Genomic DNA, 288,358 nt, shown 5'->3' with positions numbered 1-288,358 from the left:
CTCTCTCCAAAAAGTCCTTTTTGGGCCTGGGCAGGATGCTAACAGTTGACACAGTAGTGTAGATTCACAGAAATTGACTCCTTCTTGATCCCCATTTGTGATTTTTAGTAAAGAAGTATTCGAAGTTCACTCTCACTTCAGGAGCCCCCTCCTCCTTTTGGGTTGTAGGCATAGCGAGCTAGCTAACCACATGTCACAATCCACTGTATAATTGCTGGTATGAACAAAGGTGCTCCAGTTCTTATATAGCAGGGAGGGGTGACTCATGGTGGGGCTGAGTTCCGTTGCTGTATGATGTTTTAGACATGTCCCCCGAAAATATCAGGGAACCTGAAAAATCAATTAAATGCTATATCACCACATTTAAAACTCTATGCAGTAGTCCTCACTGATTAGACATTTCTGGTAATTATCTTCAATAATTTATAGAATTATTAGAAATAAATCTGGATTCAGGGTGCAGGGTCTTTGGATAGTGAAGCCCATACAAAAAGTCATTAATAGAGTTGTTTTTTTCTGTTACAAAGACAATAAACCCTCCAACATGAACTATTTTGGGGAAATGTTGGTCTAGAGTTGAGTCGTGTCGCAAAATGCACCATTCACGGCTCAGTTTTCATGTACGTGACCTTTACTAGCAGGAACTGCCATACTTATCACAGCAGGAATTTGTCCCAGAGCCAACCAGTTGGTGAAGGCGAACTAATCCACCTAAGTGGCTGCTTGGGACCCCAAAAAAGAATTGGGATTTTACCACCCACACACATGAGGCCCCGTAGCTTAGTGGTTAGAGCACTGGTTTGGTAAACCAGGGGTTGTGGGTTCATATCCCACTGAGGCCTCCACTCCCTGAGAAGGGTTGTGTCAGGAAGGGCATCCGGCGTAAAAATTGTGCCAAACATATATATGCGTTCATCTGAGATGACACGCTGTGGCGACCCCGAAAGGGACAAGCCGAAAGAAACATTAAATAAGGTGGAAGACACTTCTTGCCTCCCGAACTAAGTTCTGCTAAGGGGCCCATAAAGGCTTGAGCTGGCATTTGTGTACACAGAGTTCCCTCAAGTGGAATAAAGCATGTAACATGTCATGGTAGATAGTTCAGTCATGACAAAATGTAATGCTTCATCTTTTTGTTTGGGAGAAAGAATGTGACCTGAGAAGTTTGGCGGTCAAAAGAGCAAACTTCTATATTCCAAACAGTGAGACTGACAGCGTTCACATAATCTCATACCACCCTTAAAAGTCAAGTGTCATCCCTATAAACATTCTAAAATAGATATTGAAATGAAATATACATATAACATTATTCAATGTCTGTAAAAACAAATATGAGTGGAGAGCGCGTCATCCATGCGCAAAGTTGCGGAAGTGTCATTCGACATCCAAGTGGTCACCATATTGGCTGCATCTACTGTCCGTGACGTCACCCCGGACATTCGCCATTGAAAACACGCTGTGGCCCCTAGTATGGGACACGCCCTTTCAGATAAGGAAGCTTTTTTCAAAGAAGAGAACATCTCACAATCGAGTGAAGTGTGCGGTGCAATAAAACCCTATTGTTTCGAGCCATATTTAGATGATTTGCAGATCACTTCTAACTAACAACGGACTCCCAGCCAGCCATGCTCATCCAAGAGGCACCTCTTCGGCTGCGGCTCGTGGGACATGGAAGCTCGGCCAAAGCCGTGATCGGCAGACATGGCGGACTTATGGACGCGGATCTTTTGTTACATTCTGAAAGGATTCTGTCCTCCCCCCCTCAACTATTGTTTTTTTTAAGTAGCTATACACACACCTACCTATTATTTGGAAAGCACGAAGCTCTTGTCCTTTGCACCCGTGCAATCAATTTTTCACGACGAACCAGGTCTCTTGGAAACTTATGAAGGGTAAATCCATCCTCCCGAGTGTTCGAACAATATCCAGCAATGCAATGAGCCTGCATTTTGGCTAACACGAAGGAACAATGAGCTACCTTCCCGCAGGTAAAGCTAAGAGAAACAAACGAGTCCGCTTGAGCGCGCTACTGTCTCCAACGTCACTTCCTGCTTCTTCTCGAAAACAAATCCCTTGAGAATTTTCATGGCGGGTGTTACAAAAAGCCAGATACGTCAAAATCATGTTTTGTGGTGAAAAAACGGATGGGTCCATACCGGCTGCCGTTTTTTTTATTCATAACACACTAATCCATTTCATGACAATGGCATGGTATGAGCCTCAAAGGTTTGTTCAATACAAAATGTATAACACAATCCTGAGATGTAGAATATTAAAGAAGAAACACATTAGAATAAATTATTAAAGTTCAGCCAATGGCATAAAAATAGTCTCTGAGCACAATCTTGCTTAACTAAAAATGAAAATAAAATGTGCTGCTTATCTTGGCAAGATGAATCACAGTTATGGGTTAAACTGAGTTTAAGATTTCAATCTCCAACTGCCCACACTTTCCTTGAATGGATTTGACTTCTATCCAGCACTCCTGTTTGGGCCAACTGTTATACTTAGAGGTCTGTGAACCTGACATCAAAACACAGGTCTATATGTCTACTATCAACTTCTATGAATACTAGTTTCATGAAAATAAAAAAAAACATATTGTGCCTGCACATAGTAATAATTATTCACTTGGAGTATGGTTCCAATACAGTTCATTCAACATTCAAGGTCATACAATCAGGAACCGAAATGATATGGAGGGATTTGATTACCAGAAATCCAAATGTGGCCAAGAGATTTGTTTGAGTTTTGGTGTGTAAATATTTCTAATGACTACAATCAAAACCAAGCTGGCCAAATAGTGTACTGATGAAATAGTTGGCTGTTTTTGTATGGATATATTTGTTGTCACACTGGTTTATGAAATACATTTCAAATTATGTACCAAGTTAAGAAAATACAGTGAAGATGGTGGATAGAAATATTTTAATTATGTGGAGGTTTAATTACAGTCAAAAGTTTCCAAAGCTATAAAAGGAGGTGTTGACATTTTTAACCTTTATTAGAAGGTCAATAATAGAATCTGAGAAAAGAGATCAGTTGGCTTCATCTGCTTTTTCTTGTCACTACTTCTCAAATTTAGAGTACTGTGCATATGTCAACATTATAAATTGGTTACTGATGCAGAGCAACAAGGAATTTTGTTAATCTGTGAAAAAAAAAAAACTAATTCGAGAGAAGATGATCACCATTTTTTTCTTAAATGTTTATTTCCATCAATTCAAAGGTAAACAAAAAAAGTTCTTGGAAATATAAACACTGTATCATGATGTTGGAACACATTTATTTGGCCTTGGCCAGCATTGTCAAAATAGTTAAAGTCAAATCAATTTGCTCCAAAGGTGTTCATCAAAATTGTTGAAATTACAATTTTAATCAAATTTATTAACCTTGCTGCTTCATCTTATTCAGTTGTAATGTTGATATTAAGTGATGCTTGTATTTATCTGAAGAATATCACTCATCATAAAAAGCTCAAATACATCTGTACATCTTTGAAGGCATCCCTTAAGTTTACACACATTACAATCGACTGTAAAAAGACTGTAGACCACCCAAAAAATCCAAAAGAACCTTGAAATCCTTGTGGATGCAGACATAGTTTGCTCAAAAATTGAATGAAACAGTGTAAAATAAACTGGAACCTTTCAGAAATATATAACTGAAAGAACAAGCTATGCCAGTGAGTGATGAAAAGATGTTTTTTCGGGGATTGTTATTGTGAAATTCCAGTTTGAAATTACTTTAGATGCTATTGTGATTCAGTTTGAACTTGAATTCCATTTATTGTCTTTATACACATTGTACAATGAGATATGAGTGTTTTTCCTGTGTCAGTGTATACATAAAAACAAGGTAAGAAGAAATAATAGATGTGTAGAATGGAATGCATAAAATATATTGCACAAGATGTTGAAATCAGCCTGACTTCACATTGATAACATGGATAACAGAGGAAAATGACAGCTCAGGGTGGTGATGGCTCTTGAAAAAAAAACTATTCCTCAAAATGTTGATCCTTGCATTGTGCATCTGTACCGCCTTCCAGATGGCAGGAGCTCAAACAATTGATAACCGGCATGTGTACTGTCCTGAATAATCTTCAAAGGTATGTTGAGGCACCAAGAGGAGTAAATGTCTGCCATAGAGGGGAAAGGGCAGGCAACAATCTTCTGAAGCCTTGCTCTGTCTGTCTCAGTGCACCTCCCCTACCAGAAGGAGAGACAGTACGTCAGCAGGCTCACGATCAATGAGCAGTAGAAGGACTTTGTGTCCAGGTTGTTTTTCCCTAAGACTCTCAGGAAGTGGAGGCGCTGTTGAACTTTCTTGAAAACCAATGAAATGTTGTCTGCCCACGAGAGGTTCTCAGAGATCAGGACTGGACCACCAGAGTGTCACAACGACCAAAGAAGCTGTTGAGCTCCTCTGCCAATGATTCGCATGTGTCTCTTAGTGTCACATCACGGCCACTGAAGTTTGTGAAGGTCTGACCCTGCTACACTTCCCGAGGTCTGTTGCTGGCAAGATAGGACTCTATCCTCCTCTTGTAGTATATTTTGTCATTTTTTGTATCTTTTTTCAGTGTAGCTCGAGCCGTGCTGTAAAGAGCTCTGTCATTTAACCTGAAAGCAGTGTCACAGGACCTGTGGGATAAGCGCACCTAGCTGGTCATCCAGGGTTTCTGGTTTGGAAAAGCTTTGATGCTTTCTTCACACACACAGTTTCCATGCAGAACTTGACATAGTGCAGTACAGCCCCTGTATATCTGTCCACGTCCTGGTGTACAAACATGTCCCAGTCTGTGTTTTAGAAGCAGTATTGAAGTCACTGGCCAGGTTGTTTGTCTTTTTAGTGGGCCTGGGTCTGCGTCTGAGGAAGTGTATGAAGGGACAAGCAGCAGGGAGATGTGATCTGACTCCTCAATGTGGGGTAGTGGTGTGGTTCTGTAGCCGTGTTAGCCGAATGTTGGAGAACAGTTTAGTGTGGGTGTCCGAAATCCAAAAGTCAAAAAGTGGTCATCATGCGCAAACAGACAGAGCCCCCCGCCTCTGCTTTTACTCAGTCCTCAGTCCGATCCCAGCGGTGTAGAGTGCGGCCTGCTAACTGTTTCTTCTTCAAATATAACTGTGCTTTCCATCTTATTTTGGTTCTGTTTTGTTCTTGTCCTCATTTGAGACACAATCTTGCTGATGTGGCAAGATTCCATTCTTTATACCACTGATACCATTCAAGGAAGCTACATTTCATTTGACTTGGATTGAGAGGCAACCCACACCCTTGACTTGTGATTGACTAACGAGTCAATCACACACTGACATACATTGTTTGTGAAAGGAGGACAACCAGAAAAGAATCCAAACCAGCACATTGAGAACATGCAAAGTCCTTCCAGGAAAGTAGATGTCAAACCCCCAGGCTGCTGGACAAGAGAGTTACCTACTCTGCTTCCCCTGCTAAAAAAAATTCTATGGAACATTTTTAAAGAATTTCTAAAGAACTATAGAACTTTAGGACCCAAGTCCTATAGAATTTCTATAGAAATTCTATTGTTCTGTAGAAATTCTATAGAAAATCACAGCTAAAGTTATATAGAACAAGTTATTGTGTACAAATTCTATACAATTCTATAGATTTCTATAGAATTTCTATAGAATTTTTTTAGCAGGTTCTGTGGAGTCCTATTTTTCCTGTTCTGTGTGAAAGTGCAGCATGTGAACTCAGAGCAAGTGAGCCTTGATAGCACATGGTTTGCGTTGTCCCCTGATCTGTAAAAAGCAAATTTTTGGAAGGCCTACCGATGGTACAATTCAGATTTGGCAGCAATATTACAGCTGCCCTTCCCAATAACACGATACTCTGTCAATAAAGTAAATGCTTAGAGCTGATAAAGTAGGAAACAGTTTATTGTGATCCGCAAAGCTGTCAAAATTTTGGATGTAACTCACACTTGGAACATTAAACAGAATTATTTGTGGTGACAAGCTTAAAGACTAACATGAAATTGTTTGGTGGAATGATCAATGTAACGGACAGTCAGTAAAATGTTTTAAATAGTTCTGCTGCATTTCAAAGAGCGGTGTGGTCAGCCGCTTCAGCACAATAACATTTTCCGTAGGTAGGAAACACTTGCGAGGGTGAGGGAACGTGCAGTCTTGTGGTTTGCTTTGGTTTGTAATATTGCAGCAATAGTTCTTCAGTGGCCAAGTGGCATCATGCAATGGTAACTGGATCACAACACAGCCGCAGCAACGAGGGACCCTGAGTTGCCCCATAGGCTGCTGAAATGATGAGAGGGCAGCTCCACACATACGGAGGTAAGCACACACATTCTGCATACACACCCACACTGTTGAAAATGTGAACAAAAAATGAAGAAGAAGCAAATTGTACAGGATGGAGCTAAGTGGAGCAGTGGGGAATAAAACTTTACACTGCCTGTTTCAATTATGTTTTTAAAACTGTGAAGTTTCGACTGCACCCACAGCAGGCTCAGTTACACATTGGGCTGTGAGAACCCGTGTGTTTGTTTTTCTGTTAAATGAGGGGTGGTGGTGGTCAGCCAGAAACCCAACTTCAGTAAATTAGTTTCAGAGGGGGAGAGCAGCCTAGGTGCTTGTTCTCTGTTAGAAACACGTTGCTCTTATTAGCTCCGATGGCCGTTGCTATGAATTTATCACTCATGTTGCTTCCGACTAACTGATACTTAAAATTAACGGTTAAAACGTGGATATTGTTTTGTGTCATTAACTAAAATCACTCATGTTTTTGTGAAGCTATTGGACAAAAATGACACATTTGTTTTCCCGTCATGTCTATGACAATATTTGTTTAACACTACTGAGGGCAATAGAGGATCACACCGTGTTTAAAAATATTAACATTGTTTAGTTTGTCACTGCAGGCCAAATGTTGTACCTCATTCCTGTGCATCTCAGATATCACTGGCAGCTTTAGACATCATTGTACTGCCATTTAAGTACGCTGCATAATTTGGTGGAGTACATTACTTTGACCTAAATTTTATATTTTATACTGTGAAATTTAATTCTAGTGATGAATCCCATATTTGGTGATAATTACCTGACACTATGGTTTTTTTAATCAACCTTGAAAAGTCATAATTGAAAGACAGTTGACTATTCAATTCCTCTGCCAAAGTCGTCATCTTTTATTTTTCTTTCTTTTTCTTGGATTGAACACCATTACAAAAACATGTCAAGGTGGAGCATGTAAAGGCTCCATTTACAAAATTTGTATTTTATTTATTTATTTATTCCACTGCATAAATTGCTATCGAGTGTCATTCAACATGTTTTGAAAATATGGTGGAAGTGTATGGCTCAATTTGCATTACATGGTTCAATTCAGATTACTGCTCTTAAGTGGCACAATTCAGGTGTGTCATGGCAGTTCAGAGAGAAAATAATACTTTTCATCAAACATTCTCAGATCAGAATAAGGCCTCTTTTCTTTCATTCTGGATTAAAATGTATGAAACTGGATATATTGGATGCCTGCCAATCCAACGTCGACAGACAGACGGATAAGATACAGCCTCTTTATGTGTCTTAATTGTAAAACAGCAATCATGAGGTAGAAACACATCTCTCCAAAGACAAAAAAAAAACAAAAAAAACACGATATGACTCTTCATGCTGAATCAGGACTCATGACCCAAAACTCTCCCGGATCCGATAAAAGCTCTAGGAGGCACAGATGTCAGGTGGACTCACAGAAAGACAGTAAACTTTGAATGATTTGGTTCATGGACTCAAGTTAGGGGGCGTAGAACAACAACACACGGACTCAAGAGACTCACACAAACAGAGCAACTTCAGATTTACCTGAGTTCATAAAATGACTTTACCACCCGTCATATGAACCCAAGTTTAACCACAACCTTATTGCTGAAAACAAATTGTATTTTGAATGTGTCAGAGCAAATAACCAAGGACATTTTTCTTCAAAAAATGCTTACAGGTCAAACCCTAATTGATGATCACAAAGAACAAGTAGACTACATTTTTTTCTTTGTTTTAAATGTTTACACGCTGTTGTTTTTCTGTACTTTAAAACTTTTAATCACATTGAGTTACCTTGTGAACTAAATAAACTGTCCATCCATTTTCTGAGTGGCTTATCCTCACAAGGGTCGCGGGAGTGCTGGAGCAAGTCCCAGCATCAACGAGCTCGAGGTGAGGTACACCCTCAACTGTTTGCCAGCAAATCGCTGTGCACAGGGAGACAGACAACAGCCGTACTCACACCAAAACTATATAAATAAATGTCCTTTGCTTTGCTGCATCGACATGTGCACATACACCCACACACAAATATGTACACACATGTACACACACAAGTACACGCCTCTGTAATGGATGGAACCTTACACCAATGTCTCATTTAGGCTTGGCTAGGAGACACCAAAAAGCACGTGTGACTGTTTGACACAGGAGAACCTTAAGTGCGTAAGAAGTTGGCAGACACTTCAAACACTTTGTGCTGAACTTAGATACTCAATGTTGCAGATACTTTGTTGAAATGATCAGAGGAAATACTGCCTGTCGTGTAATGATATCATCTATCAGCATGTCAACTACAGCTGTCTTCCAAACAGGGGAGAAAAATAAAGTTCAGTGTGTCCAGACACCGTGTTTCCATTTGATGTTAGATTTTTAAAGATACTATGCTATATATTGTAAAATACATGCTACCTTGTAGGATTAATCATGACTGTTGACTGTGCTTGTTTTTTTTCTCAACATGGACCAACCTGAACTATCATAACCCACTGTCTGTGTTTGACTTGTTTTTTTTTTTTTTTTTTTAGTCAGATGGCTTTTTCTCTTTTGTCTTTTCCTTTCCCCACTCAGTGCAGGGAAGAGTTGAGCATGGAGGTGTGTACGTGGCAGCTTGACTCATCAAGTTCCAGTCTTAACATGAAAACACTTTATTCCTTTGTCTCTGCTGTTTACTGTGCTGCATTCTGTTTGCACCCTACAGGTAAGTTGTGTTGTTGTTTTTTTTTTGGTGTCTATCCATCCATTTTCTCAGCCACTTATCCTCACAAGGGTCATGGAGTGCTGGAGCCAATCCCAGCTGTCATCGGGCAGGAGGCGGGGGTACTCCCTGAACTGGTTGCCAATCACAGGGCACATAGAGACAAACAGTCGCATTCACAATCACACCTAGAGGCAATTTAGTGTACCCAATTAATGTTGCATGTTTTAGGGATGTGGGAGGAAACCGGATTGCCCCGAGAAAACCTACGCAGGCACGGTTAGAACATGCCAACTCCACACAGGTGGGGCCAGCATTAAACCCAAGTCCTCAGAACTGTGAGGCCAACACTTTACAGCTGCGGCACCGTGCCGCCTTTGTTGGTCTCTATTTTTTGTAATCTTTCCCACTTGTTAGTAGTACTTCATGTAACCGGTTGTTCTTATTTTGTATTTTGTGTGAACATACCGAAGCTATTGGTCAGTCGCAATTTTTGTTTCCGTTTTTATTTCAGATTTTTAGTTAGCTTGCTTCGTGGTTCCAATTTGTCGAAAATTATTATCATCACAAAATCAACCATTTTCTGAGTCGCTTATCCTCACGAGGGTCTCAGGAATGCTATCAAAATTGCTGAGAAAAACTAAATATATATATAATAAACCATATAAGTGTAGGTTGAAAGTCCGACAGTTTTGCCGCAAACAAAACATGATTTTCACATTATGTAATCAATATACAACCTTTTGTAAAATATTAAATAGCAATATTTTGCCCAGCTACAATGTGATTTTTGATATATTTGGAAGAAAACAATATTTGTTTGTACAAAAAAAGCAAACAGCCTCACAGCAACATGCCAAAAGATGGTGTCCAATCTGCATTGTACCATGTGCCCAAATATTAGAGAGAAAGTTGATGGTGTTATCTAAATTATTTTTTTTAGTAAACCAATATATTCTTCCTCCTCCTTCTGCGTTTACTCTCTTTTTTCTTAAGGAGTGCCACTGCAAGGATCCATTTTGTCTCATATGGAGGTTAAATTTCTTTTTACCTTAATTATACTGTACATGTACATATACAGTATATATTACATTTAACAGACTACTTGTGTATTAATACTAGCAATACATTTCAGGACTTCGACATATTTTGTTGGCATTAACACAAAATCTTACTAATTTCCCTTTTAATGATACACTCCATCACATTGCATGGAGTTTGATGCAAAACACTAATGAGGATTTGTTGTTGAAACAAAACAAAACAATGAAAAAAAGCAGTCTGCCATGTACATTGCAAATGTATCTCGTTCATAGCAGTGGAAGGGAATCTATCCATTTTTTTTAAATGCTTATAAGAAGTGGATAGGCATGCGCTACATTAACGCTGTTATATTTACTGTAATAAAATTTTGGATAATGTGGAATAGCCAGAGTAACTTTCCATCCATCCATTATCTAATGGCCCCGTCACACCATGGCGTTCTGGCCAGCGTCCTATAGTGTTTGAGAAAACGGTAGTCGCCGATGGTCGCCGGGATAGCTCCAGAGTAGCGTTGTTTCCACGCCAGTGAACGTCAATGATTGCTGGGAATCGGCAGAGAACGCCGGTCCAGAAAAAAAGTTTTGAACATGCACAAAAGTTCTCACCGAGACCAGCGTTCATCAACGAGGAAACCGGAGTGCCTGGAGGAAACTCACGCTGGTACGGGGAGAACATGCATACTCCACACAGGCGGGTCTGGGATTGAACCCAGGTCCTCAGAACTGTGATGCCAACGCTTTACCAGCTGATCCACCATGCCGCCCTTGCTACATTTAAATATGAATTATTGTGTATGCAATCTATTTATTAAAAAATAAAAAAAAATGTAATTTAAAAAATGTTTTTGACTTCCACGACTGCGTTGGGTGTTGTTCAGCACAACCATTTCACACCCGGACGCCACCCAAACTGCACAAGGCAAACGCACGACTGCACAGCAAGCTATCACGGGACAATAAAAGGGACTCATCCTGAAAAAGAAAAGATAAAAAAAAATCAGGCATCCGACTTGTGTTGACATGACAGATTCAGAAAAACAAAAGCTTTATCATGCAGTGTCATCTTGTGTTTGGCCAAAACTCAATATTTTAGATAATTTATAACTCAAGAAAACACCGTGTGAGAAGTTATGTTTTGTCATCATTTTTGCTAAAATATTCACTCACATACGCACATGCACGCACACGCACACACTCCGATTGAGATTGATCATCATGTTTAGCTTCTTCCATTTTCCAATGATTGCTCCAACAGTGGACCTTTTTTCACAAAGCTGCTTGGTAATTTCTCGGTAGTCATGTGGAGTTGTACAATTTTGTCTCTGGTGTCTTTGGACAGCTCTTTGGTCTTGGCCATGTTATAAGTTTGAGTCTTACTGATTGTATGGGGTGGACAGGTGTCTTTATGCAGCTAACGACCTCACACTGGTGCATCTGATTCAGGAAAATAGTTGGAGTGGAGGTGGACTAACAGGTCTTTGAGGGTCAGAATTCTAGCTGATAGACAGGTGTTCAAATACTTATTTGCAGCTGTATCACACAAATAAATCGTTAAAAAATCATACATTGTGATTCCTGGAATTTTCTTTTTAGATTATCTCTCTCACACTGGACATGCACCTACGATGATAATTTCAGACCCCTCCATGATTTCTAAGTGGGAGAACTTGCAATATAGTAGGGTGTTCAAATACCTTCTTTCTTTACTGAATTTTTGGGATGTGGAAGGAAACTGAAGTGCCAGGAGAAAACCCACAGATGCACGGGGAGAACAAGCAAACTCCACACATGCGGGCCGGTTTTTGAACCCCGGTCCTCAGAACTATGAAGCCAATGCTCTCCAGCTGAACCACTGTGCCGCCACTTTTACTCGAGTAATATCAATCTAAAGTAACAATACACTTACTTTATTACATTATTAGGGTACTCTACCCACCTTTGCTGCTTATCTGTTCTTCATTGTGGAGACTGGAACCCCATCCATCATCCCAGCTAATTTCAGCGAACGTTGCACTATACTCTGGACAGGTCACCAGTCAATCTCAACACACATGTACAATAGAGACAGCTGACCACTACTGTATCATACACCATCAATGACTTCTAGGAAAGCTATTTTAGAGATATTTTGAAGCATAATACTTCCAAATACTTGTCATAACATATGGATTTGGCCACTGAGTGAGTGTGACCTTGAACAGTTTTAGAAGAAGAGGTTCTCTATTTCTATTCGTTGCTTGTCTCAATTCACAAAATTGTTTTTATAGTCAATCTAAATACAGTATGTGAAGATCAGCAACAGAGAGTGATGCCAAAATAAAGTTTTTCTACCCCGGACAGAGTGAAATCAATCCAACTGAAGTGGAAATGAGTCACTCACAAAGAGAGCTCAAACTGCAGGACTTGAGTGGGCGACCACAGGTAGAGGGCAAGGAAATGAGATGGGTTGAGTGTGAGAATGTGGAGTTTGTGATCCAAAAACAGGTTTGATCTGGTTGAAACTGCTTTGTCAGCACCATGGCCTTCACTCAGCAAAGGCCCTGTGTCCTTTCTCCCGTTCATCGCTTTTCCTGGCCTACAAAAGAAAATATTATTCTCCTGGTCATTACAGATGGAAATATTTTCAAGGAATGTAAAGCATTAAAACTAATTTTCCTGTCTCTGGTTCACTTCTATCAAGAATTACGAAATGTGGTGTGCATTTTAGTAAAGAGCGTCTCTAATAAGATGGCAAACATCCTCTCTAAGGACACACAGAAATGATACACTGGAGATAAATCAGCCTTGCCACTTGTTTTGCAGGAGAGAAAATTGATTTATAGTCTCCTATGTTATTTTGCACAAAAAGTCATTATCTTCCCTTTGTGATGTATGCTTATCTTTTAATCATAGAAGATGAAAATGTATGCTTTCACTGAAGAAAGATAGTGTACATTTTTGGACCAGTCTCTGTTGACAATAAACAATGCAACACAATTTCGTAGCTTTCAAAGTCACAGCCACATCTTTCTTTGTACCAACCAACAGCCCTCAGATCATCTGTGAGGAGATAGAAAAGCATTCTGATGCCATGCTAGATACGAGCGAACAAAGAGAGCGCTATCACCTGTGTTGACGCCACAGGGTCCAGAGTTGTTAACCGTATCTGACCTCCATCTCAGAGATTACAGAGTAGCAGAGAAACAAAAAGAGAAAAAAAGTAAAAAGCACATGTACATCAAATGCATCTTCAAACAAACTACCTGGGCCAGGTTCAGCATACAAAACAAATGTTGCCTTGGCGACATTGACACCTATCCTCATCAGTAGGATTGCAAGATTAACAATAATCATTCCACATATGTCAAAACGGTTTCACAAAAGATATACATTAATTACAAACCACAAGTTTTCCCCTTTCCCAGTCTTCACTGCCAAGCAGTCCCGGAAGGCTTCGACCAGGATCCTTCACATCTCCATCACTACAGCCACCTTGGTGTCATCTACATAACGGCTTCAAAACAGGTCACCTGGATGACCGCCTTGAACTTGGGAAGGAAGGGGGAAAAAAAATCCCACGGAGCCAGGTTGACTGAGTTGGAAGGTTGTCCCATCACGGCAATGTTCGGGAACTGTTGTTCTTCTTCAGGGCATTGTGAGCAGGGGCACCATCCTGGGGAAGTCGTCACAGGGGCACCATCCTGGAGAAGTCGCCACGTGTAGCCCTGCCACAGCTCTACTTTTTTCTGTCATACTGAATGAAGCAAATGCTGCACAATCTCTTGTAGATATGCTGCTTGACTGTACCACATCGAAGTTTGTAGTTTGGCCTTGAACCATATCTTTTAATGTCCTGGAACTTTTATGACTCAGCTCATATATCAAGAAATCAATTACACAATCAATCAGATGTGGAAAAAAAGCAAGCAAAGAATGCATATGTCGCCATCACACAAAAACAGCTGCACACATGCACACAGCTATTTCCCTCACTCACCCTTTCTCTCACACATAACACAGTACGTATGGAAGAACACTGAAAGCCAGGCAATTGAAGCACTATCTTACTGTCAGCATTTTGATGGTTTCAGCCCTGTAAATGTTTTTTTTTTCAATTCAGAAAGCACTATTTTGGATGTACAGTATTACTGTGCTTTGTTTAAGACAATCACTTTGATTTTTACAGTCTCAGAACCCTGAATTATCCTTTCCTTCGAAGTTTTTTTAAATGATTGCTCATCTCATGCAGCCCGATTCAAACCAGTTTTACAGTGACATTTTATTTACTAGCAAAGACACGACTGAAGAAAATAAACAAGCCCAAGAACACAAAACTTTAAAGTTTTGTTCAGACTTTGTATGGTTGCTGAATACTTACAGGCAGGTAAAGGTAGTTTGACTTCACGTGATATAAATTATGTATGATAATGGTACAAAACATGATAGCAGACAATGCAAAGATGATTTAATTCTTAGAATTCTAATTCAGTTAAAAATACAGCAAAACAGATTTTCATGTCCCATAATTGTATCGCTGATGTTGTCGTATTTTTGTTATTGATTAGGATTGTGAAGTTTTTTTGGGCAGCATGGTGGTACAACTGGTTCGAGAGTTAATCTCACAGTTTTGAGGACTGGAATTCAAATCTACCTGTGTGGAGTTTGCATGTTCTCCCCGTGCCTGAGTGTAATTTCTATGGGCACTCTGGTTTCCTCCCACATCCCAAAAACATGCAACATTAATTGGACACTTTAAATTGCCACTAGGTGTGATTGTGAGTACAACTGTTCTCCGTCTCCATAAACCCTGCGATTGGCTGGCAGCCAGCTCAGGGTGTACCCTGCCTCCTGCCCGACGATAGACACCATAGGCTCCAGCACTCCTGTGACCCTTGTGAGGATAAGCGGCTCAGAAAATTGTTTTTTTTCCATGTCACTTTGTACAGGGGTGGGTCTTGGCCTAAGAAAAACATGCCATTTTGGTACAGCGGTATTTGGCACTGATGCATTTTTCTGTTCATCTTTGGTGACAGTCACTGTTCTGAATGAAATTCCATTTTGAATACAAAACAACTCCTGTCAGTGTACTCCAACTAACCTTTTCTGTATGTATAGTTCACGTCAACGTGATCCCTATACAAACTAAAGCCAAGTGCTTTCCATTGGCTTGTCAGGCCCTCAGCAGAGCCTCTACTGAGAAAGGTAGCAGCTTCACAGCTGGAGTCCTGCTTGAGCTGCCAGGAAGGCTCTTGACAGACTCTTCACCAGGACGTGTCAGGGCAGCAGGAGTGTCAGCGCACCAGCCTCTAGCTGTCAGCACGAACGGATCAAAGGTCCTGCTGTGGGCTCTGACATTTGGCAAGTCCAGGATCCCCTGATCTGATACAAAAATAGAGCATGTGACGTTGGAGTCTTGAATTTCTCCTGGTTTTGACTGAGCTTTGATGAGGTCCTGACACAACAAAGTGCTGTCATGGTGACTGAAAGTTTGTCGTGATGGCAAAGGTATCAGCTCTGATGTGTCTTCTTTCTCGCAGCCATTCCAACTTTGCTTCACCTCATCCTTCTTATCTCTATTTTGCCCTGAGATTTTGCAGAGCTGGAACTCACATTTTGTACATGATGTGCTCCTGAAATGAAAGCAGTGATAGAAACCAAAGTCCCAATCTTGCAGTGGCTTACATCGGCTACACCCAGACCCAAAGCCGGATGACGCTGCAGATGAAGGGACTTTGTTGAATGACTGCAAGGTCGGCGTGATAGGTAGAGGCACAGGATGAAGCGTGGGGAAGAAGGTCGAGTAGGAAAAGGAAAGGTCATTCTGGAACTCTCCCTGTCTCAGCTCGCGTTCCAGCATTGCGTTCTCCAGCTCCTTGTCAGCAAACGTACGTCTTTTCCTCATGCGGGTACTAACGGTGGGGCTTGGAATGCATGCATGGTCACATCGTGTCTGCTTTAAACAACAGGAACTGTTCCCCTCCTGTGGTGTCAGCCCTGCACATTGTCCAAAAAGACAGATTAAAGGTAATATACTATATACTGTATATATTCATATAAGGCACTTCCATAAAATGAATTTGTTACAATGCTTTATTATTTATGTACCCTAACTGTCTTATTATTGACATTATGCCTGAAGACTTAAGACATTCATGTTATATACAATTGGGGAAAACTCCTGTTTGGTAGTCCTTATTTTATTTGGGCCGCTATGGCAATAACTTTACCCTTAATTTCAACTCAATGACGAATTAAATTTGGATTTTACTCAAATTTACCATGCAGAAGTCTCTTGGTCTGCAGCACACTTGGCTCTGCAGTCTCAGTAGAGCACTGAAGCAAAGTTCTCTGTGAGGAAGTTACACATTTGACACCTCTTTTACCCTGGAAGACATGAGGCAATAAGAGTGAGATATTTTGACATCGACAATGAATTGAGAGCATTAATCACTGCTGCGTTATAGACCAAAAGTCACAATATTTGGCTGAATGTTGAAATGTACTATACAACATGTTAAATAAACATGAATGATTGTTACTGTATTTTTCTGTCAGTTTGCATGTTCAATGATAGTTAATCGAGGAATTTTTGCTATGGGTTTTATTTTGTTGAACAATGTCACTGTGTTTATTGATTTATCCAAGCTCGTGTCACTTGTGCCCTTTGATACATTTTGAGAGAAATCTCTCTTTAAAAAACAAAAAATAATAAACTTGTAAATGTATATAATACAACACAGGCTCACATTTTGTCAACCAAAAATTAGAATTAGCTGTGTTTTCCTCTTCCTGTATGATAATTACAGGTGGCACTTAGTCAAGTTAAGTTTTATATATATATATATATATATATATGACATTGAAAATTTGTTAATGAGTTAAATAACTCACTTTCCAAATAAGTATATATTACCATATGTTTTATATTAAAATGTCTGACTATAGAAACACAATATTGCTTAGTCTTTATTGACTCTCATCGAGAGATAATTTTTTTTTATCATGGTCTGTGGACTTATCGACTGTAATGCTTTAATATTGTCCGATGACAACCCATAATTTGGAGGCACAGAACTGCTATGGATCCTCAATTAAATTCTTCTATGTCGCTAATCAAGATAATCAAAGTACAGACTGATGCAGCTGTTACTATCACACTCAAACATGACAAACACAAATATATTTAGGAAGTCTTGTATTGGACGTATATCGGAGTGTTTATGTCATACTCTACAAAGTAGGCAATTCTTCTCTCTCCTGGAAGATGTTTGGATGAAAGAATTATCTGAGAGAGTGAGTGCATCTTGTTCGGCTAAATTTGTTCTATTCCAACACAAAGTAAATAAATATTGCTCTATTTTTCCGCCTCTAGCGGCCCCCCTAACTGACCTGCCACATTCATAATCACTACGTCCCTCACCTCCGCTGCCTGTTGCCTCCTCAGTGCGACCTGCGCGGCCATGACTCGCTGCCGCTGGACCACAAGCAGGCAGCAAGCACAGCCGCAGTCCCTCCAGCGGCACAAGCGTTTGTGACCTTTCAAGCACGAAACCACGCCGTGGTTGCGACAGCGGGCGCATTTGGGACTTCGGCTCATCTTGAGCGGCTTCTCCTGCTGCAGCGATATCTTGTCACTGCTGTCCCCGCAGGTCGGCGCCGGGCTGTCCTGCACCCCCAAGCATCCGTCAGGACTTGTCACGACAAAAAGCGCTTTATATTTTGATGCGTGGAATTTTTCTGTTTCCAGCTGCTGGCTTCCTTCAAACGGAGTGGACATCTGTGTGACAAGTACAGCATAACCACATCTTATCAATATGACGAGTTGATCAACGAGTTATATAACTAGTAAGATATATTGCAATTAAATAAATGGATAAATAGATAAATTAATAAATACATGTTTTTTTTTTTCAATTATTAACCTGAAGAAAAAATGCGGTTCGCTGGACTTGGCTGACACATGAACAGTGTGATCCTTCAGCACGAACTCCTCCTAAAACCACGCACTGAAATGTTGTCAGATCCAGCCTGCAAGTGGAACGGTGTTTTAAGGTGGAAACATTGCAGCATACCGCCAGACGTCTGAAACGTTAAACTCCTCTCAGCTGCTATATGACGCACCTTCTAAAAACAAGAGGGCCACAAATGCTTCCAAGTCTTTGCGCAGCGTCCGCGAGCAAACATTTGGGGGAGCTCACCTGCAAGAAAAGTCCCTTTCTCAAGCTGAGCTCCTTACCTATTCTGCCTTAAAAGTACTCAGCCCACCCGGGGAGTTGACCCAACTTGCAAAGCTTGGAAACGAGACACCTCTTCAAGTTAAAACATTGAAGACTCCAAACCACAACATTCCAGATAGATAGATAGATAGATAGATAGATAGATAGATAGATAGAGATAGATAGATAGATAGATAGATAGATAGATAGATAGATAGATAGATAGATAGATAGATAGATAGATAGATAGATAGATAGATAGAATGAGATATCATTTCGATTTGTGTCATTGAAGTGCAGTGAGTCCCAAAGTGCTATTTTGTTTTATTTTTCATGGGATGCGTAAATCAGCACGCAGCACACCTTGCTTTGGAAATACCCCGTATTGAATACATGAGCCATCTAGGATGTTTCAATAATTCAACTCCGTTCAGGACCTCTGCAGCAAACTATCCTTATAATAATAAATTCGTGTGTCGGTGTGGAGTTACATTTTTTGACATATGCAGAGGGACTGCAACATGCAGTCCAGCAAAGATAGTGTGAGAAGTGCGCTTCCTACTGATCAGTACTTGTAACTACATTCAGGGTCAATTTTCCAAGCCGCTTATCAGAAAACTCTTGAATTCTTGGCCAGAAGCGTTGGGCCCTCATTAAACCCACTGAATCGTTCACGAAAATGAAAAAGAAAAACAAACAAATGAATAAATAAATAAATAAGGACCGGGTTCAAATCCCGGCCCCGCCTGTGTGGAGTTTGCGTGTTTGCATGAGGGGGAGACAGACAACCAGATAGATAGATAGATAGATAGATAGATAGATGGGTTTCTTTAAATTCTGACAATGAATGAAATATTCATGTATTTACTTTTGGTGTGTTTGATTTGATTCGCCACTCCGACAAAGTAAAGTTAATTATACTTTCCACTCTAGGGGAAGACCGGGAGCAAAATACCAAATTGTTCCTACTGCTGCCTAAATACGTTTCAACAATTGATCAGTGAATTTATCTAGCATGAGCAAAATGAATTTCTAAATGTGCAAAGTGAAATTTCCCCAAAATAAAATAAAGAACCAGCACGGTGTCAGTTATTAAAAGCTCTTGCAATGCCTCCATCATTATGGGAAGTCCACCAATTAAATAATAAAACTATGCAATGTATTTGGTTGTGACCATTCTTGTCCCATGTTTCCTTCTTACTGTTTCAACTGTGACCTGAGATTGTGTAGAGGGTCGTGCCGCTCAGTCAGCAAAAGCCAGGAGCGCTTTATTGTAGTTTGACAACATACTCCTCTCCCTACTGTTTGATCGGTCAGCATGTCTTCCTCTCTCTGCATCTTCAATCATGCAAACAACCCCAATAATCTTCCAGTGTAACTTAAAGTAAACAACAAAGAGAGATAAATGGTGAGCGAGCCACAAGGACAGCGACTTCAAATTCGTGCATTGTGCAAATGTGTAGAAGAGGTAAACACTGGAGCTTGTGCACTGGCTTTTTTTTTTTTTTTCAAACAAAATCCTGAGCTGAATTTTAAGGCTCTTTAAAGATAGGGGTAAAAACATTGGGCAGCATTTCACGATGCCTTTGCGAAAAGCTTTTAGCAGCTTTATCCACCACTTCTAAAGAGTATAGAGGATACCTGTGCAGTTATCAGCACAAGGCAGATGCCAATAAACTGACAGCTTTAGTAAAAGAGGTTTAACCTGTACCTGGGAGAGTTTTTGGGCTTTCAAGCTTGACTAAGTCACGATTGTATACATACCCCTGAAATAAGTGCACCTTCAGCCCTTTCACGCAAGACACAATGAGGCTGTTTCTGTGATGTTTTCATATGCCGGGCAAATATTGATAGTCAAAGACAGTTCATCTGTTGATGCTATATAATTTTCATTTTTAACTTGGCATACAGTAGTTATACAGTGGCTGAAATAATGTTTAAATAATAATAATAAAACATTTAATGCATCACAATTTTTCTCACCAACTAAATTTTGAAAGGTGCTATTGCCATGAGATGTTGGGAACAACCCAAGTAACCCACACATACAAAGAAACTACAACAAATAAGATCAGAAAATAAACTGTTTAATAATGTGAAATGACAAAGGGGAAAAGATCACACCTAAAATCTAGTGATAAGTAAGCAAAGCAATTTTATTTATATAGCACATTTCATACATTGTAACTCAATGTGGTTTACATGATTAAAAACATCTAAAACCAAAGAAATAAACATCTGAGACTCTATTGAGGAGAAATAAATGAAACAGCTGGACATGAACTGACTGATGGACTGATGAACATCAATTCTGTTCTCTTATTTAGAAACATTAATCATAGAAACATTTTCCTATCCTCACCAGGGATGCTGGAGCCTATCCTAGATATCTTCGGGCGAGAGGCAGGGCACACCTTGAACTGGTCGCCAGGTTATTGTGAGTATTATTATTATTTTACACTTTCGTCCTAAGTCACTGATGATGTCGCAGTGGAACAAGTGTAGTTTCTAGAAAGTGATGGTATGAATGTGAATGTGACCGCCACTGTCTTGATACTGACCTGTCATGGACTGACGATGATTTCAGGATACATCTCATCTCTCACCGAAAGTCCACTGGGATGGGCAAGCTCCAGTTCCCTGTGACCCGGAACATGATCAGAGGTAGGGAGTTTTGCACACAAGATGATTTATATGTAGATTTGAATGTATTTTTGCCAACCCACTTTTCATGCAGTTACTTGCTCACTGATAAGAAATTTAAAGGCACCCTTTCTTTTTTTTCCTAGATCAGATACCTGTATGGCAATAACAGCAAAAAAGGGAAGTTTCTAAAATGGAGTTGTTTTTCTACCAGCCAAATCAGATTCCCCTACCTCTGCATTTTTATTTCCTCTTTATTTAACAGGTTGTCTCGGGCCATCGACCAAAAAGCTATATGCTGTATATCCTTTTCAATATCCTTTTAGACATATTGCAAACCTTTCGATTGGGGCATACAGCAGTTAACATAATATTAAGGACCTCCTGGTGAAGCGCCTAAACAGCAATGGATCTTAACCGAAACAACATTTAATAGGTTCCATGAAAGATAATATTTAGCCTTTCAATATACAAGCAGTTCAAAATCGGGACAAAGCTTATCATTCAATAGCTTGAGAAAGTATGCCCATTGCTTTGATAATACAGTCCTGTATATTCACGCACATTCATAATGGTTACTAATTCATTAAGCTAATGTAAATTACTATTTTAATTACAGCCTTTTCCTGAAAAAATTATTGGATTGGATTGGAATCTGGGACACAGAGGAACGTATACAAGTCTTGTCAAGTCTTGGTTTTATTTTAGCGTGGCACTCTTTTACTCAAGAAGAGATCCTATATTACACCAGAAAGTGAATATTTACACACGGTACAGGTTGAAGAAGAATTGTATGTTATGCATTCATGAAGATCATCACGGGGTTGGATTAAAATAACCACCTTGTTTCGAGGAACTGCTTTGTGCCTTGTGAATTTTGAGAAACCTGGTATTTTTACTAAAAACTATAATTTATTTTTGACTTGTAGCAAAAGTCACTATTGATCGTACCATACTGCGGTCTGATGTGACTGTGACGATATGGCATGCTTCAATACAAGCAGCAAAAACTAAAGACATAAATTAAAATGTCATCCTCAGCAGTTGTCCCACATTTAAGATATTAATTTCACATCTCACACAGTTGTGGCTTTAGAAAAGAAACAAATACATATTTTGTCAAGGAGCAGAGAGAAAGCTCGTCGTGTAAAAGAGACCATGCAGATGTTAATTACACTGTAGCCCTGTCATGTGGTTGATCATGTGACATACGTTGATAGCAGGCAGTTGCTGTCTTTCCCAGCACATTCTGCAATGCCCCACCTTCAGCTAGAAAAGTGTGACATCGTCTTGACCCCCCTCCCTGTTGACTGCATGACAGCTGAGGGGAATGTATGGCAAATACTCCCCAGGGTACATTATCGATGCACTCACGCGTCGTTTTTTTCTTCCAGTTTATATATTCATGATTCAAATAAGCATTCTCTTTTCAACTTTCATTCTAGTTCCGAGATGCTACAAAGGAAGTATTGTGGCCCCAATAAATGCTGTGATGGGGAGAATAAATGCAGTTTTATGTAAAGGGAACAATAACAGAGACAATTTGGGGAGAAAAATAGCAGTAATCACCATCAACTGCTGAAAAACTCATTAGCATACAGAAAAGAGGTTTTCCACTTTAGTGGTTCCTAATTGTCCCTTTCTCCAACTAAATGGTTTCCTCCCCCTAGATAATGATGCAGTGCCCTCCTACAACTGCAGAAAGTATCACAGATAGAGGAAGATATTGGCAGAAGTTAGGAGGGCTGTTCATTTACATGCGATTCCATTCCTTTCGCCTGCCAGCTGGCACACGAGGGGGGAAGAACGGAAAAGAAGAAGACAGATAGCATTGGGCATAGCAGGTCTTTACTTTGAAGATGAATTCTTTGAACCTCAAAGAAAAAGAAGAATAAATCTGATTGGTGTCAAGTTGAACTGTTGCAAAAATCATGAAAAGAAGAAGCCTTCATGAATTTTTTATACATGGTGGTCAAAGATGCTCAATACATCATATATTGAGCATCCTCGTTCTTTTCTTCCTCCCTTGAACTTGTTTTTTGTTGTTTTTGTTGACACTGACCACATTATTGCTGCCAATTTACTTTCACATTTAACTGCGTTGATAGATTATGATACAATTGAAGAGGCTTTCATGACAATTAAAGGCTGTGAAGGTTTTAAAAATAGAATAGATGAGGATCATTTTAATCATCCCAAAACCATCAACTAAAACAACCACAATGTAGTTCTTGAGGCAATTGATAAACTAGAAATTTTTGAAAATGTACCAAAAAAAACCCATTAAAATGTTAATCGAAAGGAGATATTTTCACACAGCAACAAGGTTTCTGTTTTGGAATCTGTCGGCGCAGACGTTTGCATGCTCTCCTCGTAAGAGCAACTTCTCTTTGAGCATTTTTATGATAATGACATTTCAAGCTTCTCTTAACAATGGGCCATAAATTTCCATACTAACTTCTCTATAGTGTGATTCTTTCAGCTTGTCCCTTTCGGGGTCGCTACAGCCTGTCATCTCAGATGAACGCATATATATGTTTGGCACAATTTTTTTTTCTTTTAAATACCGGATGCCCTTCCTGACGCAACCCTTCTCAGGGAGTGGAGCCACAACTCCTGGTTTACCAAACCAGTGCTCTAACCACTGAGCTACGGGGCCTCCTATACTAACTTCTCTATAGAGCACCTGAAATATACTGTAAGATCATACACGATTTAAAAAAAAAAAAAACTATGTTTGGGGAAACCGACGGCCCACAATGCAGAACACCTTTGAAACTGACCAGAATCATAAAACATCAGTTGAATTGTTTTTTGTGTCATTCATAAAAGTTATGTTTTAATGACTTTCTATTCTTTTCTTTTATCTTTTCTTACAAAAAACGTAAGGTGTACTAGAATACACATTATCTGTAAACTTCTTGGATTGGAACCACTTAAAAAACTACCACCGTAGTTTTGTTTCACAGATGGACCAACTCTTCTATTCATGCATACAGGCGGAACAGTGTACAACAAATCTGTCTCACAGTTTTGAGGACTCGGGTTCAAATCTGGGCTTCTTGGGTGGAGTTTGCAAGTTCTCCCAGTGCCAGCGTGGGTTTTCCACAGGTACTCCTGTTTACCACCACATCCCAGAAACATGAATGGTAGGTTAATTGAAAACTTTAAATTGCCTGTAGGTGTGAATGTGAGTGTGAAGAACTGTTTGTCTAATTGTGCCCTGCGATTGGTCAGCGACTAGTTCAGGGTATACTTGCCTCTTGCCCAGGTGGGTGAGGCTGCAGAACTCTTATGAGCTTTTTGAGAGGCGGTACAGAAAATGGATTCATACAAGAGGGAGCCACAGAGACCCGACAAATAGAATAAACAAAACCAACCCAACCAAAACAGAGAACATGACACAAAGTCATGATATCTTGGTTTTAATCTGGATTGGAATATCTCTGTGTGGAATTTTTATGTTCCTGGTGTGCTTGTTTGGGTTTTCCACATCCCCAAAATATGTTTATTGGCTTAATTAAATGCTGACTCTCACTTTCACTGGGATCATCTTCAGCAACCCTGAATCCCATTAAATTATTTAAAACTCAAGGTTCATAAAAGATACAGTTAAAATTAAGAAAATACATTAAAGACAGTTATATACTTACCTATTTAAAAAAACAACAACTTATGACACTGTCAATGTTGTGTTTATGTGTTCATGTTGAAACTGTGTTACAGCAGCTTACAACAATATTTAATGTACATTTTAGGACTAAAACTTGTGCCTTGTTTTTCATGAACACTTGCTGCTGTGTTTTAATGTTAGTCATTGCGGTGGAACATGAAATGCCAGGTACTTTTTGAGGTTGTACTTGGTGTCAAAAGTCAGAGAGCCACAATAGCTCATTTTTTTTTCTAGTGTGACTTTGGCTCCCTGCACAAAGCAAGATCCAATCATTCAACTAGAACTCTGACATCAAGCTCATTAAGCACATTTGGAATGAATATAGGATAACAATTGTTGGTGACACAGGCCTTTTGGCCCAATTTGAGTAGCATGTTAACTTATAAAAGTATATTAATAATAATTTATTCATTCATTTCCCGAGCCAGTTATCCTCAAAAGGGTAGCGGGAGTGCTGGAGCCTATCCCATGTATCATTGGGCAGGAGGCGGGGTACACACTGAATTGGTGGCCAAACCAATTGCATGGCAACAGAGACAGACAACAACCGCACTCACAATCACAACTAGGGGCAATTTAGAGTGTCCAATTAATGTCGCTGTTTGTTTTTGTTTTTGGAATGTGGGGAGGAAACTGGAGTGCCCAGGGAAAACTCATGCAGGCACAAGAAGAACATGAAAATTCCACACAGGAGGCGTGGGGATTTGAACCCGGGTCCTCAGAACTGTGAGTCCAATGCTCTAACCAGTTGTGTCACCGTGCCCCCACATTAATTATAATTTGATTTAACGTTCATTTCAATCGGCGGCACGGTGTCACAGCCGTAAAGCGTTGGCTTCACAGTTCTGAGAACCCAGGTTCAATCCCGGCCCCACGTGTGTGGAGTTTGCATGTTCTCCCTGTCCCTGCGTGGGTTTTCTCCGGACACTCCGGCTTCCTCCCACATTGGAAAAACATGTAACATTGATTGAACACTCTAAATTGCCCCGAGGTGTGATTGTGAGTGCGGTTGTTGTCTGTCTCTGTGTGCCTTGCGATTGGCTGGCAATCAGTTCAGGGTGTACCCTACCTCCTACCCGTGACAGCTAAGATAGGCTCCAGTACTCCCATGACCCTTGTGAGGATAAACGGCTAAGAAAATCAATGGATGGATGGATGGATGGATAGCAAGTTCATCTAATTATAGTTAACTTTGTATCACAAATTCCAGAACCAAGAAATAAAGGGTTGAAGAAATTAATCCATCCATCCATTATTTCTTGAGGTCACAAAAGTCCTAGAGCCTATCCTAGCTATCATCGGGCAGGAGGCGGAACTGACCTGAACTTTTTGCTAGCTAATGGACCTTTCCGACTGGCAATCTTCACCCCACACCTGAGCAACAGTTACCATCCGACCAACCATGACCACAATCTTCCAAAATGGCGACTGAACAGAACAGGTTTGAAGTAGATTCTCTATCGCCTATTCCCAGTAACAGTGCGGGATGTTTTTTGCCAAATGCGTCAGACTTGTCCAAGAGGGTTCTACAGAGAGGTCTCAACTATTTCACGCAAGGATATGTACATGGAATTAAGATTTTAGATGGACCAGGACGCAATGTCAGAGTTACAGCGAAAAGTTGGCGATCGATGCAAAAAAAGTTTGATGCCTCACAAACTTCATATTGAAATCCAAAAAGATAAAATAGTGGAATCGTACTGCGCACGTAAATCATTGTGAGTACTTTTTACATGGAAAGATCACGAGTAATATCATTGTCATCATGGTCTTTATAAGTGTATTCATTTGACTTGGCTCCTAATGAAACCCCGCTGTGATACAAATAGGCAAATAGACATTTGTCTTGCATGACATCGTGCATTTAGTATCACTAAGGGTTAAGGGTTTCGGCATAAAACATTACACACTTCATTCAGCAGGTCAGTGATGTGCTAACCAAGTGAAAGTTGTTCTCCTGCAATGTATAAAGCACTGATAATAATTACATCAAACTCAGAGAAGTTACTTCTCCCTCACTTACCTTCGAACATACAGCCTTGTGTTTGTTGATATTATCCACACTTAGTTGTACGTGCGCTCTTCCGCGAACCTTAAATCCATCGTAAACACTTCGTCAACTGTGTTTTAGGCTTTGGAAAATGAATCATCCGGGCCCCTTGTAACCTAGCCGGATATCTTTCATCAGAATTGCATGTTCCCCAAGAGCATCTGAGGACCATTTTCTTCGTAACATTAACTTTTCAAAGCGCACGCGACCATTAACCAGTGTTGCTTGTGTTACATGACGACAAGAGGGGCGGATCAAGCCAGGGGTTAAGACAATGTGGCTATCTGATTGGCTATTATTGTACGAGTGTTTGACAGGTCGGAAATGTCCATTGCGGGGCACATTGAAACATACGACCAGTCACACTCACATTCATACCTAGATGATCTGGAGTCTTCAATTAACCTCCCATCCCTGTTTTGGGGATGCGGGAGGAAACCAGTGTGTCTGGAGAAAACTGATTTAGTCATGGGGAAAACATGCAAACTCCAGACAGAAAGGGGTCGGGATTTGAACTCTGGTCCTCAGAAGTATGAGGCAGAAGCTCTAACCATTCGTTCACCGTGCCACTGGTTAAAGAAATTACTGAGCCAATTATCGCATGATTATTGTGGATAACCACATGGACAAATGGATGCTTCGCCATGTTCTAATTACTTTTAACTAATTGGATTATGTAAAGCAAGTCAAAACCCAGTCTTACTGGCAGTTCCAAGAAACAACTGGGTCAGTGCTGTCAGCCCTGTTGTCAGGCCAGTGACCTTATTCATGCTGTGAAAAGGTAAAAACCGAGACCCACTGGTGGTGTGATTCATACTAGCTGGATGTCAGACTGAATAAATTCAGCTCATTCATCTGCAGAGTGGTTGAATACTTAGTATACTAAAATATGTATCGTAGATTTGCAATGTTTTGTATGCATCAAAACACAGCATACTTAATAGCCTATGCTCAATGATAACCCATTACACTCTTTATACTGCTAGTTTCCTTGAGGCTCTTGCAATATCCTCATATATTCATCCATATAGTTGACTTTCAGACAGTTTCCTTAATGCTAATACTAATTAGCCTCGATATTGCAGTACTATAACCCTGTAAGCAACATATTTTACACAAACTATCTAGCGGACAAAATAAGGGTGTTCACAGTAATATAGTCTTTATCGTCTGCATAGAATGATTAATAATAGTGTCATAACAATACATTGGAGAGAGGAGTTAAGATTAAGCAGTGGTACATCTTCTTAGGAACATCTCTTATGATGTAAAATTCAAGTTATGAAACGCCTCTTCAGAAACATATTGTCTCTAGTAACGAAGGAAAATTCAGGATATGAAAGGCAAAAATATTCGCAGCCCCCAAATTCCACCAAACGTACACATCCTTTATCTTGGTTTGTAAGGGGTACGATAGAGCTTCTCTCCCATTGGCTATCGCCTAGCATCTTCCTGACATCCCATTGGCTAGCAGGGACCTCAATCTTTACTCATGATGCCCTATTCCCTTTGAAACTCGAGAGTCACTGAATCAGACACTTTCACATGCTATCACACATTGGTAAAGTACAACTTTTTTGTGAGATTTCATTTGTGTTTATTGCAAGTTTATTCATCTTTCTTCACCATGGGCCCCAAGAAACTTTGGTAGAATTAAGTTCTGTGCATGCACCTATTAGTACATATGTTTTCTTTCAGCTGTCAAAGTTTGCCTCCTCCTCCGTCCCCCACGGTGCTTTTTGCTTGTCTCTTAGCCTTCTCTTCGTGTAGTTGCCCAACGCCAAAAGTAGCAGTTAGTTAGTGTTGCCACTGTTATCTTGAAAATTGAGCTTAAAAGTAACTTTTTGCTTACTTTCAGCAGCTGCCACAAGAAAAGAATATCACTTCTCCGCAGTACAAAAAAAGCACCCAATATTTGGTAATGTACACCACACAAGTTACAGAATGATGTCATCAACATGAACCACTAATTTAAATTGTGTAGTTGAAGCCAAATTAAATTAGGAACTTAATGCAGACTTGACATACCAAATTCAGTAAGAACATAAACATGGAAACAAGCACACTGTTCTCAGTACACTTCTCTAAAGTCTCTAGATAGATAGATAGATAGATAGATAGATGCTGACTGCAGTCCATGAAGGCAACAATTGCATGTACGTGTCTTTGTTTGTGCATCTATATTGGGCATGGACACATCCACACACAAACAAGCAATTTCTCTCGCCATTGTAATTTTGATGTGACAAGTGACAAGATTACGCAACTGTATAACGCGCAAAGCTCTGGGTGATTGACGGGAGAAGAAGCCGTGCAGAGCAGTTAAACCAGCCTACCATACTACCAACAGAGGAGAAAGTCCTAAATATCGTCAAAATTCAAGCTAAGGATTGCAAGTCCTTCTGTGAGTCAGTCCTTATTGTAAGCCCATTTATTCACTTCAGTACGAATAATTAACCCACAATGCATCGCACACTGAACACAGCAATAAAACTGAATTCTTAATGTGTAAGTAAAAAGGTCAGAACAATCGAATACAAATTTTACTATGAAAAATAACAAAAAAATAGTGTGGCAACAGTGAAATCGAGCATTTCTTTGCACTCTTATAAAGCTGTTACATCCCTGCGAAATGTATAATAAACAATCAACTCCTAATCGCTTCGTGGGTTTAATGATCGTGATCAGTAAAATTCTTATACTGCATATGTAAATGACTAGTCTGCTCTTTGTATGAATCACCATCCATAAATTTGAACTTAGTGAGCGATATAGATGACTCAAAAGTAAAAGTTGTTATGGAAAAGTAACTGTAGTCTGACTTCTTTCTCAGGAAAAGTAACATGTTACTTTGCTTGTTACTCAAAATGACAGTATTTTGGAATTATAAAGTAACTTGTTACTGTCATGATTGGTTGCGAGTCATTTTTGGTTCTTTATTTTGACATTGTTGCAGTTATGTTTCCTGTGTTTTGTCCTTTTTTGTTTCCGGGCTGGGAATGGTCAAGTGTGCTGAGGTCGCGACACAGTCGTCCCCCCATTCCTCATTACCTACTGTACAGTATTTAACCTCAGGTCTGACTTCCATTCCTCGCCATCATGGTCTTGTTACTTTCATGGTACTGATGAGATTTGCCTTGTATTCCCCGTTGCTCCAATTGCTCGCTTTAACTTTTATTCCTTCCCCTAGTTGAACTTTTGGTCTGGTTCCTAGTACTCACTAGTGATTTTCAGTTCATTACTCTGTTGGAACTTTTTGTTTTTGTTTGGACTCATTGCTATTTATTTTAGCTCTTTTTCAGGCCCGCTGTGAAGAGAGCTCAGTCGCTGCCACGCCCGATCCTCAGCTATTTTGACACTCTGTTTCATTGAAGATTGTTTTGCAACTTTGAAGTCAGTGTCAGGTTTTGGGTATAATTTTTGCCTCAATCATTACAAAAGTACTTGATTATGGAGTGCTGCTTTGCCTTTGTTTTTTTGCGGGACAGCAGGAAACGTTACAAGAAATTGAAGGTTTTGAGCTATGAGTGTGGTCAACATATTAAGTTGTATCTCACATCTTCATTGATCCAATGTAATAAATTTATATTTTTCAGTGATAGATATACATAATGTCCTAAAAAATAATTTGTGTTGTACTGCGGGAAAGGTAGACGGAGTAGGTCTGTCAAACTTTTTGAACCTCTTTAAAGCATAAAACTGAGTAACAACACCACTGCTTGTTGAGCATATTTTAAGAAACCCAAGTTGGAGAAATTATAATGAGACATGGCCATTTTGTTGTTTCAGGTATTTTTAGAAATGTGGAAGCATTTCACATTTGATCTGCACAAACAAGTTGAAAGGGGAATTTTCTCAGCGTGAGCTTTTTTTGTGTTTCATGTTCTTACTCATCCATAAAATCACCATTTCATCTAAAATGTAAATGCAGACGAGTGAATATAAAGTAGAAAAAAGAGAAATAGGAATGGATACGGAAGATACGTTCTATCATGTTAAGTGAAAGAGAGGTTGCATAAAAAGAAAAAAAGGAGGAATGACAGGGAACTGTGGAAGTGCTCTGTGAAAAAGGCAGATTGGAAGACAGTCTATGTGTGCGCTTGGATGCATTTGGTTGCCGAAGGTGTGGCACATGTGCATCTGAAGTGAGAGGTCATTGCGATCACTCTGTATCTCAGTTAAATGTCATTCTTTGATGAGTCCGGACATGGTCGACGTGTCCTTTGTGATTGTCACTCTGATGTGACATGCAAACATTGCGGTCTTGTTTACTCATTGACCTATATCTGCCCAAAAGTGTGTGTCTGTGTGTGTGTGTGTGTGTGTGTGGGGGGGGGGGCACTCATACATTCTTTCTCTGTAACATGCCTGTTGTCATTGCTGTGATGTCACCGAGGATGAGAAAAATCATATAAATGGAAAATCATCTCAGAAATATTAGATAAACAGGACTTGTGATTGGTGTTCGAGAACATGTCACACACTGTTCAGCTTATATGAAACAAACAAAGTGGAGCTGTTCCCAGCAGATACACATGGGGGCAATTCATATCAGTGAGAGCGAGCGCACAATCACCAAGCTGCAGGGGACAACAAAGCTGTGACGAGAAACAAGGTCATCATGGAAACCTTTTGACTCGAACTACATACGTCGACTCACCATTATTCACAAAGAAAATGGGTCATGACAAATTCATGCAAAGATTCCTCAACATGAGTCACGTTATGTACTCTATGTACATACTGTATGCATGTATTTCATCAAGCTACTGGATTTCAGTTTTTAGCGTTCATATGTAATGCAGTTAAAGCTCGAGGCTTTCAAGTGATATTTTGTTCTATTACTGGTAGTCCCCTTGTATCCATATGAAATAAAAATATATTTAGACTTAACAAGATTCATTAAAATTGTACTCTGCAGCATGTTAGTTAGTACAGTCGTATATTACCAATAATTAATGAACCTATAACATCCCCCATCCATTATCAGAGCCTCTTATCTTCAAAAGTGTCACAGAAAGGCTGGAGCAAATCCCAGTTATCTTCGGTTAGGAGGCGGGGTACACCCTGAACTGGTTGCCATCCAGTCACAGGGCACATATTAATTAGTAAGTAATTATAGGCAAGTAGGAACAGACCTGTCAAAAATACACAATTCTTCTGGCCAAATCAGTCAAGCTGCACATTTGGTACAGTCATTCAAACAGAGGCATTAAGGGACAGTGCTGCCACTCCATTGGAACTGCTGTCTCCTACGTGTTTGACCAATGTACTTCTAAGATTTCATGTCTTCCTTTTAGGGAGAGATCAATCATTTTACTTTCACTGGAAATTATTGGGTGGTCATGCACTTAAGATGCCAGCATGAATGTAAAGTTCCTAAACATGTGATGCATAATACCAAACACAACACATGATTCTATGTTCCAGCTCATAGGCTGAGTCTTAATTGTTAGTATCTGAATATTAGTGCATCTATCCATGAGCCACTAAGAGCAAATATTATAAGACAGCCCACTTTTAATTGCAATTACCAAGGTTGGCGAACCTCTCGAACAAGTGCTCTTCAAAGTAAAAGTAAATCTGGAAGAAAAAAAAATCGAGCACTTTTAGGTGCCTCATAGGGATCTGTCCTTGTTAACCCAATACTTTGTGCAGAGAAAACACATGTCATGCTTGGACTCCTCCTGATAAGAATACATGGGAACACTCGGCAACCAACATTTGTTTTTCCTCCCCCCATCTGCTCTCAGCTGACCTGGTTATGTTACAGATGCGTCCTTTGCTGTTGCATTTTTCATGATGAAATAGGCAGCCCCTTGATGACTTTCCATTTGAAATTCACGTACTATTTCAAAGTCGACTTCTCTGGGCAAGAGCCTTCTGTCCCTCTTTGAAATTATAATAGGGCCATGTGGAATTACAGATGCGGGTGAGGAAAGTATGGAGGAGTCACGGTGTGGCTGATGGGTGCAGGTTGATGTGGATGCAGCGCTTCTGAATGCAAGGATGAGAGAAAAAAAATCTGGGAAGACCAGTTGCTGGCAGAACTGAGGGAATAGTGTGATGGAAGAATGAATGTAAGTTTGACACACCGTGATAAACATGAGAAAATATATTACAGGATGAAATGAAATAGTAAAAAGGTGTCAGAGAGGGTGAGGTGAGAGAATAATACAGAATAAGGAAAATCAAATAAATATAGACATGGAGAAGTACAGTATGTAGCAAAGAAGGCATGGAATCGAGTACAGAGAAGTTGAATACATCGGCTGCAGTTTTCCCTGGGGGGGGTTCAAAGATCCCTGCAGTGACAGGGGCCTACAAAACATAGCAGACCAACTATCAACCATACACTTCATACCTCAGGCATTTAGAAACAGTTACCATCTGCTGAAGAAACCCTTGGAGGATTCATCGGTTTTCATTCAAAGTACATTTATATTCATCGCCATGAAATTTATATTCATGCTTAGCATGCAACATTAAGACATTATGCATCATGGCATGTACAGTCTGGTGTTGTTATGCGTGATTTGTCTATGTGTTGAGTCTAACTGAATATGATTTGACTTGCTGCAGTGAATTTTAGAGCTAAAGAAAATGGAGGAATGCATTGTGAAGTGACAAAGGTTTGAATTGGATGAAACACACATTAACAAAGTCAACAAAAATAACACTGAGAAATTACCCCTTAAACCTTTTTTTAACCTGTTCTGATGTCACCTTTTTAAAAACAATTTAATTGTAATTGAATTTCCTGATTATAATGCCTTAAGGAGAAATTCCATTTACACTTTGCTGCCTGCCTACACCACACAGAGAACCAGATTACACACAGAGATGGCAAGGCGATGCTTTCTCCTAATGGATCCTGCCTTGAATTATAAATACAGTATACCATTGTTCACGTACAGTATGTGCTTTAAAGTTTCAGAAGGACTATTGCATAACCATGGTACTCTTAAAATGAATCTATCTCTGATGTCATGAGATAAATGATGTGTGAAATTTTCCAACAGGTGCGTCCGGATAAATTCATTGAAAAGATTTCATCATTTACCAGATGAAATGCTTCAGTTGGCAGACAAAGGCCACAAAACGGCAGTGAACTAAGGGTTTGTATTTGTCTACATTTGATCACAGACATAGTATTAGATATTACATTACACCACAATCAAGATACTGTATATTGAAGCTGTAGCTGCAGTCAAGTGTCATCAGCATTTAAAAATACAGAATCGCTACCCATTCTTTAGCGTTTCACCAAAGAGGCTCTCTATGTTGAAATTCTTTATATCCTTCAAAATCGCAGGAATCTTACTATCCATCCATCCATCCAATTTCTGAGCCACTTATCCTCACGAGGGTCATGGGAGTGCTGGATCTTATCCCAGATGTCAACGGGCAGGAGGCGGGGTACACCCTGAACTGGTTGCCAGCCAATTGCAGGGCACATAGCAACAAACAGCCACATTGACAATTACACCTAGGGGCAATTTAGAGTGTCTAATTAATGTTGCATGTTTTTGGGATGTGGAAGTAAACCGGAGTGCCCAGAGAAAACCCTCACAGGCACAGGTAGAACATGCAAAGTCCACACAGGGAGGGCCGGGATTGAATCCGGGTCCTCAGAACTATGAGGCCAACACTTTCCAGCTGCGCCACAATGTCGCCTAGGATTATTACTATTAAGTAAAAATATACCAGGGGTGTTAAAACCTATTTTAGCTTCTGGGATTTGACCCCAAGTGGAGCGGACTAGTATATCTGTGGCTTTATAATCTATAAATAATGGTAATTAATAGGATAATAAACAGAAGTAGGACCAAGTCACTGCTGGTCTATGCCCTCAAGTCCTGAGTCAATTCCCAAGTCAAGTCACAAGTCCGACTCTCTGAGTTTCAAGTCCTTTCAAGTCATTTTAACAACACAATAAAATTTATTTTAAAATATTAAAATATTATATGTACACATTATATACTGTGTTTATAAGTTTAATATATTAGAAAATACTATGAAAAGATGATGCTATGACTTCCTTTTTCTCACTTTGTTTTTTAAGTGAAATTAAATAAACCTGTCACAAATGAGAATTTGTCCTGCAGTTAGTAATCAGCTATTCTACTGATAATTAAATACTAAAAAAAGAATCAAATATAAGTATAAATGTATGTAAATGTAGTTCTGCTTTGTTAAAGGACAATTATGAACACACAAGGGAAAATTAGGCATTTCACTTAATGAACGACCAAATGTTTTCCTCTTTCAGATTATCAATATTTTTTCAGTTTTCACATTATCCATATAGCAGGAAACATTATTTTCTCATCTACAAACGTTTCTAGTGATACAATTTCCGGACTGTAGCTTCATATTTTAAAAGATGCTAGATATGTGCTTATTGATAAATATATTGAATGAAAATTGAAATGGAAGACTAATTCTCGAGGACACTACACTGACAAAACTAGACGGTGATAAACAATCTGCTGTGAAACTATAAGAAGCAATGCAAGAAGAAAGAAAACAAGGACAAAGTCCCGTGCCAATGAGTGGAGGGTGCAATAAGATGTGCGTTTATCCCTTTTTTTTTCTGAAACAAAATATTAAATGGTTTCCTATACTATGTACAAAAATATTAGAGCAAACCTGCAAGGAATAACCATCTGTTAGAAGACTTCAAGGAATGATGTGGGAATAGAGAGACATCTTCTGTAAGCCAAAGTGCTCTCGTTTTCCTTGTGTGACTCATCAGCACCACAATGAATACAAATACTAATTAAAAAATATATGCTAACTCCCCTTTTACAGTGTGTGACTTCAAACAAAATCCGATGATGCAGTGGAAACTATATTTAATTTAAGAATAAACATTTTACCGTATTCAACTCCACGTTAAGTGGTAGGTGGTAAATAACTGTTTTACAGTAGGTTAGTGCCAACACTGGTGTTATTAAGTGACTGTCAATACAAGTTTATAGTAAATTAATGGCAACGGTGTTGTGCCTCTTGCTGCTACACTACCGTTACTTAAGTTCCATCTCTACTTTGTCATCAATTGTTTTTTGCCATCATCACTATCATTTGTACTGGAAAAGAAAAAAATGAAGCTTACTCATCCCTAAAATCTTCAAAGTGAGATATTTATGCATAAAATGACAACAGGTGAAGTGAGCTGAATTTAAATCGAGTGCTGGTATAAAAAAAACTTAGCAATGTGAGGCAGGCACAGATGCTGCCATACACAACTTTTTCCTGCACACTCACGCTTGCCTCTTGCTTTCTACTGTGGTAGAAATGTATTCAGAGCCACTCAACAAATATTCCATATTGAGCCCATCAACTTTGCGCCGCTCCCGGAATAAAACAACCCTTTCCCTTTGGTTGTGTGTCAGCCCTCTCAATGTGCCGGCGTGACACATTCTTAATTATATCACATTAGCCGCCATATCACGTGGAAAGGCATCTGAGTAAAAGAGTCACTAAACACATTTGGCCTCCAGCTTTGTCCTGTGGGTGTTTGGAGTCGAACTCCCATGGGTGAGTGTGTCAGTGAGTCAGTGTGTTACTACACACGATTTGCATGTGCACGAGTGTATCAATGTGCCTAACAAGCCATGATAGCTAGCACACATTTGAGTACGTTAATAGTCACAAAGAAGGTCTGTATGAACAGATGTGCGTGTGTGTGTGTGTGTGATGTACCCACTTTCTCTTGGACATGTAGCATAGAATGTTGCAGTAATGTCTAGTAGGTATACTGTTATATCCACAGATGTACATCACCCAGAGGATTCGTTCCATCACAGCCAGTTCCCCACTGCTCAGCCTTTTTTTGTGGTCTGCACGCAGAAGTAATCAAAATAAGTCATTTGAAAGATAATTACCATAATTTCTCGAAAATAATGAGCAAATTTTGACAAAAATATTTTCAAAAAGTTAATAGAGCACATTACATTTATGTATGGATAAAAAATAAAAATTCCAATCACATTGTATAGTTGTATACAGGTACATACAGTGTTAAAAAAATGGTGTACATATACGTTTCGATATGATATTCAGTGTCTTATGTTACACATTGATATTTATCACGGTAATGTGTGCCCACAGCCTGAACTCTATGACCTCCTCGGGGAGCTTGCATTTTACGGTTGTTAGCATGACATGTTTGTTGCTACTGCACCAAAGATCAGAAACTACTGCCCAGGAGTTTGTTTTAACTTAAACCAAGACAAAAAATGTCGAATACAACGGCTAGTTGTGCAGCTACTTTTAAAAGAAATGGTCTGCAGTCTGAAACAACAATAGCCCGCCTCAATGGCTTCAGGTGGGTGTAAAAACAACATGAGCTCAAACTACGTAATACGAGCATCAAGGGCACATGAAAAAAAAAACGGGAGAGCGCACACAATTGAAATGGTCGCTTCTTTTTAAATGTGCCCATTATCCTCATTTCTACGTAGTTTAAGAACACGTTGTTTTGATAAGCCACCTGACGCCATTGGAAAAGTATGGCGTCAGGTGGGCGAGAGGCTGCGCTGCGGATCCAAAACTCTTGGGATTAAAATTTTTTTTTCCCCACAAATACATACCATGGATGACACAGAGGATGACATGCTATGGGAGCAAAATAGGATCCCTGTTCATGAATTCAGGAATCACCAGAACTGGACCAAGTCACCAAAGATAACTTTGATGGATATTTTTCAGATTGGAGATGAGCTAGATGTTGCTTTTGAAGTCTTGGCCAAGGATGTGTAATGTAGAGGATAAACTGCACCATGCACAAACATTTTATGCACAAATACAGTGAAGAAAATAAGTATTTGAACACCCAGCTATATTGCAAGTTCTCCCATTTGGAAAACATTGAAGGGGTCTGAGATTTTCATCGTAGGGGCATGTCCACTGTGAGAGAAATAATTAAACAGAAAAGTCCAGAAATCGCTATGTATGATTTTTAACAATTTATCTGTGTGCTATAAATAAGTATTTGAACACCTGTCTATCAGATAGAATTGTGACCCTCAAAGACCTGTTACTCCGCCTTTAAAAGTCCACCTCCACTCGATGTATTTTCCTGAATCAGATGCACCAGTGTGAGGTCGTTAGCTGCATAAAGACACCTGTCCACCCAATACCATCAGTAAGACTCAAACATGTAACATGGCCAAGACCAAAGAGCTGTCCAAAGACACAAGAGACAAAATTGTACAACTCCACACGGCTGGAAAGGGCTACGGAGAAATTGCCAAGCAGCTTGGTGAAAAAAGGTCCATTGTTGGAGCAAACATTAGAAAATGGAAGAAGCTAAACATGATGGTCAAGCTCAATCAGAGTGTACATTGGTAGAAATGTTTTCCTGATTTTTTTTAAAAGTCAACTTTGGGGGTGCGCATTATACTTCAGGACACATTATACCTGAGAAGTTATGGTACTGTTGTCCCTTGAGATTTATCCAGCAGTCAATTTTCTTGAATGCTTATCCTGACTAGGGTCATGGCATACTGGAGCTTATCTCAGCTGACTTTGGGCGAGAAACAGGGCACACCCTGAACTGGTTGCCAGGGAACGTGTAAACAACTATTCGCACACACATTCACACCTATTGGCAATTTTGGTCTTCCATTAACCTACTGTGCATATTTTTGGGATGGGAAGGAAACTAGAGTACCCAGAAAAAAACTCACATTGACACAAGGAGAACATGCAAACTCCAAATAGGTGGGCCGGATTAGAACCCAGGTCTTCAGAACTGTAAGGCAGATGTCCTAACCAGTCGGTCACCCTTTGCGCCCCCCTTGAGATTACCTCATAATTTTCAAATCTAACTGATAGGGTTTGTTTCCGCATATAATCTCTCTATCAAACTAGTCTGTAATCTTGTGGGAGATACTTGTCGAAACAGCATGGCTACACTGTTGACTTCATAACCTCTGTAATCACGGACTGCACACACACACACACACACACACCACACACACACACACCACACACACACACACACACACACACACACACAAATATTTTTATACGACACAGAGCCAGGACTGCTTGTTCAAATGTTCCTTTGACGTCATTCTGCGTCATGTAGCTTTGGGATTTTTGAAAAGTAATACATTTCTGAGCTGTGCTGCATTGAGTTGTTCAAAGGATTTTAAATAGACATAGCCATGGTTTAAATACAAATTAGCTCTAAAAATGTTGAATTGTAGCAAGTGCAGTGATGTCAACACCCGCAAAGATGACATTTATTCATTTTAACATTCTGTTTAACTGCATGGCCACAGAGAATGGCAGATCTGTATGCTTTGTGCTAAAACAGTTCTGCTGTGTGCAAGGCAGTTTGAAATACTCCCTCTCCTTATTTATTTATTTATTTTATTATCATGCTGATATTTATTGAAAACGCAGCCAGACAGGAAAAAGGAGTTCGGGAACAGACGGACGCTTAAATCAGACGAGACGATCCACTAAATGTAAGTGAATTACTGAGTGGAGAAAATGAAACTAGCAAGGATTCCTATGATTATTTTATTTACTGGTTTCCTTTATTTATTTTATTACTTAGGTGTTTACACATTTATTTACCTGCATTAGTGTGAAGAGTAGTCTGTATTTCTGACTTGATTTCTGGACTTTAGCAAAGGAATCATTCTTAGTAGGCAGTACCAAAATTTGAATAGAATAAATTAAAAAAAGATGATAATCAACAATCAAACTGGTAAACAAACAAGTTGTCAAGGCAGCTTTGATTTTAAAGACTATAGCATGACAATTGCTGCAACAATAATAACAATTTTGATGTATCTGAATGTAAATATTGGATGCACATGGAGAGAAGTAGAAGTACATGAAAATAAAATGTATGAGTTGAAATCCTGTATTATGAGCCTTCCTGCAATACTATGAGTTTTCCAAGGATAATTATACAGTCATTATTGTACCATGAGAATAATACAATGATAAAACCAAACCAGGACATATAGACATTATTGCATCCCTAATAAATTCATCAAATCTATTCCACAGACAAGAAAGCAAGGATATTCCAAATGAAGAACACAGGGTTTCATGGTAGTTCCCAAAGAGAGTAATGAGTATCCCCGCTGAGCAGGTACCGTACATACCAATAAAAATTTTAGTGTTTCATAATTTCTCAATACCATGGTGCCTTGAGATACAAGTTTAATTTGTTCCCTGGCCATGCTCATAATTCCCAAAATATTTCAAATAATTTCTTTTTCATTATAATGAATGGACATTTCATTAATTCCAGCCATACCGGAAAGAATGTTTTAATGAGTAAAAAAATAGCACTACATTTTATTGTTGAAAAAAAACATACATGACCTAATGATACACTGCATTAATTCAATGGTTTTTGTGCCGTTTCTAGTGTGTTTGCCTTGGCCCCCCGGGATCAGTATCAGACAGATAGACAGTTTACAGAGTTCTCAGCTCTCAGCTCATCGGTATGGCATATACTGATAATATCAATGACACATGATAAAAATAGTACGACAGTACTGCAATTTTTTGTTAATATGTAAGCAGCACCTCAACTTAGACCCCATTTACCATTAGCATTAAGAAAAACTGAAAGGCTAAGTAAGCTATGTGTTGTTTTTTTTTTTAATACAGAAGATTATGTGTTACGTTTAGGTTGACAATAATCCTCTACTGGTAGTGGAAATAAACGTATTAAAGCCTCTTTTTGAATTATTTAATTATTGTAACTGCCAAGATTTCATTTGGTATGGAGTAAAATAGGTCACACACGTGTCACGGCACCAATATATCTGGACGTTTTTGAACATCAATTATCCATCCATCCATTTTCTTAGCCGCTTATCATCACAAGGGTCGCGGGAGTGCTGGAGCCTATCCCAGCTGTCAACGGGCAGGAGGCATGGTACACTCTGAACGGGTTGCCAGCAAATAGTAGGGCACATCGAGACGGACAACAGACACACTCACAATCACACCTAGGACCAATTTGGAGTGTCCAATAAATGTTGCATGTTATTGGGATGTTGGAGGAAACCGGAGTGCCCGGAGGAAACCCACGCAGGCATGGGGAGAACAGGCAAACTTCTCACATGGAGGGCTGAGATTGAACCTGGGTCCTGAGAACTGTGACGCCAACGCTTTCCAGCTGCTCCACTGTGCCACCCATCAATGGACCTTTCGGATCTTCAGCTACACCCCCCATAGCGACAGTTGCCATCTCCCACAATCTTCCAAAATGGCGACTGAACAGAACAGGTTTGAAGTGGATTCTCTTTCGCGTATTCCTGGTAACATTGCAGTATATTTTTTGCCAAATGCACCAGACTTGTCCAAGAGGGTTCTACAGAGAAGTCTCAACTATTTCACGCAAAGATATGTACACGGAATTAAGATTTTGGAAGGAGCAGGACACAGAGTTACAGTGAAATGTTGGCGATCGATGCCACAAGTTTGACGCCTCACAAACTTCATACTGAAATCCAACAGGATAAAATAGTGGAATGTAAAGCAGAGTGAGTACTTTTTACATGGAAAGATCACGAGTAATATTGTAGTCTTTGTAAGTGAGTGGTGTATTCATTTGACTTGGTTCGTAATTGAACCCAGTAGTCTGTCTTAAAAGTCCGATGTGATACAAATAGGCAAATAGACATTCCTCTTGCATGACATCGCGCATTTACGTATCACTAACCCGACTCTTCGGCATAAAACATTGCACACTTATTTCAGCAGGTCAGTGATACACTCACAAAGTGAAAGTTGTTCTCCTGCAATGTAAGAAGCACTGATAATAATTACATCAAACTCAGAGAAGTTACTTCTCCCTCACTTACCTTCGAACATACAGTCTTGTGTTTGTTGATATTGTCCACACTTAGTTGTACGTGCGCTCTTCCGCGAGCCTTAATCTATCGCAGACACTTCATCAACTCTGTTTTAGGCTAAAGGAATATAAGAGTTTGAGCTTAAAGTAGTTCATTAGATGTTGCTGCATCCTGCGTATGAAAGTGCGAGACTGTAAAGTGCTGAGCGTGTGACTGGTGGAACGAAACAGGGTATGTGGTGCAAGAATGGAATGTTTTAGAACAGACGGTGCTAACTGCAAGGAGGGTGCGGAGAGAGAGGACTCAGAGGCAGTTGGTGGAAAAACTACTGTCAGGAAACCACCACCAGGAGGAGCCAGCACGCGATTCTGCAGGGGAGGAGTCGGGCTAACATCCGGCGGACCAAAGGAGACCAATGAGAGAGGGCCAAGGATACCTGAAGAAGACACAGAACCAATAGTGAATCAGTAGATTGTAGTTTAAAATTGTTCTGGGAAACTCGGATGTAGAGTAGGTCGGCTGAGGGAACAGAGACGTACAGGGTTGTAATGAGAGGGACCCGAGACCCAGGTGTGTGTTGAAGGAATAAATCCACTCATGTGTGAAAATGCCGGCTTCCTGATACCTTTCTATTGCAGAACGAGCGCGCATATTGTTGGATGAGTGGCAGTTGGGTAAGGTCACAAATTGGAGTCAGATTACTAACTTAAGTTTATGATGATTTAGAAATAAAATATCCAACAAGGCTTTGGAAAATGAATTAACCGGGCCCCTTGTAACCTAGTCGGATATCTTTCATCAGAATTGCCTGTTCCCCAAGCGCATCTGGGGACCATTTTGTTCGTAACATTAACTTTTCAAAGCGCACACGACTGATAACCAGCGTTGGTTATGTTACATGACGACAAGAGGTGCGGATCAAGCCAGGGGTTAAGACAATGCGGCTATCTGAATGGGTATTATTGTATGAGTGATTGACAGATTGGAAAGGCCCATTAAGTTTTTAAAATATATTTAATTAGTGTAACAAACACGAGTAAAAAAATTATGTTGACTATCACTAAAATACATTTCGATTATCAATAATGTTGTGAAAATCATAACCACCAAGAGTAAAATGACTTGAGTAAACTCATGTTGAGACCATAATAGCATTTTTAAGCCCAGCATAAGAACACTTGTACAACTACTAAACATAAATCGACTTTGAACAACGTACTGGAGTTTGAAAAAGTTGAAGTATAAAGCAACTGCCACTCAGCACAAACAGACCCAGCGAGAATGTCCCAACAGCCCATGCTGCTTCAGGGCTGAGAGGGGACAGATGTGTTCAAATCATAATGGATGCCTTTTGCAACACTTTTTCTGCTGACAGTCACCTACTGTGACTGGAATATGAATCAGTCTTCCACAGCACTAAAATAAACTGGATTTTTACTTGTGCACGTTCTTTTTGCCATGTCACACTTCTTTGTCTACTGTAAGGATTTGCTCTCCTTCGTTCCTCATTCAATGCTCCAGTTAGTCGGCACTTGTTTTCACTCACAGCCCGTGTTAGGATTCAAAGCTGAACTTGTGCACATTTTTATTCACAAACATTCCCTCATTAGCAGAAATTCATGCATCGCCTTGAATGAATTATATTATTCTGCCAGCTGTATAGTTTGCTATCTGCTGTTATGTTGATTAGCCGCAACTGCGAGACTGACAAAACACTCTGGAGGATCTCAATTAATGTTTTCTTCCCAAAACAGACTATTTAATTAAACAGAGTCAGCCTCTTCAGTGTTGATTTTCCCTATTGTGTGAATATGCACTACCTCCAAGTACTCCCCACAAATCACTTCTGTTGCAGCCTGCTGTTCTCCAAGACAGAAGTTGAATTAGAACCTTAATTTTAGATGTTGAAGTGTGTTGATGTAGAGGAAAGGGTTCTGCAGAGTCAGCATTTGGATAATTCAAAACATTGTTCACCTCAATAATGGTTTGGTGGGATGCAGTATTGCCTGACTTCTGTGCAACCTGCGTTGGTTCAGTCCCCATTCGGTGTTGTTGGGAAAGCAAATGTGAATGATTATCTGTCTGTAGGTGCCCTGTGGTTGATTGATGTTCAATCAAGTGTGTAGTTTGCTTTTTGCCCAAATTCGGCTACAATAGGCTTCAACTCTCTCCAATGAATAAGTGGAGAGAAAGAGCATTTGTGTACGTTTCTTCTGTATGTCTGGTTCCATGCGCCATATCACAGATTGTGTTCCTCTTTGAAATGTGATGTGAAACAAGATTAAAAGGTGAGGATGTTCGTCTCCTTCAGCTATGCTGTGACAATGTCACAGTCATCTTTCTGGTTTTGAAAATGACTCGTGAGCCCATCCGTGGCTCTGTAAAGCTGACACTAAGTCACAAGTGATAGGAGATACGGGGGTGTGCTCATATTGCTAGACTATCTGAGTCCTGCTTGTGCAGTGGCTCTTTGTGGACAGAATTTTTTACTTGGTCCATGCATTTTCAATAGCTCTTTTCCTCATTAGGAAATCCTGGACTAGTTCCCAGGCAATCACAGACAAACAATTCACACTCAAATTCACATCTATGGATAATTTAGTCTTCAATCGACCTCTCCTGCTCAGCCTGTATATGCTACCCATGGGTCAAATTCTTCAAAACATTTATTTTGACTACCATAGCTATGCAGATGATACGGTTATATTTAGCAGCGTGTTCAATTAAGGTATTGTGCCTGTCTAAATAAGATAAATAACTGAATGAGCCAAAATTTTCTTTGACTATATCACAACAAAAACTGAGACAATTGTTTTTAGCAATAAAGAAAAGAGAATTGCTGTTAGTAAACACCTGGACTCTCTATCTTTAAAAACCAAAGACTAGTCTGAAACCTTGGTGTTCTGATTGATTCCGACTTGACTTTCAACAATCATATCAAATCAATCACAAAAACTGCCTTCTACCATCCGGAAAAAAACATATCTAGAGTCAAGTCTTGTATGTGTCAAGCAGACCAGGAAAAGCTCATCCATCCTTTTATCACAAGTAGACTTGACTACTGTAATGGTCTTCTGACTGGACTCCCCAAAAAGAGTATTAAACAGCTGCAGCTCATTCAGAATTTTGCAGCTCAAGTTCTGACCAAAACAAAGCGGTCAGAGCATATAATGCCAATCCTAAAGTCCTTGCACTGGCTTCCAGTCAGCTTTAGAACATATTTTAAAGTTCTGCTGCTGGTCTATAAGTCACTAAATTATTTAGGTCCTGAATACATGAAAGAAATGCTTACGGAATACAGACCCAGTAGAGCTCTGAGATCGACTGACTCAGGTCAAATAGTGGAGCAAAGAGTCCAAAGCAAACATGATGAAGCAGCATTTAGCTATTATGCTGTATACAAATGGAATAAGTTGCCAACAGAAGTGAGGTCAGCCCTAAGTTTGAATGTTTTTAAATCCAGGTTGAAAACCCTTCTTTTTTCTCATGCTTTTTAGAATATATCCACTTTTTGGTTATATTACTTGCACTGTATACGGTTTTAATGGTCTTTTTAAAAAATATTTTGTTTGTCATTTTTATTGTTTTTATCCTGGTTTAAATGGTTTATCTCTTTGTTTTCAAATGCCTTTAATGATGTAAAGCACATTGAGTTACCTTGTGTATGAAATGTCCAATACAAACACATTTGCTTTGCTTTGCTTAACATGCATGTTTTTGGGAAGTGGAAGGAGGAAACCACTCACAAGTACACAGAGAACATACAAAATCCACAAAGGAAGAGCTGAGCCAACGTTCAATCTCCAAACCTCAAAACTGCATGGGTGACATGGTCAAAACGGTAATAAAAATGTCTATTGGAAAATATCTCAACATATCTAATATTCAGAAGTTTCATGTCGATACAGCGCTTTGCTTCCCCTGTGATAAGAGTATGAATTTCACCCAAAGTCTGCTGGGAATAGCTCCAGCTGCCTGGCATCGTGAATTGGATAAGAGATGTAGACAAAGGATTGATGGACGGATAGACCTTTGAGAGAAGAGTTATGTAAAAAGATTAGTTAAAATGATGAAGGCAGAATCAGTCATTACAATGATAAATCACTAGGACGATCTTGTAAAAGATTTTTTTTTAATCTCAATGAAGGTTTTTCCTGGGTAGATAAAGGTAAAATTAAATTGATTTTTGAGTGCATTTAAGAAAAACTGATATCGTGCGCTACGCTTAGAGGTGGGGCTCAATGGCAAAAAAAAATTAAGGGGCAGAGCTATCAACGGGAGGTACATGATATTGCCAAAAGTATTTGCTTACCTGCCATGACTCACATATGATCGGAAGGGACTCAAGACTTAACTAAATCTCATATTCAGAAGCATCAGTGTGGTTTTCTTAATGGCTGTGGATATGTCAACTACATCTAGACCATCAACAGGGTCCCTGGAGGGTGCATGACACTTGGACCAACTATTATACATGTGCTTTATAGACAGGAAAAAAAAAGCGTGCCTCTCAAAAGGTCTCGTAGGGGGTTGCTCCAGCATGGTGTACCGTTTGGTACTGCTCATTCCCAGTATGATCAGCATCTGAGTTTGTGTCGGACTGTCGACAATTTGTTTCTGCATGGTGTTGTTCTTTATGCTTCACCAAGCAACTGCAGAGTGTGAGCCAGTAGTTATGAGGATTACCACCTTCAAACGAAATGTTAAGATCCATCATGGGACAAGGGTGGAGTGCTATCCCCTTGTCAAGAGGTCTCAACTGACTTTCCTCCACAGGGTGCTATGTCAGACAGAGATTCCATATTCACATTGTTGTGTCTTGTAGATGCAAGTTTTGTTGGTAGGTGAAAAAGCACAGTACATACTGCACAAAGAGGTTATGGGTCTGATTTACTACAAGCCCGAATAACACGTTCGCCTATGCTGGATGTGTATTTCCAAAGACTGCAATCTTTTACAAAGATCATAAAAATTGGGTGCAAAATCCCTTGTTCGCTCACTCTTTTTGTGCAGGTTTCTAGCAACAACCGTTTTTGTGTCCGTAAGGCCACTTTATTGGGAAAATTTTGGAAGTCACTCTTGTCATATCCGCTGTGATGGTTTCAACATCCTGGAAACTTGTCTACCATATTTACGAGAGAGGGTTGGTCACCATTGAACATTTGGGAGTGCACTAATGATCTATGGATTGATACTTAAATGTCACTATCTCCCCTCCCAGATGCGGCTGCTGATGTTTTTGGGAAAAACAACAAGGAGTTGTGGCAACTCAACAAATCTTGTGATACACCTCATGTTAAATGAAAACATAGAATACCAGGAATTTACGATGAGCCGGAGTCATAGATTTAAGAGAGCACGGTGTGGTGCTGCAGGCAGACACTATCCAGGAAAAGAGAGAAAATGTGGAGCTTTGAGTGGCGCTAACTACTGTTGATGATAGAGGTGTTACAATTAATTAAAAAAAAAACTTTGAAATAAGTAATTAAAAAAAACATGATTCAGAAATTACATGTATGAGTTTGGTTAGGAGTAAAGAAAAAAAAAGTGTGCCGCTGAACTATTCTAAAGTACGTAAAACAGCATAGATTTACTAATGTAAGGTTCTCTAAAGAAATGATCGTTACAACTTGATTACATAGATTAAGTGTCCTAAAAATTTTCAGAGCAATTGCCATAAAAATATCTCGTATATATGATGGATAAAAAGATTTTATTTGTAAAATATATAAATTATTATTTCCAAACAATCTATCTTACATTCACTGTTAAGTGGATGCTTCTAAATATACTGGAAGGTATTGACTAAGTTGTGCAATTATTATTTTTGATTTATTAATTACGGGGAATTGAAATTTGAGTGTAGGAACAGTGGAACAACTGGTTAGAGCACTGGCCTCACAGTTCTGAGGGCCGGGGTTCAAATCCCGGCCCCACCCATTTGCATGTTCTCCCTATGCCAGCGTGGTTTTTCTCATGGCACTCCGGTTTCCTCCCACATCCCAAAGCATGCAACATTAATTGGACACTCTAAATTGCCCCTTGGTGTGATTGTGAGTGCGACTGGTTGTTTGTTTATATGTGCCCTGTGATTGGCTGGCAACCAGTCCAGGGAGTACCCCGCTTCTTACCCGAAGATAGCTAGGATAGGTTCCGGCACTCCTGCAACCCGTGTGAGGATAAGCATCTTAGAAAATGAATGGATGAAGTTTGAGTCACTCAGTATTCTAAAACAGAAAATGTCTTTGAAATATATAAATTCACGAATGCAGAAATCTGATGTCTTCTTTATTAACCTATAATTTGAAATATTCTACTTACAGTTACTATACCTACTATTTACTAGACTGATTAGGTGTATTTGCAAGTATCTGTATCACTGATGCTATCTTAAGTTTTACATCATCATCAAACATCATGCGAGAGCACTGCAAGGTCAAAAAGAAGTTTGAAATAATGGAATCAGAAGGGTTTGTGTAAGAACCAAAGAAATTTACTACGTCAATAGAGCCGATAATTTTGGGAGGCACGTAATGGCATAAAAACATTGTGTGTGTGTGTTTGAATGCTTTCAATAATAAAAATATTAAGCGTTCCTCAATTAAGTTTTTGTCCATGATGTACAAGTGATCATGCTCATATCAAATACTGTAGGTTTTTTTTTTTTTTCCCGGCGCCATTGAGTGGTCCTCAGTCTGAGAAGCAAATCACATTTCCCCAACAAAAGAAGATGTGCATGTACAGTGTATGAAATATCACTGAGCAAAGAGCAGAGCATTAAACACAACCAGTGGAACGTCCAAGGAAGCTTAAATCAGTAGTATGGAAACATTTTGGTTCTGCAGTTATCAGGAACGATCAAGGATAACACATGTCAGACATGCAAAAATTTTTTGCTGACTGTGGTTATCTGAAAGACAAGGAATAAAAGGAATATGAGAGGTCACTAAGTCGATTTCCAATTCCAAGAAGCGAGGCCAAATATCACTTTGTGAGCAATTTAAACCAGGTTTTCCTCATGACTATATCATCGTTATAAGGTTGGTGGTACAAAATTCCAGAGGACATACTGCACCATAACACAGCAAGTAGTACATCACAAGCTATGTAGAGCTAACAAATGATAATAATTGTAAATAGAAAAATTGACCATTATGTCTTTTGTTTTCAACTACAGTGAAGTGGATTTATTCTTTATATTTGTATAATTTCGATCATGAAAAACACCACCAGAGGTAACAAGTAAACCAAATGTTACTCCAAACTGAAGAGATGTTACTTGCACTATATTGAACTAGTGTGAATGCATTGACCATTAATGGTTATTTATTGTTCTAATGATAATTAATTTTATCTGATACCTTTATAAGAAGCAAAAAAAAAAAAAAAGGGAAATTTCACCTGCACTGTCTGGTATCCAGGAATTATTTAATTTTTGGATTTAAAAGTTACTGAATCAATTTTGAGACACTGAATTGTTTCGGATCGTATTGTTCCAGATGAACCAGTATCATCCTTGAATCGAATTGGCAACCACAAATGGTGATACAAGTCAATTCATTGTTAAAATGGACTTTTTACACCCCTAATGTAATTCTGCACGGCAATGTGTTTCAAATTTGGGGCAGTGCGCTCAGAAAACTGCTTTGGGAGAAGTCAACATCATTTGTGAGAGTGTACTGAAATGACCCAGAAGCACAGAAATGCAGAGTTGATACGGCATGATGCCTTCATGTGACTGGCTATAAGTCAGCCCTTGTATCATAAGTTCCACAAGTCCATAAGTTCAACATTATGTCAGCATATTCTTTGATGTCATTTAGATTTACATGAGCAGAAAACTTTTGTCACCCTCTGTCATTTTGCCTGCACTACGCTGGCACCACTTTAGCCTCGTTTGCAGCTGCCTTTCATTCACACTGTTAAAAGGCACAAAATCAGCGAGTCCAATTCATGTTGGGTTTGATAAATCCAATTCCACGTGCAAAATGTATATATTTGCACACATTCCTACATCTCGCACATTTTGCAGACGCAATCCTCGGTGGACCTGGGTAGTCGATCAGCATCCTCATCTGTTTGCATGTGTAATCAAGCTTGTATAAAGTGGTGTAGATTTATTTCAAAATCATTTCATTTTTGCCAAAATTGTGAAAATTGTCCAATGGCAATTTTGTCTGAAGATCATAGTGAAATGTCTTGCAGTTGCAAGAACATAATGCGGATACAGGTACGATTATTTATAGAATGGATTTATAGAGTGGACGGGTTTGCAGTCTGCCTGCATATGCTAATGAGGCCTCCACATTTGTGTCTATACAGATTGAACTCATAATTGGCTGTGCCGACCAATGACCGCATTTTACGGACGACAGCACACACCGGTAAATAGGTCACGCCCACACTTTGTGGGGCTTTTTTTTTTTTTTTTTTTTTCATAAACAAGCCGATATGCACCGTGGATATATACCAAATGTGCCGGTAAATTGTAGACTTAATAGTTACACACACATAGAGATAGACTTTGTCAATGTTTATCCACATACCTTGTTTGACTGAAACATGGCAGAAAAGGGCTCAAATATAACAAGAAACTCCACCCATCCATTTTCTTAGCCGCTTATCCTCATAAGGGTTGCGGAAAGTGCTGGAGCCTATCCAGCTGTCAACAGGCAGGAGGTGGGGTACACCCTGAACTGGTTGCCAGTTTTGGGGATGTGGGAGCAAACCAGAGTCCCTGGAGAAAACCCATGCAGGAATGGGTAGAACATGCAAACTCCACACTGGCGGGCCCGGGTTTGAACCCGGGACCTCAGAACTGTGAGGCCAACCCTTTCCAGCTGCTCCACCGTGTCGCCTAACAAGAAACATTTTTTTTTAAATTGTCCTCCTGTTCACTGACTCCAATGAAGTCCTGGTCTTCAGTATCGGAATTGAAGAATCAAGGAAGGTATTTTTTTCGGCAAAAAAATCCTCTCGGTCAACTCCTGTAACACTGTCACCCATTCAGCCATTAAGCTTTCCATCATCCAGCCTTTTTTGTTAACTTCAACTTTTTAACATTGTGATCTGCTTAAAAATAACTGTTGATGGAAGCTTTTGCCCGGAAGTGGTGCAGCTCAAAACATGCGTGAAGTGTGTTCTCTCATGGCCAGTGGTTTTCACCATAGTGGATGACGCCCCAGCCTTGTTCACAGTTCGAGTTGGAGGCAGGTCGAAGGTTAAAGGCACTTCATCCATATTTATTATGTCATCTAGTCTGATTGAATCCTCAGCTATTTTTAGACACCTCAGTCCAAAATTTCTTATAGGTATGGGATTAGGTAGAGTTTAGGGACTGTGTGGCGTGTAGTATATCATTAGAGTCAAAGAATGAAGAAAAAAGTGAAGTTTTAACTAGATTCATGTTTTTAACCTTAGCCAAGGAAATTATGTTTCAATTTGCATTCGATGTTTTTTCTGCAATCGGCATGAGATCTATTCGCACTCAGTGACTGTAGGTGTGAGCGTGAGGGAATGAATGTGTGTCTGTCTCGATGACTGGCTTTAGACTGCATGGTTCGAACAAAACAATTCAGGGATGCGTCAATGGAGTATAAAGAGGAAAGAAATTTACTCTCCATGTTTCAGTGTCCTGCCCTTGTGACTTTAGCGTAAACAAAAATACTGCATATGTCCAGTCAGTGTCAGCTTGACGTCGTCATACAAACTGCCCCAGCCCATAAAACACAAATAAACTTGACATTATTTATATTATTCGTGTATTATCAATTTCTTCTGTGTTTTTGCTACCTGGAGTTGAACCTTGTATTGTTATTTACAGTCCTCTCCAAAAGTATTAGGACACCACTGTTATTGTTGTATGTTGAAGACATTTGGGTTTGAGACCAAAAGATGAATACAAGGCAAGAGGTCAGACATCCATCTTTAAAGTTATCGTATTTACATGTAGATTGTGTCAAACAACAAAGTAACTTTTGTTTGAATCCACCCACTTTTCAAGTGAGCAAAAGTATTGGAACATGTGACTGAAGTGTTTCTGTTTACTCAGGTCTTGCCTTTTAGATTGATTGTTTAAACATTACATAGTGCTTGTTTTTGGCTTTCACCTGAGAAAACTGCATTTTCTGTGAAGCAAACATGAAGAAACCATTTTGAAGTTGAGAAAAGAGCAAAAATTTATCAAATATTTGGCATAGCCAATACAACAATTCGGATTGGCCTGAAAAAAGAAACTACTTATGTACCGAACCGTACAGACACCAAACAGGTTGGGCAAGGGTATCAATAGCATCTGATGACAGAAACATTGTGAACGCTGTGACGAAAAACCCAAAGAAACAAACACACAACAAACAGTCAGTGACAATACTGCCAATCTCCACAGAGCAGGTGTGACGATATCATAATCCACTGTTCAAAGAAGTTTTTGAGAGAAGAAATGTACAGGCCATACCACAACATGCAAATCATTCATTCGTTCATTCATTCATTCATTATTTCATTCATTAATTCATTCATTCATTCTTTCATTCATCTACCATTATTATCCTCACGAGGGTCACAGGCTTGCTGGAGCCTTTTCAGGCTATCTCCAGCTGAGAGGTGGGGTACACCCTGAACTAGTTGCCAGCCAATGGTAGGGGACATACAAACAACAAGTCACCCTCACATTCACACCTATGGGAAATTTAGCGTCTTTAATAATTGCATGTTTGGGATGTGGGACGAAACCTGTCTGTCTGAAGAAAATGAACAGTGGCATGGGGGGAACATTTAAACTCCACACAGAGGGACCAGACAATAAAACCCCAATCCTCAGAACTGTGAATGTAATGTGCAAACTAGCCAGCCATCCTGCTGCAAAAGAGTGACCAAAAAACACACTGCCAAGACAACAAAGGTTTTCATAAGAAAGGGGGAAAAAAAGGAAGGTCTCAAACTGGCCAGGTCAATCACCTGACCTGAATCAAATAGAGCATGCATTTTACATGCTGAAGAAGCGACTAAAGGGAGAAACCCACAAATACATACAAGAAATAAAAGAGGCTGCAGTACATCCCCAGAAATCATTTCAATTGATGAATGCAATACTCTGGTGAAGTCCATGGGTCACAGGCTTGATGCATATACTGCAAGTAAATGTTATGCTACCCAATATTAAATGATACTTAATTAAAATAAGTAATGATATTATAAATTATAAGATCATAATAATGTTCATAAAGAGTGGCAATATGTTGAACTTTAATATTATCTGGCTTCAAACACACGGCTTCAAAGAAAAGGCGCGATGCCCTGAGTGGTTTAACACCTCTAGATGAAAATACCAAAAACAGCTGTATGGGGGCACAAGCCAGTGCAATCTGTAAATTGTGATGGACATGTTGGTGATGGAAACAGGGGTGATGAAGAAGTGATGGGTAAGTATAACATCCAGGAAAGGAAGTTTGAGGGACAGATGGTGGTGGACTTTGCAAAGAGGATTGAAATGGCAGTAGTGAACACTTTTTTCCAGAAGAGGAAGGAACATAGAGTGACCTACAAGAGCAGAAGTAGAAGCATGCAGGTAGATTATATTTTGTGCAGACAATGTAATCTGAATGAAGTTACTGACTGTAAGGTAGTGGTAGGGGAGAGTGTAGCTCGGCAGCATTGGATCGTGGTGTGGAGGATGACTGGTGGTGGGTTGGAAGATTAAGAAGACAAAGGTATAGCAGAGAACCATGTGGTGGAAGATGAGAAAGGAAGACTGTTGTGCAGCTTTGCGGAAATAGTTGAAACAGGCTCTTGATGGACAGGAGGATCTCCCAGAAGACTGGACTACTACAGCCAAGGTGATCAGAGAGAGAGGTAGGAGAATACTTGGTGTGTCTTCTGGTAGAAAAGGAGACAAGGAGACTTGGTGGTGGAACCCCAAAATACAGGAAATCATACAAGGAACGAGATTACCAAAGAAGAAGTGGGGTACTGAGAGGACTGAGGAGAGGCGAAAGGAATACATTGAGAAGCGACGTAGGACAAAGGTAGAGCTGGCCAAGGCTAAACAAGAGGCATATGATGGTTGGTCACAAAAGAAGGAGAAAAGGATTTCTACAGGTTGGTCAGACAGAGGGATAGAGATAGGAAGGATGTGCAGCAGGTAAAGGCTCCGTCACACCATGATGTTCTGGTCAACGTCCTCTGACCATTTCAATCGTTCTATTTTTCAGCGTTCTCAAACGCGGATGACACATCTGGCATGTGATTAACGTGTGTCTAACGCATGACTTAACATGTGTCTAACGCAAGAAAAGCGTGTCTAACGCACGAAAAGCGTGTAACAGCGATCAAATAATATAACCTTAAAAACCATTAGCGTGTGCAAACGCGTCATTGGGGCGCCACGAGCGATTTGTCAACGTAAGACGAGCTGAGTGTGTGACCAATGGGTGAATAACGACAGAAAAGCGTTTTGCTGGCATGTAATTTTTACAGTGGAACCGGCACTGAAACGTTGGAAAGTTCATAGTCACTTCAGTTGTTGTCGTGAGTTAGAACAGTGAGCATCATGCCGCCGAGAAGAAAAAAAGTTAGGGCGTGGACTTCACCAGCTAGCGCTGGTAGTAACAAAGCTAAGCCTCTTTCATCACGAGCAATGTGTTTGGAGGAAAAACAACAGCAGGAGGAAGAGCACGTCCGCGAAGTCACGCACCATGTGAGACCCCCTGGGGACCCTAAACACCTTGCAAACCCCAGTTACGATGGTCCGACAAAGAGACAAAAGAAGCAGAGAAAGGATTGCAGGATCCTGGACCGGGGTGTTGAGGATAGTCTGGTGGAGTTCTTTCGCGAAAACGAACTGCTGCTTTCTGGATCTTCCATAGTAGGTGCTCTCTACTGTAGCTTAATATTAAATAGACCCTGCTTACAAAGCATCGGTTTATATAACCCATATGCATGGAAGTTCGGGAAACGCTCGAATGACGCTCAATGGACGCCAAACGACATTCGTTTCACTTTAGTTACACGCCGTGTGCGCTATGGGATTGTTCAGTGGTCGTTGACAGGTCGCCAGTGAGTCGTTCACTGCAAAGCAAATGATTAAGTAACAACCAAGTAAAGCTAGAGTTACGACTGACTAACGATAGGCAAACGCGTGGAACGCTCGGCGAACCTTAGTAAAACGTTCCATGGACGTTCTTGAACGTTCTGCAGCGTTTAAAATTAAACGTTGATGAATGCTGGTCTCAGTGAGAACTTTTGTGCATGTTCAAAACTTTTTTTCCGGACCGGCATTCTGCGCCGATTCCCAGCGATTATTGTCGTTCACTAGCGTTCAAACAACGCTCTTCTGGAGCTCTACCGGCGACTATGGGCAACTACCAACGTTTCCTCAAACACTATGGAACGCTGACCAGAACGTCATGGTGTGACGGGGCCATAAGGGTGATTTAGGATAGAGAGGGAAATGTGTTGAATGGTGCTATTAGTGTGCGAAATAGATGGAAAGAATACTTTGAGAAGTTGATGAATGAGTCACTGATGGTAGAGTGGTACATGACTCCTTTTGGTCTGGGCAGCGTGGGATCGATTCCTGCTCAGTGATGGTGACGACATTTGCCCTGTGACTGGCGACCAGTTCAAGGTGTAGTCTGCCTTTCACCCGTAGCTAGCTGCGATAGCCTCCAGCTTTCCCGCTACCCTCGTGAGGATAAGCGGCTTGGATAATGACATGACATGACAAGTTGATGAATGAAGAAAATGAAATAGAAGGAAAGTAGAAGAGGCAAATATGAAGGACCAGGAAGTGGCAATGATTAGTAGGGGGAGGTTAGAAAGGCACTCAAGAGGACGAAAAATGGAAAGGCAGGTGGTTCTGATGACAGACCTGCGGATGTATGGAAGCAATTTGGAGAGGTGGCTGTAGAGTTTTTGACGAACTTATTTAATAGAATACCAGCTGGCGAGAAGACGCCTGAAGAATGCAGGAAAAGTGTGCAAGTTACCTTTTTTAAGAACAAAGGTGATGTGCAGAGCTGTGGAAACTATAGAGCAATAAAGTTGATGAGCCACAATATGAAGTTATGAGAAAGAGTAGTGAAGGCTAGACTCAGGACGGAAGTAAGTATCTGCAAGCAACATTATGGTTTCATGCCTAGAAAGAGTACCACAGATGCACTATTTGCCTTGAGGAAGCAAGTGAAAAAGTACAGAGAAAGTCAAAAGGAGCTACATTGTGTCTTTGTGGATCGAGAGAAAGCCTATGACAGAGTACCAAGAGAGGAACTGTGGTACTGCATGTGTAAGTCTGGTGTGGCGGAGAAATATGTAAGAATAGTACAGGACATATATGACGATAGCAGAACAATGGTGTGTGTCGTAGGTGTGACAGAAGCATTTAAGATAGAGGTGGAACTGGTGATCAGAGATCAGCTCTGAGCCCCTTCCTGTTTGCTGTGGTAATGGATAGGCTGACAGATGAGGTTAGACTGGAATCCCTTAGACCACAAAGTAGGCAGATGTTTTCTGGCTTCTTTAATTCACTCGATGATGTCGCCAAAGCTAGATATGTACCGAAGATCAAACTCTATGAAGATATCGATTCGTATGCTCTCCACAACGACATACTTTCAAAGGATCTGAAAGTCTTCCCTGAAGTAGAATGTCTGCACAGTAGAAATACACATGCTTATCGCTTACAAAATGATCAGAACAGATTTTCAAATAACCATTTGCCTTGTGTATTCGAGCTTCGTTGAAATCTGCACATCGTATATTTGGAAGCCAGTTTTGTTGCAGTTTTTTCGGTAACTCCATTATATCTTCTCCTTTGTGCAATCCAATCTTTGGAACATGGAAAAATCATTCCCAATGCCTCTGTTTCTGCGATTTCCACATGTGTAGACGCAACAAAAATCTGGCATGATGACAATGGACAGCTGACTGCTTGTCTGCAACAATGTCGGTCGAGTACCCGAATGAACAAGCGTGAGGTCACGTGCAACCCAGCCATGGAGAGAAGGGTGCTGAGGATGGAGCTGCCAGGCAAAAGAGCGAGAGGAAGACCAAAGAGAAGGCTCATAGATGATGTGCGGGAAAACATGATGGCAGTTGGCGTTAGAGAGGAAGATGCAGGAGATAGGCTTAGATGGAAAAAAAACACGCAAAAACACACTTTGGTGATCCCTAAGGGGACAAGCCAAAAGAAAAGATGTAAATACCAGAAAATAACAGATAGAATTCTGAACTTTTGTCTCATGCTCATCTTTTGATCTGACACCCAAATATCTTCAGTGTACAACAAAAACAAAGCAATTGACCTTGGCATTGTCATCCTTTTGCAATGGACTGTATATTCAAAGCAAACTGGTTTCTTGTGGTCACTGAATGTTAGCGCGGTCATATCGAATGTGTGTCACCGTGACTGGATGGTGCCCAAGGTCAGATGGGATTGACTTATGTCAAGCAAATTGTGAATTATCACAAATAAAAACAGATGGGTAAGCTATAAATCAGAAGGACTGTATACAGTATGTGTCAGGTTCTGGTCTCTCTCTTTTTTTGATGCAATACTGGTGCATCTGTGTGTAAGCCCACCATTTTGTCAGTGAGTCTCTGATCCAGTCATCATATCAGGATGGTTCACTCTGTTCCCCTCTGACCTGTACCGTGTTCAATTACAGTGACTCTCTGGATTGTGTTTTTTAAGCCTCCTCTTTGATTCCATCGTGCCATTTTCATTTCTGTGATGGCTCCAACTTCTGTCTCTGCTTTTCCTTTTACATCTTTATGTTTCACTTTGGATTTTCCTCTTTTAAGTGTTTCCTGCCTAATCTCTCTTCCTATATGACATTCATACAAATGATATTTGTCATGATCCTGCCGCTTCAGCACGAGCTGTGCGGCTGCGCTGATTGGGAGGCACACACCTGTGCCTCATGCGGCCTGATCATCCCCCGTATATATAGGACCCAATGACGACTGGTCCTGCGCCAGTTCATTCTGTCACGTCCCATCGGAACGAGAGGTAGGACCCAAATGCAGGAACTCGGAAGACGCAAGGTAGTTCAAGAAGAGACACGTTTATTGTATGCAGTGGTTGGGGATCGAGCAGGCAGTCCGGTGCAGCAGCGGTAGTTGTGACGTCGGGCGAAGACAACAGATGAGTGGACAGGCAGGAGTCGGTACACGGGGAAAAAATCAACGCAGGCAAAAGGATCAAGGAGTCAGGCTTGCAAGGTTGGTCGGAGAACGGACGAAGGTCGGTACACACAGGATCAATCAGGAGTACGAGAGTGCTGGAACGGGACATAAAGGTCAACGAACTGGCGGAGGACCAGTCGTCACTGGGTCCTATATATACGGGGGACAATCAGGCCGCATGAGGCACAGGTGTGTGCCTCCCAATCAGCGCAGCCGCACAGCTCGTGCTGAAGCGGCAGGATCATGACATTTATTTAGTTTTATCATCATTTGTATTGTTCGTGAAAAAACTATTATTGTGATTAGGCAAACAGAAAATTATTAGACATCACTCAAATATGTGCAAAAAATAAAAATACCATTAAGTATATCAATTCAATTTGGAATTTTCAAAAAAAGATTGCTGGCAGGTCACGATTTGGACGTGGCACAATCATTAGAAAGGTAAGCAGCTCTCAACCAATCTTGTCAGATTTGTAGAGATTATTTTGATGTGAATGCAAGACGAAGATGAAGCCATAGGTTTAATGTCTTTCCGCCTTTCTGTCACTTCTGACTGCCAAATATTGACGTCGGAGCAAAGAATGTGTCAACTATTTACAGATAACAAGCTAAAGGTGAAGCGATTTGCTTCCTATATTCCTTCTTCAACCATGCAATGGAAGGATAGATGGAGGCAGGAAGTTGGGGGAGGGAGAGGGAGGAGATGGATGATGTAGGGAGGAAGGATTGATCAGGTCAGAAAAGCCAACTACCTCCTGATGCACACTCAGATGGCTAGTTCCGCTCCCAGCTGGTATGCTGTGTCCCTTGCCTATCCTAAGCCTCTGTTGGTGCCACATTGCTTTGGACTTTGTAGTCTGTACCTCTGAAGGTAACTTGATCATTCTCATTATTATCAATCACTTTTACAAAGATGTCTACTGTTGAACTTAATGATCACCTCACTGCAACTTACATACAGTATTACCCAAAGGAGATTTTCACGCTGTGTAGCAGCTAACGCGCTCCAAGCTTCAGTCTACGCTCTGGCAAACTTGCAGTCAATTGGGTGACTGAAACAATCAAATACTTCTGAGGTTACTAACAACAAATGGTTGGTTACAATTCTGCACTCATTTTAACATTTATTTTAGTCTTCAAACCAACAGTCGATTCAGGAAAAAAAATAGCTTAACATTGAGTTAAAGCTTCGGCATAGTACTCTGGTTCCCAAAATTATTTTTGCAGCACCCCCAGTTTTAGAGATAACATTTTCAGCATCCCCCACGTGTCCAAATTTTTAGTGCTTGAAAACTTTATCCATGAAAATGGGATATGGTTTTGCTGGTTAATTGTAAATAGCTATAAAAAAAAAAAGGGTGAAGTGTGAAAGGTGTGAAAATGTACAACTTAGAAGATCCCTGTAGGGTGCATGTTTAGGTCACATGAAAGATCTCTGAGATAACGGTCCTACAAAGTGTTGCTGTATAACCAAGAGAGGAAATGTTGAGACAGCGTCTGTCACCAACAGCTGATGTCGTGTTAAGTTATTTTTTTGTGCCAAAATACTGAGTTCCAGTGTGTACCCCTCAAAATAAAAGACTTCAATCTTGAAACAGGAAGTCAAGTAAAAACTTGTACGGATAAATAATTTCATAAAACAGACCCAAATGACTTTTTTTTTTTTTAAAAAACATCACCATTTAATTTTTAGCTGAAACATTAATTAATGACTTCATGAATGAAATCAATTGTGTTTGTTTCACTTTTAGTTCATAGGTTTGTTATTGACACTGGGACAAATTTTCACTTTAGTCTATCCTCTGGGCTACTAAGAAAATAGATGTTCATAATTTGGAAAGCCTTTTTTTAAACCATGCAAACTTTTGGACCTAGTTCCCTAAAAGAATCAGAATTGAGAATCATTTGGAACCGGAATCAAATTAAGGAACCAGAATCGCTCAAATTCAAACGATGCCCAACCCTAACTAAGACTCATCAACCACTCATGCACAACATTTTACATGGGTCTTGGCAAGTCACTCAATATCTGGTAACCTTTGAGCCGTTTGCTTGCATTCACCTGCAAAGTTGTATGACAAAACAGGAAAAGGGTCAACTTCCTGTAAGGGAAATTAGACTAGTCTGTGTTGTTTATAATGAGTGAAAAGGAAAAAAGGAGGGGAAATTCATACACATCCATCCATGCACACACGTAATTATATATATAATTTTGGAATGATGATGACGATATGCGACATCAATCACGTAAAAAACGTTTTATTCCCGATGAAAAGTTTAGCAACTGTTATTGGTAATATGGAGTTTAAATAATAAAGCAGATTTGTGACAGAATAGTAAAATATATTACTAGGTGAGGGCATAAGGCTCCTGGGCTAGGTCACTTGCTCCTCCTTGGCCGAAGTCTGCTGCAGTCTAAATAACTTGCCTTTGTAAATGTGAACCAAAATGAATAAATCCTCCAATAAATGATCCAAACAGACACCACTCATTCTCTCAGAGTATCTTTTAAACTGTCCGCATCTGTGAAGCAAACATCGGCTTTCAGTGAGCTGGCAACAAAAAATTCCCTAGTGATTCATTGAGGTCCATTGTGGGGTCATTTACCCAGTTGTTGCACTGCTAATTCTGGAAATGTTGCTTGGCCCACTAGTTTGAAAGCAGGCAACTCAGCACTCAAATCTATCTTTGCAAAATAATACAAAATATTTTTTTTATTTATGTGCCAGTAATTTGATTTCATTTTTCTCTGTAACCATGCCAGATTATAGTTACATTTTTTTGTGTCCTGATAATGGGATATTGTTGCATATATTCAGTCACTCCCCAGCTCTGCTTATGAATAATTAAGAGTCGCCATTTAAACTAACATTGATGTTTTAGGGGCGGCAAGGTGGAGTAGCTGTATAGCGTTTGCCTCGCAGTTCTGAGGACCAGGGTTCAAAACCCGACCCTGCCTGTATGCAGTCTGCGTATCTTCCCTGTGCCTGCATGGGTTTTCTACCAGCACTACGGTTCCCTCCCACATTCCAAAACATGAATTAATTGGAGAATCTAAATGTAACTATTTAAATCCAAAGGTTTAGTGTCATCTCTATAAACATTCTAAAATAGATATTGTAATGAAAAATACATATAACATTACTTACTTCAATGTCTATACGAAAAAATAGCGGAGAGCGCAACATCCATGCGCAAAGTTGCGGAAGTGTCATTCGACAACATCCAAGTGGTTGCCATATTGGCTGCATCTCCTGTCTGTGATGTCACGCCGGACATTCTCCATTGAAAAACACTGTCGCCCCCATGGGAGACGAACACGCCCCTCTGACACGGGTGAGAACATCAAACAACCGAGTGAAGTTACCGGGGCAATTTTACCCTATTGTTTCGAGCCATATTCAGATGATATGCAGTCACGGCCAAACCGCTGCCCCACCCGGTCCACGAGATGAGCCATCGCGGCCCGGCGCTGCGACGAGCCACCCCGTCCACAAGGCTGAGCTGGGAAGGCCGAGCCAGCAGGCTTGGCCTTGTCTGCCCTTGTGGCTCATTTTCGCCACCAAGGTGGCTTATCACGGTGTGGAGCCGGGCACTTTACGGCGTTGTCATCGCTCGCAGCTGAGTGTGCCATAAACAATTGTTTATTGCGGACAACGGCGGTGGCGGCCCGGCTTGGCACCATGATAACCCACCTTGGTGCCGAAGATGAGCCACCCCAGGTGAAGCTGTGACCGGCAGACGCGGCGCCGAAGCTGGCGAAGGCGGAACCTGTCCGACGCCCACATCGACACATTTAGCACCCCTGTTATACATACGTTACATTTTTTGTTACATTGTGAGAGACAGATTACGTGGTCTACCCCAAACTGTTGTTTTTTTTAGTAGCTATATACACAGCAATGCAACGAGCCGGCATTTTGGCTAACACGAAGGAACAACGAGCAACCTTCTCGGAGATAAAACTAATAGAAACAAACGAGTCCACTTGAGGGTGGTCCAGCCATGTACGTCACTTCCTGCTTCTTCTAGAAAACAAATCCCTCGAGAGGATTTTCATGACGGGAGTTACAAAAAGCTGTATACGTCAAAATCATGTTTTGTGGTGAAAAAACGCATGGGTCCATGTTGGCTCCCATGTTTTCAATAATAAGATACTAAAAATCATGTTTTCATGACAGTGGCCCTTTAAATTTCCCTTAGGTATGATCGTGAGTGCTATGTGCCCTGCAATTGGCTGGCAACCAGTTCAGGGTGGACCCGACCTCCTCCCTGATAACAGCTGAGATTGGCTTCAGCACTCCCGCAACCCTCGGGATAAGTGGTTCAGAAAATGGATGGATGGATGGATGGATGGATGGATGATGTTTTCGGATCATGGCAAGGAACTTGTGTGGGAAAGGCCCATGTGAACACAACAAGAACATACAGACTCAAAATTGCAAGTGTCATGCTTCCTCACCACCAAAACTTGTTGAGAAAGGACAAATTTAATCTTGAAAAAAAAAATGATTTATTCAAAAAGTTTTGAATAAGGCACCGCTCGGTAAAGCAATTTGGCAAAGGGCTTACTAATTATGTTCTACTAATATACTTCAGACACAGTCCAATGGATCCCATCAATTTAAATCAAGTGGTTGCAGTAGATTATAAGAAGCAAATTTGTTTCCCTCTGTCTCATTTTCAGTGAATTAGGGATCACAAAAAAACGAAATTCCCTTTGGATTTCAAACTGTATAGCATGTGGGAGTAATTGTTTCATTGACAACTTGCTTCTCTGCTGATACTTCATCTTTAGTTATTCAATGTATTTGCTCTCAGTTCTAGTATTTGGCTGTCACTGTATTTCTCATCTCCTTCATTCCACTTTTAACTATACAAACTCATCATATCCTTTTAATTATTCACCATAATTTTCCACTTCTCCATTTTTTTGTACCCCTACCAAACTGCCCTCAAAATTCCAAACCTCTCTTAATATTATGACCTCTTTTCCTCCCTCTTCTCGTCATTCCCACTTTTGGGTCTCTTATCAGCCACCCACTGCTTTCTGTCTTCACGCTCTGGTCTCTGTATTGCTCAGATGCAAAAAAAAAAAAAAAGTTGGAGGCAAGGAGTTTCATGCATTATGATGAAAGTGACAGTGATCGTGATACACTATGTTCCTATTTTTATCCTAATCTGCATGCAGTGCTTGACAATCAAACACTTCAAGTACTTTAAATTGAGGTCTGCCAGTTATAGCAATATAGTACGCTGTATAATGCTGTGTGTTTGAGATGTTATTTTGTGTTTGCTGTTTGAAATAATAAAGCCTTTCTTCTCAAAATATGTTGATTGAGTAAAACATGATTCATGTGATTTTATATTATTTAATAGCTTTAGATTGAAGTCCGTGTTTCCATCTGTGTTTTGTCTTGCAAAATTTATTGGTTGATTGTGATTTAACTTGGTAAAATAGTAACATCTCCGTTATGACTCTCAGTCATTGTGATTATGTTGTATTTTTGTAATGCTCTTATCCCTCCCTGACTGAGGGTGGTGCACCCAACCTTGACCTTGTTTTTGTGTTTCCCAGGTGCTGGCAGGTGAGTAAGATTTTTTTTATCTTTCTTTTCTTTTGGACTGCAGCTGTTGTGGCCTTTGTCATCCTGAGAACTGGTGAAAGATTGGTGTACCTTTCGTGCCATTTACTGGTCCCTTTGGCCAGTCGTCTCGGTAATGTAATTTCGTGATTTGGCCCTGATTCATCCATCATCAACCAAATCATTTTCCTTGAAATTAAAAACAAATTAATACATTTGGGCGGCAGTGGCGCAGCTGTAAAGTGTTGGCCTCACAGTTCTGAGGACCCGGATTCAATCCCGGCCCCACCTCTGTGGAGTTTGCATGTTCTCCCTGTGCCTGCATGGGTTTTCTCTGGGCACTCCGGTTTTCTCTCACATCCCAAATATATGCATTGATTGGAGACTCTAAATTGGCCCTATGTGTTGTTGTCTGTATGCCCTGCAATTGAATGGCAGCCTGTACAGAGTGTACGTGACCCTTGTGAGGATAAGCAGCTCAGAAAATGGATGGAATGGATGGATATATTAATTAATTTAAAAAAGCCCAAATTGGTTTCTACCTCTGTTCTGTAATGGTATTTAAAGTGCTAATCCAGAGGAAATGTATTTTATTTGTCTGTCATACAAATGAGGCTAAAATTTCATTAACAAAACATTTAAAACATTCTCAACACAACAGAAATGATGGAAATTAGCATCAAAGTCAGTCTCGAGATTTTGTTCGAAATGTTACTTAGATTCAGTAAGTTCCAGTTCTCTCCGGAAGGTGACGTTATACCAAAACAACATTTAGCCAGAGCTAACTGGTAAAGATGGTGAGGAAGTGTGTTGCTTACAGCTGTTCGGCGTCAAACGCTGATAGAGTCAGCTTACATGAATGGCTGAAAGATGAACGGATAGGCAGGTTATGGACCAGGTTTGTAAAGACAAAGCGAGCACATTAGACTTACAAATCAAAGTGAATAGTAAGATGTTCCAAGCATTTCACAGAGGACCGCTTTGAAAACCCGGAACAGCATTCACTTGGCTTTGGTAGCAGATAAGTACTGTTGAAATTTATTTCTCAATCATCATAAACTTAAGTTAGTAATCTGACTCCAATTTGTGACTTTACCCAACTGCCACTCATCCAACAATACGGGCGCTCGTTCTGCAGTAGAAAGGTATCAGGAAGCCGGCATTTTCACACACGAGTGGATTTATTCCTAACACACAGATCTAATTCAAGCACCTGGGTCTCGGGTCCCTCTCAATACAGCTCTGTACGCCTCTGTTGCCACCAGCAAACGTACTACATCCGAGTTGCCCAAGACAATTTTAAAGTACAATCTACTGATTCACTATTGGTTCTGTGTCTCCTGCAGGTATCCTTGGCACTCTCTCATTGGTCTCCTTTGGTCCGCCGGATGTTAGCCCGACTCCTCCCCTGCAGAATCGCGTGCTGGCTCCTCCTGGTGTTGGTTTCCTGACAGTAGTTTTTCCACCAACTGCCTCTGAGTCCACCACATACCCTGTTTCGTTCCACCAGTCACACACTCAGCACTTTACAGTCTCACACTTTCATACACAGGATGTAGCAACATCTAATGAACTACTTTAAGCTCAAACTCGTATATTCCTTTATTCCCTCTCATGACCTCAGACGACTGAGGTCATCACTCGAACACCTTATTTTATTGTTAAACACGAGTTAAAAGTCAATAGCCATAAGCTAAAAATCAGCAAACAAAAATTAGTAGAAAAATTAAAAATCAGTAAAAAAATTCATTCTAGTAGAAAATCAGTAGAAAATTTCATTCCCTCCTCATAGCCTCAGGTCCCTGAGCCCACCTTCACATACTCACATCCCGGACTCCCGGAGGGCCACAGCTGTCTCCGCCTCCTCGGGGTCCTTCTGAGGGATCATCATGTACTGGCCACCCGGAGGGAGTGTCCCCAATGTGCGTTCAATTGTCTTAACAGTTAATGATCTGATACATGGAATACAGCAACATCCGCATAACACCATAATAGCAGCAAACACAGCGATATAAATCAGTACTGATGCAATCAAGCTTTTATATTTACCAAAGACGTTTAACCAGTCAGAATACCAACTGGTGTCCACACCTGAGTGCTCCTTCATTTTGTTACTTAGCGTGCGCAGACCCTCCAATGCCTTGGTAAGGCGACCGTCAGGAGACGTATTGTTGGGAATCAGAGTACCACACACTCCTCCTCTTTCAGCTAACAACATATCTAAGCCCATTCTATTTTGGAATGTCATAAGAGACGTTGCAGCCAATTGCTCATGCACTGCCTGGAGTGCCGAGGTGGTGAAGTTCGCCAACCGTTGGACATTATAGTGGACATAATTAATCCGGTCCACATTTTTGTTTACTGTAACGAACAGGAAAATAGTCTCCCATCCTGCCGCCACTTGATCCACCAATTTGTATTCATCAGGGACCCCTCTCGGAACTCCAATTGCATCTATGTACGTGGGGTCTCCTGCATTCAACCATTCTTGCATGTCCCTTTTCTTCCTCCCAAGGAAGGGGATTCTTCCCCACTGTCCAACGCCTTCCCAATCCATTCTGGTCAGATCTAATGCTGTCACACTAATTGGCATGATCAGCGTTACTAGGGCGCATTTACCTGAGGCATTGGTGGGAAGCCTATCATACAACACTTTCGCTCCACACCACAGCCAAACATCAGCACGAGCGAGAGGGATTCCTGCTGGCAAAGACACATTTTCATTACACCATGACTCCTGGATATTTCCAATCCCAGGGCCAGTCCCATTTAACTTTAGGCAGGTGAAATTTTGTTTCGCAACTTGGGTGTCAAAAATGGGCTTTTTCTTTTCCATTCCTGTCAGTGGAAAGGCCAAGTCCAATTGGCTGCACTCTCCTTGGAGAGTCTTATTATACAGGAAACCCATGAGGCAGGTTTTAGATATGGCAGTTGCTGCTATGATTTTCAAAACTGGTCTTGCACCTAAACATACCAAACAATTCTCGTGAGTATTATTAGCTACTTGCTCAGTCATCAGGAGCCAATTATTAGTGATCATAGAAATACCTGTGTGAATCATAAACCAGTCATCTACCGTCACCATAGTCTTTGCAGTCACTCCCACTCTTACAGTATACTTATTCATTAACGGGGCATCTCCTCTATTCATAGTAGTATCTTCACAAATTATGATGGGAAAATATGGATCCTTTCCTGATGACTATGCCCCTAACATGAATCCCCAGCATGACGTATTTACAATCGTTATCTCCTGCTGTGGGTATGCAATAGATGTATTCCCCATTGCCACCGTTAATTTCAACACTTCCCCCTCCTTGCCCAAAGTCACTTTATGTCTATAGTACTTACTTATCTCACTTTGAGGGGAACTCCAGTAATCACCTACCTGTGTTGTTATTAGCGCATCCCAACTAAATTCTGTCACATGTCCTGTCAAATACCACCAATATCGTGGAAACATATCCCCCGTTACTTCAGACATTGCTATCCATGCTGAAGAGTACCATGCTTCTTGGAACCCTCTCAATGCTTTTATTGGCACACTAATTTGGGTGGTTGTGTTTGGAGCCTCTGTAAACCGCAACGAATTATTATATGCCCAATTGACTATCCATTCTTGAAATCCCTTTTCAAACTGGTCCAAGTAATCTTGTCCTGTCTGACTTTTCACCCTTCGGGTTACTGGAGGTTTCACAGGCCAATCTTGATATCGAGGCTGATAGTTTTCCAATTTATAGACCAAATCATTCCACGGGTGTGTCCAATTAAAAATTGTCACCCAAGTGTTCACCTGTGTTGGTTGTTTACATTTCAGATTTAGCAGTAGTTGTTGTGTCTGTGTCAGCGTCTTACCACCATCTTGCTCTGCTTCATACCATACCGTTCCATTACAGGAATGGTACACCATCACTCGTTCTCCTTTCGCTCCATCACTTCCGTCATCTTGCACCATATGTTCAAACGCCAACATAGTCCACACAAACAAGCCAGCAAGCAAAATAGTCAATAAAGTTAAACATTTGCATCGTCGTCGTCTTTGTTCAGACACTTTCGAGTCCGAGTCCGACTTTGATCCAATTCTCGCCATCTTCACATTCCCTCTCTTGACCTGCCCGTCCGGGCGGTCAACCTTTAAGCTCACCATTGGCAGGCACAAAGTCTGGGGCCGGGCGGAACTGTGAGAAATGGTACCACTTTTGTCCTTTAGTTTCCAATTGGACGGCGTGTGAAGTTCTAGCCAGAACCCTAAACGGTCCTTTCCAGTGAGGTTCAGTCCACTTCCGGGAAAGCACCCGGAGGTAGAGGTACGGAGTGATGTCAGACTCCAGTGATGCTGATGACGAATCTGCAACCGCCTTGTCTGCGACCTGCGCAGACATACTGGATACAAGTGAATGAAGGTACTTCCAGTATGCAGCGTGTGTTAAATCAGGTGTCGGTACGTCAGCTGGCGGGACCAAGGTGGAGGCAGGCCCTGGCATTAAGCGACCAGTTAACAGTTCGAATGGCGCAAAACCTGTTATTTTGTGAACAGTTTGGCGGACGACCAACAGGGCTAGGGGCAAGGCTTGCAACCACGTCATTTTTGTTTGAGCCATGATCTTAGCCAATTTTTCTTTCAAATTCTTGTTAAACCTTTCAACTTTGCCTTGGCTCTGGGGGTGGTACACACACCCAAAGCGATGCTTCAGTCCCAACAGCGCCTCCACTTTAGCCATTGCTTTGTTGTTAAAATGTGTCCCATTATCAGATCTGATTAAAGCAGGGAAATATAATGAATATAATGATTCACCAAAGCTTTAATGACTGACGTGGTGTCTTCCTTTGTACACGGATACGCCTCTGGCCAGCGCGAATAAGAATCCACAATGACCAGAAGGAACCGCTTCCCGTTGACCCTGTCAATCATGTCCGTGAAGTCAATTACAATTTCTGCTCCAGGCCAGGCCACAGGGGAGAATGCCCCTGGCTTGGGTTTCAATGTCGGTCGTGCATTAAATGTTTGACATAATTCACAAGCCGCCACAAACTGCCAGACCACCTCCTGTAACCTTGGATGCCACCACTGACGAAGTTTTGGCAGCATTGCCTGAGGCCCCACATGTGCCACTTTATGGGCCTCAGCCAACACTGAGATCATGAGTTGTCCTTCAGGGAGGACCGGGTGGCCTCTGGGACCCACCCAGAGACCATCCGATCCCCTGACCACCTTCGATGCGATCCACATAGATTTTTGCTCCGGCGACAACTTACCTTGTGCGTCCATAATGTCCTCCAGTGCAACCTCGGGTGCCACTGGAAGATCCGGGGGTTCCCCATCCCAGACCACAGCCGTGGTTGCTAACATCATCTCGCCCTGAGGGGTGTACCCAGCCACTTCTTTCGCGGGAGCATCCGCCCTCTCATTACCTTTTGCCACCATGGTGTTGGCCTTTGAGTGTCCCGGGACCTTTACAATCGCCAATTCGTGGGGACCCTTAATTGCTTCATACAATCGCTCCATCAAAGTTCTATGAGCAATTTCTTTGCCTTTCGCTGTTAGCCAGCCGTTGTGCAGCCACCCCTTTAGGTCAATCAGGACAGCCGACGCTGCATATGCCGAATCATTATATACAGGTAATCGCTGTCCTGGACACTCTTCCAAGGCCAACACCAGAGCCAACACCTCAGCCGCCTGGGCGGAGGGTTTTATTGTCAACTTCTGAGCTATCACCGGGAGGAAGAAAGAACCTTTCCACTCCACCACTGCCGCTGCCGCGTGGAGTGTCCCATCCTTGGCCCGCCAACAACACCCATCCGTGAACATAACCCGTCCACCTTCCAATGGTTCCGCATACAAGTCCTCACGGACCTTTGATCTTTCTGTACTTTCAGAGCACACTCATGTGCCCCTTCCAGGAGGTGATTAGCCATGTTCACACCATCATGCGCATACGTAACATTTGGTGCCGTCAATGTTTTCATCATCCGTGTTTGTCTTAGGGGTGTCAACGTAAATGCCACCGATGCTACAAAAGCTGACACCGCATGGTCTGTTAACACCTGGACGGAATACCCCATGACCACATGTGCCGTTTTCTGTAGGACCTTTGCCAGGCCCACCGCGTACCTAATGCAGTCTGCTTATTTCTGTTCAATTTCGTCTAATGCCACACTACAATACAATCAAACTGCACTGTTTGTTCCATGTCTTTGGTACAATGCCGTTTTCTCACTAATAGCTACATCTAAATGAAACACCTTAGTGTAATCTGGGGTAGCCAAAGCTGCTGCTGATGCCAATTCCTGAATTAGTTGCACAAACAATGCATCATCCTCAGGGGTCCACTGCAATGTGGCCTTCAAATTTCGGACCCCTTGTTGTTTGACCAGGGCCCGCAGGCCTGCTGTTTTATCCACATAACATGGGATGTAGGCTCGGCTGTAGCCACACAATCCCAAGAAAGACAGCATGTCCTGCACCGTTTCTGGACGTGGGTGTCGCAAGATGGAGGTGCGGTGATTAGGGGACATAGCCAAACCGACTGGTGTGATGACACGCGCCAGAAAAACCACAGAGTTACGACAGCACTGTAACTTTTTCCTTGACACTTTGAAGCCCAGGTCCGCAAGCTTCAACAGCACTGCTCGTGTGGCTTCCACACACTGGTTGGATGTTTCAGCCGCAATGAGGAGATTGTCGACATACTGCAGGAGCACTGAGCCTTGGGGTAGTTCACATGAAAATAAGTCCTTCAAGACCTGATTAAAGATTCCTGGCGAATTCTTGAAGACCTGTGGGAGTCGTTTGTACTGCAATTTCACCCCTTTGTAAGAAAATGCAAACACGTGTCGTATTGACTCAGCCAGTGGTAAACAGAAATATGCATTCACCAAATCAATTACCGTATACCACTGTTTCTGAGGATCCAGGGAGGACAGGATGCGATGGGGGTCAGGAACTGGCAAAACTGGAGTTATAGTTATGTCATTCACTGGCCGCAAATCGTGGGCCATCCTCCATGTCAACCCATCAGCCTTCTGGACCGGCCTCAGAGGTGTGTTCCAAGAGGACACCGACGTTTCCAACACCCCCGCATCCCACAATCCTGCCACTGTGTCTTCCATACCTTTGTCTGCTTCCTTTGGCCATCGATATTGAGGACGGCGGACCTGAATGGAGCAATCAACTTCCAATTGGATCGGTTGAACTGTATGACAAAAACCAACATGAAATGGACCCTGTGACCACAAGGTCTGTGGCATTTGATCCAGCATCGCCTGTGCAGACTCATGATCCGTCTGTTCCCGGCCATGATAGCGGTCCAGGAAGACCAATTCAAGGTCTGACTCATCTACCATTTTTGCCATTATCCTGTAACTTTTGGTTGCGGCCGAGTGCCACACATCTGGAATCTCAGTCATCATCCAGTCATGTTGTTGTGTTAATCGTTTCACCATGGGCCCCAATTGGCGGGGCTCATGGCCTGGCAAGTGGAGTCTCAGGATTCAATCTAGCCCAGTAGATCCGTGCTGTTTCAGGTACTGTGGGGAGTGGTGCCATCAACCACTGACCCCTAGGTGTCACAGGCTGGGAGCATTCCAGAACCTGTCCGCCAGGAAATGTCACTGTAAGTCCCTTCTCAGCGCACAATATCTGGGCTCTCAATGCTGACAACATGTCTTTGTCCATTAAATTGATGGGTGTGTCCATTGCATGAACATATGAATGATATAGTTTCTGTCCGGTGTTTGTGATTTCCATTTTCAATGGCCGGGTAAAGGGCAGAGTCTGAGGACGTCCCGAGAAGCCAACCAACGTTGTAACTCGTCTCGACAACGCTGTACTTGGCAGTGGCATGTTGATTGATGAATGTGTTGCTCCAGTGTCCACCAACATCTGGACCGGAGTGTCCGCCACTGTCAACTGAAGCATTGGCTCTGCCTGGCCAGTGCTTTCCGAGCTTCCCAGGCCCCCCTATTCGTCCGGGCCGTACCATGGGTTGGCTTGGTAAAACTGACCCCGTGGATTCGGCTGTGGCCACGGGCGGGCTGCTGCGGTACCCCTTAGTGTGGTGGCCCTGCTTGCTGGTTCTGCTGCTCCACCCCTGGTGGTGGTGGGTTGCCATGACAATCACGTGCCCAGTGATCAGGGGACCCGCAGTTGAAGCAAGTCCCTGGAGCGAACCCATTCCGCCCCGACTTGGGGGGGCGCCACGACCACGCCCTCTGTATCCACCACGGAACCCTTGGCCTCGGCCCCACCCAACCCCCACTGGAGTTTGATACATCTGTTTTTGTTTAACCTTTTCTTGTTTTGCCTCACCATGCAACTTTGCCAACTGTAGTTTAACCAAACTAGTCACCAGAGCATCAGTTTCCTTTTGATCTTTATTTGCTTTTTCCATGTATATGTGACAATGGTGTATCAAATGCCTCTTAAATCTCGGTTACGGACAGACCAAAATGTCCGGGTCAATTCTCAGAATCCCTTGCACCTCATTCGGAAGCCCATTCAGCATCGTCATCCTGAACATCATCTCAGCTTCAGGATAGCTGCCTGGGTGTTTACCTGGGGTCTCAATCCACAGCTCCAATGCCTGAGCATAATGTTGCTCGGGAGTCAGATCTTTTCCGTAATTAAAGATTGTTGGCACCACATCCACTGGGGAGGGAAAGGCCACCCTCAGCTCCCGAAACAACGCCTCAGAGATCTCAGCCAGGGGCGTTTCTCTCCCCAGCTGGCAGGTGCCAGCTGCCCCCTCAATATTCTGTACTTGAATCAGGGAACATGATCCCAAAATGGCTTGTCTAAAATCCCCCAATGCAACTCCCTGTCCTGACATGGCAGCTAAGAATTTAGTAATCCAGGCTCGTGCCCCTTTATGCAGGGGAGGCAATTTTTCCACCAATGCTGCCACATCCCGAAGCACCAAAGGCTCATCGTGACGGCCAGCATGAGTCACCACTAGAGGTGCCATTGTTTGATGCTGCTCCTGCTATGCCATCATTTTCCCTTTACTACGCGTATTATAGCCTCGCTCCGCCCTGGACATGCTCTCCTCACTATCGCCCAGCCTCTCTCCTTCACTCAACGCTCTGAGCATCTGCCGCTGTTCACGTAACACCACCTCGTCTTCCTCATCACTTTCCACTTCCTCCTCGCGGTGATCAGCGTCTCTGGGCATTGCCTCCCCATGTTTCCTTGTCCCCGTCATCACTTCCTCTAACATCTCTCTTTCCTCACTCTGCACCCTATGTCCTTCAAACAACTTCCGCAATGCCTCCTTCTTCATCAGCTTCGGAGTCCTCTTACTCCCTGCACTAGTGGTGCCCCCGTCTTCTGCTAGCTCCGCCCCTGGCGTCAGCACAGGCGACTCCACATTCCACTGCTGTTCTCCGCGCACTCTCTTTCTCTCATTATTCACAGCCTGTTTAATCAACTGTATGGTCGCTGGCGTCATCCGTGAACCGTTATCTTCTACATCTAAAACCATTCTGCCCCCCAAGGTGACTACGGGGGTCATTACTGGCGCCGTCGGATACGGTGGCGGCGCAAACACATACTGTCGCGAGTCCAACAACTGTGGATAAATGCCTCTCAGACATTCCGTCTTTTCTTCCACTTTTTCAATCACTTCATCCTCTTTCTTCACCTCATTCTCACTCTTTTCCTCTTTTATCGCCGCCAGCGCAGTAGCGATAGTTGCCAATTGGTGAATGCCTCGTCTATCTTTCTCCAATTTCTTCACTTCCTTCTCAACTTTATTACGCTGTCGCGATCCGACTTGGCTCTGATCCTCCTTCATATCTCGAATATTTGCCAACATTCTGCTTTCCTTTTTCTGTAACTGCTAATTTGAAAAGGATTCTGCTTACCTTGTTTCATTGTGGGCCCAAGAGGAAAAACGGTCGGACACGTGGCTCCTTTGTCAGGTCGTCACCTGGTGTGGACGTGGGTCCCTGACCCGAGTACCAGACTCTTGTGGTTTTTCTTGAAGTCCCGGACTTCTTTTACCTCTCTTGCATCAGATGTTCCAAGCATTTCATAGAGGACCACTTTGAAAACCCGGAACAGCATTCACTTGGCTTTGGTAGCAGATAAGTACTGTTGGAATTTATTTCTAAATCATCATAAACTTAAGTTAGTAATCTTACTCCAATTTGTGACCTTACCCAACTGCCACTCATCCAACAATACACACGTTTGTTCTGCAGTAGAAAGGTATCAGGAAGCCGGCATTTTCACACACGAGTGGATTTATTCCTAACACACAGATCTAATTCAAGCACCTGGGTCTCGGGTCCCTCTCAATACAGCTCTGTACGCCTCTGTTGCCACCAGCAAACGTACTACATCCGAGTTGCCCAAGACAATTTAAAAGTACAATCTACTAATTCACTATTGGTTCTGTGTCTCCTGCAGTTATCCATGGCGCTCTCTCATTGGTCTCCTTTGGTCCGCAGGATGTTGGCCCGACTCCTGCCCTGCAGAATCGCATGATGGCTCCTCCTGGTGGTGGTTTCCTGACAGTAGTTTTTCCACCAACTGCCTCTGAGTCCTCTCGTCTCCGCACCCTCCTTGCAGTTAGCACCATCTGTTCTAAAACATTCCCTTCTTGCACATTCTTGCACCACATACCCTGTTTCGTTCCACCAGTCACACACTCAGCACTTTACAGTCTCACACTTTCATACACAGGATGCAGCAACATCTAATTAACTACTTTAAGCTCAAACTCTTATATTCCTTTAGTACGTACTTTTTCAATTGTTTAGTATTGAAAAGTATCTACCTCATTTTAAACATAAGTGCGATACCGATACAGATATATATGCCAGCTAATCCGTATCCATGTGAGGTTTAGAAAGTGCTGGAATTTGTTCACTGTATGAAGTTAGTGTACTGTTGACACTGAGGTCTTCCTCAGATTCGACTACAGCAGTGTGTGCTCTCAAATGTTCAATGCATTATTTAAAATATGGGCTAAATGCATGTAAATAACGTGAAGAATGCACTATAAACAACGGACATTACTCTGATCTGACAAAATATTCAAAATTGAAAATATGAATGAAATGGTTTTTGTTTAATCGAGCAGAAGGCCAAAGTTACTACCTCGTGCCTGTCCAACTATCCGCTCGTGCCTTTCACCAGACAAAGAGACTTGTAACCCCAAATAGAAAAGATGAGCTTATGAAACATAAGATTAAGAGTAAATTTAATAATCCTTAATGTTACAGTTTTCTTGTACATGGAGTGCTTATATCTGTGAATAGGGGGGTCAGATACATTTTATAAATCTGAATTTGAATTAATTTCAATGCCTCATATGATTGTTGGTGTGGTATGGTTTCCAAATCCATGTTAAAAAATACTATACCTATAGGATGAAGGAGTAAACCAGGACAGCAGTATCTGCATATGTATGAAGTAATGTAATTTCCATGTTTCAGGAAATGTGGAACGCCTGTTAGAAGAGCTCTGGACCCTCTATGTGGATGCAGATCTAACGACTTCCTCTGCTGATGCCCAAGCACCACCACCTCTCAGCAGCCAGTACACAAAACCAAGCAAAGACTTGGCTATTCGGGATCATTTTTCAAGATTTTCAAATGAAAGCTGTTGAAATGATATGTTGTGACAATAAAAAAATGAAAAATTACAGATTTGAAGAAGCTTATTTAAAAATTGTGTCCGGTTTGTTAAACTGAAACTAAATTCTATCCTCATGGAACTTTAGCGGAAGAAGTTTTATATTACGAACTTCTGATGCATGCTGATAAACCAGTCATGTTGCATGATGCAAAAAATTAATGCATTAGTGTGGTCAAAAGTCATTTTTTCAACTTGTGTAAACCTCTGTAAACATGACCTCCATGGGGAAAACAAGGTTAGGTGCCATACTCTGGATTTGAACTTTCCAGCTCCTATTGACATTTTATGGAATGAAACAATATCATATTTAGCATGTGCATTTAGCAATGTGTATTGAATGATGGTTTCATCTTCAGTGGTTTGTAAAAAAATAACTTGGTTTAGAAACGTTTTCAGTGCTGTGATACTTACAGATGATATCACAAATTCTTCAATAATTTCGCCTACTCGAATGAGAGCCATCTTAAAAGTAAAATTTTGAAACAGAACAACAAAAGTTATTTAAGAGTCGAAACTGTCACATAATTACAGCAATGGCCATCAATTATTAGTCAAAGATTAACACCCACTTGAGTTTTCATGCAAAGAAAAGGGTAATGTTCATCAGCTGGGCATAAGAACAAGGCATCATCTTCAAGTCCTGGGGGTGGAAATTTCGTCTCGGTTTCTTTGAACAGCACATGGTGGTATAACAACCCTGTAGCTCTTGCCGAGAGGCCCCCGACACCACCTCGCCAACTGTCTGTAGGCCACGTGGCGATTTCTTTCGTCTCCTTCTCCTGTGAAGGTGTTTCTGCCATAATGGTATTGAAAGACATGCCAGGCTGTCTCCAATACAAATGGGTCTAGGCAGACTGGGTGGAAGTTTTCGTGCTTAACAATGCAAGCCAAGGCGGTTCCATCCAACATCCGGGCAGTTTCTGTAATTTCTTTACAGCAGCCTCATTCTCTCTGGGTAGTCATTGGCTGTCAATTTCCACATTTACACCTGGGTAAAAAAATATAATCAGTTAAAATCATGTTATTTGTTTTTTTTTAAGCACAAAGTTGTATTTCATTACTATCTTTTGCTCGCCAAGATAAGGCTGAAATAAAGGCGCTGTGGCATAACACCCAATCATTTATTATCTACTGACTAAAGAGTGAAAACATGACACTCTTGAATGTATGCAAAGCTACTATAACAACAATTAAGAAATGGACGATGTCAAATGTCCAACTTGCCCCTTATGTCGTTCTAATGCAGATACAAATACAAATTACATATTTCTTTGTATATGGCTATTAGCTACAACTACTGATCATTTAGTTTAAATAATGATCATCACTGGCTAAATGTAAGTGTACTGTACTGTCCAACTCAGAGCGTACTATAGATGTGATCTTTAAACGCAGAACGATACCGAAGGTTTCGATTTTTGTTTTATGCTTCGCCTGCTCAGTCGCTAATACAACAACAAATGACTCAGTGTTGTGTGCAAGCAGCATCAGATGGTTTAAATGTGTTTGAATTAGATTATTTCGTCAACAAGGTGTACGTAGATTTCTTGATGCACCTACCAGTCTGTTTTGGGTGCGAAGTTACACGTCAATTTGGTCAGGTCTCACTGAATCCTGTACTTGTGTTGCATTCTTCAACTCTGGTTCAAACATGTAATGTTGAATTACATGTTTTTCGAACGGGGAAGCATAAAAAAATTCCTTCTTTTCAGTTCCTATCTCTTCCACAGAGCATTCCATAAAAAATTCTTCACCACTGCTCTCTATCTCCTCGAGATCCCACTCGCAGTGGGTATGATTGTCTTTGTAGGAAGCCATTTTCTTTACTGGGGGTGTCTTTGTGTGGCGTCACATGGCAGCAGCTTCAACAGAGCTTTGATACAGACATGAGATGCATTCGAATTCCAAAGAAAATGTGTTGCTAGTTTATTTCATTTCTGTTGTGTTGAGAATTTTTTAAATGATTTTTTTAAATGAAATTTTAGCTACATTTGTATGATAGAGAAATAAAATAAATTTCCTCTGGATTAGCACTTTTAAACTTGTGTAGTGTAGTATCACATGAAATTTGATGGACAATTATTTGATTATGCAAAAAATAGCATCAGTATTGTGAGCGGTGTTCTTTAAAAAAAAAAAATCACTGGTTAACGCTATGTTCCTGGTGGAAAATGCTGATGTAGGAAAGTGGTTTAAAGGATTTAATCGTGAAAAGTGCATTTAACTGCAGAAGGCACAAGAGCAACGTGTATGAGAAAGAAAAGAGTGACAGACGCAACATTAATATTACTTATTGTCATTCAGGATGAATCAAGTCTGTCTGAGAAACTCAGGACTTTTAACCAATATAACACTTCAAACCTGGTAACACACTGAGAAAAAGGCTGATACACCCCAAAAACCGGGCACCCCATATCCTGAAATGTATCGAGACAGGTGCATTGATTCATGCACAGATATAGACATTGGGGAAACCAAGCAGCTGCTGAGAACACACAAGACCCAACACAGACGGGTAAACTTCTCAGGTCAAGATTCAGCCGTCTTCCTGCACCTTCAAGAGAAACTGTACTCTTTTGAGGTTTGAAAGGGGAGTGTGATAGGCTATCTATGACACAAAGGTAGAAAGAACATCGCATAATAGATGAGGTGCCATATGATACCACCAATCTTCTACCCAAAATGACATCTTTTCATCCATTCCAAAGAAAAGTAAACATTCTGCCTCCAACAAATAACACAACAACACAAACATTTTGTTCATGCCAGTTCTAGATTAAATCCACTGCAATACATAAATACTCAGATGAAATATTAGTAAAAATGGATTGCATCCAGTGGCAAATTTCCAAGCCCCAATTCTGGGGCTAATGTTAAGGGAGGGAGGGGCTCGGAGAGTGAGTGAATGAGGGTAGATAATTGGAAGTGTGCCCTGGAACGCTGCTAAATCCATTGCTTTACTCCATCAGTGTACAGATGAGATCTGCTGCTCCAGCACACATATATTCACTCAATTACACAGTCCTACAAAAAACATATAGTGAGAAATTAAAAATACATTCTGCACAACATATTGGTGATGTCTGAGAAAGCTCGTAATTCACTCATTTGGCCTCTGTCTGCCATAAATTAGAACAAGATTGATATCTGGGTTTACCCCTCACATTTTCCCAAATCAGGGGCCACAGAGTCACCCATCAAATAAAAATCTGGTCCTATCTATCTATCTATCTATCTATCTATCTATCTATCTCTATCTATCTATCTACCTATCTATCTATCTATCTATCTATCTATCCCACTCATCATAGTAAGGCTTATGGGCTGATTGAGTTGATCCCAGTTTACTCCAGGCATAAAGCAGACTACACCATGAACTGGTTCCCAGTCAGTCATGCAGCAATTACTGACAACCAATCATTCAGACAAAAATATTATCAATTTTTATTAATAGAGAAACTTACAGTGAACAAAGGTTTCTCAGTAACTAGTCATGGTGGAACTTGTTACTATAAATAAGTTGCTATTTTTTGGTTTAACTTGAACCTGGAGGTATTCCACATGGGCTCAAGTAAAGTATAACTGAGGACATTCCCTGCTAAAGTAAGAAAGTACTGTACAGTTACTATAAAAATGTATTGATTTTGCTGATATTTATTGAATATTCGTTGAAAGGTAGCGTTAGTGGAGCCGACGCCCATCCCACATGACTTTGCGCAAGAGGCGGAGTCACCACTAAATCATACTGCACTTTTAGACAAGCAAACATTCACACTCACATTCAGCTTTTTGTCTCCAATCATCCTTCCATGCATCTTTTGAATGAACCCATGCAAGCACTGGAAGAACATGAAAATTGAAAGCTAAAATCTCTTGGCTAATGGAGCCCTGGGCATAACATTTTAGAATCTTATACAAAAAGACCTTGTGATCTTTTTTTTAATACTTATTTGGTTATAAAGAAATAATTGTATTCATTTCCCTACACTCCTTTATTTTCCTTATTAGGATGAAATCTGTGTCAACACAGTGACACGTCCTCTTTCTTGTTCGTGTTCTTTTACACAGCATCTACATAGCAAACCGACCAAACATCAAGCATGGATATACAGTACACCCTACTGTAAATTCAATTGTTTGCACCAGTGGAAACATTGCCCCATTTCAGTCATTTGCATCATGCTCAGTAAATACTGCATGGATTCAGATCTGAGCTTTAGACCAAGTACTCAATTGTTCAATTGTGTTACTGTATTGAGCTGTCCTCAAAAAGGCAGCTGTTAGGTTTATCACCTAACTTGCTGGAATAGTTGCACAAATAACGAACAAAACGTCATCTTTCTTCTGATCAGGAGGACGTGAGTGACAGGCCAGTTACAGTCTCCAAATACGTTCTGAACCAGCCTCTCACGTAAGCAAGGATGATAATTTGGCTTTGTTGCAAGTCCAAGTCCTAACCCTAAATATATTAACGATAACTCTAACATTTCCCCCCTGTTTATTATGTATTTGCACAAATTCTTACATCGTCTAGCAACTTCTACTAACGAATACATTTTTATGAAAATGAACATACGCACACGGAGAATAGAAAATCAACATCATCGTCACAGTCATTCTTCAGCATAAAAGGATACATCTCCGCCACCTGTTCGTTCGTGGGTGACATAACAGTAAGTTTCACAATGAGAGTACGCAGACAAGGAATCCAACAAGATCCACACAAGGTCAAAATTGACCCCTCCGTACAGGGCACCTAACCACGCCTCCTGAAGTGACGTCACGCCACGTGCGCTCACGTAAGACAAACAGTAAAAATGGCAAATACAATACATTCTGAAGTAAGACAGACTCTATGCTTCTGATTTCATTCAAATCAACGATATATTATAGATTCTAAATACAATACATTCTTAACTGAGAGAGACGCCATGCTTCTGATTTCATTCAATCATTCACATGTAGCAATGTTATGCTAGCAGAGAACGTCTCATTCATTTATACGAGACGTGTATTAAAAATCAAATTTAGGGCATATCTTCGTGCAAACACAGTCTGGTTAAGCTTCGGCCGCGAGCCAGCAAGAAAGCGCCACGTTTGTGCAGTCCGATCATCGCTAAATATCGCTTAACAAAGAATAAGTGTGTCAATCGTTCACACGTAGCAGTGTTATGCTAGCGGAGAACGTCTCATTCATTTATACGAGACGTCTATTAAAAATCAAATTTAGGGCATATCTTCGTGCAAACACCGTCTGGTTAAGATTCTGGCCGCGAGCCAGCAAGAAATCAATACGTTTGTGCAGTCTGATCATCGCTAAATATCGCTCAACAAAGAATAAGTGTGTCAATCGTTCACACGTAGCAGTGTTATGCCAGCGGAGAACGTCTCATTCATTTATACGAGACGTGTATTAAAAATCAAATTTAGGGCATATCTTCGTGCAAACACCGTCTGGTTAAGCTTCTGGCCGCGAGCCAGCAAGAAATCAATATGTTTGTGCAGTCCGATCATCGCTAAATATCGCTCAACAAAGAATAAGTGTGTCAATCGTTCACACGCAGCAGTGTTATGCTAGCGAAGAACTTCAAATTCATTTATACGAGACATGTATTGAAAATCAAATATAGGGCATACCTTCGTGCAAACATATGTGTTCCGGTTGATATTAGATGGATTTAGTTGATGATGCGGTCTTCCACAAAGTTTGATCCATCAAAGGTATTTTTCGTACTGGGTCTTCGGTTTTGGAAAAGGTACGACTCGAACTCCACCAACTAGCCTTTCAGGATACCTGTCGTCACTATTACAAAGTCCGTGACTACACCTCTTAACCATATTTTTTGTTAAATAACCCAAATACGCGATAAAACGCTAACTAAATCTATACTGGACCATTCAATGTTGTCAGAGAAAATGGCGGGAGCAAAAACGGGCTTTGGTCTATGCAGATCTCTGGCCTCTGATTGGTCAGTGATGCGGATTGTGCAATATCCACGGAGGGGTCAATTGCTGGAAAAACAGCAATTGATATCAAATTTGAGGACAACAGGGCTGTGCATCTTCCAAAGGCATTCATCCAGGATTCTCACACGGAGGTGTCAATACCAGAACGAGCCGCTCAGGGTTTGAAGCCCCTTGGTGGCATGACTCCATAGCTGTTTGTTGGCCTTCACTGCGCAACATTGTTCTCCGAACATAGCACACATTTTACCTCTCTCTGGCAATCCGTCAACAGCGACTCTACTTGCCATAAATAAGCAGATAGCTGTTCAAGCAGTTGCAAACCCTCTCTGTGTCCAATTGCCCAATTCATGTACGTTGTGATGAATAAAGTTGATTCTGTCTACGTTTTTGCTGGTTGTACGCCAACAACCTGAGGACTCAAATCCTGCTGCCAAATTGATCAGCCAATTTATACACACTTGAAACATCAGTGGCGTCAATGTATGTTAAAACACTTGTCGTTCCCATACTGTTTCTCTTCCGAACAAGTGTAAAACTGCATGTACACATGGAGACAGACAACAGTCGTATTCACAATCACACCTTGGAGCAATTTAGAGTCTCTGCGATTGGCTGGCAACCAGTTCAGGGTGTACCCCGCCTCCTGCCCGGTGACAGCTGGGATTGGCTCCAGCACTCCTGTGACCCTCGTGAGGATAAATGGCACAGAAAATTGATCGATCTATGTTATTTCATGTTTTCCCTGTATCCCTTTTTCATACCTCTATATCACTTGTACTCATGAGGTTTCATCACCACCTGTTCTTGTCAGCCCTCCTCCTTTTGTCTTCCAATAAGCTTCTTCCAGCCACAATGTCTTTTCCAGGTGTGCCTCATGGTATTGTTAGTTTGATTGTATTTAGTTCCCTTGTTTCTTTCAGTCTGTGTCGGTTCATTGTTACTGTGGTCTTAGTCACTTCAAGTTTCTCCCTTAGAAGTGAATTTCGTGTCTTTTGCATCTTGCGTTATAGGTACCAGCTCCTGAGTATATGTGAGCAAGACAACCTTATAAATGGCCCTGGCACATATTTAAAAGTATTCTGTGTCGTTTTAAGTAATGCTATAAATGTGCTCATGCAAGTAACTGCATCGTTTTGTATTTACAACTAGTCACAGCTTGGCCTCCACCTTGCGATGGTTTGTGTATTGGGGGTTCTCTCCACTTCCCAAACACCATATGGCCAAGGTTTTTCCAAACCAAAATAATTACCCATCCACTCACATTACTGAATGAAACAAACCCTTCCTCAGTCTCGTGAGCAATTCACAAGGAACACGCCTCTGACCCAATTTCAGAAACAAACCAATCATTCAAGAAACAGGATCATGTATTAAGTTACGCAAGGTGAACTTGCTGTAAAAGCTGAAAAATGGGTCTTGATGTTTGGGCTAAATAGATTTGTTTATAGGTAGATGTGTTTTTGAGATAGCCTGTAGCTCACGGCCTCGCTGGGTGTAATCAACCAACACAGATTTATCCACCGCAAACTATACTACAAAACCAAAAACAAAAAGAAAAACAAAGATGTCTTTGGAAAATTTTTAAACCAGCAAAACCAAAAAGCACAAACCAGAATGGCCCGATGTTGAGGCAGTCTGCTCATCAAGGAAGAACAATACTATTTGGGATCATCACAAAATTGAGCACAATGAAAGATACCCACTAGTTGTCTGGATCAGAATGTTTTTATGACCATAAATTCCTGCAAAACTGAGAAGCATGCTGTCGCATGCATTCAAATGTCTCACTGTTACCAATAGAAAATGTACCACTTTCTTCCTTTGTGCCAGTGTTATTTAATTGTCACCAGATTTAGTTCTGCTGGAGTGAATGCAAAAAACAGGGGGACCAAACTGCAGTGAAGCAGGCAAGGCTGGGTACAAGTACAAGAGAATCTCAAAATATGTTTATTTTGTAAATAAAGAAAAAATGCTGGTGAGCAGGATCAGAAATGATAATCATATCTCTAAGTCCATAAACATACTACACTCACTCACATTTGATGCGCGCGACCACGCCCGCACGCCTCTGTGCTCGCAATTCTGCACAGTCGAGCACGAAAAATCACGTGCGTAATATTTGTTACGAGTAGAAAAAATATATATTGAAAGACGTTGCATATTTTGTGTAGTCTTGACAATTTACATGTTTATTTCATAAGCGTTGTTAACTAAACAAGCCTGCTCCAAAACAACTAATATTCACCCGGGAACAGGAAATGTAAGTTAACCGTATTGAACATGTACGGACGTTAGATCGAAAGCGCTACACGTACTGCAAGCGCATTTACGTCGAAAGTCATCAACATAATGAGCCACGTCAAAGGAAATTCACTTACACAAGGGGTGCTCATTTCGTCGATCGCGAGGCAGTGTGACGGCGTGCCCCCCCCCAAAAAAAAGACGCTACTATCATCCTTGTCGTTGCTTGATTCAGCTGTACGTCGAGCGCACCCACATAAAGGTGCATTCTAGCAGGCCGGCCTCCTATTTACAGCAGTCCGGCGATGCGTGCTTAAGGCCATCCCTAATCACACCCGCAACTTTATCTGTGAGCATGACTGACCACACCCGTACATTTTTCAAATGTGAGTGACTGATACTATGAGTGGGAACAATACATCATATAGTCCACCATAGAACATTCAACAAGTTTCCTCACCTGTGACAAAACCCATAGAGGCTGTTTTTTCTCATCAGTGAGTCCTTCCCTACTCAATAATCGCTATACATTCATTTTAATTAGTGGACGATATGTCATTCATCATGGAAGTAAAAAGCAGTTTTAGAATTTTACCCTGGCATAGTGTTAATTTCATCATGCATTTCATTATTGCTGTTGCACAATTACAATGCACTGGATCAATGTTTGTCAGTTTATATTCTATGATAAATATTGAAGGGATAAATAAATTAGAATAACAGTTTTAAGATGAGTGTATTTTACAATATTAGTACAAAAGAGCACTTTGTGTATTGATTTATTTCTGTACATATGTCAAAGATATAACTCGAGAATCACACAATACCAGAGAAACAGAAAATATTTTTCCATTACACATTTCAGAAAGCCCTGGCTGGGCTCTGCCCCAGCCTTACTTGGGCAGGCTTGGCCTTTGTTGCTTTTCCATTATAACAGGCACCAATCAAAAGTGGGAGGGATTGGGGCGGGATCTGCCACAATATGGACAAAATTGCCCCCACCTCCTCAGTCGACCACGGAACAAAAGCTGCTTTAATCCTGCTACACACTGTGCGAAGTGGGCAAACCCAACTGGACCAAACTGTATTGTACAGTTGCTAATGTACACACGTGCACATGAGCAATTGCGCAAGTACACAGCCTGAACAGCAAATCTGTACAGGCCTTTGATGCAGTGTATTCGTAATAATACACTTCATCACATTTCTTAAACCATAAAAATATAGATTAATAGTTAAGGATGAAGCAGGTCGCAAAAGGGAGAGTGTGGTGGTGAGAATAAAAAGCGTATTTGAAAGGAGGCTCTCCGGCTCTATTCATTTGAATGTAACAAGCATGTGTGTACACTTTGGTCACAAACTTCACTTTTTCAGACTGGCGCATTATATTGTATATTATGAATATAATTAAGTATTGATGTAAAACACATTTCATGTTTTATCTACTGTTTATATGGCTCGAGGAGCCGCAGCTCGCTAAACCAGGAAATGTTCTTTCCCCGTGATGAAAAGATTGTGTTTTGATTGACAAACTGCGATGCTAAACAAAACAAGTGGCGGACTGATCGCACACTCGTGACAATGGTCAACAGTCTTATTTGGTTAATGGTAACCTTGGGACACCATCACTGTGAAAGTGACAAGTCACTGGGTTGGAGGAAGTTCTGAGGAACGGTTCCATTGTCATTCCCGGCCTTGAAAAAGTGTAATGGAAAAGCAACTGAACAGGGCGTAACCAAACTGATTGGGATTAGAACTGGTACAATGTAAAAGGGGCAATTGCTCTCTACTTTTCAAGATGCGTTGTGGGATAGAATAAAAATAAGACGTAAGGGATGACCATGACAAATTTCACTTTTGAAGACGACATAATGGTGAATTCATCATACAGGGTTATGTATTGTACACTATATATTTAACAGATTATTCCAAAAAGCCAAAGTAAAAGGAAAAAAGGAAGGAACAGAATGCATACAGACCAGTGAGAATGATTCACTGAGACAAGGGAAGCAGTACTGTATAAGAATATTTGTGTCTTCATTGTCATCATAACAGGTTCAATGAGAATGTAGACTGGACCAGAAAAGTCACAAACAAAGATATAAGAAAAACAAGATTCCAAAGAGCATTAAACCATGACCCGTTCACAACAACATTTGAAACAAAGAACACTGAAACCATCTGTTATGGTGTTACCACAAACGCAGAGCCTGAGATTCACTCAAATAATGCAAATCATTATAATGAGATATGATCATTTGTGCTTGACTAAGAAATGCTCGGTCAAGGTTATTGACCCAATTTGTACATTTAAAGACATTTTGACAAGAGTACAGGAAAACAGAAGACATCTTTTTGTCTTTCTCTACAACAGCTTTTTTCTTCAATACATCCAAAGGGTTTAAGCGATAAAGACTATCTTGCTAAAGCTGTCCTTGTCCCATTTTAATCACCCCTTGTTAGAATCAGCGGGGCCAACATGTGGTGGTCAATGCTGACCCCTATCAAATAGCAAACGATGGATTTAGCAGAATAATAAATCAGAACTTCATTCTGTCTAAATCCTTAAACCATTTTTTTAGCAATATCAACATAACACCTGTGGGGAATACCAACCACTGTGTTGGTGCTTGCCCTCTAATGTTACCTGGAGCTCATATTTAACCCCTCTCTTCACCATGGACAGAAATACAAAATTCATTCGTCAATATTCAAATTTATGACGCACATACTCCCATGCAACAGAATGTAGGAGTGCTTAGTTAGTCTTGTTTTTTTTTTTTTTTGTCAGCAGCTCTCCACTTACAATCATGAAAAGTTATTTGAAGAAAGAATGAAGAATTACATTCCCTATGGTCCATCATGCATTAACTCTTCTTTTGAAATCATAAAATATGTAAAAAGTTTATTTCTTCCTTGTTTCCCTCTCACTTAAAACAAAAAGTTTGTTCTTGATTATGTCTTTCTGGTGCTCTTTACTGCTTTGACTGAGGGATTAGAAGTAATCTTAATTTTAGGTCTTTATCCTCTTGTTCTTAATTCCATTTAAATGCTTGACTGAATACAAGCCATGCGGTCCCTATAGCTTACTTTGGATCTCACTTCATTAATATGCTGCTCTCCACTTTAATCCTGGCTGAATGAGAATTGATCACCCGGGTTGAGATACATTGTACACTGTTGGTGTCATGACATCTGGCTTCTGGTCCCTCTTCTTACATCCGTCCATCATTTTCTACATCGCTTATCCTCACTCAGGTCAGAGACAATCTGGAGCCTATCCCAGCCATGTTTCGGAAAGAGGTGGGATATACCCTTAATTGGTCGGCAGCCAGTCACAGAACACCTAAACAAACAACAATGGGCATTCTCAGCTATGAGCAATGAAGAGTCTTCAATTAACCTGTCATACATATTTTAGGCATGTGGGAGGAAACCGGAGTACCCAGAACAAAGTCACGTAGGCACGGGGAGAACATGCAAAGTCCACACAGGTGGGCGCCGGATTTAAAACTTAGTCCACAGAACTGTGAGTCAAATGGGCTACTCAGTCTTCCACCGTACTGCCAGAAATTTAAAATAAAATATATATGTTTACATATATGTATATGGCATCCACTCTGTCTTTTTTGTATAATAATAACAATAATAATAAATTAAAGATATCAGATGTCTCAAGACAGATGATTTAAACAGATTCAGATGACACAATCAGATGACAATAACAGTACGGTAAAGAAGCATGGGAGGCAGGTACTGCTGTCCACTGCAGTGCTAGGCAGAAAATTCACACCACAAGATGGATGTAGGGGTCGTAGAAGGTTATGTGCAGTAACTAAACTCACTCCACGTGTAGCTTGAATGTTCTCCCTGTGTCTGTGTGGGTTTTGTTTCCTCCCACATTTCCAAAACATGCATGGATGATTAGTTGAAGACTCTTTACATAGGTATGAATGTGAGTAGGATTGGCAATTTGTCTATAAGTGCCCTGTGATCGGCTGGTGACCAGTTAAGGGTGCAACCCGCTTGTTGTCCAGAGTCAGCTGAGATAGGTTACGTGACTCTTATGAGGATAAGCGTTATGGAAAATCAATGTATGGATGACATTAACATCAGCAAATGGAAGTGAAATGCCTTATGTGGGATGCATTGACACAACCTTCCATTCAATTACTGAAACAGCGCAAACTATAGGATTCAACTCCATAGCTGGTAGCAATAGCTTGTCATCTGTCCCATCACATTGTCGTATTTGATATTATTGAACACATCCTGGCACAGACTGAAACGTGTTAATGGTACATTACAATAACAAAGCCTTCCCAAGTCTGAAATGAAACAAAGTGAATGTTTTCATTTAGGCTGCCAGTGTGGAGAAGATTGCCAATACGCAGTGAAAACAAACAAAGAGGTGTGTTTTAGGCAGGTGTGTTTTAGGCAGGTGTGTTTTGGCGCTTTCTATTGACTGTCGTATCCATGGCTCCCCATTTAAAGAAGACACGACTATGCTTTTCCAGCCAAATGTGAATCCTCGGGGACTAGATCTTGAGTCCAATCAGAATCAAATCAGAAAACAGGTAGTCAAAGGGATGCTAAGGGAAGAAGGTTTTTCCATCTCAAGATCAGACAATTGGCTGTATTGACAGCAGGGGCTGAGATGGATGTAACGGTGCTAGAAGGATATGTGCAGTCATTAAACTTGCTGCACGTGCGTTTACAAGTCACAATCGAAACCAGGTGTTTGAGAGAGCTTCCTAAATCTCTTCATTTTAAATCTCTCCGCCTTTCCTAATTTACAATACAACACAACAACGCATAGTACTTCGGTGAGCATGCTGAGTGAACGTGAACCTCAGGGATGGGTCATCAACTGAATGAGGAAGCACTTGAATGATTTTGTGAAAAAGAAGAGACCAATTCAGTGAATTAATCTTTTTTTAACAAACTTATTCTAATGATTCAGTATAAAAGAACTGACGTGCCCTTTAATAAAAGGAATCAAAGTTTTATAGTATTTGATTCCATTCCTAATTGTTTTTCCAGGCAGTCTCATTTTTTTCATTTTCAGTTTTCCTGTGAAGTTTCCTTTTATGGCAAAATGCTGAGCTCCAGTGCATACTCTCCGAAATAAAAGGCTAGCAAGTTAAAAAAGGAGTTCAAGTTCAAAACTTGGACACATAAAGCATTTAGCATGATAAAACAGTCACTTTATCTTAACAATGTGAGATTTATCTTTTAGCTGAAAAAAAATTCTATAAAAATATATTTCGTGTTGTGACGTAATGCCTAACATCTGTCACTTAATGCATATAACCTTAATATCCTTAAACTACAATGCGAATTTCCAATGAAGTTGGGACATTCAGTGATACAATGATTAGCAAACTGCAATTTTCCTTTTCTAAGCAGGAGAAGCTTTACATTGCCCCGCAAACTGACAGTGTAAGCAAGTCAATACTCAGGATGTTGTTCATACTCATGTTCAATCTCATCCAGCAGGACCCATCGGAATCCCGAAAAAATGTCAGCCTGTATCTTATATACTGTCCATTGTCCCAGAATCCACGCTATCCGGAGCAAACATTCATTTGTTCTTTGGTGGGTTGTCACTCATGCAGCTCAACACAGTTATTGAGTTGGAACGTGTTGCAAGAGACCTTGACTTAGTGTGGACCCAGACCACAGCCTACCATTTGAAGATGAACTGTATGTTAGAAAGAACTGTTTGATACGATCCAGTTCATACTTTACCATGGCAATGGTGACTACAATACAAAAATCAAAGTTACATTTTTATTCTCTGATAGCGTCAGTATTAAGTGAGCCTTAGGGTCGGCAAGGGAATTCATCCACCACTTGCTAATATAAGGTACATGTTTTCCTCATCTAGTGACCATTAATTGTAAATAGTGTTACCACATTTCATAATCAGACAAGTAAAAAAATATATAATATGTTTTGTGGTTGTCTCAATTTTCAAATATGCTAACACACTCTCACTATACTTGAGTTCCAAAATGATAAACTGACAGTTGAAAGTTCAGTAGGATACCAAGCAAGTGAAAAACTACAAAGTTATCTGTGACTAAATGGAAATTAAAAACCATGAGAAAATAATTGCAAATGATTTGCATTTAGATGAGGATATTTTCATTTTGCGCTGGATAATATTATGATCTGCCCTGTGGGAAATAGTGGAGGTGTGAGAGAGTGTGGAGTGCTGACTCAGCAGTTCAGTGTAACACACACATTGTTGACTCAAATTCATACAGTGATCACAAGCCCGCTTGGATGTGAAGACTGAGAAAATACTGGGCAGGCAAAAAAAAAAAAAAAAAAAATGTTGAACAGACCTGTAAAAAGAGATATAGACTAGCTGATCCAAAAATCCATCCATCCATTTTCTTCGCCACTTATCCTCATGAGTGTCATGGGAGTGCTGGAGCCTATCCCAGCTGTCAACGGGCAGGAGGCAAGGTACACCCTTAACTGGTTGCCAGCCAATCGTAGAGCATATAGAGACAAACAGCTGCACTCACAATCACGCCTAGGGGCAATTTAGAGTGTCCAATTAATGTTGCATTTTTTTGGGATGTGGGAGGAAACTGGAGTGCCCGGAGGAAACCTACGCAGGCACGGGCAGAACATGCAAACTCCACACAGGCGGGTCCGGGATTGAACCTGGGACCTCAGAACTGTGAGGCCAACACATTACCAGCTGAATCACCGTGCCGCCCTGATCCAAAAATGCTCACAAAAAATGTTTTCTTTTAAAATACTTAATTCTAATTAATACAAGAAGGGGGTAAAATATAAGGTTTCCAGCTTCTTTAATAACGTTTCCCTTCCTACTGTGAGCTTACTTTTGTTTATTTTGAAATGGATTCAGGATTTTAAACACTCTTTGTGTCCCATAGCTTTTAGATAGAATGTTTTTCAGTCCTATCAAAAACCCTCATACATGAAGGTCTCAAATTAGTATTTATCAAGCTACCAAATGCTAAGAAAACCCCTTTTTTTTTTATTTGTGATCATATCATGGACGGCAATGCCAGGAATAGGGATGCCCAAAATAGACTTAACAAAAATACCCCAAAACAAGTTTTAATTTAATAAAAGGAGCACGCTCATTGAGAGAGTATAAAAAAAACTACAAAACCAATGCGACATAACAAAAGGTCAGTGTAATCAATTAGAAAATAACTAAACTAAGAGGCAGGGTGGACGGTACTACCCTGAAAATTAATGGGAATCAGAATTAGAATCATTGTTATCTGCCAAGTATGTCAAAAACCCAAGGAATTTGCCACCAGTACTTGGAGCTGCTCTATAGTATGACAACAGACAAACACTTTTGAGACAATGAAAACGTAACACAGTCACCAAGCAATAAAATGTTGCAAGTAATGTGGTCATGATGGATTTTTTTTTATTGACAATTGTGTAAAATGATGCGGAGTCCTCTATGAATTACAGTAGTTTGAAATAATTAATAGAACAATAGTCTGATGCAGTCACCACTCAGTCCAAATGGAGCAGAGACTTCAAGAAATGTATGCAGTTTAAAGTGAGCAGTAGTGCGATAATGTGGGGCAATGCCAATTGTGCAAATGGTGCAGATACTTTTCAAGCACAGGAGTGGCGAGTATACGTTAACTACAAATATGCAAGTAGTGCAGGATGGCAAGACTACAACAGTAAGTGGACGAATAATGTATCATTGGGCCAACATATGTGATGACAATTTAGACAAAAATTGGCAACATGATAAAATTGAATGGTAATTTATCCATTAATCCATTTTCTGAGCCACTTATCCTCACAAGGGTCACGGGGAGTGCTGAAGTCTATCCCAGCTTTCAATGGGCAGGAGGCGGGGTACACCCTCAACTACTTGCCAGCCAATCGCAGGGTACATGGAGACAAACAGCCGCACTCACAATCACACCTTGGGGCAATTTAGAGTGTACAATTAATGTTGCATGTTTTTAGAATGTGGGAGGAAACCGGAGTGCCCGGAGAAAAACCACGCAGGCACGGGGGGAACATGCAAACGCCATACAGGCGGGTCAGGGATCTAACCCGGGCACTCAGAACTGTAAGAGCAACACTTTACCAGCTGAACCACCGTGCTGCCAATGGTAATTTAACTGTTGAAAAAAAAGATGTACTTACTGTTAAATGCTTAACCATCAATCCATCCACTTTCCACACCGCTTATCCTCATTAGTCTCGCTGACGTGTCAGAGCCTATCCCAGCTGACTCTGGGCAAGAGAGACCATGTCACCTAATGTTAGTGTAACATCTTAAAATGTTACCAGCAGGTATATTGAAAATAGTTTGAAATATAAAAAAAATCTATTCAGAGATAAATAGTCTGTGGAACAGTGTAGACTGGTGGCACATCCGCCTCACTGTTCTGAGGAATTGAGTTCAAATCCAGCCTTGCCTGTGTGTAGCTTGAATGCGTGAGTTTCCTCTGGGTGCTTTGATTTCCTCCCACATTGCCAAAACTTGCATGGACAGTTAATTGAAGACTCTTTACATATGTATGAATGTGAGTATGATTGGCATTTTGTCTGTAAGTGCCTTGTGATTGGCTGTTGACCAGTTTAAGGGTACTCCCTGCTTGTTGTCCAGTCAGCTGGGATAGGTTCCAGCACGCCCATGATTCTTGTGAGAATAAGCATTTTGGAAAAATTGATACATGGATGACATTAACTGCTGCAAATGGAAGTGAAATGCCTTATGTGGGATGGATTGACGCAACCTTTTAACTAATTTCTGAAACAAAGCAAACCATAGGACTCAACTCCATTGCTGGTAATTATAGCTCATCACCTGTTCGATCCCATTATCAAATTTGATATTATTGTACACATCCTGGCATACACTGGAATGTGTAAACAGTATCTTACCAAAAGAAAGCCTTCCCAAGTCTGAAATGAAAGAAAGTGAACATTTTCATTCAGGCTGCCAGTGTAAAGAAAATTGCCCATTACGCAGTGAAAACAAAGACAGACAAAGTTTTAGGCAGGTGTGTTTTGGCGCTTTCTATTCAGTGTCATATTCATGGCTTGCCATTTTAAGAAGACACGACTATCCTTTTCCAGCCAAATGTGAATCCCCGGGGACCAGAAGATCTTGAGCCCAATCAAAATGCAATCAAAAAGAGCTAGTCAAAGGGATGCTAAGGGAAGAATGTCATTCTTTCTCAAGGTCAGACAATTATATTGGCTGTATTGCTAGATTACAAATGACAACCTTGCTCAGAGACTCTGAGCCAGTCAAATGTACATACATGTCAGTGACTTGACTACTGTACCAGGAGATGAAAGGTTACCTCCTAATAGCACAGGGTTCAGTAAGGAAATTGAACCCTTCATATTGTTCATCTGTTAAGTGTGTTAAAAAAAAAAAAAAAGATGGAAGGCTTTGGTTATGTATTGAGTACAGACCTAAAAAAAAAAAAAAAATCCCTAATATCAGCCTATTGCTCGTATTCAAGAAGTCATTGACATCTTTGGGCGTAACTCCTGGTTTTCTTTCCTTGACCAGGAAAAAGCTTACAATTAGGGATGCACTGTATCTCTGAAAAAAGTAGACAGCAGCTTTTGTTGCCCCATGGTTACTTAATGAATGGATCTGTATCCCTTGTGGCAGTGTGAATACCCTTGCAGCATTCCACAGTTGGACAGAGAAATGTCTTGAAGAAAGCCATCTGGAAATCTTTCTCCATCGCCTCACCAAAATCCTCCTCTGTCCAGGTTTTTGCTTCAGTGACCACCAAAGCTGTATTTTGCTTAGCCAGCTGGTACCCATCAACTGCCTCAGGATTCCCACTGGCCAAAAATCCCCAATAGGACTCCTTCAACTTGACAGCATTCCTCATCATTGGTGTCCACTAATTGGTTTGTTGTCAATCACATTCTTCCAGGTATCACTGTCATTGCCAACATGGGCATTGAAGTCCCCCAGCAGAATGATTGAGTCCCCAGAGGGAATAGTCTCCAGCACTTCCTCTAAGGACTATAAAAAGGGTGGGTACAATGAACTGTTGTTTGGTGCATCTGTAAAACAACGGTCAGGAACATGGGTACCATAGGATGGGTATCCAGACTTACGTCTATAAAATGGCGCGGTCGGTCCAGAGGATCAAGATGAATCATACCCAGTTGCCTGGGAGTGACAATATGCGGACGGAACTGGAACACTTGAACTGGTAGACTTAAATCCAGGCAGGGAAGAGTGCTGATTGGAACCGGGTGCAGAGGTGAGGAGGTGATTATTGCTGGAGAGAGTGCTGGAAAAAAGAGGCACAAAGAGCCACCCTTGCTCAGCAGAGGAACTGCAGGGCACAACTCATGACAACTGAAACACAACTGAAAACATAGCCTTGACACATTATAAACAAATGTCTTTCAGTTTGCTTAAATACAGTTTCCTCACTTCTTTTGAAGCATTTTAAAGTCTTCTTTTAGTAATTTTCCTTCTTATGTAAAAAAATATTAAATGTAATCAATCTAGATCAAAAAATCTATATTTGTAATATTTGATTATAAATATTTGTATTTACATTTTCTATTTAAAATTTACAGATATGTAATAATAATTTTAAAGGTAAAGAAAAAATAAAGTACATTACTATTCTCCTCTTCATTTTTAGACTACTTTCCACTGTGACCTTTCACCCATTTCTGTGTAATGATCTGACTTCCCTCTGTACCTTCCTTCACTGCTTCTCACTAGTTTCCCTTGGGATGCCAAGGTTGAGGACTCTGAGGAAGGAGTGCCCTTTCTGGCTTCTTTGTATCCTTTCAACCTCACCTTTGTCAGTCTTTTTCCAATGTTCCTTTTTCACTCTACTCCTTCTTTTCCTTCTATACTGTATACTTTATCTGTCTCCTGGTCACCTTTAAATCCCCGAAAAGGTCCGATCTGAATAAGAAATGGTGCTCTCTTTTACCTGATGGTGGAAGAATACTGGTATCAGTGAAAGGAAAGAGCTAGAATATGGAGACATTTGTCACTGTAATGGGGAAACTATTGGGGTAAAAGAGGTAGACCCTTTTTCAAATAGACAAACATCAGTATAAAATTGCATTGGATGTAAATGAAAACGAGAAAAAAAGGTATTGTGGCAGGTTTTACATTTTTTTTCATTCAATGACCATGGCAAATACACGTCATTATTGTGAAATATGTTTGATACGGCAAATGAGAAAATATAGGTTTGCCCTTTTAACAACCAATCACGATCTGCACCCCAGTGTGCTTCGTCATTAAACTGCGTGAGTCAATGTCAAGTATTACCCTCAAGGGTGGAATAAACATTCTTATTAGGTGTTAACAAAGAATCCCAGATATGGAACTACATTTGTGTTCATTGCTAAAATCAGTCAGAGATTACCCATTTGCAAATTTCTGGAGGTCTGAGATGCCCTTTTTACTCCACAACAGAGGGTATTTCATAAGCGGCCATCTGATCCCCTTACTGGTGTGCAGCAAAGGCTATGTAATCCCAAATTATTTAACCAGATTACTAGAGCATGAGGACATTTTGACTTTGAATTGTGTATGGGTTTATGTGGTGAGCTATCATTTCCAATGTGTGTGTGATTAAGCCTCCATTAAAGATGAAAAATTATCCTTCAATTAGCAAATGACTCAATTATCATTTATCCATCCATTTTGATTTATCCTGGTCACTGTAGTGACAGCCTATCCCATCTGACTTTGGACGAAAGGCAGACCACACCCTGAATTGGTCGTTGGCCAGTCGCAGGTCACATATATAAACAGACAACCATTCGCGCTCACATTCACACCATCAATGAGTGGGAATCTAACCCATGCTGACCACACCAGTCAGGCAAGTGTAGCTCTATACCATCAGTGACTTCTAAATTATAATTATTAGTAATAAATGAGAGTCACTGATAGTGGAGTGGTACACACGCCTGACTTTGGTGACGGCACCATTGGATCGATTCCCCCTCAGTGATGGTGTTGATATCTGCCCTGTGACTGACTAGTGACCAGTTCAGGGTGTAGTCTGCTATTCGCCCGAAGCTGCCTGGGTTAGGCTTCACCTCTCCCGTGACCTTTGTGAAGATAAGCGACTTGGAAAATGGATGAATGGATTACAAACTAATGATTTCAATTGCCACAAAAATATGTTACCAACAACACTCTTCAGTATCCAGTGTTGACTGAAAATGTAGCTCAAGGTTTTGCATTTCATGTTTGTAATAAAACACAAAAAGTCATTATTATATAAATTACAACTGACCCTTGATTTGTGGCTCTGGTATCCATGCTTTAATGTTTATATTTTTATTAGCTAAAACATTTATATGGTCATCTCTCCAACATTATGACTCCATGGCCATCTCGTTCAAGAGGTTCAGTACAAGAACTGCATCAAATATTTTGTCTTTGCAAAAATAGGAATTGTCTTATTTTTGGAGAGGGGAGATCGACACTGTCATAAACATGTGTTAATGATAAATTCATTATGGTGATTGTTGTTTGAAGTTGTGTACAAGCAAACTGCATCATAATAAGAGTTTTAATATACTGTATTTGGGTGAACATGACAACATTACACAGGCAGGGGCGGGTTTTGAACCCCAGCCCTAAGCTTCCATGTTCTTCCCATGCCTGCGTGTGTTTTTCCGGGTCCTCCATTTTCCTCCCACATCTCAAAAACATGCATTAATTGGAGATTCTACATTGGCCTGAAGTGGAAATGTGAGTGTGAATGGTATAGTGGCACGGTGGCGCAGATGTAGAGTGTTGGCCTCATAGTTCTGAAGACTGTGGTTCAAATCCTGGCCCCGCCTGTGTGGAATTTGTATGTTCTCCCCATGCATGAGTGGGTTTTCTCCAGGCACTCTGGTTTCCTCCCACATCCCAGAAACATACAACATTAATTGGACACTCTAAATTTTACCCTAGGTGTGACCCTAGGTGCGGCTGTTCGTCTGTATGTGCCCTGCGATTGGCTGGCAACCAGTTCAGGGTGTACCCCGCCTCCTGCCCGTTGTCAACTGGGATTGGCTCTCCTGCACTCCAGCGACCCTTGTGAGGAGAAGCAGCACAGAAAATGGATGCATGGATATATGACTGTGTGTGTGTGTGTATATATAAGTCCACGGTCATGCCGCGTTCCTGCTTCATCGGCTACTGGTACACGGTCGTTCCACGCCCCTGTCTCGACGGCAATGGAATGGAGAATGGCGACGGCTCATTGGCAGCCTCACGTTCCTGTCCAGCAGACGGCGACGGAACCACAGTCGTCTTCATTCCAGTGTCAAAAGGCCTCGGGATGGCTGTGATGGTGATTGTGGCGGTCATGGCTGTGGTACTTCTCTCCGTCATCCTCTTTGCCCCTAATGGTTCCCAGCCACTTCATGACCTGGCCTCGGCAGCGGTGACCGCTCCATGGCCACCTCGGGGCCAAGCCTCGTTGGTAACCAGTCCACGGCTGCCTCTTGGCCAAGCCTCGAAGGCGACCAATCCCTGGTCGTCTCGCAACCACGGCTTGGGAGGTCCTCGTCCTGAGCAGTTGCATGCCTTGGTCTGGTTCCTGCTTCGCCGTTGGGTTCCTCACCGAGGTCGTCCACCCAAATCGACCCGTGGGGATCCTGGTGCTTGGCGTCCGGGTCATCCTCCTGACCTGTCCTGTCACGTTTGATAGGCTGGACCTTCACCAGACAGACTGGGATTGGGGCGGGGGTGCCCTCCCTCGGACCCCATTCCACCTGCCCCTGGACTTGTTAATTTTTGTGTGTTTTTCTTTTGTTTAGGCACGTCTGGGAGGCATGCCATAGAGGGGGGGTCCTGTCCTTGTTCTGCCGGTCCAGCCCTGGCTGTGTGGGTTCACACGCGGCTACGCTGATTGGGAGGCGCACACCTGCGCCTCATGCTGGCTGATTGGCTCCGGTGTATATAAGACCATGGGGACAACTGGTCCAGTGCCAGATCATTGCAACTCATGCCCCGTTCCTGCACTCCCGTATCTCTGATCGACAACTCATGTGTACCAACCTCCGGCTATTCTCCGACCGACCCGTAACCTTGACTCTCTTGAGACTCCTGCCTTCTCTGATCGATCTCCCCTGTACCGACTCCTGCCTGCCCGCGGACCTGCTCTCTACACCCGACGTCCTGACTACCGCTGCTGCACCTGACTGACTGCCCGATCCCAGACTGTGGAACAATAAACATTTTCCCGAATGACCTCTACGTCTCCCGACTCCTGCATTTGGGTCCTACCTCCGTATCGATGGGTTGTGACATTATGGAGGGTAAATCTATTCTCCCGAGTGTTCAAGCAATGTCCAGCAATCCAACGAGCTGGCATTTTGGCTAACACAAAGGAACAACGAGCTACCTTCCCGGAGGTAAAACTAATGGAAACAAACGAGTCCACTTGGGGGCGTCGCTGTCCTTTTTGTCACTTCCTGCTTCTTCTTGAAAAAAAAAAATCCCTCGAGAGGATTTTCCTGACGGGAGTTACAAAAAGCTGTATACGTCAAAATCATGTTTTGTGGTGAAAAAAAAACGCATGGGACCATATTCGCTGCCGTTTTTTCATTAATAGTCATTCATTTCATGACAGTAGCCCTTTAAACAAGTCTCCAATGTGGTGGAGTTGAAACAATTTTTGAAAGAAGAGTGGAAGAAAAATTCCTCCAGAGTTATGTGAAAGACTTTTCAAATATTGCAAACGCTCATATTCAGTACTAAGGATGCCACAACCCGATATTAGGTTCAAGGCGCAATTACATATTCACAGTGGGTCAAAAGGTTTGTATTTTTTCATACCTTAATAAATTGAATTGTCATTTGAAAACTGCATTTTGTATTTCCTTGGGTTGTCTCCAAGTGATATTAAAATTGTTTTGATGATTTGAAACCTTTGCGTGTGATAGATATGAAAAAAAAAAAAAAAAGAAATCAGGAATGGGGCAAAAACATTTTCACAGCACTGGAGTGCATGCATGGGTTTTTTCCCCAGGTACTCCAGTTTCCTCCCACATCCCCAAATGGTATGTTCACTGAAAAATATTAATTGCCCATAGATGTCAATGGTTGTTTATTTATATGTGTCCTGCGATTGATTAGCTGGTGACCTGTTCAGGGTGCACCCCACCCCGCCTCCTGCCCGCTGGGATGGTCTTCAACATGCCCATGGCCCCAGTGAAGATAAGAGGTACAGAAAATGGATAGATGGATGGATGATCAGGTGAAAAGTGCTTAAGGTTCTACCAAAAGGGTCACCAGTTCAACAAGTGGGTTCAGGACACTGAGAATTTAGTTCAGACAAAAGGGCTTTGTGTTTTAGCAATCAAGAAATACTGTAAGGTCAGAAAATTACCAGTACTTTAGATATAAAAGTACTGTATGGAAAAGGTCAAAGATTTTTAATCGAGTAGTGTTCTCCAAGGTGACTTGAACTTCTACAAATGAAATATAGTATTACTTTATTCGAGTAACCTTTTAGTTCTTTAAAAAAGATAGAGTGCTAACATTATTTTCCATGGGAAGTTGGAGCTGTTTGAAAGTTAAGTACAGATCAATCATGTTCAATAAATGCACCCTGACATGGTTTGCATTAAATCAGACTGTTGCAAGACTCAATGAATTACAACAGTGGCTCGCAAACCTTTTAAACCAACTACCACCTAAAAACACAACTAAAATTAAAATAGTATAGGGTAGTATTTAAGTGTTTATAAACAAGGCAGAAGTTCAGTTGGACTCCTGTTTATTGACGATTACTGTAAACCACTACTTACACAGTCTGAACTGTCATGAATGGGGCTCGAGGGTGGACCCAAATGCACGACTCAAGAGACAAGCAGACGGTGCAGAGGAAACCATTATTCGGTCCAAGGTCTGGGATCAGGCAGACAGTCCACATAATCAGAAGTAATAGTACGGCAGGCTTACGAGGGTGGTCAGTGGACAGGCGTGGGTCGATACACGGAGAGCAGAAGTCAGGCAAACAGGAGTGCGGGAACGAGGCATCAAGGACGACGATCTGGCGGAGGACAAGTCGTCCCCCGGGTCCTATATATACTGGGAGGCATCAGCTGGGACAAGGTGCAGGTGTGCGCTGACTAATTGGCTAGCCACGCCCAGCCTGAGCAGGAAGCCAGGAGCATGACATGAACATTTCAATGAAAATGTATTCAACTGAACTGTACTTCACAAAAACGGTACGGGATTAAAAAAGATAGAGTTTTAAACATGATAATTTGAACATTTAGTTCAGTGATTCTTTCATGTCTCGCAAGAGAGACTCCGCATATTACCCGTAGTTCTCATACCACACCCATCACTGAATTGGAAGAAAAAAATAATTACTAAGCTCTTCAAACATAAAAGGTAGCATTAATAAATAGTGCGTCTTTTATTGGTGAACTGTCAATCATGACCAGCAATCAACAAGACCTCAATCATGGTTTTTGGGTCACAAGATGGAAAGGCAGCGCCCTTCTGCTGCACGCCTCCTCCCTTCTCCCCAAACACACACACACAAACACACACGGAAGCAATGTGCTAATACACTATTTACACGGAGGAACACTCTGCAAGAAATACAGTGTAGATAATTTGCTGACCACTAGATGTGTTGCTTTATTCCAACAATATTACACAGTAAGTCATAGCCTGAGAGGGAGAGAGGAGGTGGGAGGGGGGAATTGAGCAGATGAGGAAGAAAGTGTAAAAGGAGAACAGAGCCAAACAAAGGCAGATAAAGACACAGAAAGGAAAAGTAATCACTTAAAGGTCTGAAGGTGTCAGTCTGAGTTGCTCACTGTCCTGTTCCCAAGATGAATGCAATATACAGGGATGACCGATGAACACAATCTCATCACTGACCTCCAGGGATAAAAATCTGAAACAGTTGAGTGTGGAAACATATGACGTTTGGCGACTGCAATCTTTCTACTCTGCTGTTGAATCTCACTTCACTGTTGGCAAGGTATCGCTTATTTCAGATTACCTTTATTTAGTTGTTTATAGTCAGTTATACAAACATTAGTCATCATTGCTCCTGATTAACATGAGTTCAAATATCTACTTAGATGAAAGAATGGTATGATTGATACAAGTGTATGGTCATGAGTAATGATCACAATAATGAGACAGGAAGTCACATGCATTCACAAAATAGTTATGGCTATGTTGTATCCCAAAGATCAAAGCTGAACATTACTGTGAGAAAATATTACTTTACTCTGCAAAAGGGGAAAAAATACCACAATAAATTGAATGGCTTGACGTACAGTACTGTATATCCTCACAAAAAGTGGGCAGTAGTGTTTGGGTAGCAGATGTGCTCTCAGTACTGATGCCCATGAGCTTCAACTCCTGAATGCAGTGATCTGGAAATTGAGAGGTTTGAATCTAGGCAGGAGTCACTTTAGAAGTATTTTATAGATGAAAATTTCCCTGAGCGGTATTCATTTTATTGTGATTACCTAGTGCTGGGTTGAATTCAGCTTCTTAAGATGCAAAAGACAAATATTTGTTGTAGAATAATGAACAACATTTTAATCCAAGAACAAAATACCTGTAGACTTCCTTTCAACATTTGGCAGTTGTCAACGGCGTCTGCACAGCAAACTCTCTCTTCTGCTCTAGTTCACCTTCTTATTTGGAGCTCATTGCTACTGCAGGGCAGCACTGAAGGTGGAGCACAAATGGTGTATTCCTCTGGGCTTGATGGATGAGAGACGACATCGTATATATGTGTTGTACTTTTTACTGCATGAATCATATTGCACTCAACTAAGAACTGAGAGGATCTAGGCCAATACCAGCTGTGTACATATTGTTTCTGGTTGATGCCACAGAATAAACAATAACCACTGGATTGAAATGTTATCATTTCCATATTGTGGATGATCATAGCAGCATTTTTTAAATCAAAGTCCCTTATCTATTTCTACATATAGGAACACTCCTGTCCTAACACTTAAAAATAATAAAAACATTTTCATTCTGGTGAAAAATGTTTTAAAATGCACTCAAACACTATTTTTATTAATTATGTCGAGGAGAAAAGATTGTGGAGTTAAGTCCACATTTGTACAGTAGTTACATTTATTATTCAGTTGATGATGTAATTTTAAAACACAAGCCATGTTGAGCTGCAACTCAGCTGCTGCAAACCCAAACTGCCTCACACTGCTGTGTGGTGCAGTAGATTTAATTTAGATCATATCCTAAACAAGAGTGATATCGCAGCCTGCAGGTATCTTCACACCTATAAATGTATATACTTCAAGTTTTTTCCCAAAAATAATGGCAGCTGTCATTAAACTTCAGGTTTTCCTTCGAAGATTAACTATCTATACAGCGGTACCTCTACTTACTAAACTAATCCATTACGGAAGTCATTTCGTAACGTCAGTTTTTATTAAGTAGAAGCGCATTTTATATGTAAATAGCGTAATCTGGTGGCAGCATGGCACAGGTGTGAAGCGTTGGCCTTACAGTTCTGAGGGCCGGGGTTCAAATCCCGGGCCCCGCCTGTTGTGGAGTTTGTATGTTCCACTCGTGCCTGTGTGGGTCTTCACCGGGCACTCCAGTTTCCTCCCACATCTGAAAAACATGGATTAATTAGACACTTTAAATTGCCCCTGGGTGGGATTGTGACTGCAACGGATGTCTGTGTCCATGTGCCCTGCGATTGGCTGGTAAGCAGTTCAGGGTGTACCCTGCCTCCTGCCTGTTGACAGCTGGGATTTGCTCCAGCACTCCTGCAACCCTCATGAGGATAAGCAACTCAGAAAATGGATGGATGGATAGCGTAATCTGTTCCAGCCCCACCGCCCGCCAAAAATAAGCATTCAAAGTACATCATGAAAGAATAATAAATCATTTACCTACAGTGTTGGGTGACTATGCGAAAAGAAGGGTGAGTGACAAGTAAAAGACATCCTGTGGGAAGGAGAATTAAGCAAAATTTGACAGCTGAGAGAAAAAAAAAGACTCTCCTCAAAATTCATACGTACAATAAACCCTCCAATGTGAAGTAATATTATTATTACATATATTTTGGACATTAATTGAAAATAAAAAATTAAAATAAAGACCAAATTTGAAATCCAAGCAAAATCTGAATATGTGCCATCTTTCAGAGCCAAACACGGAAGAAACATACTTGACTTCGCTACTGGCGTCTCTGGCATTTAGCATTACAGACCATTTGTCTAGCTAAGCCAAGATGCCGACTTGTTCTGCACCAAAACTGAGAAAACGTACCCACATTTGTCCTTCTTTAACCTCCCATGGGGTCAATCTGACAGGATGAAGGTGTGGCTGTCACAGTTGAGGCTCATTCATCAGTGGGGAAATTTGCACGCATTTAATCATTACTGGTTATTAGCCGCTAAGTTATAGCCTCTCGTGCTGGTACGGTAAAGCAACAACATACATTATGAGGTGCAGCTGTTCAATCGCGGACTTCCGTGTGTGGAGTTTGCTTGTTCTCCCCGTGTCTGCGCGTGTGTAAACTTCTCTCCTGCCCGTTGACATAGGCTAGGGATAGGATAGGCTCCAGCACACCTTCGACCATGGTGCGGCCAAGAAAATGAATGGGTGGATAGATACGTGTAACACTTCCTGGTTACTATTTATGGCAATCCGCGCATGCAACAGCACACCCCACACCCCTGCCGCCAGTGGATGACGAGAAGCTTTGCTGCTCAAATAAGGACCACTTGGTGTTAAAAAAAAAAAAAAAAAGTCTGACCACCTGCTATATATTCTCTACGTCTAAACCATCTCCTCAGAAAAATATTAAATCTCCCCGGTCCATTTCATGGAACTGTTATTGTTCGTCATCAGCGCCATGTCCCTCCCAACACATCGAATTCTGCTTGTGTATGTTCTGGCTCAAATGCTTGAACATTATACACTGTACATTGTTATTTATTTATTATTATTTTTTTTTTTGGGTCAATGGTTGGTATAGTAATAACATGGAGCATAAACTCACTTTGCTGGCTCTCTGAACACAACACTTCCTGGTTACTATTTACGGCGATATTTTTCTGAGGAGGCGTTCCGTAACCTAAATTTTTCCAACCTTACTAAAGACGTTCAGAAATACAGGTACTACTGTACTACAGTATAAGTCACAGCTGTAAGAAATCCAATTAGTCAGACATAACATAAGTTCACTCAAAGAAATATCTTCTAGTTTAGGAAATGGCACTGAAAAGACAGTTGTGTTGTTCAGTCATGATGCCCATTTTTGTCAACAATATTGAAAAATAGAGGCTACTAGAAGGCATATGATTAATTCTTATATCGTTGGACTGAGGAATCCAATTGTTTTTTTTTTGTTTTTTTTTTCTTTGTTGGTTTTTGCCCTGTTCGGCTGTTAAATCAATCAGAATGGGGAATCTGCATCCCTTTTATTCTGAAACAGTTTTACCGTGTCACAGTGTAGCATTTAGGCTTCCTTTGTGCTTTCGTATTATAATTGAAGTTTATTTTGAATCGGTCATTCCGTCGAACAGAACAGTTTCTAAAGGGTCGAGAGAAACAAAGACAAACCGCAAATTTTAAACAGGATGAAAAAAAAGCAAATCATTGCATATCCATCTGTTATCTGTTAAATGTTTCTACCCTGACCTACGGTTATGAGCTGTGGCTTATGACCGAAAGAACATGATCCTGGATACAAGTGGCCGAAATGACTTTCCTCCGAGTCCCGGGGGTGTCTGCCTGCGGGTACATTCAAGTGAATTGACACCATTTTGAATGCAAAACGACTGACAGAAATGTCCTATAATTGCTGTGCCTCCATCGTGGAGGCTAAGGAACCCACCCAATCAGTCGAGGACATGACCAGGCCCAGGGGTCATCCTTGAGCAACCAGGTAGACAGGACATATTGTACATTGAGCGACACAGGGTGGTCCGCCAGTCCCCCTGAGGTGCCAAGGGAACTGGTCACATGGCAGGGGCTGCGGAGACCCAATGCCACTCTCCCAGCTAACCTTCAAACCCACCGCCCCACACCCCCTACTGGGTGGAGGGTGGCATTGAGGCATTGTGGCCTCCACCATGTGGCCAGTTGGCAGGGCGGTGAACTTGTCACAACCCATCAGAACGGGAGTAGGACCCAAATGGAGGACTCGGACGATGCAAGGTAGTTCGGGGAGAAACGCAAATTATTCCGTGGTCGGGGATCGGGCAGGCAGTCAGGTGGAGCAGCGGTAGTTGGGACGTCGCGCGTAGAGAGCAGGTGAGCGGGCAGGCAGGAGTCAATACCCAGGAGAACGATCAAAGCAGGCAGAAGTGTTAAAGGAGTCAGGCTTACAGGGTCGGTCGGAGAACAGGCGAAGGTCGGTACACACGGGTTGTCGATCAGGGATACGGGAGTACTCGAACGGGACATGAAGCTCAACGAACTGGCGCGGACAAGTCGTCATCGGGGTCATATAAATACACAGGATAATCAGCCCACATGAGGCGCAGGTGTGCGCCTCCCAATCAGTGCTACCGCGCGGGCACCCGCACAGCCCGGGCTGGAGCGGCAGGATCATGACAGAACTGGGTGGTTCTCGGGTGATTCCCTGGGCCCAAACACTCCCTTGATTAATTGACTGGGGTCCTTAGCCTCCATGTGGAAGGCCCAACAATTACAGAATGTTACCTGTCAGTCTCGGTGCATGAAAAACAGTGTGTATTCACTTGCATGTGTCTGTAGGCACACACCACTGGCACTCTTTCATTAGGTGTTGGGCCACTCACTTGTTATGACAAATAACAAAATATGATTACGCATATTGTTTGTGTTCTGTTCAACTGATTGACTCTCAATAAACATCAACTATAGATTATTTTAAAAATCACAGTGGAAGCCTTGAAACTCAAATGTTACACAACAAAACTGCTCTGGCAGATATACAGATTCTCCATTATGTTTGACCTGACGGGCCAAAAAAAAAAAAAAAGAAAAGAAAAAAAAGAGAGGATACCAATCCTGACTATTTTTTGTGCCTTGGAGGGTGTTCTGGATAGTGCTCCCACTCAGGACTTTCGTTCTGATGGGGGAGGTCAATGGGCAATGACAGTCACACCTCGAAGGGATGGTCCCCTTTCCTGACCAGAATTCTAGTTGTGCTTTGTTGTTGTATTAGACTTCGATTCTCATCACAGATTTTCCATAACAAACACCATATTCAAGCACAAGGATTTTTATGCACTATATTGTCAAAAGTATTTGCTTACATGGACTGATTTACATATGATTTCAAGTATAAAAGCATAGGCCTCACAGATCTGAGGACCCATGTTCAATCCTGGGCCTGCCTGCCTGGACTTTGCATGTGGTCCCCGTGCCTGTGTGGGTTTTCTCTGAGTACTCCGGTTTCCTCTCATATCCAAAAAATATGCAACATTAATTGGACAGTCTAAATTGCCCCTTGGTGTGATTGTGAGTGTAGCTATATGTCTCGATGTACCCTGCGATTGGCTGGAAACCAGCTCAGGGTGTACCTTGCCCCCTGTCCATTGACAGCTGGGATAGGCTCCAGCACTCCCGCAACCATTGTGAGTATTATCGACAAAGAGAATGGATGGATGGATGATTTTAAGTGACAACCTATTTCAAATCCATATAATTCAATATGATGTTGTTGTCAATATGATGGAGTTTTTGACCAACTTATTCAACAGAATACTAGCGGGAGAGAAGATGCCAGAAGAATGGAGGAAAAGTGTGCTAGACACCATTTTTATGAACAAAGTGATCTTCAGAACTGTAGAAACTACAGAGGAATAAAGGTAATGAGGCACACAATGAAGTTATGGGGAAAAGTAGTAGAGGCTAGACTCATGACTGAAGTAAGTTGTCATGGTCCTGCCAGTCCAGCCCTCGCTGTGCGGGTTCCCGCGTGGTCACGCTGATTGGGAGGCGCACACCTGTGCCTCATGCTGGCTGATTGGCCCCGGTGTATAGAGGACCCAGGGGACGACTGGTCTTGGCCAGATCGTTGCAACTCATCCCCGTTCCTGTACTACCGTATCTCTGACCGTAAACCCGTGTGTACCGACCTCCGCCTGTTCTCCGACCGACCTCGTAAGCCTGACTCCTTTGACACTCCTGCCTTTTTTGATTGATCTTCCGTGTACCGACTACTGCGTGCATGCGGACCTGCTCTCTACGCCCGACGTCCTGACTACCGCTGCTGCACTTGACTGTCTACCTGATCCCGACCTTGGAACGAATAAACACTTTTGTCAAAATGCCTCTGCGTCTCCGGAGTCCTGCATTTGGGTCCTCTTCCATCTCGATGGCTCGTGACAGAACGATCTGGCCAACACAGGACCCAGCAGGAAAGACCTGGCGTCGCCAGGACCGACGCGAGGTAGACCGAATGCCGAAGGACCAAGCCTGTCTTATCCGGGTAGGCTCTATGATGTTGTCCCCTTCTTCCGTGTCACACACACCACCTGCGTGCCATGAATACATCCCGACCATGACCCGCTCAGCTCCTCATATTCTTTTGGACTCTGATTTTTCGGACTATGAGGAGGATCTTGATTTATATGACCGGCTGCCACACTACGATTCAGATTTTGACAATGAATTTCCTCTCCCTATCTTTAAACCCAGTCAGTTCGTTTCACCTCCCCGTGTTTCCAGCTCCCGAGGGTCTTCGCCCGGGAGGTCCGAGTCCTCCAATCTGTTTGTGGGAACCCGCTTGGCCATCTACCTGGGACCTCCACGTGGCGGTCAGAGGAGACGCCCACGATGGGCACTCCCTTGTGTCTCTCGCTGCGCGTCAACAAAGACACCGTCCTCGTCTACCTACTCCTCACCGGCAGTGGCCAACCCGGAAGACCCTCAGGTGGTGGCGAAGCCTCCAGCCCACAAGGAGGAGGGGTCGCCAAATCACAAGGTGTTCTGCCGCGAAATGCGGGCAGAGATAGAGCGGCAGAGTGTCGAACTGGCAGCCCTCACGGCCCACGTTCGGCAGGGATTGAAGAATCAGCCGAGCTACGCTGACGTCGCGGTTGCAATGGACCCGCTCCCAAGACATGCCCACGTCGTGGTTTCCACAGACTCGTTACTGACCCATGCTCACGTGGCGGTTGCAACTGACCTGCTCCCGAGACACGCCCATGTTGCGGTTTCCACGGACTCGTTACTGACTCTCGTTCACGCTGCAGTGGCAACGGACCTGCGACCGAGCACGTTTCACGTCACTGTGGCAACGGACCCACTGCCGCGCCATTCCATGTTGCGGTGGCAACAGCTCCACTGCAAGTGAATGTTGCTGTCGCCACTGATCCGCTAACGAGCCGAGTTCACGTCGCAATGGAAACCGATCCTCCACCTCGCCATGCTCACGTGGCGGGTAGCAACAGATTCACTGCTGCGTCACACCTACGGGTGGAATTGGCGATTGAGGATGACCCTGCCAAAGCGCCTTCAAAGTACATGTTCTCAACGAACAAGACCTAGAAGCGACATGCAGAGGGCTTAAGTTCAGAGGCTGGAGTGAATTTAGATCAAGGCGAGGCTATTTTCCTCCAGTTAAGACGGGGAGGCCCATATCCCCGTTGCTCCAGACGGTCGCCAATGATGATCTGTTCATGCCCATTCGTGAACAAGCGCCCAGTTCAGTAGTGCCAAGGCGAACACCGAAGGAGCAACAATGCAGCACTGTGCCGACTGTGGGGGTTCAGGAGCCACTTTCCAAGCCTTACGTTGCCGTCCAGGAGGTGGTGATGGCACCGCCGCCACTTCCCATTCCCGCCCAGGAGGTGGCGATGGCTCCGCAGCTGCCTCACGTTGCTGTCCAGTTGGTGGCTCCGTAGCCGCCTTACATTCCTGTCCAGGTGGTGGCTCCGCAGCCGCCTCATGTTGCTGTCCAGGTGGTGGAACCGCAGCCACCTCACATTGCTGTCCAGGAGGTGGCGATGGCGCCGCCTCACATACCTGTCCAGGAGGTGGCGATGGCTCCACAGCCGCCTCACGTTGATGTCCAGGAGGTGGGGGTGGCGCTGCTGCCTCATGTTCCCGTCCAGGAGGTGGCTCCGCAGCCGCCTCACGTTGCTGTCCAGGTGGTGGAACCGCAGCCGCCTCACATTGCTGTCCAGGAGGTGGCGATGGCGCTGCCTCACATACCTGTCTAGGAGGTGGCGATGGCTCCACAGCCGCCTCACGTTGCTGTCCAGGAGGTGGGGGTGGCACCGCTGCCTCACGTTCCCGTCCAGGAGGTGGCAATGGCGCCACAGCCACCTCACATTGCTGTCCAGGTGCTAGTGGCACTGCCGCTGCCTCACGTTCCCGTCCAGGAGGTGGTGGCACCGCCGCCGCCTCATGTTCCCGTCCAGGAGGTGGCGATGGCTCTGCAGCCGCCTCACGTTGCTGTCCAGGAGTACCGGCGGCGACCGGTCCATGGCCGCCCCACGCTCCTGCTTCATCTGTGACCAGTCCGCGGTCATCCCCCATTCCTGCTTCGATGGCAACCGGCTCGTGGTCGACCGACGCTCCTGTCTTGTCGGTGACAAGTATTCTCCCATTCCTGTCCCGACAGCGACAGGTATACGGCCTCCTCACATCCCAGTCTCGATGGCTGCCACCTCCCTCTCCTGCTTCAATGGCAACCGGTTCATGGCCGTCTGAGAGCCATGCCACGATGGCCACCGAGCTTCGGCCTCGGCAGCGACTGATCCCTGGCTGCCTCAGAAGGAAGCCTCAGTGGCGACCGCTCTCTACCCGCCTCGTGACCTGGTTTCACAGGTGACCGATCCAGGGCTGCCTCGTGACCGGGCCTCGGCGGCGACCAATCCCCGGTCGCCTCGCAACCATGGCTTAGGAGGTCTTCGTCCGGAGCGGTTGCTTACTGTTGTCTGGTTCATGCTTCGCCGTTGGGTGTGTGTGAGTTTTTCTTTTTTTTAGACACGTCTGGGACCCGTGCCTTAGAGGGAGGGGTTCTGTCATGGTCCTGCCGGTCCAGCCCTGGCTGTGTGGGTTCCCGCGCGGTTGCGCTGATTGGGAGGCGCACACCTGCGCCTCATGCTGGCTGATTGGCCCCGGTGTATAGAGGACCGAGGGGACGACTGGTCTTGGCCAGATCATCGCAACTCATGCCCCGTTCCTACACTACTGTATCTCTGACCGCAAACCCGTGTGTACCGACCTCCGCCTCTTCTCCGACCGACCCCGTACGCCTGACTCCTTTGATACTACTGCCTTCTTTGATCAATCTCCTGTGTACCGACTCCTGCCTGCCCGCGGACCTGCTCTCTACGCCCTACGTCCTGACTACCGCTGCTCCACTTGACTGTCTACCTGATCCCTGACCTTGGAACGAATAAACACTTTTGTCAAAATGCCTCTGCGTCTCCGGATTCCTGCATTTGTGTCCTCCTCCGGCTCGATGGGTCGTGACATAAGTATCTGTGAGCAACAGTATGGTTTCATGCCTAGAAAGAGTACCACAGATGCATTATTCGCCTTGAGGATGCTAGTGGAAACGTATAGAGAAGGTCAGAAGGAGCTACATTGTGTCTTGTGGATCTAGAGAAAGCCTATGACAGAGTACCAAGAGAGGAACTGTGGTACTACATGCGTAAGTCTGGTGTGGCAGAGAAATATGTTAGAATAGTACAGGACATGTTTGATGTCAGCAGAACAATGGTGAGGTGTGTCGCTTGTGTGTCAGAAGAATTTAAGGTGGAGGTGGGACTGCATCAGGAATCAGCACTGAGCCCCTTCCTGTTTGCAGTAGTAATGGATAGGCTGACAGACGAGGTTAGACTGGAATCCCCTTGGACCATGATGTTTGCAGATGATATTGTGATAAGCAGTGAAAGCAGGGAGCAGGCGGAGGTTCAATTAGAAAGATGGAGACATGCACTGGAAAGGAGAGGAATGAAGATTAGCCGAAGTAAAACAGAATATATGTGCGTGAATGAAAGGGGTGGAGGGAGAAGAGTGAGACTACAGGGAGAAGAGATAGCACGGGCAGACGACTTCAAATATTTAGGGTCAACAATCCAGAGCAGTCAGAACAATCCAAATAGTGTGTCAGCACTTGGCACCATGACACCTAGGGCCTAGGCCATAATTCAATGATTAACTTTGTAGTTGTGTCATCAGACTTGAGAGAAGAGAAAGGGGGCGCTGCCAATCGATCACCCATAGGCACAGATGGTCGGGGACAATACTGGTCTGAAGTGTTGACCCAAATCTTTTTGGCAGTTTGTCCTGTCAGAAAGAGTTTCAACTCTCACCTCTGGCAAAATTTCGAACACATCCAAGGGTAAGCATGGGATATTGAGTCAGAGTGAACACTATTCTGCGCCTCCATTGTTGAGGTGGCTGACTAGAGCTGTGGCTGTTATGTGGTTAGTCCCTGTTGTGGCAGCAATCACCGAAGACATTGGTGAACAATGCTGTCAAGATGAAGAAGATGTCCAGTCAGGGATGGACTCTGCTGATGCTGCTTTGTCACCTATTCAGTTCATAACCTTGACAGAAGAAAAATATAGTCAGTGCAGCTGAGGCGTTTGGTGAGATTTGGTGATGTCAGTATTGTATTGCATTTCTGTTTTTTGGGGGATGATTTAGTTCTGTTGGCTCTATGAATATTCAACTCTCCCTGGACCAAGTCACAGCTGCGTGTGAAGCAGCTGGGATGAAGCTGTGGTCCTGTGGAAAAGGGCGGGGTACCCTCTCTGGGTCTGGGATGTGATTCTGCCAGATGATCCTGAAGTGGAGAAATTACAGTATCTTGACATTTTTTTCACAAGTGAGGGAAGAATGGAATGGGAGATCAACACACTGGTCTACACTGATATGGACTATAGATGTCGGTCTTTTTTGGTGAAGAAGATGATGACCTGAAAGAAAAATCTCTCAATTTAGTGGCCTATCTACTCTCCACCCACACCCATGTGCATGAGCTTTGGGTCATAATTGAAATAACAAAATCATGGATATAAGCAGCCAAAATGACTTTCCATTGCATGGTGTCCAAGTTCTCCCTAAGAAATTGAGTGAGAAGGTTAGTCACCTGGAAAGGGATCCAATTAGGGCCAGATGAGGTGGTTTTTGCATCTGTTTATGAGGCTCCCATGTTAAGTGTTCCAGGCATATCCCACCTGGCCTAGGGATGTTTCAGGATTCCACAGGAAGAGCTGGATGAAGTGGCTGGGGAGAGGATAAGTATGAGTTCCTCCGCATATGTTGCTGCCATTGAGACATGAAACCAAGTGGGGAAAAAAACGATGGAAGATATGTTTTACTTTACTGTGTTATATCTAAGCAAAGTGAATGGTAGTACTCATTGTGTGCAAAATAAATTATTTACAGTATATTAATAATAATTACTGTGAAAAGATGAACATAATGAATGAATATCCTTTTATTACCTGAGCCCCTTTTCCTCACGAGTATGCGTGGAAGCGCTGGAGGCTATCCCAGCCATCTTTGGTCAGGAGGTGGGGTTGCCAGTCAATCGCTGGGCCCATATAAAAAAAATATATATATATATTCTTACACATATTCAAACCTACGGGGAGTGTAGAGTCTTCAATTAACCTACCATACATGTTTTTGGGATGCGGGAGGAAACCTAAGTGCCCGGAGATACCCATGCAGACACAGGGAGAATATGCAAACTCCACGGAGGTGTGGCCGGGATTTGAACCCCATTCCTCAGAACGATGAGGCAGTCGCTCAAACCAGTCGTTCATCTTGTTGCTTGGATGAATAGCCTTCATTAATAATAAAAACATAAAGGTAATTTAATCAAGTCTGTTATTTTAGTATGTCTCAAACTTGCAGCAAGGTGCACAACTAGTTATCACATCTCCCTCACAGTTCTGAGGTCTGGGGTTCAAATACTGACAACACCTGTGTGGAATTTGCATGCTCACCCCGTGCCTAAGTGGGTTTTCTCCAGGCACTCCGATTACCTCCCACATCTCAAAAACATGCAATCTCGGTTGATTGAAGACTTTAAATTGCACTTGGGTTTTATTGTGAGTGCAAATGGTTGTTTCTTTCTGTTTGCACTGTATCTGGATTGCAACCAGTCCATAGTATACCCCGCCATTTACCCAAAATTAGCTGGAATAGTCTCTAGCACACCCACGACCCTTGTGAGGATAAAGCAATTAAAAAAAAAATGGATGGATGGATGGATCAAACTGTTATATTGCTGACCCCTCGGTCAAGATCTTTTCACTGTGCATTTAGCAGTCTACTGTAGACTACATGATTGATTCTTTGAATTCTCCCACTATGGAAAACATGTCCTAATTGAAAAATTGGACAAAAGGAAAAAGACCTCTCAGTGTCTTCTGACAATTATTACTGCGTGCAAAACTGCAGTAACACGATCAGAATGACAGAAAAAAAAGACATTTCAGTTTAAAGTACTTCATAGATCACAGCGTATGCAATATAGGATGGATAAAATGGTCTGTTTTAATAATTTAAAGACGTCCAAGATACAATAGAACATTTATGGAGGATTTTTCAGAACTGCTGTCGGTTATTTGCACTGAGTAAAACTATTTTGTCTTAACATGGACTTTAACGTTCAAGTTGACAATAACATGGAAAAAAACATCGAAAAAATTTTCTGCTATACTAGACACATTTGAAGTCTCACAACTCACACTCAAGGTCCCATCTGAGACCTGATCATCTCTAGGGATGTTGAAATTCTATCGATTGACATTAAGGATATGTCTATTTCTGACCATCTCAGTATATAATTGAATTACAGATTCTTCCAAAAGTTCAGAAAAACTATATCTCTATTCAGAAAAGGTACATAAATGAGAATCCTGCCACTAAGATTATGGAGACTTTGGCTGTGCGAAAGATTATAAATGCTGAGACAGTTGATGAACTTTGGACAATTTCACCTCAAAAATCTCTAATACCATGAATGATGTCCCTCCTGTTAAAACTGAGATCATCCAGTTTTGATTGTCCTGTAGGAGTTTGTCCTTTATTTGTGGCAGCACCAAACCAGACTGTAATGGAGGTATACAGTTCTGATTCAAGGAGCTTCCATGGCAGGCCGTGCTTCATGAGAAATAATAGGAAGTATATCCTCTGCTGCACTTTTTTGAGGATGGAGTTGATATTAGTCTCCCATTTCAGGTCCTGAAAGACTGTTATTCCCTGGAACCTAAGAGTCTCGATGGTTAACAAAAAACAGTTGAACAGCGCGAGGGGCTGCTGTGGTGAAAAGATGCCTGCAGAAGTCCACAATCATCTTTACAGGCTTTATTGTGTTCAGCTCCAGGTTGTGTCGGTCTGCACCACTTTCTGTCAGTACGCAGACACGTCACCGTCTTTGCTGAAGCTGACAACTATGGTGACATCTGCAAACTTCAGGAGTTTGACGACCGGGTACTGGAGGTGCAGTCATTTGTATGTAGAGAGAAGAGCACAACCTTGCGGTGCCGCAGTGCTGATGGTGCATGTGGATGATATAAATGATATATATATGTATATTATACACATATATATATATATATAAATTATATAAAATCTGAATAATTACAAAAAGTAAAAAGAAGCTGAGGGAGCATTTCATAGTGCCTGTTCACAACAAAGTGTTCTACCACAAAAGGCATACAGATCCACCAGTCTGGATGGGCATGCAGCTGAACAGAACAGGTAAAAAAAAAAGAAGAAAAAAAAACTATATTTTTTTTAAACTGGACTGAAGCAGTTGAGAGATAATGTTTGTCATTAGTAGTGCAGGAGTGATTTCAGACTGACAATACCAATAAGTTGTGACAGAGTTGTACTGTACATCACGTGGAGAAAATGAAAGGAAATAATAATAAATGGTGTGTCCCAGTGTCCCGAGCTTTGGGACACAAGACAAATGATACATTGTGACATGGTAAATAAGGCTCAGACATGAACTGAGATTTTCATTACATTTAAGATTCCAGGTTGGCTGTTAGTGGTAGGAACAGTTTAACATGTTTAAAAAGTAACATTTAATTTGATCTTAGACTAAGATATACTGTACAATAGCGGTATGTTTCACTTGCATCACATCTCCTCTTCCTAATTATAAGTAAAGCCAACACTTTCAAATGTAACCACTACCTTACATCTAAAGCAGTGGGAATAGTCGTAAGGATATGACCTGTTGGGCAGCGTAGCAACCAGTCCTAAATATGGACACAATTGCGCCTGGCCATCTTTAACCTTTGCTGTCCAGTGGCCTGCCCTGCAATGAACACCACAAAAAAAAAAACAAAAAAAAAAAAACAATTGGAGTGTGAAAGTTCCTTTTGAAAAAAATTGGCATATACCAAATGATGCGGCAGTTGTAGTACTTCGAGAATCTGTGAATAATTAGAAATTTTGTCCAGAGGCTCAAAAATGAGGACATGTCTGGCTAAAACCCGACATCTGCATTAATTCAAGTAAGCTAGCGAAAACATGCTCTTTACACAAAACTATATATTTATATTTATAACTATATATATATGAGGGTCACGGGAGGGCTGGAGCTCATCCCAGCGGTCAACAGGCAAGAGGCGGGGTGGGGTGCACCCTGAACTGGTTGCCAGCCAATCGCAGAGCACATCGAGAAAAACAGCCACACTCACAATCACACCTAGGGGCAATTTAGAGTGTCCAATTAATGCATGGTTTTGTAATGTGGGAGGAAACCGGTGTGCCCGGAGAAAAACCACGCAGGCACGGGGAGAACATGCAAACGCCACACTATGAGGCCAGGATTAGAAGCCCGGACCTCATAACTGTGAGACCAACATTCTACAGCTCCCCCACCATGCCACCCTGCCTAAAACTATATATTAAACATATATAAAAAGACAAAACATTACATGTAAGTTTCGACTTCTTTTCCTCCTAAGCTTTTCTTCTTTTGCGGAAATGTGCAGTTGATTGCTTAGCTGTCCTTTTCATGATGGAAAAAAAAAAGGAAATAAAATCACCAGTCTCGTTCTGAATGATCACTCGTTCGCTGACTTGAGATGTGCCCCCACGTCATGTGACTGGCCAGTTTTATTAATTTTTCAAGACAGAAACATAAAAGGGGTGCCAGTGGATGTCACAAATTATTGTATGATTTTATGTAATTTTTTTATTAAATTGCACCACTGATTGATATACTTGCGGTTTTAATATTTTTTAAGAAAAATTCCCGGTACTCTACTTGACCTTTTCTTGTCTCATACAACTTTAAGTCGGTCCAACCCTGGAGGAGAGCGAGCCGCACTAAAGTTAGTGACAGGCGACTGTTTTAACAACATTTCAGGGATGCGTCCTTCCCGTCGTGACTCAGCAGTGGCAGCAGGTACGACTTCCCAAACTGGTTCTCTCACCCCCCCTCACCAACTGCCAATTACTGCACACCACCCTCAATCTCAGCTATCCCGCCCATAAACGTCACGGATTCAAACGGCAGCCGAGGCAGAGGCAGAAAAAGAAGCGGAGCGGATCACACACATTCAGCAAGGCTCAGGTGGGCTGGGGGCTTTAACGCCAGACACATCGACATCTACTAGATTTCGGTTGCATGAGCACAACCCGAGGACTTAAAGATGTGGAGAGAAGTCGGCAAGCTCGCACTATTTCATTTGCTGATTATGGAGCTTCATTCCGCGAAAGGTAAGACTGTTTGCCCGAATGGGACCGAGGAGCTGCGGCTTGTTTGCTATCACGCGCCGCAAGACGACCAGGGTCGGGTCTTTTGGACGACTTTTGGCATCTCACGCAAATGAAGCGGACCCACAGTGGTGACAATGTCCTGGGGGGCAGATGTAGCCTACACTGGCGAGTGGGTACTGCCTGCACGTGTTAAACATGGTCTGCTAGGGATGTGTTTCATTATAGGCTAAAATGTATTTTGTCTTCTTGTATAGGCACAAAACGCATAGTAGAATCTGCCGAAATAAGTCTTCCAAACGGGTATTTATCAGCCCATGAGCTGCAAAAGTAGTCCACTGAAAGCTCAACAAAACAAAGAGGAAAATGTTAATGCAGTAAAAGAAAACTCATGTAAATCAGTATATTAGAGATGTGACATAGAGTACATAAAAAGAAATTAAAACTTGATACCAAACATTGAAATTGCACAGGTTAAACTGACAAAAAAGACGATCTTGTGACAACTTGTTCTCATTTAAATAAATAATTAAAAAACTGCGAACATGATAATATAAAATAACCCAATTTAAATTTCATTGTTTAAAGTAGTAAGCATTCTGCTTGCAAATGATGGGACTTGAGAGTTTCTTTGTTTTACTACAACACAGGCATTCACACAGAATTGCAGTGTGAGACTGGGCAGTTTAAGTGCAGCAATGGAAGGTGCATCCCAACCCTATGGAGGTGTGATGATGACGATGACTGCTCGGATAACAGCGACGAGGAGAACTGTCGTAAGTAGTCTCGTGCACAGCATGGTGCAAAAAATACACAGATGTCATTTTCTGCTGTGACTGTGGCGAACATTCATTATTGTCTGGACCAGGCCAGTTGCAAATGGCATTTCCCCATACTTCATACAATGATTTTCTCGCATTAAGCACACTGCTTGTGGATATTAAGTGGTACATTGCAGCTGTTGTATAAGTTATGCAGAGAATAAACTACTTTTCTTGCTTGGCCCCACTGGAATATGTGCAGGCATCAATGTGCAGGATTTGTAAAACCAAAGACAAGGGTCACATGGCCCCAGGAATTTTCTTAATTCTTACTATATTTTCCCCCCCATGCGATTTAGGTTTTGACCCTTTCAGGTCATATCAGGTCAACTATTTATTAGTACCTTTGTTTTGCAGCTGCTATGGAGGACTGCCACCAATATTATTCTGTAAACCACAGTATACTGTATCATGGTCTGAAGTCATAGAATGACTGCTCACTGAAATAATGTTTAAAGATACACAATGTAATTCCATCAGTCTGGTGAATTTCAATATAACTGCTTCCGGATTTGGATGAATTGAAACTGGGTGCTTTTTGTTTTCAAGGCCGCTTCTGTTTGTACATGTTGGCCGAGAATAATGCAAGTGTAAAATCTAGAAACCCATATCAGTGTCATCATTCAATCAAATGTAGCATTACATCCTCAAGGAAAAGTCGGAAAAGATACCAAAGCATGTTGTTTTTCTCTCGTACTCCTTCTGCATGCCTTTAGGAAATTGCATGGACAACCAGACGAGTAATTATCTCTTATGAATTTGTCATGGCACTAATGGCTTGAATGGTTACATTAGTAGCCAATTGATTCATCACTTGTCTTCGGCACCACTGCAACCCTTCTCTCATCATGCACACCCACAGTAATCATTGGCCTAGAATGTCGTAGGACTTTCCTATATGATTGCTGTGACATTTTATGGTTGCCTCATTGCCTGCAGAGAATGGATTGGGTTATTCGGCATCTCGTGGGCGAATAACTGAATGGAAGCCTTGTTAGATTTATAATGAGTCTGGTAGGGGTGATTACTTTGGTCGATAAAGTTGCTTGAAGATATTGATTGAAACATACTGATCAAACAAACTGCAACATGTTTTTTTTCACATGTGGTTCTATGTAGCTGTTATGCTCCTCTTTTTGAGCTCTGAATGCCTTCTGCTCTCAATTTGCATTTCACCTACGGACTACCAATCTGATCGCAATATAGCACCCTTATAAATTTGCACTGTAGTTGCTCCCATTTGACACTTTGCTCCCTTACTTCAGTCCCCTGGGTGGAATGTATGGCAACTTCTTTCTTCTCTCTGAAATGACAACAGTCTTTCAACATATGAACACCCACCATTTATTTTATTTTATGTGGGCAATAAAGCCATGCCAAAGGGTGAAGAGAAACTATGCCCAGAATGAGCATCAGCTGATAGGTTGGTCAAGGGTAAATCCAGCAGCATGAGGCTGGTTGACAGAGTGCTGCTTAGTGGCTGGCACTATGCCAGCTCTTTGAGCAGATGCCACCACTCTGCATCCTCCCCGCAACTTAATATCAGTGGTGAGGCTCAGCAAAAAGGAGGGTCTTGGAAATGATTGAATAAGTTTTGATCAAAAAACAGGATGATGTCAAGCAGAGCTCATTTTGGAGAATAGAGCAGCTGGCAAATTATATGTAAAAAAACAAAAACAAAATAAAACAGAACCGACTTTTTAAATTAATATACCGGCCACTGATTGCTCTTAAACGGGTGAGCATACCTGCTCAGAATGATATCATAATTGGTTCTTTCTATTGCTGTTGTTTTTGTTGGTTCATTATTCAAAGTAAGGGTTTAGGGTTTAGATTAAACGCTTGAATTGGCTATAACATGTGTACCCAATGGCTACAATACTATTGTAAGAACTGCAACTCCAACTGCAGCATCAGGGAACTCTTGCAGAGATACTTGCTGAAGATTTGGATGTCTTTTGTGCTTTCGATCATGCTCTCCTCTTTTTCCTCCAGCTCCTCTCCTTCATTTTCAACATGCCTCTTGGTAGATTCCTCTCTTGTTGCCCAGGGAGACGGCAAAGCACTGTTGATGGTTGTGTGGCTTTTTGAGGTTGTGTGCGCCTTCTTTGTTGTGAATGCAGTGCTGCTAAACATTTGTGAACACATGGCAACTCTCCTCCTCTGTATAGCTATGTATGACCTATATTTCAGATGGGGAATACAGAAAAAAGAGGCCTTATCATTCTGACAGCGGATTTAAGTGGATTTAAACATGCCTAATCCAATGTGACTCAGTAAAAATCATCTATCTGAACCTGGAGTTAGCTTTCAATTTTCTTTTCACTATGTATTACTCTAAGACACTGGCACAATATCAATCAGGTACCATTTCTGATCATTAATAATTAGAGATTACACTGATTGTTGATGATCACTTTAGCACAGTGAAAGGGGAAAAAAAATCTGATACATACCCAACATTGCAAAAGGGGATACTAGATTAGAATTCTGATGATTGTGTAGAATTGCTTTTTGATAAATCAAATCTTGGAATAAGTAAAATAAATAAATAAATAAAATGAGTACACTACTTGCAGTTTAAACTATTGTACTGTGTTGTAAATAAAGCCAACACAATGTTAGGAAGTTGCGTTCCATCCATAATGATCTTTCCAAGGGTATATGCTTGTATAAAATGGAGTCTTGTAAGGTAGGAAAAAAGTGCAGGGATGAACAGAATTAATTCTTATTGTGTGCATGTGTGTTTTTGCATATACACCAAATGTGGACACCGATTACTGGTATGACAGTTTCTGCTACCACATGACAATGAGCCTAGGCAGGTCAAAGGGGGGCAGCGTCTCCTCACCAGTCGTACACCAGCTTCCCATGGAGGATACTTCACAACACATTTCACGCCTCCACTCTACATGTTAGGTTGCAAGTGGGGGGTGTAATACTGACACACACACGCACACACACACACGGACACACACTAACTACTGAGGTCAGACTTGTATGTGTCAGGTCAAGAGGTCGATGTGAACAGTGGGTAAGTGTAACTATATACAAGCACACACACTTCAACTCAAAAGCAGCCACAGGAAGTGGTGAGCTCACTAAATTAGTTAAACTGAAACATAAAACATGTATACTCTGATGGCAGTTCAGCACTGATCATGTTTGCAGATATTGTGGGTGCTTATCTTTGTAAATCTGAACTGTCTCCAGCTGCAGTGTGGTCATGCAGAGAGCGATACCCACTTGTGTGTTCATTTCACCATTAACACATTTGTTTTTTTCACTTTAGGAACAGACAAATTGAGAAACTGGCTAAAAGAGGATTAAAATTAGTACAGTCATACCTTGACTTACAATTGATACAGTTTGATTGACGATAAACATTTTGCGATATGAGCCCTAGAAAGTCGCAGGGAACTCGACTCACTTTACAAAATGCAGTAGTTTGGGAAATTGTGAACAATTCCTGAAAAAAGCCATTTATTGACACTCCCAGTTGAAGTTTATTAAAAAAAAAACTGAGTTACATGTTGTGTTATTGAAAAATAAAACAACTTTGCCTTCGGAAGATCAGCTACGTCAATATTAAGACACAATGCATACAATATCGATTGGCTAATGAGTTGCATCGGCATCACTGTCATTGTTTTTCAAGCAATGGATATATGAGCAACGGTGCAGCAACACATAGACAATCTAATTCTTTCAGTTACATATTTAACCGCAGTGAAAAATGGCAAATTTTTCCAGTTAATTGAGCAGGTGTCACTGTCTCCAAGTATATCTATAAATCAGTTTTATATTGCACCCTAATGGCCAAGGCATGCACACCAGAAGAACTATTCATCAATTAATAAATTCAGTACATTATATTTAATATTTTATATGAATGTATGTTTTATTAAGTACAGTAACTACCACAGATATTTTTTTTGAAAATAAAACTTACTTACATTCTGTTTTTTTTTTTTTTGTCATATCAGAAAGAGTGCACGCTGATGCATTTTAGCAACTCCCCAAAAGAGCTATCCAAAATGCTTGATTTTAGTTTAAAATGTTTAACTTTTAAACAGGAACCCTTGTGGTATTTTAGCCACGTTCCGTTTTACCAAATCTCGTAATGGGTACCTGCTAGCTATCAGCTGGCATGATGTAATGAAATTATCTTGCCCAACTTTGTCCCATTTGGGTGCGGTCATCAGACCCTTCATCTCCAGAGGTTATCGTCTCTGGGGAGATGGCTTTGTGTATTTGTGGTTCTTGATAAACTACAGGACTTGGAACCTGCGATAATAATAACTTTGCAAAATTACATTTATAGAGCATTTTTCTAGACATGCAAATACGCTTTACAATTGCATTGATTCCTTCATTCATTCATTCCCTCCACAGCAGGTGTCTCAAACTGGTGGCCTGTGGGTCATTTGCGAACTGCAAAAGATATTTTGTGGCCCCCACCTTAATATGAACCAACACAATTCATTGTGCTAAATAAGTGTTGGGTGAAGCACTGCAAAGCAGCTGTGGGGTAATTTTAGCTGAGGTCAGTGCTGGCCGAGGGCGATTCCGTCTCTCTCTGTGCATTGGTGCTCTCTTGTTCATTTTAGGCCCAATTTGTAGCTTTTGCCCCCGTCACTGCATCTGTTACACATCTGTCTTGCCTTTGGTTCATGGATATATGCTATACAGACAGCCTATGTACTAGCTGTGGACGGGCATACATGCGCTCATGTAATGTGTTGCAACATGTTCAAATGCAACTTGATGGTGCCTCATTTGGTGTTTAGATTTGTTGTATTGACACATCACAACTTGTTGTTTGAGAGCCTATGATGAACTGGATTTTATTTATTTTTCTCAAAAGCTGTTAGAATATAAGTGGGCAAGCAGTGATTTGAAAGATTTTTTTTTTGTTACAAGGTGATTATAAGCACTAGCATTATCATTATTATCAGCATTATCAGCACTTTAAAAAAGAATCTACAAGCAGAGGTGAATAGAGCAGCCAAATATTGTCCCAAAAAATACTTGAGTAAGATTTTTTTTATTTCATTTATTTATTTTTTTAACTAAAGCATGAACATCATCCATCCATCCATTTTCTGAGCGTCTTATCCTCTCAAGGGTCATGGAAATCCTGGAGCCTATCCCAGCTATCTTCCGCAGGAGACGAGGTACACCCAAACTGGTTACCAGCCAATCGTGGGGTACATATAAACAAACAGCAATTCACATTCAAACCTATGGGCATTTTAGAGTCGTCAATTAACCTACCATGCATGTTTTGGGAAGTGGGAGGAAACCGGAATGCCTGGAGAAAACCCATTTGGCACTGGGAGAACATGCAAACTGCACACAGACGGGGCTGGGATTTGAACCCCGGTACTTTACTCAGAACTGTGAGGGAGATGATCTAACCATTCACGCACCATGCCATCCCATGAACATCAATGAAATAAAAACAAAATAAAATGTGAATGTCCAAATTCTGCTAGTTTTTGTGTGTGCTTGTGTACAGTGTGAGTTAGATGAGCACGTACCCCACGAAATGCATGTTTTACAGTTGTGATAAAATGAAACTATGAGAAGGGAAGGAAAGCAAATTTATTTTGGTCGTGCATTTCATCCACAAGGTAACTCAATATTCTTTCGGCGGCACAGTGTGTTTGTGTGTGTGTGTGTGTGTGTGTGTGTGTGTGTGATATATATATATATATATAATATATATATATATATATATATATATATATATATATTTATTACTACCTACCTCTACCTACAAGTAAAGTACACGTAAACGAGGTCGTGCCGCTAGAGAATTCAATTCATTTTTTTAGCACATCAATTGCTAACATTTATTTTCTTCCATGTAAATATTGGTTTTATTGCTCGTCATTATTATTAATGAAAATGATCCATGATTCCAACAGTTGGTGCACTCTGTTTCCGACACAGTTTGCTCTCTTAAGTTTTGTAAAGGCTGTGTTCTTCTTCTTCTTTTCCTTTTGGCTTGTCCCATTATACTGTACAATTTGGAAAGTTGTAGATTCGAGTAAAAATCTGTCATTGTACCTAAAGAACAGTGGTTGAACATCTCACAGTGAGACAGTAACAAAGATGAAAAATTTATTGTTCATGTGATTACAATGTCGGGATATCAAAATGGACAATTGATCATCTTGCGTGTTGTGACTTTTTGCTGATGGACGATTGTTCTTTGCAAAATAAGCAACAGGAACCCCAAGTTGGTCCCTACACTCATACCCAATATCATTTGGGGCAAACATAAAGGAGATGGAGAAGGAAACGCTCCAGAATTTTCAAAATTACAAGGGGCTTAAATGGAGCTGTAGGGATGGTTGTCATGTAGGGCTATGCTAGCTAAATTTAATGCTAACTGAGGATGCAAACTTGGATTTGAAAGTTGTCTTCATATATCTGGGATATACTTTTGTCTTTTCACCGCAAGGATCAACAAATTAAGGACACGTTATACACTAAATTCTTACTTTGCTTAAATTAGCCTGTTTGAGTGGGCGTACCTGGCTCACACAAGTGAGCCAAGTCGTCATCTTGGCCCACATCTTGCTGGACCCATGACGAGTACACATTTTGTTACCATGACGACTAGAGGCAGAGCCAGGGGGTGCTAGCATCCCGGAGCTGAACAAATGACTGTGAAGAGCAAGCATACGCGAGCCCCTACAAAGACACCGAGGATTAAATTTTTCCTTGTAGAGCTGAACTACACGTCAATAACGGTGTGGATTTGTGCACATGGCAGTGCGATTTACTTGGTTAATTTCACACTTGATGGGTTGGAAGGAACTCCAGACATCAAATGATGTGTATACAAGAATGAAAAGTAAATTTTCCATAATGTGTTCCTTTAAATTTAGAAGTCTGCAAAAAAGTAATTTCAACCATGCTTTAGCTTAACAGATATGTGCATGTTTCACTGTATCTACGTTTTCTTTTTTTTTTTTTTTTTTTAACAAGCTTGAGTTGCTGTTGCCGCCCCCCCCTCCCATCTGTCTAACACAGTATCATGGCATTAATCTGCAGCTCAGATTACCCAAATGTACTCATCCGCCTCAGTTTTATTATTTACATTTTCTGTAATCTTGTTTTTGAGCTTGCTCTATTCCATCCGGCATATGCAGCTGGGGAATGACGTGAAATCAGCTAAGAATGCTGTTGAATAAATCATTACTGCTAATACCTGTGTGCTGGGTTGACACCATGATAGAGTTCTAAGGTTCTGCATGTCAAAATGGTTCTCAAAATCTTTTAGAAGGTTCCAACTGTTTTTTTTTTATTAATTCCCTTGTATTCCCTGATTTGCTCATTTTTTTTTACCTCTTGTTCTCAATAATTTTCATTTTCTTTACCTTCTAAGAATATATGTTATCTCTTTTGTTCGATTACATTCGCTCTATTTCATTCATATTAAATAAAACTATTCACACTCAGCATTATCAAAATAGGAAAATGGTTAAAGTAGAAACTAGTTTTTGTTCTGAAAGTCCATTTTGACAAGGATTTGCATCTTTTTGTTCACGGATTTGAGCAAATTGACTTTCAAGCAGATCACCTGCCGACAAGCAGATGGAGCGAAGCTTTGAGATTTTAGAAAGATACTTGTGTATTAATCCCATATCTCCCCATCTATGGACAGAACAAATCAGTTCAATTTAATACACTTATGTATATCATGGGGTTATGGCAAAATATTTAAAAGTCAAACATTTCCCAATTTGACCTATATAGAGTGACTCTCAAACGTGGACTTAGTATAAAAGTATCATTCGTTACAAAAAGCATGTTGGTTTTGTTGGTCAGACAGCGCCTTCTGACCCAGTTTGCCTTCTTGGGATATCATTGGCTAGGAGGAACGTCACTCTTCAACCATAATGCTTTGCATTTCCCTTGGACACTCGACTGGCACTGAATCACACTAGCACACATTGGAAAAATACAACTTTTTGTGAGTTTTTATTTCGTTGTATTTTTGATAAATGATTCATCTTTATTCACAGTGGGAGTCACTTACATTTGACGAGCGCAATCGCACTCTCAAATCTGCATAGTCGAGCATGAAAAATCGCGCGCGCAAAATTTGTTACGAGTAGAAAAATAGATATTGAACGACGTCACTTATTTTGTATAGTCTTGATATTAATTTAAGTTTATTTCATAAATGTTGGTAACAAAACAAGCCTGATCGTCAACAATCAGTTGTCACTCGGAAACACGAAATGCAAGTTAACAGTACTGAGCATGTTCAGAAGTGATGCCAAAAGCAGATGTTCCAAGCTGCTTCACATACTGCGTGCGCATTTACTTCGAAAGTCATCAACATAATGAGCCATGTCAAAGGAAATTCAGTTACACCAGGAGTGCTCAACGCGTCAATTGCCAGGCAGTTTTGGTTGATCGTGTGATGGCGTGCCCCCCCCCCCAAAAAAAAGATGTTAGATCATTATCCAACTTGTTGCTTGATTCACTTGTGGCCAATATGTTGAGCGCACTCTCATAAAGGCGCGTTCTAGCAAGACGCCCTTCTATTTACGGCAGTCGTGGCAATGCTCGCGTGAATCTGCCCACCCCAGTCACCCCCGCCCCCTGGTCGATCATGAGAGGCTGGCTGCTTGAAAAGTTGATAGTAAGTAAGTAAGTTTCTTTTGGCTTGTCCCGTTAGGGGTTGCCACAGCATGACATCTCAGATGAAAAGGTCATATTTGTCTGGCACAGTTTTTACACTGGCTCTTGGGGGGAAAAAACTGACCACCCCTGAGTTTCATTAAAAACATTTCTGGAATATAACATTGGTAATGTTTCAGTGTCTAAGTATAATAAGTATGGGATTGTGATTTACTTTGACTTGATCTAAATTCTAATGTTAGACTAGTCTGTCCATATCATTTTAACCCCATGGTACCCCGTTATCTTAAAAACTTTTCCCTTCTCAATGCTTTCGGAGGATATAGATAATCTACTGCTAGTTTTCATCAATGGATTGATAATAGATAGCGCCATAAACATACGCAAGATTATAACAGTACATCATGATGAAATAAAATGATTTGACTATATTTATATTTAGTTTTGAAATTGAATGTCTATTGACCTCTTTAAAAATGTCTGTCACAGCCTGTGCAGTCCCGCTTGGAAATCTGCATAGTCGCGCACGAAAAATCACACGCGTAAAATTTATGAGTAGAAAAAATAGATATTGAAAGACGTTGCTTATTTTGTGTAGTCTTGACATAATTTACGTGTTTATTTCATAAACATTGTTAACAAAACAAGCCTGCTCCTAAACAATCAGTATTCACCCAGAAAAAGGAAGTTAACCGTTCTATGTTCGTAAATTAGGCCAAAAGCGCATGTTCAGAGCTGCTTCAAGTTCTGCGAACAGCTTGTTTACGTTCAAAGTCGTCAACATCATGAGCCTAGCCAAAGGAAATTCAGTTACATTGAAAACATTTCTGGGATATACCACAGGTAATGTTTCAGTATCTAACTATAATAAGTATGAGATTGTGATTTACTTTGACTTGATCTAAGTTGTAACGTTAGACTAGTCTGTCCATACATCTAAATGCAAAGGGTCATTTTCCCCATGGTACACGTTATCTTGAAGTTGAAAACTTTTCCCCTCTACATGCTTTAGAAAGATTTAGATCTACTGCTAGCTTTCATCAATGGATTGACAATAGATACCGCGGTAAATTACGCTAGATTATAACAATACATACACGATTTCCGACAGGAATGTTTGTTACAATGTATCGCTACCTTGTTGCCACTAATGCCGATTATGTTGAACTTAAATTTGTGCATTTTCAAAACATTGCGGGTATAGACTGTTCGTGTTTATTCGTTGACAGGCGTGTGCATTTAACCTTTCTTCACATTAAGTTTGTCAGATCAATAATTTTTATTGATGAAAAATTTTAGTTTTATATCATGTTCTTCTAATATCATTTGAAATGGGAAATGATCATTTCTGAGTTTAAAATTTTTATTTTCTATTTTAGTTATGTATTTTTTTTATTTCATTTTTAATTTACAGTTATTTTATAATAATCCAGTAAGTTATTTGAAGGTCTTGAGACTCCATCCCTAATCACACCTGCAACTTTATCTGCGAACAGGACTGACCACACCATTTTCAAATGTGATTGACTAGTATTAGGTAACAACTACATACTCGGGTATAACAACTCAGTAAGTTATTTTCAAGTTTTGAGATTCCATCCCTAATCACACCTGCAACATTATTTCTGCGGGCATGACTGGTGGACCACACCCGTAACTTTATATCTGCAGGCACGACTGACCACACCTGTACATTTTTCAAATGTGAGTGACTGCAGTGGGCCCCAAGAAACTTAAATAGAATTAAGTGGTTTTGCGTCCATTCGTAAGTACGTTTTCTCTCAGCTGTCAAATGTTTGCCTCCTCCTCCGTCCCCCACAATGCCTTTTGCTTGTCACTCACCCTTCTCTTCGCATAGTCTCCCAACACCAAAGGTAAATTAACATTTTTATTTTTCTTTACATTTATGTAGGTTCAATTTCCTTTTTTTGGAGGGATCGGGAGACTTGGAACAGATTGGGAAATTTAGATGTAAAATCCGCTTCTGCTTACGAAAAATTCACGTTACAAAACAACTTCTGGAACTGATTAATTTCCACTGTATATCTAAGACCAAAGAGCTGTCCAAAAACACTAAATGCAAAATTGTAGACCTCCACCAGGCTGGAAAGGGATATGGGGAAATTGCTGCGCTGCTTGGTGAAAAAACATCAACTGTTGAAGCAATAATTAGAAACTGGAAGAAGTTAAACACAACTCTCAATCTCCCTATGACTGGGGCCCTGGGCAAGGTCTCACCTCGTGGTGGATCAGTGACCCTACAAAAGATGAGAAATCACCCCAGAACTACACAGGAGGAGCTGGTCAATGACCTGAAGAGAGCTGGCACCACTGTTTCTGAGGTGACTGTGGACGATGCACTAAACTTCTCGATGGCATGGTTTGAAATCATGCATGGCATAGAAGTTAAATCAGCACACATCCAGGGCCATCTTAAGTCTCCCCATGACCATTTGGATGATCCAGATGACTCATGGGAGAAAATTGTGCTCAGATAAGACCAAAATTGAATGTTTTGGTCTTATTTCCATTCACTGTGTTTGGAAGAGGAAGAATGAGGAATACTGTCCCTACTATGAAGCATGAGGGTGGAAGCATCATGCTTTGGGGGTCTTTTTCTGCTGTGTGCAGAAACACATGTATAGGACAACTGCACTGTATTAAAGAGAGGATGTTTGGGACCATGTGTTGTTAGATTTTGGGGAAAATCATACTCACAATCATGCCCAAGAAAAATTTTGAGTCTCCAATTAATTAAACAGGGGGAGGCTGGGATTTGCACCCCGGTCCTCAGAACTGAGGCCAACACTCTACAATTCTGTCCACCGTGGTGCCTCCTTTTGAACCAAACATTATTACATAGGGCGGAATGACGCGGAGTCTGACGAGCGAGCTCCGGCGAGCGGCGGGGCCGTGAGCGAGCTCCCCAAGCCCCAGAGAGTAAGCTCCGCTGAGCTAACGTGAGCGCTGGCTCGTCAGACTCCACATCATTCCGTCCGAAGAACCATCCGAATATACAAGATTATTTACAACCGGAGCTCACTCGTCAGACTCCACGTCATTCCCATCCAAATGTTCAACATTATTTACAGCCGTAGGTTTAAATCTCTATGGAAGTATTTTTCCATCTTCCTGATCACCCGATAATCCTATTTCTTCTTCAGATGAGGATAAACCAAAGAAATCAGCGCTGGGCATATGGTGTCCCACGTAATCGAGCCTTTGGTGAGGCACCTCATACGTCACATTTGCGCACGTAGGTCATCTGGCTTGCTAAAATGGCAGCGCTCCGGAAAATTCGTAATTGTCGAAAATTTTTTTGTCAAAACACCATTAAATGAGAGATGATTAACATTACATTGTCAAGATAGAGTACATATTACATGACCTATTGGATACATTGTTGATCCAATCCACTGGAATTTCCCTTGAAATCCACCTTGGTAAATGTCTTTGCCCCTTCCAGAAGTTCAAAAGCAGTGGAAATGAGGGGGAAAGGGTACCAGTTTGACGGTTATGGTGTTGAGTCCCTGACAATCAATGCAGTGCCGCAGGATTTTCTTCATCAAAAAAATACAAAAAACAAAAATGCTCCTGCTGGAGATGACGAGGGTCAGTGGAGCCTGGCGGACACAGAATCCCCCACATATTGCTTCATGGCAAGGTGAAAGAGAGTCTAGTCTCCCATGAGGGGGTGAGGTTCCGAGTAACAAATTATTGGCACAATCTTATGGTCTATGAGGAGAAACAGACTGACACACGGTAATGGACCCAGATATGCACGACTCCCAAGACCAGGTACAGTTCAGAGAGAGTATTTATTTGATCCAAGGTTGATACACAGGTAGGCAGTCCAAACAGGCAATAGTATCAGAATCACAAGAGACAAGGTCATCAACGAGCCAGAATTTGGTACACTGCAGGAGCATGAGATCAAGCTACAAAGATCTGGCAAACTAAGACACACGCAAATCTTATATACATAGTCTAATTATCCTGAAGGAGGTGCAGGTGAGAAAGCTACTGCTGAAGGCAGCCGTGACCAGGGCAGTGGCATGGTCATGCCCCTGACAGTAGGTACAACTGAAGTGTGGTAAGATTGACCATGTAAATTATGAGTCTATAAGAAGTGTGTGTGAGTGGAGGGATACCCAAGCAATTTCATGTTCATATTCATATATTCATCAATTATTTGTCATACATGAGTGGCCCTACACAGTTTAAAAAGTCCCAGAGGTGTGTGCCTGCAGAAACATGCAAGTGAATTGACACCATTTTACATTTGGTGTCCCTGCACTGCAGTGGATGACGAACCCACCTCGTAAATCGAGAGGCGAGATGTGACGATGATTGCATTTAAATTTTTAAGCTTTCAAACTTATTAAATTTAACAGATATCTGACATTGTTTGTAGAACTTTTATCTTTTACGAAACTGTCTGGTCATAGCGTTTTATTGATGAGAGTACCTTTTCAAGTCTCAGTGCGAGGGTTTTCGAGATAATCTATATTACCTTATTTTGTCTCCTTCACTGTTCTGAAAAATAGAGGCAGTAGTATTGGTCAGAAAAGTTTCATTAAATCAGCAGATATTCCTTCCTTCCAAAGTACTTGTCTGGATTGCAAATTTTAATGAGTTATGTTATTTCATGATGGTTAAAAGAATATCAAGACAGTCTTTAATTTCTGTATTAAATTGAAGAATGTTTAGATCCTTATTCAAGGTTTAAATTTCTTTTTGGGTTATTTGAAGATGGGTGTAAACTGTTATAGTTATTGTAAAATATTTGATTAATTTCTAGCAGTGAGTGTGTACAATTGCTGTTTGAATCTTCAATGGCTGTAATTAATTACTTTTCTTTATTGCGCTGGAGTTGGTTCACAAATGTTTTTCTGATTATTGTAAAGCAACGTAATGTTTAATTGGTTTGCCTTTTGAAGTTGATTTAAAAATTTATGTTGGTTTAATAAATTCATTTCCTCAATTTCATTTTCTAATTTTTGTTCTTGTTTTTTTCTCGTACAAATAGTATCTCAATACGACTTTCCTGGTGTCCCACAGCAGATATGGGGTTATGATTGGGAAGTCATTGAATTACAAAACCTTATCCCATTACTTCCTCACCAAAGAATCAAAGTTCGGGTCCTTAAATAGCATTATTGTGCCAGGTTGGTGAGGTTCCAGACTTGACAACATTTTTTGGAGAGAAATTGGTGCGTATTCACAAAAACGTGATTAGATGTATTTTCGAGGTAATTTTTTTGAGCACTTAATTGTTTGAGAGGAAAAGAGAAAGAGAGAGAGATACAGTATTAACTGATGGGAAAAAATGTGTATTCTCTTTTTGCACAGTTTTTGAGCCTCCATACATCAACAAGACCAAAGTAGTCTATATACTGTCCGAATATATTGGGGCATTGTGGCTGATTGCTGTTTTTGAGATTTGAGCGCTCAATTTGGGGATTCAGCATAAGGTTAAAGGTACCATCTATAATAATGGTAGAATTGGGTTACAAGTTTAAAAAATGTGAAAATACTGTGTGGGAAGAATGCTTGATAATTATAGGGAGCGTATACAGTACATTGACAGTTGTGTAAAGTTTGAATATTGTAGCCTGTATAATTATGCATCGGCATTTTGGATCTTCTACTGCACTAGTTATTGTAGATAGGTAGTATATGAACTAGTATTAAGACTCCTCTTTGTCTCCAATTATAAAAGGTTGAGATAGCCTGAATGAAATTAGTCGGAGGCATTTTTTTCAGACTCACTAAGGTGCGCTTATTGTAACAGGAGGAAGCCCGTCTTAAATTTAGTGATATAACCCATAATCGTAGTTCTCTTTGCCTGTGATTGAATACCATTGACATTCCATAACACAAAAGTTAAGTATGACATATAACTGCTGCGTGTATTGTAATTTTAAATAGATTGGGTACTATGTATTCTTTGTTGTTGTTCTTTTGACATTTTTCAGAATTTTTTGGATTTTGTTGACAAATGTTTAGACAGGGTGATAAAGATGCTATATTTAAGTACAGCAAGACCAGGGTAGTAGAAGGGTAGTGAACACTGAACATATAAAACAAACATTGGCGACAAGGGGCTAATATGGTGTGTGTGGTCGTTGTTTGTAGAGCAAAAGCGTTTTGAGTGACTTGGGTGGTTGTGTGTGTAAACAAGCAGAGCTGGAAAACAGGTAGATAGGTGTGTGTGTGAGTGAGAATTAAGGCTGGTGGCATCTGTATGTGTAATTCCATTTTTGTTTGTCGAACAAAAGTATAAAATGACGAATGTAATATGCAATTAATAACGACGAGATCAGAAGTAGTACTTATCTAGAAGAGCCAGGGTGTGATGTTCACATCACAAAACAGTTGGCCATCAACATGGACAGTAGCTCGTCAACAACTTGCCACACTTGTTTGCCTTAGTCATTGTGATTCTTCATCATTGCTGACAAGACTTTACGCCTCTTGTTGAGTTCCCTGGGTAGAGATGGCAATGGCCATTCAAGAGCCATATGATGACATGTATGCCAGGTTGGACACTGAAGGAGAAAAATATCTGTACAGGTTGGGCAAATAGAAGGATAGAAATTGGATGTGCAGCAGGTGAGTGTGATTTAAGGACCGAGATGGAAATATGTTAACTGGTGCTAATTGTATGCTGGGTAGATGCAAAGAATATGTTGAGGAGTTGATGAATGAGGAAAATGAGAGAGAAGAAAGAGTAGAAGCGCCAAGTCTGGTGGACCAGGAAGTGGCAATGATTAATGGCAGGGAAGTTGGCCAAAAACAGGATGAAAAATGGAAAGTCAGTTGGTCCCAATGCAATGTCTGTGGAGGTATGAAGAATGTTAGAGAGGTAGCTGTGGAGTTTTTGACTGGTTTAATTATACTTGGTGAGAAGATGCCTGAGGAATGGAAGAAAATTTTGCTTGTGCTTATTTTCAAGAACAAGAGTGGTGTGAGAGCTATAAAGGAGTAAAGATTCATGAGCCACACAATTAAGTTATGGGAAGGAATAGTGGAGGCCAGTGAGTATTTGTGAATAATAGTCTGGTTTCATCTGCGACTGGCTGGCAACCAGTTCAGGGTGTACTGTGCCTCCTGCCCGATGACAGCCGGAATTGGCTCTGGGACTCCCGCGACCCTCGTGAGGATACGCGGCTCAGAAAATGGATGGGTGGATAGTGTTGCTTCATGGCTCGAAAGAGATTTACCTTGAGGATTTTGATGGAAAAGTACACAGAATGCCAGACGGAGCTTCATTGTATCTTTTGTTGAGCTAGGGAAAGCGAATGACAGAGTATCCGGAGTGGAACTTTGGTATTACATGCAGGAATCTGGAGTGGCAGAGAAGTATGTTGAATGAATGAACATTACTGGACATGTATGAGAGCAGCAGAACAGTGGTGAGCTGTGCTGTAATTGTGACTGAGGAATTTAAAGTTGGTGTGTGACTGCATCAGGTTAGGTTAGGGTTAGTGCTTTTGTATTTGCAGTGGTGACATATAGGCTGACGTATGAGGACAGACTGGAATCCCCAAGCACCGTGGTGTTTGCCGATGACATTGTGATCTGAAGTGAAAGCAGGGAGAAGGTGGAGAAACAGAAAGGTAGAAGCATGCCCTGGAAAGGAAAGGAATGATTAGCCAAAGAGAGAATATATGCGTGAATGAGAGAGGTGAAGGTGGAAAAGTGAGGTTACAAGAAGAGATAGCAAGGGCGGACTTCAAATATTTGGAGTCAACAGTCCAGAGCAATGGTGAGTGTGGTAAGGAAGTGAAGAAACAGGTCCAAGCAGGTTGGAATGGGTGGAGTAAGGTATCAGGTATGTTTTGGGACAGAAGAGTCTCTGCAATAATAAAGGGCAAAGTTTACAAGACTGTGGTCAGGCCAGGGATAATGTACAAATAAGAGGCAGTGGGACTGACGTGTTGACAGGAAGTACATTTGGAGGTGGCAGAGATTAAGATAGAGGTTTACCGTAGGAGTGAGCAGGTTGGATAAAAGTAGAAATGAGCTCATTAGAGGGATGACCAAGATTAGATATTTTGGAGACAAAGTTAGAGAGAGCAGACTGATAGTTTGCACACACCCAGAGGAGAGAGAGTGGGTACAGAAAATAGTCTGACACCTTTAAATTTTTCACTTTGAGTCATTTAATAAAATCCTTTGTTCATTGTTTTCTCGTTAGTGTACAGACAGGATGCCAAATTGACGACAAAAAAAATGAATTGAAATTTTTGCAGCTGAATTAAAAAAAATGAAATATCACACAGTCATAGGTATTCAGACACTTTGCTCAGTAATTAGTGGAAGCAACCTTTTGAGCTAATACAGCTATGAGTTTACACATGAATTTGGGGATCTTTTGCCGTTCCTGCCTGCAAGTCCTTTCCAGTTCTGTCAGGTTGGATGGTGAACATTGGTAGACAGACATTTTCAGGTCTTTCCAGAGACACTCAATTGGGCTTAATTTGGGGCTCTGGCTGGGGCCTTCAAGAACAGTCTAGAAATTGTTCTGAAGCCACTCCGTTATTGTAGCTTAAGGGCATTGTATCATCGGAAGGTGAACCTTCGGCCCAGTCTGAGGTCCTAAGTACGCTGAAGAAAGTTTTTGTCCCTTGCAGTAATTGGCTGCATTCATCTTTTTCACTTGCAACCAGTCATCCTGTCCCTGCAGCTGAAAGCACCCTAACAGCATGATGCTTCACTGTTGGTACTGTAATGGACAGGTGATGAACAGTGCCCGTTTTTCTTCATGCATACCACTTAGAATTGAGACCAATAAGTTCTATGTTGGTCTCATTAGACCAGAGAATCTTATTTTTCATCACATTGGAGTCATTCAGATTTTTTTTTTTTTTTTAAAGCTTTCATGTGTCTGCACTTGGAGAGGCTTGCGTTGGGCCCCTCTGCCGTGAATCCCCGACTTATGGTGGGCTGCCATGATGGTTGATATTCTCAAACTTTCTCACATCTCCCGACTGCACCTCTGGAGATCAGCCACAATGATCTTTGGGTTTTTCTTTACCTCTCCCTGAAATGCAGATGTTGATTTTTTTCTTTGAGTGACTTATGTTGGATAGTATTGGAAATGATCTCATGAGAGGGACAGCCAAGGTCAGATGATTTGAAGACAAAGTTAGAGAGAGCAGATTTTGATGGTTTTGACACATACAGAGGAAAAATATCTTGAGCACATTAGTATAAGGAACCAGGCAAGTGTGAAAGAGGAATACCTGAAAGAAAGGTTGATAGATGCAACGAGGCAATACATTAGTGTATTTGAGAGGAGGATCCAAAAGATGGTCTTCAATGGAAAAAGGGCGATGATTTAATTTATACAGTATATTATTCATTTATTTTCATATCATTACCGTCAGTGACCCCACTTCCATTATTTGCCTTTTAATATTATTGGCCTTGTATTTTCAGTCAAGCAACTATGATCAAAGTAGAGTCAAAAGGCACAGACCTCTTTTTGTTTTTTTTTTAACAAAGATGCCAGGAAAAAACATCAGTAGGGTTAATGCTTCAAGAATGTAATAAAACATGTGGTGGGTGTATGCGTTAATTATTGCATTATACCACCACCACGTCTGGAGAGGATCTTTTACGGTTGTTTTCAACATCACCTCAGGGAATTTATTTAAATAACACATTTATACTTAATGAATTTCACCAAAATGCAGTGTGAGAGTGTGTATTTTTAACCCTTTGTGTCAAGAGGCTGGTAGATTTTAGTCTGATTAATTCTTGCATACGACACAGATGGTCACAGTAGTGGAGGAGGGCATTCAGCGGTTGGACTTCATCTATTATTTCATATTATTATTCCTCTTTTGTTTCATTGAATTCATGCCCACAATGACAACTACATTTTCAAATCAAATAAAAATACAATTTTTTTTCTGCCAATTTTTCCTAAATATTTTCCATTGAGATTCATGCCAGATTTTGCATCTGTGTGATCACCACATACAATTTAACACCAAATGTAAGTTTAATGAAATATAATATACAGACTATTCTTCATCTACATTATCTCTCAAATTTTAAGCATTATTTTAAGATAGATTTTCCCAACAGGGTACATCTGATTCATTTTATGGTGCAGTCACATTGGCATAGATCTGTTTAATTGCATGAGGCCTATAGGCCTAAATCCAAGAGTTTTTTTTAATAGTAAAATTATTTTTTTATGCTGCCATTTGTCTTCAATATCTAGCCGTATGTTTTTCTTGATCCTCAAAACATGACATTTTGTTTACCAACCTCGAAATATTTAGCCCTGTTTAAGCTCTATTGTAATGCATTGCATGCATGCATTTTCAACTGCAAGAAACGTGTGAAAGTGTTCTAACAATAAAATGTTTTTTTCTAAGCCCAGAATTTTATTACATTTATACATACACATATGGCTAACTAGCAAGTAGCTATGGATATGTTTTTTCCCTGTAACCCTTTCTGGGCAGGGGTTGCAAATTTGCAACAGGTTTAATATAATCCAAAATTTTAAATCAAGTATGCTTTTTTTGATAGTATCAGATTTTTTTTCTCTGCAAAATTTTATTTAGTCCAGAGAGGGTTAAATAAAATAATTCTAAAAAATGCATTTTTTTGTTTCCTTGGGATATTTGTGTGATGCTAATGAAAATTCAAGTAGCAAATCCAAGCGAAAGAGAATTTGAAAAGGGTGGAAATGCTTTTCCACAGTATTGCTTACATAGCAGTGCGTTTTTGTGCCTGCATGAGTCTGTAAATTCGAGTGTTGGTTTATTAATCTCTTAGTGTGTGTAGCTACATACGCTTCAAAGGTGTCCCTGTGATGAAGCATTACATAGAATAGGAATACCTATTGTATTGCCAGAGGTCAAGGTCATTAGTTCCAAGGCACTGTAAAACCAGTGACTCTGGAGTTGGAAATGGTGAGCTGGATCATTCCCTGCTTCGCGTGCAAAACCCCAGTCTTCTAATGGATTGACAGTCATTGATGAGACACATGCAAACACATATACTGAAAGTGTAAATCCCCACGACAATGTGGGAACAATTTGGACTCTGACACTGGTCGTATAGGGACTGAACAGCCTGTATCAGGGAGTTTGGCATCCCATTTCCCATAGGGCATGGTCAAGTGCCTTCTCCCAGTCAACAAAACACATATAGACCGTTTGAGTGAACTCCCAAGCACCCTCAAGGACCCTACCAAAGGGGGTAGAACTGGTCACTTTTTCTAAGCCCAGGATGAAAACCACAATGCTCCTCCTGAATCTGCGATTCATCTTCTCGTTGGACTGTCCTCTTCAGCACCCCTGAATGGCTGAAGAGTATGATCCCCCATAATTGTGACACACTCTTAATAAGGTGGAGCACCACCCCAGTCCACCAATCCAGAAGCATTGTCCCCGATGCCCATGCGATATTGCAGAGGCGTGTCAACTAGGACAGCCTCACAACATCCAGAGCCTTTAGGAACTCTGGGCAAATCTCATCCACCCCTGGTGCCTTATTGCAGAGAAGCTTTTTAACTACCTTGGTGACATTAACCCCAAAGATAGAAGAGGCTCCCTCAGAGACTCGAGACTCTGCTTTCGGATACAAGGTGTGTCTGTAGAAGTTGAGCTCTTCGAAGTATTGTCCCCACTGACTCAAAACGTCCCGAGTCGAGGTTAACCGTGCACCATCTCCAGTATACACATTATTGATGGTGCAGTGCTCCCTCCTCCTGAGACACCAGATCGTGGACCACAATTTCCTTGAAGACGCCCAGAGGTTATTCTCCATGACCTCACTGAACTCCTCCCATGTTCGTGTTTTTGACTCAGCCACCACCAAAGATGCATTCTGTTCAGTCATGTGGTACCCATCAGCTGACTCCGATTAGACATTTTTTTTATTTTTATTTTTTATTTTATTTTTTTTTTTTTATAACTTGACAGCATTACTTACTGGTGGTGCATCCCAACAAGCTCAGGCATGACAGGCACCGGCTGCCTTATTGTCACAGCTTCGTTCTGCCACCTTGGGAATAGAGGCGTGGAACACCCTCCACTTGGACTCAATATCCCCCGCCTCGCCTGGGATGTGGGTAAAATTCTTCAGGATTTACACACCACCAGGTGGTTATCAGCAGACAGCTCTGTCCAAGTGTGTAAGTGTCCAAGACATCCACAGACAAGTCATATGACATGACCACAAAGTCCATCATTTATCTGCAACTAAGTGCACACAGTTATCCTTTCACAAAAGTCCAATAGCAGAACACAATTCGGGTTTTGACCTGGGCCGGGGGTCCTCACAATCACTCTCACTCTCTTCACTGGCATTCCCTATTTGAGCATTGAAATCTGCCAGCAGAGCAATGGAGTTCCTAGGAAGAGCATTCACTAGCAACCGTCCAAGAACGCTAAAATGGATGGGTACACTTAACTGCTGTTTACTGCATAGGCACAAAAAAGAGTCAGTCCGTTCCACCCACCTGAAAGTAAGGGGGAGGCTGCACTCTCGTCCACCAAGGTGAACCCCAATTTACAGGTGCTCAGCCATAGGTCAATAAGTGTACCCACTCCTGCTTGGAATCTTTCACCGCATTGAACTTCAGAGTGAAAGTGAGCCCAACCCTTCTCAAGAAGTGTGGAGGTGACCCTGACTATATCAAGTCAGAACTTCTTGACCTCACACCCCAGCTTAGACTTCTTCCTTAGAAAGAGATGACATTCCACGTCCCTAGAGCCAGCTTCTGGATACTGGGATCAGATCAGCATGGTCCCTGCCGTTGGCCACCACTTAGCTCACATTGCACTTGACCTCTATGGTCAAAGCCAAAGTTAAAAAAAAACAAAGGTGCTGAGCCCATGGGAAGGGGGGCCCACCTTACCCTTTCGGGCTCTGTCTGGCCGGGCCCCATGAGTGCAGGCCTGCCCACCAGTTGCTTGACTACGAGCCCCACCTCTGGGTGTGGCTCCAGAGGCACGGCCTGGTGACCTGTGTCAACACAAGGGAGACTTATATCCTTTTATTTTGTTTATCATAGGGGTTTGTCTGGTCCCTCACCTGTTTGAATTGGGTGACCCTACCAGGGATGTGAAGCCCCAGACAACTTGGCAACTAGGATCATTGGGACACACACATCCCTCCACCACAATAAGGTAACGGCTTAAGGAGTGTTGTTATTATTATATCAAGGGCATAAAAAAACATCAGTAATGCTACTGTCTGTGGTGACAGTTTTTGGGAAAATGTATTGCCAATACAAAATACCATTATGACAGCCCTGAACACATACAGTATAATATACTTAGAGAGACCAGAGGAATGGATAACACAAAAATATTGCACAAGGACTAATTTTTTTTTAATCCTAAAAACTGTGATGAAAATCTACAATATAGTGGGACTGTGAGACAAGAATTGTGATATAGCTGAGGATTACTGTATCTGTATTCCATGATGATAGTTTACAGCGACTCATTGTTTCACGGTTGGGTCTCATTGTTTCCATGACGTGTATACCAGGTCTCAGTTTCAAGTGTAAAATGACATACTATAGTTCTGTTTATATGTATTTATCTACTTCTAAATGTTTAGTACAGAAAATGACATCAAATAGATTTTGTAGAAACATGTCCATGTAGTGCTATATTTCAACAAAATTGGTTTTTAGTACCATGTTAGACATACGGTATCAGTGTTTTGAGACCGATTTTTATTTTTTTATTTTTTTCTGCACAGTGTGTCGGAAAACGTGTCTAGTATCCGGTGAAATGTTCATATTGACAAACTGTCTACGTTTTTCCAGACAGCACAGTGCACACAGTGTGTAATCAACTTCCACCAAGAGGGAGGTATATTTGGTGATATTTGACATCATGGGTCCTTGTTGTGACAGATACTATATATTAACTGAAGTTCTGCATCTTGTAACTGAAAGCAAAATACTGAGCAGGTATCAACGGTGGTAATCTAAAATAACTGGGTTATTTTGGACATGCAGGTTTCAGTGAATGTTCATAAAATAAATCATATCATATAATAAACACAATCATTAAAATGGTATGGGGAAATACTGGCTTTCCCAACAACACTGTCATTTCCCAACAACTTCTCAAACTTTTCACCGTACCACCTACAGTGAAGAAAATAAGTATTTGAACACCCTGCTACTATAAATAATACTTATACCCTCAGAGTACAACATTAAATTGCTGTTGCATAATAGGCCAGAATCTACATTAAAAACAAGACTGGATGTTACTGTAAGCCACGAACCTTATGCAATTTGAACATTGACACCATGCTATATGCATAAGGTGTAGCAATCATGGAAAATAAAAGTATTGAACTTAAGTAATGTTTCAGTTAATATGTATTCCATTAATGTTTAATACTAGTTGTACTTGTATAGTACCAAAAAACTATTCTTAAAAATTTAATGCACATGTACTAATAAATTAAATGCAACTGTTCTGTACTCGGGCAATAATTGGTTTACGTACCACTGAAGTAGCCCATGTATCACTAGTGATTTTTGTAACATACTTTGAGAATCACTTCAGCATGTTGCTGTTGCTTCAGTACCATATGTCTGTCTGTTGGTGAATACATTTACGCAAACATCTTTGCAACAGGATTACACTGTTATTGTGATTTATTGTTTTTTTTTCAACAAAAAAACTTTCAGTGACACCATGCCCTTTTTGTTTTGTATAGGGTTAGGTTCCACAATGCCACATAAATCACAAAGTTTCCCTCCTTCCTTAATTTTTATTCCTACAAAGTGACAGTGGAGAAGGTAAATTCTGTCACATATAAACTGGGGAGGGCACTGCTGTAAAGCAATGAAACCCACTGTTTGTCTGCATGATGCTGTATTTGGGATCTCAGCGTGGGTGCACCAGCTTTTCTGGAAAAGGCTAGATCCAAGAGGTGGATGAACTGTGAGTGTGTGCGTGTTTGCGTGCGTTTACTTGGTTCAGTCAGTCAGTCCAGGCTGGTCCTTAAAGTGAATATGAGAGGAGGCCAACCACAGATCAATTTCTTTTTCACTTGTCGAGTAGAGCCTTGAAATGCATGGCCTCCTGTGACCCAGATTCGTCCCCTCATTCTCCTTCTTCCTCATTGGCACAGTGGCATAACTTCAGAAGACTGGAGAGACACTTAGGGAAAGATGAAAGCAAGCCAGAGAGGAAAAACAAAGAACAAGAGAAAGGCAACAGAGTATGTTGGATTGAAGATGATGATGGAAAGAAATGAAGAATCAGCATATAATTGAGGTATGGGGTTATTTTAAGGACAAGTTGAGAATTACACCTGCATATGAAGGGCTTTAGACTGACGCACCATAGATGCTGTAAATGCATCAGTCAAAATTCCGCACACAGCAGATCTAGACTGAATGGAAACATTTGTTTTAAAGTTAATATGTGGACAAATAAATGACACGCCCAATGAGAGAGTGGAAGTCTACAATTTACAGTTCAGGTTTTACAATTAGGACTAAATAACATTATTTTTCCCTTGATCAAATTCTACAGTTTCATCAAAAAAAAATACATTATAAACTTTGTATAATTAAGCATTTCACCCACACACATTCACAACACAATTATTTTGAATAATCTTTCATCAAATTTTTCTCAATGCTTTGTAGCATATATGGGTTGTATAAAAATATAATTCATTGCATAAATAAATTCAGGAATGTTGAACTCTTGCATTCCACTTCCAGATTAGCATTTATCCTGAAGAATGATACCTTCTTTAGGTTATAGGTCCCACATAAGGTGGAGATGCCCTGACTGTTGTTTGTACATCATCACAGCTTGAGTCTATGATCATGAAATGCCCTTCTACCCACCAAGGGGAACCGTCAGATCAATTGAAAATTATAACTTTGAGCAATGATATTGCCACCCTATTTCATCATTTGAGCTGATGTAATGTAATCATGTTCATGTTACCACGATAAGGCTTGTCCAGCCACCTAGTGACAAAGAAATAAAAATTAACAAAGGAACAGTCAGTGAATATTAAGGTGGCAGTCAGCACTCAGGGTTTTTTTTTTTTTTTTTTTTTTTAGGGTCTTCAGATATATTTTTTTCACAATGCGGTCTCTTTTCTGAATCAGACCATGCAAAACATGATTTTGACTTGCTTTGCTCTAAATTCAAAGTATGGACAAGGCCAAAGGGGAGCAGAAGCTTCACAGCTGAGTGTGTCAAGTTGTAATGTCTCTACCTTATGTTGGGACCATCTGTCCTCTTTCTTTTTTTCCGCAATTTATCAATTCACTTGAAATCTACAAGCAGTTAAGTCTGGACTTTATTAGTCTGGTAATCAGATGAAAATTTGAAACAGTTGTGCATAGTTGTGGTGTTAGACATGACTTTGTTTGTCAGCTTTAGCTGTACTTGACCAGGTTGGGCCATCACCCCAATGTATCCTGCCTATGGATGCATGCATGTTTGAATTTGTCAAGTTCTCCAGGATCTCCCGAGTTCTAAAAACCTCTCGGATTTATGAAAGTTATAACGTTCAAAATTCTCTCCCTCCTACCCCACGTGAATTTGTACAATATGAGACCCCAACTGTCACCTTGAAAAAGGATTGCCAGTTGCAAACATACACAGAATTTTAAGTGCGCTCATACCGTGTTGTGCTAAAAGAGATGAAGTGGAAATAGATGATCATCGTGCGTGTGTGTGTTTAGGGTGGTGAAACGGGCATAATGTTTTCTTTGTTTGCAACCCTCCTTAATTCTAATATTATGAATATTATCATTGCTTAGTCAATATCGTTTTTGTGCTTCCTTATTAATATAGCTCCAGTTGTAACATTTCAAGCCACAAGGTATAAACAATACACGCTTCTGAATTAGTTGTTCAGACTTCCCTAAAGATGTGTTTGAGCCACCCCTCTCATCATCATATCTTTTTACGTACACATACAATTAAAACTCTTGTCGCTCCCCACAATGTAAGCAAGCTGGATCATACTACTGATTTGTTAATAATAGTATGATAACCTCCACCTCTACTCCACCCTAATCTAAATGAGGGGAGAAGCTCATTTACGGTTTGTGACTTCATTAAACAAGGGCTCCTGATCTGCACCTATCTGAAGTGTCATGCACATCTCTGCTGAATATGATATCCATATAAATTATTGCGGTACAGGTTAAGTATTCATTTTTAACTGTGTGTTAATGGTCCAGTTGAAAATATTGAAAAAAATATTGCTCCTCTTTATCTCAGCTGTAATTTCCACCAATGTGTTTCAATTGTTAGTAGCATTCAACAAAATGTGCACTACTACCAATTCAGAATTTTGTGGCATGTGCACAATAGGAACCTATTACATTTTAGTACAGTTCTAAACTGCACGGCCTTTGTTGACTTCTGCTCTCCACTGACCTTTATTCTAGTATTATACCCTTTTGATTTTTCTTTCCCCCTTTTTGGTCTGCTCTATGTCAAATGTCTCTCCTTCCAAGTGGCTGTCCTCTTCATCCTTTGCCTATCTCCACTATTTGGTCTCGATGCCAGTGTGCAGTTTCCTCGTCTGATTTGGCTTTCATCAAGTGTTAATCTACGTCTTGGCTCTGACGTGTCACGGTGTGCTCATTGTGTAGGATCGATGCCTGGCTTGTCTCCTCCCTGGCTGGACTCTTATCAGCCCAGACAAACCACAGGCCCTTAATGAAGGTCGCTCTTCTTTCCATGCTAATTCAACTCTGTTGGAATTAGGCTCATTGTCTGCCATCCATCTCAATGAGGCACCAGGACCTGGAGAGAGAGGCATGCTTAACGGTAGGAAAGGAAGGGGGGATATGCTTCACGGAACATGTTTCCATTTTAAATGTTGTCTCCGTGTTATATGCCATCATGTCGTAAAACTATATGGGGAAAAAAAATTCCCAAAAAGATCTATGTAGGAGTAACAGGTGTCAGACAGATATGTTTGAAAGGGAAATGTAATTTCACCCCTGGAAAAACTACACCAGAAAATCACAAAATACAGTTAACACAAACAGTGCAACATAGAAGAGTCTACCCTAAGACATCCATGGCTGAACTCTGTTAAATTCTTACATTAGGATTTTTTTTTTGTGTGTGTTTTTGTTTTGTGTGTGCGTGTGTGTATATAAAATAAAATGTTTAAAAGTAATTTGGGTTAGACAATGTACTTTAGCCACCTGTACAAGTGACACGGATTATTTAGATAGATTGGAGGGATTTTTTGTTTTTGTTTCCAAAACACAACCCTAACCTCGATGATTAAGATGGATCAATCTAAGCAATCGTCTGTTTAGTATGTTCAGTCGCTCAAAAATTAAAAGGCACACCATTGTCTGTTCCAAGGAATGCATTATCTACAAACCCCAATTGAAATGAAGCCGGTAGGTTGTGTAAAGCGGAAATAAAAAGATTACAATGATTTGCAAATCCAACACGCTCAAAAAGAGGTTAGACAGGGACATGTTTACAACAGTGTTGCATTACCTTTCCTTTTAACAACACTCACTAAGCATTTGTGGGAACTGAGGACAAAAATAAAAGGTTTGCAAGTGAATTTTTTTTTGGTCATTCTTGCTTGATGTACAACTTTAGTTGCTTAACAGACTGAGGTCTCTGTTTTTGTGCTTCATAAGGCGCCTCTTATTTTCAGTTGGAAATGGTCTGGAGTGGACTGAAGGTCAGTCTCGTCCTTGCACTATTTTTTACTACGATGCCACGCTGTTATACCTTAAAATAGTAAGTCAAGTTCAAACTTGCACAAAAAAAAATATTTTGACGTGACAAAAGAGTCCCAAAAAACATTTCAGCAATGTTGCATTTAACTTTAGCAGAAACATTAATTCATAAACAAATTCATTAATATAATTCTTTCCATGATGACTGGAGGCCACCCCAACCGACCCAGCTAAATCTTCCTTACCCTCCTAATAATTAAAAAAAAAAAAAATCCTTGCTGATCACCAAGTACAAGTTGGTGCATAATTGGCTTAAACTACAGGGTGTCCCATAAGTCTCCATTCATTGGCTACGTTCCACACATATATGGATCTAACGTATTTTTTCCCATTTCAGATAACCAAAAGAATACATTTGATTAAAGGATGAGTATATGAGCATTTAACAGAAAACTTGGGCACTGTGGCAGAACTTACAAAGTTAAAAAATACAGGAAGTGTTTTTGATCAAGCAAGATGTAGTCGAACACATAAAGTGATCATATTTTTGAAGCAATAACCCATGTTATACAGTATAAATAAAAATGGTTTACGTTGTCAGATTCCGCTTATCTGCAGGACTAATCGGACTAATTGCTATGTGGGCCTCTTCGTCCTCATCCACCCATCTTTCGTAGACCTGTTGTGGTGTTTCGTTGGGTCCAATGGGGTTGGCAATGATATATTGTAGCCGTAACATTTTGCCGATTTCTCCTCCCGGAGCATCTTTGACCATAGGCCATATTTCAATTAAATAATCTTTAGCTGTTTCTTGTGGGTCTTAGACCGAACTCGCTCCTTTAAAGCTTTAAAATCTTTTTTTTTTTCTTTTTCTGTGCTGCTTGGCTGGTACAAGGAGTTGGGCCCAAACGTTGTTATTCTCAGTTGGTTTCTATACTGAGTGGGCTGGTTTACAGGGCTCACTATTGCTCCAGCGTCCATATTCAAGTCTTCTTCGGCCCTCAATTCAATTTGTGCTCTCCGATACACTGCCTGTTTCAGTTTTCTGAGTGAAACGTCGTACATTACTGTCACGAAGCCTTCTCTGAAGTTCTTTATGCCCCACTAGAGTGTGGTATGTGGGGGTTTGCAAGATATTTACTGCTTCTCTGTGGGTGGCTTTCACATCCAAGGTTAGATCATCCTCCAGTTTCTCCAACCAGGAAAACGGGTAGGAATTGTCCTTCTGTCGTGCTTCTGGTATGAAAGTTTTTCTTCCATCTTGATTTTGAACATATCCCAGTTGTATTTCCCTCGCTATTCTCTCTGAGGCTTTGTAGACGCTGAGTACTGGTTGAGGGTCTTTTCTTCCTCTGTTTGTCGGCCTCGTAACAACTTTGGGAGGTTGGTCTTCAGGGTCTTTCGGGACTTCCACCGAGGTGAGTCTAAATCCTCGTCTCTCGCGTTGGGCTCCTGTTCGGTCTGTGGTGGTACGTACACCCCGTCTCCTTCCTCTTGCCCGCTTTCGTTTCCACTTGCAACTTTGGGTGGTGATGGGCATCCAACTGGTTCCCTTGCTTCACTAGGCGATCATCTCGAGTCTCCCTTCGGTTCGGGTATTGGGGATGGTGGAGGTAACCCTCGATATGATTCGCACACTGATGTGGAAAGGTTATCGTCCCTCTCCCAGGGCTTCTTGCTCCTCTCCTCAGCCCACTAGGTTCGGCTAGGTCCTCCATTTCCATTCCAACAGTTTGAGGTCCTACTTCCTGTTCAGTCTCTTCTCTCATTCTCCTGGGCGACGGCCTAGGGTAGGTCTCTGGCTGTTGGGTTGGCAGAGACAGCGCTCTGGGTTCAGCCTTGGGTTGTTGTTGAAGTTGTAGTTCAGACCGGTACACACGCAGCAATTGAATATACAGCTCTTCTTTTGGTGTACTTACTCTTTCTTCTCTTAGTTTGTTTGATATTATTACCACGAATCCAGCTCCTGAGGCTATAGTTACTGGGGTTGACAGTCTTCGCCTGAAGGCTCCGATCACTGCTGTTTCCGCCACTTTCCACGACATTTTTTCTGAATTTATCCCGTTTACATCCATCACAACTCTGGCTGCTCCACCTTCTAGAGCCTTGTCAATGCCGCTTTCTAATATTTCCGTCATTTCTTCCAAATATTGTGTTTGATCCACTTCTGCAGTGCACTTCTCCCCCGGGACATGTACTATCTTATAGTAGGGCATATCTCCCCCGCTCGTTACCGAGTATGGTTCTCTTTCTTACAGTACTAGTTCTTTTTCTGATACATATTCTACTCCTGCCACATGGTTCAGTTCGGCTCGGAATGCTTTGCTATAGGGCCCGAGCTTTCTGTCAGTGAAAATCTCCAGGGCGTCATCACATATGTCCCATGGGCTTCCTACATAGTGGCATAATGTTATCCCATTTCCAACTTTACATTTTTTGGTTTCTTTGGGCATGGGTGGTAAGGGTCCCGTTCGTACAAGGGGAGTCATTTGCCATGTCAGCTTTGCCTTTTTCTTTGGTTGTTCTGGCTTTACTTGCGACGGTGCGTTGAATAAACCTGCTATCACTGTCAGATATATCTTCATTTAAGAATTCAGGGCTTGGCGTTTGTTTTCTCCCAGCTAGGAATTTTATTCTCTGTCTGTAATCTTGGTGTTCTTGATATCTGGGCACTGCCCTTGCCCGTTCACTAGCCACCAGTTTACATTTTATGTCAGTTTCCTTGGCCAGCATTTTCACTATTGGTCCCACACAACGCCCGTACTAATTAGTTCGACTATATGGTATCTTTCCATCATCTTGATCCACCACTCGAGCCATTGGGGAGCTTTTCTTCAATTGTAGTCTCCTCCAGGTTGATCCACTATTATCGTCATTACGTCAGTTCCTTCGGGTTTCTCTGCCCTAAACTGTCCTTCACCCTTCACGGCTCTTTCCACCTTTGTTGAAAGTTCCACAGGTCGAATGGATGGATTCTCTGTTTCCACCATTCTTCTTACTCTCGGCCGGCAATTCTTCTAGGCCTCCATTAAATAGCACGAGTCTTATTGGTATTTCATGTTGTCCTAGAGGTCGGGTCTCTGACACAGCCGCTGCAGTTCCTTCTTCTGAGGGGCCCGGGGGCTTGTCTTCTCCCTTCTTCGTAAACATTTTTCTAATTGTTCACCAGCATATTTCTAAAGCCTGCTTTGCTTATCTTGATGTATTACTGAAGCCCGTCTTGCTTTTCTTAGCGTATTACCCTGGCCATAGCCCGCTTTCATTGTAGGAGTGGAGCTGCCTAATTCTAACCCCCCCCAGCGCATACTCAACGTCGCTTTTCTTGCGTTGCCTCTACCTCTTCAAATTACCAGCTACGAACGCTTTGCCTATTCTACTGGATGGATGCCAACCTTCTACTCCCAATGGGAGCGGACATACCCTGGGTGTTTATACTCACAACCCTTGGTCAGTTTTAGATCTCCCGAACTTTTGGACAGTCACTCAAAAGAAACTCTAAAATTAAATTGAAAAAATTAAATCATTCATCCAAAAAACGAAAAAAGGAAAAATAAAATAATCCGATTCTTCAGTTTAGGGAAGACTCAAAGGGTCTGACCTTCGGGTTGGATGCCAAGCTTCTACTCCCAATGGGAGCAGACATACCCTGGGTGTTTATACTCACGACCCTCTAGTCAGTCTCTGGTTTTCCTAAACTATAGACATTCACTCAAAAGAACTTACAATTCAACAAAACAAAAACTTTAAAAATCGAATTAATTGTCCAAAGAAAAGGGGGAAAATCCCATGAAGTCCTCTTTTCGAAAAACAATTAGTCCATTGAAAAAGAGAAAAAACTCAATTTGTTCAAAAAGGTTGAAAGAAAAGGCATTGGGAATGTGGACATGGGGAAGTCCAACTCGGCCACTGAAGTTAGGGTAGCTGCTATCAAAGAGAGGTCGATAAACTTCAAGGGGCAAGCCGCAGCAAGACAACAGGGAGTATGGTAAATGAGCTAAAAATGGAAACTTAATATAACCTATCATGATAACTGGTATTCATACCCAACTTGGGAAGCCTAAATAGCTTAACACATAGTTTATCATTACTCGGCTTTTGCAAGACTGTCACTGAATCTAATGAGTGTTCTGACTATAGCCTCTATTGCTTCGTTCTGATGTTCAGTTAGTCGTTCTGTCTCTATAACGGTTTGACTCAAAGCCCTACTGTTTCCTAGCCAGGTACTTTGCCCATCCCTCGACTCAGCCCCTCCCTCAACTGAGCGCCTCGCAGCTCGCTCCAACAAGCGCACAATCAGTAGCTTCGCAGTCGACCAGAGCAGCAGGACGAATATCAAACCCATTTACTTTACATGGGCTCTCGCACTCACTCTAGAGTGTGAGTTTTTAGAGGGAGAGTTTTGTCGCCGTTTCTTAAGCACGAAATAGTACTATCTCCTTCACTACAGCTACTCCTTACCCGTAACTAAGAGTTCTTTTCCAAGGAACACTATTCTTCAAAGAGACTTATTTCGCGCCCGCTCAGGGTTGTCTGACATGACAATTTATCAGCGATTACCGCTTCCTAAGCCCTGTGCCCAATACTTAGAGAAGCGCCTACTCGGGTTCTTTTTTTAGGGCCACTATCGATCCCAATTTTTCGCAATAAATCGATCAATCAGGCCCCACATTGGGCGCCACATGTCAGATTCCGCTTATCCGCAGGACTAATTGGGAGAAATGTCCTGACCGACTCTCCAGTTAAAGGATTAAGCTGCCCCTTTACCCCAGCCGACTCTAACGCAGTGCTTGCAGGAGCACAGGACCTTCTTAAATTGGTGTCGAGATTAATTCGTCTAGGTGTACTAACTGGCTTTAGTTTTGCAGAGCCAATCCGGTCTGCCATCACTTATCAGCCCTTGTCGAGTAACCTTACAGAGTAACAGGGTGACAAAGTGATCGCTCCGCTTTTACAGCAGCTTGATCTTTTATGAATCGATTGCACTTGTCATAGACCTAGTAAATTTAACAATTCTTGTTAGGATCGTACGGATTTTTTTTATCTTAAGCTGTAGATGATCAATGAGTGACTGATTAAAATAGAATTTTACGAATAAATGATGTTAATGTCGTTGACGCTTGATCTTTAATGAGGTTGAATGGTAATAATGAGACAACTCAATATAAGTGACAAAGATAGATGAAAATGGAAGTTTTAAGTATTTAAGAAAATGATAAAAATTGTTCAGATAACATTTATTACTTGACAGTCATTCCCGCCAGACGTGGGGTACGGTTGCGATGCTAAAGCAAAATTCAATGTTAATTGAACATAAATCAATAAAAGGAGAAATGATTAAAATGATAATACTGATGGTAAGTAGGATGAGATAATTGATAAAAATAGTAAAAAGTAATAAAAATGAAGTCAGATTAAAAGCATTCAAAAGCATCAGAAATTCGGGAAAATCGACATTTTTGAGTGAGCCTGTTAGGGGTGATCAAATCCTACATAGCTCGAACCCTAATTTAGTAATAAGGATTTTTGGGATTAAGGATAAATTGTCAAACCAACTCGTCCTCCATAGGTAACCACGTAATATCGCTGGTATTATCCTGCCTTACCTTATTATAGTAGTTTCACTTGTGCCCAATCTTAAATGTAGTCTTCAAAAATAAGCATTCCAAGTTGCTCAAAGACTTATCCCCACCAGCTTGCCACACGACTATTACACCTATAGAAGGACCTTCTCTCTTTGTCAGCGAGAACCGAACGAAAAGCCCTGGACTACCGTATCCAAGGTTTTTATCGCTTTTTGGTGGAACATTCTGGAAAATGTTGGCTGAATCTATGCCCAGTGGGAAGGGCTCACTTTTTTATCCTATTGGGCTCCTTTCGCCATCCCTGGGTTAAGTTGTCACGCCCCTCTTCGCTTCACTCAATTTTGGGCCAGGCGCCCACAAACTCAACTGTCATTTTCCCTTTAATCACTAAGTGCATCTTTAAAAAATTTAACCACAAACTTCCTTCAGTTTCACCCTAGTTTTTGAGCAATAGCATAAATGTATCAACATTCTTGTGAATTCAATTCTCTCATACATTCTCAGGCTTGTTTCAGTTGGTTGCACATCATGTGTTGCCTTGTCTGAGAGAGACAGTCATACACAGGTTATATTCTTTTGACAAAGCAGTTTCAAAGCATCATAATTTCTGCTAAAGGTTTAATGGAAAAATAGTTAAAATCAATCGCTTGCAAACAACCTGTGTGGCAACTCAAGGGTGACAGGCTTCCTGTTCAGCAACCCAGTGATGTGGCAAACATCTTGTTTATCACTTGCAGGCCCGTGTGCTTCGCCGTTGAAAAACCGTTGGAAGCAGCTCCATCCTGTTGATGTCTTTATATCAAAAACAAGATGTGAATACAAAGATATGACAATAATTGGGTTCTTAAGGTTGCTGACCTTGATATATGTATGTAATACAAAGATATGAAAAATAATCAGGTTTATACAAGGTTACAGACTTTGGTATATGTATGCAATGCGTTGAGATGCTAAGTGGGAAGGCTACGTTTATCAGAGAGGTCTTTGTCGTGCTGGTGACCCAATCAAGTATAATTTTGTTTGGCGACATCTGGTGTTCAATTTGAGAGTTGGTTCTAAGGCTCAGCTCAACACATGAACCCAAGCCATACAAGCCAATTGCTATCAATTCGCTCCATTGCTATTCGTGGCATGGCAACTTACTTGACAACGTCAAGAAACGTATGTAGACTTATGGGGCACCCTGTAGTGATCACAAAATTCTCAGCTTTGATTGTCTACAGCACATCCACTCATCCTAGACTTACGTCTTGAGTTCAGTCTTTACTAATGTGTATCTGTATCTCTTTGGAACAAAGATCCTCTACATTTTTTGTCCAACTTTTCCTGTTCATGTAATCAAATTTTCTCTAAAATTCCACTTCCTGATTACTTTTGTGAAGCATTTTTTCATCCATGTAATGAGCTTGATTTTTTTTTTCCATCACTTTTCCTAAACTTGACAAATCTAAAAACAAGAGATGTTGTGCCCTACACAAAACAAATATGATTGGATTATCCATCTATCCATTTTCTTAGCCGTTTATCCTCACGAGGGTCACAGGAATCCTGGAGCCTATCCCAACTGTCATCGGGCAGGAGGCAGGGTACACCCTCAACTGGTTGCCAGCCTATCGTAGAGCACATCGAGACAAACATCCGAACTCACAATCACACCTAATGGCAATTTAGTGTCCAATTAATATTGCATGTTTTTGGGATGTGGGAGGAAACAGGAGTGCCCGGAGAAAAACCCACACAGGCATGGGGAGAACATGCAAACTCCACACAGGGAGGAGTAGGATTTAACCCGAGTCTTCAGAATTCTAAGGCCAATGCTTTCCAGCTGCACCACCATTGATTGCATTATATTCTTCCAAAATTTATTGGATTATATTCCAAAAGTTTACAATAGAAATAGACACAGGCGTCTAACTCCCGATTTTTCTTTTCCCAAAATACTTAAATTTAAATCCAATCACTGATATACGCTCCAAAAGTACAAAACAAGGCTGACTTCCGAGGTTACTCGAGACATTTACATACTAGATGATTGATAAAGAAAATAGTCAGTGGCCTGGTTAGTAAGGCAAAAATACTGTTAAACAGGGGTACTCAATACGTCGATTGTGATCAACCAGTTGATCGTGAGGCAGTGTGCCGAGAATAAAAAAAGACATCACCTGTATTTTTATTTTTTATTTTTTAATTTTAGCTCACCGCCCATGTGCAAACAACGACAGTACAAGAAAACTCATTGTCAGTGAGGATTTGTGCCTACAAGTTGCTAACTTACACCAAAATGATTAATTTATACACTTCCTTGATTCATAGAATAGTTGCTCCTGAGCCATGAGATCGATTCTATGTCCCATAACTAAGCTATTAACCATCCCAACTCTTATTAGATCACACAAAATGTGAACATTTGCAAAAAACAAAAATTGCAACATTGACATTTTTTTTCATTATGCAAACAAATTTGCAGGAAAAACAAAACGACAGAAAAAGAGGGCAGCACAGATATGAGGTTGTGGGTTCAAATTTGGACTCTGGCCTTCCTGTCTGGATTTTACATCTTTTGCCCAAACTGGGTTCTGTTTTCTCTGGGTACTCTAGTTTCATCTAACATTTCGGTAATAATGGAATACTCCAAAGTGTCCATGGCTGAATGTAAATCATTGTTAGTCTCTCGGTGCCCTCTGATTGGCTTGTGACTAGTTCAGGCTGTAACTTGACTTTTGCCCAAAGTTGACTGGGATAGACTCAAGCACACTCCCGACCGTAGTGATGATAGAGGTACAAAGAAAGTGTGGATGGATAGATATCTAAAAACAAGGCTGTTTGTTGAATTGACCCCTCCGTACAGGGCACTTAACCACCCCTCCTGAAGTGACGTCACGCCACGTGCGCTGACGTCAGACAAACAATTAGGAAAAATATCGGCGCAGCAAGAAAGGAATAAAGCGAAACTGTCCGATTTACCCGCTGATTTCTCACTCGCATTCTTAGCTAACAGTGAAATATCGTTGAAAAGCAGACAGCAGGGTTCAAGTATTTCAGCGAGGGGTATTTCAATGGTATTTACATGGGTATCGACGGAGAAACCATTGATATTAGCGCGAGATCTTTCCAGAGTCAGAGGAAGACCGAGAAGCCACATAATATAATATATTTTAACCCAAAGACGAATTTGTCATTGACAGTTTCCTATTTTCGTGTTACATATCACACTTGTGTGCAGAATCTGTCTATGTATCTGTGTAGCAGTTTGTGAACCACCGTATGAAGGAAAAGAAGGTGAGGCTTGATTTACGAGTTGTTTCTCTCGTTTTCTTTGTGTAACGTCACGCACTCCCCTCAATAATTATTCTTGAATTAGTGCCGAACCTACGCAAGTCCCGACCGAGTACGACACTCACTACTTTAGTGTGCTCAAACATCCTTCCTTCAGTCTTGGTGTCTCGGTGCACGTCGAAGGCTTTTAGGACTGCTAGTCTGGTTTAGCTTAGCTAATTAGCCGCGAACAATGGGACACGTATGTGCAGTCAGATCATCCCAAAATATCGCTCAACACAGATCAAGTGTGTCAATCATTCACACGTAGCTATGTTATGCAAGCGAAGAACTGCTAATTCATTTATATGAGACGTATTGAAAATCAAATATACCGCATACCTTCGTGCAAACAAACAAAGTCCGGTTTAGCTTCGCTCGGGAGCACCGAACAGAGACACATTTGTGCAGTCAGATCATCGCAAAATATCGCTCACCACAGATCAAGTGTGTCAATCATTCACACTTAGCTATGTTATGCAAGTGAAGAACTGCTAATTCATTTATATGAGACATGTATTGAAAATTAAATATAGGGCTTACCTTCGTGCAAACATATCTGTTCCGGTTGATGGATTCAGTTGACCATGCGGTCTTCCTCAAAGTTTTATCCATCAAAGACATTTTTCGTACTCGGTCTTCTGTTCCGGTTGATTTTAGATGGATTCAGTTGATGATGCGGTCTTACACAAAGTTTGATCCATCAAAGACATTTTTCATACTGGGTCTTCAGTTTTGGAAAGGGTACAAATTGAACTCCACCAACTAGCCTTTCAGGATACCTGTCGTCACTATTATAAAGTCCGTGACTACACCTCTTAACCATATCTATCGTTAAAGAACTCAAATACGCGATAAAACGCCAACAGAAGCTATACTGGACCATCCAGCCAGCATTGTCTGAGATTTGAGTCCGAGATTATGCAGATCTCTGGCCTCTGACTGGTCAGTGACGCGGATTGCGCAACATCCACGGAGGGGTCAATTCATTTGGAACAGCAAAATTGGACATGGGTTGTTTTTGATGTTGAAAATACTTCGCAGGATTTGAGATATTCATAGAATTCTTTTTAGCGGAAAAAGTAGGAGAGCATGAGCTGATTTGCGCGTTTGGCTTTTGTGTGTCAAAGAGAGAGAGGGAAGAGGCCTCTGTTTGCAAGGTGAAAAAAAAAAAAACAATGTGTTGACGTAACTCCTGACCAAAGGATTTGGCACAAGGGCAATTTGAATGCACTGAAAAAGAGACACTTGATGGCAGAAGTGCATTTCAAGAGGACCCAGGAGGACATCAGGAAGAGGAAGTCCTGGGGGCGGGGTGGGGGTAAAAAGGCAAGGTAAGTATCTTCCCATTACCTTGGGAGGAAAAAAAAAAAAAGGTAATGGAAATTAGTGAGCATTGAGAAACAAAGACAATTGTTAATCTAACGTTTTTGGAAGAAATCATCTACAAATATTAGACTAGTTAAAAAAAAAAAAGTGATGTTTCAGTGTATAGCGAGAAAGTGGACCGCCATTTGGCAAGCTTCGCCAGGCTGCATTCTTCATGGAGCTCACTCTCCGTTTCTCACTTCCGAGGAAGACAATATAGATTCAAGTGAGTTGGAGCTTAATTCAGATTCATCTGATAATTGGATGTAGTCGGATTTTCCCGGCAGGAGAGAACCAAAACGTCATAGCATCAATCGCTGAATAATTCTTCACTACAAGTTGAAAAGGTGATTGCGTATGTGAGATATCCACACTGTAACACTATGAGAAAATTATTTTGTGGTCATTGCCCATTTCTATAAATTACAGATGACGCAACCACTAGCGATTGGTCGCCGTAGATGCAGCAGCGCTCAGCAACATGCGGAAGAAGAAACTAGAGGAAGTCGGGTACCTTACCTACCAAGCTGGCTTGATGGGGAAACTGAACAAACCTCAACCGACATTTGAAACCCACTAACAAAAGGTTGAGGCAACAAAGATCCCACACAAAGGCAAACATAGCAGAGAACACAACTTGGTGTAGTGCACGTTTTGTTCCCTTGCACAAAGGCACCCTTTTTATTGCATACCACACGGAAAAATGCACACTCACAAATCTAATGAACATCCAATGAACATGAAAAATAGAGCGGGAGATCGATAGGCGATCGGTATAGCATCTGCAGTGATGATTGTATCGGTCCATTGTGTTAAAGAGGGAGCTAAGTCGATAGGCGAAGGTCTCAATTTACCAGTCGATCTACGTTCTACCCTCACCTCTGGAAACGAGACATAGGTCGTGACCGAAAGAACAAGATCCCCGATACAAGCGGGCGAAATGAGTTTCCTCCGCAGGGTATCCGGGCTCTCCCTTAGCGATAGGAATTACGGAAGAGCTGGAAGAAGTGACCTGGGAAAGGGAAGTCTGGGTATCCCTGCTGAAGCTACTTCCCCCGCAACTCGACCCAGAGAAGTGGTAGAAGATGGATGGATGATGGATGGATCCAGTGAACATCATTCTGTTCCTATTGCAGAGTTGAGTTCCAAATCCGAACATTGTTAATGGTTTTTGTATTTGTAAATAAACTATTTTGATGTTTAAAAAAAATACTTTGTGTTGTTTCTGTTCTTCACAAAAGGCTCATTTTCTGTTTTCTTGTCACCAGAGAGGAATTTTGGTAAAACTTACCTTTGTTCTACCACCAATAATGGCAAAAAACACATTTTTGGGGGGTTTGAAAGATGACGTCTAATCTTTCATTTAATGGCTGCTATATCTATATAGCCATGGAACACAATATTCTGTGTGCCTCGAAAGATCAGTCAAAATCATCTAATATGGCCGGGTGCGTGGGAGGTTCTCATTAGAAAAATGTCAGGGATTGAATGAGTTAATACACAGTTGTCTGCAAATTATTGGAGGTAATAATTTGGTAACAAATCTACCGTGGAGGATAATTACTGTCTTTTCATACAAAATCGGAATCCACAGACAGACTATCCATATCATCCACCACTTTTAAATCAAGTGTGCATGGGCTTCAAGAAATACAAAAATGGGATGTGAGAACCTTTTTTTTCTTCTCCCAATGTATACTTTCCCCAATTATCCAAGGGTGGTCTGTCATAATTACTTCTCCTGTCAGGAGGGTTGACTGTTGGTAAAGGGGCAGTTACATGGAGAAAACTGTGAAGGGTTGATGAGGTGTAAGTGATCGTAATACATCCGTCTTGTTACCTTTCCCAATCTTACAAGTATTGATCCATTTCCTTTGGCTGGAGACCCAGGGGAGAGAAAAAAGGTTATAGTCATTGCTCTGGGCCTGTATATTTTCCTAAAACCTAAACGGTCACTATTATTCGAATCGTAGGAACTGCCATTGTTTTTCTACAGATCTAATGTGAAAGCTCACTTCCTGCCCCATACGTGCTTGTGATTCCTGCCCTCAAGGCGTTGTTTTCTCAAGGGACCTTTTTCATTCCTTTATTTTTTTTTATAATTGGGTTCATTTGTGAAAATATGCTATTAATCCAAGTGTTCCCCTGATAAATCCCACTACAAGCATAAGTATTATTTTATTCTGCATTAGCATATAGTGGATGTATGGTTGCCTTCTTCATCTTAACCACGTTAAGTGCTGGAAGCAAAGACTGTCAATTCTTGCTAACATAATGAGCTCCACTAATGTTCTCTTTGAAAAAAAATATTAGTCTGTAATCTCATGCAAGGGTTCAGAAACAGTACATCAAATATGTTTAAGCATTTGTTGATCCGGCATTAAATAAACATTCCTGGACTGTGGCGTGGCCAACTTGTTTGAGGGCGACTGTTAGTTGACATTAATCGTTCAACAAGCTCTATGACCTCTGTCAAGTCCGGTACATGACGTCTATGCAAAATAAATCCTGCATTTGACATAGTTGCCCTGCATCAGTGGTGAAAGTCCTCTGGATTTTCCCGGAATTCTGGATTTAAGTTTTCATGAAAATTACTCCTTGGGGAACTTCTGCACAATTTTTTTTTTTTTTTCGGTCAGGACTTAGAAATTTTACTGACAATTTTTGTCTGAATTTTGTTCACAGATATCGCCAGAATGCACCACAGCCTTCCATTTTTTTCAAAAATTTCACTTTTTTTCAAATTGTTATTTGTTAGGCTTTATGTTGGTTGTATTGTTCAATATGTTCACATTGAATATGTTCATGTTGAGTAATGAGGAGACATAATGTTGGAAAGCAATGTTTGCTTTTGGTGTGGAAAACATAACTATTGCTTTTCCCATTCATGCTACTTTGGAATCTGTAGGTGATTTGATTAGGAATTGGACTGATCAGCAAATTTGACATTGGCATTGTTATTTCAAAAAGCTTAGCAATTGCCACCACTGAAACGAGCCCATTTTTATTATGTTAGTCCCTCACCTAAATTAATACGACATGATAAGGAATGAGAAATTCTTATCAGTTCTCACTGCTCGTCAGCACACGCCATGTCAAAATTATTCTCTTGTCTTCACTAGGTTACTGCGATCCATTTGGCAAAATGCTCCTTTTGTTCAGGAGCAATCTCTTTTGAAAAACCGTAGATGTTTGGTCAACCAACTGCAGTCAAATTGAAGGGAAATATGTGACTACCCCATTTTGCTGGAAAATAATTATTGGCAAAAAAAGAGGTTCACAGATTTTATCGACCACCTTTGCTTTGTCTGGTTCCACACCTATTTGCCCTTGGTGACTCTTCAATGAGAAATCAAGCATTTTAACTTTTTCACTTATTTTTTATTATTATTTTTTTTATTTTGTAAAGTTGCATGCAGTATCAATATCTATCTTATCTTTTGTGTATTTAGGCGTGATGCCACCCCAGAAAACAATTCACCTCCTTCTCACCAGATCATACAGATTAGTTCAAATCAGTAAACCATTCTTTTTTACCAACAGAAATGAAGTGTATCAACATTTCTAGTCCGGTACCTTTATTTTGGGGAAACATTTACAGTGATATGACACTCAAGTGTGGGGTGGAGCCATTCACTCTCACACACTCTTCTGTTTTTAATCTGTTTAGAACTTTGTGCAACAATAGGAGTGAAAGGAAATACACTTAATATGTAGTAAAATAGTCCACAGAAAGAGTAATGTATAAAAATTAAGTGTAAAGTACTTTTTGTTCTCTCATAATGTTAGATGTTACAGGAAAAAATCCCACTGAATAAACTGCCCTATAAGGTTACAGGATTTGTTTTTGTTTTTTAAATCTAACATTTTAAAAATACAAAACTTTTGGATTTGAAATATTGAATCTTCACAATATGTTAGTAGTAGTCTTTACACGATCAGGATTTTTTTTGGCTTGATCGCCAGTCACCAACTTTAGAAAAAAATGAATCCGATCACAAATGTGGCCATTTACAAGACTTGTTAATTTAGTGTATATACGTACTTGTGTACTGCATGACTTTATTTTTTATTTTATATCCCTGTGTATTGTATACTGAGTACTGTATCCATCCATTCTTCTGTCCATCCATCCATTTTGTGTCTTGCTTTTCCTCACTAGGATGGCGGGCATGCTGGATTCCATCCCAGCTCAAAATTTTTCTTTAGCATTTTAGACAGAAGTTAAAACTTCAATGACCCCTAGAGGGGATTCAAGGATTGGCCACTGACACAAGTTTAGGTCAGATCAACATTACAACATGACAGAAATAGTGGGTGCTAACTTACTGTAATTAAATTACTTTATTGCATCTAAATTAGTTAAACAAATGCCGTTAATGACATGCTTACTCTAACGTTGTCACCCTCCCTGTTATATGGACCCGTGTTGTCCAGAAATTGTGTCCATTTGACTTGTCCCTTTTGTTTTTTTTTCCCCCATCTTTGCTGCATTGCTTGAATGCGATGTGCTGCTCCTTGTGTACATTCTTCAGGTGTCTGATCAGGGTTGACTTGTGTTGAAGCATCTAGATGAAATTCTCTACAACGTACTTCAGTTGTGAACAGACTGCAAATAACGTACGTTTGTCTGAGACAACTAAAAATAGTCCCAAAGACTGACAAGACTGTAAAATCTTGATTGGCCCACAGGCATTTACAACACTGTGCCACAAGACTTGTGAAAAGGCTAAAAATAACCTACCTACTTGGATTCAAATGCGACGGCGACGCTGAGTTAAATGTTGTGTAGTTAGCCAATCGATTATGTCATTGATCAGATTGGCGAATTCTGACATGAAAGCTGATCAGCATAAAATTCTAATTATGGACCGATACATATCACACCGATCAGATAGGCGTGACTTGTAGTTAGTTGTGCTGTTGCAGTATTATTATAGTTATATACATTTATATATATGTCATATTTAACATACCATTTTCTTTCCCTGACAACACAAATGGTCATTCAAGGTAAACCCAGACAGAGGGACCTATTTTGCAATTTCTTCACTCAATCACTCAATTTCAGTCACAGTTAAATATTATGAGATAGGGCCAGGTCACTGGCTGATACATACTGTAGATTTGAGAGTGAATCTCGAGACTCCTTGCCTCCTTTAAAATAATACAGATATTCATGAAAATAGTTCCTTTTTATGTGGCATTGACTATTTTATTTTTGTCTCATGTTGTTTATAATTTTGACCCGAACTTTACCTTTTCAAGTATTGGTCTGCATTTGGAGACTGTAAAAATAGACTAATGAGTCTTGGTACCTATAAAAGTAATGAACAGAACTGGAGACTAAGAACAGCCTTGGCTTAGTCCAACCATCAGTGGAAACAAATACAATTTACTGCCCCCAATGCAAACCGGACTCTAACACCAGTTATACAGAGATTGTCCAGCACTTATCAAGGATTTTAGTACTCCATATTTCCAGATCACCCCGACCGTACAACTCAGGAGACACTGTCAAACCCCTTCTGTATGTCCACAAAGCACATGTGAGCAACTTCCATACACCCTCAAAACTCCTGCTCAGAATCTAGAGCTGGCTCACTGTTCTACAGCCACAAAACCACAGTGCTCTTCCAGAATCTGAGGTTCAACCTCCAGATGGATGCTCCTCTCCAGAACCCCTGAATAGACCTTACTAGAGAGGCTGACCATTCTGATCTGTGAAAATCCCACAGCTAAATTTACACATGCTTTTTCCCTTGAATAGTCACGATTGGCAAACTGAGATTGTGCCTATGCAGCATTATATTACCATATAATATTATATTTTTTTATGGTTTTAATTTTTTACTTTTCCGTGAAACTCGTGATGTAAAAGCATAATCATAAGAAACCATATGAGCCCGACAATCGTATTAATCTTTTGGCTTCTAAATTGGTCTTTAATTGTGTTACTTGTGTTCCCCTCAGTGAGAGACGATTGCAACACTCCTCGCTTTATCCATTATTCATGACTTGTGCACACAACAGTTATGAAACTTTGTTATACCAACAGTAGGTCAATGCATTATTGATGACATTTAATAATTTTGAATTACCATCCCCAAGCAATTTTCCATGCCTTCAGCGCCCCTTGCGTATAATTAGGATTTGTGTGTCCTATTGTAATGTGGAATGGTTTTATCCACTTTCTGCGCTCTGAGGCAGAGCCAAGTTCTCGCTTAATTGCCCAATACAATGTGGATTGTTTTGTCCGGATATTATCTTTCTGAGGCTAGATTTACACATGTTTCATGGTACATGGTTTTTCTTTTTTTCTTTCTTCTTCTATAAAGTTGGCACAGTTTGGATGTGTATCGTGGCAGCATAATGGAAATAATAAACACTCGGATTCAAATTTACTGAGCTCAAAATCAAGACCTTAAAATTTGGATTATGAAGTGTATTCTGCATCCGCCTTTAAACACCCACTTTGAATCTGAGCTACAGGAAAAAATTAGGTCATGTATAGCAATTTGTTTTGGCTTTGATTTGTATCACGATTTGTGGTTGCCGATTTGATTAAAAAATGATAATGGTATATCTTAAATTGGGGTTCCAAACCTTTTTTGGGGTGCAGGACCGTCTGCATATTTTTGTTTGTCCATTTTTGGAAATCACAATTTATCAGGGGCATGGTCATAGGTCATGTCCACGGCTGCTCCTGGCAGCAGCTCCTCACCTGCGCCCCATTGCCTCTAATTTTGTCATGTATTTAAGCCTTGTGTGTTGCATCACTAGTTGCCAATAGGTTGCATGAGACGGCATTATTCTGCGTGAGTTTACGAGCTTCTTTTTGTGTATTTGCCCAGTTGGTGTTCCTGTTCCATCACAGCCAAGTCTAGTTAAGTCTTGTTTTTGCCTTGTAGTTATTAAACCTCATTTTCATGTTTTTGGACCTTGCCTTTCGCCAAATGTTTTTGTGCCTTTGCTTTTGTTGGACTGCTTATCTGTGGATGACCTCTTCCTGGATTTAACTTCCCTTGAAAACTCTTGATCGCCATGTTATGTGAAGAATACTTGGTTGAATTTATGTTGGCCTTCCTTGGTTCCAGGTGATTATGGCTTTTCATATTACTTACTCTTATATTCGATCAGGAGTTTATAGTTAACCTAGTGAGCAGCTTCCCATCAAATTGTGGTTCCCATCTTTCAAGACTCCCTTCTTTCTTTTGAAGATAATAACCAACCTGCAACTGATTAACAATGTAACGCAAATACAGAAATGAACTATTTGCTTAATATTCAGACATGGACACAAGGTGTCACCCACTGGAATTTGATGGTACTGCAACGTGTAAACTTTCATTGTTGTTTTTAACTAAAAATAAAATGGCCTTTTTGAGATTTCATGAGCTCCACAAAACACAATGTTGTATTTCCCCTTTCGTACATTTATTTTTCTTCTTTCTACCACCTTTCCTTTTTGTAGTTAGACGATTCTGTTGTTTTTCGATGCTTTGAAGATGTCATTCATCCATCCATTTTCTTAGCCAGTTATCTTCACAATGGAGTGCTGGAGCGGGGAGTGCTGGAGCCTATCCCAGTTGTCAACCGTCAGGACTTGAGGTAGACCCTGAACTGGTCATTAGGTAATTGGAGGGCACATAGAGGCAAACAGCCGCACTCACAATCACACCTAGGGGCAATTTAGAGTGTCTAAATAATGCTGCATGTTTTTGGGATGTGGGAGGAAATCTGAGTGCCCAGAGAAAACCCACGCAGGCACGGGGAGAACATGCAAACTCCACACAGAAGGGTCGAGGATTGAACCCGGGACCTCAGAACTGTGAAGTCAACACTTTCCAGCTGACTCACTGTACCACGTTGAAGATGTCATATAATAGTCTCAAAAATTCCTTGTGTTTTGAGTTTTAATATGGAGACCCGTCATGTGCAGACTCATATTTAAAAAAAAATGTAGCAACCTTCAGATTGAGACTTGTAGCTTTGTTGTCGCTTTTCCCAAGTTTTGTATATACATTGAATACTCTGTTGTAGAACGTCTCCGTTCTTGACCAAATTGGTTTTAGAACGAAAATTTTGGCATTTTTTTTTTTTTGCGTCTGTTTTCAAACGAAAATCGGTACTTGAACGCTCCTGACAAAACCCTGAAATAACATGACTCCCGCAGCCCGACCAGCTGACCCACCCATGATGCGCTTTGTTACAGTATAATGCAGCCTCTGTACGCAGATGTATCCCGATAGAGATCGTTTTTTTTTTTCTTCCTACTGAGGACTATTAACCCTCATCATGGCTCCAAAAAGAAGGCAAGTAGGCTCACTCCCAAAGAACTCCTGCGCCTTCAGGAGGCGCGGAAGAAGACGTTGGAGGAGATGTCTAATGAAGCTGAAGGCAAGAAGAATGTCCCAATTTCTGATATCAGCGCTATCTGTGCCAAATGGAACTAAATCCATTATTTCGTAGAACTTCGAAGTGATGATCATCACCCCAATAAAGCTGAATGTAGCAGAGCACTGGAAAATTTTAATGTTGTGATGAGCCACTTCAGAAAAGTCCTTAAAAGACAGCAGAAACAAGTGACACTAGATTCATTCTTTCTGAAAAAGGGGCGAGTCAGTTGATAGTTTTGCATTGCTTTTTTTTCTTTTGAACTTTAATAATGCTGTGTTCCATTAGTATTTCTGCATTTTTGTTTTGTTTCAAAGATTTCATTAACTGGAGTTACAAGTTCATGTTTTTGTGTTACTTTTTGTAAAAAAAAAAAAAAAAAAAGCCCCCTACCTCATTATTGCTTGTTTAAAGTTATTCTGCACATTTGTTAATTTAAAAAAAAAAAAAAAAAAAGTTTACAAGGTTAGGGGCCGAGTCGCCACAGATACGGCAATACACTCCCAGCCTAGCCTACTACTAAAGCATACATTTTAAGTAAAAAATAAATATATTTCTGAAATTTTATTGTATAAAGTATTTAAAACATACATCTATTCCTACTATTCAGTTTATTATCAGGAAAAGCTAAAAAAAAAAAAAACAGCTTTAAAAAGACAAAATATTTAGGCTTGGAATGCATTGTTTTTTTTTTTTTTTTCCATTCATTGTGATGGGTTAATTTTGATTCGGTTTTCGGACAAATCACTTTTTCAAATGCCTTCTGGAACAGATTGTGGTTGAGAACATAGACTGTACTGTATAAAAAAGGGATGTGGTGCCCTTATGAGACAAAGTTGACAAATCTATTTCTATTCTAATTCATTACCATATTTTCCGCACTATAAGGTGCACCTAAAAGCCTTTAATTTTCTCAAAAGTCGACGGTGCGCCTTATAATCCGGTGCACCTTATATATGGATCAATATTGAGCGTTTAGTCCAGCTCCATCTAATGGATGCACAACGTAACCCCAACCTCCACTGTCACGTCTATTCTATGCGCCTTATAATGCGGTGCGCCTTATATTTGAAAAAAAAGTTTTAAAATAGGCCTTCATCGAGGGTGCGCCTTTTAATGCGGTGCACCTTATAATGCAGAAAATACGGTACGCTTTATTCAAACATCAATATATGCTACAACTCTAAATTTCTGTTCCTGCGGAAACTGGGATTTCAAATTCCATATGCATGACAGCAATTGTATAAATGTCTTAAATTATTCGTGTTGTTATAGCTTTGCTCACATACTTGTTTCAATTTTTATTTTACATTATTGGCTCTAATCTTGTCAAAGGAAGAATTAGAGGAACGCAACTCACTACCATCTACGAGTTTGCCTCACTCTTTATTTTCACCTGCTTTGGACAAAAGGAAAGTGAAGTGCACTGTTCAAATCTTGCTGAAGGGAAATGAGAGACGCTATCACCAACTAATCTTGATGCAATACAAATTGGTTTTGCGAGGATACCTGCACTTCCTCCCTCCCATCGCCCCTTTTGTATTCTACCTCTAATCATTTCTTTCTTCATGTCTTTCCCCTCCTCAACCCCCTTCTCCTCAGAGATGAATAAACAGTGAGCATCCATAGCTGTCTGTGTTCATTTTTTCACACGCTCATAAAGCTTGCTGGCAGCTCGTCTGTTTTGCTGTCAGATAATGCTGTCTGTTAATTTTCACCTGACATAGAGACATATCCAGTACTTACTTTCTTCCCTATGCCGAACTTTCGAAATCATCTCCGAGTTGCATTACAAATGATCTGAGGGAGGCAGTCAACATAAAAATGTGGATGGATGTTTTTTTTTCCAGACCCATTTTAAGAGAGCCACGTAAAAGATAAATAAGGCAGAAATGCAAAAATGCTTCAACTAACCTATAGAACTGTGTACTAATGCTCTGTGGATTGTACATTAAAGCATCTCTTCTAGGTCATCTTCTCTGTATGATGATAATAATAATAATGTGCAATATGTTCCCAGGAAAGGGTATTTCTTTGTCCTAAATTGAGGCAGAGATGGTACAATTCTAACCAATCGCTTGTGTAAGTCTCCACTGGATCAAACAATCACTTTTTCCCTTAAGTATTTATATGTATTTTATAGTTATTCTCCTTTTCCTCAAAACTAGACAGACGAGAGGTACAGGAACCCTGTTAAAGTCTAAGTTCAAAGCCGGCCTTTCCTATACGGGGTTTCCATGTTCTCCTCGTGCTTGGGTTTGTTTTCTCTGAGCTCCTAGTAAGGATAAGCGGCCTGGAAAATGAATGAATTGAATGAATAATAAAACTGAGTTAAGTGTTCAGTCAAATGTGAACCTGGTAAATGGTAACCATTTCAGTTACTATTTCACATTCCTCATTTAAGATCTTTCTTTTCCCCTGAGGAAAAGGAGGTGCTTGCTTACAAAAACAAAATTTTGTTTGAAAAAAATAAAAACAAATTTGCAGCTCAAAAGAAAACGTTATTTGTGTCAGTCTTTATTCGTTTGGTGTTTTGGTGTTTTTTTTCCAGTACTTTTGACAGTTTGAGGAACAATTTCAAACTGTCTCTGCAACAACGCTGTGGAAACGCAATCGCCATAAAAAATTTGACCAGTCAGATAACGTTTTTACACAATGTCAGCGTTTCTTCGAAGCAAAGGTGCCTGGGAATTTGGAAGAGTCGGCCTTATCCAAATTGTGTATGTAGGAAAATCCTGAAGAATTTCACAGCCTATAATTGGAATCCATTCACAAATTATACCTGTGCCTTTTCAACATTGCCGTTCTTACACGTTATATGAACGTGTATTTGTTTGTGTGTACGTTACACTACATCAACATTTTGAGTCCTGTAGCAATACACTTGATACCCATAGCAGACATGCCACAGATAGTGCTTGGTGAAAACACAGCATACGATCAATCTATGGAGTCATAATGTAGTCTTATCAACTGGTACCCACAGCTGGCAAGAAAGCTTGCAATTTTCGGTGGAAGTCATCTGCTGTGTGGGCGTGGGCACCACAGTGCTCCAACTGTTGCGCGAAGGTCAGTTGGCAGAACAGGATGGCGTTACACTGTGGGAGCTTGGGACGCGTGCCCGACCATCCTTACTGAAATACTCACCTCCGGTGCCTGGCACATTCAGCTGCTAGGCACCAGCCGAGAGCATCTGACAGGGTCCCAGAGATCGATAGTAAATGTCTAGAGTGGGGAGTCGACAACATGCAACACTTTGTTTTGCTGCTCTCGATATGACCAAAACATTTTCTTTTTCCAGAAAGCATTCAGCTTTTGGTTTGAGCTGCTCTCAGAAAGATAAATGTCAAACAACCAAAATGTGGGAAGTATTGTATACTGAACAGCTATATATTTTTAATGTATGGCATATTGATTACGTATTATTGCTGATTGTTGATTGATATGCCTTGTGTGTTATGAGTTTTACATCCTTGTGGCATTTTTGTTTTTATGTTTTGATATTTATTGGGAAAGCAGGAATAAGATTTGAGAGGTGCATGTGGAGACAAAAGAGCAAACAGCAAAAACAATAAAAAACAAAAATACAGTACCATATTTTCTACACTATAAGGTGCACCGCATTATAAGGTGCAACTTTAATGAATGGCCTATTTTAAAATGTTTTTCATATATAAGGCATTATAAGATGCAGAGAACAGATGCTACAGTAGAGGCTGGGGTTATGTTATTCATCCATTAGATGAAGCTACACTAGAGGCTCAATAGTGATCCATATTTAAGGTGCACCGGATTATAAGGCGCACCGTCGGCTTTTGAGAAAATTAAAGTCTTTTAGGTGCGCCTTATAGTGTGGAAAATACGGTACGTCAGGCAGTAACACGGTTTGCGGATGTGATGTGACAAATAACGAATATAATGGGATGAGACAGGACAGCTGTACAGTCAGGCAGTGCTATTTCTGTATGCTTTACAATAGCAATAACCCCTGTAAGTGGAAATGAGAGGACAGTTCAGCAAGAGAAGCGATTAGAAAGGCTGTGACTTTATTGTTGCGGTCTGTAACAACAATATGCACATTGATGTCAATACATGTAAGAGAATCTGTTAATTAATTAATACAATCATTGGGCATGTAAATAACATTAAAATAATTTATACAGATCAACATGTTGACTATTGGTCAGAATGTCTGCATCACAGTACTCAGCCAAATAGGTTTTATCCATTCTGAGCACAGAATGGATAAAACCTCTGTGGCCCTTGCAATCATCAAAATTTGCCCACCTTTACCGTTGAGCCTGCAGTGTAGCTTCCCACCAACTTATCGAATAAAAAAAAAAGAAATGACAGTAATTCTATTGTCTACTTCTACATTTCAACCAGTAAAACTGCTTTCTTCTATTAAAACATGACATCATTTTACTTTGATCTTGCTTCATTGGACTGTGTGTTTCTCTCCTTGCAGCGTTGTTGTCATGCTGCTTCCTTGCCTCACAAACACTCACTAACATCACAATGACCGAATAAATGTCAGAAGGCTTTCCAGGTCTAAAGAAAATATCCGTGTGTTCATCCGGATAATGTGGTATGTGACTGTAAGAAAGGGTTTTTGAGTCTGGTCCACCTCTTTCAGGGACACCTGAATTACAGACAAAACATTTTTTTTCTTGTAAATCCCAAGTTTTCCCTTTTTAGTTAATCACATAAAATCATACTAAAATTGTATATCAAGCAAAATAACTGCTGTGCTGGCTTTAGATGTATTTACACATTCTTATCACATTGCTCCGTGTGTGAGAGCTTTACTGCGTTGAGAAGCTTTAGAACAGGGAGTCTTTGCATAAATAAACTAGCACTGATCTTTGCTGATGGGCACCCCATTGGAAGGCCCACAAGGTCATTCCGTCCTCCCAGCTGTCTTGAGCTTGGTGGGCATGCAGAGTTTAAAGACTTCCATGCTTGCCAATCTCACTGATTGGCTCAAAAATCACTCCCTCACAATCCTTATGATGTTGTTCATGACTAACACTCATTGGGCTCCTGGCACTTCTCAATCTTTTCCAAGTTGTTTTTATCGAAACCGTCAAGATAAAAATGATAGATCCAGTTAGTCCTGATGGCTCTAGCGTAACCTACACACATACACACTTTAGCTTGTTTTACATACAACCACACTCATGAACACTTTAACAGCTGCTCTGACCTTAATCTGTCAAGTGTCACACCTGTTTTTAAGTTAAGAAAAAAAAATATATATATAGTTTGCCTTTTCCCTTCAATCATGACTAAGTTGCAAGAAATTCCACACATTCTTATTTTTTAAGGTATTTTGTTTGTGTCTATTGCATGTTAAATACGTGACATTTTAAAAATAGACAGCCCCACAGCACACCAGTCAATATGCTGACTTGCACAAGAAACCCCAAGATATAGCATTAGGGATAAATAATGGAGGAATTATCTAATTATATACCTTGTCGCATAAATACTGAGCAAATTTGTTTGACACATCTTATCTTTTTCCCTCTGAAATAACGGGACTTCGACCTGGAGTGCATCCTGTCAAAGATATTAAGAGTATTGTTCACTGGAGCCTTGAATGGGAAATTGAGGGATTGAAACGCCGCAAAACAAATGCTTTAACAAGGTAGTGTACATGGATAAATGAATATTCTTCCTCAGCTGCAGAGTTTTTTGCTACTTTTTTTTTTGCAGTGCATTATGCTCCTTTTACCATCTCACTCAAAACAAACATAAGATGTATGGATTTGTCATCCAAACAGCAACACAAAATATATTTTAGTCTGATGTCTTTGAAGGGGGTGGGGGAAAAAAAAACAGTAAGTTGCATTAGAATGACTTTTTAAACTTGCAGACACAAGTTAGTAAAAATATGTGAGCACTGGAACAAAACATAAAAGCACTCCAAATCATGATGAGATTTGATTGTGTGTGACTATAAAAGACTGATGTTTCACTTCTGAATGATTTTTTTTCTTTTTTTAAACAGCCACTTTTTTTACACTGCCTTAGGCAAAAACAAGTCTCAGTTTATACTGTCATACTTTGGAGAGTTGAGGGAGGCTCTATTTTTAATGCTTGTTGGGTACATTTAATCCTGAAGTGTGCACTCAGGTGCAGTATTCGTGAGCGATTGAGAATTTTGAAGCAAATCTTAATCATGATGTGCAGAAGGGAGGCAAACCCATTTTTTTCCCCAACAAAGTGTAAAATGGTGGGCTTTGTAAATGACACAAATGTAGACGTTATGTTTTAATCAAGTTTAAAAAAAAAAATACAAGTACTTTTTATATTTAGTTACAAACAGCAGATGATGAACACAAGACACTTAACGTAGAACAAATTTTTCACATCTTGTCTTTAGTTCCCTTATAAATAAGGTAGCTGTGCAGTCTCTACCTTGGCCATTATATTTACATTTTGTTTTCCTTCATTGGTCTAGAAATATCAAGTCTGAGTTCAGATGAGTAAAGATTACTGTTGCCTTCCTTAACCTTTCCTGGCACACACACAGATGATCAGCTTTTAGACTGATCTTGCTCCTTTTTGGCCAAGCACATCAAATGCTAAACATCTTAAGTTTTAGAAGATTATCCAATAAGATTGTCCTTAGGTCTAATGTGTGTTAAGATTGCAGTTGTCCCAATTTTTGGGCCTGAAAATAGGTCGGGGTCGACAACCGTAAATGATTTACATGTTCAATATTTATGTCCAACAGTCTTCATGTACAGTATATGTGGAAGAGTCAACTTCTCCTGAGTCATGATGCCATAAATTGTGAGCTAATCAAGATGCACTCTAACTCAACAAAATGAAATCACCATGAAAAATAATAAGTTTTCCTTACCCAGTAGAGTTTTTTTTTTTTCCCCCCACTTTTCCAAAAGTTGGTTCCCTAGTCAGCAAGAAGTATTTCCAGAGCAAATAATTTTTTGAGGTGACTAGCATTTTTCAAGGGTCCCAGCTCTGGCAACTTCCATGAATGTTGAGGAAACTTTGGCACAGCCGGAAGTGTTTCTTCTTTTAGTTTTGTGAAATCACATGTCATCACGTTATGAGATCGGCAGTGGAAAAAAATCTTTGTGTGTGGTGTTCTGTGTTGAGATTATCGGCGCACACTACACACTGTATAGTGTGTGGTATCTACTGCCAAATACTGGATATTTATCATGTGTGGAGTCTGTTACAGATACCACTTAAAATTTTAGAAATCCTCTTGTGTACTAAGCCTTTGATGATTAAATGGTGAACTGGACTTTTGGTATCAAAGGCGCAGAAACCTATCAAGATGTAGGAGAAGCTCTAATGTTCCCCTTTGCTCAGTAAAACATTTATGTGCATCCACAAAGACCAGTACCTGTCTTATTTTGTCCCAATGCAAACTGTAGTCTTACAGAATCCCATTTTAATTAGTGTTTAGACACTTAGGAGACTGGTTTACTAAAGTTTTGTGTGAAACATTAGGCCCTAAATTGGTTGGTCTCACATTTTGTGCATTATGAGAGGAGTATGTAGAAATAGATAAATAGAGCATTTGCAATAATTTTTTACCCAAATCTGAGACAAATTGTAAAAAGAGGATTTTTTTTCATCTGTGTCTGAAAAGCAGGTGAAAAACAAATTTTTGAATTGTCAGAAACCAAAATTATCGAGACAAAGCAGCTTTTCAGGAATGCAATTTTTGAGCTTCTAAATGATTTGACTTAGAACCAGTCACAAGGAGTGAATCATATCACCGACGACAAAAGACTGCATCAACTCAGAATTTCTTTACATCTGGGTCATTCCAGTGCACTGCAACAATTGGTGGGGTCCTCTCCATTAGGAATTTTTAGAGTGAACTGTCCCAGGTTTCAAACAGTGTTGTGGATGAAAAAAAAAAAAAAAAAAACATCTTAAATGTGGTTGCAGACTTTCCCAAAATGATCGGGGCTACATTATTATCTGTAGTTCAGTAATGTATCATTTCACAATTAATTTTGCACTTGTGTTGCTTTCCATGTTGAAAAACACTAAAAGCAATCACATTTGCTGTGAGCGAATAAACACACAATTCAGTGTCTGATATTTGGAGCTTCTAAGAAGATGACCATCTTACTATATTAAGCACAACATGTATACAAACATTGGCCACAATGCTGGTGTGCATTTACCACTCGATAATTAGTCAATGTGGCCTTTCAATTGTTTTATTTATTTGTTGTTTTTTAAAGACGGATGGACACTTTCTCAGGTACAAACATCTGCTTCGTTCATACAATAACAATGTGTGCAGATTATTAGAGCTGATTAAAACTGACTGGGGATAAAATCCTGTCGATAATTATTGATCCTTTTTAGGACAGTCGTGTCTCACTAAGTTAAAGGAGTTATTATTCTGTGATGTTTCTGTGTGAAACTGTTCAAATCATTACAGTTATGCATATTGGCATATTCAGTTTCCTGTCAATGTACAGCCCCAAAAAATCCACGACAAACCCATTATTTGAATTTGGCTGCATGACATACCATGAACCAAGGACAGGACACTTAGCAGAAAGCTATTAAGCCTCTGCAGGCGAAATGTCACTTCTGTGTAGAGGTGTCGCTGGAGTGTCCTGGTGTCTGAGCATGTTGAGACACATACTGAGTTCTTATTAAAATTTGAATTTAAATGATAATGAGCTGTACCTCAAAGGTTCTGCCCGTGTTGCCCAATAATCTTAAGGAAACCCAAAGGTGACTTCTTGCTGGTTATTCTTATTTATCTATGTATGTATTTTACAACACCACATTATCAATGTAATCCTCTGGAGTGTAAACAATCATTGATCAGTATGAAGGTACTGACATTATTAGCCTAAAAACATAGTTCCTTGTCATTTTTGCAATTTTCTTTTTTGGAAAACTTAAAATCACAATTTTAGCTCACACTTGGTCATTTTCCATTCATTTGGTAACAAGTTAAAAATGACTTTGGAAATGACTGGAATTATTGCCATTATTTTGCTAAAATTGGCTAAAATTACACTTACTTGAATGTACAGCAGATAATTTCTGAATGAATTAATTTTTGTATAATTTTTTTTATATCCGAGACATTGTGACTTATCTGCTTTATTAAAGTTCATGTTGTGGTATTATGAGTTAAAATGTGTTAATTAGATATGTTTCTATTATTTTAAAGGCCTCTTTTGGAGAAAGCATGCATACTATTTTCTTTTGTACGTCAAAATGAGATCTATTGGCATATAATACCAAAAACATTGTGTTTCAAGTGTATTGAAATGGTTTTGCAAAAAAAATAAATCCCCTCATAATGAATGTACAAATGAACTTTGCTTGGCCCATTGCTCAGGATGCAAAAAATATATATATATATATATTTTCAAACGATAAATGCAGCCCTATGGGGGCACAAACCAGTGCAATCTGTAGGCCGGTCCCAAGCCCGGATAAATGCAGAGGGTTGCGTCAGGAAGGGCATCCGGCGTAAAAACTGTGCCAAACAAATATGAGCGTTCATCTAAAGAATCCCATACCGGATCGGTCGTGGCCCGGGTTAACAACGCCCGCCCCCGGCACTGCTAACCTACAGGGCGTCGGTGGAAATTCAGCTACTGTGGGTCGAAGACAAAGAAGAGGAGGAAACCGGATCCAGCGTCAGAAGAAAAAGAGGAATGCACAGAGCCTACAACTGAGTGTAGGGACTTTGAATGTTGGGACTATGACAGGAAAAGCACAGGAGTTGGTTGACATGATGATTAGGAGAAAGGTTGATATTCTGTGCATCCAAGAGAGCAGGTGGAAAGGTAGTAAGGCTAGAAGTTTGGGAGCAGGGTTTAAATTATTCTACCACGGAGTAGATGGGAAGAGAAATGGAGTAGGGGTTATTTTAAAGGAAGAGCTGGCTAAGAATGTCTTGGAGGTAAAAAGAGTATCAGATCGAGTGATGAGACTAAAATTTGAAATTGAGGGTGTTATGTATAATGTGGTTAGCGGCTATGCACCACAGGTAGGATGTGACCTAGAGTTGAAAGAGAAATTCTGGAAGGAACTAGATGAAGTAGTTCTGAGCATCCCAGACAGCTAGAGAGTTGTGATTGGTGCAGATTGTAATGGACATATTGGTAAAGGAAACAGGGGCGATGAAGAAGTGATGGGTAAGTACGGCATCCAGGAAAGGAACTTTGAAGGGCAGATGGTGGTGGACTTTGCAAAAAGGATGGAGATGGCTGTAGTGAACACTTATTTCCAGAAGAGGGAGGAACATATAGTGACCTACAAGAGCGGAGGTAGAACCACGCAGGTAGATTATATTTTGTGCAGACGATGTAATCTGAAGGAGGTTACTGACTGTAAAGTAGTGTTAGGGGAGAGTGTAGCTCGACAGCATAGGATGGTAGTATGTAGGATGATTCTGGTGGTGGGTAGGAAGATTAAGAAGACAAAGGTAGAGCAGAGAACCATGTGGTGGAAGCTGAGAAAGGAAGAATGTCGTGCGGCCTTCCGGAAAGAGGTGAGACAGGCTCTCGATGGACAACCGAAGCTCCCGGAAGACTGGACGACGACAGCCAAGGTGATCAGAGAGACAGGCAGGAGAGTACTTGGTGTGTCATCTGGTAGGAAAGGGAAGAAGGAGACTTGGTGGTGGAACCCCAAAATACAGGGAGTCATACAAGGAAAGAGATTAGCGAAGAAGAAGTGGGATACTGAGAGGACTGAGGAGAGGCGAAAGGAGTACATCGAGATGCGACGTAGGGCAAAGGTAGAGGTGGCAAAGGCTAAACAAGAGGCATATGAAGACATGTACACCAGGTTGGACACGAAAGAAGGAGAAAAGGATCTCTACAGGTTGGCCAGACAGAGGGATAGAGATGGGAAGGATGTGCAGCAGGTAAGGGTGATTAAGGATAGAGATGGAAATGTGTTGACTGGTGCCGGTAGTGTACTAAATAGATGGAAAGAATACTTTGAGAAGTTGATGAATGAAGAAAATGAGAAAGAAGGAAGAGTTGAAGAGGCAAGAGTGAAGGACCAGGAAGTGGAAATGATTACTAAGGGGGAAGTCAGAAAGGCACTACAAAGGATGAAAAATGGAAAGGCAGTTGGTCCTGATGACATACCGGTAGAGGTATGGAAGCAATTTGGAGAGATGGCTGTGGAGTTTTTGACCAACTTATTCAACAGAATACTAGCGGGCGAAAAGATGCCTGAAGAATGGAGGAAAAGTGTTCTAGTTCCCATTTTTAAGAACAAAGGGGATGTTCAGAGCTGTGGGAACTATAGAGGAATAAAGTTGATGAGCCACACAATGAAGTTATGGGAAAGAGTAGTGGAGGCTAGACTCAGGACAGAAGTAAGTATCTGCGAGCAACAGTATGGTTTCATGCCTAGAAAGAGTACCACAGATGCATTATTTGCCTTGAGGATGCTCGTGGAAAAGTACAGAGAAGGTCAGAAGGAGCTACATTGTGTCTTTGTGGATCTAGAGAAAGCCTATGACAGAGTACCAAGAGAGGAACTGTGGTACTGCATGCGTAAGTCTGGTGTGGCAGAGAAGTATGTTAAAATAGTACAGGACATGTATGATGGCAGCAGAACAATGGTGAGGTGTGCCTTAGGTGTGACAGAGGAATTTAAGGTGGAGGTGGGACTGCATCAGGGATCAGCTCTGAGCCCCTTCCTGTTTGCAGTGGTAATGGATAGGCTGACAGATGAGGTTAGACTGGAATCCCCTTGGACCATGATGTTCGCAGATGATATTGTCATATGCAGTGAAAGCAGGGAGCACGCAGAGGAACAATTGGAAAGATGGAGACATGCACTGGAAAGGAGAGGAATGAAGATTAGCCGAAGTAAAACAGAATATATGTGCGTGAATGAGAAAAGTAGAGGGGGAAGAGTGAGGCTACAGGGAGAAGAGATAGCGAGGGTGGACGACTTCAAATACTTGGGGTCAACAATACAGAGCAATGGAGAGTGTGGTCAGGAAGTGAAGAAACGGGTCCAAGCAGGTTGGAACAGCTGGCGAAAGGTGTCTGGTGTGTTATGTGACAGAAGAGTGTCTGCTAGGATGAAGGGCAAAGTTTACAAAACAGTGGTGAGGCCGGCAATGATGTACGGATTAGAGACGGTGGCACTGAAGAAACAACAGGAAGCTGAACTGGAGGTGGCAGAAATGAAGATGTTGAGGTTCTCGCTCGGAGTGACCAGGTTGGATAGGATTAGAAATGAGCTCATTAGAGGGACAGCCAAAGCTGGATGTTTTGGAGACAAGATTCGAGAGAGCAGACTTCGATGGTTTGGACATGTTCAGAGGCGAGAGAGTGAGTATATTGGTAGAAGGATGCTGAGGATGGAGCTCCCAGGCAAAAGGGCGAGAGGAAGACCAAAGAGAAGGTTTATGGATGTGGTGAGGGAAGACATGAGGGCAGTTGGGGTTCGAGAGGAAGATGCAGGAGATAGGCTAAGATGGCAAAAGATGACACGCTGTGGCGACCCCTAACGGGACAAGCCGAAAGGAAAAGAAGAAGAAGAAGATATTTTCAAACGATAGGCTAATAGCCACAGCTGAACCTGAGGCTGTCAGATATTTGTCCCATCCGCTCGACCTGAACGCCACCTGAAAGGTTTTCATTTTGTTAACTGTCTCACATCCACCATCCTCATTTCAGACAAGTTGAATTTAGCACGCTAGTCTCTTAGAGGTTTTCTGGGGATGTGCTCTCAGCCGTGTGCTTTGGCCAACATGGCATCAAGTCATGAAATGAGATTTTGCTGCTGTCCCTACATTGCGAGCTAAGAACACAGTCACATCTTACTCTGAGTGAATGCCTCACTGCTCCCCCCAGCCACCACCACCTCTCCCCACCTCCCGACCTCAGCACAGTCATGCCTAAACATCACGAAAATGGATCGATGGAATTGAGCTCTGTTAGCGGCCTGCTGTCAATACAGGAAATGTTTTGTGCTCTGATAAGGGAGTAATATTAAGCAGTTAAAGTATATATTAGCTAAGCAGGGATAAGCCATGTTCGTTGCTGATTAAAGTCTTTGCATGCATACTTTTTTTTTTTAGATAATGGGGAGCAATTTCAGATCCTCTCACTCACATGAAATGTTCGTTAATCAGAATTAGCTTTATTGGCCAAGTGTTTAAAAACACCCTAGTAATTCTTCTCCAGCAGTCGGTGCTGCCGTGGTACGACATTCAAAACAAAGAACGACAAAGTAACAAGAACAAAGAACAAGAGACATTTCTGTCTATAAGAACTATTCCTGATAAGAGTCACAGATGCGGAAGATGTAAAATCTTCTGTGTATAGAACAGGTAAGAGATAAGTGTGTTAATGTCCCACATTGTGTTAAGCTTGAACAGAGTGCCTTTACCCATTCGCAATTCCCGTTATAGACCAGTGCAATGACAAGTGTGCAAAGGGAGCAGTTTAAAATGAGGAATCGTGCGATAGTCTACAAAATATATTCCTAATATTAATACTGATGGGACCAGCAGGGTGTGAGTGAGTGCCCTAACAATGGCACAAGGTAGAGAAATAGTAGGTTCGCTGATCAAGAAGTTAATTACTTAATTGCCAGACTGATAGTTTTGACTTGAATTGATCTGTAGCACTTTTCCAATGGAAGGACCTGGTGACCAGGATTTGGAGGGTCCGAAAGAATCCTGCCCGCTCTGGACCTAGTCCGCGTTGCGTGCAAGTCATCAGTAGTGGGTAAAGTGGTGCCAACAATCCGTTCAGTGATTTTGATTGTCCATTGTAATCAGAGTTGGTGCTTTTTTGTGGTGGCCCCAAACCAGTACTGATTGGATGACAGCTGTGTAGAACTGTCTCAGCAGTTGTTGTGACAGGCCGTGCTTCTTTAGAAGCTGCAAGAAGTTCATCCTTTGCTGGGCTTTTTTGAGGATGGAGTTGATGTTCATCTCTCACCTGAAGTCCTTTGAGACTGTAATTCCCAAGGTCTTGAAGGTCTCGACAGTTGCCACAAGACAGTTGGACGGGGTCAGGGTCACCTGTGGTGAATGGATACCTCCTATGAATTTTGTACTGATCTGACTCCTGGAAAATATTATTCGTACCTATTACCTTTGCTTCTTCTCAAAAAACTTTCCTTCAATTGCACAAATAAATTAATTAATAGGGTATACTGCACTAATATTGTTTCTATTGTTCCTCTGGGTTGGGGGATCTGAACCCCAGTTAGAGTTGGCACTTAGTTTGCTTGACATGCAGTTTCAAATCTTTATAAGCAATTCTGTTGGATCCAACATGAAATGTTTTTTTTTTTTTTTAAAGCTTGTTATAGAAAGCCTTTTGAAGTCAAATCTCACATAACAACATGTTGAGAGTTCAACATTGCACACTTGATCCTCACCCTTTTTTTTGTTTCTATTGGTTAATAATAAAAGCCCATACATTTTTAAAATTTCAATATATATATAAAGAATTCTCACTGTTCTTCATGTAAAGTATTGGCAAAGGCCATTATTTGACATGCTTTCTGCCTTGAAAGGATTTCATAGTGATGGCAAATGACTGCTCGTGGGGATGATGTCCAAAACTGGAACAAAGATCAACTAATAATGTTAGACAGTTAGTCTTTCATTCTCAAAGTTTCTGTTTTGCTGTTGATACACTTCTATCTAGTTTTATATAGACACTCTATAATAAAAACAAAACAGACAATTAATTGAGAGCTTTCAAGTCTCCAGTGTTTTTGAAAGTCACAACTAAGGAAAAGACTGACCCTGTCTGTATTTCTGCATCTATTTTTATTTTTCATTTTTTTACTTTATCCTCTCCAGTTGTCTGCATTTGAATGGTATTCAGCTCTGTGCGATTTATGGAACTCTGTTTCAGGTTTCCATCCTATGCCTGATCTTTCCTGCTGCTTTTGCAGAAGATCACATCATGGTGCCATGCCAACATATACCATACTCTGGCCCTGAGTGACATTTTTACTTAATGAACAGATTTGAGAATATAGCAACGTAAATTTGTATGTTCACAAATTCTTAAATAAATGCAATGGTTTTCTTAGTTCTTATTTTTTCATTCCACATACACACATTCCCCTTTCCACACTGCCACTTTCTGGAATTTGACCTATAAATGTGTCCATAAGCAATTAATCAGTTGTCCAAGATTTTGCTGAAAATATCCTTCACTGCGTAATACAGTAACATAGATGGAATACGGACAGTGAGTCCATGAGTTATACGCTCCCTCAATTTCAATCAGTAATGCGACCATTTATCTTGCAGCATAGCGTTAAAAAAAAGTTTTTCTCCTTTTGCCATTAGAGGAGCTTGTTGTCCCCTTTCCTTATCTGTCACCCAACTACAGTATGTAAAATTTTAACGAATGTTTCTTCACTCTCTGACTCAGGTTACCAATGAATTGTAAGTCAAGTTTATCAAAGGGGGCAGTATTAAATTTTTTTTCTCATTCTCATCTTTTTGATTTTTAATGTTTTCAGTTCAGAGTGAGGAGGCTTTCAATCTTTTATGCCACTCAGGATTTAAACATATCTCTTTGCCCTTCTATTAATATTACCTTGAACAGTTGTAATGTACTTAATGAATTCTCCAAGCCTTTCATTTGATTTTTTTTAATGCTCATTCTTCTCTCCACTAGCAATTGGCTTTGTTTGAACTGTGCTCCTTCTTATGGGTGGAGACGATGTTTGTTGTAGAATATAACATTCCATCTCTCCTCCGCTCATGGAAACTGCCCTGTCAGTGACCACCTCTGATCAGGACACAATTGGACAAGTCTCTGTGTATCCTTTTCAGCTTACCAGAAATAACTTTAGGTGTTTCTGCCACACTCACTTTTGTTTTTGAAGAATTCTTGTAAGATCTTATGTTCTCTGCAGCCTTGTCCTTTTCACCACAACAGTTGGATATTCTATTCTTAGAAGTTCTTGACGAATATTTTTTTAAACAAGCTGGGAATAGGGTGAACGTGTCATTTAATCCCACCGGTGGATAATATAATGTCATAGTTAATCCATCACTGACTCCTCCATGTAGTTTATTTTTACATAGAAATGTAATGTTTTATTAGGACTTGAGTTGAGCTCTTAAAATAAGACAAATGCTATCTTTGTCTTAAATTTGGAGATATGGCTTTTTTTTTAACAATTATACATGTAATAAAAAGACTACCGTAACATAAATTACATGGTTGATGCGACGTGGGCAGTGGTTAGCATGTCTGCTTCATAGTTCTAAAATACAGGGTCAGAATCCCACTTCCAGTCTGGATCTATGGCATTTATATTTACTTCTTGTGCTTGTGTGGGAATTCAGAATCCTCCAGTTTCCTTCCACGTTCCAAAAACATCATTGTTGGGTTTATTTAAGGCCGACTGAATTTTTCCATAATTCCGAGTGTGAATGGTTGTTTGTGTATATGTACCCTGGAGTGTCCAGCAATCAAGCCAGGATTTTCCTCAATTCACACTCAATGTCAGATGGGGTGGGGTCCAGCTCACCCGTGACCCTGATGAAGACAAGTGATATAGATCAGGAGAAACAGAATTTGTATTTAATAGTGTTCACACCTACTGTTTATGTACTGCCTTACATACACACATACATACATACACACATACATACATACATAGTGGATTGGATTGCACATGTATGGAGAGATGGTTACAAGCTGCAATGTCACAAGAAAAAAATTATCATTTTCAACACTGCTGTATTTCTTGGTATTTATTTACAATAAATCAAATGAAAGCCAAATCAGATTGCCTAGAGTGAATTAATCATGTGTGAACACACCCCAAAGACTTGTCAGTGTGGAATTTCATTTTTAATATACTAATTTAAAACATGTGACAGTTTGCTTCATCAGCTACTTACTGCGTCATGTAACCTCCATATCTGCAGACTGAAGCTGTACCCAATATTGAGCCTTTACATTGTAAAGGGGTGGCCAACCAGTTAGAGATCAAGAACCACATTGCTTACTGTGTTACAACAAAGAGCGACATCATACACATGAACTTCATTCCCTCCTCACACGCACACCTTGGCTCAGCTGTATTTATTATTAATGTCACACACCAACATGATAACAAGAAAAATTGACTCCTATAGAGTACTAAGACCACAGGCCAGTAATTTAAAAAAATAAAAATTGTCTGCTCTTTCTCACACAGACAAACTACCAGTTCAACCAAGTCTTGTCTTGGTATGGCAAAATGCCCATCAAATGCAACACTAAAATACTCACATGATTAGAGGTCTGAGTGCAACTCTGTATCAGGAGCCATGCTAATGTCTGGTATTCTCTGTTCAACAGTGTGGTGGGACAGTTGAAAGTCTGATACCATTTGTTTAAGATTTTTGTTTTCAGAACACGAGATTTCAGTGACATCACCAAGGCATTTTTTAATAAATCATATGGGTTTTTGGCCCTTGCAATGTTCCAAGCCCCTTGATATGATGCAAGTATTCGTCTCTTGATGCATCATTATTTAAAAAAAAAAAAAACATCTGCTTTTCTGTGTTATTTTTCAAAGTGACTAACTTGTTACTGCAAAGTTTAGCCCCTTTTGAATATTCCAGGTCGATGTCAGCGTGAAGTGAGCTGAAGTGTTGGTTTAAAGCTGTGAAATGTGATAGATGTTAAATAAAAGGCCGTTGCGCTCAACAAAATAAATAGATCATTTCTACCACGCTGGTAAAAACGTCCTGTGTTCAACCATTTTTTTATTTAACTGCATTTTTCTCTGGCATTTTGAGAGTCAAATTAACAAATTATTTTCTCCAAAGCTCACCATCCAGCTGGGAAAATACAAGCTATTTTCATTCAATGCGAAAGCCAGCTTTGCGAAAATACCATGCGAACCTTTCCTGCTGTGATCACCTGACCATGGTCGGGAGACGCAACGGAGATGCCTTCTCCGTGCTGCGGTCGTACTGCTCGGGGTCAAATCTTCCTTCCCTTGTTGCACAGCTGACGGTGGCGAGAACAATGAAGCAACACTTCCCAGGTCGCCATCCCACATCTTTTTTTTCCTTCTCACCCTCTTGCTGCACACACTGAGCAGTCTCGCCTCACTCACATGGTGATGTGCAAGGCAGGGAAACAAACACACGCACACAAACACTGAGTTTGTTGTGACAATACCCGTAACAACTATAATAACTTTGAGCACGTACCTGAACAGACCTTTGATATGCTTTCGTGCCTTAACAAGAGCCGCATGAAAGGGCGATGCGGCTTGAAAGCCGCGGCTTGGCCATCCCTGCTGACACTTTAAATCATGCTTTACAATAAGCTTCCAAACCATTATTTAGTTAAGGCAAAATTTACATTCAGATTAGACTCTTTAGATTTCCAGTCGCTGTTGCAGTTGCTTGTGCAGATGGCATACAGAACAATATATATACGAAAAAAAGTTATGGTACACATACAGAATTAGAAACAAATTCAGGGTGCCCAGTGCTGCGTTTCTTCAAATTGAGACACATTGACACCATTGGTGGTTGGGGTATATACAGTATTAAGCAATATATTTTCAATACCTCTTATCCTCATTAGTGTCATAGGTGTGCTCATCATTAACTGTAGATCCGTTTCCATACTTCCTATCCTCACTGGGGTTGCAGTCACGGGGCACATATAGAGATCGTGCACCTACCTCATAAAGTCACATGACTTTTGTTTACGTCGCCATATTGCCGGTCAAACAAAGCATTCTTGAAAGTTACAGCAACTTCATTGAGACGAAACGAGAATATGTCTTATAGCACGACACCCAGAGTTTTGCCCGATACTGTTAAACATTTAGAAGGTTATAATGAACAAAGGTACGTGGAAAAATTAGAGACATTTGGCAGGGAGGATCAATATTTAATGCCGAAGTCGATGTTTTGTGGCCATGTGAAAGGAGTGTTAATTAGTGATGCTTCCCATAACCGTCGAATACCCGAATGTATTGTGCAACCATGGTTATATAAGTTGTTTTTCACTCACTTGTTTTTCTGGTCAAGACGTCTTGACCGTTTCACTATTGTGTTCGCATGCATACACTCACTTGGGGAAAAAAATTAGCGGCAATATGGCGGCGTGAAAACGGTGACATCACGTGCACGATGTCTACTGACAAATAACCATTTGCCCTCACATTCAAACCTACAGCCAATTTAGTCTTCAATTAATGCATGTTTTTTTGCTAACCACCGTGCTGCATTAACTATAGATGTCTAAGTACATAACTATACATATATTTTGAAATATTTAAAATGTCTCATTTCTCTTTAATTTAAATTTGGGTATTGCTCAAGATGATCTGGTGACCACTGGGAGTGGTGGGGCAGTGCCCGAGTGCCCCTTCTTGACCAGCATTCACTGTATGCAACAATAGTTACATCAGCACAATCTAATGAGATTAATGGGAGTCATAACACACCTGCCCTTACAATTAGATTTTTGATTAAAGGTTTCCTGCTCACATTGAGACTTTTTAAATTTTTCACTTGGACCTGGATAAGATTTTCTCCACTTTAGCTCACATGGTTAATAAATAAATTACAAAAATATATTTGCTGTATTAACATTTTTTTCAAAAAGCTGTTGTACTGGGTTACCTGAGAATGCTACAGTGTCTGACCAAATGGCTGGAATATGATATTTAAGATATTACCAAAAGACAGGAAATATATGTATTTTACCTAGGACTTTTTTTTTTTTGTCATCATCCTTTTACACATTCCATGACTTGTAAACCGTGTGAAGCTACTTCCTTTACCCTTTGCTTGTGCCTGTTTGGACACAAGGGGTTGGTGGGAGTTTCTCCTCTAAATGATGGGGAGGAGGCATATATAAAGTCTCAAGTCAGTGTTTAGGACAGCAAAAGGACCAACATTAATCTTAAGAGTTCAATCCTATAGTTGTCATCCTGTGTGGGATGGGGTGGGTAGGGGGCTTGACACTGACTTAAAGGCCTTTGGTCCAAACAATGGCCGCCCTTTGCTTTGGAGAGAATGGGAAGGAATTCACAGTGGAAACGTCAAACATTACATTTCCCTCACGACTTTCTCATTACACTCTACTATTTTGTTTTTTTTTTTTTTGCTTCAATCTTTGAATGCAAGCTATAGAAAGTAGTAACCACAATTGAAATGTAGAACGTCAGGACAGTATCCTTTGGCTAATGAAACAATTTTATTGCTCTAGGTCTTCATATAAAGAAAAGTGGAAGGTGCGTTTTATTTGTCCTGATCTTTTCTCCAGATATTGCGTTCTTTTGTAAGTAGTTTTCAAGGTGGTTAATGACAGCAAAGGGTGTCTGAAAACATCTTGCCTGTTTATTGAACTGTGGGGCAGCTACACATGACCATGAGCTTAATGTGGCACATTTATACCCCTGGTATTTATGCTTTTTTGATTGTAGGAGATGTTTTACACATTAAAATATGCTGCTATTTTATATGCCAACACGTCTAAAAAGTGCAAACAGATAAATGTCTCGTACTATTACAGCACAACAACATTTAAAGAAAATATAAAGTCATACTGAGAAAGTGTGATGTGCAATCACTTCAAAAAAAAAATAAGTACTGTATCAGAGGAAATCAACTCCAAAGGATAATTATTAAATCTTGTTTGAAATTGTGAAAAAAAAAGTACATGCAGTACGATGAAATGGTTGAAACGAAACGTTGTTCCTATGCACTCATGCGTCAGGTGTTCAGGCAAGTTCATTTATTTTTAAACAGAAATATTCATGAAATCATGCAAATACACAAACATGACATTTTAATACACATTACTGGATACGAAGACAAGTCAACATTGATAATGACAGAATTTCACATTACAGTATATTATTAGTAGTAATTAAGTCAACAATTTATTAGTCTAGTCAGACCATTCTCCTCTGTAGTAATTCATCAAGTGCATTACTTTTTTTTTATTACACAACAGAATTTCAACTTCAATTTAAACATGTCACCCCTGAAAGAGTATAATCAAATTTACTATTTGAATGTAAGTGCGTCAATGTGGACACATTTCCATGCTGGTACTGTGATAAAAATTATTTCTGTGAAAGAAAGGAGACGTTTCCTGAAAGAGGAAAGACGGATCAGCTTCGAAGTGTCAGCGAGGGATTATTCTCTCATCTGTCAGATCAAAATCCCATTTTTGGTGTTCATTAACCAGGTTGGGTGCTCGCTTTGCTTCCTGATGTCTCCTGGTGATACAATTAGGATTCGTAACTTTTTCCTGTGACTAGAATGGCTTAGAGAGGGAATGTTCCATGCTTCATTGAAGTTGGTGGAAAGTGCGTCTCCATGTATGTGAGCAATTGAGTTTTGTAGATGGCTTGAGCAAAGTAAGTTCTAATCCAACTCCAATTGATTTATTCTCTTGCACTTAATTGCTCATTTCAGTTGTACCTCCAAACAGCAACCCCAAACTCAAAAGGAAACCTCCTTTTCATTGACTGTCTTTCCAACTTGCCGATAATGAAATCCTGTCAGTTGGAGTTTATCCACAACCTTCAGAAACCAATTCCCAGTGACTCTCGGGAGGACAATTAACTGAATCTGTTTTCTGCAAGGAAGTTTGGCTCCTTTGATGGCTTTATCATCCGTGGTTGGGACGGTCCCAAGCAAAAAATACAGCGGGTCTTTCTGTTTCGCTGTAGCCATGTTGAGAGTTCAATGACTTTGCGTTTACTGAGAGGTAAACAGCAACGAGGGCTGAGAGGTCAACCTGCTCAAGGATTTCATGAGTGCTTCTGAACATTCCGGGGAATGTCCTGGCGTTCTCGACGCCGCTCGACAATAGCTTAGAAATTTTTTTTTTCGGAATATGGCCGCATTGCTGATCGACTATTCTTTACCAAAAGCCGACTAATTTCGAAAAATTCGATCTCCATGAGGAACGCCTAAACACGATTTGATTTCATTCAAATTTGAAACGCATCTCTTGATGATGAACCTCACCTCCAGAAAAATATTTGTTGATTTTGAAAGATGTCGGGGGACAAGATTCACCCTAATGTCTACACATCGTAAGACACATCGTTGACAATAGATGTAGTTGTATTGGACTCGGGCAGCACGGTGTCTCAGCTGGTAAAGTGTTGGCCTCACAGTTCTGAGGTCCCGGGTTCAATCCCGGACCCGCCTGTGTGGAGTTTGCATGTTCTCCCTGTGCCTATGTGGGTTTCCTCCTGGCACTCCGGTTTCCTCCCCCATTCCAAAAATATGCAACATTAATTGGACACTCTAAATTGCCCCTAGGTGTGATTGTGAGTGCGGCTGTTTGTCTCGATGTCCCCTGCAATTGGCTGGCAACCACTTCAGGGTGAACACCGCCTCCTGCCCATTGACAGCTGGGATAGGCTCCAGTACTCCCCGCGACCCTCATGAGGATAAGCGGCAAAGAAAATGGATGGATGGATGTATCGGAGTCACATTCAAACCTACAGGAAATGTGATGTGTGATGTCTTAAAAAGGCATCCTGCGGAGATCGTTGAGCTAACTCTGTTTGGACACTAATTTAGAAAATTGTAGTGGAGGGTAGGGATAAAAACAAAATTAGCTTGCAGTGATAATTTTTTTTGTATTGTGTGCGCACTTGTGTTGAACGATGTTTGCAGTCATCAATAAAACTAAATTAGAGTTATATCACTAAAACATTCATCAAATAACTAACCCATGTCATAGAATAGAATACGGTTGTACAAAAGAATTCTAGATAGTGCTGCATTGTGAGTGTGATCTTTTATGTTTTGTTTACATAGTAAACGGAAGTCGGCTGTCTGGTGCTGCTCACCCACACACACACACTGCCTGAATTAGGACATCCTTGCATTTTGATAGTGGGTCTGTCTCTAAAGAATACTAATCATCAAGGCCTTTGCTGTATTCAGACTCTATTCAGTTACGGCTAGTAGACAGTAAGTTGAGGCACATGATAAATGACTAGTCCCATATTGCTCTTAGTAATTATCTGGGGATAAAAAGACTAAATTGAAATTAGTAAGCCACGTTAAAGCCACACTTTAATACAATATCTTGTGGAAGCTACATAATAAAATTGGTTTCTTTATTGTTTTGCCTCTTGCATGCTCACCAAATTGACTGCAGTATTACCCTCTAAAATGTGACTTTTAAATCAGTTTACAACCTTATCTTTGATGGTTTGAAATTACAGTGAAGGAACATCTACATGGTTTCAAATGCAAATTGTCATGCCTCATAAAAGACTTACAAAACAATTTGGAATGTAACCAAGAGTTCTTGTTTCTGTTGCTATAGGGGATATCTATAGCAACATTTTTTTTCTTAAATATATCTACACATCGTAAGTCTAAAAGTTTTAAATGATGACAACACAAAGTGGATTGCATGAGCAGTTAAGCGGTCAGGGGCGCTTTATCCACTCACTACCAAGAAGTGAACCTGAATAAACAAAACACTTATTTTAATGCATTTTTGTTTCACTGCATGAAATGCAGATTCCCAAAACCAAATGGATATTTTTCTGATGTAAATAATTCCCATACTATTGACAAAATAGCTAAAACACAAATTCAATGTTTTTTTTTTCCTCATCTTCTTCCCGAGGGCCCCAGAGTTGAAAGACTATTACTTACACACATCTGAATTTCCAAAAGGCGTTTTTTTTGTTTTTTTTTTGTCCTACTAAATATCTTTCTCCTTTATACTCGAGATATATTACTTTTCGCAATACAATTTATTTGTCATGTTTTACCTGAAAAATGTTAACTATCAAAAATGTCACACGAGCTGGTCAGTAGTTCTCTTGTTAAAAGACTCTTGACTTAAAGAAAAGGAGCAAATTCTGCCAGACAAAAGATGTGTTGTCCGGGATAAGTGGATTCAGATGCATTCATTAAAAAGAAAGTTCAGCATACAAGTTAACTGGGAATTTAGGCTGTCAAAGGTGTCTGATTTTCTTTTCTGCCCAAAAAAGCACACACATAATCTCACAAAGACACAAAGGAAGTAAAAAAAACTTCTCCACTCAGAGATGGTCTCCAAAAATGCAAATGTGGTGTCGGCTGTTTGACCTGTTGGCTCAGCTTTAAAAATGCACAGACCTACCCAGAATATTCAGACCGAGTCTTACTGTAAGGGGAGGTTAAATCCATCCTGTTATCACACTAAGCCAGAGAATTCAGCCCATCTTCCCCTTTTTTATGTTTGCAGCAAAGTAGAGTTGATGATAGGAGAAAGAAGAAAGGCTAAAATAACAAGACAATTGCCCATTAGATTTATCCCATGGAACATAATTTCGGACATTATGGAAAACAAATACTTGTTGTGGGTGTTTACATTTTTGTGTGGACATGAAAAAACACCTCTGCACTTTAGGATTTTATCCTTTAGCATGAAGGTTATAAATCCTAAATGCTCCAGTAGTGGCTTTTGATGGCTGGTTTGGGTGCTTTTTAAGCTGGGTTCATTGTGAGGGACACTGGCTACTTTTTTTTTCCATCCACCTTATATCCCACCTATAATTTTTTTTTTTTTAAATAAAAGATCATCTGATTGCACATGCCAAATATACGTGAACATGTGACTATTATGCAAGTGAATGAGTGTGCTCACCTTGCTGCCATTACAACAGTCGTAGTGAAGAGAGGATGAGGATGTGCAGAGAGTCCTCGCCAAGTAGCAGGCATTCACATTTTGTTCTCTGGAAGCCGAGTGTGAAAGTTTCATGAAGAGAGATTTGCATCTCTGGATGGCTATGAAGAGGTCGGCTTTGTTGGGTCCCACCAAAAAAACTGCTGCCTTCAAAAACCTGCCAACATCATCACCGACCAGCGGCAACCCTGTGCCCTTCAACCTTCACCTTCCTGCCGTCACTTTTGGTTGCTTATCTGCTGGGAGTTCTTTAATTTGCCATCCCTGGGGTTTTTTGATACAACATCTAGACACTCGCAGCCAACACACATGCATGCATAACTTAAAAACCATACGGATGAAAATGGTCATAGCTGCAATTTGCGAGCGAATCTCTGCGCAGAACTGTTTATTTGTATAGGGATGGACTGGAGGGGCAGATACAAGGTGTGGGACATACACTTCTTGTTAGTAGCAACATACACATCCTTTTTAACACCATGTGCAGAACTTTCTTCCTGATTGGGAAAAGAAAAAAACAGGCCCTGTGATTGTTAAAAACAGACAACTGTTAATGAAGGTTGATGGTGTGTGACAGTGTGGATCAGGAGAGAAGACAGGGTAGTTCGGTGTGTGTGTGTATTTGTATTCCAGGGGCCCAGGGTAACCGTGGATACACCTAGATGACTGGGAAACATGCAGGGGAAGATGTGGGAGAGTGGTTATATCACAAACGTGCCCTTGATACCCACAATGATTAAAAGGAGCTACACATCGAGAGGTAACTTCAGGTCATTTGTAAACAAAACAGTGATGTACAGCTACTCCCTAATCGCGTTTTGATTCATTTTAGCAGATCATATTGGGATAAAGATAAGGGTTCTGTTTTGCTTTGTTTGTTGATTGATTTTGCTTCATTACTCTTAATATTACAAAACACCCACATTGCATACCCTAGATAGCTGTTTATAAAAGTGTTGTGGATGACTGATCAGCATCACTGTGACAGATGAGCAGATGTCACCACCTACTTAATAAACCTTGGATACAAGTACAAATTTAAAATGCAGCAATTCTTTTGGTGACAAAGCGAGTAAACAAAACTCTTTTCGGTGTCTCTCAAGGCAATTTATGTTGACATTTCAACATAAATTGGATTGACTGCTTGTCTACATATCAGTCTTTTGGAGAGCAAATCTTTTAGAAAACCATGGCGCTCTCATTACAGTGAACCTTGAAAAAAATGCATTTTCCCAAAATAGAAAATACGGATGTGCAATATGGATATGAATGGAAAATATGGCTAATTGAAAACTGCTCTGTTGTTGCTTGTATGTCACTCAAGATAATGACCATTATAAACCTTCTCCAGGGGAGTCTGAACAGCAGAGCAGAGTTTCTCTGCTAATTCAAATTTTCAAGTGGAGTGTATGCATTCTAATAGTTTATTAAAATATTGTTTTGGATTAGAGAGGGAAGAAAAGCAGTGGGCACTTGGTTTTGTGTCTCTGTAAGGTAGATTGATTATTTCAAAAGCTGTACACCTGATTTGAGAAATCCACAAAAACACATTGATTGCCTTGAGCAATGACAGTTACTTCATGTTGTTTCTGCTATATGTTGTGATCAGTTTGTCATTTCACTGCATATGTGCCACTTATGCAAAGTACACATAACTATATTTTTTTGTAGATATGGTGTACATTTATCCATATGGTAAAAAAGCATTTGTATTCGCTATAAGATCCAATGTTTGTTTCATTTTTTGTCTTGTTGAAGATTCCATATTTGTCTTGTTTTAACTGCTACTGATTGTAATGACATTGCTACCCCGAGTAGCTCACAGAAAGATGCAGGTGTTGACCACACACTAGAGTGACAGACCTGTTTTCAGTAGCACTTTATGACTGCACAGAATTGTTTCCATCATCCTGATTAAGTCCAGAGGGCTGATTTGGGGTGGTATTTTTTAATGGCTGCACTCCCTGCAAAAAAAAGAAGAAAAGCTTTTTACATTTATCACACAAAGAGCACCAAGGGATACATGGGTACCAGCAGCGCTCCAGTTCTCCATTTTCCTGATATCAGAAAGATGTAATTATTTTTTTTAAATATTCTTACATATATATATATATATATATATATTCTTATACACTTTCCAAGTCTTTATTGAACATTCTGGCTCTTGATGAATTTAAAGTTCTTCACAGTTATGAAGCAAGACTTAATGTTGTACTCATGTTGGAGATAACTAATCAATTTTGCCGTGTGTGTGTTTAAATGTCTTTTGATGCGATCAATGATGTCACTGATTGGATTGACGAATTATCGCATCAAAACTGATCATCTGATTTGCAAAAAATGCAATCATCGAGCGATCCGATTATGCGATCCGTAAATGCATTGTATTGTATTGAACTTGTAAGATGGGTATAACTATTTTTAAAAAACGTGTGGCAAAGTCATATACATTAAATTTTATTTTAATGAAATTCTAATTTAACTCAAGTATTTTAGAAACGCATTATCATTATTATTTTTTTAATAATAAAATAAAACTATCTGGAGCTCGTTAGGCATCACAATAATGCGCTACCTGTCGGCCATTCCCAAGCCTGGATAAATGCTGAGGGTTGCGTTAGGAAGGACATCCAGCGTAAAACTCTGCTAAACATATATGAGCGTTCATCATACAATAATGTTTAGATTGTGTCCCAGGCATCCTACGCCCGCACCCGTAAATGTTAATCTGCAAGGTGCAGTTAGAAATTCAGATAATGTAGGTCGAAGACAAAAAAGAGGAGGAAAGCGGCTTAGTCGAAAGAAGAAGAGAAATTCACAGACCATACAGCTGTGTGTAGGGACTTTGAATATTGGAACTATGACAGGAAAAACTCAGTTGTTAGTTGACATGATTAGGAGAAAGGTTTATATATTGTGCATCCAAAGGGGCAAGTGGAAAGGGAGTAAGGTTAGAAGTTAAGGTGCAGGGTTTAAATTATTTTATCATGGAGTAGATGGGAAGAGTAATGGAGTCGGGATTATTTTATAGGAAAAGCAGGCTTAGAATGTCTTGGAGGTGAAGAGTATCAGATCAAGTGATGATGATGATACTTGAAATCGACAGTGTTATGTGTAATGTGGTTAGCGGCTATGCCCCACAAGTAGGATGTGACCGCGAGTTGAAAGAGAAATTCTGTAAGGATCTACACGAAGTCGTCCTGAGCATCTCAGATAGAGAAAGAGTTGTGATTAGTGTGGATTTCAATGAACATGCTGGCGAAGGAAACGGGCAATGAAGTACGGCATACAGCAAAGGAACTTTGAGGGACAGATGGTGGTGGACTTTGAAAAAGGATGGAATTGGCAGTGGTGAAAACTTATTTTCAAAAGAGACAGGAATATAGAGTGACCTACCAGAGCGGAGGCAGAAGCACGTAGGTGGATTATATTTTGCGCAGACGATGTAATATGAAGGAGGTTACAGACTGTAAGGTAGTGGTGGGGGAGAGTGTGGCTCGACAGCATGGGATGGTGGTGTGTAGGATGACTCTGGTACTGGGTAGCAAGATTAAGAAGACAAAGGTAGAGCAAAGATTCAGGTGGTGGAAGTTGAGAAAGGAAGAATGTTGTGTGGCCTAAAAGAGGTGAGAAAGGCTCTAGATGGTAAGGAAGAGCTCCCAGAAGACTGGAATACTACTGCCAAGGTATTCAGAGTGGAAGGCAGGAGAGTACTTGGGGTGTCTTCTGGTAGGAAAGGGGAGAAGGAGACTTGGTGGTGGAACCCCAAAATAGAGGAAGTCATCCAAGGAAAGAGATTAGCAAAGAAGAAGTGGGACATGGAGAGAACTGAGGAGAGCCGTAAGGAATACATTGAGATGCGTCGTAGGGCAAAAGTAGAGGTGGTGAAGGCTAAACAAGTGGCATATGACGGCATGTGCTCCAGGATAGATACAAAAGAGTTGAGAAAAGGATCTCTCCAGGTTGGCCAGACAGAGGGATAGAGATGGGGAGGATGTGCAGCAGGTAAGGGTGATTAAAGATAGAGATGGAAATGTGTTGACTGGTGCCAGCAGTGTGCTAAATAGATAAAAAGAATACTTTGAGAAGTTGATGAATGAAGAGATGAGAGAGAAGGAGAGTAGAAGCGGCAAGTGTGAAGGACCAGGAAGTGACAATGATTAATAAGGGGGACGTTAGAAAGGCACTGAACAGAGTGAAAAATGGAAAGACAGTTGGTCCCAATGACATACCAGTGGACGTATGGAAGCAATTTGGTGAGGTGGCTGTGGCGTTTTTGACCAACTTATTCAATAGAATACTAGATCTTCCAAAAGAATGGTGGAAAAGTGTGCTAGTCCCTATTTGTAAGATCAAAGGTGATGTTCAGAACAGTGGAAACTACAGAGAAATAAAAATCATGAGCCACACAATAAAGTTATGGGAAAGAGTAGTGGAGGCTAGACTCAGGACAGAAGTAAGTATCTGTGACAACAGTATGGTTTCATGCCTCGAAAGAGTACCACAGATGCATTATTGCCTAGAGGATGCTCGTGTAAAAGTACAGAGAAGGTCACAAGGAGCTACATTTTATCTTTGTAGACCTAGAGACAGCATATGACAGAGTTCCAAGAGAGCAACTGTAGTACTGCATACACAAGTCTGCTGTGGTGGAGAAATATGTTAGAATAGTACAGGACATGTATGCAGCAGAACAATGGTGAGATGTGCCATAGGTGTGTGTCAGAAGAATTTAAGGTGGAGGTGGGACTGCATCAGGATTTCGTGCTGAGCCCCTTCCTGTTTGTGGTAGTAATGGATAGGCTGACAGACGAGGTTAGACTAGAATCCCCTTGGACCATGATGTTCGCAGATGATATTGTGATATGCAGTGAAAGCAGGGAGCGGGCAGAGGAAAAATTAGAAAGATGGAGGTACGCACTGTAAAGAAGAGGAATGAACATTAGCCGAAGTAAAACAGAATATATGTGGGTGAATGAAAGGGGCGGAGGAGGAAGAGTGAAGCTCCAGGGAGAAGAGATAAGCAAGGGTGGACAACTTCAAATACTTGGTATAAATACTTCAAATACAATACATAGCAATGGTGAGTGTGGTAAGGAAGTGAAGAAATGAGTCCAAGCGGGATGGAACTCTAGGCGGAAGGTGTCTGGTGTTGTTTGTGACAGAAGAGAATCCGCTAGGATGAAGAGCAAAGTTTATAGCGGTGAGGCCGCCCATGATGGACGGATGAGAGATGGTGGCTCTGAAGAAACAACAAGAAGCAGAACTGGAGGTAGCAGAAATGAAGATGCCGAGGCTCTCGCTTGGTGTAAACAGGTTGGATAGGTTTAGAAATGAGCTCATTAGAGGGACAGCCAAAGTTGGATGTTTTGGAGACAAGGTTAGAGAGAGCAGGCTTAGATGGTTTGGACATGTTCAGAGGTGAGAGAGTAAGTATATTGGTAGACTGGTGCTTAGGATGGAGCTGCCAGGCATAAGAGCGAAAGGAAGACCAAAGAAAAGGTTGATGGATGTTGTAAGGGAGGACATGAGGACAGTGGGTGTTAGAGAGGAGGATGCGTGAGATAGGCTTAGAGGGAAAAAGATGACTCGCTATGACGACCCCTAACGGGACAAGCTGAAAGCATTAAAAAAAACATAACCATAAAGAAATAATGTCATTTTACAGTCATCAGTTTGATTGTTAAATTAAAAAAAGTATTTCACTAATATTAATATATGCATTTATGTTGCTGTCATTTTGAAGTGAAAGTGTAGGCTACACCTTTCTCATAGCCTCTAGGTGTTGGTTGCATATTGAAATGAAAGTGTACAGCTTTTTCATAACCTTTAGAGGGCAGCATGAAAATTTGTAATTAGTTTTTTTACTATGAGTTTTTTTATTATACTATACTGGTTATGCAATATCGTTTAGATAATTTTGGTGGGGGGGGACAATGCAATAAACTCAAGAAATTGATGGTTTTTAAAAATTACAATAGTTATGTAAGCCCTAGATAATATAAATGTAATATACTCTCAGTTACACAAGTTTCATCAGCGCAAAGATATTTTTGTTACACTGAGGGTATTCTTAATTAGTACTCACCTAATGGGTATTTTTAATGCATTTCGACACGTTAGTCATTATTATAAACAGATTGACAAAGTAAAAAGGTACCTGGCTGTTTGCCAAGGGGATGGAGGACGTGAAGGAGTGATAAGTGTCTGCGTGTGTGTGTGTGTGTGTGTGTTGTGTGTGTGTGTGTGTGTGTGTGTGTGTGTGTGTGTGTGTGTGTGTGTGTGTGTGTGTGTGTGTGGTGTGTGTGTGTGTGTGTGTGTGCCAAGGATACAAAGTAGGAAGAGAGTAGAGGAGATGATAAGGAACACTGTGAACTGGGTTTGTTGAGCTGAGACCGTAGAGACAGGCGTCGTCACGTTGTTACAAACAATATTCCTTCTTCCAGATTGACCTCTGGTAACTCTGTTATGCGGAGTAGCACTTTTTGATTTGTTTTTCACCTTAAACATCATCTTTCCTCTATCATTCTTTGACTTGTGTCAAGCAAGAATGCAAAAGTTACATGGTGGTTTTCTGTAAAATACAAAATTGCAAACGTTGTGATTAACAATTGGTGACCTTTTCAAGGGTTTTTGTTGTTTTTGAGGAGCCATTTTGAATTTGGAAAATTCTTGTTTCCTGGTCTGCAGGGATAGAATTGTCTTTTGTCTGCAGATGCTCAGCAGGCTTCAAACATCCCAACTCCTCGCCCCCCTCCCCTAATGCACTGCCCCCCTCCACATTTTAAATAACTGAATTGAGCAGGTGCCTGATTTTTGATAATAAGCCCAATAGTAATTTGTCATGTGGGCTAACCAGCAGCGCGCTGTATGTGTCCAGTTTGGGACATGAATGGCGGTAGTACAGAAAAGAGGAATTGCATAGCTCACAGCGAGTGTTGATTCATACAGCCAGCAGGAACATTTGTTGACTTGTTCAAAAGGCGTATTCTTTGTGTTTCCGGGTAGGTGTGCTAAAACCTCATTTGTTGCACTAAGAATTGAATTTTCCATTTACTCTGAGAACTGCTTCAATGCGGAGTCAACTACTTTTGGTCTAATGCATGTAATTCCCATGGTTTAGGACATGAAAATAAAATTGCTCTCATCATTGTTTTCAATTGTTTTTAAATATTTAGATACTATACCATCTTAGTAAATACTCCTCTGAAACAGTAGGAAAGCATTGTGAAAGATGTAGGCACTAGTGGAACAATGTAGTCCATCCCCCTCTCTTCTTATGAGTCCTCTCTTCTATGGCACCAGTGGGACGTTTGTGTCATGTGCATGTTATTGTACTGGTAAGAGAACCTGTACTTGTAAGCTCACTTCGGAGTGAGACTATAATGAGGAAAAGGTCTCATGACCTTTGCAGTCTCCAGGTGCACTAGAATCCTTGGATGTTATTTGAGACATCAATTGTACAAATGACCACACCAGACCGTTTCTAAATTCTCATTTTAAATCAAACCAGCATATATCAAGTTGTTATTGGTGGAGCGGGGGAATGAATAAATTCCCAACCATGCAACTAAGTAATTTTCATTATTTGACAACATCTGAAAACATTTTTGCTGTTTTGCACTGTCTCCAAAGGTTTTGTCATAATCTAAGGGGAATTCGGGCTATGACTATGCCTTCATTATCCTCTCAGGAGCTTTGCAGTTAATGTGCAGATGTGATTTCTGTGATGATATCCACGTGTAGGTGACTGAAGTGAGATGGCCCAGTCCGGGGACTGAAGTGTCTGATGGTGTGATTGAAGTGTGATGGTGGGATGTGGAGGACTGGGTGTCGAAGCATGTGCTTTTTATATAGATACATTTACGTATTTGACAATCATGGTATCGATGTCTGGTTGTTTAATAAATCAATGCAGCCAAAGTCTGAGAGCCTGCTGTCCCCCAGATGTTAGTCAGTCAGGGTTATTGTTCGACAAACTGTCTACGCTATGAGGGCATGAGATCTGTGTGATGATCAGAAGAATACATCACTGTTAAAATCTATGACTCAGGGTCTCTGGCACCCATTTAGGGAACATTGCATCCTTTATAACTCACCCATCCATTCCCAATACCGGTTATCCTGTTGGGGGTCGCAGGGTGCTGGAGCTATTCCACTGACGTTGGGCGAAAGGTAGACTACACCCTGAATTCGGGGTCATGACATCAGTCAGTCGCAGGATGCAATCTGGCATCGTTGAGTGGGAACTGAACCCACGCTGCCCACACCAAAGTCAGGCAAATGCACCACTAAACCATAAGTGACTTCATTATGACTCAATGGTGGAAATACAGTAATTAGACCTTATAGTACTGTTGATAATTAATAATAAGGTAGAAATTACGTTTAAAAGATATAGTAGAGACGAAGGCAGAGGATGACAATAATTAGTTACGTTGAAAAAAAAATAAATGCTATAGTGAAAACAGGAGAGAAACCAACAATTTCTCTCAGGTCCTTTGTGGAAGTAAAGCATTGCCTAAAGAGTTAGCTATCCTTTCATTGGCTGAGCCACTTATCCTTGCAAATGTCATGGGAATGCTGGAGCCTATCCCAAAGTGTAGGAGGCAGGGTACACCCTAAACTGGTTGACGCCAAACTGCAGGGCACATCGAAACAAATAACCAGTTGCAATCACAATCCCACCCATGGGAAATTTAGAGTCTCCAGTGAATGCATGCTTTTGACCAGAGAGACAGGCATGAGGGTACTTGGTGTGTCTTCTGGTATAAAATGAGCGAAGATGACTTGGTGGTGGAACCCTAAAATACAGGAAGTCATACATGGAAAGAGATTAGAGAAGAAGAAGCTGGATACTGAGTGGGTCTATACAGATTTTATATTTTGCACGTCTTATAATGAATAATTCCGATAAACAGAAATGTCTCTTGTTCTTTGTTCTTATTGCTATGTTGTTCCTTGTTCTTTGTTCTGAATGTCGTACAATCCAGAGACTTACGTTCAGACTGATAGAGGACACGCGTACTGCCCTAATTTATGTAAATTAATTATCCACTATGAACGTATATATCATTTCGAATAGACATGTTTATGTAGCGTAAAAATGCAAAGTTACCTTGCTTTGCATGAACAATAGGTATCAGAATTCTTATCGCATTCGATTTCCAACATTAGTTTATGAGGTGGTTAATTCTTTCGCATGGACAGCCAACTCATTGCAGAAACTTTAACTGGTGTTCCTGTTTGGGAAACCTTTACATTATGAATATATCTGTTGAAAGTAATTCAGGCCTTTCTTTACACTTGTCATGCTCCTGGATTCCAGCCCGGGCTGGGCGTGGCCAGCTAATCAGAAGGTGCACAACTGCGCCTCATGAACACTGATTAGACCCAGTACGGGGGACGACAAATATTCCACTAGATCGTTGCTCTTGATGCCTCGTTCCCACACTCCTGCTTTCCTGACTTCTGATCTCCGTGCACCGACCCACGCCTGTCCACTGACCACCCTCGTAAGCCCATCCGTACTGGTACTTCGGATTGTTTGGACTGTCTACCTGATCTCAGACCTCGGACCGAATAAAGGTTTCCTCTGTACTGTCTGCTGTCTCTGGAGTCGTGCATTTGGGTCCACCCTTGAGCCCCGCATCGTGACAACACTCTTTGTCGATATTTCTAATACAATGGGCAGAAAGGAAACAGAAATACAATGGGAATTCGCTCTCATGGATCGCTCATAACATGCTTCGACCGCACTGTGCCCGCCATTTTGATCGGTAGCTTGGGGTGCGTAACAACAGTATCAGCCCTGCGCAGATCTAACCATTAATACTCGGCAGATCGTGAACAATGTACGACATCGTTTGTCTATAGTTCAAGGTGCTAATGACAGTTTTACCTGCGGAAGGAGCAAAGTGAAGTGACATGAATTCACAACACGATGCCTTTCTTTTCTGGGCACAATGTGCACATACGAGAAGGCACTCGCACGCTCTCTGTCAAGGACCGAGACAGCAACAATCGATCATCTAGTATTCAGTGACACCAATTGATGTCCAATTTGCCGATCAAAGAGAAACAACATTCTTTCCACTTCTTTGGCATAACTGAAAATAATAAAGATCACGAAAAAGAAAAAGTACTGTTTTGTGTAGTGTGTGTTTGTGCGTGTGTGTGTGTGTGGGGGGGGTGTAAACAGTGTATATCTGTACAGGGGAATAGGGGCATTGGTGTCAAGGAGTTCTGGGGGTGTTCTGCATTCAGGACCCGGGGATGGTAGACTGGTAGTTGAAGGAATGCTGTGCAGGCATCCACGTACTCGCTGTCGGCATCACTCCATAGGGCATAAGGGGCACTGAAGGGTACCAGTACATGTTAATTTGAGGTCCAGCGCTATAACAGGTCGGGGGGCCAAGCCTGTTGTATGTGAAAACCCTTGTAGCCCGTCTCTATCTAAGTGGTTGCTGGTAGTGCTGTGTCGCTTCGTTGTCGTCGCTTGGAAGAGGAACAGCAGGTCAAGAGGTACTCTTGTATCCTTCCAAATAGGAGATAAAAGGTGAAAATCCGGTGACTTCACTTCTCGTGCAATTCTATGCAAAGGTGAGTTTATTCAGTGACTCTTTCCAGTTGGACTTTTGTTTTTCAGTGAGAGTTTTCATCATTTGTAGAAGAGTTCTATTCATCCTCTCAACTTGCCCATTTCCTTTGGGGTGTTGTTCTTGAACCCATCACTCCATAGGTCTTCTGTAACTGTGCAAAGAACTTATTTTCCCATTCTCCACCCATATCATGATGAATACGCATGGGAAACCCCCACTTCAGAGCATAATCATTGAAGATCTTGTCCGCAACGCATTTAGCAGATTTCATCATTGTGTAGTGATCAACTATCACCAGTATGTACTCATAGCCACCTGCACACTTATCAAGATGCATGAAAGCAAAGGAGACTTGTTCAAATGGCTGTGTCGTGACAATGGGAGTGAGGGGAGCTCTTGTTTCTCTGCAGGGCTTTTTCTGTTTAATGCAAGCACTGCATTGAGACATGTAGATCTCAATCTCTTGCTGCATGTATGGCCAGAAGAAATGATCACGAATGAGTGATGTTGTGCGTTCCACCCCCTGATGGCCCATGTTCGTTATTTTAGAAGTTTGTATCAAATTTGTATCGTTTCACATTAATCAGTACCCTACCCAGGAAGTAGTCATGTTATATATTTTGGACACATTGTTGTATTCTGGTCTCCTCTCGCCACTATTTCACTGACTACTGAGAAACTGATTGGGCTTTTAACCTCTTCACATAATTATTTTACCTTCTCTCTCTCTCTCCTCTCTCTCTCTCTCTCTCTCTCTCTCTCTCTCGCTCTCTCTCTCTCTCTCTCACTTCGTTACACCCACACTCACCACTGACCTTGAAGTATTCTCCACTCACACATGGCTTTTTTCAACCTCAGCTCAGTGATTAAGGGCCTCTGTCCCTCGCTTGACATGTTGCGTTTCCTTCGCCTTATAGCGGCGCACACCAATGCAGAGGGGAATCTATTTCCTGTTTTATTTCGCCTACATTTGTCAATTTTCTTTTTCCTAATTGGATCCCCCGGAGATGTATTCCTACGAGAGAATTATGTGTGTAAACTACACTTGCCTGATGAATAATAGATCCTAAATGTAGTAGGCCTATCGTTTCTTAATTGTCCAGATGAAATGACTCGACTGAAGATTATTTTCGTTATCATTTGTTTGCCCTACCATTGATTGTCTTGCTTTGTTGTGGTCCTTGCGAAGTGATGTCCGAATGAATTTGTAACGGCACGGTTTTTAGTATTTTATGATTCAAAACAGTATTCTTTTGCTTGTACCATTTGGAATATTGTTTTATTTGGACTTAGGTGTCAAAAATATATCCAATAGAGAATGCCTTGTAGAAAGGTCATTGCTACCATTTCAAATTTGAGGACGTAAGGACAGAAATAAAATAAACTGAAATATACATCCCCGGCAGCACTGTGGATCAGCTGGTAAAGCGTTGGCCTCATAGTTCTGAAGACCCGGGTTCGATCCCAGCCCCGCCTGTGTGGAGTATGCATGTTCTTCCTGTGCCTGTGTGGATTTTAGACTCACAGATTATCATGCTTATTTCTCTGTCTTCAAACCTACCTTCCTGGACACTGCAGTGCACAAAGCTCTTGTTGTTAAAGTTGACTGCTACTGTAATTGTTTTTAGATTTACACAAAAAACAACTTAACCTCCCTCTTCTTTTCAGAGAGCACCGTCCTGAATGAACAAACTAGTACTTGGTAGTTTTTGTTTAATAATTTGTAAAGGCGGATACACTGTGCTTTATTGAACTGTTACTCTTTTTTTGTGTTATTTGATCCAGAATTATTGCACAGCTTTGAAGGATAATAAATGACCTGAGGTTTTCAGAGACCTCTTAAACAGAAATGACAGTGTTCCTTTTATCTATTATTATGGGGCCAATGCTTTATTTCCTTTTCACTTCCACTTTATACATGTGATAGTCTGAGTACATTTAATGACATGGATGAAAGCACTGACCTTCATCTATATGGTCAAAAAGCAGAGTCCTATATCATGTCCTTATGAGAATGTGGTGAGCTCTTGGTGTTTGGATGATGCGTGGGTGTGAGGGGCAACAAAGATATCATTCAGAGGTCTGCACCACATTAGTGTCAAAAAAGTAGCAACATAAATGTAATAATAGTCTTCTGGTGTATCACTCAAATGGGCATTGCTTTGCTTTAAGGGGTTATCCAGCTGTGACCCCCTCTCATTACAGAAGGAACATCTATCCATTTTCTCTACCGCTTGTCTTTATTAAATTTGTGGGGGAGCTGGAGACTATCCCAGCTGACTTTGGGTTAGAGGTAGCGTATACCTTGCACTACTCGCCAGTACGTCGTAACCTTACAGCCTGTCATATTCTTACTCCACGACCCATTTGAGATTGCTGTTCTTTAAAGTTCTACACACAACACCCAACAGCGACAATGCTGAGGTTGTTTTTAAATTGTACAAAATTTGCATTAAATAAAGCAAGCATTTTGCATATTTTCATTATGGGATGTTTTGGTTCATAATATGTGTAATAGATGTCACGGTGAATGACTGGTTGGAGCGCCTGCCTCACATTTCTGAGTACCGGGGTTCAAAACCCGGCACCAAAACCCGCACAACAGTCTATCTAGCTTGCAGCATAAATGGAGGAGGACCTTGTATCACATTCATTGTACAAAAGCGTCAATGTTTGCTAGTTGACAGACTAAAAGCGTCACATTTTCTCCAGAATCCATGGGTGTAGATAGCGCAAAGTTTGCCTTAAAATGCACTTTTGAACCCAGGGCCCAGGTACAAAGCGATTGGTCATGGTCTAGTCGAGTCTTAATCGTTGCCGTCATCCCCGGTAAAACTGGAAACAAACTTAGCTCAGTGAAGAATCAAGAGTGAGCAGAAATAAGAATTGTATACAAAGAGTACAGAAGTATGCTTTTACAAAAGTGAGTGAGCATTTTAATTGTGCACACATTTGCTTTTTTATGTGCCCACAATAATCATTGTACATCCCACAATATTATTTTCAGTTATTAGTTTTAGTTTTTATGCTCATTTCCACAAAGTTTTAGCTCTTGTTTTATTGAAAGCCACTGGATACCGTAAAATGCCACACATACATAAACACATCCAGAATACAATTCAGCATTTGTCTTAATGTATGTTTGCATCCTCTCTACAGCAAAGAAGACATGTGCAACCACAGATTTTGCCTGCAAGAATGGACAGTGTGTTCCTGCTAGGTGGCGCTGCGACGGGGAGCAGGAGTGTGCAGATGGTTCGGATGAGGCTGACGCAATCTGCAGTAAGTAGTTGACCAGACCCAATGCCTGTAAAAGTACAACACACAGTGTGAATGCCAAACAAAGTCTGGGAGGTCAGATCTTTCATACGCGCACACACACACACACACACACACGCACGCACGCACACACACACAGGTAAACCTCATATTCAAGTTACAAGTCGGCCTATATATACTCTGTAGCCACTTATGATTTCCTGCCTCATTAAGACATTTTTCACCAAATGTGTATGCAAGTCAGATTACATCATCATCTATGACTAAACTGCACTAACATCAGACCTGGGATGATTAAAAACTGCTTTAAGATGATATATTTTACCAAAAACTATCACACTAAAAGATACTATCATCTGGTAAAAAATAATGCCTTCTCTCAAGCTTCAAGACTGTGGTTTGTATGCTGAAGACGATCCCTTCACCTATTAATCAAATATGTGTGGACGATTGTTGTAGTCAATGACTGTGTAAATAAAGTGTGCCATTGTAGCTATGCTTGATGAACAGTTAACCATCATGTTTGCTTTAATTGGGGACTAACTCACAGCAACCTTGAGCATTGCAATGATGTTTGAAACAAATTTGCCACAGTGGCATGAGGTGTTAAGCACCTTAACTGGCTAGCTCGTGGGCTACCTCTTTAGCTCATGGGCCAGCGAACGTTATAAACTGTTAACTTTCTCTTAATTGTCTCTGTTATAGTAATCTATGGGGTAAACTATCAACCAGAGTGTCCCGGTCCGCTGGCGCTTCTTTAAGCCCACTAGTGGCTAATGACATGGATGTTCAACTCTCAGCTCAGTTTGAGCCGCATGCGCGCTCACGACACGATTGACAATTTATGTAGTCTTGAAAAACTATCATGACCATTTTATTTATTGAACGATATGCCGATATTGTAAATATCGTGGCAGGCCTCACTAACACAATGGTAAAGTCATAAATATAGCTAATATTTAGATGAAAAACACTTCTGGGCCATAACTATGATGTAGTTAGATGCAAACCATTAAGTACAGGTTGTTGAGCAGGCCTTAATTCTTGAGCCGTATGCCAGCATATTTTTTCGATTCAAACTCATAACCTTGAAACGTATGTCGACACATTCCATTTTTCTGCAATCATACCTTCTGTGCACAATTCACGCTACTTTAGAACATTACTGCATGTTGTATTTGCTGCTGGAGCGCCACACACAGTTTGCTCATGACAACTGTAGGCAAAAGAAATGTTGACCCCATTCACATCGTGTGAACACAATGCTGTAATTACAACATGATTTCTTTATCCTGGTTGCATCTCAAAGCATAAGGGCACAAAGTTCAGGTGAATAAATTAATTGCCCTGTGTAAAATGTTCACCACAATTATGTTCTTAAAAAGTGAGTACTCATATTACATTCTCCACTAAGATTCGATTATAGTTGCCACACTGGTCGGGTGGTTTATACCTATACATTTCTTTTACAGTTCTAAGGACCGGAATTCAAATCCCAGTTCCCGCCTGTATGGGTTTGTGTGTTCTCCTCGTGCCTGCGTGGATTTTCTCCAGATACTCCGGTTTCCTCCCACATCCCAAAAACATGCTTGGCAGGTTGATTGAAGACTCTAACTTGCCCAAAGGTGTGATTGTCAGTGCGAATAGTTGTTTGTTTATATGCACTGTTGCTAAGGTCTGGCGACGAGAACAGGGTGTACCCCACCTCTTGGTCAAAGATAGATAAGATAAGCTCCAGTACTCTCACAACCTGTGTGAGGATAAGCGGTCAAGAAAATTGCTGAAATTTATTCAAATCTGCACAGATATCAATCTCAATTCATCATGTCTTGGGATTTCTTAGTATAAATGGAGCACTTAGAGTGCCCCCCCCACACACACACACACACACACACACTCACACACACACCTACGTCAAATGTAGCCAGTGTTGATAGCCTTTGTAATAGTGCACTCATGTAATTAAAGGTGTTCAGGCACATTTCTCCCCTCATGGTCTCATTGAAATGTATCCTCTCACTTCTGCAATTATTAAAAAATGAAGGTTGGACTGTGAATTTAAACATTGTCCTTAGCTTTGGTCAGAGGTTACTCAGCGCTAATAACAAACCGGTTTGCCGAGTGAGAGAACAATTAGGTTATCGTGTGTGTTTGCATTGCATCCCTAATCATTATATTTTAGAGGTAGAACATTAAACGTTAGTAACCCTTAATATGGTGGATTTTTATGATCAAATCAGAGAGTTTTAGTGAAGCATTAGTATATGTTCATATCATTCAGTCAGATTGAGTTCGCAATCATTTTGCATAATTATGGACGTCATAACTTAATGGGGCAGCATGGTAGTCTGCTTATTAGCACATCTGCCTCACAGTTCTGAGGACCAAGTTTCAAATCTCTGCCCAGTTTGTGTGTACTTTGCATGTTCTCAGCGTGACTGTGTGCATTTTCTCTGCATACCCCTGTTTCCTCCCACATCCCCAAGACATGTATGGTAGCTTAATTTAACTGTAAATTGCCTGGAGGTGTGAATGGTTGTTTGTTCATATGTGCCCTGAGATTGGCTGGTGACCAGTTCAGGGTGTACCCCGCCTCTCGCCTGGACTGAGCTCGGATAGTCTCCAGCGTGCCTGTGACACATTTTTTTTTCTTCTTCAAAACATATCCCAGGTGTCTTGACATAGATTTGTTAAAATACCCCAAGGATCAATAATAATGCACAGTTTATGGACACTTTTCCTTGTCTGGCTGAAATCAGCCCAAAGGAGCATTGTCGAATGCAAGAGAGTCAGCCATCGTTCTGCCCTATGTATTGTTAGGTCATTAGCAAGTCAATTTTTAGTTATCATGATGACCAGGGGTTAGATCATTGTCTGCCTTGGTGACTGCCACAGATCTCGCCAGCTAGTGTGTGCATAACAGCAAACCTACAAGTGTATTTTTAAAATTGGGCTCCATCTCACTGGGCGGTTTGTTACATAACATCAGGGTAGTATTGCAAAATGAGCCGCTCACTGAAATAGGCAAAAAGTCAGTTTTCTAAAATACACCAGTACGCTTTTGTACAGTGCAGTGTAAATTATTGAATGCCTAGTTCATATTATTAGAATGTGATTCAGTCATTCTGACCCATTGGTAGTTGCATGCATAGGGAAGTGATGGAAGTTGAATTCGGACGAACTGTCCATTGATATTTGTGTTTCTCATGTTAATCAACAATAACCAGTATTTCTCCAAACATAAACCCAGAACTGAGCTAAACATTTTAATCTCATTGCAGGACATCATATTGCTTTCCCCACATGTCACCTCTCGTATTTGCACTTATTCACTTGACTCACAAAAAGGGGATCAGCATGTGCGTATATGTTTGACAGCTATAGTCATAACTTGTATTTAATATTCATCCCAAGGTGGTTTGTCATTTCTTTAGATTGGTTGACTTGAGTCCCATAATATCCCATCAGAGTGTGATAATGGGTCTTCTTATATTCTGTGTATACGTTCTTAAATATATCGACTGGATTAATATGCAGCGGAAACTCCAAATTAAAATGCCATATTTAAAGTGTGAGGCATGCATTTTAAATATGCGCTATAAGTTGACAAAAACTTAGAAGTTGAACTGTTTTCACCATTATGATTTTGTCATTAGTATTTTTTCTTTTAAGTGAATTTGTTTAAAGGGTTTTAATGTACTAATAGTGCAGAGGTATACTGTAATTGTACTGTGTGTCTATAACAGTTATTTTAAAGTGTTTCAAAAAACGTAAGGGTCCTTCACCTCACCATGTAATATTTAAGCCCCTGTCCTCTTAGTCCTCGCTTGTATCACTATAGGATCAACACTTTGTGATCTGAGTTCAGCTTAAGTTAAGCCTTTTATTTAATTGATTTGCCAGGCAAGGGGTCGATACGCTGATCCCTGGAACCTCTGGTGACTACTGATTAACCACGGACCTCTACTGATGCTTCTGAAAACAACATAGACACAAATACAGGTTCACCTACACACACACATAAACACTGTAATTACGCTTCTGAAAAAAAGATCGGTGGTTAGACGACGGTTGTTTTTAATCATCCCTTTGTCTCGAGTGATGCATTAGTCAAACCCCCAAAGTCGAATGTCCCAACAGTGGTATAATTTGAAATTCAGCCAAAATTCCCAGGTAAAACACACAGTTAAATTAAAATAAATAAATAATAACTAGAGCTGGCATCCATTAATGGTAAAGGTGAAGAGTCTAATAATAGCCTTATAACCAGAAGTGGAGCTACTTTCTCTATGAATTTTAGAATGTTACACAATAACCTTGGTACATAAACGCATACTGATTTTTAACATCTTAACGGATATCTGAAATACAATAGACCCCACACCTGAATGGGAAAAAATTGCCACGTGTTCTTATCGCTCTCATGGTGTGTGGTGTACACCAAACATCAAATAAAGAACACCAACACTTTAAGAGATTACTTGTAAACTAGCTCTGGCATAGTACCAAGTACCTGTGAAGGGAAGCATGGTGCTACATGGCATTTTTAATGCACCACATACATTTGCGGATCCTTTCGGGAGCTGGTTGTCCTGGGAGGGAGTAACCCTGCAGGTCATCATTGTCTTGTGATCCTTTCCCCTCACTCCCGCCATTCTCCCCAATTTTAATTCACAATATGCCGGCATATACAATCACGGTGATGTCATGATCCTGCCGCTCCAGCACGAGCTGTTCGGGTGCCTGCGCGGGTGCGCTGATTGGGGCGCACACCTGCGTCTCATGCGGGCTGATTAGTCTGTGTATTTATATCACCCTGATGAGGAGTGGTCCCCGCCAGTTCGTTGAGCTTCATGTCCCGTTCCAGCACACTCGTATACCTGATCGATAACCTGTGTGTACCGACCTTCGCCAGTTCTCCGACCAACCTTGTAAGCCTGACTCCTTCGTTACTTTTGCCTGCTTTGATTGTTCTCCTGTGTACCAACTCCTGCCTGCCCGCTCACCTGCTCTCTTCGCCCGACGTCCCAACTACCGCTGCTGCACCGGACTGCCTGCTCGATCCCCTACCTCTGCATATAATAAACGTTTCTCCTTGAACTACCTTGCATCTTCCGAGTCCTGCATTTGGGTCCTACTCTCGTTCCAATGGGACGTGACAGGTGATAATGGTTACCAGTTGAGGACATAGTCACCATAATAATAGGTTGGGTAGTGGATATTCATATTTTTCTTCATTGGTCAGATTGCGGCTAGATTGCAGAACCCCTCGCCTCTCTTGGGTCCCCGCCTTCCTATCCCCTCTCCTGGGATTTTCACCCATCAATGGTTCCCACTGCCACTTAACATGGCTTACCATTGGTGGGCTATGACCTTTTTCAGGTGCCAGATAGCTCCTGTGTTGGGCCCTGTTGCTAGCGGAAATACCCCATGCTCACTAGGGGTGATGAGGGCGGTGGCGGCAGTGGAGCCCAATAGGCATGAGGGATTGGCCATAATGGTTGGTTGTCCATTACCCATGGCCATCCCTTTTTTGACTGGTTGGCAGGCTTCAGGGGAGGCTAAAGACTGCCCTGGTTCCTGGGAAGTTAATGGCATGGCATCCATCCTCATGAGATTGGCTTGCTGCTTCTTCCAATGTGAACAAACAACCATTCACACTCAAATTCACACCTGTGGCCAATTTACAGTCTTCAAGTAATACATGTTTTTGTGATGTGGGAGGAAATTGAAGTGCCTGGAGAAAACCCACACAGGCACAGGGAAAACATCCAAACTCAACACAGATGGGGGTGGGATTTGAACCCCGGTCCTCAGAACTTTGAGGCAGATGCTGTCTGGCTGCATTTTGAATAAACATCAGATTAATCAGAAAAAGGAGTATTTCAAATTCTTCTGCTGCACAGCAAAACTGTTCCATCATAAAAAAAATAATAAAAAAAATATGTAGACTCCTGGTGACACATGCAATGTATTCTTGTGGGGGGAAAAAAGAAGGTGGGTTATTTCCCCTTTAAGTCAGATTCTGTTCATTGGCAGTGGAATTAGGCAGCTTCTAAAGTAAGCCAATCAGTGCTGATTGGAGTGCTTCTCATGCAACTGTGTGTGTGTAGACAATGTACACAACGTAAACACACACACACTCATCTTGCTCTGTCAAACATTACAAGGGGATTAACCTGAGCCCTTCTCACCAAGCGTCTCAATAAATGGGTTCAATTTATTGAATTGCACCAACATACACTCAAATGACGAGCTTCACCATTGTATTAAACTAGTAAGGAACACCCTTGAGATTTCCCAATGACTGTTTTACACTTTTGTTGTGGACTGAAAACTATTGACTTGCAGAAATGTTACGGACATTTTACGAAAATGGCATTGAGTGGTACCTTGAGATAAGACTCACAAGACTTATGAGTTCTTTAATGTATGTGGTTTCATTTGGCTGTTTTTTTTTCTAGGTACAGTGAAGCAAATAAGCATTTGAACACCCCGCCATATTGCAAGTTCTCCCACTTAGGAATCATGGAGGGTCTTAAATTTTCATTGTAGCTACATGTCCACTGTGAAAGAGATATTCTAAAAAGAAAAATCCAGAAATCACAATGTATGCTTTATTTATTTATTTTTAGCAATTTATTCGTGTGGTACAGCTGCAAATAAGTATTTGAACACATGAGAAAACCAATGTTAATATTTTGTACAGTAGCCTTTGTTTGCAATTACAGAAGTCAAACGTTTGCTGTAGTTGTTCACCAGGTTTGCACACAATGCTGGAGGGATTTTGGCCCACTCTTCCACATAGATCTTCTCTAGATCAGACAGGTTTCTGGGCTGTCGCTGCGAAACACGGAGGTTCAGCTCCCTCCAAAGATTTTCAATTGGGTTTTGGTCTGTAGACTGGCTAGGCCACGCCAGAACCTTGATGTGCTTCTTACGGAGCCACTCCTTGGGTTTCCTGGCTGTGTGCTTCGGGTCATTGTCATGTTGAAAGACCCAGCCACGACCAATCTTCAATGCTCTGACTGAGGGAATGAGGTTGTTCCACAAAATCTCACAATACATGGCCGCAGTCATCCTCTCCTTAATACAATGCAGTCGTCCTGTCCCATGTGCAGAAAAACACCCCCAAAGCATGATGCTACCACTCCCACGTTTCACAGCAGGGATGATGTTCTTGGAATGAAACTCAACATTCGTCTTCCTCCAACACGGTTTGTGGAGTTATGAACAAAAAGTTCCATTTTGATCTCTTCTGACCACCATGACGTCTTAGTGTATTACCAACAGTCACATTGGAAACGGTGGTCCCAGCTGTTTTCAGGTCATTGACAAGATGTGTCGTCTAGTCCTGGGCTGATTTCTCACTCTCTTAGGATCATTAAGACCCACGAAGTGTTATGTTGCATGGGGATCCGCTCCGATTGAGATTGACCGTCATGTTTAGCTTCTTCCATTTTCTAATGATTGCTCCAACAGTGAACCTTTTTTCATCAAGCTGCTCGGCATTTTCTCCATAGCCCAGCACCACTGTAACAAATGATAAATATTTCCTAAAAAAGCTTGTAACTCCCAGTTGAAGTTTATGGTCAAACCTAACATAAAATAAAAATTACAAAGTTGTGTATGTAAAACAAGTAGAGATTGCGTTCGGAGAGTTAGTTAGCTTAATTCTACCAAATGACCAAATTAAGAGATGAGAGAAATGAGGAAATGCCATTGACAAGCTAACAGGCTGCAACAAAGGTCATGAGTATAGAACCCTTTAAGAAACTGATGAACATTCAACGTTTTCTCTTTTAATTTCGTGAAACACATTCAAATTCAGACACAGACATCTATAGTGTTTAAAAAATATATATATATATTTATCTGTTGTACATTTATATAGCCACCTTCTACTAATATTCATATTCAGATCAAATGTGGGTATATTTTAGAGAACCTCCGCAACAGTAAGATTACAAAACTTAAAATCACGTTAGGAGGTTCCCCTTAAAATCAGTAGTTGTTGTGGACTATACACATATGAGAACACATATTACACTAATTGGTGGGGACATAATATGAATACCCACACAGGCAGCCGAAGTTATTTTATTATGGGGAAGGTGCTACTTGTGCCGGATGCCCAAGTCTGGTTGCCAGTTAAACCCTGTACCCAAAAATTTGGAATCAAAGAATGGTGAAAAGCTCTTTTGACCTTTTAGCGCCACAATTAATATTACAGAGTTCTCGGACTTTGAAGAAATTTTCAGTTATTATTTTCAAACATGTAAAACAGAACCACCCTTTCAATTTGTATTGAAAATAAACTGGTGGTAATATGAAGTACACCACCCACAAGATACAAATGCACTGTAATTGTGTTTGAAGGAATGCTCATCAGCCTTTTTTTTTTTTTGATTGCTGTGTGCTGATGAGCTAAAACACGATACAGTACTGCCCGTATTTATTAATTCAGAACCTGCCTGTTGGAAATCATAACAGTTCATACAGTAGATTTAAAAAAGAATATACAATTTGATTGATCATGACTGTCTATGTCCCCTTCCATGTTAAAGTTTTTTTTTTTTCCCATCCAAGTCTGTATGTGTGAGGAAAAACAATACAATGGTCAGCATTTAAAGTGTGGAAGCACAAGGTTGTGCTACTTAATTATTATTTTCTTTTAAATATAAATGGGAAGGAACGAGTGAGTTGCATTGTCTGATGGTTTCAATTTCATGCATGAGGCAGTTGCAGGCATAATTTCCCAGGTGGCCTCTCTCTCTCTCTCGCCCCCTCGCTGTCTCTCTATCCCCTTTTGCTCTTTCTTTCACAGCATTGTCAAAGTCGCAAACAGTTACAAGAACAGTGAGAAAGCACAATTAAGGAAACCTGCTTTGTATTGATGGTATCAAACACAATGTATCCACGATTGTCTAACTCTTTTTAACCTTGTTTTAAATTTCTGAACTTAAATACACATAAAATTATATTTATATGTATTAATCTTTAATATCTTTAACCTTTTAAAGGTAATATATTCTTAAAAGCTTAAAATATATAAATACATATAAAAACATTTTTTATGACTCCCTGGCTTGACCTTTGGCCAGTGGGTGGTCTTTCTCAGCAAAGCGACTGAATCCTGAAAGGTTTTCCATTTGTATGTGTGTCTGCATGTGATATCTAACTCATAAATTATGGATGATCTTGTAATGATTTCTGTGTCAATATCAAGACCGACAATAAAGGTCTTTCTCTCTGTGTCCCACTTGTTTTCTCTCTCCTTCTATCTCTCTCTGTATCTCTTTCACTCTCTCTCTCTCTTTCTCTCTCTCTCTCTCTCTCTCTCTCTCTCTCTCTCTCTCTCTCTCTCTCTCTCTCTCTCTCTCTCACACGTACACACACGCACACACACACACACACACACACACGCACACACACACACATATACAATCGCTCTCTCACAAACTGATCATTTTAGGATTTCACGTACACCTTTCTGCATCTATGGAATTCATCTCTTGGGTAACAGTGATGTCGTAATAAATCTGCTCGATGAGCATTTGCATTTAGTCATGTTTCCTATGTTGTAATACTGCAAAAAGTGTTTTCAGTCAACTAAAATATTTTCACTATTTGGCACTCTTTCAGATTCATCATTTAGGCCATTGAATCACAGCAATATTGCCGCATGTAAAATATTTATGGTATATTTTCACTGCCATTTACAAGTATTTTTCAGCATATGTTCGCCAGTGTGTGTAAATGCAATTGTTAAAAATTATAGTCAGATAAAAATTGGAAAGAATAGAGAGGCATTGTGTGTATGCACTAACTGTGGAAATTGGAGCGGTTGGTATTACTTAAATAATCTGCAGTTTGTTTCTTCACAAATCTATTTTATTATTCATTTTGTGAAACAAAGCATTAAAAAACAAAACACAATAATATATATGGAAAAAACAAGTGGTATATAGATACAGCACAGTTCAGCAGAGTCGCATACAAAAATGTGCTAATTTACTAAAATTCTAAAAGTAGAATTAAAATTCTAACTGAGGACGTTCTTTAAATATTACCAGAATGAATTTCTGAATCAATATATTCTATTTCTCAAGTTCTTATTAAAGTTAAAATAAACATACTGTTTTACATAAATATGTAATATTTGTCATGGGCGTTATTATTGTCCGAGTAGCTTGTGAGATGGTTTTCATACTTCTTGTTCTTCTTCTTCTTCTTCTTCTTTCATACAGTTTTCATACATACGGTATCTATTTCATTTTGCATTATTTCAGTATCTACTGTCTACAATTCAGATTTATCGTCTTTACTGAACGGTTAGAACTCAAAACACCAAGTCATGCATACAATCCTGAAATGTGATTGGATGTTAGGTGACTAGACTTTTGAATTGTGTTATGCTTGCTAATGTTTATGATTCCAACCCCCTGTCATGTTGTTTTGTTCATTGTCACTTTCATATGTCAACGTAGTTCCTACATGCTTAAAAATGTATATGCTTCCATAGCAGCACATATGATTACAATCTACACTGCTAATGAGTCAGGGTAGTAGAACAATTTGCAGAGGTATTTGTATTTACATCAATCATACATTACATTCCCCCCAAAATGGCAGTGAGACCTGGAAAAATGTAACACTGTGCTCTAAATTATTACACACGTAGGATTTAATTTGAATAAACATTTAAGGTTGGTGAATAAAAACACTGGAAATTCTAAGAAAACTTGAGTGAGATCACATTACTGTTTGGGGGAGGAGGGGTTGACCCAAAGAGCAAAGAAGCGTGTTCTGATAGAGGTTCCTATTAGTTGAATGCATTTAATTAAGAGCGAGCAGCAGTTAAAATGCAACTAATGAACAGAGCTTATATTTGAAGCTGCTGGTTACTCTGGAGTACCAACACTCTCAAACTGAGACTTTCAAGCACTTTTATTCACATATGGATATAATATAGACATGACCAGTGAACCTGGTGATTTAATACTACTTACTTACTTGACTTAGTAGTCCCCTACGATGTCTAGAGCGGGATGTCTCCTTGTCAATAAATCACATCCTTTTGCCACATGCAGCATCAGATGAGTGAACAGATAGAGATTTGTCAACATAATTCATAAAAAATTGTGTTGAGGGAGAACCAATAAAAGTGTGTGTTTGGGGGGGGGGGTATCCAGGTTCATGCAGGATTTTGCACATTTTTTCGATTATCAATGTGGCAGGAAAGTGAAGAATGAGTAAATCACACATGGAGAGGCATTTGAAAATGCTACAAATTCACACAAGGTAGAGCCCACAGCTGGGGTGGACCTAGAATGAGGACAGCCTGTCCTCGTGGGAAGCAGACAGAAGGAGAAGATTTTTCTTTGGCTGGAAATAGCATCAAGCGACAAGGAGAAACTACACTTGGTCTCAACGATGCTCTTGTTTTCTGCTTGAGCTGTCGATTATTGGTGAATATACTGTATACCTGTAGAAGAGGCCCCCGTAGCTCAGGGGTTAGAGCACTGGTTTGGTAAGCCAAGGGTTGTGGGTTCGTATCCCACTGGGGCCCCCACTCCTGAGAGGACTTGCGTCAGGAAGGGCTTCCGGCGTAAAAATTGTGCCAAACATATTTGGGCGTTCATCTGAGATGACACGCTGTGGCGACCCCGAAAGGGACAAGCCAAAAGAAAAATACTGTTCCTGTAGATCATTGCCAAGCACACATATACAAATCACGATCCTCCCTGTGTGGTGTTTGCATGTTCTCCCTGTGCCTGCGTGGGTTTTCTCCAGGCACACCGGTTTCCTCCCACATTCCAAAAACATGCAACATTAATTGGACACTCTAAATTGCCCCTAGGTGTGATTGTCAGTTTGCCTGTTTGTTGCTATGTTGTGTATATGTAGCCAGTTCAGGGTGAACCCTGCCTCCTGCCCGTTGACAGCTTTGATTGGCTCCAGCAGTCCCCGCGACCCTTGTGAGGATAAGCGGCAAAGAAAATGGATGGCTGGATAGATGGATTAATTGGACACTCCAAATTGCCCCTAGGTGTGAATCTGAGTGCGACTGTTGTCTGTCTCCATGTGCCCAGAGATTGGCTGGCAACCAGTTCAGGGTGTAACCTGCTTCCTGCCTGTTGACAGGTGGGATAGGCTCCAGCACTCCTGCGACCCTTGTTAGGATAAGCGGCTAAGAAAATGGATAACTATATATAATATATATTGCCGACTATTTGATGACTTTCTCATCATTTCATTAGTTTTGATTAAAAAAAAAAAAAGCTCTAGATCTCCTTAAAACAGATCAGAAATAATTGTAAAAGAGTGCCAATCAAAGCCAATAATCAACACTAGCCTTAATTTAAAATATAATCTATTAGGGTTATGTTATGGTTATGTTGCTCAATGTGGGGTTCTACGGGTACTCTTTCATCGTTCCACAGTCCAAAAATATGGCAGGTTAATTGCAGGCTTTAAATTTGCTGGTGACCAATAAAAGGTGCTCTCTGCATCTTGCCCAAAATTCCTTTGGGAGAGGCTCTAACTAACCCATGAATTTAAATAGAATAACATAAGAAGACACAACCCAGTTTGTGCTTTACACAGAAAATGACAAAAAAGCTAACATATGTAACAAAGAACTGTACACAAACACATATTTATGACCCTCAGATCACCTTAATGTGCCTTTAAAAGCAAGAACACTCAAAATGAGGATAACACACAACAACCTGACAATAGGACCCTCTTCAACACATCCAATTAATGGATTTGTTGAGTCTTTAGCGGTTGAATTATTGGCTGATCCATACAGCTGTAGACTTGTATGACTCACCAATGGTCACACACTGGGACTTTGCAAGCCCTGTGCTCCCACGGTCACTGTCTTTTCTTCTGATTCCTAATGATGTCTCTCTAAAGAAAAGCCTTTATACGAACTCCATGCACTGCAATTCCTGGAGAATGGTATCTGTACTCTATTAGGCAAAGAAATACTCCAACTTTAGTTTCACTTACTTAGTAGGAGTAGTGTATCCTATATTCTTATATGGTGAACAAATTAGACTGAAAACTGGTGCTATTTTTTTCACCTTAACATTGCAATTCCACTTCCATCAGACAAGCTTATCTTAAAACAAAAATAATCTTTCTCAATGCCAAACTAATATACAACTGCCTCTTGTTAGTAATTATATCTTCAAGCTGTATTTTAATTAGGGTGAAAGTAGAATTTGATCACTATTTTATTCACAAGCCATGCCACTCAAGTGGCCACATGAAGTAGATCCTTTAATGCTTAATGCATATATTAGCATGCATCCTACTGCTATTAATATTCACAGGTATAATTTTTCATTTACAGCGTTAATCCTGATTTGACAGCATGAATAATAATATCTTATTTAACCATTTATTTTAATAGAGGAGTAAAATACATGAGTTAATTCTTTTGAAATATGTAAATACGAACACTACACCATGTACCGAATTTTCGCGACCATAAGGCGCACTATGTTAAAAGGCGCAGTCTCAGTTGTGGGTGCAATTCCTGTATTTATCACATACATAAGGAACACTGTATTATTAGGCGCAGGCACGGTAGCGCTCACAAGACAGTGATGCACAATGGTAACTTTATTCTTGGAAGAAGAAATACAAGCTTATACTTTTTTTTCCCTCTACAACCGGTGCAGGCAAGTCACCAGTCAACACGCCATCCTCACCGACGGTGTCACACCAAAATTAATTTTAAATTATTACACCACAGCAAACAGATCAGCACAACCAGCAAGTAACAAAACAAGCAAAACGATGAGCGAAGAAGTAATTGACACAAAACATCAACTTCAAACGCTACTTACATACGTTTATCGCCGCAAAGTATATGAATATATAATATGTGAATATAAATATGGTAAATGTGACATATTTTATATCTGTGAGATAATTCTGTAGGCCTCCATATTATTCTCACTCATTGGATACAAGTAAGAGGTGGAGCCAGAGTTGGGGTAAAATATCCATCCATTAATTTTCTTAGCTGCTTACCCTAACAAGGGTCGCGGGAGTGCTGGAGCCTATCCCAGATGTCAACGGGCAGGAGGCGGGGTACACCCTGAACTGGTTGCCAGCCAATTGCAGGGCACATAGCAACAAACAGCCACATTGACAATCACACCTAGGGGCAATTTAGAGTGTCCAGTTAATGTTGCATATTTTTGTGATGTGGGAGGAAACCAGAGTGCGCAGAGAACACCCACGCAGGGACGGAGAGAATATGCAAACTCGACACAGGGAGGGCTGGGATTGAACCCGGGCCCTCAGAACTGTGAGGCCAACGCTTTCTCGGTGCCCCACCATGCCAGCTAAGGTAAAATATACATAGTTAAATGCTAAATTTGCACACGATGACCATAACACCCTAACCCAGGGATAAACAATCACCATACACTGCATCAAGTATACTCACCTGTACATGGAAGTGAAGATTAGAGCTGAATCGAATTACAACTTTTCATTAGTATAGTATCACGACAATTATATCAGGCTATTCTTCTTGGTTACTCTGCAGCTTGGAGATAAGTGTTGCAAATAGTTTGTTCCTGTCACGTAAAGGTAACCAAAATGTGAACTCCTACAAAAATACAATCTAATGTGATATTATGTTTAAAACTTTATAAAATCAGTGTGGTTAATGACAGTAGAGTCTGTTCAAAGTGGTTAAATGTATATGCATTCCTGCATTGCCCATTTATCGTTTTCAATTATCACAACATATTCCTCCCATGTGCCTTTGTTTTCACAATTTGTCTTTCTGTGACAGACAGTGAGTCAAGGGCAACGTATATCACCTGCCAGCCTCAAACACATGATTCATGTTGGATAAATTATCTCTGCATTAGCCTGTGAGGCTATGAACTGTCTAAATCAATCAGCCTTGAGGTGAGGTGAGATGCAAGTGAGTCTAGAGAAGTGCACTTGCGGTGTCATGCTGAAATGTGCCAATTCCCTCCTTCCTTGTGAAGGGAAATTAAGAATGTAGTTAATCAAAAGTACATTAGCATACAGCGCTGAGCTCAGTCCACCACTACACCCTCCGCATTATCGTCACTTGGGTGGATTTTGTGAGGAGGAAAAACAAATCCCTACCACTTTTCATTTTGAATTTGATGGAGTAAAACACAAAGCATTGGCCTTTAAGTGCTAAATTACTGTTTTGACCTCATGAACCAACAAAATATGTTTAAATTGCCCACCCTACTGCACACAGATTGCAAATTGTAATCATCACTCAAAACCTAATTATTCCTGTGAAGATGCATACATTCTCTATTTTAAGATCATGGTTACAATCTGAACATACACTGGTGTTTTGGATTTGGGATTAGTCATAGTCACTATTTAAAGGCAATATTTTTTTAAATGGTAAATTTATTCACAGAGGTTACGTCCTTTCTACCCCTGCGAATAACAAAAGTCCGTGAGTAATGGATGCAGTATTAATATACCTATGTATTATTTCTGTCATGTATTTGCAACCATAAGATACACTTAAGTCTTAAATTATCTCCAAAATGGACAGCATACCTTACGTCCAATGAAGTACATTGAAGTGAAGTGTTCAAATTCAAGAGCCAGGATTTCTTTCACTTTCTTTAAAAGAGACATATTTTCGCACTTTTCACTGAGCCGGCGAACTACGCTTGTCAGTGTGATGATCCTTGTATGTGGCACATGCAGCAGACACATTTAAGTAGTGATGAATATCAGCTGCACGTTAACTGATTTACTCAACTGTATGACTGACACTGGCTCTCTCCCTCCCTTCATCTCCCTTCTCACCTTCGTCTCTCACAACAGGCCGGCAGACCTGTCCACCGGAGAAATTTGACTGTGGTGGGACTGCTGCCAAATGCGTCTCGTTGTCATGGAGATGTGATGGGGAAAGAGACTGTGAAAATGGGGCAGATGAAGAACACTGTGCCGCAGGTGAGTTTACACAAATAAAAAATTTTCTTTGTCAAGGGAGCTGCAACAGTGAAGGAACAATTCAGTAATAATAATAATGAATGATTATGATAATAATGTAATACCATATAGTCCTTGAAGTCTTGACACCCTTTTCACAATGGTCATTGCACTGGACTATCACGCTAATGGGCATTCCAATTGCTCTAAATGCTAAAAGACTCTGCACCTTTTGCACAATTTTACAGAACTGAGTCAAAAAAACAAATGTTCCCTGTTAATTGACTGTTGGTCTGTCTGTTGTTATTCATACTCAACATGTACAGTGAAGAAAATAAGTATTTGAACACCCTGCTATATTGCAAGTTCTCCCGCATAGAAATCATGCCGGGGCCTGAAATTTTCATCATAGGTGCATGTCCACTGTGAGAGAGATAATCGAAAAAGAAAAATCCAGAAATCACAATGTATGATTTTTTTTTTTAACGATTTATTCATGTGATACAGCTGCAATAAGTATTTGAACACCTGAGAAAACCAATGTTAATATTTGGCACAGTAGCCTTTGTTTGCAATTACAGAAGTCAAACGTTTCCTGTAGTTGTTCACCAGGTTTGCGCACACTGCAGGAGAGATTTTGGCCCACTCCTCCACACAGATCTTCTCTTGATTAGACAGGTTTCTGTGTTGTCGCTGTGAAACACAGAGTTTCAGCTCCCTTCAAAGATTTTCTATTGGGTTTAGATCTGGAGACTGGCTAGGCCCCGCCAGAACCTTGATATACTTCTTACGGAACCACTCCTTGGTTTTCCTGGCTGTGTGCTTCAGGTCATTGCCATGTTTAAAGACCCAGCCACAACCCATCTTCAATGCTCTAACTGAGGGAATGAGGTTGTTCCACAAAATCTCACAATACATGGCCGCAGTCATCCTCTCCTTAATACAGTGCATTCGTACTGTCCCATATGCAGAATGCTACCACCCCCATGCTTCACAGTAGGGATGGTGTTCTTGGGATGAAACTCATCATTCGTCTTCCTCCAAACATGGTTAGTGGAATTATGACCAAAAAGTTCCATTTGGGGCTCATCTGACCACAAAACTTTCTCCCATAACTCCTCTGTATCATCCTAATGGTCATTGATAAGTGCTGGTTTAAGCAGAGGAACCTTCCATCCTATGCATAATTTCAAACCATGACATCTTAGTGTATTACCAACAGTCACCTTGGAAACCGTGGTCCCAGCTCTTTTCAAGTCATTGACCAAGTCCTGTTGTGTCATCCTGGGCTGATTCCTCACCTTTCTAAGGACCATTGAGACCCCACGAGGTGATATCTTGCATGAGGCTCCACTCGGATTGAGATTGACAGTCATGTTTAGCTTCTTCCATTTTGTAATTGCTTCAACAGTGAACCTTTTTTCACCAAGCTGCTTGGCAATTTCTCCAGAGCCCTTTCCAGCCATGAGGAATTGTACAATTCTGTCTCTGGTGTCTTTGGATAGCTCTTTGGTCTTGGCCATGTTACAAGTTAGAGTCTTATTGATTGTATGGGGTGGACAGATGTTTCTATACAGCTAACAATGTCACACAGGCGCATCTGATTCAGGATAATACGTGGAGTGGAGGTGGACTTTTAAAAGCAGACTAACAGGTCTTTGAGGATCAGAATTCTAGCTGATAGACAGGTGTTCAAATACTTATTTACAGCTTTATCACAAATCTTTAAAAAATCATCCATTGTAATTACTGGATTTTTCTTTTTAGATTAACTCTCTCACAGTGGGCATGCGCCTACGATGAAAATTTCAGCCCCCTCCATGATTTCTACGTGGGAGAACTTGCAATATAGCAGGGTGTTCAAATACTTAATTTCTTCTCTGTATGTCATACTAGGTCACCTCCAACTACAAGAGACAAATTCCCTGTGTGTTTTTTACATACTTGGGCAATAAAGCTCATTGTGGTCAGAAAGGGAAACAATAATGCAATGGCAGAGCTCTAGTGTTCCCTTGTGTACACACAAAAGTGCAAAGTTACTTATTGTTATAAGTATATAAATTGAATGGAACAATTATTTCCGGCAACTCTTCGCATTATAGAGACATGCCCATTTTATATTCCCTTTTTACTTTCCATTTACCCTCACCTGTGGATTCAAAGGGCAAGATGAGATGGTCATTTTATTGCCTCTCAACTATATGACCTGTTTGAAGAGCAGAGATTGAGTTTTCTGCCGTTTGGAGTTTGTGTGGGAGAGGGACTTGAAGTCTTGCCAATATTAAAACCTGTGAGGCTCATCGTTTGATCTATCATTTGAAGGTAAAAGTGATAAAAAGGCCATTTGACATGAGCGGAAATGACTTCAAAGCTCACATATGAAAGTCCATTTGAAGAGCAGTATCATTTTTTTTGCATTTTTTTTGTTATATCGAAACAGTTGTCAGTTCTAAAACAATGCAACTTTTCAAAGTTGGGGAGTTGTGTGTTGGATTACACCTGTGTTGCAAAAAAACTGTTTTTTCATGTGATTGTGAGTGTGGCTGTTTGTCTCTATGTGCCCTGCGATTGACTGGCAACCAGTTCAGGGTGTATCCCACCTCCTACCCATTGACAGCTGGGATAGGCTCCAGCACTCCTTGGTGAGAATAAGCGGCAAAGAAAATGGATGGATGGATGGATGGATAGCCAAGAACTGTTTGTTTGCTTTTTATTGGGTGCATTTACCTGTTTTGTTTTTTCTTGCTTCATTTTGAAATATTTCCCTGCAGTGACTGTGCTTGAAAGTAGGTTTGGCGCTGGGAGAAAGTGGGTTAAACAGAACGAGAGAGAGAGAGAGAGAGAGAGAGAGAGAGAGAGAGGAGAGAGAGAGAGAGAGAGAGAGAGAGAGAGAGAGGAGAGAGAGAGAGAGAGGAGAGAGAGAGAGAGAGAGAGAGGAGAGAGAGAGAGAGAGAGAGAGAGAGAGAGGAGAGAGAGAGAGAGGAGAGAGAGAGAGAGACTGTTGTCTGAGAAACTCCCTTGGGACCTGTTGCTCTTTTAACATCACTTATGCTGCGATACATTATAGCTAGCCGCGACAGCAGGATCAATGCTCACTGGGGCTATGTTGTTTTATTGCGGGGCAGCGAAGATCTGCGTGCGTGCGTGTAATTCTAGGAAGGAAGAGAAGGTGGGCAGAGAATAAAATGATGCAACCTATACTCACATAAAAATGATGCCTCTTAATAATGCCTGCACAGTAAATGAATCCTCTACTATCTATCATTTAATAGCAGACTTAAGAGAAGCATGACGAGTCCACCCACATGAAAAATTAGTGGTGTGGGATTTAGCTTCTTTATGCTTCAGAGGTGTCTGTAGCCTCTTCTTAAGTTGATGTTTTTTCTATCGCATCCTCCTTTATTCACAATCCTTTGACTGCGGTCACTGTGTGCGTAGGTGGAATGTAACGCAGCAAGGATCACAAGCAAGCTCATATGCACCCAAAGGCTGTTGCACATTTGTTTGCTTCAAACGGCGTCAATCTTCCCAATGATACCATGAATTTATTAGCTTTACATGCATTCTGAGTCAGGTTCGCCTGGAGATGAACGCTGGGATCACTCAACCTTTACTCCAACGATAGCAGACACAAAAGTGAACTTAAAACCCAGGACAAGACTATTACCTTTGCTGATTTTTTTCTGTTTGGGCGGCACCGCGCTTCTGCCTCATACTTAATAGTTCTGGGTTTGCATCTCTGACATTTCTGTGAGGAGTTGGCATTTTCTTCTCGCGTTTCTCTGGGTACTCTGGGTTTCTTTTATTTTACAGAAGCATGTGCCCTGCGATTGGCTGGGAAACCAGTTCAGGTTGTACCCCACCTCCTTCCTGCCCAAAGATAGCTGGGATTAGCTCCAGCACTTCCGCGACCCTTGTGAGGATAAATGGCCCAGAAAATGGATGGATGGATGCATGGCTGCTCGCTTATCTGACAATCAAAATGCTGTTGTGGATGTGAGTCTGAATGGTTGTTTTTCTATTCAATGTACCCTGCGACTGACTTGTGGGCAGTCCAAGTTGTGCCCAACCCTCCTCCCCTCAAATTGGATTTAATTCTTCAGAGCAAAGAGTTTATTTATGAGCAAGATATATTTTTGATTTTATTTTGAGCAGTGATGTTGCTTTGTATTGAAGAAAAGTTGAACTTGACAATTTGTTTTGGCTCTTTTTTCACTTGGGTTTGTTTCTATACACTTTGTTTCTTTTTACATTTCAAATTGAATTTATACACTTTTGTTCAAGTCAGTTTAAATTTTCTAGGAGTACCATTTTACCATGAAGACCCATACTTTGTATGGTTTATCCACCAAGGTACTTCGTGTTGGCATTTCGTTTTGCACAGGTGTTTCGTTTTAGGTCCTCTCCATTTGCGATACTACCGCCAAAGGTTCAATATTAGTGACTTGGCCTTGTCAAAGGCGTTTATACAAAACAGTGACTGATCCGACAAGGAGGTTTTTGGACTATGTGAGGAAGCGGCTGTACCCAGAAAACCTCCCCAAGGACTGGGAGGAAATATTTTTTGGTGTAACATGCTTAAAGGAGTAGCACCCACAGAACCTTAGTGAGTAACTTCTAATTCTAATTATATTTTATCAGCTATATCAGTATATAATATTACAGAACTGCTCATTCATTATAATGTCCACTCTATAGCATATTCAAAAATGTTATTTTGTTCAATTGTAATGATGATTATGAGTTTTGGAGGTTGTAACATGCAAAATACAAATATGACAATATGTCGAACTTTCTGGATACCTGGCATGAACATACCAAAGATAATTTTGCACTAATGCTTTAATGTCACTTAAGTAGAAGCTTGTGCTGTTTTCTTTGACAAGACACACAAAAAAAAAAAAAAAAACTCTTCAATTCCGATCACTCTGGGACTGTTGTTAAGCACCCTGAGTGGGCAATACACTCAATAATCACTACTTCCTTGAAATGAAGGTCATCTATCATTCACTGTAATGCACAGTATTTCAAAGACACAGTAATTGTAGAGACTCAAGAGAACCCTAACAGGAAAGGGAGATACAAGTGCAGTTGGACAATATTACTCTTCAGAGGCATCCTTGTAATTAAGGTTATATTATTCACTTGCTCATACTGAAATCCCTTGTTGAATATTTGTGGCTAGGTAATCATCATGGCACCCTTACATGCAGGAGATACTCTTCAATTTTATCACAGATCTGCTACCTCAAAATGTCAAAGAATATGTCATTATTTTTTTCCTGGGCATGAAATGTACATTTTAGGGCATCCTGAGTTTCATGGTCAGGTTTCGGAAACTGAAACTGACAGAAACTGTCACCTTTCTAAAGCAACTGCATCTGGTGTGACACGTCACCTTAAGAATCACCCGGTGTCTAGAAAAAGATTGCATGTTAATAGAATCGCATCATTATGGCATTGTGTTTGTCCTCAAGTGACAGACATACATAGTTCAATGAGTAGTTTCAGTAGACGGGAGGTTATGTTAATATTACATTATATATTATGTAATAATACAACAGAAATATAAATGGAGGTGTAGGTTACTTTCGGCTTGTCCCTTTCGGGGTCGCCACAGCGTGTCATCTCAGATGAACGCACATATATGTTTGGCACAATTTTTACGCCGGATGCCCTTCCTGACGCAACCCTTCTCAGGGAGTGGAGGCCCCAGTGGGATACGAACCCACAACCCCTGGTTTACCAAACCAGTGCTCTCACCACTGAGCTAAGGGGCCTCTCACAACAGAAATATCAATCACATCACATTTTCTTTCCATTTCTTACTGCAAGAATATTTTTCAAGCACACAGTGATAGACTATTTATAGGATGCATCAGTGTAACTGTGCTGATCCCATACATCTGTAATCATACTTGGGCTAGTAAAAATGCTCCAGTACTACGGTACCCGATACCATTTACCGACCTGTCGTAGCCTACAATTTTTACGTCCTCTGAGTGTGCAATGTGGAGTTTGGCAAATAGCAAATATTTTTTTCAAAAAGAGTCAACATGTGCCTGCTTCAAACTAATTATGGACATTACCAGTTTAAGATTAAATCAAAGTTAATACAAAATAAAGATAATTATTTTTTTTGTAAATAATCAAAGGCATAGTTTCATCTTGCAAAAATCCACTAGTGATTGCTCTTTGCCAACACATAATGCAAAATGCCCCTACAGTCTAATGAACAGCCTTGATGCTCCAGTACAAACCTTTAAATAAATATTTGAAAAACAGTGCTCATCTACATTTACAGAAAGATAATATAACACAATAAATTCCCAAGATAATATGCTTTGTACTCTTTTCATCAAACCTACCTGTGATATCTACAGTAGATGCATGCACCACATGCATGAATAAATCCCAGGTCTTATACTACTCCTTTCATGTCAATTTACTGGAAAGTCATTGTGAAATAGGCTGTTGATTCTTTCGATAGATGCAGTTGGATGCAAGAAAAGACATCTGTATTTAATAAAAAAAAATGAACACAATGCTTGTCTAGTCTCATGTACGGGCCACTAATCCACTAAAACAAGCCCAGGTGCTGCTCATTTTGTTTTCTTACATTTTGGTTTGATACTGCAGGTGTATGGTGTGTAATCAAATGAATCAAAAAGAGCTCATCTGCTCTTTGGGGGAGGGCTGAGCTTTCCTTCAAGCACAAATGATAAATAAAGGGAAACACTACATGGTTCATTTAATAACAATGCCAAACATGGGTTTGTTGGATTTTATGCTCTAAAATCATGAAGCCATATATGCTTGCATATGTAACCTAGTAATAATATACAGTATACAAGAAAGTTTCATGTGTACCTGTATAGTATATATACAAAATATATCCAATGCATGAGTCAGTTGTCCTTGAGGAAAAGGGTTCATGATCTTAGACCCACCCCCCTTCCCCTTCTGACTACCCCACTATTCGTCTGGCTCGCCACTGGTGGTTCCACATGGGAACAAATGTTTAGAAAGTTCCACAACCTCCATGTTGGGCCGTCCATGTTGGGCCGGTTGCTGATATCATTTGGGAACCAGGCGGTTGAATAGAATTTAAAGTCCTCCAGATTCAGTCCCAGAATTATTTCAGTCATGTCTTTTCTTTTTCCTCGTTTGGTTTTAAGTTAAATTTTAATAAAGTTGGGAAAGCTGGATGACGTTGACAAAGTTTGGGTGAAAAATCACATTAAGTCAGGGAAAAAAGGCAAACTGTATGCAAATCATACTGCCTTATGTGTGTCAAATTTTAACATTTGACAGATAGAGTAGATTGTTAGGTAGACATCCTACATGACTTCCTTTTAGTCATGTTTTTTTTCATCACAATTTCAGAAACCATAGCAATCCTATTGTATCTAATCCTTCATCCATTTCTATCTGATCACTTCTCCTTATTTTTTTCATTTTTTTTTCTCCCATTTCCTATACCTACCTGTTTGGAGCCTCGGGGTCATGTTTGGTTGAGGAGGCTTGTTCTCCTCGGTAGAACTAAGTGGATCAGCCTGCATGTGCGTTTCTGAGCATCTGTCTTCTCTAGTGCTCCCACACACAATCTCATACTGCGAATTGTTTGCAGTCTTCAACAACGGAGACAGAGTGATCGCTCTCTTGTACCGTGACGCATATGTACACTAGCAGAAACTGTATTTGATAACAAACTTCTAAAAGTTATAATGACAGTTTGGGAAGAGCAAAACTATTTTTTATGTAGTCATCTGAGATGACAATTATCACAGGAAAAAAGGTAACTAATTAAAATAGAGCTTTGACTCTACAGGCCTATAATCAAAATGCAATTCAGTTCAGACAGTAATAATGCAGAAATGTGTTTCCCCAGGTTTAAATTAGTTCATGGTTTCTATATCAAGGTGATATACTGAGTACACAATCAGGGATAGAAACGTAGTCATGATGAGCAGTTTTCTTTTCTATGAGCAACATGTGCTTGGAGTCTGGTATCCGGGTTTTGAATTCATGTTGTTTGACTCACAGGAACATGCTAACAACTGCTTTTCACCAAAGTGTTATCAAAATCAAAACAATGAAGACACATAAATGATTCAATGGAAAACATCAACACCAAACATAAATAAAATACTTTTTTTAAATGCTAATTTGTATCAGTAAAAAGACACTTGAGTATGTTTCTACACTTGTGTGAGACCCAAATCTAGTTGTTGTTTCTGTTTACTACTTATGTGATCATGTTGATTCTATTACCCACCTGGTTCTTGCCCATTACCACTGACAGCATCATGAGCATGCTCGCAGTTTCGTGGGCTATTCACTATTCAGGAGTGATCAAGACAAAGACTGAAAAAAACTGATGAGCCCCTAAAAGTGATTAGAATTTGCATATGTGAATAGTTTAAACCAAAAATAAAGTTGTTTATCTTTAAGAGCATTGAACAAATGCTTAACACCTTCAAACATTGCTTTACCTTTAAACAGATAGTACTGCAAGCATTTGACAGTTAAATCCGCACATCCACAATGTACAGTACCTGTATGTAGGCCGCATGTCAACAGTTATGATGAGGAAGAGAATCAAGATGATTACTGACTCAAAAAAATTGGATCTACGGGGTGACATGATCTGGGTGGTGGTCATAGAATGGTTGAGTGATTTAGCACTAAAGTCTTGGTCCGGATTTGTCTGGATTTGATGTCATGTTCAATCCTAGTTTGGCAAAGCGATCGACGTGGGCACCGCGGTGCTCATTGTCCTCTCCTGCCGACTCACTCATCCTATCACAAATCAAACAGTCGGTGAGTGTTTCTGTGAATAACAGGATAGATGTATAAACGCAATTACAATGAAATTGGGATTAAATTATATTTGGAAGTATAAAATATATTAAATTATATAATCATGTGTTAAACAAATACAAACAGAATACAATGACTTGCAAATCATCTTCAACCAATATTTAATTGAAAACACTGCAAAGAGAAGACATTTAATGTTGAAGCTGATAAATTGATCAACTCACTAACTTAGAATTTTATGGCTGCAACACATTCCCAAAAACCACAGACAAGGTCATGTTTACAATATCACGTCACTGTTTTGTTTTAACAACATTTGGGAACTGAGGACACTAATTGAGCTTTGAAGGTGGAATTACTTCCCATTCTTGCATGATCTACAGCTTCAGCTGTTCAACAGTCGGGGGTCTCCGTTGTCATATGCTTTAAAATATGCCACACTTTTTCAATGGGAGACATTTCTGGATGCAGGTAGTTTCTGCACTCTTTTACTATGAAGCCACGTTTCTGCAACGCGTCCAGAATGTTTTTTTTTTTGTTTTTGCTGGCTTTTGAACTTTGCATCCGTACTTGTCCGGATAGTTATTTTCCTCTTTTCCCTGGCGCACACGACATCCACAATTTCGAAAAACAATTTAAAATGTGGACCAGTTGGACCACAGAATACTTTAATACTTTGCATCAGTCCATCTTAGATGGATTCGGCCCCAGAGAAGCTGGTGCCGTTTCTGGATGTTGCTGCTAAATGGGTTTTGGTTTACATAGTACAGTTTTAAGTTGCACTTACGAATTTAGTGCCAAACTGTATTTCCTGACTTCGGGTTTCTGAAGTGTTCCTGAGCCCATTGTGTGATATCCTTTAAACACATTATGTTGATTTTGATGGAGTGCCACCTTAGGGTCAAAGTTCACAGGTGTTCATTGTCGGTTTTCATCCTTGCTGCTTACATACAGAGATTTCTCCTGATTTTCTGAACCTTTTGGTTATATTATGGACCATAGATAATGAAATCCCTAAATTCCTTGCAATTGTACTTTGAGGAACATTGTCCTTGAACTATTTGACCATTTTCTCACACACTTGTTCAGAAAGAGTTGAATCTGAGATCATCTTTGCTTGTGAATGCAATTCAGGGAAGCACCTTTTCGAGCCAATTGTGGCATGCAACCTTTTCCAATTAGCCTGTTTCCTTCTGGGATGTTCCAAAAAGGAAGATTTGATGAGCATTCCTCAACTTTCTGAAACATTTTGGTCACCTGTCCCAGCTATTTTGGAATGCATTGCAACCATAAAATTCAAAGTTGATTATTTGGTCAAAACAAAGTTTATCAGTTTGAACATTAAATATCATCTTTGTAGTGTATTCAATTAAGTATAATTTGAAGATGATTGGGAAATCATTGCACAGTACAACCTCGGTTCTTGACCACAATCTGTTCCAGAAGGTGGTTTGAGAAGTAATTTGTTCGAAAACCGAATTGTTATTTCCCATTAGAATTAATGGAAAAAGAAATAATGCGTTTCAAGCCTAAAAAATTTGACTTTTTAAAGCATTTATTTTAGCTTTTCCCGATATAAACTGCATAGTAGAAATACATATATAGTTTAAAAACTTTATATAATAAAATATTTCAAGAATTATATTATGGATATTTATTTTCTGCTTAAAATGCTTGCTTTAGTAGAAGCCTAAGCTAAGCTGGTAGTGCATTGCCGTATCTGTAACCTTGTAAAAAAAAAAAAAAAATTAACATAAGTGCAGAATAACTTTAAACAAGCAATAATGAGGGGGGGGGCTTTTTTATTTCTATAAAAAGTAACACACAAAACATTAACTCGCAACTCGAGTTAACGAAATCTTTGAAACAAAACAAAAATGCAGAAATGCTAATGGGACAGAGCATTATTAAAGTTCACAAAAAAAAAAGCAATGCAAAACTATCAACTACTGCATAAAATCTCTTCGGTGGAGGTGACTCGCCCCCTTTTCACAAAGAAATAATCTCGTGTCACCTGTTTGGCCGTCTTTTAAGCAGTTTTCGGAAGTGGCTCATTAAAATTTTGCAGTCCTCTGTTACATTTGGCTTTATTGGGGTGATGAAGTTCTACGAAATTATGGATTTAGTTCAATTTGGTACAGTTAACTTTGATATCAGCACTTGGGACAGCCTTTTTGCCTCCAGCCTCATTAGACGACATCTCCTCTTCCAACGTCTTCTACTGCTCCTCCTGTAGGAGTTCTTCGGTGGTAAGCTCGACTCGATGCTATTTGGCTTTCAATTCTTTCTTAAAGTCGACGGTTTTACTCACAACTTTCCTTTTTTCAGCACCAGCAGCCTTACTACTTCCACTTGCCTTTTTTGGAGCCATGATTGGGGGTTAATAGTCCTCAATAGGACTCACTACTCGAACAGGACAGGAAGAGGCTGCAATATACAGAATAACAAAGCGCATCTTGATTGGGTCAGCTGGTCCGGGCACACATGTTATGTTATTTGTGGGGTTTTCCGCAGGGCGTTCGAGTACCGGATTTTCGTTCAAAAACAGGAGCAAAAAAAATGACAAATTTTCTTTTGAAAACCGATTTGTTCGAGAACGGGGACGTTTGAGAACAGAGTATTCACTGTATTGTGTTTTTTTTTTCCATAATGACGTACCAATTTCGTTGGAATTGGGTATGACAAAAAAACAACCTGTAATTCGGCAAATTCACATATGATGTACCGCAAATATGACAAGGTCCACTATAATAGCAAACAGGAAAACCACGAGCCTGTTATAAAGACTTCCTTTGGCACAGTGGATAGAAGAAAAGAGAAACAGATACTTGCTATTCTGGTCACCATTGCAAAAATTTGACCATTTGGGACAAGATGCACTTGAACAAAAGATGACTAATAAGCCACTTATTACAAAACTGAAGTCATATGATTAAGTTAACGTGTGAAAATAATGGTTGAAACCATCAATGTATTGTCAAAGTACAAGACAAACTTATGTTTGAGTTAATATAATGGATATGTCATGTCAACAAAAAGTGTGCAATGTATTATTAACTGTTCTTTTCATCTGATGTATGTCAATGTTAGTGTTAATAGCGGTTGGAACTTTGCGGCTGAGAGTTTTCCGTTTTGTTTTCACCATATATTTAAATGCAATATTCAATGTTTTACACACATTTTGGCCACACTTGTTTTTTTGTTGCATCAGACACCCAAAGACTGACAGTAAAAAGAATTTCAAAATCCTCCCATGCTCATTAACTGCAAATCCTCTACGATGGAAATGAAGCATTAAACTTACATTCTAGCCTCCCCATTCACTTTTAATGAATACGCTGATAAGTTAAGTTATCTATTCTCACAATTTCTCTTATCAACTCTCACACGCTTTAAGAAGAAACAGGGAAAACTTAAATTAACTTCAGCTGGGAAAAGAAACTATGGCATGGACAAATGTATTGGGACACATGACCATTGCACCCTTTAGGGAGTTGGTCTTCCTTTTGTGTCGAATAATTTTTATCACATTGTCCAACATTTGCATGTTGCAGGGTTTTAAGTTATCTCAAAAGTTTTGTTGGGGGTTTAGGACAGATACTACATAACAAAATAAAAACCCTACATTTTCCCAGATGTCTTTGATTACCTTTGAAGTGTTGAAGTTATCAATTCTGGTACATTTGTACCTTTTATTTCATGAATGACAACGATACTATGTAATAATCGCTACCTGCATTCGCTACCTGTAGATGGCAACGCCTGCCCGACCAAGGATTTTCAGTGCCGTAATGGGAAGTGTATAGCTCCCATCTTCATCTGTGATGGCGACGATGACTGTGGCGATGCCAGTGATGAAGAGAAGTGCTCAAATCCCACCTGCGGCCAGCATGAGTTCCGCTGCAATGACTCTGAGTGTATTCCGGCACTGTGGAGTTGTGATGGGGATCCTGACTGTAAAGATAAGTCAGACGAATCTATGGAGCGCTGTAGTCGGAGGACTGAGCCCCAGAAACCCCGATGCATGGTGAGCGAGTTCCAGTGTGGGAGTGGCGAGTGTGTCCGCATGAACTGGAAATGTGATGGAGATGCTGACTGCAAGGACAAATCCGATGAGGCAAACTGTCGTGAGTAAACTCTCATTCATCACCTTCACTGGACACAACATTAGTTATACTGATAGAACTGTGGTGTGTTTTGAACATTTGAGCGCTGCAAACTATTCAAGATGACTCTCAGAAATACACTCCAATTGCAAGTAATGAACTGATCACCACAACGCCAGTTACATCACAGTCATTTCATTTGCGCTATGCAAATATAGCCTTGGCTCATGGCCCCGTGCTCTGCTGCAAATGGGATGACATGAGAGCAGACTGATTAAACACTTAGTAAGGACTGTACTATGTTTATGCCGATACCATCATTGGTTATTAATCCATTATCTTATATTTCATCTCGCTTATTAAGCTCTATATGCTGAATGAGTATATTTTGTTCTTTTATTAACTTCCCGTCATTTTTTTGGACCAACTTATTCAACAGAATACTAGTGGGCAAGAAGATGCCTGAAGAATGGAGGAAAAGTGTGCTCGTTCCCATTTTTAAGAACAAAGGCAATGGGCAGAACTGTGGCAACTATAGAGGTATAAAATTGATGAGCCACACAATGAAGTTATATGAAAGAGTAGCAGAGGGTAGACTCAGGTCAGAGGTCAGTATCTGTGAGCAACAGTATGGTTTCATACCTGGAAAGAGTACCACAGATTGATTATTTGCCTTGAGGATGCTAACTGAAAAGTGCAGTGAAGGTCAGAAGGAGCTACATTGTGTCTTTGTGGATCGAGAGAAAGCCTATGACAGAGTACCAAGAGAGGAACTGTGGTACTGCATGCGTAAGTCTGGTGTGGCAGAGAAGTATGTTAAAATAGTACAGGACATGTATGATGGCAGCAGAACAATGGTGAGGTGTGCCGGAGGTGTGACAGAAGAATTTAAGGTTTAGGTGGGACTGCATCAGGGAAGGCAAGGGGAAGGGGGAAGAGTGAGGCTACAGGGAGAAGAGATAGCAAGGGTGGACGACTTCAAATATTTAGGGTCAACAATCCAGAGCAATGGTGAGTGTGCTAAGGAATTGAAGAAAGTGGTCCAAGCAGGTTGGAACAGCTGGTGAAAGGTGTCTGGTGTGTTATGTGACAGAAGAGTCTCTGCTCGGTTGAAGGACAAAGTTTACAAAACAGTGGTGAGACCGGCCATGATGTACGGATTAGAGACGGTGGCACTGAAGAAACAACAAGAAGCAGAACTGGTGGTGGCAGAAATGAAGATGTTGAGGTTCTCGCTCAGAGTGAGCAGGTTGGATAGGATTAGAAATGAGCTCATTAGAGGGACAGCCAAAGTTGGATGTTTTGGAGACAAGATTTTAGAGAGCAGACTTCGATGGTTTGAACATGTTCAGAGGCAAGAGAGTGAGTATGTTGGTAGAAGGGTGCTGAGGATGGAGCTCCCAGGCAAAAGAGTGAGAGGAAGACCAAAGAGAAGGTTTATGGATGTGGTGAGGGAAGACATGAGGGCAGTTGGAGTTGGAGAGGAAGATGCAGGAGATAGGCTAAGATGGCAAAAGATGACACGCTGTGGCGACCCCTAACGGGACAAGCCGAAAGGAAAAGAAGAAGCATCAGGGATCAGATCTGAGGCCCTTCCGTTTGCTGTTGTAATGGATAGGCTGACAGATGAGGTTAGACTGGAATCCCCTTGGAACATGAAGTTTGCAGATGATATTGTGATATGCAGTGAAAGCAGGGAGGAGGTGGATGAACAATTAGAAAGATGGAGGCATGCACTGGAAAGGAGAGGAATGAAGATTAGCTGAAGCAAAACAGAATATGTGTGTGTGTGAATGAGATGGGTGGAGGGGGAAGAGTGAGGCTATAAGGATAAGGGATAGCGAGGGTGGCCGACTTCAAATAATTCGGGTCAACAATCCAGAGCAATGGTGAATGTGGTAAAGGAGTGAAGAAACAGGTCCAAGCAGGTTGGAACAGCTTGCGGAAGGTCTCTGGTGTGTTATGTGACAGAAGAGTCTCTGCTAGGATGAAGGGCAAAGTTTATAGTGAGGCCGGCCATGATGTATGGATTGGAGACGGTGGGTGTGAAGAAAGAACAGGAAACAGAACTGGAGGTGGCAGAAATGAAGATGTTTAGGTTCTCGCTCAGAGTGAACAGGTTGGATAGGATTAGAATTGAGCTCATTAGAGGGACAGCCAAAGTTGGATGTTTTGGATACCAGGTTAGAGAGAGCAGACTTCGATGGTTTGGACATGTCCAGAGGCGAGAGAGTGAGTATAGTGGTAGAAGGGTGCTGAGGATGGAGCTACCAGACAAAAGAGTGAGAGGAAGACCAAAGAGAAGGTTTATGGATGTGGTGAGGGAAGACATGAGGACAGTGGGTGTTAGAAAGGAAGATGCATGAGATAGGCTTGGATGGAAAAAGATGACAGGCTGTGGCGACCCCTAACAGGACAAGCCAAAAGGAAAAGAAGAAGATATAATATTAAATTCCCATCATTGAGCAAAGTGTGCTAAGCTACATTATTAAAACAGTCACTACTTACGAAAACTTGAAATTCACTTACAATGATCTCTGTTGTACTGAATGTTGTGCCTGGTGAATGTATAAATATGGTCCCTACTGATATTGTTTTCATTGGTACTGAATTTGTAGATGATTACAGTACATGTAGTAGCCTTTGATTGTGGAAAAACAATGAGTATCAAAATGATAGAAGGATGATCAGAATTAACTTTGTCATAATTATCCAAAAATGGGTTGCCATGCAACTGTGGGATCTGTAAAAGCAGGAGAAGCTGACAGTGCTTGTGCGACTGTGTGCTTGTTGCATGTGTGGGAGGTGATGGTCCTTTACGAGGCACAAAGCCCATCTGGTCTGCTCTTCACACCACTCGAGGACATGACAGCAGATTCACACTTGCAACATGAAAGATGCACACTTCATAGCCTCACACACAAACACACAATTTCTAGACGCATTTTACAAAGACTAAGGCTGACGCAGGTAGTTTAAGTGTCGCATCTCATAGATGTGGCAAACAGGTGCACTTTTCTTGGGCGGGGTTGCGCAGACGTAGCACACAAATTGAAGAGGCTTTGTCCAATTCATACTACCATCTGCCAAAATCATGTTGAAAGTTTGTCCCCATAAAAGAAATCCCGGAATTTTACCTGAAATATCTCCTTCACTTAAGGGCCCACCAATGAGGTATGGAATTTATGTACCAAGTGAATCTTTGTTTTGGTGCCTATTTCTAATTATGGTATGTTCAAATATTTAGTGAATTTTGTTACCACAATTCGTAATGTTTATATAAAAGCCTGCACATGGATTTTCACCACCGGTGTGTTGGCAGCTAAAATGGGTAAGCCAAAGGTGTGCCAAAAAAAAAAAAATGGTAGCTCTCAGTTTGATCCAATGGCCTCGCTCTGTCCTGGCTGTCCATTTTTACAAACTATACTCGACATATGCGTGAGACACAATTGCTTCAGAAAACAAGTGACAAGTGGATCTTACTTACACTGTTTTTGTGTATTTTGTGTATTTCAAAATGCATAATTCAGTGAATATATAAAATCTGCACACAAAGCTTCAAATGCCAGGTTTTGTAGTAAAAAACATTAAAACAAGGGACCACAATCATTTTTTAAATCCACTACTAATGTGTCCGATATAATCTGTCCAGCACATTATTTTTTATTTTAGTGAGAGAAAATAAAATTAAACAACTAAGTTAATGTGGTTGCACAAAAGTGCGCACACTTTTGTAACTGGGCATGCAGCTATGTTCAGAAATCACATACAAACTCATGTTGAATGTGAGTCAGCACACACCTGCAGTGTGCATCTTGATCAGTGCCCCAAAAAGCTCAGATGCTCTAGTCGGCTTTTCCTTGCATGGCAACAGCAAAATAAGCTATTTTGCATTGACAGACAAGATTTGGAAACATTTTCATTGGCCCAACCAATGTACCTGTACCCAGCCCTATTCTTACACCAAGAATACATGCTCCTTACAGATGTGGAACCACTTAAGAGGGAAACAAACAGGCTTTCCAACAGTATGAGTTAAATTTTTGAACCACCTTTTCAAAATGTCAATAAATATGAAATTTTGTGTAATAAAAAAAAAGGCCAACAGTTGGAGATGACGTCTGACTGCAAATAAGACGTCTGAACTCAGATCATTAATATAAATGAGATTTGAGAACTATCCTCTCTCTGTTCCATATAATTTCATGTCACATGAATGTGAGATGTAAAAACGATGCAAAAAAAATTTCCATTGAAGAAAATTGATGAAAAACAGTGGCAAGATGTTCTTCATCAAAACTCTTGCTGATTGCAATCAGCAGATTTCAACTACTGAAAGATTTTGTCTTTTCTTCTCAGAGATTGCTGTTAATTACCATTGAGTATGATATTTTGAGCCTGTAGTGATTGGCAAAGTAAATGTTCACCCATACTGTGTATTTTTTTTAATGATCACAATCTAACTGCTCTATAAGTCTTTTGAAATACTGTAAGTAAGTAAGTGTTCAGATATCTCGACATTACATCCAAAAAGATAGAAATTAAAAATAGAGAGCGCAATGCAAACCCCCTTCAGCGAAGATTTACTGCAAGACAAGCAGAAATACGTACACTGTTTCAAACCTGTGACAATTTTCAATGTTTCAAAGATGGAAATGTACAGAAGTTGGGTAATCAATGAATACGAGAAGGATAGAATGAGGAAAGCATGAGCAGGAGTTATTAATCTTGGGGGTGGTTATAATGGGCTGAGCTGATATCGCAATTGAAGAGAGGGGAAAAAAATGAGGCTACAATGTTTGAGCGCTGCCATTGTGGTCTATATTAGATGAAAGAGATCTCAGGCATATGCTGATCCTTTAAAGCCATTTTCACAATCTGCTGAATTCTCAGTTTTTCTCCATGAAATTAGATTTTCACTTTAATCTCAGCTGGTAGAATAGAATAATTTCCCTACATGTGGGTGGATTGATTGTGAGAATCTACACTGTCTTTGTAATCTAAATATTTTACAATGTACAGTGAATGGACATCCATTGAAACAATTTAAATGTACAAAAATATGGAGTTGTTCAACCTATTGCATCTGCACAACCTTTCAAGATTGTGGTGTTTGTGTTGGGGGTGGGTGGGGGTCTGTGTCTAATGTTGGATGATAGGTCTTGGCTAGCTATCTTTGTTGTAATTCATTTTATCCATGTTCAATGGGCTCAATGTACTTTCCAAGTTCTTCCACACCAACACGTCTAAACATGTCTTTATGGTCCACTTTCAAGTAACTTTATTGTCAGATGTATTATACATACATGGCATACAACATACCTGAAATAGCATTCCTCTCCAACCTGCACTGTTGTAATAGACTAAAGAGTTAAAAAGAAACAGATAAAATATAAATAAACTGGTTTGTCTAAAATGTGTACATTGTGTTTTAGAGAATATAAGCAATCTGACTAATTTAACAAGAGCTGCAATTAGTAGGTAATGTCCACGGTGCCGTAAAGGCAAGGCAAATACTGTGATTAAAGTGCTTAATTTCTGGTCTAGAGTCAATGGTGGTGGGTGGCAGGCAGGGATAATAATAAAGAGGACAAAGCAAAGATGAATTTCAGCATCCTGACTGCCTGGTGTCTTCGAAGCTGCTGTTTTTTGCCCAAAGACTCTGCAGTCTCCTACCTGATGGAAGCAACTTGAAGAGGCAGTTGGATTGGTGAGTGGGGTCAACTGCGATCCTGGTGGACTTGCTGGTAAGGCGGGTGTTATAAATGTCCAGAAAGGAGGGGAGAGAGACACTGATGATCCTCTCAGCTGGTCTCACAGTGTGTTGCAGGATCTTGCGGCAGATGGTGATGCAGGCACCCTATCACACGGTCAGCCTGCTGTACAGGATGCTGTCGATCATCCATCTGTAAAAGGAGATCATGAAAGGGAACCGGGCTCTCATCTTCAGACACACAGAAATTTGGCGCTGCTCACCCGGCCAACTGCAGTACTGTTGAGGGTTAGTGGTGGATACTGGGTGTGCCCTCTCATGAAGTCCACAGTGATCTCCTTAGTCTTCAGGTAGAGATTGTTTTCCTTGCACCACCTCACAAGGGGGCTCCCCTCAATCCTGTAACTTGCCTCATCATTGTTGTTTATGAGGGCCACAACAGTCGTATCGTCTGCAAACTTGATGAAAAGGTTGGAGTTGGATATGGGTGTGCAGTTGTTGGTCAGCAGAGTGAAGATGAGGGTGCTAAGCACACATTCTTTGGTGGGCAATAGAGGGAGCATCATCCCGGTTGGACCAATATGCAAACTGGTCGGGGTCCAGCGTGGAGGGGAGGGAGGATTCAAAGTGCTCCATGACTAGTCACTCAAAACACTTCATAATGATGGGAGTGAGTGAAACGAGGTGGTAGTCATTGTAGTAGGAGGGAAATGGCTTCTTAAGGTCCAGGAAGATGGTGGTGGCTTTGAGGCAGGTCGGAACGATGGCTTGGCTCAGTGAGGTGTTAAAGATGTCTGTTACGACATTTGGGAGATCATCCACACAGTCTCTGAGGATGAGGCCTGGAATGCCGTCCAGTCCGGACGCCTTCCGCGCGTGAGTCCTTCTGCATGCTGTCTGGAGACAGCAGCAGCACCTGGTTGTTGGGTGGAAAAGGGATCTTCTGTTCTGAGGTGGTGTTGTCTGCCCCAAAGTGTGCAAAAAAACTCTTCCTGATGAAGTCCTTCAAGTGGCTAGTCATGCACCACATGAAGTCCTCTGCACTCCTCCTTCTAGGATCCATTCCAGTTTACATAGTCACAACCACTTCCTCACCCTCCAGTCTGATCTCACACACTGACTTGACTGCTGAACTTTCTGACATAAAGCTTTAAGACAACACAAATGTGTGTCTCATCAGCAACAGGGATGAGACACCCTATAAGCAATGTTCCCTCTAAGCTGCGCAACTGTGCATTTGTGCACTTTTTGCACACTTGGCGCAGAGGAAAACAGATCCCGCACAGTGAACTACAGCCTGAATTTTTTTTTTTTTTTTAACGCGGCAGCACACTGCCTCTCACAAAGAGCTGCTGCTCAGCTACACCCAATGATCTAAGAAAAAAGAGCGGTATGTCGATTGGTTGAAGCCAGTTGGCCGGCATCTTGGTACTCCCAAAACATGTGGAGGACATGTTATACAGGTTGGATCATGGCGGGGGGTTTTTTCTTCAAAGTTTGGCATGCAGAATTAAAACTGGTCGTGTGTGCTTGACATTTTTTCAGTTCTGGTAACATGAAAGATTTTTAATTCGACTTGGTAAGCCAAAAAAGACTTACAACATCGGGACTATCAAGAAACCTTGCATATTACTTAGCGGCCGATTTCTCTGACATGTACTATCATCATAACATGGCAAAAATTAACCATTTCTTTGTCATAAAAACATAACATTTTAAGTCAACCGGTTCGATATATTTTTGACTGACTGTCGTAACATGATCGCCGCTGCTGTTTCGCGTTCCAGCGAGGCATACTGGAATAGCTGTATCATCGTGCATACAAAGGACGTCCAGGAGTGTCATGTTCCGGAGTTGCGACTCCATTCTGCCGTGGCCCACTCCTGTGCTCTTCCTGTCATGTGGGATATGACGAAGGCAATTCGTGTGTGGTCCGTCAGGAAGGCGGAGGCCTGTAGCTCGAAGTGAAGATCGCACTGGGCGAAGAAGGGTTTGACATTCCCTGTGTCGGCAGAAAAGCGTTCAGGCCGGGAGAGAGGTGTGGCTCCGAACCACTGAAACTCCGCGACTGGCGGGTGAGTCGGAGCGACCAGGACTGAAGTAGGAACCGTGGCGGCCGCTGTCGGCATGGCGTCAGCGGCGCTAACATGGGAAGCTAGCCATGGCTCTAATTGGGCACAAATCTTGTGAAGCCTCTGGTTAGTCACCTGAAGAGCAGTTTCCTGCTCTGCCAGGTGTCTGCTTTGGATCTGCTTTTGAGTCGGCTGGGTCCATGTCGTGGCCAGATCATTCTGTCTTAACCAGAACACTAGGGTGGACCCAAATGCACGACTCTGTAGACAGGAAGGCACTTAAAGGAAGATCTTTATTCGTTCCAATGTCGATTGCCGGAGAGTCAGTCAGAGTGAGCAGTAGTATCAGGAGCGTCAAGCTTACGGGGTTGGTCGGAGGACAGACGGAGGTCGGTACACAAGGGTTCAAGATCAGGAATGCGGAAGCGCGGGAACGAGGCATGGATGGCACCAATCTGGCAAAGCCAGACCGTCCGTTGGGTCCTATATATACTGGGGTTCATTGTAGCTGATGAGGCGCAGGTGTGCGCTTCCTAATCAACGCAGGTGTGCAGGGGACCTGCACAGCCAGGGCTGGACTGGTAGGACCATGACAAATTCTGTATTTTAAATATAGGAGGTGACATAACAGAGTAAATACATCTCAGATGAACGCTCATATTTTTTTTGGCACAGTTTTTACATCGGATGCACTTCCTGACGCAACACCTCTTGGGGAGTAGAGGCCTCAGTGAGACATGAGCTCACGACCCCTGGTTTACCAAAGCAATCCTCTCACCACTGAGCTCTGGGATCTCAGGGGGCAACATAACATTAACCCTAAAACTATTTGGGAGCATCATTCAGCTTTCAACATGTATTGCCAAAGATATACTGCAAGCAATAATTCAGTTTTACACCAAGTAAAACAGACAGGGATATCATTGTGGGTTAAAAAAAAAAAAGAAACAAAGTTGGAACCGACATTTCAAATTTATAGTGAATAGTTGGCTTGGTTAGCTTGTTAGTTGGTTGTATTTGTATTGTAATGTATTTTTTGTTTGTTGACATTTGCAGTGTAAGTTTGCAAAAACTTAAAATTGTTCTTAAAAATGTTCTTATGAGAATATAATTGGAACCTTTTCATGAGCCATGTAACTTCAATGGAAGACATTGATTGACCACAGTGCTTACGTCTGATGTTGCTCACAGTGGTCAAAGGGGGCGCTCGTGGCTGTAGTGTGTTTGCTCAGACACGTCAAAAATTAGAGCAAAAATTGCCCATAAGAGTTAAATGATCCACCTGGCAGGTGGTGCAAGGACAATAATTTCTACCTACTAAGGTGATCACAGTGGACTTCAGGAGATGGCACACCCAGCATCCACGCTAACTCTTAAAGGTGGTCTCCCTGAATGTGCAAAAAAAAAAAAAAAAAAAACTTCAGGAGAGTGCACTCCCACCGTGCTCTCACCAGCATTAACGGTGCTGAGGTGGATAGAGTATGCAGAACCAAGTTCTTAGGGGTGAACATCACCAAGAATCTCCTGAACCAGTAACAGCTCATCACTGGCCAGGAAAGCTTACTAGCATCTCAACTTCCTCCGGAAGCTGAGAAGAGCTCGAGCCCCTACCCCCATCATGTGCAGAGGGACCAAAGAGAGCATCTTGATCAATCACATCGCTTTGTCCTACGGAGACTGCACCGCAGCCTGTCGGAAAACTTGCTATAGAATATTGAGTGCAGCTGAGAAGATCATTGGAACCTCCCTTTGTTCCTTGTACGACATTCGCAGCTCCCACCTCACCCACAAAGCCCTCTGGGTTGCCACGCATCCATTTCGCAGCCTCTTCAGTCTGCTTCCATCAGAGACTGCCGTGTCTGTGGACCAGGACTGGCCTTATTCTTCAATTTTGGACATTCAAGTTCTACTTTTTATACTGTATGTACAACAGTTTTATTTCATTTTTTGTATTGTTTTATAGCTTTCATAGCACCGCGGGGCCTTTAGTGCTGTAATTTCCATCCCATTTATGTTACACATATTGAATTGAACAACTGACAATAAAAGAACCATGAACCTTAAAAACTGCCCGAGTGTAACAAATAACTTAAAGAATACATCGACCAATATATCTTGAGGATGTAATAATGGTTTTATAAACTGAAAAAAAAATTATATAGGGCCTCCACTCCCTGAGAACGGTTGCATCAGGAAGGGCATCCGGCGTAAAAATTGTGCCAAACATATATGTGCGTTCATCTGAGATGACACGCTGTGGCGACCCCGAAAGGGACAAGCCGAAAGAAACATATATATATATATATACATATATATATATATATATATATATATATATATATATATATATGTACCCACGGCATATGTATGTACTGAGCGAAGGATTAAAATTGAAATTGTTTAGCTCAAATGAGGGCATGTTTTACGTATTACTTGTTACAAAAAAAAAGTGTTGCAAATACTAACCTACTCTCTTGCCTGCATTATGTTCCCTAGCTCTGCTTACATGTCAGCCTGATGAGTTCCAGTGTGGCGACGGCTCCTGCATCCATGGCACCAAACAGTGTAATAAAGTCCATGATTGCCCAGACTACAGTGATGAAGCTGGTTGTGTCAATGGTAAGAAACAGTTGCAGGAAATCATGAAAAGCACAGTATTAAGGCATTATGTCCATAATTTTGTGTATGTAGTGCAGTTTGCTAATTTCATTTAAAGCCCAAGTGTCATCCCGATAAACATTCTAAAATAGATGTTGTAATGAAAAATACATATAACATTATTCACTTCAATGTCTATACGAAAAAATACATATGAGCAGAGAGCGCGTCATCCATGTGCAAAGTTGCAGAAGTCTCATTCGATATCCAAGTGGTCGCCATATTGGCTGCGTTTTCTGTCCATGACATCACACTGGGACATTCGCCATTGAAAACACGTTGTGCCACCTACTATGGGAGACGAATGCGCTCCTTCTGACACGGAAGCTCTTTTCGAAGAAGAGAACATCTCAGAACCGAGTGAAGTGACCGGGGCAATATTACCATATCGTTTCGAGCCATATTTAGATACAGATCACGCCCAAAACGCATGCAGCCAAACCACCTCCCTGTCCGATCCACTTCCACGGAGATGAGCCACCGTGGCCTGGCGCCGCGACGAGCCACCAGGGCCGAAGCTGTGTTGACGAGGCCGGTGGCGATCCACAAGGCCTGCGGAGGCCGTCCTTCAGCGGCTGCTGCACAGAAGCCTTCCGATGCACACATCGACACATTTAGCACCCTTGACTTACAGATTACTTACGGATACCCCCCCACCCCAACTATTCATTTTTTGGTAGCTGGATACACACCTATCATTTGGAACTTCAACTACTTAGTTTTTTTTATATATTGTATGTTTTGAAAGTAGATACATTTCAAATCTGGTTTTGTCCCATGTATTATGTTCTGTAGTGTGATTCATGTTAATAGTCAATTTCTTTATAAACATTATTTTTCAGTTTTTGTTTGCTTCAGAATTTACATTCATCATGTTTGGCGTTACCCATCTTTTTTTGTTGCTGTAAGTGCTACTTAGACTTTTGTTTTTGAAAATGTCATGTTGTATATCATAACCATTTTGCTGTACATCTACTGTATGACCATGTTATATATTTTATATATATTTTAGTTATTGTGCATTAGTACATTGCATGAGCGATTGTTTTTTTTAATGTATATCCTGTCTGTTTTTCTTGCAGTTACGAAGTGTGACGGAACTAGACACTTCCGCTGTAAGAATGGAGAATGTATTGACAGCAGAAAGGTGTGTGACAATATCAAAGACTGCAAGGACTGGTCTGATGAACCTGTGAAAGAATGTGGTAAGATCATATCTCCTTCTAACACAAGCACATGCATACACACGCAGATAAAAAAATTAATGATGCTGAACGCTTCACTTCATCCAGCACATCATGTTTGGTCAAACCATTAATGCTACTGATTAAGTCATTAATTTCCAGGCATCATCAACTACAGTGCAGGTCTTCTAATGTGGGCAGTCACTCTTCCTGGTAAGAAGAGCTTAATTTGATCAAGGCAGAATGAATTGGAACATTTCTCAACTGGCTTATTATGATCAAAGTTCCGGGTACCTTATCTTAGACAAGAAAATGTGATCAGACTACATTGCTCACACACACATTATCCCCACCCTGTGGATATTTACCCTTTAGAAAGCTTCAGTCAAGGATTTCACTTTCCTCACTGCAAAGTAAACACAGTGCTGCATTTTTTTCAAAAACAATGTTCTGGGTTATACCTTTATGTTTGACAACATAAAAGACCTGATTTACAAAATTCTCAAATAGCGGGCGTTAATTAACGTTTACGCTAACAGATTGCATGCAGTATTTGTCTCTAACTATTAGATCGTGGTCTTTTATTAAGATCCCGCGGTGGATACTAAAATGCATCTTCACTCCAACAGTTTGCATGTGCTGTTGGCAGTAGGTGACAGAGTGGTGGAGACCACCATATCTTAAAAAAGGTTTCAAATATTGATTTTATTTGCTTTTACTTTTTTTCATAAGCTGGCATTTCCTCACTACAAGGAACTTGTAGCAAGATAGTCCTTCCTTATTTTACTTCCTTGTTGTACTTTATTTATTTTCATTTTCTTTCAATTTATTGGTGGCATGGTGTGCTACTTGTTGCGCAACCTGCCTCTCGCCCATTTGGCTGGGATAGGCAAAAGCATCCTCTCGACCCTAGCAAGATAAATGAATAAATGTTATTTATAGTTCTGCCGGAGTCTCAATGCAGATGTCCAATAGCGTCCATGTGTATGATTAGCTTGGTTCTTATTTTTTTCTTTCTTTCTTTATTTATTATTTAATGTACAGGTCTATATGCTGAATTTTCACTGACATGACAAGTGCTATATAAATATAGATCAATTGCTGTAACTGGATACTGGATATTTGGAAGAGTTTCACAACTCCAATAAACTCTCAAATGATGGAATTTCAAGCATTAGTAAAAGAGGCAAACAAACATTACTGAGTTGCAGAAAATAAATGGATCGTTCTGATAATGGTGCAGAACCCAAGAGCAGAATAAGCATGTTTTGTTTGATTTAATCGACCCACATCCAAAGTAATTGGATGTGTGTGCCCATCCTGCACAACATTGTATTTAAAACTGACGCAGCACACACCCTTTCAGCATACTGAAAGGATCCAGACACAAAGAAACTCAGTGTTGGAATGAATGACATGACTCTTTTTTTTATGACTGCCTCCAAGTCAGCCCTTAATTAAATCATTTTGAAGTTCCGAAATGGCAATGCTTAGTAAATGAAATGTTGTGAAATGTTTTGTTTCTATCGGCTTTTAAATTTCAGAAATGTTTACACAATTCTCCCAGCGGCATCTAATTTTGCCTGCACTACTCTGGCCTGCACCTTCCTTTTAGATGCAGTATTTAAAGATGCAAAACCAGCCATTGTAATTCCTTCAGATTGATAAATCACATTGCTAGTGCTAAATTAAAATACATGGATGTACTTCTCCCAGAATGTGCAAAAAGAACTCTGCAGCAATTTACGTTTGGCAAATGCAATTACAGATGAACTTGTTTGTAGATCAGTTTCCACATCTGCATCAGCAATCAAGTTTTCACCCATTTTTGCCTGTGCAAATATCAGCAAATCAGGACCAAAGAATAATAAAATACTCCTGACATACAACCACAGCAAAGGGGGGAAAGAAGTAAAAATATAGAATAAAAAGAAAGACCAAGAAAAAAGCCTGTAATGTTAACATATACACTTGTATTTTACTGGATTTTTAAACTTTAAAACAGTACATTTCGATCTGCACCCTCACATTAGGGTTTTTAACAAAAATACTTGCTAAGTGCTTTTAATGTACACATACTGTAATACATAATTCTTCCATGTTTTCAGTCATAGCAAGAGAATGCTTTGCTAATATTCTCGCATCCTATACATTTCTAGCAAATCAAATTCCTCCAAACCTTTATTTGCTCTTATTTCTATTTCTGTTCATGCAGTCTCTCCCATCTTAAGCATCTCACTGATGTACCTGTAGTATTGAAGCTTAAATCTTTAATGTAAACCGGTAATGAAGCACCAGCTTTAGCTTTCTGAAGTGATCCCTCCATATTCCCTGGGGGGAGCTGAAAGACAAGGGATAAATGCAGACTTTAAAACAGATATAATAGAGAGAGGGCATGCAGAGGAGGAAAGTGGAGAAAATTAAATGAGACGAGAAAGAGGAGCACATGGAGAGAGCAGAATGTGCAAAGATTGTGGGTGGGGGCTTAATGCATGTGTTCAAATTGCATTTTGAGGGAGATACTGGATCAAGATGCGTTTCTCTGTGGTTCACGAACATGAACACATAAATGCCCACATGAAAGTGATACATGGCTCTCCATAGCAGTATTTTAACCCTCAGCTTTGTCGTTTGCATCCAAATGTTGTTGGACTCCAAAGCAATGTAAAATAACACATACACACCAACGAACACACACATGGCCATTGTGAGTTGACTGGCTGTTGTTTTATTTATCATTGTTTTTGTCCTAATAATATCTGACAAACTGGTCTCGCTCCTTGAACTATTGTCTGTGCAGGCCTGAACGAGTGTTCAGACAACAATGGTGGCTGCTCCCACATCTGCAGGGACCAAAGGATTGGCTTTATGTGTGACTGCCCCTCTGGATACAAGCTTCTGGACAAAAAGACATGTGGCGGTAAAGAAAAGAAAATTCCTAGCCTAACAAAGTGTCTCAGTTTTTTCCCACTCTTAGTTTTATTCTGCTTGCTTACTTACTACATCTTATCAGCTGGAATGTTAAATTAATTATTTCAAAAATATTGTTACTTTATATAATAATGCGGTATACACACACTAATGACATCCAATCCAGTAGAATGAGTAGACATAAAAACAACTGCAATCATAATAGTCAATGACAATGCTCTACATAATAATTGTTATGATCCTGCCGCTCCAGCCCGGGCTGTGCGGGTGCCCGCGTGCTCGCGCTAATTGGGAGGCACACACCTGCACCTCATGCGGGCTGATTATCCCCTGTACATATAGGACCCCGATGACGACTGGTCCTCCGCCAGATCGTTGAGGTTCATGTCCCGTTCCAGCACTCTAGTATCCCTGATCGTCAACCCGTGTGTACCGACCTTCGCCTGTTCTCCGACCGACCCCGTAAGCCTGACTCCCTGGACACTTCTGCTTGCTTTGATCGTTCTCCCGTGTACCGACTCCTGCCTGCTCGCTGACCTGCTCTCTTCGCCCGACGTTCCAACTACCGCTGCTGCACCTGACTGCCTGCCCGATCCCCGACCATTGAATAATAAACGTTTTTCCCAAATTACCTTGCATCTGATGAATCCTGCATTTGGGTCCTACCTTCGTTCTGATGGGTTGTGACAATAATAGAATAAAACCTCTCCCGCAGTGTTTGTTGAAATGGGTGATTACATTTTGTATTTACTACGCATTCTGTCAGGCTCTATGGAATTTGGCTCATTAATTTTATGGTACCATTCTAGTTGCAATACAGTTCACCTGCTGTAACTGGAGCTGGAAAGCAGAAGTGGTACTTTACTTATCATTGAGAGTAACATAACTTTTTCCCAATTGAGCCTTGTCAAATACAAAGCCAGTTCCAGTAAAGTCTGTACATTTTTTTTAAACATAAATAAAAACAGAATAAAATAATTTAAAAAAATGTTCAGCGTATAGTTAATTGAACACACTACAAAGACATATTTTTATGGCTGCAACTGATTCCAAAAAAGCTGGGACAGGTGGCAAAAAAGTGAGAAAGTTGAGGAATGGTCATCAAAAAACCTGTTTGGAACATCCCACAGGTGAACAGACTAATTGGGAACAAGTGGGTGCCATGGTTGGGTATGAATCGAGATTCCATGAATTGCTCACTTATTCATGACCAAAGATGGAGCAAGGTTATCCTCTTTGTGAACAAGTGTCTGAGAAAATAGTCAAAGAATTTAAGGACAGTTACAAGGAATTTAGGAATTTCATCATTTGCAGTCCACGATACAACCAAAAGGTTCAGAGAATCTGGAGAAATCATGCATGTCAGCAACGAGGCCAAAAACCAACATTGAATGCCTATGACTTTTTGATCCCTCAGGGGGAACTGCATCAAACACCAACATCATCAATGTGCCGGTCTTTGATACAGATGATTGCAGATGATATGTTGTATTGGTTTCATCAACTGTCACGGGAGTGAGTCACAGTCAAGTGTGAAGCAGCTGGGATGAGAATTAGCACCTCCAAATCCGAGACAATGGTCCTCAGTTGGAAACAGGTGGAGTGCGATCTCCAGGTCAGGGATGAGATCTTTCCCCAATTGGAGCAGTTCAAATCCCTTGGATTTGTGTTCATGAGTGAGGGAAGAATGGAACCGGAGATCGACAAGTGGATCAGGGCAGTGTCTGCAGCAATGCGGACTTTGTGTTTGTCCGTTGTGGCGAAGAAGGCATTAAGCCAAAAGGCAAAGCTCTCAATTTACCAGTTGAGCTACGTTCCTACCCTCACCTACTGTCACGAGCTGTGGGTCATAACCAAAAGAACAAATTCCAGGATACAAGCAGGAGAAATGAGTTTCCTCTGCTGGGTGTCTGAGCTCTCCCTTAGTGATAGAGTGAAAAGCTCGGCCATCCGAGAGGGGCTCAGGGTGGAGCTGCTGCTCCTCCACATTGAGAAGATCCAGATGAGGTGGCTCAGGCATCTGTTTAGGACGCTACCTGGACCGCTCTATGGTTATGTTTTCCGAGCATGTCCCACCGGCAGGAGACACCCCAGGACACACTGGAGAGACTGTCTTGGCTTTCTTGGGAATGCCTCGGGATCCACTCGGAATAGCTTAAGGATGTGGCTGTGGATAGGGACGTCTGGGCCTCCCTGCTAAAATTACTGCCCCCCTCGACCCAACCTTACATTATGAGGCATAAAACATGACAGCGGAGATACTGAAGCTGTACCTCAAGCACGAATGGGAAAGCATTCCACCTACAATCCTTCAACAATTGTGTGTCTATAGCTCCCAAACATTTATTGAATATTGTTAAAAGAAAAGGTCACATAACACAGTAGTAAACATGATACTGTCTGGCTTTTTTTTGAATGTGCGGCTGCCATAAAATGGTTATTTGCTAAAAGCAAGAATGTTCATCAGTTTGAACATTAAATATTTTGTCTTTGTAGTGCATTCAATTAAAAATGTGTTGAACATGATTGTTCAAATTTCAATAATTGTTCATGTTTAACAAATTCCCAACTTCATTGGAAGTGGGTTTTTACAACCACAGAATTTTTTTTTTATTTTTATTTAAATCTCATAGGGCATGGCATCCCCTAATTATTTGATTTACAAATACAGCGTTTATTTTTTTTTTCTGCAGCCAAACTGTAATTGTTATTATTATAACACTAGCAAATGTAGAGATTTCATGTCCCAAGCCATTATTGTGTTATCTTTTTGATCACTAATTTTGTTTGTTCTTCTAATCACAGCATTGGACTTTGTAGATACACATGGAGATCCCAAAATTGTTTTTTTTAGATCACATTTAGTTTATATTGGCATGATTTTTATTTTTCTGTTCACAAATAATTAATTTACAATGAAATGACAGTTTCTGACCAATTTGTTTTCAGTTGGTTTAAAACAAATGTTGCATTGTTGTAATAGATATTGTCTATATATGCAAATAACGTACATTCAGATAAAAAAAATATAGCTGACATAGCCATTGCCATTGCATTTCATCTCATGGGGAAACATGACTTTATTGACTCTTTATTCTCTCTACAGACATAGATGAATGTGAGAACCCAGATGCTTGCAGTCAGATCTGCATAAACTACAAAGGGGATTATAAGTGTGAATGCTATGAAGGTTACGAGATGGATCCTGCCTCCAAGAGCTGCAAAGCTGTGGGTCAGTCATTCTTCATTCATATTGAATAGAAGCAAAAGCAAAATATACACATGAATGGGCACACGTCCAAACATAAGCACATTGAAGCTTGACCTTTTACAAATAGCATATAGCCTTTACTTCTGACTACTACCACATTATACCCTCCACTGTTATCTCTATGTGGGACTCCTGAAAAGAGAGGCTTGATTTGTATGCGGGCCCTCCTCAGCCGTCTGTGCAAAGATAAATATTTACTTTTTTTTTTGCAGTCCTTACTAATGAAAACTTTAAAGCCATCTGCTACGCTTTCCCTGGAGTGTGTGAAACGAATAATAATAAAGACAGTTCAGATTTTTTCATTTATGCATGCATAGAATTCAGACATACACAGGATATACCATGTGGGTTTAACACATGGTCCTGATCCAAATTGTTTAGACATTGTAGATGAGCATTTGAGTCATAGTTAATGGAGCCCAGCGCTCAACGATGGTCCCCTTACACTGATTGACTGCATCAATAAGGCAACACCTCTGATAGCTTTTTTGTTGGTAAACATGTTTTGCTTCTGAGGTCCACATAGGCATTCACATTCTGGTAGTGTTTGACCTCTTTGTCATATTATGGGATTGGACTCCTTAACTGGGTTCATTACATGCCAAATTCAACTTTCTGCAAAGAGAGAGAAATTTGTTTTAGTACGGATTAAGATGGCCATAGGTGTTAGTTTAAGTCATTACTGCATGAAGTTGTGTGGTAATGAGAAAGCTTAACACCAAAACCAATCTCACACTCTTGGTTCAAGTACAATGAAAAGATTAATATCTGAATGTCTGCAAACTTTTATTAGTGTGAGACACAGAAACAGTCCTTCTAAGACTGCTATTTCATAGAAGAAATAACATGCAAAGAATAAATACTGAGAGAATAAAATAAACACTGAGGATCAGAGGGATAGGTGGGGAAATTTTAGCACCCAGTTTGTGCCATCAACTGAATCGTTAATCGTAACAATATTTTTTTTATTGGACAACCCACTTACAGTGCAATGTGGACAAAGCGGGTAAACCCCTGGACTTATTACTTCCCGAACAGCTTATGAATCAGGGAATCGACCAACCAAGAGTCCATTTAATGTGAGGAGATTGGGGATAAGGGTTAAAGCTGCCCAACTCTGTACAAAAACGCACACCAGTTTACAGTTATCTTGTTTCAAGAAGCTTTGCCCGATGCGAACACTTTTTAACATTAAGTGACGTAACATTATTGGCCGGGAGATCGATGCTCTCATCTGCCAATGTTATGACAGAGCGAACCAAAGTTTTGTCACACATTGTCAACTACAGAAATGTTTTATGATGGATAGGAATTCTATTGGGATATCATAGAGGCATGTTTGGTCTTTTGAAGTGATTCCCAACCATTGTGCCGTGAGAGCTCTTCTGGTGTACCCTGGAAAATTATCAAATTACCCTGAATTGGTCAAAATATTATTTATTTACAACAAATAATGTCTTTGTCCATCTATCTCTGGCAGTGGCATATAAAGACAGACAGAACAAATAACTGCTCTTCTATTTGATGACAGAAAGTGAATAAATTGACTTCTGTGTCCACTGTTGGTGACATTTTTGTTTGTTGGTGTGCCGTGAGATCTTTCAAATGTAACATATATACCTTGGCTATTTGAGGGCTGGGAATCACTGGTCAATAAAATTAGAAATACTTGGCCAATTGTTCTGATATTTTCAGAGGTGCGTGTGGACATAAACAGGGATGAAGTCATAAAATTTGGTGATGATTTGATTGAGATTGAACAGTGTAGAGACATAAAGTGACGTAACGCATGTCGTTTGGCATGACCTTGCGACTAAATATTTCCTCAAGGAAGCATTGTAATGTTTTTTTTTTTTTTTTAAGAAGCATTCCAACATGCTTCACCATCATAGTTTTCACTCATTATTGTTGGTGGTGTTGTTGTATGGTGTTGTGTAAAAAAATCATGCAGACTTTCAATATAAGTAACTATTAAACTGTAGAATGCATAAAAGTTCAATGAAGAAATGTCCTTGCCTTCTGCCATCTATCTACCTGTCAGTGTCTGACAGCCTGACAAGTCCAAATAATGCACGGGCAAAATCTGGCAAAAAGTCAAATATTTAAAAAGAAAATTTGCCTAAAATTACTACCAAGTGCATTTGTGGGGATTTTTTTCTGCATACCTTATTTTTAAGTCCAGAACTATGCGATGAGTTCTCACAATTAACTAGTTTCTTTTTTTGTCAAAGTTGATACAGTTTTATATTCACGGAGAAATTAAAAAGAGAAAAAAGAATATACAACGACAAACAATTTTGTAGCTGTGGTTTATGTGAGAGTCTGTGGATGTTCAAGAGATGGATGAACACATTCCCACAGAAATTTACTTCATATAGCTATACAGTAGGTTGAATGGAAGAACGTCTTCAGTTTTAATATTCTATTCAAAATTTTATGCGAGTGGAATTTCTTCTTTCTCTGGGTGGCTTGGTTTTGTGATGAGACACATTCTGTTTCACAAATTACTGGAAACTGATTTTTTTTTTTTTTGTTCCCTGGCTGAACATAATCATCTGCAGTTTACTTGAATCTGTTACATTAGTCCTGAAAAGGTCTTCTTTTCAATTATGTTTAGCCCATTTTATCCTCATTAAAGGACAGCATCCCAGGCTCTACAGACGAGTTTGAGTACTGTGAAGCCACACAACACAGGGAAAACAAATTCAAAGTAACATCCTTGTGATAAAGCTTTTTATCTTTGCATAAATATTTCTCGAGGAGTCCTATCAATAGAGTAGTGGTTAGCATGGCTGCCTCACAGTTGACAGGTTCTCGCTTTGAATCACTTCAAACGGTATAGCATTTAACTTTACATTCAAGACAGTATCTGAATAATTTTCCGTGCTATAATGTTTATGCGTGATAAGAGAAAACAAATATTGGCTCCACAGCAAAATCACCTAAAGCAACTCTGAATAGTTTTGTCATTTATCATCATAAAATCAATAAGATTTGCAAGTACAAACACTTTTTTTTATTGCATGCACTTTTAAATAAGATTGTCACATCTGATTTGTTGAAACATAAAATTTAATTTCAGCGTAATTCACAGCAAATATTTATAGTAAATATTACCAGTACACAATTATATAATAAGCTTTCGGAGAGCAAGTGCACAATTCAGAATGCAACGAGGTTGCCAACATGCCCATTTCCATTCCAATGTTGTATTTGAAGGACGGACATACACTGTCAGATTTTGCATTAAATTTTGAACTCCCACTACACACATAAATGAGAATGAGACAAACAAAGTACTGTCATACTGTACCAAACGACAGACCATTCGCTTCATTATATTTCGTGTGTGTTGAAGTAGTTTTTGGGTGTGTGTGCAGGTCCCAATGTGAATAAAGATGTGACAGAGCAGCAAAATTCAATTTTTGACAGAAGCAGGACATACTGTCAAAATAATGCACAGGAAGTTTATTAACTTACCATAGCTGGAAGTTGGTTCTTTGTTGTTTCGCTTTCTTTCCCAGATGCCTAGTTTTCACTCTCTCTCATCTACGGAGAGCTCCAGAGAGCAGAACCATGATGCTAAGAGCAATCCGTGCCTCGTTGTTGACAGTTTAAGCGTAGACTTTTCAAGATACCTTTCCATAAAGTCGTCATGAGTTTTCTAACAACCAAGAAGATTTTCTTTCCCATTTATTATCTTTTTCAACTTTTATTTGCTGCGCAAAAATCCAATGGCTCATTCAAATGCCCCAAAACCTAAGTTAATGACAATGTTGTCTAGAAATTTTCCAGTACAACTACAGGCCATAGGCTTAAATTTGGAGGTGAATCCTTGTCTGTCTGTTTGTCGTCTACGATTGGCTGCTAGCTAGTCCAGTGCAAAGCCATATAAAGGCTACTGTAGGCCAATGCAATAAAGATGAATGGGAATAGAGATGTCACAACATCTATATGTCATGTGATGCGGATTTCACCAATGACAGAGCATTGCGGTCACTTCAAAAAGCGCCCAGTGTTTATTCAGTTTACCTGCCGATCATTTATAAACACACCTGCACCTCGAGGGAGAATAGCCTGTATAGATATTTGCTGAATGGATAAGTTAAAATTCAAAGTGCAACCTATTACAGATGCAAAGACGAGACCAACTCCATATCAATGCCTACAAATTTATTATGGGGTTGTATTACGTTATATCATGAAATGTCCGACTGGACATTGCTATCACAGCATGGCATTGACAAACAGTACTCTGTCTACTTACAGGTGTAAAAACATCCAATAATCACATGGGCTGATTTACACAGCCACAAATAAATGACATTTCGCATTATTATTCAATATTATGGACAGTTAATTTGCTTGTCATGCCATGTTTTAAGGACCAAATGAATCTTCTTCTTTTCCTTTCAGCTTGTTCCATTAGCGGTCGCCACAGTGTGTCATCTTTTTCCATTTAAGCCTATCTCATGCATCCTCCTCTCTAACACCAACTTCCCTCGTCCCTTCCCTCACAACATCCATCAACCTTTTCTTTGGTCTTCCTCTCACTCTTTTGCCTGGTAGCTCCATCCTCCGAACCCTTCTACCAATATATTCACTCTCTCGCCTCTGGACATGTCCAAACCATCGAAGTCTGCTATCTCAAACCTTGTCTCCAAAACATCCAACTTTGGCTGTCCCTCTAATTAGCTCATTTCTAATCCTATCCAACCTGCTCACTCCGACCAACATCTTCATTTCTCACTCCGACAGCTCTGCTTCCTGTTCTCTCTTCAGTACCATCGCGTCAAATCTGTACATCATGGCCGGCCTCACCACTATTTTATAAACTTAGCCCTTCATCCTAGCAGAGACTCTGTCACATAACACAACAGACACCTTCCGCTAGCTGTTCCAACCTGCTTAGACACGTTTCTTCACTTCCTTACCACACTCACAATTGCTCTGGATTGTTGACCCCAAGTATTTGAAGTTGTCTACTCTCGCTATCTCTTCTCCCTATAGCCTCACTCTCCACCCCTCTCATTCACGCACATATATTGTTTTACTTCGGCTAATCTTCATTCCTCTTCTTTCCAGTGCATTCCTCCATCTTTCATCTGCTTTCACTGCATATCCTAATATCATCTGTGAACAACATGGTCCAAGGGGATTCCAGTCGAGCCTCATCTGTCACCCAATCCATTAACACAGCGAACAGGAAGGGGCTTGGAGCTTATCCCTGATGCAATCCCACCTTCACCTTAAATCCTTCTGTTACGCCAATGGCACACCTCACCACTGTTCTGCTGCCCTCATACATGTCCTGTACTATTTTAACATACTTCTCTGCCACACCAGACTTACGCATGCAGTACCACAGTTCCTCTCTTGGTACTCTGTCATAGGCTTTGTCTAGATCCACAAAGACACAATGTAGCTCCTTCTGACCTTCTCTGTACTTTTCCACGAGCATCCTCAAGGCAAATAATGCATCTGTGGTACTCTTTCTAGGCATGAAACCATACTGTTGCTTGCAGATACTGACTTCTGTCCTGAGTCTACCCTCCACTACTCCTTCCCAAAATTTCATTGTGTGGCTCATCAACTTCCTCTATAGTTGCCACAGCTCTGCAAGTCACCTTTGTTCTTAAAAATGTGAACTAGCACACTTTTCCTCCATTCTTCAGGCATCTTCTCGCCCACTAGTATTCTGTTGAATAAGTTGGTCAGAAACTCGACAGTCACCTCTCGAAACAGCTTCCATATCTCTTCCGGTATGTCATCAGGACCAAGTCCCTTTCAATTTTTCATTCTTTGTAGTGACTTTCGAACTTCCCTTCTTGGCACTTCCTGGTCATTCACACTTGCCTCTTCTACTCTTCCTCTCATTTCTTCATTCATCAACTTCTCAAAGTATTCTTTCTATCTATTGAGCACACTACTGACACCAGTCAACACTTTTCCATCTCATCCTTAATCTTCCTTACCTGCTGCACATCCTTCCCATCTATATCCCTCTGTCTGCCCAACCTGTAGAGATCCTTTTCTCCTTCTTTCATATCCAACCTGGTGTACATGTCGTGCTATGCCTCCTGTTTAGCCTTCGCCAACTCTACTTTTGCCCTACGACGCGTCTCAATGTATTCCTTACGCCTCTCCTCAGTCCTCTCACTACCCCACTTTTTTTTCACTAATTTCTTACTTTGTATGACTTCCTGTATTTTGGGGTTCCACCACCAGGTCTGCTGCTTCCCTTTCCTACCAGAAGACACACCAAGTACTCTCCTGCCTGTCCTTCTGATCACCTTGGCTGTAGTAGTCCAGTGTTCCGGGAGCTCCTCCTGTCCACCGAAAGCCTGTCTCACCCTTTCCAGAAGCCCGCACAGCATTCTTCCTTTCTCAGCTTCCAGCACCTGGTTCTTTGCTCTAGCTTTGTGTTCTTAATTTTCCTACGCACCACCATACTGTGTTGTCGATCGACATTCTCCCCAGCACTACTTTACAGTCTGTAACCTCCTTCGGATTACATCGTCTGCACATACTGTAATTCAATCCACCTGCGTGCTTCTACTTCTGCTTTTATAGTTATATTATATCACAATCTGTCAGGACAAAAATGAATCTATTTTGCCTTAATTTGCAAACGAGTGACAGCAGCATAACTGGGTCAAAATTAACAAGAGAAGTGATCATTAATGGCAGTAAGTCAATAAAATCCAACTTTTGCGTGTATTGTATAACTTTTCTCTTGATGCACTTGACTTTGTACTTTGGCTTTGTACTGTATTAATCCTCACGATTAAACCCACACCGCATCAGTTTCTCTTTGTTTTAGCAGGTGAAATGTTAAGCGTTGTATGAGTTTATGACATGCAAACAACATTAACATTACAGGTTTTTCTCCAATGGCAGTCACCTGCTTTTTCATGTCAACACAACATGGCTGTGTGCCGGCCAGAATGTGGGATGATTTTAAAAAAGTAAAATAGTAATAATGATTTATTAATAAATTGATTTTGGCAATGATGCACAGGGTTCCATGCATTGTGTTTAGATAGATCTGTCATCCACCATGTTTGTGGAGCTTGTATGTCTGTCTACACCAAAATCGGATTAGATCACCTGCACCAAAACTTAGACATGGTCCCATCAAGCGTAAATTTAAATGACTTTTTTGACATGAAATTCTCCCTCTGCCAAGCATAACTTGAAAAGCACACCTTTGCTGTGCCATTACGTACATCTTGGCAGAGCTGCCAACTTGGCAAACACGCGCAGAGAGCTTTGTGCTTGCATGAAAATCAAGAGTTTGGCACAGATTTTTGCACTCAAATCCAGTTGAAAATTTTACAAAAATGTAACCCAATAAATTTGTGACCCCACCCATGGCAAAAACCAAAATTATTGGGAGTATGAATGTGAAATATATTTGGTCTCAATATGTCATTTCACCAACCTATGGAGTAATGAGGAGGTTACGGACATTCAATCAACTTAAACCCAGTCATTCCAGGCCAATTTAACAATTTTTATTTGTACAGCAGTTCTTCATATGTCATAATATTGTAATATTATGTCTACAGAGAAGCTACTTTTTAGTATCTGCTCAATTCATTCATTCTATGTAATAGTGTTGAGGGTTTAAATTTAGACTGCATGTGTTGAGAGTCACAGTTCCATCTCCTTTAGCACAAGCGTTTCTATTAAATTTCAGGACATATTTCTATCTTAGACTTGTACATGTGTTGATGTAAAGAGTAGCATGGACAACCACCATCCTGTAACTTTCCGTACACCTTACGGTACCCAATCTAATGCAAGTTGGCTTTCGAGTGTTTACCTCATTATCACATGAAACTTTTCCAAACGCTTGTACGAGTATCATGCTGTGATTTAGGCTGTTGACAAAAATCCCTCAGGTAACTAATGTGCTTGTGACCAACACATGATGTATGAACCAGAGGAGCGCAACTCGAAAGCTTATTTTTATGCAATAAAAATAGAACATGGTTGTATTTGTTTGGCCTTTAACTCCCAACCCAGTGTACTGCACCATTTCGGGAATACAAAACACTCACATTCACTCATTAGAGCAATCTGTTTTTGCTTTATTTAGCTATTACAGTCGTTCTCTACCCTAAAGACATTCTGTTGATAATCAATAGTCTGTTTATGCTCTTTGCATTTCATCAGGAAAGAGTCCCTACTTGATGTTCACCAACCGACATGAGATCCGTCGCATTGATCTGCTCAAAAGTGAATACACACAAGTAGTTCCTACACTGAAGAATGCTGTGGCACTGGATGTTGATGTGGCCACCAATAAGATGTTTTGGAGTGATCTATACCATCATAAAATATACAGGTATGCACACTCATATAATCATTATGGAGTTACAATGTATCAAGTTTTTAACTCAGTCTGACAGACAGAGAATCTACTTTTTTTTTTTTTTCCCCTGTATGATTGCACATCATGAACCTGAACCTGTCTCATGTTTGTTTGGCACAGTTTTTATGCCAGGTGCCCTTCCTAACGCAACCCCTCAGGGGGATTGGAGACACCAGTGAGATACAAACTCACGACCTCTGGTTTTCCAAACCAATGCTCTAACCACAGAGCTATGGGGCCTCCACGCAATATGGTATTAACACAAATGATAAAAGATTCTACGTGGTGGCCTGCTCAGGGACCTTTTCTTTTTTGTTTTCCATTATCTACATGCAGGGTAATTATCTTAATTCCCCACCTGCACTTCTCCCTCTGATCTTCTTCCATACTTCTTTTTGTAGGTAAAAAACATTTCATCCCGACACACCAATGCATTTGGTATTCCATCATAATTAATACAAAAAGTTGTACAGAACAAATACATTTTTTGGGACCCACTTGAGGTGGAAATACCACCGCACACTGAGCAACACGACCAAACGTGACTGAACTGAGCAATCGTCAGCCAATTACAGTTGGAGACCCCCACCTATCGACGTACTGCATCGGAAAAAACACACCTTCTGGTGGTTCTCTTCCAGAAACCTTTTGAGTCCCCACATGCAACATAGTATCTTTTTTTTTTTTATTGAGCCACAAACAACATGCCACAATTGTCATGGAAGAAGCTAATTGCCCTGACCGTGATAATTATACAAAGATTAGAAAAAGGTGAGAAATGAAGGAGAGTGTGAATATTTTAGTAGCTGTTGGCAATGGAGCATATTTATACCACACATACCTACTGGTCCGTCTCGCAGTTATGAGAACCCGGGTTTAAATTTGGCCTGGGCTGTGTGGAGTTTGCATGTTCTCCCTATGTATGGGTTTCTGTGGGTACTCTGATTTCCTTCAACATCCCTAAAATATGCTCAGTAGGTTGATTGAAGACTGTAAATTTCCCATAGCTATAAATGTCAGTGTAAGTGGTTGTTTATACGTTCTCTGGGATTACATGGAAACCAGTTGATGACGTACCCTGCCTCCTGCCCAGTGAGGATGAGCGATGGAGTTAGGGTACACCGGTTGCCAGCCAATCGTTGGGCACATAGAGACAGACAACAGTCGCATTCACAATCACACCTAGGGGCAATTTAGAGTGTCCAATTCATGTTGCATGTTTTTGGGATGTGGGAGGAAACCGGAGTGGCCAGAGAACACGCACGCAGGCACGGGGAGAACATGCAAACTCCAGACAGGCGGGTCGGGGATTGAACCCGGGACCTCAGAACTGTGAGGCCAATGCTTTACCAGCTGAGCCACCCTGCCACCTTGTGTGTCACATAGTGTGCGTTTGGGCGTGTGTTTGTGTCTGTCACATAGGGGATTTTGTTGCCAAATGACAAATGGGTGGAGCTGTTTGTCCTTCTTGTGCACACGCAGTCACACTTACAAATTAAGAACATACTGTGTTATCATTTAGTGTGTGTGTGTGTGTGTGTGTGTGTGTGTGTGTGTGTGGTGTGTGTGTGTGTGTGTGTGTTCCTGTGTGCATGCCTGTGAATAATGAACATGATTATTGAGGCAGTAAAATTAGACAGAGACCATATGGTTCTTTTCCTACGATTAAAGGGCCTTTGCATGACTTCCTCTCAGGTTCTCACATATTCATGCAAGTGCACGCATGGACAAATGTGTGTTTGGTCCCACATGCTAGCACACACTCAACATACACAATATGTAAAATGATAAGTTGTGGTAATGAAAGTGAAAAACGTGAGCATGGTCTTGCTTGTAGTGAGAATCCAAATCAGATAAACAAGGCTTATACACACACACGCACATCATCATCAACATCAGGCAGGCAGTATCTATCCATTGCAGGATAAAGGCATCTTCTTCATATTTCCAACTACTACAGCATTTTGCGATTTGTTCTCAGTCTATTCCGGTATATTTAATAATTTCATCTTCCCAGCTACTTTTAGGTCTTTACCGTGTCTGCTTTGTCTCCAGTGACATCCAATTAATAGTTTCTGTGGTCTTCCTTTTGTCAGCTCTTCTGGCAACATTGGCAACCTATTTCCATTTAAGGCTTTCTAGTTCTTGAATGATGTTGGTAACTCGCGTCTGCTGTCTTTTCCAACTGGATCTTCTTGCCCTTGAAGAATGCACATTCCGTATCATCGCTTCCCCACAAGGAGTCATGTTTCACTGACAGACCAGAGTAACAGATCTGGCAAATTAAGCTTTTGGAATTTACAATTTTTCACATGTAGAATAAATTTGTTATAATAGAACTTGCTAAGGACTTACCAGCTCTTACATCTTTTTCTCTTACATCTACCAGTGCATACATCAACAAAGCCAACGACTCTTCGCAGCAGCTTACTCTCATCGATGCGCTGCATTCCCCCGAGGGCCTGGCTGTTGACTGGGTTCACAAGAACATCTACTGGACCGACTCTGGTAGCAAAAGCATCTCTGTGGCCACAGGGGATGGCACCAAAAGAAAAATGCTCATAGTCACAGACCTGAGCGAACCACGGGCCATCGCAGTTGACCCACACCAAGGGTAAGATGGTTGAATGGGGTGTAGAAAAAGAATGCAAAATGTGTGTCAGAGACGATATATTCGTAGTGATGCTTGATGAGAAGTGATTATTACCCATGTGTTTCAGCAAGATATCAAGTTAGTATTTTGGGGGAAAAAAGCTCAATTTATACTACCTGAAATTTAGGTAATTGTCATGGTTTACTTTTGATTGAATAGCTTCCTAAATTGTTGTAAGAAAAGACTATATGGCTCATCTCTGCCCATATTACCTATATTTTGAATTTGTAGTGTCTTAAATTAAAGGGTCTCAAGATTCATGTTGTGCCCAAAACATAGTTTGGAACTAGACGGACAGGCCGTGTATGCTTGATGCAGCGCATACTGAGGGTGCGGAAAAAAAGTCTCAAAGGTGTAAGCAAACGTAACCTTAAACAAAATAGCAACACCACCCTGTTTTTAAACAAAAAGCTGCAACATACACAATCTACTGTGTATGTTCTTTATGACTCTTTCTGATATGCAGTAATTTTCATGACTCAGCAACCCTACACTACAATGAAATATATGCAATATGTAAATGAGAATGATGTGTGTGTAGCTGAGAATGCTTTCTGCCCTCTCAGCTACACACACATCTAACGAAGAAAAATAGATTCAGGCAAATAAATGTGATTAAACAGTACTTTGGAGAACTTTGTGTACTGTAAGTTTCATGTTTCTAAATAACATTTAGAACAATTTAAAGGTAGGTTCCTCATGAGATAAAATAGTGCATCAGTGCTGGTCACTTGGTTCTCCACACAATCAAAGTTTTCAAGGGACATTAAATAGGTCTGCTGAGCTTCTATATAAATAATATCAAAATGTATCTGTCCTTCTTTTCACAGGTTTATGTACTGGTCAGACTGGGGAGATCAAGCCAAGATTGAGAAAGCTGGCATGAATGGAGTGGATCGACAGATTCTGGTATCAGAGCACATTGAATGGCCCAACGGAATAACTTTAGGTACGTCATAACAGAAAACGCGAACAGGAAAGCTAATTGGAGAGAGTTTTAACATTTGTGATTCAGGAAAGGAAAATAAATCACCTTGGAAAACAGAATTGTAAGGGTAAAATATTTGAAGTGCTGTCAGTACCATGAGAGTGTTTTAGTGGAAGCAGAAGAAGAAAACAATAACGGTGCTGTAACCCCTGAGCCACTGTTATTGCTGTAGGTCACTTTGTGTCTGGCTCTCATCTATCCAGCCAACAAATATGGGCTATTGAATTAATAAGCCATACGCTCTGTTCTGTCGATACCCCCCATTATCGCTCTCAACTCCCTCTGCACCAACAGCCAATTTTTTGCTGGTGCTCTTGTCTGTGGAGAAACAGAGTCATGGAGTTGCCACACTGTGTGGATTTGGAAGGTCACTACATATGAATGAAAACAAATTATTTCTCAGAGCGAAACAGAGCTCGTGATGTGTTCTATACACCTCAGGGAAGAGACAGAAGCGGGAAGTAACGAAACTTTGTTAATGTGGTTCATTTGTCTGCACTTTAGTTTGAAAGGTAACCTTTACCTTTAGTCTCTGTACTTTGTACTCCTTGCATTCTAAAAAAAAATAGTGTGTTAATTTTAAACCTACAGTTAGCATGTCATATGCCAAAAAAACAGAAGTTAGCGAGTCAAATGCCAAGATCGTAGACATCATAGATACGACACTCCCCTTTTAGCCATGTGCCAATGGTTAACGTATGGTTGGTGTAAAGAGTCAGCACATTCTGTCCATTGGCGGTAGAGTCGGATACCAAAATAATAACAATGACTGCACACAGGGTTGTATACAGTTGCACACAAATCGAAGAATGACAAGAAGGAAACTCAAAACTCCAAATAACCTTTCAAAGATAAGAATAATCTTTCTCCTTTTTCAAAAGTCCCTGCAGTGAATGAGCCACATTAGCTTTTTAGAAAGCTAGCCTGTATTAGTGTAGTATTGCTAGCTGGAAGTAAATTGTCACGTATGAGAATTAGCATCACATTTCAAACGCATTTATTTGCCCACTGTTAAAACCAAACTTTAAAAGAAAAAAAAATGCTCATCACTTTATTATCGAAGTACATTCATGTGTACTTTTATATTATATATTACTTAAGAGAGAGACTTCCATACTTTTACTTCCCAGAGTTGTTTTTTCCGGTACTTTTACTTATGTGCGGAATACCAGTAGTTTTGACATCTGGTCACTGATTTCCTTTAGTGCAGTGAATACATCAGGTGTTTCAGGTGACCGTATACCCCACAACCCACAACAAATAGCAATGAGGATATAGTATCTAAAGTCTTCCTTTTAACCACTGGTGTCAAACTCAAGGCCCAGGGGCTAGATCCGGCCCAACACACGATTTTATGTGGCCCCCGAAGGCAAATCTCATGTCACGTTCCATGATTCTTATTAAAATCTGTACCAAAATTTGAAATTGTTATATCATAAAGATAATGTTGAGATATTGCGGCCCCATGACAGCCGTCTGAGGTAAGCCGTAACTACAATGTGGCCCATGACAAAAATGAGTTTGAAACCCCTGCTTTACACAGACAGAGTATTATTATCCTGTTTTTAATGTATGCTTTCAATTGAGTATTCATTTAAAAGTACCTACACTGCTATTGTAACTTTGCGGTGTCTTGGAATTAAACTGTGTCACACTGAGTCCTTTTTCTATTGTTTTGCAACCTCTTGTTTGATTTGATAAAATCACACAACCACAATTTAGAACTAGGATTTCAGTGCTGGAGGATACTGATCTTGGAATCAAACGTACAATCTTTAGGTTGACACAACAACTCTACCACACAATCCACAATTTATATATACCAATGCTTCTCAGATAGTGGGAGGCAACTCCCTGGGGTGTCTCATGATGCCAGGGAGGGTGTGTGACACCCTGAAGAACATGATGAAAAAACTACCTGTATTTATTCTTTGTTTTAAATTCATCCATCTTTCTTTTGTACTTTCTTCAATGTTTATAAGGATTATATTTGTTTAGCCTTTATCTACAGTGTGATATAGAAGTGTACTGGCGGGTGATGCTGCCACAGTTTTTTTTTTTCTTCTGGTGGGTTTCATAACAGAAAAAAAATTGAGAATCACTGATACACACACATTAACTAAACTTACATTCTTGCCGCTTAAATCATTTCTTCCAATTCTGTTTTGGTAATTCTGATATGTTTTACAAATATTTAAAAAACACCAAATTATTTGAGGGGGCTTCATAACATTTTTTAAATAGGTCTAGCAACACCACTGGTTCCTGTTATAGTAGGGGGCTGCGTTTGTTTGTTTTCTATAAGAAACAAATGGTAGCATTCAGTTATTAAACATATAATGGTGGCCATATTTTTCAGACTGCAATATGTGGGAGCAGGACGTGGCATACATGGTCGCTTAAATTGCCTTTTAAATCCTGTTGAACAAGCAGAATCACTTTAAGATTATTCTGAAAAGTACAAACAATTCTATTTAATATCAAGTTTACCAAAGCTCTACAGTCCCCACGTAGAAATGGGTCCCAAAGTAAACAGGTCTGAAAACTGAAAATTGAAGGGTGAACATAAATGCAGCAGACCTAATCAGTTTGCTTGTGGAGTGCACGTACATTCCCCGTAGTAGAGCGGTCAAGCTGCATTATTATGATCACAGTGTTTTCTTAGCTCATGGGCCTCAGCACTTGTGTCATAGAAGATTGATGGTCAGGCTAGATGGCCATAGAATTCATAAACCTCTCACCCTGTGCTTTTTTTCTTTTTTCCTTTTAGAATAACCTCTCGTTCTTTCTCACCGCTCATCTTTGGCCTTTTCTCCTTGGTAAACAGTTCTTTTCTTCCGCTTGCTCCATGTTCAGACTTGTCCAATAGGCATCTCTACTGGGTGGATTCCAAGCTCCACCTGCTGTCCAGTGTGGATTTTAATGGAGACAACCGCAGAGTCTTGCTGTCTTCTCATCACCACCTGGGGCACCCTTTTGCGCTCACTGTTTTTCAGGTACCGGTTAATCGCAATTGTGCATCTGAAATTGTTGATGTGTGTCCTTAAAACAGGTTTGGATTTTCCTGTTTAGTAGTATACAACAGACTTTATCGGTCTAATCTGTCCATGAAATGTAACAGGAAAGGAAAATAACTGAAGTGGGTGAGTTGAGTGAGATGATACATCGTACACAAGGAGACGGAATGAAGAGTCAATGTTGGGTGTTTGATATGATTGATAGTCCAAGATGGATTCAGCCACCCTCTCCTCCAAAACAAAACTTTGAGGCCTGAGAAGAGGAGAGGCAGAGCAAAAGAATCAATGGAACTAATTTGACGAAATATATTAGGCAGGAATGAGTCTGTTTGAAAGAGCATGTCCAGTATTATACATAGAATGTGCAGAGGAAATCCAGTGGAGAGTAGAATGAAGATGGAGGAGGTGGAATGTGATCAGTGGGAAGTACTTTCTTCATTCCTCATTTTGCTGCACATGCTGTGAAGATGAAAGGAAAAGACGTGGCATTCATTATGTCCAGCTGTGTGTGTGGGTTTGTTTGTCAGTGCAGCTCTTGGGTCTGTGCCTGTTTCTTCCAGGCAAGCAAGTTCATGCCTGAAGATTGATCACTCTCCATGTGTTTTGTCTGTGATCCATTCTGTTTAACATATCAACGAAATTAAAGATCTCCCGGCATGCGGATTCTGATCCAATTGACCGAAGCCCGAGAGTTGCCTTGATTTAGCTTTATCCTTCTATCCATTCACTATTTTCAAACGTATTATCTAGGAAAAGAAAAAGAGCTCTCAATGTATTCTAATTTGTAAGAATAGTAAATTTGTTTTTTACGTTCAGTATATCTGTTTATGTTTACTTACCAATGAATGAGAAAATGGCAAAGTAGCTGCTACAAAACGATCACGGTAAAGCCAGCTGATAACTTACGAGTACACCCGTACGAGGGTTGTGGATTTGGCCAGAGGGCATAGTGAAATGAGGCTATATTCAAATATTGCCAGCGGTTTCAAAACTACATGCTGCACCTTTATGACAGGTATAAACCATGCAATTACAGTTTGTCAATCTTGAACAAAATATGCACAGTCCTGGGGAAAAAAAACATCCATTTTAAGTTCAAAACAGTAGTCTTCCACCTCACAGTGAGACAAGAACAAAGATGATAGACGTGCGTGTTGTGATAGTACCTAAACATTTGACTATCATGGAAAAGTTCATTTCCATAAGTCATTCAAAACTTTCAGAGAATAGATTCAGGGCCCACAATTTAAACAATTTCAAGTATTTGTTTGGACATAATTTGGGCTTTCATCTTATAAAATCCACAAAATCATGAATTCATAATATGTGATTACTGTGAGAAAATCAGAAAAAAAATGCAAGACGTTTTAAACTCTAGTGTCAAACATAATCTAAACTCAAACAGACCTGCTGCATGTATTTCCCAAGGTGTCAATAAATTGGTTCAGTTTGGTTTGTCTCAGTTGGGTTCAATATGTGGAAGATTGCAGACTTGACGATTGGCCAGAAAATCATCATTAATACCCTCCATAGGATGGGTAAGTCGGAAAAGTTCCTGGCTAAGAAGGCTGGCTATTCAAAGTGTAAATGTATGTGTGAATGGTTTTTTTATGTGTGCCCTGCGATTGGCTGGCAACCACTTCATTGTGTACCCTGGCACCTGCCCGATGACAGCTGGGATTGGCTCCAGCACTTCCGTGACCCTTGTGAGGGTAAGTGGGTCAGAAAATCGATGGATATTGAGGATTGACATTTTTTTTTTTAAAGCACCATATTTTGATTGATTTAATGTGAACCCAATTGATTTATTTTTTTATATACAAAAACTGTAAAGTCAATTGGGATTTCTTCACATTATTCAATTTTTTTTTTTTTTTTTAAATTCCTGATATCATGGGTTTCATGAGCTTGGAAGCCCATGCATCCCTATTCTGTACCACCTATCCTCACAGGAATCATGGGAGTGCTGGACCCGATAGAGCTCATGCATGTGATGTCACCATTTTCACGGCGGTCAAACAGAGCTGTTCGACATTGTGGGAGACATTGAAACGGAGGAGAATATTTAGAATACCTTAGACCTGTTGTGCTGGTGGTTGTCACAACAGACGAGACAGATATTAGAAGGGATCATTCTATAGCATACCAGCTGAAAAAAACAGAAAAGATCGATGGATTTCGGCAATTAAACGTGATGGCTGGTGCCCAACCAAGTATTTATAATTTGAAATTGACTCATTTGAGAACAACGCGTACTTAAAAAAAAATAAAAACGTCTGTCGCAGAGAGGTTTAGAGGTGAGTGTGTGCGTGTGGCTACAATACACATCTGTATATGGGGGAGCCGACTCCCAGTCCTCTTTTTTCCAATCATAGTTAATGAATGTTCGTTTGGGTAAAACCAGGGGTCATTTATTTAAATATTGGTATTTGTATTGAATACTAGCTGAAAATATCAATGGATTCCTGCAAAGGTTAACGTGTAGCCGAGTACGATGTACGTCTCCTCGTTGAGAACAGATCCAGCAACGAAGTATTTGTATGCATCCAGACTTTTATACGCTTTCAAACTTTTCTGTGTAAAACCCGACGACTTACTCACCAGATACATGTGTACATCCAGTTGTCCAAGACAAGTGGAAGCAACATAGGTGCGCGAGCTCTATTCCAGATACTGTATCATCGGTCAAGAGGCAGGGTTCACCCTGAACTAGTTGCCAGCCAATCACAGTGGACATAGCGATAAACACCAATCACACTCACAATCACACCTGGGGGCAATTGAGAGTGTTCAATTCATGTTGCATGTTTTTGTGGATGTGGGAGGAAACCTACGCAGGCACGGGGAGAACATCCAAATTCCACGCAGGCAGGGCCAGGATTTGAACCCCAGTCCTCAGAACTGTGAGGCAGATGCTCTCATGCAGGAGTGCCCAGACTTTTTTACCCCAAGATCTACTTTTCAAGCAGCCAGCCTTTCGCACGTTACCGACCACAGGTTAGGGGGCTGGGGGGTCGATGAAGCTCCTAATGTTTAGTTATTAATGTTATGTGATATATTATACTATATAGAAATATATATGTATATTTAAAATACAGAATTGGGTTTTTGAGCACTGTATTCTCTGTGCTTCCATGCTGGATCATGTCCGAGATACTGTTATGGAGAAGTTTAAAGCCAGATTTGGATACAAAAAGATATCCCAAGCTTTAAACATCACAAGGACCACTGTGCAACCAATCACATTGAAATGGAAAGAGTATCAGACCACTGCGAATCTTCCAAGACCTGGCCGTACCTCTAAACTTTCATCTCAAACAAGGAGAAGACTGATCAGAGATGCAGCAAAGAGGCCCATGATCACCCTGGATGAACTGCAGAGATCTACAGCTGAGGTGGAAGAGTCTGTCCGTAGGACAACAATCAGTCGTACACTGCACAAATCTGGCCTTTATGGAAGAGTGGCAAGAAGAAAGCCATTTCTCAAAAAGATCCATTAAAAGTCTAATTTAAAGTTTGCCACAAACCACCTGGGAGACACACCAAAAGGTGGAAGAAGGTGCTCTACTCAGTTGAAACCAAAATTGAACTTTTTGGCCACAATGCAAAACGATATGTTTGGCGTTAAATCAACACAGTTCATCACCCTGAACACACCATCCCCACTGTCAAACATGGTGTCACGTGCCATCAGCACGGGGGAGGACCCAAATGCATGACTCAGAGACAACAGCATAATGTCCAGTGGGTTTTATTGCAGAAGTAGTGCCCAAACACTGTAACACAGTGCAAACTCAATGAACTGGCAAATACCCGTGACGTAAAGTCCAGTATAAATACATGGTTAATTAACATGACGAATGCGCAGCAGCTGTGACGAGTGCTAGAGGTGGCACCGCCTAGAGCGGCGACCAAGCCACGCCCCTCCTGGCTGTGATCCAGTCTTGCTCATGACACATGGTGGTGGCAGCCTCATAGTTTGGGCCTGCTTTTCTTCAGACGGGAAAGGGAAGATGGTTAAAATTGATAGGAAGATGAATGGAGCCAAATACAGGAACATTCTGGAAGAAAAGCTGTTGGAGTATGCAAAAGACCTGAGACTGGGAGAGAGATTTATCTTCCAATAGGACAATGGTCCAAAACATAAAGCCAAATCTACAATGGAATTGTTAATAAATAAATGTATGCAGGTGTTAGAATGGCCAAGTGAAAGTCGAGACCTGAATCCAATCAAGAATCTGTGGGCAGACCTTGAAGACTGCTTTTCACAAACGCTCCCCATCCAACCTCACTGAGCTCGAGTTGTTTTGCAAGGAAGAATGGGCAAGAATTTCAGTCTTTCAGTGTGCAAAACTGATAGAGACATACTCCAACAACTTGCAGATGTAATTGCAGCAAAATGTGGCGCTACAAAGTATGAATGCAAGGGGGCTGAATAATATTGCACTCACCACTTTTCAGGTTTTTATTTGTTATAAAAGTTTAAAATATCTAATAAATTTTGTTCCACTTCACGATTGTGTCCCACTTGTTGTTGATTCTTAAAAAAAAAAAAAAAAATCTTTGTTTGAAGCCTGAAATGTGGCGAAAGGTTCAAGGGGGCCGAATACTTTCACAAGGCACTATGCGTGTGTTTGTGGGAGTGCGTGTGTGGGTGTGGATGTGTGTGTGTGTCCGTGTGTGTATGTGTGCTCTTGCCTCATCTTAATATAGTTGTCATTGTGATTGTATTGTTAACATCAAATCTGTTGATTCCTCATGAGACCAACATCTTCACTCTTCTCATCAGGACTGTTTGTTTATTTACTGTTAAACATCCATAAAACATTTTTGCACTTGTTGCTGAGCATGCCTTGTTCCTTCACAAACACCCATGGGCGCAGTGATATTAACCTCTGTAGGCTGCGTGTCAACCGACTGCCACCTCACCAAGCCCTGAGGAAATCTAGATGGTTGCAGAGAGTAATGTCCTTTTTCCTGTGTCATCTTCAATGTCATTTAATACTTTCTCCTATCTGATGGACTGAACGGGTGTATAGGCAAAGTTGAGAAGGGGGAGGCATGGGAGAAGTACAGTACTGATGCATCCCCAAGCATACTGCAGAGGGAAACTTTTTTTTTTTAAACTTTTTGACACTGATTTTGACTTATAAAATGTGGGCAGTGAACCCGCGTACCCAATAATAACTAATACTGGAAAACCTGAACAGTGTCCTTATGTCACACTGACTTTATTTAATACCTAGATTACAGTATGAGATTGAGAAAGTATTGTTCCGCGAGTCTAAAAATTGGTAAAGTTTGCAAACACTTATTATGGGAGAGAATGTCATATTAATCAATTCCAGTCCTCCATGTTGATGTGGGTATTTGAATTTAACAGCCGTCAGTGGTTTTGACTGAGTTAATTTGGGGTGTTTAAAGATGTATTTAAAATGTTCTTTTTCCAGGGTGTAATGTACATCTCAAGTTAAACAAAAAAAAATAGTTCCAAAGAGAGTTAACAGGATACTTACGCCCTCAAGTTCTATATATTCATACACCCCAAATAATATTTGTTTGAATGTCCCTATGCAAGTTTTTGTCCAGGTACATTTTGCAACTAGACAAAGTGACTCGCTTCAAAGTTAAAAGGGAATTCAATTAGTGTAGTTCCATGTGGTTATAATGTGGCTTAGTGCAAACCATCCTAAATTATTTTGAAAATCATACTTAATTCTCATGAAAAGACACCCAATATAATGTTTTCATGTGACAGCAAAGTGATTAGTGGTTAGCACTTAAGCCTCACTGTTCTGAGGCCTCGGGTTCAAATTAGGGCTCACCTGGGTTGTGTTTGCATGTCCTCCCTTTAGCTGCCGCTAGGTTTTTTGCAGGTACTCCAGTTTCCTCCCACATCCCAAAAACAAGCTTGGTAGGTTACGTGAACATTACATTGTCCATAGGTGTGTATGTGAGCGGGAAGGCTTGTTTGTTTCAATATGCCCTGTAATTGGGTGGCCACCAGTTCAGAGTGTACCTTGCCTCTCGCCCAGAGTGAGGATAAGCGGAACAGAAGATAAATAAATGTTTTCATGTGAATTCTAAATCAGAAAAGTCATTATTTTTTGTAGGACTTGTTGGATAACTGAACAAAATGGAACGTGCCATTCAATCAAGCCATACACGTAAACACTCAGACATGAGAAGTGGTAGATTACCTCAATATCCTATTAACTTTTGAACACTCCAGTTAAATTATAATTTCATTCTACTGTTCACTCCCAACATTTCAGATAAGTGACAAAATCTCTTGAAGTAATAGCCTCAAATATAACTAGAAACATGCTGCATGCTTGCAGACACATGTCCATTTTTTTTTCTAGAAGATTCCTTTGGGGAAGAGCCAATCATCAAGGTTGGTTTAAGCAATCACCTCCATTCAGGTGAACACTCATCCCTGCAGCAACAACAAACCCCTTAACTGATCGGAGCCACTCTCTCAAATGGCTCTGCGCTTGTTCATGTATAAAACTTGACCTGTCGTTCAACAATGTTCAATGTTGTATTTGATCCGGTGAAAAGCTTTGACCGAGAACACACTATTATTTTGACATTTGTAGCTTTCAAGGTAAGGGAATACTGTATCACAGTTTCATATATTGATACATCCGAGAGGATAAAATTCCACAGTCAGGCAGACACAGTTGACTTTACAGATAAAACCATTGAATGAATAAATAATATTTCTTTGTGTGTGACCACAACTGTCATGTGGATAAAGGTTATCTGAAAAGGGTCAAATTTAGATGCGCAGAAAGGTTAAGTCCACCCATAGCCCAAACAAATAGAGCTTGGACCATACAAGGCAAAAAAAGGCATCCCATAAAAGATTATATACTGAGTTTTATAATTATGCGATATGGTGAATGCAATGCAAATAAATAGCAACTTAAGCCAGGCTGCAGAGAGGACACACTTATGGTTAAAATTCATCAACTGTACCAAATCTTGAGTCATTTGATCATCATCCCGTCTTTAACCTTAATTAGCCAACTAAAATTATAGTTGAATTCCGTCGTGTTTTTTCATTTAAAAAAAATAACCTAAAGTTTGTAAGATATAGATCAAAGAGAGCCTCAGTTTGATTTTTTGACAAAATATCCAAGTTTGTCTCAGAAACTGACATACACTCGAAAATCAGAGTTGATGTCTGAATTAACTAATTACATAGTTTAGGCGGCAAAGTGGTCGACTGGTTAGAGTGTCTACCTCACCGTTGACTGGTTAGAGTGTCTACCTCACAGATGACTGTTTAGAGTGTCTACTTTACAGTTCTGAGGACTGGAATTCAAGTCCCAACCCCGCCTATGTGGAGTCTGCATGTTCTCCCTGTGCTTGCGTGAGGTTTATCTGGGGATTCTGGTTACCTCCCACATCTCAAAACCAAGCATATAGTTGGTTAATTGAAAACTCTAAATTGCCCTTAGGTGTCATTGTGAGTGTGAATGGTTCTTTGTTTCTATATGTCCTGCGATTGGCTGGCAACCAGTTCAGGGTGTACCCTGCCTCCTGCCCGATGATAGCTGGGATTGGCTCCAGCACTTCCACAACCCTTGTGAGTGCAAGTGGCTCAGATAATTGATGGATGTATATAAATATATTTTATAATAATGAAAAATAATTGTATAGCTTAATTTTTTCATTTTTCTGTCCAGGATCGCATATATTGGACCGACTTGGAGGATGAAGCCATATACAGCGCCAACCGCCTGACTGGCAACGATGTGGCGAAGGTTGCAGAGCACCTCAACAATCCGCTGGATCTGGTGGTGTTCCATGAACAGAGGCAGCCAAAAGGTTTGCCACTCTTCACATATTAATGCAAATTTATAGATGCATATTATTCCATATAGGATGTGGTGGTGCTTTTCTTCTTTATACAGCAGGCCTTTTTCAAAAGTAAGATGTTGTACAGTACATGTTAATGTTTGCAATGGAATTTATTGGGTTACTTGACATAAGGTGGGTATTATAGGATAAAAATACCAAATATTGAATAGTGTAAACAGTATTGAATAATTATTTTTTGGGCTAATGTTGCCATTTTCTGAAACAAAGAGCAAATAAACTGTTGTACAATATACGTGTGTGTGTGTGCGTGTTTGTGTATGAGTGTATTGTGTTTCAGTTTCTTCCAAGATGGATGTCATTTAAGTGACAAACATTCGTTTGTGTATAACCACGGTCCTTTGTATTTGACGATTAGAGATTATGTTTTCATGCCTCATTTCCTGCCCTTTATCAAAGCACATTTTTCAGTGGGGAATTAACTGCATTGTCTCAATATAAGTCAAACATTTCTGTTCTCAGACATATCACAGCAATTAAACACGTTTTCAAAATGCTAACAAAAAGCCTGAGAAACGCTCATTGTGTTCAGAAAGACTAAAGGAACCCCTAAATTGGTGTAAAGATACATCGAGCATATTTCTCAGTCAACCCAGTCCCTTCCTGTTTTCCACTTAATCACCAATTAATTCTAATATAATTTGCTGAATTACACTTGAAACAGCACCAGATACTAATTCACCTGCTCTACAAATGTAATTTGGCTTCTGCATTCATCATAAACAAAAGTAATAATCCCTGAGAAAATATTTTTTTGTTTTCATCCATTTGGCTTTCATGTTTTTTGGGAGGTGGGCCGGCAACAAGGAGAGTTGCAAGGGCACAGAAATGATCCTTCCTTCCACATTGTACGTGCAGAGTTTCCCAAAAATGTCTCATAGATAATGCACAGAGTACATTTGTGTGGAAAGCTTTTTTGTTGCATGACTGATGTTGCATCCTCCAAGGACTTCATATGAAATCCTTGACGTACCGCTCCCTAAAACTACATGGAAGAGGCAGCAACAACCACAACCTGACCTATTTCTGGTGTCTCTCCACATGACATAAGTAACTTATTTTTTTAGTGATGGGTTACGGATGTGAATATTTCAGTATTTGAGCATAAAAAAAGTTTGAACAACCCACTCTCAAGTTACTGCTCAAACAAGCAATCGACCCATTGAGTTCCATATTGCATTTGTCAGTGAAACTAAGACAGAGGGGTTCGTTACTAACTTTGTTCATTTTCTTATTCCAAGCTATTGAGTGCTATTACTGTGGCCAATCATAGTTTAATTACACCGAAAAATATTACCGTAACTTCTCGAGTATAACATATCCTTATGTATAATGCGCACCCCCAAAGTTGATGTAAAAAATTCAGGAAAACCCTTCTACCAATGTACAATGCGCACTACCAATTTGCTGCTAGCCATATGCTCAAAATATTGGGAATTATCTGTATTTATATTTTCTTAAGTTTGTACTTGGATTGTTTTTCAAAAACTATCTGTACAATAATCATTAATAATAATCATTGTGCGTGTGCTGATGTAATGGTAATATATAACTCAGGATAGGCCACAGGACATGCTTGTCCTGATCCCTGTAATTGTCAGAACAGAATCCCTCAACCCACTAAAATAAATGCTCAATGATGGCATCACATTTTATTAATACTGTTGATAACACATATTACAGTCTTAAAAATAACTATTAACACTGTTTAATTTAAAAAATTGTTTGCATTTGTATGCATAAAATGTTTATGCATAGTGCTATTTATCATCTATATTAAACATCCTTGGCCAAGACTTCAAAAGAAGCATCTGACTCATCTCCAATCTGAAAAATATCCACCATAGCTACCTTTGGTGCATCACTGTCAAACCCATCATTGATCCATTGCATCATGAACATCCCATCTTGCTCCCACCGCATGTCATCCTCTTTGGCATCCATGACGTTTGTGAGGAACCATTTTTTTTAATCCCAAGAGTTTGGGTTGCGCAGCGCAGCCTCTCGCCCTCCATCCGGCTCCAATCTGTAGCAGCTTTCCTATGGTGTCTAGTGGCGAACAAAACAACATGAGCTCAAAATACATAGAAATGAATCTAATGGGTACATTAAAAAAAAAAGTGAGCATTCCAATTGTGTGCGCTCTACCTTTTTTTTTTTTTTTATGTAATCAATATGCCCGTACTACATAGTTTGAGCTCACGTTTTGATAATGACATGAAGCCATACGACTCTTGTTGTTTTGGACTCCTGCGCTGCTTCTGGGTTCCTCTAGTCAGCGATGACACATTTCTTTTAAAAGCATCTTCACAACTAGTCGTTGTAGTTGACATTTTTTGTCTTAGTTTAAGTTAAAACCAACTCACAGGCAGTCGTTTCCGATCTTTGGTGCAGGAGCAACAAATATGCTACGCTAACGATCGTAAAATGCGAAGCTCCCCCGAGGAGGTCATAGAGCTCAGGTTGGTCGTGCGGATTATCATAATATATATAAATGTGTAACATAAGACATGGAATATCATCTTGAAATGTATATGTATACCTTTTTTTATTTTATTACTTATTTTTTTATTTTTCATCCATCCTTAAATATAATGCGCTCTATAAAAATTTTAAAAATACTTTTGTAAAAAATTGCACATTATTTGAGAAATTACGGTAGGTTTTAACCACTCTTCAAATTCAAGGGTTTTGTTTTATGAGAAAATAAGACCAAGGTAAATCGTTTCAAAAAAAATTTCCACCATGAAAGTGACCAGAGACATACTGAGTGCAAAATTCGTCCCGAAAATCTAGACGAAGAGACCCCTGGTTCACACAATCAAGGACCAGTTTTTTGTTTTTGTTTTCTTGTTCCTCCTGCAACAAAGCCATGAATACTAACCAATGTGCCATAACCGTGATTGCTGGCATCATTATATTTGCTCCTTACAATGTACACATAATACAATTGCCTACCCAGTACGGCAGCTTTCATGCACGCCATCTCTAAAGGTCTGGTTATTGCTGCTTATGAGAATTATGTTCCTTATACATAAAACACTCCATGTAAGAAAATGCCATACAACACACGTACAGAGTCACGCACCCACACACTGTTTAAGGATTTGGACTTTCTTATATCAGAGTCCTCCCACTTATTTCTTCACTGACCAAATACTATGTGAGCATCCCTCAATTGCTTAAATTGGAAATTACAAAGTCAAGTCACAGAGACTTATTTTCTGATGGTGAGCAGCAACAGGAATGAATGATGGTTGCAATACATGGGGATTTAACATTCAACGACATTGGTGCCCCAAATTATTTGCACAACAAATGCATGGTCTTCTACATTGAATATTTAGCAATTTTCTCACTGTGTCCACCTGTAGTTGTGCTGCTGGATGCTTCCTCCACAAAGATTTATCAGTGTTGCACACTGGTTCACATCTGCTGTGAGGTTAGGGGGGCAGAGACGACCTGCTTAGGGCTTGTCTGCTGCTTAACAACAATGTTTACTCTAATCCGCTGATCCATGTGCTGTTAGATTAAATTGCCTACGTTAATCATAAAATGTAAATATATAATTTATATGCATCTGCACAGATTGGATACTCAAGTTGACCGGAGTTTGATCATCTATCACGCTCTGTATTACTTATTGTCTTTCAAAAACTTTTTTTTTTATGATACCATTGAAGTAATTTTTCCCTCATCAAGTTCGTGTTAGTACATGATTTTATTTTTTTTTTTTTATGCACACATTGTGTTTTCTGTTCGTTAAGTAACAGATGTTCTCTTTTGACGTTGAGCAGACATTTAGAAAAATTTCTAATGTTGGTTGTAATGTGTCAAAAGTATGCTTTCAGTGACCACATGTGGAAGATCTGCAGATAAAAATTCATTTGTTTCCTTCATATTCACCCATGCGCACAAAGTTGTTGGTGATTTCACTTATACTTTAATGCTGATGGTAGTGACCTAAACGCAAAAGTAGGGCTGCCCTTCAATTTTTAATACACCCTTCCTCCTTCCTTCCTGCTTTTACTTAGCAGTTGTGCTTGACTGGATTTCATCAGTCTCTCTTCACCAAACACTGGCATCCACAAATTTTGAAATACACTGTATTTAAAAGAGAGCAAATTGTGGTATATGTTACAGTAGATATACTGTATAATATTGTAATCGCCAAACCTCTTCTATGTAACTTAAGTGTACATTTCTAAAACTAAACTTATGTTGTGTGTGTGCGTGCGTGCGTGCGTGCGTGCGTGTGTGTGTGTGTGCGTGTGTGTGTGTGTGTGTGTGTGTGTGTGTGTGGTGTGTGTGTGTGTGTGTGTCCGTGCGTCCTTTAAAGCCCCTGACACCTGTAACATGGGCAGTCTTCCAAATGGCGGCTGTGAGTACCTTTGTTTAAAGGCGCCTCAGATTACAGACCACTCCCCCAAATATACGTGTGCCTGTTCTGATGGAATGGAACTGGGACCGGACATGAGGCGATGTGCCACAGGCAAGTCTTGACTTCATGTACACTGTAACATATTGTTAAAAAAAGTCAAATCCTGACAGTAACATTCTGATATTAATACTAATAATAATAATGTTGTATTGTGGGATATATTTGTGGATATCTTATAATTTGTCATTGAATATTATATGTTGTTACCAAAAATAGTATTCCATTCCAGGATGGATTTTGAAAATTAAATATCACAGCTAAGCAGGAGCATATTCCAGATGGACAAGAGGCAGGGTACATTCTGAACTGGTCGCAGGCCAATCAAAGACCACATATGAGCACATTCGCACTCACATTCAGGCCTATGGCCAATTTAGAGTCGTGTAACAAAACATTTTCTGTATAATTCTTCAGACATCATTCTGTATCAGGACATCATTCATTCCAGTGCAAAAGATTTTTTGTTAAATTTTTGTATATGGCTTGTCATCATTTGGAGCACAGGTGAACTGCAGCCTATCCCAGATGACTACTGGTCAAGGGGAAGGGTACACCGGACTGTTTGTTGGCAGGACACCTATACACAGTAGACCAAAAAAAAAAAAAATACTACCAACAGAATTCACACTTATGGAGGATTAAGAGTCTTACATGAATGGCTTTGAGGTGTGGAAGGCAGCCGATGTACCCTGAGAAAACCTGTAGAAGTATAATGAACATTATGCAAACTCCAAACAGCAGATCCTGGGTCAAGACTTGAACCTTTTACTTCTTAACTGTGACACTGACATTTAGACATGTACAATTCAAAAAAACGAATTCACCATTCTGCCTTCAAAATATGTGTCCTCAACATTTACCCAGTAAGACAATAATATAATTATATATACAGGTACAGCAAAAATAATATTTTTCTAGTTGCAGTGCCAGTATTTGAATTACCATTTTTTGCCCAACTTTCTACAACATTCAACTACAGTATTCACTGAAAATTTAGCCAGATGGGAATAACAATAAAGTGAGGTTAAATGCAGGAGACTGTGAAACATGATTGTGATTAAATAAATTGTAAGGAATAATTTTTTGAGTCCCCACTGAGTTTGTCAGTTCATCCATTGACAAAGACATGAGCGGGCAAGTTTAAGTTAACAGTAAGATTAAAGTAAGTGACAGTCAGTAAGATTATGTAAAAGAAAAATCCAGAAAACCAAAAAATCTATGTTTATGTCATTGGTAAAAATAAGTATTTGATTCCCTTCCAACGATACAGGATTTTGGTTCCCACAGACTTGTCCTCCCACCTTAAGAAAGTACTTATCACCTGTATGAATGACGCCTATCTCAACTTGTAAACTGTATAAAGACACCTGTCCACAGAACCAATTAATCAGATACCAAAATCTCCATCATGAGCAAGACCAAAGAACTTTCTACTGAAGACATGAGGGAAAAGACTAGACCTGCATAAGGATAGAATGGGCTACAAGACCAATGGCTACAGCAGATGTGAAGGAGACAACCACTGGTGCAATACTTAGCAAATGGAAAAAACTGTTTTCCTTGATCTGGGGTTGCCACAAGATTGCACCTTGTGGAGTATTGATGATCATGAGAGAGGTACAGCAACAGCTCAGAACTCTTGGACTTGGGAGAAGCTTGTTCATGAGCTCAAAGCAGATACGACCAGTCGTCAAGAAAAACATTCCTAACATACTACGTCAAAATTGATTACATTCCTACAGCGTCTGTAAGGTCCTCCTGCTCAAGAAGGCTCACATGAACAGACCAGTCCAAAGTTTGCCAGTGAACACCTGAATAATTCAGCGAATCATTGGGAGAAGGTAATGTAGTCAGTTGAGACCTAAATCGAGCTGTTTGGAATTGACTCAAGTTTGGAAGAAGAGGAAGAGAATTTTGGACTATGACACCCCCTCCCCAAAAAAAAAAAAAAAAAAAAAAACATCCCCAACGACAAGCATGGAAGTGGAAGCAATATGCTTCGGGGTTGTCTCTGCATATCACCGCAACAAGGGAACTATGGATGGCGTCTTGGATTGTTAAATCCTGGCTAACAACCTCCTTCTCTTGGCCCAAACACTTAAAATGGGTTGTGGATACGACATCCAGGAAGACGATGACTCAAAGTACACAGCCAAGGAAAAAAAAATGTAGCCAAAGAAGAAGCAGATTGATTGTGCCCCAGCTAGCTGAACCTTAATCCCTAAAAACTCTGAGCTGATGATAGGAGTTGCCAAGTTACAGCTTCAAAACCTGAAGGTTTTGGAGAGGTTCTGTAAAGAGGTGTGGACCAAAATTCCTCCCAGGATGAGTGACAAACTGTTGATGAACTACAACAAATATCTGACCTCTGTACTGGCCAACAAGGTGTTCTCCACCAATTACCAAGTCATGTTTTGATAGAGGGTCAAATGATTTTTTTTTCCCCCTCAAGGAACTGGAAAATCATTTGAAATTTTTTCTCATGTGATTTATTACATTTTTTTTAATATTCTGTCTCTGCCTGTGAAAATACACCTACCATTGAAAATATAGAATGTTCATGTCTTTGTCAATGTCTAAACCTACAAAATCAATGAGGGATCAAATAATTATTTCCTCTGGCATATTTGTCCATCTTTGACATATACCTAATGCTAATGTTTACATTTCTTTGTACTACTGTGCAGTCCGAGCAAGAATAACAACAACAACAGTTCCTACCATTAGTTCTATAACCACTACATCATCTACCACAACCACCATGGCGAGCACAACAACAAAAGCCACACTTGTTCTCACCACAACGGTACCAGCCACAACCACCACTACTGCTGCTTCTACCACATTCACGACGACAACCACTCGTCTGGGAACGGCCGAACCCACCCAAAAACCCAGAGGAACCACCACTGAGCAACCTCGAACACCTGCTGCCATAAATACACAGACCAGTTTCAGTAGCACCAGTCAGACATCAACATCCTCTCCGACTCCCCTACTAGGCTCAGTGGCCCCAAGCAGCATTCATAAAGAGGGCAACGCCAACCTGTCACACAGAGGTAAGGAATACCCTCAGCGGGGGTCAATGCAAAGCTTGTTAAATCATGTGAGTTGCGCTTGCAGGATACGTGTTCACTTGTGTGTGAGATGCTCTATAGTCAGTCCTGCCATGATTGTACCCTGCCATCATCACAACAGGGAACTGAAACACAGACAGATAGATAGATGGATAGATAGATGGATAGATAGATAGATATAGATAGATAGATAGATAGATATAGATAGATAGATAGATAGATAGATAGATAGATAGATAGATAGATAGATAGATAGATAGAGTTCTTGGTTATTTCATATGCAATCTTCACTCGCCTTTTGTCACAAGGGTACAGGCAATTTTGCAAGTGAAATGTTGGATAGTCTCAGGGTATTCTGTGTCCTGTCAGCAGTATGGAAGCAGTTATTGTTACAAGACCGATTCTGCAAAATTGGAAATAGTTGTTTGTGTGACAGTTGGAAGGACAGGCAAAATTGGGTCATTGGCAAGACAATAAAAATGTGAACATTAGTTAGAAGAAAAATAAACTGTAGACAGACAAAGATCAAGATAAATAAATTATACAATCGTGATGCAGTGCTGTTTAAGAGCTTCACAGTGTAGGCGATGAGTAAGACAGGAGAAAAATGTGTGGTAAATAAGGCAAAAGTGCAAAGTTCCTCAGGGTCAGTGATGTGGAATTATAGAGAAAAGCTTGCCTTTTCACTTCTGAGCCCTGTTTTGTTTTTTTCCCCACAAACCAAAAATCAAATTCCTCTTGTTTCAGAGGTTTTCACCTCTCGCCACATCACAACTACTCCATATGAGAGTTCAAGCAGAAATGAGTAGAAATGGGGCATCAAAATGTCTCCTTGCCCATGGGCCATGTGTTATAATCTTTAACTTCATTTGCCCTGTCAAGTTAGCTTTTACATGTCCTGAGCGGCGCCTGGAATTTTGTCAGAAGATAAAGCTGATGCCTGGATCAGACAAAAAGATAAAATTGGTATTTATGTTTGTCAGACGACCTCCATGAAAACTTGCATACCTGTCTGACAGTGGCAACACTATACGACATATTCTGATACCCCTGTATCCTATCACTGGGCTTTATCTTGTCAATTCAAACATTACCGGGGAGACATAAGCAGCTGCTCAGGAGATGTTTTTTTAGATTAACCATTCAAGAATTGCTTGACATATGTTCAAGTACTTTTAATATGATACAGCAAGCTTGTGCAAGCACTAATGTTTGTACATACACATGCCAGCGTTCTGTCAAATCATGCTCTAAAGCAGAGGTCAGGAACCTTTTCAACTGAGAGAGCCATAAATGCCAAATATTTTAAAATGTAAATTCAAAAGAGCCATGGAATATTTTAAAGACTAAATACAGGTGAATTTGTACATTTATGTAGAACCAACACTTTTACACTAAGTCTCTGAATTCCTTTAAATAACATTAAGCTGTTGCTAACCAATGATGACAAAAGTACTTCTTACCATGAATGCGACTTCTGGTGCTGCACGGTTTTGCTGATGGCTTTATAGTCTGTTAGATTAAGCTTCATGCAGGCATTGAGACTTCCATCCATTAATCGCGAACGTAAATCAATTTGATTTGCCGTCATGATGGTACGATGGTGAACAGTTCTTGCCGACAAAGGCATGTCTTTTATTCGTTTGATTATCTTGTCTTTATGCAAGGTTGTCAAAATGTTTATTGGCAACATCAAATAAGAATGCTTTGGCATATTCCCCATCTGTAAATTTAGACACACAGCAGAACGCTCCCTCTCCACAAAGACTGTCCATTCTTGTTGAAAACTTCAGTACTCCTCATATTTTTTTCTTTTAGCGACCTTTGTCAAAAACGTTTCCATAATTACTTTTTCCGACCGGATCAGTGTTCAACCCTTCTGCGCCTGCGCACATCTATTGCCAACACCAAAGTACGGCAACCCCACTGGGACAAGCTGTCTCTGCATTATTTGGATTGCCTGCACGACAGATTACATGTACAATTTGTTGTTATGAGGGTTCTGCGACCCATATGCAACCATCAAAAGAGCCAGGTATGGCTTGCAAGCCATAAGTTCCCGACGCCTGCTCTAAAGCTTCAGTAAATGTTAAAAACAGCGACCAATTTCAAACACTGGAAGCAAGGTGCCGGTCTCAATAAGCAATCCTATTGCATATAACATCAAGGTGCGCTGTTAGAGAGTTGTTATGTTTCACTACTCTGAAGATATTCAAGAAAATCAAACGTGGTAAACTTTTCATTTTGGTGTCAAAGAGCTATCAAATTGCCAGTCATGGCTTATGTCATACTAATGTAAGTTTTGTCGTTCGCGACATATATTGTTTGGCGTAGTCAAGGAAATTACCCATAATAGCGAATCACATCAATATCGGAGCTGAATTTCTGTTTTGTGATCTAGTCATCAGGGAATATAGGAAGGTGGAAGAAAAAGGGAAGGTAACCAGGAGTGGTAAAACACAGCTCTATGCTCACAGAAAAACCTGAAGCAACTATACATGTTCTTATAAGATCCATTTTCTGTAGGAAAGTTTTTATTTGGATCCCAAATTGAGTGTGCTGAAAACAGTATGGATTAATTTAAAGACGATTTCATCTGTACAAATTGCATCTGGCAATAGTGTCAAATTTTTCCAAACCTCTTTTGATTTGGAATAACTGACACAAACATGTCAAATTCATTGGGATGGTCCTAGGAGGTGTGAGTTTAGACCAACATTCCATCCATCCATTTTCTGAGGTGCTTATCCTCACAAGGGTCATGGGAGTGCTGGAGCCTATCCCAGCTAACTTCGGGCAGGAAACTGGGTACACCCTGAACTCATTGCCAGCCAATCGCAGGGCACACATTTTGCCATCAAATCATCACATGCGCCAGGTATATGTTAAACATCACACTCTCGTTGCCCTAGTACCCAGGTTGTCGCAGAGTGGTCTTGTCGCAAATGCCTGCAACTAGCCTTGCAATTGTACAATTATCAAGTTACGGCAGTTTCTGCTCTCCACTGTAGACGCGGTGTCTGATCTAATAATTTCATATGATATACATTATGGAAGAAAATGTTTTGCAGTGTTTTGCTAGTACTGTAAAACACCTCATGACTACTTGCTGCAGAAAAAAAAATCCTTCTAGCAACGTATTTAGGGATGATTTTGAAAATAACTGGACTGTTTTCACTCTCTCTCACTCTCTCTCTCTCTCTCTCTCTCTCTCTCTCTCTCTCTCTCTCTCTCTTCTTTTTATCTCAGCTGCGGGTGATCACTACCTCATAGGCAACAACATCACAGTTGCTGTCTTGGGGATAGTCATTCCTATCGGTGAGTTCTTTTGACTTTCTAGCAGAGTTGTTTTGGCTTTTTGCTTGCCTGCTTTTCCCTCCTGGCTTTTCCCTCTGTGATTGTTGTGTGCGCGTGTGCATGTACAGTACATGCATAAGAATCACAGACTTAAAAAGCATCTTTCTCCCACCTGCCTGATAACTTGCTTAATTTGTGAGTTTAAACTTTCAAAATCTTTGGTTGGCCTCAGTAGTGTTCTATCAGAAAATACCCAATGGTTTATCAATTTTATAAAATTCTGTACTATTACTCTACTACAGCCCCCTTGGTCCCATGGCTAGAGGAAGCTATTACAAGCCAGTAAGCTCATTAGTGAGCAGTGGCCTTTGTAATGTGCACGTTACAATATGTCATAATTAGAAGGATTTGAGCAAGTGTGGACCTCCATTTATGTTTAGCCATCACGTTTGACTCACTGCAAATAATATTAAATTCCGACTCTGTTTGGGACTCGCCATATTGCAGTTAATTCCGTTGACACAAAACTAAATACGTCTTATAGCATGACACCGAGAGTTTTGTCGGGTACCGTTCAACATTTTGAAGGTACTTGGAAAAATGAGAGACACTTGGCATAGAGGACCCATATTTAATGCCGAAGTCGATGTTTTCGCCGATAAGAAAATGGACTGTTAATTCGCTTCCACTTGTCTTGGACAACTGTATCTACACATATATCTGGTGAATAAGTCATCGAGATTTACACAGAAAAGTTCGAAAGTGTATAAAAGTCTCGACGCTTATGAATCCTTCATTGCTGGATCTGTTCTCAATCAGGAATAAATCCCACATAGTGATGGACCCACTCAGATTTTTTCAATACAAATACCAATATTTAAATAAATGACTCCTGGTTTTCCACAAACTCGCTTTCATTAACTATGATTGGGGAAAAAATTTAGGACAGGGAGTCATCACCTCTGTACACAGCCGTATTGTGGCCACACATTAACCGCCGTAAACCTCTGCGACAGATGTTGTTTTTTTTTTTTTTGTTTTGTTTTTTTAAATACGCATTGTTCTCAAATGAGTCAATTTGGCATTATAAATACTTCTTTATTATTTGAGATTGACAAGAATAATTCCTACCTGAAATGAAATGATATGAATTTGGATGGGTACCATCCATTTAATTTTCAATTTCCATCGATCTTTTCTGGTCTTTTCAGCTGGTATTCCATAGAATGGTCTCTTTGAAGAATTGTCTCATCTATTGTGACAACCAACGGAACACAATAGGTCTCGGGCATTGGGAAAAATGTGCTCCGGTTCAGCAACGCCCAAGCAGCTTTGTTTAACCGGCAACCAATCATTTTTTTCTGGTCTTTTTAGCTGGAATTCTATAGAATGATATATTTGAAGAACTGTATCATCTATTGTGACAACCAACAGCACAACAGGTCTCAGGCAATTTGAAAAATGTCGTTACGAACTCGTTACATACATTTACTTACATATTAGTGTATTTCTCTAATGAGTGGAAATTAATATATATTAATGTCAGTAAAGTGTTTTTTAAAAAAAATAATTTTGTTCCACAACATGAAAAAAAAAAAAAAAGTCAAGCACATATTGCTCGAGCAAAGGCTTTACATTAAGAAACCTGAGTTCCAACCTTCTGATTGCTGCACCCATTTAATGCTTTTTGGGGGGTCCAGTCAGAAGATCATTACATTAGTCATGTCTACTTGAGATAAAAGCATGGATGAGCTTCTCCTGCTTGGCACATGCAAACCTTCAATGAATATAAAGACTAAAATGATACGCTTTTTGAAGCTCAACAATAAGATAACAAAGAATTAGGGCTGAACAAACACTTATAAAAAGACATCAAGAGAGTAAAGATGCTGAAAGAATTATACGATCAAATTTATAGACAAAATCCAGTAAAGACAGTCTTCAATTGACAATCTAATAATCCAAACCCCAAAACACTTTTCACGGTCATTGGGAAAACAAATCCATAGCATAAGTAGGGTAAAAGTAACCTGTCTCACGACGGTCTAAACCCAGCTCAAGTTCCCTATTAGTGGGTAAACAATCCAACACTTGATGATTTTTGCCTCACAATGATAGGAAGAGCCCACATCTAAGGATCAAAAAACAACATCGTTATGAAGGCTTGATCGGCAGAAGCCAGTTATCCCTGTGGTAACTTTTCTGACACCTCCTTCCAGGGGGGGAGTTTACAAAACAGTTTGTAAGAATACAGTATGTTGCATTCATGTTAGAAGCAATATCATGATCTATGATGAAAAGAAATCATCATTCGCATTTAAAAAAAATATATATATATATTTTGCTTTTTCATAGGAACGGAAAAAATACTAACAGCTATAATATAATTTAAGGGTCATCATATGCCTGAGATCTTTCATTTCTTATAGTGAACACAGTGGCAGTTGAGAGGTACGTTGTACTGCCATTTTTCCATTCTCTACAATTAAGATATCAAGTCAGTTCATTATAAAAGCCCCCAAGATTATTAACCCCTGCTCATCCGTTGCTCATTTGAACCCTCCTGCTATTCATTGAGGCAGTAAATCCCCTCATTCTCCCATTTTTGGCAGATTTGAAACGTTAATTATTGTCGCAGGTCTACAAGGGCCAGATTTCTGTGCTTCCACCCACTAATGAACCGCGCCCACCCAACATCTCCTCAAGGGGAATCAGCCTATTATAATCAGTACTTAGCCAAATACTGTCATATATGGTGGCTTGTAATTGGAGTGAAATTTTCTAAAGGAAACAAAAACCAATGTTTTCAACCCAATGAGCATATAGAGAGGAACAAAGAGGGGTGTGGAGTTTCAGCCCAGTCAAAGAAGGATCTCAAATGCATGTCTAATACAAGGGAAATTACGATTTCCATCATTGATTTCATAGATGCCTATACAAGGATATATTTGTGCACTACTTACAGGTAATGTAGGGTAGCTGTGGTAATTAGGGGAAAGAGACTTGCTTTATCTCAAACCCTCCAAAAAGTCAACAGAGCTTCACTCTGCTTTTATCACACTTTCAATTCCAAACACAAATCATCACTCATCCTTAAGACTTATAGAAACCACATAAAGGTAACACAGTACTAGCAGCTAAGTTCACAGTAATGTTAGTAGGCTTTTATTGTGGGGAGGAAGAAAAATAATTTATTAGATTTAGGCTGAAAGATTTTATCACAAAATTATAGAAATCCAATGTGGGTTTTTTATCCGTCGTCTGATGCATGTGTCATGTTTTTGTGTATGGTAGAGGTAGAATGTATGTAGAGTACAATGATGTGTGCAGGTGCTTATCATTACAAATGTTGCACATGCAAACACCTTTGTGTTTTTGCTTCCAAATGTAGCATGAGGATGGCATGTACTGTCATTATGTCATATGAAGGCTCTTTGTTTTCTTTTCATCATACTTTGTGTCACCTTATTTATTTATTCCCTGGCAAGGGGGCTTGAGGTCTCCTTTTAGATGATTAGGTCATGGCTGTTCACAACAAGCCCAATCCAAGCCCTTCACGACAATATGGGTATATAAAGTCATATGAATTGGTTGTTATTTGAGTTCAAAAAGATCAGTAATTATTAAGAATTTTCTTAATTTTAAAAATGTGTTGCATTGAAAAGGTTGAAACATCTTATTGTTTGTAATTATCTTTTATTCTAATTAAAATGTCTTGACTTCACATCTTGCACAAAATAAATTGGGTCTTGAAAAGGGAAAGAAAATAATGAGCCCTCAGTACGAGCAATTGTGTTTACGTGTATGTGCTTAATGTGCCGCTCTGTGTCCCCTGGGCTGTGTTAACGCTCCCGCCGTCTGTTGTTGTTGTGTGTGTGTTAAACACATGCAGTCCCTATCCTTGCCACAGTGGTCATCGGGCTACTTTGCACCGGCGCCTACCTGGTGTGGCGCAACTGGCGGCGCAAAAACACCAAGAGCATGAACTTCGACAACCCGGTCTACCGCAAGACCACGGAGGATGACGACGACGAAATCCATATCGGCCGACACAGCGAGTCCATCGGACACGTCTACCCAGCAGTGAGTGGCAGCCACAGTCAGCCATTCATAGCGCTTCCTCTAGGGAGTGGCGTCAGCGACAGCAACTCTCACTGGTACTCAGGGGCGCCGATGCTGTCCAGTGGCAAATGAGGAAAGCATCTTCTGAGGAGGAATTATTGAGAAGGAGGCGTACGCGTCAGAAAAGCCTTCTTGTTGGTGAAAGAGAAGCATTCGTGCACATACCAACATACACACACACACCATGTTTTTGCAGTAAACACTAAAAACGCCAAACACTTGAATTCCTACACAATGTTATCATTGCTCTTTGGATCATGCTCATATAATACAAACATTTTATCAATTGTTCATCCTTTGTAATCATATTGAATCACAATTTTTGTACTTTGTCATTTTTCTAGTTATGTAAGTGTTTTGTGAGAAAGACATTATAATGTCCTCATTGTTAGGTTCCTATGTTAAAAAAAAGTAGACTGACACATATCACCTGTTATAAGAAGCTGCTGGTTTTAGTTCCGGAGCAAAAGGGCGTCATCATCATCATCACACAGCACTGGTGTGATGACGATTGTTACTATCCTGGACGACCCCTTACCTATGTGGTGCTATCGTCTTGTAATTGACTGGTACGAATTTGAGTTCTACAGTCACCAGATCCTGGTGACAGGATGGCACAGTAGTTCACATTTTTAGAGTTAATTGTTTCATACAAATTTTATTTCCTTCTACTTGAATGAAATTTCGGATCACAAATCAGAACCAAGAGCAATTAAAAAAACATATTTTGTGGTTAGCACATCTGCCTCACAATGCAGAGATAGTGTGTTCGAATCTGGGCTGTGGTCTTCCTGTGTGGAGTTTGCATGTTCTCCCCATGCCTGTGTGGGTGTTCTCTAGGCACTCTGGTTTCCTCCCACATTCCCCAAAACATGCACAGTAATGTTCATTAAAGACTTTAAAATTGCCCGTTGGTGTGAATGTGAGTGTGAATGATTGTTTGTTTATCCCTGTATGAGCCTTCTGATTGCCTGTCGACCAGTTCTGGGTGCATCCCGCCTCTCGCACGGATTAAGCTGGGATAGGCTCCAGTGCGCCTGCAGCACTAGTGAGGTTAAGCGGTTAAGAGAATTAATGGATGGTTATTTTGGTGTTAAGTTTTATTTTCTGGGAGCATTGCCCTTAAAATAGCACTGGTGCAGGTGCAACAATGTGGCTTGGGATCAAAAACTCAAGAGTCAACAGCAGGTTGGAGTTGCATTCAACCCACCTAAAGACCAACCTAAAACGTGGAGACCGAAGTTGCTTTAAGGACATTCCTTGCATATCATGTGTTGTCAGAGTAGCAGAGCATGCAGTGAAGGGCTGCCAAAAAAGAATCTGTGAGTTGAGCGCTTTGATCAGCTGGCATGGCAACACTGATTTCTTTGTCACGCCGGCAAGGAAGAAGGCAAATTTGGAATAAACTGGCCTGATAGCAAATTATACATGACAAATGAGTATTTTTAGAAGGGACTAAAAATCCTTTTTGGCAAGGAAGTGGGACATAAGGTAGCATTTTTGTTGGTCACGTCATTTATCCAAATATTGTCCTACTCTCATGTGGCATCTATGAGAGCCAGAGAGAGACCATTTTTGTGGGCCAAACATTTGCAGCCTGCATTGCTCTAAGAGCCAGAAAAGGGAAAAGACGAGGAGGTCTTGGTGGGAGGAGGAGGTGAAAATCACAAATTAAAAGATGAAACCTGTTTTTCTATTTTGGGTTGTTTTTCCATCATGCCACTGTCTCATGTTTTGTTTTGATTTGTTTTTTTCCTCTTGGTAACTTTTTTTTTATCTGCTGTTTTCAGCGAGTGGCACTCAGTCTGGAGGACGATGGCTATCCCTGAAGGAGGGATGAAGCCTCTCCCTTCATTCCCACCTTGGCCCCTCCCCCCCTCCACAATAAGGTCGCCCTCAACGCTCCTTTTGCCTCCCTTTAAGGAGCAGGGATGATTCATACAATCAGTATCTCCTGACATTCTCCAATCGTGCTGTCAATGTAGTAACAATACTACCACCAGTAGCTGCTACTGCATTTAATTCTCTCGCATAGTAGCCTATGGTCTACACAGTTCTCTCACGCTCTCTCTCTCTCTCTCTCTCTCTCTCTCTCTCTCTCTCTCCTCTCTCTCTCTCTCTCTCTCTCTCTGCCTCCTGGTAGTCCCAGTGAAGACTTACATGCTCCCCTGTGATATTTGTCACACTAACCTTATTGGGCTGTCATCAGTGCCAGAGCAGCAAGCTTATTTCTTAATTTATCATATTCATGATTATTCTTTGTAAATATGTTACTGCTAGCTACGATTGCACAGCACACAACAAATTTCAACCCAGTTTGACTGATACACAGCAGTTGGGGAAGGCTGTTATTCCTTTTAGGTGTCATTTTGTATAGGAGTGGTGTCACTATCTTTTCACTCTTCAGCCCTCCATGTCTGCCCCTTCGCATACAGTACTAAGGTAGCAAAGGTAAATATAGGTATGAAGAAATTAGTCTTTGGAGCTGAGGATGTGTGTGTGTGTGTGTGTGTGTGTGTGTGTGTGTGTGTGTGTGTGTGTGTGTGTGTGTGTGTGTGTGTGTGTGTGTGTGTGTGTGTGTGTGTGTGTGTAATCATTCGGAGGTGA

General features: G+C 40.6%; 2 protein-coding genes and 3 long non-coding RNA genes across 20 annotated transcripts; 2 read left to right on the top strand and 3 right to left on the bottom strand.

Annotated features, from left to right (window-relative positions):
- Window positions 1–12,994: 12,994 nt before the first annotated feature.
- dmrt2b (doublesex and mab-3 related transcription factor 2b) lies at window positions 12,995–41,780 on the bottom strand. Of its 7 annotated transcripts, XM_061825709.1 has the most exons (7): window positions 41,460–41,780; window positions 36,320–36,452; window positions 20,803–20,881; window positions 17,948–18,053; window positions 17,446–17,802; window positions 16,304–16,409; window positions 12,995–16,019 (listed from the first exon to the last, which is right to left on the bottom strand). In XM_061825709.1, the coding sequence occupies exons 3-7, from the start codon at window positions 20,838–20,840 to the stop codon at window positions 15,196–15,198; spliced, it is 1,431 nt and encodes a 476-aa protein (XP_061681693.1). In that variant the 5' UTR covers window positions 20,841–20,881; window positions 36,320–36,452; window positions 41,460–41,780; the 3' UTR covers window positions 12,995–15,195. The 7 variants fall into 7 exon arrangements, with proteins under 7 accessions (XP_061681693.1, XP_061681697.1, XP_061681696.1 ...); XM_061825713.1 differs by lacking the exon at window positions 17,948–18,053; XM_061825712.1 differs by lacking the exon at window positions 36,320–36,452.
- LOC133503780 (uncharacterized) lies at window positions 38,947–40,090 on the top strand. Its single transcript, XR_009795834.1, has 3 exons — window positions 38,947–39,092; window positions 39,646–39,730; window positions 40,013–40,090. It is a non-coding gene; the product is annotated as an uncharacterized LOC133503780 (long non-coding RNA).
- A 48,776-nt stretch (window positions 41,781–90,556) lies between the features above and the next one.
- On the bottom strand, window positions 90,557–99,123 carry LOC133503668 (uncharacterized). Of its 2 annotated transcripts, none has more exons than XR_009795794.1 (3): window positions 98,880–99,123; window positions 93,198–93,376; window positions 90,557–93,102 (listed from the first exon to the last, which is right to left on the bottom strand). It is a non-coding gene; the product is annotated as an uncharacterized LOC133503668 (long non-coding RNA). The 2 variants fall into 2 exon arrangements; XR_009795795.1 differs by having other exon boundaries at window positions 90,557–93,143; window positions 93,245–93,376.
- Window positions 99,124–99,864: 741 nt separating this feature from the next.
- lrp8 (low density lipoprotein receptor-related protein 8, apolipoprotein e receptor) lies at window positions 99,865–287,833 on the top strand. 8 transcript variants are annotated; one of them, XM_061824591.1, is made up of 21 exons: window positions 99,865–100,072; window positions 115,397–115,749; window positions 116,397–116,522; window positions 201,037–201,159; window positions 217,021–217,149; window positions 229,704–230,078; window positions 240,339–240,461; window positions 241,583–241,705; window positions 241,847–241,897; window positions 244,485–244,604; window positions 247,722–247,847; window positions 256,068–256,239; window positions 258,656–258,880; window positions 259,750–259,868; window positions 262,764–262,903; window positions 270,622–270,763; window positions 275,154–275,306; window positions 277,943–278,314; window positions 281,582–281,650; window positions 285,540–285,712; window positions 287,542–287,833. In XM_061824591.1, the coding sequence occupies exons 2-21, from the start codon at window positions 115,683–115,685 to the stop codon at window positions 287,578–287,580; spliced, it is 2,967 nt and encodes a 988-aa protein (XP_061680575.1). In that variant the 5' UTR covers window positions 99,865–100,072; window positions 115,397–115,682; the 3' UTR covers window positions 287,581–287,833. The 8 variants fall into 8 exon arrangements, with proteins under 8 accessions (XP_061680575.1, XP_061680573.1, XP_061680568.1 ...); XM_061824589.1 differs by having other exon boundaries at window positions 285,522–285,712; window positions 287,542–287,832; XM_061824588.1 differs by lacking the exon at window positions 287,542–287,833 and adding an exon at window positions 285,795–287,503 and having other exon boundaries at window positions 99,866–100,072; window positions 285,522–285,712.
- On the bottom strand, window positions 100,070–104,510 carry LOC133503221 (uncharacterized). Of its 2 annotated transcripts, XR_009795685.1 has the most exons (4): window positions 104,428–104,510; window positions 101,590–101,697; window positions 100,664–100,811; window positions 100,070–100,475 (listed from the first exon to the last, which is right to left on the bottom strand). It is a non-coding gene; the product is annotated as an uncharacterized LOC133503221 (long non-coding RNA). The 2 variants fall into 2 exon arrangements; XR_009795684.1 differs by having other exon boundaries at window positions 100,070–100,811.
- Window positions 287,834–288,358: the final 525 nt, after the last annotated feature.

Source organism: Syngnathoides biaculeatus, chromosome 7 (assembly GCF_019802595.1).
Source record: "Syngnathoides biaculeatus isolate LvHL_M chromosome 7, ASM1980259v1, whole genome shotgun sequence".
Classification (NCBI taxonomy): domain Eukaryota; kingdom Metazoa; phylum Chordata; class Actinopteri; order Syngnathiformes; family Syngnathidae; genus Syngnathoides; species Syngnathoides biaculeatus.
Note: the sequence above shows the minus strand (reverse complement) of the source record. Positions and strands in the feature narration are given on the sequence as shown.

What these genes read in the sequence shown, in the direction of transcription:
- dmrt2b (XM_061825709.1), bottom strand. Translation starts at nt 20,840, where the DNA reads ATGAGATGTATCCTGAAATCATCGTCAGTCCATGACAG. An exon ending in TCATCGTCAGTCCATGACAG is followed by an intron (nt 18,054 to 20,802) that starts GTCAGTATCAAG and finishes TTCCACTTGCAG; the next exon opens with GCTGGATCTGACAACATTTC. An exon ending in GAACCGCATTTTTTCTTCAG is followed by an intron (nt 17,803 to 17,947) that starts GTTAATAATTGA and finishes CTTGTCACACAG; the next exon opens with ATGTCCACTCCGTTTGAAGG.
- lrp8 (XM_061824584.1), top strand. Translation starts at nt 115,683, where the DNA reads ATGTGGAGAGAAGTCGGCAAGCTCGCACTATTTCATTTGCTGATTATG. An exon ending in ATCCGATGAGGCAAACTGTC is followed by an intron (nt 230,079 to 240,338) that starts GTGAGTAAACTC and finishes TATGTTCCCTAG; the next exon opens with CTCTGCTTACATGTCAGCCT. An exon ending in CGCCAACCTGTCACACAGAG is followed by an intron (nt 278,315 to 281,581) that starts GTAAGGAATACC and finishes TTTTTATCTCAG; the next exon opens with CTGCGGGTGATCACTACCTC.